Source organism: Pholis gunnellus (genome assembly GCF_910591455.1).
Source record: "Pholis gunnellus genome assembly, chromosome: 1".
Taxonomy (NCBI): Eukaryota; Metazoa; Chordata; class Actinopteri; order Perciformes; family Pholidae; genus Pholis; species Pholis gunnellus.
This window is the reverse complement of record NC_136528.1, coordinates 19,251,550-19,482,557: the sequence shown is the minus strand read 5'-3', so window position 1 is coordinate 19,482,557 and position 231,008 is coordinate 19,251,550. Positions and strand designations below refer to the sequence as shown.

Below are 231,008 nucleotides of genomic sequence, written 5' to 3'. Positions count from 1 at the left end.
TGTGGCCCTCACTAGAGCATGAGATTCACATCACATTTGTATGTTAGTTCTCCAGAGGTGTTGTGGATATTTAATCTATTCAGGCTTTATTTGATGAATGACAGTGCAGGGAGGTATAGTATTGAAAGAGACAGGGATGACATCCTTCAAGATCCACTGGAGCCAGCAAGACGCCTCACTATAGGATAAATTGTTTGATGTAATTCTCTCCTCATGGGAGTAGCAGGATTGGATGATGTATAATGATCCTGCTATCAAACCAGCAGTCTGGACAGCAGTTAATGGTAACTCATATGCAAAGCCCAGGAGAGCCTTCCTCCTCCTCCTCCTCCTCCTCCACCACGTCCTGTAAATGGTCTCCTGCCTGCAGGACCTGTTCAGGATGAACGCGCCCCCGTGTGGCGGGCAGGAGAAGTTCGGACGCCGCGGGGAGTTTAAAAGCCCCAGCTGAGGAGGAGCTGCTCACAGTACCGAGGAGCTGCACGTCGGGAAAAGTTTACCTCGAACTGTTACACTCGACTACAAGGTGGGAGAAACAGCAAAGATGGCAACTCAAGCACAGCAGTCGCCCCACCTGCACCTGGCTGAGATCACCGCGGCGCAGTTCATCGACATCTGGAAACATTTTGACGAAGACGGTGAGTGCGCTGTGGCATCAATTGAGTTATCAATTAGTATATTTTAGAAGCTAAATATATAATTGCGAAGTGTGTGTACAATTTCATATTTTTTGTTTATTGTGTTTTAAATATTTGTTTCCAGTGAGAGTTTAATTATTCTTACAATAAATAGCTTGTCCAGTGAAAAGCTTATTTAAAAATCAGCAAGCATGAAAAATATTACAGCATATTACTACTATAGAGTAAGACACTACATGGAAAATGAATATCAACTATAGCATTTTTTTTATTTCAGTGTTACATTTTCAAATTTACTTGATTTAAAAAAATATATATTTGGTGTGCAGTAAACTGCTCAGCAATGTGTGTTCAATGCTCTTCTGTACGACGTATCACATTCTTTAATATCGTTTATGTTGAGAGTGTAATGCATTTTCTGTGATCTAAATGTGTCATTGACGGTGTTTTTAGAATCTGATGAGAGAAGTTAAATAAGACTCCGTCAGAGTTAAGTTATAGAGAGGAGGATGAAGAAGAGGGGGAGATGGGGGAGGGAGCTGAACAAGAGGAAGAATGATAGAGTGAAGGAGAGATGGGAGAGGGATAAAAGGATGCAATTGAGGGAGGACAAGAGAGAGAGAGAGAGTGTGCGTGTGGGGGGGGGATGTGAGCGAGAGGAGAGGATGAAGCCTCTGAATCTTAGCGCTTACTAATGAACTGGAGGGATGGAAACAGTGTGTGTGTGTGTGTGTGTGTGTGTGTGTGTGTGTGTGTGTGTGTGTGTGTGTGCCAGCGATACCACATTATAAACATACTATATGTAGCTTATATACATGGCTAGATATACAGATGGAGCTGAATAGAACTATTTTTCATGCTGTCATCAAATCTATAACAGCGCCGAAACAATTAGTTTATTAATCAGTTGTTGACCAACTATTTTGTAATTGATTAATTGTTTGAGTAATTTTTGGTTATTTTTGGCATTATTGGGCAGACATTCCATAATAACCTCCAAAATATTGTAAGAATTTGACAATACAGCCCTCAACCTGCAGCTCTGCAGTCCGTTCTCATTCCCAGAGCATCACGCTTCGTCACACAGACCCTCTGCGACTGACATGCACAAGGCATCCTTTAGAGTCTGTATGAGATGCACCGAGCTTCATGTAAATCTGTGTCATTATTCGATGCTCAGAGAAAATGCTCCAACTTTCAACCAGTAGATTGATGCTCAAGAGCCAAAGTGTTCACCGTACTTATGTTTATGTTTTTTACGTTTTATTTATTGTTTGTACTTATTTTAAGCCCAACCATGTTGTTCTCCGAAACCTAAATGAGTGGGTTTGTTGCCTAAACCTAAGCGAGTATTGTTGGTTGGATTCACAACCCTAACCATTTCTTTACTGAGACCATACGCTGGGCCACCAAAGGTACACCAAGCATCAGTGGTGAGGAGTTGGAATGACTCTACCCTCTCTGCACTAAGCCCCTCCCACCAAACAAGCTTGCGCTTCATACAGTAACCTGCAGGAGACCACGAGTAGGCCTATAGTCATTAATTTCCAGCGCTACAGTAACACAGTAATATATTACTTTTATCCAGTGGTGGGCCGTGCATTTTATACCTGGACCTTCTGTGCTGTTCTACTACACTTGAGCCATCTCCTAATAAGCTCATTATGACACCACAGCTATGGTTAATTGTTTCTAGGGGTGTAATAGTACACATATTCGTATGAAACCGTTCGGTACGAGGCTTACGAACTGAACAATACGTTTGAATAATACTAGTGCATTTGAAAAATGCAGAAGCTTAAATTGTGGGAAATATGATGTTTTTGGTGGACTGCGCTCACATAGGAGACAATGGACTGTGTGACCTCTGAACCCGGAACAATAACAAAAAACAGCTGAGGCACCAGTGTCAACCATTGTGACTTTTGTTAAGTAATTGTCTACTAGAAGCCCAACTGGAGAAGTTGAGTCTTCTGCTAAAGGGTATCACACTCCTTGTAATGCAGGTGAAGAAAACATAGCTAATTATGTCCCCACCCTGATAGGTAGATTAAATAAGTCAATTGCATAAGTGACAGACATTGTTTTCTTTTTCGGGCCCGCAACTATAAAGAAAAACTAAAACTTTTTAGTTTGATAAAATGTTTAAAAGCATTGCCTTCTTCTGGTAAAATAAACCAGTCATATGGAAAGTGATTGATCCAGGGGAATAGAGGCTTTTACCTCAACACAGGAATAGTCTCTCTCAAAGTAAACACACAACTTCTGTCCACTCTCTGAAATAACGTCTATTTCTGGGGACGTGTTGGTGATGGCTTGCTGTTGGCTCTGATAGCATCGTGGCAGCAACAGGCTCTTTTCTTGACCAGAGCTGCAGCACAGCAGTGACCGACTGGACCGTAGCTCCTATTGGCTGCAGGGAAAAGGAGAACAACAAACAAACAAACAACTGAGGACCTCAGCCAGTTGAAGAACGTGCGCACTGACTCATTTCAAACTTGTGTGGGCTTTTCTTTTCATTTAGCGAGTATTTTCTGCATGATCCTGTTTGTCGTTTTCAGTCAGTACAAGTTAGGCAGCTGGATTGTTTCCGAGGTGCCATTGAGCAATCAGCAGTTGAGCTGTGTTTCAAAATGTTTTGGGAGGTAGAGGGCTGCATCTGCTCAGAATGCAGTGTGCAGTGGTGCGCTCCATGTGGCAGCTGAGTTTTGTATTGCAACTAAACTCTGGCAGTAAGCCCCAATGAACTGAGAACACCGTTACTTATGAAGCTTGATTACAAGTAACAGGATTTGACCTCTCTCGTTCTTCATCAAAGATGCTCTGTACTGTAATAAAAAAACAGTCATGTGAAATGTATTCAGATTAGAAGATCATGCTCTAACAGTACAAGGTGGTTAACGACATTCAAGTACTTTGGGTCAATCAGAGCAAGATTTCTTGTTGTTTCCACATCCTTGGAGGACAACAACAACACATCCAGAGACACATATATACACATATTAATAGGGCTAGGCCTATAGTGCTACCCATTACACTGCCACACACAATAAGTTGTGTATACTCCCCTCCTTCAATGCATTTTGTCTCATTTGATCTACCTAAACCCCGCTCTGCGAGTCCAGCAGGACGGATGAAGCGCTCAGTCAATAATTATTGCTTTAGGTGACACTGAGTGCCGCTGAGACACTAGTCACAAGGTGAAAAAACTTTTGTGCGCAAATTTGTCAAAACAATTTTGAAGTAATATGATATTGTATTTAATAGTTAATGTATAAATAGTAGATAACTATTGAGCAGAGTGGCTCTCTGGATGGGAATGTCAAGTGGTCATTCCGCCATTTTGGTCCAGACTGAAACACCTCAACAACTGCTCATGATCCCCTGATGATGAATCCTACTGACTGTGGTGATCCCCTGATGTTCACTCAAGCGCCACCGTGAGGTTGACATTCGTGGTTTTGACTGAAATATCTTGACGACTACGCATGGATTGCCAGGACATTTATTTGACGGACATTCATCTCCTCCTCAAGTTGAATTGTAATAATTTTGGTGATCCTCTGATTTTTCATGTAGCGCCACCATCAGGTCAAAATTATAATGTATGCCCAAATATCTGCAAAACCAAAGACATTCCCATCAGACTTAGCTTTGTGTTAAGTGATAATTAGCTAATGTTAGCATACTAACATGCTGAACTAAGACGGTAACCATGATAAACCTGCTTAACATCACTTTGTTAGCATAATGATCAAGATTACATTTTTCATTGCTTAAACAGAAAGTCTATATTTATTACTTTTCTCTCTGTAAAACCTGAACTGATCTAAGATTTTCTGTTTGTGTTATAGAAAGTGATAAAGTGAGGGAGTACTCACTGTTGAACTGGTGGATTCAAGCCGGCAACATGTATTTTTAAGCAACACCCTAACGCTCAAAGTCATTTGATATCGCTGATGGAGATATGATCATTTCATTGGTGGACAGAATTTAATTATTTGACTAACAAGAGGTAATCCAGCCATAACTCAAAGAAAAGATAATCAGTTTAAGTTTGAATAATGACAACAAAGTGAAACTGAACTGAAGATGTAGTGATTTGTTTATATCTAAAACAGCAGCTCAGCCACAGCACAGATGGTGACATGGAGCACCTATCAAATACTGTGTGCGAATGAATCGCGAGGCAGAGGGACCAGAGGATGGGGGGAGGTGAGGGAGAAAACGATCAGAAAGGAGAGTAGATGAAAGGATAAGAGATTAGCGATGAAGAGGGGGGCAGGGTAATTCTCTCTGCATGTTATTCTGTACATACATCTGGGTTTTATCCAGAATTTAAGTAACAATTCTATTAACGTTTTTTGTATGATATAAGGCCCGACCCCCCTCCCAGTCCTGCTGGGATTGGACAGATGGGACTCATTCTTATGATTAAACAAAGAGAGCTCTGAATGTCCTACATGCTACCTTCTGACTTGCAGGGAAACCAGTGGAGTAAATTATTGTATTAAAATCATCCTCAGTCATGTGACTGTCATAAGACGTACAAAGCATTGGGGACAGAATGCCCCAATAAGCACCAATCTGACTGCACACTTTCCCCCTCTTAGGCAAGAAAACTCATTATACTGCAAACACTCCAGCTACAATGGACTCTTGTGGCTTTTTTCCCCCTGCTGCAGTATATCACGGAATCTCCACAATGCAGGAAGGCCAATTTGGCACGACATACATGAAAGTCAATAATCTTAGGACATGAGCTTGTTTTCATCAAAGTGAGTTTTCAATTAAAGGTTTTTAGTTGTGCAGAGACGATATGACACGTGTGAATCGTATTTCCCTGTGTTGTAGATCTCCATGCTTCACTCAAGACATGACTATGAGGTGCAACCAAATATTCACACTGTGTACAGCTGTGAGCATGTTTAAACCACTTACTTGGATCCAATCACACTTTGAGTTGACTTCAGATCGGACCAGCACTCAAGGTTTGGCAACTGTTCCAAAATTGAACGACCCCTATTGACCTTTAATCTGAAGTCCACATCCACAGTCTTCAATCAAACTTTTGAACAGTCAACAAAGCTCCAGGCCACTGAAAGGCTTCATAACATCATTTGTGCCAAACTAATTTAGTTTCTCTGGTGCCCCGCAGGAAATGGTTACATCGAAGGGAAGGAGCTGGAGAATTTCTTCAAAGAGCTGGAGACTGCGAGACGAGGAGCAGGCGTGGTGAGTGCGTGCACATTAATGAATACTTACTGAGGGAAATTGACCCAAAGCGATCAATCCATCATTTAAAATATGGATATATCCATCATAATTAACAACGTTTCCTCTTGATAGGAAAATGGATGGAATTTCATTTCATACGAGTTGCTGTTGCAAAATTGAGTCGTAATATAAACATAATGTCTTGGGGACAGGGTGGGCTCTGGCACGCTTTGAAAGGTTTTCTCTTAAGTATATGTTTAAATTAAAGGCAGCACTATCATCCGTGTCATGAGTGTCATCTGTGATTTGATGTGGTTGCAGGATCCTACACATGCTACGTTCAAAGAAAAGATGAAGGAGTTCATGGCCAACTTTGACAAGAACGCTGATGGGAGAATTGAGATGTCAGAGGTGAGAACTAACTGAAAACGTCCTTTAGTGGTTGAGACACTTAAAGTATATCCACAACATCCCTGGCTTTGCTCTAGCTTTTAATGCGTGTAATAACCCTTTATCTGTCCCTATATTCTTTCTGTGTCTTCACTGCCAATCTTCGATCAAGTCTCTGGAATAATAACCATTCTGTCTCTTTGTAGTTGGCTCAACTTCTGCCCACAGAGGAAAACTTCCTGCTCTGTTTCAGAGAGTTTGTGGGATCCAGCGCAGAGTTTATGGCTGTAAGTTTGTATGCATTCGTATTGGTCTATTTTTACCTTATTTATGCTTTCATTTTTTTATTTATAACTCTATATATTAGATCTGCTCTGTCAAGCTCTCACACCCATCACAACTGATTCAATTTAATGATGGTACAAAAAAATATTTTACAATGGATAGCTCAAAAGGACACTATAAGCCTTCTTCTTTTCCTGTTTCTCTAGAAAAACATTGCTCACAGATTAACTGCTTAACGTTAATGAGCTGTTAAATTTCCCCACGAATGCCTCAAGTCAGCAGCGCCATCTCAGCTCATCCTGTGGGAGACATGTGCAGCTGCCCTGCCATTCCTTTTGTTTCCCTGCCAAGTTAGGACGCCTGTTTCTTGTGAAAACAGTCCAGAAAGGGTGTAAATTGCTAATTTACAGCCTTGATGATGTGTCTGGAGTTAAAACACTGACAAACATGTTAAAAGTTGTATTGGAGATGTGCTGCATTTAATATGTGGGTCCTGACAGCATAAAGCTGACTTAAATTGTCTTGTTTGACATAAATTAACTGAATTCACTGTCCTTCAAAAATGTACATTTATTATCAAACCAAACATGATGTCTTAAATAGTTCTCTGTTCACTCTGAATCAAAGATAGTAGGAACTTTAAACAGCCGGAATTTAACACCTTGCCACCAAGTAAACAGTTGTATATTTGACTCACACTTCTTCTTCGGTTGCATATGTTGAAATAATTAAAAAGAAATGGTCAGGCATCGAACATCTGGTCCACTGCGATTGAAAATAACCATACACACACACACACACACACACGCTTGGTGTACTCTTGGGTTGGGCTGAGGGGGGTTTCAGTGGTGTGATGTTCAGGCTGCTCTGTGTGTTAAAGCTATTCTCAGGCAGCAATACATTATGAATGGAGCACAGCGTTCTGCAGGGGAAAGGCAGTGAGTGCTGGAGGGGTTTAGGTATCTATCTTTAATAAGGGCTTTGACAAATTCTATATTTACACAATGTCAGATGACACCCTCGTAACTCTGTCATTTCTCTTTACTGTCTTTCTTTCTGTAAATCAGGTAACATATAGAGAAAGTGTGTGTGCGTGTGTTTGTGTGTTTTTTCTTATTGGTCATTGTGGTTAATTAAAGTAGCATGCATGTTTTCTGACAGCTACTGTAACAATATCACTCTTCTGCTGCAGGCCTGGCGGAGGTACGACACTGACCGAAGTGGATACATTGAGTCGAATGAGCTGAAGGTAAAACACAATATGCCAAACTCTGCAAGAAAGAGCATTAAGGTAGAATCATTATAAGCGCATGCTAAATAGGCTGCACAGCTGGTCTGACAGCGCTCTCACTGAGTTTTAGAGTTGTGGGTTTAGAATGTCAAAACAAAAGAGAGAGAGCATCAAATAAATAGTTGTATGTGTACATTTCTCTTTTGTAATTACTGTAAACACACCAGACTTTATTTTAGATGATGATTAGCTTCCGTGTCATGCCAGTGCTATAATTGGTGCTAATGTCTCTGCTGATGGAGCTGCTTTGAACCTGCACATGTGTGTTATACTCTCCATTGAAAAGTCTCACTGTTCTGTGAAAAACAAAACCACCTAGAACATTTCAAAACAAACTCTTTGCTTGCTTTCACATTCGGAGCTCTGTAGACATCAACACCATTCATAGTCACCATAACTGCCAACTGCCAATCATAAATGTATCATGTCATCTAATCACTGACGGATAGTTTTTTTCTCTCTTCAGGGTTTCCTGTCAGACCTGCTGAAGAAGGCTAAAAGAAACTACGATGACAAGAAGCTCCATGAGTACACTCAGACAATTGTGAGTATTATTAGGCACAGAATATGTTTTTTCTACTTCTGCAAACTCAACATTATAACTGCAAGACTCAAGTCTTTAAAGAGTTCACTACATAAACATTTTATTCTACTAATCCATATTTATATGAACATTGTAGTGGAACCACATCTTTTTTAAACTCAATGTCATTTTTTTTAATTGACTGTATACATTTAAACTATGCCTTATTCATTAAATGATACTTCAACGTTGTCAGTGACTCTAAGAATGATCATAAAACAAAACCTTCTTTCAATTTCTGCTTCATATATACAGGAGTACATTACATCTACGCCCATATGTTTAGAATATAGCACCTGGCTGCTACATTTCTACATAACGTAACTGAAATAACAACCCTAAAGGCTTTCATTTTAATATACTGAATAACATGAATGTCTGGGTTCATCCTCAAGCTCACCTGAAGAGCTGATATGTCACTTTACACTTTACATTTTTCCATTTAAACATGTACGACTGCTCATGTTTTAAGACCTCCTATTTGCTTTCTCTAATAAGTCCTCTTCTCTCTGTGCAGCTGAGGATGTTCGATCTGAATGGCGATGGTAAACTGGGCCTCTCTGAGATGGCGAGGTGAGTGTGTCTCCACTTGTATTTGTTCTGTGTGTATGTTTTTAAAGGATGCCATGAAGATGAAACCTTCCCTCTTGTTTAACTGCAGGCTCTTGCCAGTCCAGGAAAATTTCCTGCTGAAGTTCGAGGTAACATTACTCTCAAATTGATTTTAGGCATATAGTCACAACTACTCAGCAGCTGTCCCGCTGATGTCGAAAACTTAGACAACACTGGAGATTCAGAACAAAACAACATTATTGGATTCACCACTAGAGAATTATTTGTCATCAAATACTCAATGGACATATGGGACATTGACACAAATTACTTTAAATCCTTCAGGAATGAGATATTACAGCATAACATATCTTTTAAAACATGATAGGCTCCTCTTATGTGTCAACATCATTTATCTTCAATATAATCTGTTTAAAAAATAACTTTAATTTGCATCTAAAAATAAAACTAGCTCATCCTCTTGCATAGTTTCATATCTATTCTTAATTGGAAGATATATTTGAGGGAATACATGTGCAAACTATTCATAGATCAACATTTGTAGCACAAAAACAATATTAATCTACATACATGAACATCTTGAATATGTATTTTATATGTATCATGTATGTTGAAAAACGCACATGCTAGCTAGAGCAGATCAACAATTCCTTTCTGACAGCGGATTAGTCTGATCAGGATTAACTCATCTCTAGACCCAGTTATCATAATCTGCATGGATTATTATCAGTTCTGGATCTGGTCTGTAGAAATACCCTTCAGTTTCTAACAATTTTCACTGCTTCCTCTCTTTCTTTTACAAAGGGGATCAATCTCACAGTTAAAGAATTTGACTCCCTCTTCACCCTCTATGATAAGGTGAATAGAGTTGGTCTGTGTGTTTGTTGTCTTATATACTATATCTGTGTTTTCTTTATGCATTTTGTGTGTGTTTGTTGCTGGACAGTTACAATGTTAAACAAAGTAACGTTTCCATATTGTCGATGAAGCTGTATTTGAGTGATGACACATTGCCTCTTATTTATGCACTTTGAGTTATATTTCCACGTCATACCACTTCTCATAACAAGTGCTTGAAAAATGTTCAGTTATCGGCCTTGATAGCTACTTTAGTACAACAACTATTTGGTTGACATCTTCTCCAGACATTCATGGTGCCCAATGGATGAATCCTCATGACATTTTTGTCTTAATTCCTCACCAACTAATGGATTGATTGCCATGACATTTGGTGCACAAACTCATGTCACCCACAGGATTAATTACAATAACGTGGGTGATCCCCTTACTTTTTATTTAGCATCATCATAAGGTCAAAATTGTAATATATCCAGTACTTTATCCAGCAAAACAAATGCCATTCATTTTGTGCTAATCAGCAAATATTAGCATGCTAACATGCTAAACTACGATGGTAAATGGTAAGCATTATAGCAGTTAGCTCAAAGTGCCACTGTGCCTCAGTACAGACTCAAAGAGCTGCTAGTACGTCTGTAGACTCTGAGTCTTCTTTTTAAAAGTAGTTATTCCTTCTGTATAATTCAGACCTCTTGTTTCGTCTCTCTCACCAGGATGGTAATGGGTATATTGATGAGCAGGAGCTGGATGGTTTGCTGAAGGACCTCTGTGACAAGAACAAAATGGTAATGAATAGTTAGCCCATTGATTGATCAGTTCAGGTTACTTTTCTACTCTCCAAATATAGAGCAGAGATGGAACAGCTGCCTAAGATGCCCGTGCACTCTACTGCATGTTCGTACCGTCCATAGACGACTTTGTGCCTGCTGATTTTCTGTGCCCTTGTCCTTTGTGGCAGGACGTGGACCCCGAGGACTCAAAAGGACTGCTGGGGTACAAGAAGAGCATCATGGCCCTGTCTGATGGAGGGAAACTGTACCGCACTGAGCTGGAAATCGTCCTCTGCCGGGACTCCACGCTGTGAGCTCCTTGCCTGGGACCCTGCGGTCCTCCCCCACTGCCTCCTCCTTCCTACCTCCTGATGTAACCTGGTGCATGTGTGACCCTTAACCTCGCTTCACCACTTAGAGTGAAAACAAAAGTGCTCCTGAGAGCACACGGTGTACTGCTGGCCCTGCTATTTTAGCTTTGTACCCCTCTGAGTTGTATTTCTATTTTTGGATCTTAAAATGCAGTTCCACATTGACATAGCCATAGCAATGACTACAGGAATATACTGTGTCTTTATTTATTTTACTTCCATTTTTATTATGCATTTTTTTAATGTTTTATGTTAAGATAACTCATATCTATATGTTCCTCTCCCAATGAATTTAAAATTAATACATTTGTCCTGTAGCATCTGTTTATTTATTTATTTCTGTTTATACAATATAATCTTATTTGATGAGGCTTGTAATGTTCTATCAAAAATGATATTGAGAGAATGAATAAATATAAGATAACAACTCGTGTCCCTGTAATTCTCTTGCATGAATATCTTTATCTAAACAATGTGCAGTTACACCTCAGCTATCAGGAGGATCACTTCAACTGTGCCACGGCCTCGACTGAGTTTGTTCAGTCTTTTCCCACGGTACCGTGTAAAAGAAAATCATTTTCCCCGACTTGGAGAGTTATGTGGTTCTGGTAAAGATTACAGCTCCAGTACAGATGCCCAGAGCAAGTGTTTTCTCCAGAGTGCTCCACGTTCACTTTCTAATCTCCTGGTAACAGAAAGTGTGTTATAGAAAAAGCTTTTGCTGCTCCATTTTTCATAGAGGAGAGTCTCCGAAGCCTCTGTGCCACTTTGAGTTGAATTGAGCAGAGTAGGACAAGCTTAGGGATTTGGGACAACAAAGATATAGCAGCATGATTGTCTCACTCTTTCTACACAAATCTGCCTTTAGAAAACACAACAAAGATTTACACTTTTATATCATTTAAATATGCCTCTTTCTCATCCAAATGTGTGTATGTGAGCCTCCTCGCCTCCTCAGATTAAACATATTCTCCAATATAGTAGTGATTATGTTTGTCTTTATCATATCTTCATGACACCTTTAGATTATACATTTACAACTGATTGAAATTACAAAAATAACTTGTTTTTTTAAACATGCTCAACTAGTTTACTCAAAAAAGGGACATTTTATATTTCTTTCTTTAGGAAAGAGAGTGAACACACCCCCATACTTCAGCATCATGGAGTAGTACCTTCCATCAATTAATGATAAGCTCTTTCATCTTTAATTAAACTCACTATCTTTAAAGCACAACCCGTTCACACACCACCATCACTGCAATACTGTGTTTACCTCCTTCAGCGAATGTTCAATGTTAGACATGAAGGCATACAAATACACCCATACACAGAAATACACAATGGCACAAATAAACACTGTTAACTGCTGACAACAAGGAAAAAAAGAGAGTTATATCCGCTCTGATTCCTTCACACACATCAGTCCTACTCAGTGAGAGCAATGGGACAAGCAAGAGAAACAGACAGATGAGAGACCCTCTGTACAGCTGCACACACGCGCACACACACGCATGCACGCACACACACACACACACACACACACACACACACACACACACACACAGTTTAGTCACTTCTTGGTATGATTGTTATGAAGCTAAAAACAGATAATTTGCTTGTTTCTTTTATGCAGCATGTTAACTATAAGGATGTTCATCAGTAGCTCAGTCAGCAGTGAAACCATTCAGAGGAAATAAGCATTTATTTTGCAACATCCAACTTAAACACTCAAATAAGATACATTTCCAATTTTTATTTGGTAATAATGAAATGAAGATGGCTGAATTCAATTTGGCTGCTTCAGTTTCAGGGTCATGGTGTGGTGGAAATGTATAATAATAATAATACTTATAATTTCCCTGTGAGAAATAAACGTAATGAGAAAACTCTCAAATGTCTTCAAGTATATTTATAGTGAACAGACACTTAGAATAATTCAGCTGAATGATCAGAGCTCTTTCCCGACGGATGGTTTGGAGGTCTAATAATAAGTCAAAGTTTTTACAGAGAATATATGCTTCACACAAACTGAGCTGCTTGTTCCTGCTGTCCATTATCTCGCCCCTCCCCCCTTTCGCAAGTGTACTCCCTTTTTCGGAATGAGCTAAGATGCCAAGGCCAGGTCCCAGGCCTTGGCAGGTGCTGCTGTTTCTGCCTTTGTGAGGAAAGCGGAGGTTATGAGCCATCACAGCCTTCAGGTTGAGATTACAGCGAGTCAGACAGAGGCTTTGTTTGTCTGCATGCAGAGTTAAGCGATACAAGTTACATCTAAAAGAAATATACTGATAAATTGCCACAACACATGGTATAGTATCACACTGTCGGCGGTTATTAGACTGGAGCCATCGTTAATGTTATTAGTACCTGTGCTTTACGACTCATCAAAATGTCTGCTGTGAAAACGCTCTAATCAGCAAAAAGTACATTCATGCTCACTATGAATGTACTCTCTCGATGTAAATATGAAAATGTGATTCATGAGGACATTCCCTTGAGTTTGACCGTTGCCCTAATTTCTCTGTGACATTATTGTGATTTGATAATTCCTGTTAATGCACTGGATGTTCTCTCAGTCATAAAATACACATTGAACACTGGACAGCTGGTGTGCAAGACTGAACCAAAAACACTCTAAAAACCACAAGAAATGATCTGAAGCACTAGTATGATTGCAGCAAGAAGAGGAGGGGGATTTTCTGATTACTGATTAGCATATATTTTATTTTATCTTGCAAAGATGAGAGAATGGAATACCTGTGTCATATTGTCATATGAGTGGGTGGAGAAGTGACATTTACATATGTCCTACTGTGTATGAAAATGGAAAATCTTCATATAAACAGAAGGCCAAATTAAGGGTTGTACAGGAGTAGCAACAATAACAGTGAGGACACACATACACACACACACATTCTGCACAATGGGTATTAAAGAGGCCTGTTCAACCATAAGTTAAGCTGTGAGACGTTTCTCAGCATTACCGTCAGTAAGACTTCTCTCTTATCAGTTTTAATTCTTTTTCTGCTGCTCTTTCATTTTAATGCTTCTTTCAACTCAGCTCTGTTTGCTCAGTTCCTCAACCTCCAATTGCTCTCGTTATTTTGCTGTCATCAGTTTCTTTCCACAGAGCAGTTAAAGGACAAATGTAGAATGATTGAGATGCAAAACCATATAACTACAACTGATAGGTTTAAGGAAACAATGGTTGAAACATAAAGGGTATGTTTTCATCTCTGTTCCACAAATAACTGTTTTTAATCAATGCATGTGTGAATGTGACATAATTGGTTTGTTGGAAACGCCCATATCTCCTTCATACGCCGACAATACCTCATGTAAGCCAAGTATGTGTCCCGCTCTGTCACTGTGTTGGGGTGCCAGGGAGTCTGTCTAGTTGCAAGAAAATGTTTCATGGACTTCCAGGCTCTGCTGTGTGATGTTATTCCAGGTCGATATCCCTTCTGCACAGACTGAGGGACAGTGAGCTTGCTGTTCTTGTCAACTTGTATAATAGTGAAGCTTCAACACAAGGAACAGTGAGAGCTGGTGAGCTGTGTGGAGTAAAATGTAGGGAAGGACTCCATCTGGTGGGAGGATGAAAGATTACAGGGCAATTACAGTTGTATTTGGGTCAAAACACTGTTTCTGCTGTGGGTCAGGTAGAATTGAGCATTTCATTTAAAATACTTAAATCTGACTTAAATGCAGGTGGGATATCATCTTGGCATTAGATAATCAAAGTCTCCATGGTGAACTGGGTGAAGACTACTGGCAGATTAACAGGCATGGAGCAGCTATGAAAGCAGATGATACATGATGTATTTTGAAGTGTGTTGTGTGACATTGCCCTCAAGTGGAACAATCAGGTAACTGCAGCTGCCAGGGATTGCCATCATTTCTGCAATAAAGTGTCCCATAGCTTTTCTAGAGTAGATAATTCTCTCCTGTGATTCCTACTCTGTGTTTCTCTATTTTGTATTTGCTTTGGACACGTGATGTTGGAGACCTTTCTTTGCTATGAGTGACAGCTCCCAATGTTAATGGTGATTGATCTGAATAATCTAAAATACAAAGATTGTAATGGAATGTGGATTTATGTGTGTTTCCTCTCCTGCCCTCTCTACACCACACTACTCGAGGGATTAACAGTGACATTATAATCGCAGCTCTGTTTCGCGCGTCTGTCACTGACGTCAGCGCGCACTCAGAGCGTGGCGTCGTCATCGTGCCTGCCCTTCATATCCGTCCACATCCTACGAGGCTCTGCTTCCAAGCGCAGCTCAACGATGGCCCTGCTCAAGACCAACAAGGTGATCTACTGTCTGGGGAACATCTCCCCGTCCCTGGGAGTCCTGTCCACCCGCAACAGGTAAACCGCAATAAGACGCTCAAAACTAACGGGCGTAATGTTCAAATGTAAAGTTGACTTGGTGATCTAGCGGCGTGCCCGTTAGTTTGACAGCTAACTTTAGCTTGACCAGCAGACAAGCCGTTATGTTAAGTTAAACGGTTCTGTCAGCCATCACATTTACGTCGAAGCTTCGTTGCACTGTGATTACTTTAGCTGTACTAGCTTAGCAAGCTAACACACAGGGGTCAAGTGATTTCAATGGGCCCCGATGTGCTATCTAAGGTTAGCACCTGGTGCTAGCGTTAATGTCCATATGTTGGTTTTATGACATGATGGTCTCACATGTCAACACCTGCTGTGCTAGACATCCTCTCCGATCAACACCAACTTGACCTCGGAGGGTATATAACTTGCTGTTGCTATCAGTGAAGCTCGCTGCTGATGAAAGTCACGTTGATTTGTCAGCAGCATAAGTTGCCGTTAAGAAGTCGGCGGTGTGTTGCTGAAAATAATAAACCCAGCTTGGTTTGGTCCGTTAAAATAACTTGTTTATGATATGTCATGCAAGGTGGCTGTTATTCTGCTTTTTCTTGGTTCTAAGGCAACTTCCTTCATGATTTTCACGATCGCGATGGCTTTAGCCGTCAAATCCCACGCACAGTTTGAGCTAAGCGACTTGTCGTAGTTGGAGAAGTCGTGCGATCTGATTGGCTGTACTGTTCCGCCTTTAATCGCCGATTGGCTCATTTCTAGCCTTGAAACTGAGATAGTCGCCGATGCCCTTTCAGAGTCAGCTTGGAGGGCAAAGTCGTTTAGATCTGATGCTGCGCCTTTTAAATATATATTTTTTACATGCATAAGATATTGAACATATAGCGTGTGTAGACTTACGTTTCTTGCTCTTCGACCAGTCTCTTCTTCTTTGTCCAATAGAGTAACTAGGTCTCGTTCAGCTAGCTAGTGCAAAATTATTCCTGTCTGTGTGTGTGTCACATCCTGTCGTGTCACGTCCAAGCACGTTAGTCTGGTTTCAAAGAATAAATAAATGTCATTAGCACCCACCTGTACCCTTTTAAGAAATGTTAGACGTTTAACCTTTTAAGCTCAGCAATGCTGCCCTGTAAGCTGGTCAAAAGGACTTTGGCCTGTTGAGCTCTGCGAACTTGTCAATCAATCAATGTGGTGTGTATACAAACGCTGAAGTTCAAAGGTTCTGTGTGAATGTGGATAGTGATGATGAACTCAAATGCTGTTTGCAGTGAGATTCTCAATGTACAGTTTAGTTTGTGTTAAATAGGGATGCAGTGGTGGATATCAGGCTGAAGTAACTCGGATAGATGGATCAAGTATTGGTGACAATGGGGCCGATCTATTAAATTCAATGTTTTTTATACTATATTCATCATATTCTGAAATTTGTATTCCTGTTCAAGTCTTGACCACTTTTTGCTGCATTTAAGAGGTTTACTCTTGAATTTGTATTCCTGTTAATTTTCACTTTGCACAGACATGCTGTCATTTATTAAAATTGTCTTATTTATTTGTATACATAGTCTTTGTTGAATCTGTACACAGTTTGCTGCTTTCTGCATTTCACTGTACTTGTGCAATGAAAATAAGAAAATCATATAAATCTTAAACTTCAAAAGTATAAAGCAAAGTTGTGATAACCGCATTTACATGCACCACAAACTACAAAATACAATGAAGGCAATACCTTTCTGACAGTCTGAGTATTTCAAGCTTTGTCTTGGTGCTTTTAATTTAGAGCAAAGTGTTGCAAACACTAAAGTTTACAGTTGCAATGCTGGACAATGCTGATACTTTTTTCTCCCCAACCAGTTCACACTTGATTTTCTTGCAATAAACATGTTTGTCAGTGAACTGTAGTCACTATTTAATAAACCTATGTGTTCTTTTTTTCAATGTATTATTAGTAGGGGTTTGGAAACTCTTGCCCTTTGCAAAGTGTTCAGTCCTAAATTTAGCTGCAACGTTTAGAGGGTTCACAAAGTAGAGGAAACCTGAGACAATATGTGAGAAGCGGTGTAGTTAAGGTCGCAACACACGACAACTCTGTCATCAAGCCGATGTGTGAACATAATGTATTCAATTTGTTTGTCTATAGCCTAAAACACACAAGTGGTATCTAGTAATTCACCACAGTTCAGTTTTACTGCATTTTGTATTGGTAATGTAGGCTTTAAGATGTATTTACTATACTTGTATGTGTTTCCTTCAGTAGTTGCTTACTATAAAGAAGTAGAAATGTTTGAAGAGATGATCACTGCATTCGACCCGACACCAACACAGGTGCATCTGGACATTTAGTTAGAGAGAAAAGCATTTTAAAACATTCATCCCAATTTAGATTGGAGTGGTCAACTTTACTCTCATGCGTTTCATTATGGTATGTTGAAGGTAACAAGTCTAAAGTGTATCTAATACATTTACACAGCCTACAATAGTCATGAGCATGATGTGCTGCAGACTGTCAGTCTGAGGTCAAGATGTAAGAGCGCATGACCGTTTTTATATTTACAGCCCAATCACCAAGACAAATTTCTTGTATGTGCAAAAGTACTTGGCAATAAAATGATTTCCTCTCTTTTATACTGCATTTTGTACCTCCTAATGAATACAACTAATACGTTCTAAATACTAAGAAATGAACAAGCCATATGCCAGATAATTAAAAGTAAAAAATATTGCCAATAGCCCAAGAAATGCATTCTTGTTCATAACCACATTTTCATGCATTATTTTCAGATTGTTTTCTCCATAGAATATCTTGTTGGGGGATTTATTATGGTGGGAATAGACTTGGTGAACAAGGGAGTTTGTGTTTTAGACCCATATTAACTGTTACTCTAGTTTTTAGACTCTGCACCCTCCTAAATGGATTATGTTTCTTTCATGAAACTCTGAACTTTGACCATGTGTCGTTCATGAGTCTTCTACGTCAGTGTTGTATCCTCCGGTCACATGAGGTGTTAAGCTCCAGCGTTCGGCCCACAGCGTGTCACAGTAACGAGCCTAATGCGGCCATCGCATTAGTGTGACCGGTGTCGCATCAGGCCCGTGAAACCTTGAGAAGCAGCTCACTTTATGACCTTGTAAGGATGCATTCGTGTTCATGAGGGGAATAGCTGTTTTTCAGTGCAGTGTGCACCTATTAACTTTTGATCTCTTTAATGTTTGCCTCCACATAATTATTCATCTGATTTTGTGTCTTTGCAGCTCATGGTGGGGTGGAGTGCAGATGGGTCCCCCCGATCCCATCCTGGGGGTGAGTGAGGCCTTCAAGAAGGACACCAACCCCAAGAAGATGAACCTGGGAGTCGGAGCCTACAGGGATGACCAGGGCAAGCCCTTTGTGCTCAGCTGCGTCCGCAAGGTTTAACTCTCACCAATTCCTCCAGTGAATCTACTAATGCTGTGTTTTTCTCATGTCGCACACATGCACACAGTGATTTTATTTTCCCTGTGCAATTCAGTGGTTTCCCTTTATACTTAAGTGTTGAAAGCAGTCATATCATTGAGCCTTGATTTCTTATAATGAACTTAAAGAGAGCCGCAGTACTCTCTCTTGTTAAGTGAGATGGATGGTTCACATTTTCATTAGGTGTCTGTTCTGCTTTATTACCATGAGAAAGTGTGTGTGCATTTGATGTGTCTTAACACATTTTAACTTAAACACAGAGGCAGGGAATATCAGTCAAGCAAATGTAAGTAGTTGTGATTTATACCTTTTCTATTGTCCCGCTTTCCCTTTAGGCAGAGGCTATTATCACAACCAAACAGATGGATAAGGAGTACCTTGGCATTGGTGGTTTGGCGGAGTTTTCCAAGTCCTGCGCCCAACTCGCTTTCGGTAATGATAATGAAGTCTTGAAGAGCGGCAGGGTAAGTTGGGGTGTTAACTACTCCAAATGAAATCTAGTTCAAATCGGTTCTGACCGTTTTAAGTCAAAAATCAGTGCAGCAAGTCTCTTCTCCAAACAGAGCATCACTGTCCAGACCATCTCAGGAACTGGATCTCTGCGCATTGGAGCCAACTTTTTGGTGAGGTCCTTCTTGTATTGATCATCATCACACAACAAAACGTTGGGTCAGGCTGGTTATCTTACCAGGACTTTCCTTTGTCACAGGCTCGATTCCACGGAGGTCCACGTGACGTGTACCTGCCTAAGCCGTCCTGGGGAAACCACACACCCATCTTCAGAGACGCTGGCATGCAGCTCAAAGCATACACGTACTACGACCCGTCCACCTGCGGCTTTGACTTCAAAGGAGCTCTCGATGACATCTCTGTAAGATTTTAACTATGAACTAGTCGGGAGGGGGTGAGGGATGTGTGTGAAGAAACATTTTCAAACATTATTTTTTCCAATAATCAGCCCCTTAGGGTTGTCTTGCATCTTGATCCTTTGTGAAAATATTTTAATGAATAAGTGTATGCATACACAATGACAGAGTATTTAGTCCTGTCTTTCTCTGGTTTTCAGTTTAATTAGGTGTTGGCGATTGAGGCTGGTAGGGTTTTCACAGTCCTACTGTATCTGTGGTGTATTTCTTCATTTGTGTATTTTTACATCTGTAGTTGTGTAACAACGACCAGGAAGAACTTTTATGTTTTTCTCTCCATTGTTTGCATTAAAAATATTGTGAGGAGAGTTGGTTGGCTAGGTAGCACATTAATCAGTCAATATTGTCATCAGTTATATGTCTGTATTACACTTGCATATTGTAAGTTGACTAACTAAAACTTTTTTCTTTTTATGTCAAAGAAAATCCCGGAGCACAGTGTGATCATGCTGCATGCTTGCGCCCACAACCCCACTGGTGTGGACCCCAAGCCTGAGCAGTGGAAGGAGATTTCTGACATTGTGAAGGTGCGTATGCAGCATCTCAGTGAAGCTCTGTGAAATGTACAATTGATAATAACTGTATTTCCATCAAACTGTTATCACATGAATTATTAACAAATAGTCTGTATCTGCATATCTCTCCTGTGTTCTCCCTTTTTTTCTTTTCCCCCGTATAGAAAAGAAACCTGCTCGTGTTTTTCGACATGGCCTATCAGGGCTTTGCGAGTGGAGACATCGATCGTGATGCCTGGGCTGTGCGCTACTTCATCGAGCAGGGCCACAACATCCTGCTGTCCCAGTCCTTCGCCAAGAATATGGGACTCTATGGTCAGTCAGAATTCACTACATGCTCTTAAATACACATGAGTGCAAATGATCTGCAGGTAACGGCGCGGAAATGAGATGAAACCGGTGCTAATATCATTATGTAAGAAGTTTAAATGTTACTGGACGGGGTCTGCTCACGTCTGTCAACACAAACTGCAGAATCTATTGAAATTACTGTTTATTTTACCACCAGCCAGTGGAAAGAAAAGTAGATGATCGAGAATTCAGACTTTCAATGCACTGAATATAGTTGCACTATAATGTGAGGCAGATTAGTGTCCTTATGCCGTCATCTAGTGAACGTGTGTGTCTGTCTGTCTGTCTGTCTGTCTGTCTGTCTGTCTGTCTGTCTGTCTGCACGCACCAAAACAGTGTTTCATAATGTGAACACAGTGACATCTAGTATTATTAAGTCACATTGGGGGGTGAGATAGCGTTCAGATAATTTTTATTAGAGAACTGAAATATGAAGAAAATAATAAGTTACTTGTCTCATTTTACAAACGGGTAACACCTGTCTTTTGGTTTTACTGTCATGTGTAACCTTAATGTTCTACAATGCAACTTAATGGTGGTAAATGTACAATAAGATGTTCTTATTTTTTTTATTATAGAGCTGTAGTCGGTCATTCATTGTATTGTTCTTTGATTTAAGTGAGGAATTTTAGCCTTTTGCCCATCATGACTGCTCCTCCTCATTACTGAACCTGATTGATTGGGTTTACAGTTTCTCAGACCGGACTTTGTGCATGTTGATATTCACAGGTGAGCGCGTGGGCGGCTTCACTGTGGTGTGTAACGACACAGAAGAGGCAAAGAGGGTGGAGTCTCAACTTAAGATCCTCATCAGGCCCATTTACTCCAACCCACCAATGAACGGCGCTAGAATTGCAGCAACCATTCTCAATACACCAGATCTGCGCTCACTGTGGTACGTGTTTATAGATCATATATACGCCGATATTACCTGAACCGAACGTGTAGTTTGGATATTTGTAAAAAACGTTTTAGGTTCAAGTCTCCTTCTTCACCAATTAGATATAATCTAAAATCTCTTTCTTGAACTGACTCTGCTGTCATTTGTTCCAGGCTGGAGGAAGTACATGGTATGGCTAACCGCATCATTAAGATGAGAGAACAGCTGGCGGCTGGTCTGAAAAATGAGGGCTCCTCCCACAACTGGCAGCACGTCATCGACCAGATCGGGATGTTCTGCTTCACAGGCCTCAAACCCGACCAGGTAAACACACACACACACACACACACACACACACACACACACACACACACACACACACACACACACACTTTTTTGCCTGTGATAGTTGACAATATGAGAAAGATGGAACAATTTCTTAATCATTCAAATGTACTTTATCAAATGATGCCATGCATAACCTCCTGTAAAACGGCAAACTGCTTCAATTTCAGTATCCCTGATTGAACTGAAATAATTGTATTAATGTTTGTCAAATGACACATTGATCAAAGCGACAATAAAGCTGCATGCTGCATTCGATAAGTGCATGACATCACCTCTTCTGGAAATAGTCGACACTTCTCTTCTCTCAGGTTATTTCACACAGGCCCTGAAAACTGCTGCTCTTAAGCCACTCTTAATAGAAAAAAATTAAAAAAAATCTCACTGAGGAGCAATTACAAGCCCATATCAAACCTCCCATTTTTGAGTAAAATCATTGGAAAGTCTGTTTTCTAACTGCTGAACACATTCGTGGCCCTAAACTATTGTTTTGATGTTTTCCGTTCAGGATTTTTCGACCTCACAACAGCACTGTGACTCATCTTGTTACAATCTTACATGACACTCCCTTAAACAGAGACAGAGGAAAAGTTTCAGTCTTGGTATTAATGGATCACATTTGACACGGTCAACCACGACATATTACTAGTTGTGTTGAACTCTCTGGCTCAGTGTTACATTGGTCACAGGGACTCATTTGTGTTGATCAATAATTCCACATCTGAGCCTACAGAAATGACATGGAGTTCAAAGTCTTCCACTAGCGCCAGATAAAATAAACAACGAAATCATCATTATGCAGAGGGAGTTATGACTCAGCAGGATTCAGAAAGAAGGGGTTCATGCTTTCACCTTCAGTAGGCTGCTACATTCAATGGGAATGTTTGTTCATTTACTGTCACATGTGGATTTTGAGTTGTGTTCATTTATTTTCCCTGCAGGTTGAGCGCCTGACAAAGGAGTTTTCAGTGTACATGACCAAGGATGGCAGAATTTCGATGGCAGGCGTGACCTCTGGGAACGTGGGCTACCTGGCACACGGGATCCATGCGGTCACCAAGTAGAGTGGATCCCGCTGGGAGAGCGACATAAACAAAGCAGCAGCGTTAACGAGGAGCGTCGCGCGTCACTTATTCTCTGGCGCCTCCATTCCACCGTCTAGAAAAGAGCTCTGTGTTTAGTTAGACATTTTCTTAATTGGATTTCATCACGAGTTCAACTTGCTGCTGTCAATCTATTAAGTTTCTGATTAACTTTTTTCTTTTTGAACATTTCACTGAGCTGACTCCCCAAATTGTAAAAAAAAACATATTTCCTCCCACTACTTACTGCTGACATCTTTGCTTATTTATTATGTGGAATCAACTGTTGGCTGTGCATTAGTGTCCTCCTAGCTGTGTGCTGTTCATCTGCAGTGGGCCCACTCACCATAAAACATCCAGAAACCAACATGGCGGTAATGTTAGACTGTGCATTCATTTTATGCACAAGTTGAGATTTCTGTTGCTATGTGAAAGCCCGTTGAAAACGTGAGTCCTTTCTTTTTTCTTTCTTTTTTTCATTATATATAATGGTGGAGTCGTAGCACTTTATAAGTTGAAAGGCACTGTTAAAGTTTCAAGATTAGACAGACATTCTGTTTATTTGTCGATCAGGGAATCAATTCACTATCTTTCTAATCTGCAGTTGTCCATCTGAACTAATCAATCATCCAGTAATCTTCTCCTTATCTTCGTTGGGGATTTCCCCGTCGTTCTCCTTTTGTATTCACACCTTTTTCAGTGGGATTTTGAACCATCTTTGGGTTTCAATGTATTAGGTGGCAGCCGGGCAGCGGCCCCTTTCTAATGCCTGATGCACAGAAGCACACAAGCCAAACACTGTTAAACTTAAGCGGTCAATACTTTGAATCTTTCCCATATTCCACCATAGCCCCAAATTCTAAACCCTGTTTTTAAAATGTTTTTATTTTAATCACGCAGTCTTTGTGTGGTTAATAGAAATGAGTCGGGTAAGTGATCCTGTTGAACTATGAACAGTTGAAGAAGAAATGAACACCTACTGCTCATTCACTCAGACATCACGTGTATGTGTACAGTGTATGAATCTGGTCATCAAGGAGTGTGGGGTTTGGTCCCCCCCAGCTTTCTCATACTTCTGAAACCACGCCTCCATGTTTTGCATTCTGTCATAAAGTAATGGATCCTTGGACATGTACCTTATTGAACAAACAATAAATGGTTATAGAAGAATGATCTGTTCTAATGTGCATTGTTTTTTTATAACTCTGTGATCAGTTAATGTTATCCTTTTCCTTACGGTTTACTCTCCTCTATGTGCCTACATCTTGCTTATTTCAATTGACTGTTTTAAATATGTACTGTATGTTAGTTGTATCGATCTTGGTATACATGGAGATGTAATGCTCATCTGATCTTAAAAACTTAGTGTTATGATTCAGATTTTTTTTCATTGATAGTTTTCTTCCTATTTATCAGTGACTAGAGGTGTTTGTGAGAACAGGGGCCTCTAATGTTCACGGTGCATTAGACCTACTGCATGAGTCCTCAGGGACATTCTGAGTTGTGGGATCCTACATTTTGACACGGGTCCCGTACTCAAAACGGGTGCTGGAAGATGAGGTAATAATGCAGAACTGATGCGTAGTGCTGGGTCCTTGTTTATCAGACATTTAACTAATGGTATTAACTGCTAAAACACCACGTGAGACTTCATATACACTAACTTTAAAATGTTCAGACACAAAATACATAAAGCAGAGGTCTTCAACAGGGGGTCTGCGAAATCTTTGGTTGATAAGATTATTTTTTTCTTCCAAACATGAATCTGTCCATTATTTTAATAGTTCAGTATTGTATGCAAGATAACAGGTATGTTTATTCATGACAGTGGCACTAATAAGCCATCACTTATTTTCGTTTCCACATTTATGTTTAAGATATAAACGTCAATTTGAATAGCTTGTATGCATGATTATCATGCAAACGACAGACAATGTTGATATTGGTATCAGTTGACGAGGTATGTTTCTAAATGGCAGTGGCACAGCCTCCCTACTCACTGTACCTTCACATGTTTAAAATAAAAACATGAATATATGAACCTGTGTATTTGAATAGCTTAGTATTGAATGCACAATAAAGAGGTATGTTTATACATGGCACTAGGCCCAGTTTAATATACAACACAATCTTATAAAATATATATAGTAGGGGGTCCCTGCTCCATCTCTATCAGTTTGGGGGTTCTTGGTCTGAAAAACGTTGAAGACCCCTAACATAAAGGATTTACCCCTATGTCATTGAGGAGTAATGTCAATACAGAAAACTACAATACCCACAATTCCACACAACAGGAAGAAGACCCAGAATTCCAGTCAGGTGACGAAGTGTCACGTGACGTGCCCCTCTGCATTGTACCTACTGGCTCCCAAATCACAACCAGCTCATTCACCACCTGGAGACTGTGAAACTGAAGGTACTGTGACTCGTTAGCAGCTTTTTATCTTCTACACGTCGATAAACAGCGACTAAATTACAGCAAATATGTGCGTGAAGTAGATACATCTGTACGTGTGACAGTGCAGCTTATTTGTATTTAGTGTTCAGCTGAGGTTAGGTCTGATGCTTGCTAGCTAGCTATTGTACGCAAGGACAGTAACAAAGAGGTTGACTGCGTTGACAGATGTTATTGTTATGTTAATGTAAAGCAAAGCAATGATCTAATCACATTAAAAGATGTGTTGTTTAACTAGTACCTCCTGGAGCTAAAGCGGTACATTTAACTGAGGTCAGCACCACCAGCAGCCTCTTCTTGTTGACTAGTGTTTTACTTGTTGTCCTGTATTTACTGTCGACATTGTTTAAGCTTATCGAGCTAATTGTTGGTATTTCAAGATACTTCTTCTAGATTATGTTAATAAATAAAGTGGCATAAAGTGTGTCAGAGTCTGCAAAACGAAGAGAGAATAATCTAATCACCTTCACCTGGTTTGACTTGTATGAAAGGTTGTTTAACCATCTTCCACTTGTGTTTTATTGTTAGGATTTAATGCACATCAGTGTTGATGTCGGCTATCATTACTGGGAAATAGTTTAGCTGCTTTACTTGCTGTTTGTCTCCCTCACGAGCCGCTGGTGTGCAGTGATGAAGTTGAACTCTAAAGCTCCCGTGATGTTGTTAAAATGGTGCGCTTCACTACCTCATATCTCTAGCCCTGAGTTCTTCATTGAGTGTTTGTTAGTAGAAGATAAGATAGAAACAGTTTAGGAAATGGCTCATCCAAACTCTGATATACTCTCAAAGTGGACACTGACATGAAACATGTTAGAATTAGTTTACCTACCTTGACTTTCCACATATTTGTATAGTAATTATTCTGTAATTATAGATTAAGAGAAGGACAAAGAACCACGTTACATTCATTTAAATGCTGATGTTGTATCAGCACTGCGTCTATATATTTTTTTATGTATATAACTAAATGCAAACAATATTTCATTACAGATTGCTGATCATACTGGTGACAACTTAAGGTGATACTGGACTTTTCTGATCAGAATTTCCGCCTCTTGGATCCAGCGAGTTGGAGACAAATTGTCTGGGTTGCATCGGACGTTGCAGGGCCGAGCTGCAGCCTGTAGACTCATGGCGATTAACACGGATGCCGAGGACTGGGGCGGCATTGGGAGTAACGACTCCGGAGAACGAGCGTGGCTCTTGCAGAGCCCCAGCGTGGATTCTGTCCCGCATCTTGAGACGGAACGGAGCGGGGGCGTGTCGTCTTGGGCAGCGGTCTTCATCGTGGTGAATGCAGCGCTGGGAGCGGGTCTGCTCAATTTCCCCGCAGCCTTCAATTTGGCAGGAGGAGTGACTGCAGGAGTCATGCTTCAGATGGTGAGGAGATCCCAGCGAGGCACATAATGCTGACACATAAGCTTCTTTCACAACTGCTCGAGGCTAGAGCTGGGCGATGTGAAGAGGACCAACTATCACAGTAGTTCTGACCAAATACCTCAATATCGATATTGAGACAATATTGTTGGGTTGACTATTGTTATTCATCACAAAATAAGATTTGTGATGAATAACAATCAGTAATTTAAGGACTAAGTGGGTAAAGGCAGATATGAGAACAGTTTAAAATCACAAAATTGCAGATTTACCTAAATGCAGCCTTTAATAGCAGGGAAGACAACGTATGTCATATTACGATATTTACATCTCCAAAGTCGAAGACGATCTCGTCTCCATCACGACGTCTGAATAATATCAATGTATTGCCCAGCCCTACATGAGGGGAATACTCAGACTGAATGTTAGAGCTGATAACTGCTGACCATCTGAATGTATTTTCTGAGTTCTTGTGACCAACTTAAAACTGCCTATAGACAACATTCATCGGGAACTATAACGTGCTGCTTCCTGTTTCTTTCTTTCAGTTTATGCTGATCTTCATAATCAGTGGACTGGTGATTCTGGGCTACTGCTGCCAGGTATGTGCCACTGAAGTCTCAAATTCCATCTCTTACTGTTCCACTTGTTTCTCTTTCATTTTCTCCAGCATGTCCTCCAGCCTTCTCAATCTGAATACCTTTCTTTCTCATGAGTATTTCTCCTTCGGTGGCTTTGTGCAACAACTGTTCTGTGGTTGTATTCCTGAAGCGTATTGCACAACCGCTCAGACTTCCACTTCCTGCTGACTCAGACTTGTGCTTACATCTTAAACCACAATGGAGAAAGAGTCCAGCCAACTTTGAGTTTGTTAAATACATTTCTCTCGTTCTAACTGAGAAACATCTGCAGATTATTGCTTTAAATTACAAAAATCCGCCACCATCAGCTGCAGGATGAAATGTGTCCTAAATCATGTCGTACCATGAGAATAGCTGACTTCATGACTGAGTATGATTGACTGATTGTACTCAACAGATTAAAACCATTACTTTATACTCTATACCACAACTTAAACTGCAGACGATTACAGTCGGCAGTGAGGCTCCTACTTACTTTTACTTGTGGAGTTTTTACCTCGTGGATATATTGAATAAAAGGAAATTGCCATGGAACAAATACACCAGTAAATGCAACTTATCTGATACCTTATTTGGATGCTGTGGTACAACTGCATTAAAAGATGACGATGCCATATCTTAAACCACATGCGCTAACTCAGGAGAAGATCGTCTTTTTTTGTGACACTTATCGGCAAAGAAAATCTGAATCAAGCTACTGTGGGCACACGATTAACACGACAGAATTTTGCGTGATCCTGGAGGTGCTTTAACATTGCTGGGGAATGTTTTCTTGACTCAGCATTGCATAAAAGCCACAGGTTGCCGAAAGCATTATTTACTCGGGCGGGAGCATCGCTTCAAGGCTTCAGGTTCACCCTAATTCAAATGAATATGCATAATCATCTCAAGAGGCTGTTCTAATACATATACTGCTGAATCCACGTCCACTTTCGAATGATCCGTTTGCTTCCTCCAGGTCAGTAATGAAAGCAGCTATCAGGAGGTCGTCAGAGCCACTTGTGGGAAAGTAACGGGCATCGCGTGTGAAGTCGCCATCGCTGTCTACACCTTCGGGACTTGTATCGCTTTCTTCATTGTCATTGGAGACCAGCTGGATCGCTGTAAGTATATTCACAACGATAAAGTGAAGCTGCCCTCTCTCAATTCGTCAGATTGGTTATAAAATATTTGTAAATGTTTATATTTTCCTAAACCTCTGACAGTTGAAGATGCAATATCTCCGAGCACAGCCTTGTGTGATAGTCGTTACGTATTGTTCCGACAGCTACAGTTTACATGGACTTTGTCCGACATTTAACTGTGACCTGTGTGTTTGAACAAAGGAAGACGTCTGGTAGTAGCAGCAGCAGTGTGTTGATGAGAGCAAAGAGCATCAAGGATGACACCACTCAGCTTTTTTCTCTCAGTACATGTGACCCACTCTTACATATCATCGCACCGAGACGCTGACCGTGTAGAAATCCTACTGCTGCCTGTTTCTGGAAATAGACTGCGACCTTCCACCTATTTAGGAATGAATAGATGAATGGAGTGGCTGTGACTTTAATTATCTGCTGAGCTAAATATCTTCCATGTGCAGTTTACAATTACAGTCTCTACTTACAGCCTACTGCCTCCTTCTGTCTGTCTGTCCTTCTCAACGTTTTTTTTTGTTGTAATTCCTGTTTTTTGTTTCAGTGGTGGCAGCAGTGATTCATGACACAGATGGTACAGGCAGTGGCCACTGGTACACTGACCGCAAGTTCACCATCTCCGTTACGGCAGTCCTGGTTATTCTTCCGCTCTCCATCCCCAAAGAGATTGGCTTTCAGAAGTATGCCAGGTACAAAGCTTTGTTACTAACTCATCTTATTTTCTCACCAAGGATTGAAATTGGTCAATGCTTCCTTAGGTTTTACCTCTCGTGCTGATCATGTCTGGGTTGTTGTTCTTCACTGTAGTGCATTGAGTGTGATGGGGACCTGGTATGTGACCATCGTGGTCATCATAAAGTACATCTGGCCAGATAAAGATATGACTCCGAGCCACGTTCCCGCCAGGTGAGTCTGCACACACTTTATTTTACTACTTCCTTCAGCACTGTCCACCTACTCCTTCAAGCAGAAACATCTGCATCCTCGTCGTCATGCTTTGCTTGAGTTGCTAAATCATTGTCTTTGTTACAGTTCTGCTTCCTGGACCGCAGTTTTCAATGCAATGCCCACCATTTGCTTTGGTTTCCAGGTACCTCTTCATTTGTATCCTTTTGAGATAATACAACTATATGCCTATTGTTTCAAACAAGAGTTTGATATTGATGGATTATCTTCCTCCTGATCTCTTTCTACAGTGTCACGTCAGCTGTGTGCCGGTGTTCAACAGCATGAGCAAAAAAGAGCTGAAAACTTGGGGAGTTGTAGTCACTCTCAGCATGATAATCTGCCTCTTTGTCTACACAGGAACAGGTATTGTCAATGAGTGCACTCAAATATTGAGCCTGTCAATAATATTTCGATAAAATGATACAGCCATGCTCAACCATCCACTTTATTGGTTTTCTTGTATTGTGGGTCTGATATGAAGTAGTTCCTGCTCTTCAACATGTGACTGGTCTTAATGTGTGTAAATGTCGGCTTAAGTTATGCTGATATCAATAGTCAACTGCTGTGTATTCTTAAATGATTGTTGTGTTTGATCAGGTGTCTGTGGCTTCCTGACGTTTGGCTCCGACGTCAGTCAGGATGTGTTGATGTCGTACCCTTCTGATGATATCCCTGTGGCCATCGCGAGAGCTTTCATTGTCATCTGTGTCATCACCTCCTACCCCATTTTACACTTCTGTGGCAGGTAAGATTTTGTGAGATTTCTATCTCGTTGGCGTAATGTGCCACAGCTACAGATGTAACACAAAATGCGATCTATGCATTTCTAGCGTGTCTTTTTCCTTTACGAATCAGTCAATGCGGCATTTCTTGTGTCCTCCCAGGGCCGTTATAGAAGGACTGTGGCTGCGTTTCCAAGGCGAGCAGGTGGAGGTGTGTGTGCGTCGTGAGCAGAGGAGGAGGATCCTGCAGACGCTGGTGTGGTTTGTGGTCACGCTCGTCCTCGCCCTCTTCATCCCAGATATTGGCCGGGTGATCTCGCTGATCGGAGGATTGGCGGCCTGCTTTATCTTTGTCTTCCCAGGTAACATTTCCCTCATTGATTGCAAGGTTTCCGATTTCTGTCAGTTAATAATGTCACACTGAAATGTCTTTGTCCAATGTCTCTTCAACAGGTTTGTGTCTGATGCAAGCCAAGCTGTCAGAGACTGACAGCCGAACTGCAAGGTGAGATTGCTTATGCCTGCATGGCTTTCAGTTTTCTTGGAACCAAATTGATTCAGTTATATTGTGCAACATGGTCGTTGGATGTAACCCCACGAGGAGCCTCAGTGTGTGCCGTTTGCATGCTTCTTTAACTGGAGGTGGTCGTTGGGTGCTGCAATGTTGCTGCCCTTTTCTACTATTTAGCTAGAATGGGTCAAACACAGAGGATTCATTTCCTTACAGGGATTAATGAAGTAGAACTTGAAGATGCATTATTATCACACTAGGGTCTAGAAAAGAACCTCAAAACAAGCTCCCACAATATCACCAATTTATGTTGTTGTTACGTCCCACTTGTAGTCATACAACTATAAATAGACATTCAGTAGACAAAGAGTAATATAGCATTAATTTACAAATGTAAGTCAGCCAGTCACGCTGCTTTTAGCTCTGTTTAGGACTGTGTTCACCAGCCACTTGGTACTTGTCTCTGTTTGCTGCTGAGTAGGAAGTGTGCAGTGTATCGGAGCGTGTTCACTGGAAACTAAAATAATGAGCTAAAAGATCAGTTAGTCAATTAAAAGATTAGAAAATGAGTCTGAAATTGTTTTGATATTAAATCAAGTAAGCAAATAAAATAAATAAATGCCTCATTTAATGTATTCATTTAATTAATTTAAAAAGCACCATATACAGTTTAAAACAACTTTTACCATTTGATTCACTGTACCAGATTATAGCTTTAAACTAATTTGCATCAGTAGTTCCTTATATTCTCCGGCTCCAGTTTTATAGACAATGTGAACTGAATATTGTTGGTTTTGATCAATTGCTGAAATAATCAGCAGATCTTAAAGAAACGTAAACACATGATTTTGCACTATGAGCGATCCTTTCACACTATTGACATTTGATTTCGTGTTCATATCAAAAACGTACTTCCGTGATCAGGACTTTTCTTTAATGTCTGTCTCCCTGTTTCAGCTGGCATGGATCGGTGGTCTTTGGTGTTACGATGGTCACGATTGGAGCGTTCATCTTCGGCCTCACCACGACTAACTCCATCTATCAAGACGTCGTCAGCTAAAAGGAACAGCTTTATCGGAGCCAGCGGTGTTTCAGACAGAGGGGGGGGGGGGGGGGGGGGGGCTGTGCTGTTATTCTGAACTACTGGAGAAGCATCTCATGACACTCATTTCAAACAATCCTCTGCAGCATGTCACATTCCTGCTCCGTACTGAGTTAAAGCTCCACAGGTAGTAGTCAGAGACACAATGCCAAATGACTTCAGACACTTTGCCTTTCATTTTATGTACAGTTTAATTTGCATGTTTTTGCGTTATTTTTATGGTGCTTTTAACAACAGTGAAACAGTTTGTCTCTGGAGCCTGCACGGGCAACATATTCCTGTTCTGTTTACAAGAGCTGAAGGACTTTGTATACAAAGGTCTTACAATCAAATTGATTTAAATAAGGAAATTGTACCAATTTGTGTATTTTAACTTGCATGTAAATGTTTCTTATTGAAAATGACGAGCTGTGGTTCCCAGGTCTAATCCAGGGCCAGACTTTATGTTGCCGCTGCTGATGGTTTGTACGCATATTAACAATTCTGTCTCTTCTCTAATGGAACATTTAATTCAGTTTTGCACAAACTAGGACACAGAATCATTGAGTGATGTGATATCTGCAGGGTGGGACAGTTCAAGAATTGATTTTTGTATTCTTTGATAGTCAATACTTTTCAACTATGTACATGAATTCAGGAAGGCATTTGAGTTATTTATTTTTTTAGTTTTGTTGATTCCTTATATATTCTATAAAGTAGAAGTATGAGGATTTTATACTTGGCTTTGAGGGGAAATATTTGCCGTTTTGTGAAAGTGCAAAGTTACAGACACTTAAGCCCGCCGGCCTTTAATAAGATTAGTTACTGCAATGTGCAAAACAGTCAACTGCCCGTCTGAAAACCACAGCAGTGTGACCCCCCCCCCACAAAACACTATGAACAGATCAAAATCTCCACATTCAGGATATGAAAACCCCAATTCCCTGCAGAGTGGGTTGAAAAAATGATACTGCGTTAATGAATGTTAGCAAAAATGTATGTAACCTACATAATCAGTTTGTGCATAATTTACAGAAAACAGTTGACTTGGTGCTCAGGCTACAGTCACTAGTTGTATTTACTTGAATCCGTTCACACCACTGCAGACTTTGTTTTAAGCTCAAGTTAGAAATCCTTTATTTGCTGCTTATTTTAACTAAGACCAAAATGTGAGCTTTTGTTTTATGCCCCAATATTCAAGACCGTCTCTATATAACACTAATGATGCTCATAACAAGTCATATTAAGTCATTTTGAATTAGTCTTTCAACAAAGCTCAAATATAGCTGACATACAATTAAAATCAGGAAAATGTTAAAAGGTTTACTTAGTGATGTAATATTTTTGGGTATGTTAAGCATGTTATAGTTGGGGATTATCTGAAGCCTTTTGATTTACTGTTTTATGAAACTCAGCAATAGAGGTTTTATTTACAAGGTTAAAGGGATTATTGAACATTGTATTACTCACACTGAACCAAAAACCATTTACTTGAAAAGGAAACGAAGCTAGAGATGAAAAACCGTAATTCTTTCTGTGAGAGGTATAAACAACTTCAGCCTCAGACTTATTTCATTAAAATGTCTTTGTTGGAATAAGAATTATTTATTATCTTTTTGGTGCTGCAGACTAGTTAATCTGGTCATTAGTGCCAGGTGCATTTATGATTTACTATGTTTCAAGTTTTAATGGAAATACTTTAATATTTCAATAAATTAACTACAATCAAGGCATATATCTATATCTGACAAGTCATGTGTCACTGGCAGTTTAAAACATTTAATAAAGACAAATAAAGTTAGTTTGGATTGAGGCAGTTTTTCATTTATGTTCAGTAAAATCACATATTACTCTCTCTCTCACTCTCACACACACACACACACTTCTGCTTAAAATGTCAATGAAAAACACCAGGATACAGCTTTAGATACATCTTAAATCATTGCCACAGAAAAACACTTCATTTGATCAAGTGCAGTCTAAGTATTTGGACAAAGACCAATTCTGTTTTGGCGTTTTATATGAAATGAAACAAAGGTCAAGCACCAACTTTATGCACGTTTTCTCTTCATTACATTGTAAAAGACTTGTCCCTTGTTTAATGTACAAGTAGCGATCAAGTTTCAGGACAATGCAGTAAAATAATCTTAAACAAGACAAGGCCACCAAGGAGTTTAAGGCTAAATAGAATGACGTTAACAGCCCAAATCAGTCAGATAACCTCAACCAACTGAGCAGGTGCTTTTCACTTACTGAAAGCAGACTTAAGGCACAAAACCCCAAAATAAAGAAAGGAATCAAGTAGGATTTTATTCACATTTGTGGTCCTCTAAAAAGGGTTTCAATTCCTCAATGCTGGCACTTGAATAGATAGATAGATCGATATATATACACATTATGTGGTGCAAAGCCAAGAACAAATATGTCTCCCTCCAAATACTCCACACTTCACTGCAGGTATGAACAAAATAGATGAAAACAAGTGCCCTAATAGTCCCTTTCCCTTCAAAATCCTCTTCCCTGAGAACAATTTACCTTCTAACAAGTGATAAGTGCCGGTATATTACATTCAGCAGCCTCCATCATGGCTCAGTAGGAGCCATTAGTGATGAAAGACTGGAACATGTGGAAGGCTGGACCTGGAGCCCACTGAGGAACCATGTGACCTGCACCCTGAAACAGAACAGTGGGATTTCACTGCAATGCAACTACACCATCAATGTGAAACAGGACAGCCATGCTTCTTGTGGCACAAACTAAAACACACTGGTGGTTACCTTGACTGTCAGGAAAGTGATGTTTCCATACTGCTGGTAGAAACCAGCAATCTGCTTATCATGCAGCCAGGTCTGGTAGCGAGTGGTTGCCTGAGAACATTCATTTAAAGTAGTATTAAGAAGTGTATCTGCTTGTAGTTTTAAAATACATTTGTATAATCTAAAATTAAAATCCCTACCTTCAGTCCGAGGTCTTCCACAAACCACTGGTCTCCCAGGAAGTTGCAGGCCATGTCTGTGTCTCCGTTGTAGACGAGCGCCCGCAGGCCCAGAGAGAGCAGTTTCAGATACACCTCCTTCACTGTTGGGTACAGGTAGCGGTATTGCTGCCCAACGTCATCACTATCAATGGAGAATAGGTTTAGAGTACATTATGATCATGGTTGATGTGTTCCTAATTCCACCCAGAAAAGAGGAGAATGCCTCAGTTACAAATAACTGGGAGCAGTAAACAGTGTTATCTCCCGTTTGCTCAGGCACCTGGTGGATGTGCACATGTCGCCTTTAAATGTTGTTAACAGCAGTGACACGATCTGAATGCTTGCTTTAGCCATGCTAGCTGCATGAATCCTGCAGCGTTCCTCTGGTGCCACCATGAGGTTGACGTTTAGAGTGAAGCTTCTCAAATTCAATTTGTACAATACTTTGGTTTATGACCAAATATCTGCAAAACTAATGACATTCCCATCAGCCTCAGTTGCCCTTTTTAGTTTATTTGACTAACTTAAGGAAACATTATACCTTCTTAAAATCAGCAGGTTAGCATGCTGATGTTAGCATTTAGCTCAAAGCTCTGCTGTGCCAAAGTGCAGCCTCACAGACCTACCTAGTCTTGTTTTACTGTGATCGGCACACTTTCCATTTAGTCATTTAATAAAATTGCTGCATTTTATGACTAAATTATTGATTCACTGAGAGTTAAATGCACATGTACCAAACTGTGGCTTACAGGTGCAAATGAGCATTCTTCCTGTGACATTGAGAGGCGAGAGGGTCAGGTTATTGTGTCTATAGACTGAGAAAAGATATAATCTTTGCCGTGCATGTTGGACAGCTATGGATTAACCACTGCCAGTCATTTTTTTTAAAATCTTTCCGTAGTCAATTTGTAGTGTATACATTAGTCACTGGGAACAATACTATCAACAAGGAGTCACAGCAGCCTTTAATTGTATTAGTGAGATCCCATTCATTGTTTAGCTGCAACATACCTGCAGATGTCCCATGGTGGCAGTGTATCTGGAATGTGCAAGGCTTTCCTCACATCGCCTCTATTCAGCCAGTTTATCTGAGCCGTACTGTTGATGCAGGGAGGGACAACTCCCAGAGACACGAAGGGAGACACTCCATCTGAAAACTTCATTAAAAAAAAAAAAAATTATTATCGCCACAAGATAATAACTTAAAGCACAGGTGCATGGGCGAGCGGCACTCACCTTGTGGGTGTGTTGAGGTTTCCTGTAGTTCTTAAACAGGTGACTCATGGTCCTCTCGTAGCCTTTGTGGAATCTTGTGCCACCCTCGCAATCCAGGTAAAGGGCATACTCATTAAGCCCGCTATTATACACGATACCAAAGGCCACATTGACCTGAAGAGAGACGAGGACAAAGTAAAATTGTAAGTCATCGGGTAGCGCCAGAAATGCCCAGCTGAATTGTAAAGCAACAGTGCACACGTACCAGCGTATTGCAGAGCATTGAGCTGGAGTTGTAGAAATTACAGGTCCCCTTGTCACAGCAATTTATGTTCAGATCTCGCCACAAACTGCACAGAAAACATAGCTTTACAACGGCATCCACGTAACTTCTTGTCAACCAGTAGCACGAGGCCCTCCACGCGCCTTACATTCATTTCTGTGTCAGAATTAGAACTACTAAAGTACATTGTGGTGTTTTTCTTTGGACTTCTAGCATTCAGCAAAGAAAAGGACTCTTAAGAGAACATTAAAATACTCTGCTGTTCCACCTATATAAAAGAAATTTACTATCAGAAGGCATGCGTTTAATGGGACTTGTGAAAGTGACTATGGTCTTTCAGTTCTGTGTTTTGAAACTTCATGTTTGTCCCAATGTTCCAGGGAGAGGTTATGCATGTAGTGTGCATCATTGCTAAATGAACCAGGGGAACACTAGCTTTTGTTGGCATTGCAAAGAACCACTTACTCTTCTCCAAAGAGGCCGTGGTAGTAACCAAAGTAGATCAAGGCTTGGTCATTGAGCGCAAAGCTGCTGAGACCATTTCCTACTGAAAAGCCCTGAAAATAAAAGTGTATTCAGGATAAATGTTGGTATTTATAATACATGTCTTCTTTACTGCAAAAGTATCTTCTGCGTTTCACAAAACAACATCTCGACAATCATGAAACTGCATTCTGGTGGTGGTACTGATACTGAGCAGTGGATGGTGCTGATGAGCAAAACATCCGAGGCTCAGGAGAACTTTACCTCAGAAGGTAAAGATGTATTCCACTCCATTACTTAAGTAAAAGTAGCAATATAGCCAAGTGATGAGTGTAGAAATACTTTGTTACAAGTCATACATTTAAAGTTTTACTTATGTAAAAGTAGAAAAGTATGACCATCAACATGAGAACCAAATGTCTTATTATGCAGAATGGCCTATTTCAGCATCACATTTTAAGATCATTGAATTATTATTATTATTATTATTATTAAGACATTAATGTGTTCATTGATGTTAATGTTGCACTTGGGAAAGGTGGGGCTAAAGTTGATTACTTCATACAGACAGCTTGTGAATTCAAATAATTAGATCTTATAATACTTCAGAATGTATTTGGTGATTATGTATTGTATTATTTATCTGAATAGTAACTGATTAAGTTATCAGACAAACAATTTTAAAAAAAGACAACATTTTCCTCTGAAATGTAGGAGTATAAAATTGCAGAGTGGAAATACTGAGGTAAGTACCTCAGTAATTGTACTCACTTGAGTAAATCTACTCCACCACTGCTTTGCATGAAGCATCTCACCTTGAAGTTGATTTTGGCAGCTCCAGCAGCCACACGCAGGCTGAGGGTTGGCGCATAAATTCCACCATAACTTTCCCCAAAGATGAAGAACTCATTTCGAGTGAAATTTGGGAACTTGGCAAAGAAACTCTGCAGGGCTTTGTAGTTATCATCAGCAACCTAAGAAAAGAACACGTGAAATGGAAAAGACTGTTTCTAATCGTGTCTATAATGTTTAAAGCTATAGCCAGTCAGTCCCTGAACTCACCTGGTCATCATCGGTGTCATACTTTTTGTCATCAGAGTAGGAATATCCCACTCCTGCTGGAGATTCTAGATACAGCACATTGGCAATCTTGTTCCAGCTGAATGTGTTCTCATACAGTGTGGCCCCGTTGTCATTCACCTGAAAATGAAATTTAACAATGCCAATTACATCAAATGTAATATTAAGTTCAGTGTGCACATAGGTTTGAGCACAAAGTCAGCCCGCTCACATGAAATGGTCCATTCTCTGACAGGAACCCATCTAGCGAGCTGCAGCCTGGGCCTCCATTCAGCCAGAGCACCACAGGGTCTTTGACTGGGTCCCTCTGAGAAGTCACAAACCTGCAGGAGACCAGGACCAGGGTTAGTTACAGACCGCATGACACACTGAAAAGGTCCCACATGCCTCCACTCCTGGCGCTAAACAGAAGAGGAACTATGTGATGCGTATTGCGGAACCGAATTCGGTTGAGGTTTCTTACCAATAGTGGAGAAACTTTCCGGATCGTGCCTGGAGGTGACCCGACCACTGTCGATAGTTCGGTTTGAACGACATACCCGGCAGGTGGGTCACCTCATCAGGGGCGTACTGAGCCCGGGAGACGAGCGGAAACACGGCCAGCAAACACACCAACAAACCAGTCGCGAACATCTTTGAAATCTACCCCAAACTACACGCCAAACGTGGTTTCTGTGCGGCAACTTCCTCTACCGTCGTCAGCGGCTGCTCCAAGTAAACAGGACTATCCGGAACGTCATGTGACTGCTACTGTGGGTCACGTGACCAGCGCCTGACTCAAACGAAGCACATGTAGGTGTGACGTGTTTGAAGCAGGGTTATTGAGTTATCATCATCATTTTGTCATTAAAATCCGTGCACCCTCTAAACTTCTTATTGAAAACATTTACGGTACAACGAGAGGAACATACTCATACTAAAGCAATACAAAATTATCACAACAGGCTATTTGAGGCCAAATTAAACAAAAGACATTGAAATGTGTATATAAGTGTATATATTATATATGTGCCATCTCTAGTTTATATTACAGAATATACAGAAACAAAGACTTTGAAACACAAATTGATAGAAATCCCTTTAAACACATTTTAAAAGATAACCATTGTGAAATAAATACAAGCACTATATCAGTTAAAAAAATAAATCAGAACTAATAACAGTTCTTCAGAATGACTTTAACTAATGAGTTTAGGAGTACGTCCCTCGATTATCAACTGAGCAATGGCCCCAAACAACACTGGTTACCTGCATGGTTTTGGTCATTTAATTAATTGCAAATATATCATAAATATGGCAAACAAGTCACTGGACTAGTTTTAAAGCTTAAAGTAGGTAGAATACATATGCAAGTAATAATTAAGTTAACATAGCTTCCGGGGTGCCCTTTTAAACTTTTGTAATAATTTTAGTGAGAGAGGATTTTATTGTGGTCGCTCAAATGGTCGGGCTTTTAATGTGAAGGAAGACTGCTAGGAAAAAATAGGCGCCTAACTCCACAACAGTAGGGGAGGGACAACAGTAACGTGGGACAGTAGACATTGGCTTACGATCGGATGTAAACTGTGGATACGTGTACCTGCCCACGTGAATCTCAATTTAACCCCTATAGTGTCTGCTTTAAATACTATCAGTTGTCGTCGTCTGGACTGCTAACGTCAGCTTAGCACCGTCGGCAGCAACTCTGTAACGTTGCCGTTACACTATCCAGGTGAGCTAAAAACTGTTATTTATCATAACTTCCACGCTTTGTGCTGAGGTCATGTAGCAGCCTGTTCGTATGCATGTGTTTAAGCGCGCTTTCGAACAATGAAAAGTTACACAATACATGAAACACTTTGTATAAACAGTGGTATTGGCGATGAAAGAGGGAAAAGATACAAATAATGTTAGTGTTTCCGGTACAAACCTTTCACGACAAATCTGCGTCAGAGATAAACGAGCTGTGATGAAAGTTGAGACAACTACAGTGACAATGTTTTACCCAAAAAGTGCTCCTTCCAAGATGTAACGTTAATAATAACCTACAAATTGTGGCTCAAACCCAGATAAGACTTTTATTTTGAAGAATACTATTTCTGTTTGTGTGAAGCGGGCTCTCTGCAAGTGATTCAAACATCACAGAACACGGAGGATCCGGGGACATTTGATCTGCTCTCACGTGCAGGAGAATGGATCTTGAAGGTAGCCCACATAGTCCAGACGGAGAGACCACCACGCCAGACCCCAAATACCAGAGAAGTCGGAGGAGCCTTACTGTGCTCGCCACGAGGTTTGTCAGCTTGTTACAAGAAGCTGAAGGCGGTGTGCTGGACCTGAGAGACGTAAGTGAGCATAGACCGGTACAACAAACACCCATCTCATCACTGGAGATGTTTCATTGTATTTGGACAATTAATAAAATGACACAACACTTTCAAATAAAATAATTAAATAAGAGATTATGTGCACCAGCAAATAAGACATTTTTATATTGTTGCTTTTGGATGCTTTGTCATAAATGTGTATGTTAAATGTATTTTTAATGTGTCAGTATAGTTGGCTGAGACACACAGATCGTGAACAAAACTCATTAAAGGATGAGAGAGGAGGCTCAGTGGGTTGTTTAATCTTCTTACAGGCCATCAGGGTCCTGGCTGTCGGAGAGAAAAGGCGAATCTACGACATCACAAATGTTTTGGAGGGCGTTGGTGTGATTGTGAAAATCTCCAAGAGCATTATAAAGTGGAAGTGAGTTTTTAACTTTGCCCTGTGTGAATGCATCTGGATATGGGCGTGTGTCAAAGAGTGTGGTGCAAAATATATGTTTTACAATATGAATATGCTTTTTGTTTCTTCTTTAAGTGGCACATTGCCAGGAGAAAATGCATACAGAGTGACCAACAGAGTGATGGCGCTGAAGGCGGAGCTGAAGGACTTGGAGCAGAAGGAAATTATGTTGGACCAGCAGAAATTCTGGGTTGAGCAGAGCACCAGAAACACAAGAGAAGACTGCAGCGAATATCCTTTGAACAAAGACATAGCAAAGAGTGCTGCAATCTACGCATTTGTTTGAAATGTGTTAGGTTTTCTTGCTTTAACAGTAGAGTTAAAACTGAAATGAATGTGGTATTTCAAACTGAACCTTGACTCGAATCAACTCTGACCTATGTGAATCATGACGATATCTGCAACTGCTTCAGTGGTAAGTTGCAGTTTTCTCTGTGAACATTCTTGTGTCGGCATAGTTTTAAAAAAAAATGTTATACAGCAAATAATCCAAATAGAGGGGCGGTGAGAGTCAGTAGAGTTACATGCACACCCTTGCCCTGCTTTTTGACAAATTGTCTCCTCTGCTGCTGTTGAGTTGCACTGATTGCTGCATTGGTAGGAAAACAGATTCAAGATTAAAAACCAAGTCTCTTCCAACTTTTCAAATATAAATGTACACCAACATATTTGAACATTGGGGACTTTTCATGAAGTCCTCATGTGAGATGAATCCAGAGTTAAAAACTATTATTCCTCTATGATTTCTATGCAGTATCTAGAAATGTGTTCCAGGAGCGTTGCAGCTCTGAACAGTCAAGTTGTCGATGTTTTTTTTCCTAGTTGGCTTGATGTCAACACAGCTGGACGAACACAGCTGTATAAGTTAATGATGGCATCACCACAACAGCTGACATTGTTTCAGTTTGTTCATGTAGAGGCATAAAGAACCACTAACATTTATTTTTACTTGTACTATGTACAGACCAGAATATATGATTGTCCTTTGAAAGGATTTTCACTCTCTTCTTTTTTTTTTTTTTTTTTTTTCAGGCAATACTCTCTTGGCAGTACAAGCGCCATGTGGCACACAGCTAGATGTGCCCATTCCCAAAGCTGTAAGTTCTGCACCAATTGAACTGAGTGTAGTTTCTTTGCTTCCTATAAAAACAGATGGGATGATTTCGTATGTGCATAAATCTTCCTTCAGGTCCAGAACTGCCCAGCAAAGTACCAGATCTATCTGAAGAGCATCAATGGACCGATAGATGTTGTGCTTCTTAACAAACTCTCTGTCAGCTCTGTTCCTGTCGTGCTGCCAGTCCCGCCGTCTGCAGAACTTTTACGGAGCGCCAAATCAGCCATGTCCACTTCAGACGTGACAGAAAGCAGCATCGCGCCGTGTCAGGCTTCAGCTAATGTCAAACATGGCACCAAATCTAGAAGGACATTCATAGAGGACATGCTGCACCTTCAGCCGTCGTCACGTTCAAATGCCGAGCCGAACAGAACTGATTCATCTGCATGTGAGTGTTTTAGTTAGTACAAGTTCTGAAGTGTGTTTTTGTTGAAATAGAAACCGAAGACTCCATTTTGTCTTGAACTTGCTAGACGGCGATAAGACGGACGTGGAGCTCTTCCTTCCTTGAATGAGTTTATCAGTTATATATTCATGGTGGTATCTGGTTCTGCAGTGTCTATTTCTGTGTGCTTGATGATTTCCTGCATTCTTGCACAATAATGTCTTCATGCCTCATGCATGCTTCTGTCATCGCTGAGGGCTTTTACATTGATGTTTTTTTCCAGTGCGAGATTTATCAAAAGAACTGCAGGACCTACTACGCCCGACCAAAGGTAGAGCCCTCGTTGTATCTTGTGTCTCTGAATTATTTATGTTCTTTAGATTCTCATGTCAGTTTATTTGACTGTATACTAATGTAGTATGTCTCCCCTCATTTTGTAGCAATAATGAATGCAGATCTGCTGAAGAATCTTATAGCCTCTGATGGTAAGTATAGTTTATATCTCATTCATTTATATTTTTTATTTATATGTAGAATATTTGTATTAATCATGGTTGCCTCTGCTTTTCAGTTTTTTCTCCCCTCCGTCTATCTCCGCCCCCATCTAAAGAAGAAGGCCTCATTGACACTCCCATGCTCAATGTTTGACCATAAACTTCTTTAAGGACTTCAAAGAAAGCAGTTTACTCCAGAAATGTACATAGTTGCCTGTTTTTAATTAGTTATTTGACGATAACAAATATTAAACAAATGATTTTCAACATTGTGTCTACCTCATTCATATACTGAGAAGCAAAAACTAATGTAAATATGTTGCAATTTTATACAGTCTAATACAAACAAAAGTATGATTCATCCTCTGGGAATTTAAGTTATTGTATTTCACGTCGTGGTATTTAACCACATGATATTAAAAGACTACCCTAGCCGCAGCCTGTTCACCCTGCTGCCATCTTGCAGGAAATAAAGTCAGCTGCGCCTTCGACTAATGAGCAGCTTCTTTCCTCAGGCTGTGAGAGCCCTTAGTTCATCCTCCACATGTAATATAATTTAGGGTTTCTGTGTGTTTATCTTGTGTAGCAAAATGGGCCTACAAATGCATTTCGTTGTGCAATGACAATAAATTAACCTTTAACTTTGTGAAATACACATTTTCTCTGCAAACTAAAGATTAGGGTGTGCCTTGACTATTATGCACATCAAACCCACTTTTTCCTGGTATTCTCGGTTTTTGTAGCTCTTAACGAAACAAGATGATTTATTCTTTCTGAAACACAGATATACCGTATGAATTAGGGGGATAACAGTCATGGATATTTAAAAATGTTCATTCTGTTATATAAAAGTTACTAGCCTATATCAGTGCAGCCCCACAAGACAACAGTCATCCTTCATATATGTGTGTAACATTAAATCACCAGAAAACTAGTTTCCTATATGAAATGTGAGCGACCATCCAACGTCTAACTGTATCTAAATGCAGTTATTAAACATTGGACAATTTAGTTTTTTGATTTATGGTTAAAATTAAATTAATTCATTAATTCTTAAAGCTGTCAACGGACCAACTCCCAACTATGTCCTTGGGTGTCACCATCATCTCAAGTCTTATTCACGTTTTGTATCTGTAGATATTGACTTAATTGTACAAACGTTTTTAGTGCATTCTCCCTAAATACCCCCCCCCCCCTGGAGGTATCTGACCACACAATAGCCACGTGCTCGTGTTGCTACGGTAACGCATGTTTGAAACTCGATGCCCGAGACGGACTTCTCTGTGTGCTAACTGGTGTGCTAGCTAGCTTCTCAAAACTATCAACACGTTGTGCCGTCTCTCAGTATTACACGCGCAATATACACACGATGGTAAGCAAATCCTTTTTAAAATCAATTCACCACAACAATGGACGTTCATAGTGAGCTCCAGTAACGTTGAAAAGCGTGTGCTTCTCATTGATATATACATTTATGTAGATGAGAAGGTGTTGTAATGTTACATTCATGAGAGGCAGACTGGGGTTGCTATCTCCCCACAATAACAACATTAAAGAAATACACTAGGTTTGATAGTAGAAAGTAGTTTTTAACTTGTTTGTATGTTGTTGACTTTTGTGCAGCCACCCAAAAGCAGCAAAGGCAAAGGCTCAAGTAAAAAGTCTGCAAAGGCAAGAACGCCCACACTGATAGATGGATTCACCAAGGAGGAGCTGTCCAAGGAGCAGGTCAGAGGTGAAAGTGGGGTGTGTGTTGGAGTGATGCTTGGATATTCTATGTCAGGAGAAAAGAAAAGTTTCCCTTTCAAAGTAATTTGTACATTAAATGGGTATTTCAGCAAGTTGGCTTTGCCCTTACATACAGCTGGAGGACTCCCAAGAGACAGGTTTAAATAAGAATGGTCCAAATCAATGCAGCAGAGGCCGAGACATCTCCACTTTGGGTTCCTAGTGTGGGTGAAGTTCTCAAAACACTGGATACTAAGTTACCTGAAGCATCTTTTCATAAGACCCTCCCTGTCTGGTGAAATGCTCATCAAGTTTAAACTCCCCACTTTTTATTGCAGGCCTTTTCTTATACATTGGTTATCTCTAGGCCCATTCCTAGATAGCCCTGCAGACAGAATCTGGATTATTTTTCTAACTTTTGTCTGGTTGAAGGTTGTAATGCCTTTATTTAATACATGTTTTGATTAATTATTTTGTAACTTTGTTAAAGAAAATACTTTATTTTTTGTGTAATATTTTTCTCTGAGTTTTTTGTAATTTGTTGACAGGGGTGTATTTTAGTTTTGTTTTACTGTATGTCTGTTCATATATAGAGATGTATATTGAAATTTATATAATTAATTATTCTACAATTAAATACACTTAAATATGTGATTCACAAGAAGTGCAACTACAATCAAATCACATCATTTTCAGAAGTCAGAAGCTGAGATAACAGCTCCTGAAACTTTGTTAAGCTATTTACATCTTTACAGGACTAGTTTTGTTCTCCATCATGTGCTTATTTTATTTACTGCAAATATGCATGCTGTGTTAACAGACTCAGACTTTCCTCCAGAGCCACAGCAGACATTATATATCTGATTTATATTACTGCCCCCTGTGAACTAAAGATTGGACTTTGACATTTACAACTAGGATAAATGAGGTAATTGGCTACACGGTTATTGTCTGGCTCATATGCCCACACTAAAATACATTTCTGTGTTTCAGCTGGAAGAGCACATCGTGCGCCTTCGAGAGGAGCTGGACAGAGAGAGGGAAGAGAGAAACTACTTTCAGCTGGAGAGGGACGAGATCCACAAATTTTGGGGGATCACAGACAGGAAACTAGAGGAGGTCAAGGCTGAAAAGAAGAATTTTGATAAGGACATAGAGGAGGATGAGGGGCGCCACCAAGTAGAGATCAAGGTGAGGTTAATAATACACAGGTGTATTGTAGTTATAGTCGAACCGCACCCAAATTCACAGGCTAGACTTTGACCACTTCTTTATTTTATGCCATAATTTGCAGGTAACAAGGATCTTTAAATGCAGTCAATAGATTAACCTTTTTTTTATCCACAGCCAGTGTGTTTTTTTTATCCTCAGTATCCCACAATCCATTGTGCATCCGTAGTTTTTTAGTGGCATGTACAGGTTGTCCTCTCAACTTTAAAAGTCAGGAAAAATCATGTGATTCCATTCCTTTTTTTTCAGATACTAGTACTAGTTTGTCATTTGTTAAGCAAAGATTATCCATTGACAGATGTAAGAGCTAAATGAATTTTAAAATGCACATTTGATTAATTTCTTTCCACCAGGTGTACAAGCAGAAGATGAAGCACCTCCTGTGTGAACACCTGAACACAACCTCTGAGTTAAAAGCAGGTGGTTTAGTCTCCACACAGGTGGTGCAGGAGGAGCAAGAACACTTAGAGACTGAGCTTCATAAGGACATGAGGGCTGTCATGGTCGACATGCAGGAGCTTGACAATGACAGCCTTGTCAAGGAGCTTGAACTGGTTTGTAGTACACACTATTATTTTCTACACTTAAAGATCTGTGGATTTAATGTGTCTCTTTACTTTGATATATTTCAACAATTGAGCGGCAATGCTACAAACACCACTTTGGTTTTTATCTCAACAGAAACGCGATGAAGAAATGACTAAAACAAGTAACAGGGGGGAGAAGGAAATTGCAGGTAAATAACTAATCTCATTTTGAGTCGAATTCAACACCCCGTGCTGTCAGAAACTAAACAGGAGCCCTCGTTTTGTGTCGCTATTTGAGTAGAAACCCGAGCCAAGTGTGAGGAAAAGGTTAAGCTGCTAGAACAACAGTTGGACAACATGGCAAAAAATAATACCAGTGAGATCGAAGATCTATGGAACGGCCACATCAACATTCTAATGGCAGACCACCAGAACGCACTAGCTGAAATGGATGCATTCAAGACTGGCATGGAACAGGAACTGAAATTACGCAAGTCACAACAGGTATAAATGCTCACATTCAGAGACATTTCAGATGTTTTGTTTACACCGGCAACACATTATTAATTTAGTTATTGATGACTATGTTGATTTTTTTTTTTATGCAATTAGAAATGCCCGTGATCCAGCTCTTTTTTTTTCACATGGCTTGTTTTATTGACTTTTCTTAGGATGAAATGGAATTGATGGAGGAGACACAGAAGAGGACGAAAAAGTGCCTGTCCATCCTTTTGCGAAAGAACAAACAGACAGCTGAGCTTCTCTCAAAAGTCAAGTGGGAGATCGCGGAAATTGAGAGAAAAAAGAAATGCTTCGTATTAACAAAGGTTGTTGGTGGAATATGTGGATATTTTTTAAACGTGTTTGTGGTTGAAACTTACATTTATTGCTGCCAGTGTCTTAATTGTTCCTGACATGTAGCATACTGTACATGGGCACAAGGTCAAATTGTGACACTGTTTTTGACAGGATGTCAATGAAAAGGTTGAAAAAAAGAAGCTGGATGAACTGAAATGGGATTATGAGACACTGGAACAGACATTCTGCAAGGTAAATGCTTTGATTGAGTTCCACTGTATTATGTTGATACATTGAAATGTTAGCTTGATTCGTGTACACCTGACGTGGCCAAATGCTTGTTTACTTTTGAATAGTTGTGTGAATGTTTTTGCATTTGCTTTTGTCTGTGCTCATGTCATACAGCTTCAGCTAGAAAGGGACGAGCTGTACAAGACGTTCACTCAGAATATTCAGCGGGTGCAGCATGAAGCAGAATGGAAGAGCATGCCGCTGGAAAAGAAGCTGAAAGGCCTGACAGACGGCCTGGAGAAGATGCAGGCTCAGCTCCTCTCTGTGCTTTCTGCCTCTAACATGGACCGAACTGCTCTTGATGGGGTTACTAACACAATTGAGGTGAATTTTCTCTTAAATAATGTGTGTTTTATTGCACATTGCCCTCTGTACAAAAACATTAAATAATCACGTTTTTGCTTGTAGAGAAATCTGGACTCCAGTAATAATTACATCAAGAACTTGGAGTATAAAAAAGCTCAGATTTCCCAGGTAAGAAGTGTGTTTACTTCCTGGAAGTGTCATGCATTTGTCAAATTAATGATGATGTTATATACAATTTTGTAGTAATATTCATACTTGTGTGTCCGGCAGGCTCGTAAGGATTTGCTGCTGACCTACGAAGCTTGGTGTGGAGGAGCTTTGGGTAAAGCCATTTGAGATCAGCTGCTATCCAAAGACCGACCCCCTTACAGTAAATCTCACTTTCTTTGCATCTGATTCATTAGACTCTCAAACGTTTCTCATATGTTCCCTTGTTGTAAATGTGTTTCTTGACTCCATTTGAACTAGTTTGTTTAAGAAAATAAACAATTTTGGGATGTTTATATATTTTTATTTAATTCTTTCATAGATAGTTCATAGGGATACATTTATTTTGTTTTGCTGTGTCTGACAATATATTAAGATGTATGATGATATACGAAAATGAACCTAGAATTAAACACATTTAAATATGTGATTTAAAAGAAGCTTAACTTAATAGTCAAATGCTAAAATGGCAGTTACTGATCCTGTTACTGATTGACTGAGCTAGTTACAGTTCTCCATCATGGCTGGATTTTGATTGCTGTAATTTGCATGCTGTGTTTACAGAATCATTAAAGATTATATGACATCATCGTTTTTGCAACAAACAACAATCATAATTTGGGCTGCTCTGACGTGGTCTGTTAACAGCGGGACGTGTCTTACGTATACCATTTGTAATGCTAGGAGAGCCGTGCATGCCTTTTTAAAACCTCCAACTAGCAGTTAATATATTTCAATAATATGACGTGATATTTAAAAAGCATTTTCAGCAAACCAGCAGAGAATCTGCTCTATTTAGGCCAGAGGTCTTCAACAGGCGGCCCGCGACCCCTAGGGGGTCCGCGGAGGTACTGCAGGGGGCCGTGACATTTTTGGTTGATTAGACAATTTTTCATATTTTTTTAATATAAAAAAATAATTAATTTAATTATTTTTTTCCCCCAAACATGAATCTGTCCATTATTTTAATAGTTCAGTATTGTATGCAAGATAACAGGTATGTTTATGCATGGCAGTGGCACTAATAGGCCATCACTCATTTTTTGTTTCCACATTTATGTTTAAAATAAAAACGTCAATTTGAATAGCTTGTATGCATGATTATCATGCAATTGACAGACAATGTTGCTATTGGTATCAGTTGACAAGGTATGTTTCTAAATTGCAGTGGCACGGCCTCCCTACTCACTGCACCTTGCACACGTTTAAAATAAAAACATGAATATATGAACCTGTGTATTATTTGAAAAGCTTAGTATTGAATGCACAATAAAGAGGTATGTTTATACATCACACTAGGCCCAGTTTAATATACAACACAATTGTATACAATATATATAGTAGGGGGTCCCTGCTCCATATATCAGTTTTGGGGTCCTTGGCCTGAAAAACGTATAAGACCCCTGATTTAGGCTATTTGTGCAATCTGTCTGTATTTCAAAAGTGATGTGTTTATAGCCCGATATGAGAATGTACATGAATAGTGTGGTTAAACCGCTGGTTAAGTCCTTTACAGTTCTGGTTATAATTGTTTCTGTAACTTATGTATCAGAATTACAGCAAGTACTTTTTTGCATTTATATTTTGATATTTGTGAATGGATAGATGTACATGATGGTGATTGTGGCGTTGATGTCACTTTGGACAACTAGTGATCATTCTAGCTCACATTAGGGGACACTTATACACAATTATTTTTGTCTAAAAGTACATTAGTTTGTGCATGAAGTGGAACCAAATTCTTAATTTGAGAACTGATAATTACTGCTGGGAAGGAATGTTCGTAAGCAGTAGCAAAAGTTTTCAGTTACCACCAAACACGGATAATTACAATTTAATTTGATTGACGGAGTATGCTCGACACTATTGTTAGATTTAATGGAAAAAACAATCGCTGAAGGGTGTGTTATTGTCGAGTGGTTACTACTAAAACATTGTTGTAAAGGGAAGTGAAGTTACAGTATGTTATTTTTTGAATTAAAACTATTACAACAAGAGATTAATATTATGCAAAATAAATGAATTCTTATGTCAGTAAATTATGGCAAAGATCATCTAATGTTATGGGTAATTTGAGGTATTTATCGTATATTTCCACTGGAAGATGGAAGGGCTAAAAGTTGGACTCAAACCAAGTATTCCAATCTCAACAGCTAGTTTCACCAGCTGATTGCTGCCATGAGTTTCCAGCAGAGAGAGAGGAACATATGGGGTGGATCCAGTTTCTCATTGAATATTCCTGTGGTGAATCGAGCCCTGTTGCACTGAGTGATCGCTGTTCCCTGCTGTATCAATAATACAGGAGGAAGATATTGTCCCAGTGCAGGCCACAGTATCATACAGCTAAAGCAAGTGGAGGGAGGGGGTGGTCCTTTCACTCAGCCCTCTTGGGTTTCAGGGCCTGCAGACAGTGGTCTGACTCTGGGGAGCCGGCTGCTGCGCCCTTGCACAGGGCTCAATTGTAAGTCTGCCTGACCGAAGGATAAATGTGTCTAAACAGTGACAGCCTGCACAGTCTCTGCTGGCCCGACCCCGTTGGTAAGACTACACCCCCAACAAACCCACAGTCACAAGATGGGTCCCAGCTGAGAGACAGCTCAATAGGGAATCAGTCAGTGGGAGACATCGGACAGTTAGAGAATGGGATAGATATCCTGGGTGTGATTAACATGATCCAGATTTTCACCTTGTTTGAGCACCTTGTTGAGTGCTGTGACCTTCCTGTAGCCTCATGATGGCCCAAAATACTGAACTGGGAACACATAAACCAAAATACTGTACATCTAAATACAAGCAGTGACCTTAAAGATGGAGAGACATGTCGCACCCAAGCTGCTCTCTCTCTCTTTTCTGCACATTGTCATAGAAAATGGCTAAGCACCATATGGTAGCATGTCAACTAAATGTAACTCATGAAACATGAAGACAAGCATCAACCCTAAATACCAGAGACAAAAAAGCAAGAGCCCCAAACAGCTGAGAGAGAGAGAGAGAGAGAGAGGACCCAGGTGGGAGGGGTGCAGGAGGAGAGAGTGAAAGGTAAAGAAAGTCGGAGTCATGGTAAAACAGAGTGCCACTCAGAAAGAGGTCAGCTCTGAGTGTGTTGACACCGCTGAGTTAGAGATGCTGGTAGAAGCTTGAAAGGATACTTAAAGAAGCTAATGGATTCTATTGTTGGTGAGTTTTATTTTATTTTGTTGTTTGTTGTTATTGTGAGTTACCACTGACATTTAAAATACTTTAAACAGGGAAAGATCCTTTGCTATTCTTGTGATCTCTTAAAGAACTGTGTATTTAACTGTGTGTATGATTATCTTGCTCGATGAAAACCATGTTCATAACTTTTCTTTGGTCACGCTACATCACATAAGGACCTACCTGTTGTAGCCTGCGTCATTGTCTCACAGTGAAGCACATTACCGATACTTGGTTCAGTAACCACGCAGTGAGAGTGGTAAGGTGACGTGGTGGCCAGTCATTAAGGTTTAATATCCCCTCTCAATTGAGATACGTTACTCCTTGAGTCTACCGCATTGCTGGAAATGAAAAAAAAGACAGCCTCCGTTTAAACACAGGGTTTTGTTAAATCAATAGGAAAAACAGCCTGAAGGGAAAGATGGGACACCACTGTGTCACTGTGCATGCTGCCATGAGATGAAGATGGCAGAGAAAGGGCCAGGGATGGCCACTCTGACATTCACAAGCATCATAGTTTGTGTTGTTTTACTGGGACAAGGATCTGCTAAGAAGACAGGTGAGTGCTCCACCAAAACGTTTCACTAAATGCAATATGTGTGTGTTTACTAATACATGTGTTTAATACATGATGCTAGCTCTAGCTGTCTCTTATGGGACTCTTTCAGGAGGTGGTAAGGAGGACCAGAGAGGCGCCATTCTTAAGGAGATCATTTCAAAATGGAGTACAGGAAGTGGCTGGAATTCTCAGAAAGCTCCTCCAGAACCACACAAGGACCAGTCGGTGCTCCCTTGGGTGAGGAATATCATGGGGAGCCTAAAAACACTTGGTGTACTTCCCAGCAAGAACCTGCCTTCATTAAACAAGCCAATTGACAGGCGCCGTCTCTCGGGCTTCCTCTACAACATCTCTCTGTACCTCCAAGAGATGGGTGCTGAGCTGGAGGAGGCACCGGCGGACGAGGAGCAGCTGTGGGAGAAAGTGCTGCATTACTTCCTCCAGTCTGAAGGGAGTGCTGCACTGAACCAGTGGAACGGCCAGGTCCCACCCCGACCCAGCGTCAGAGTGCAGGACTGGTTTATGTCTCTGAGGGGAAGCCCTCACTGGGACTGGCTTCTTGGGCTGCTGCAGAGTCTGATCAGTCTGTCAGAGCGTCAGTCCTACCGGCCTCTCTTGACTTTCTTATCTCAGAACTGGAGGACAGTGAGCGCTGTGTTTGAAGCTGCACTTCAGGCTCTGCTCAGTGGGACCTATGGTCAGGCCAGTGCAGGCCTGCAGGGCTTCATCTGTGCTCTAAAGGGTCGTAGTGACTGTGCCTTCAGTGTAAACTGGCTTCAGCAGCTGCTGCGTTTCCTAGAAACACGCAGCTGGAAGCCGGTTGTCAGTTTACACCCAGCAGGGGAAGGTGCTGAACACAGTAGGAGCTCAAGTGCATTTGGACGTTTAAAGGCCTTCAGCTTGCCTCCTGAGGCCATGAGGCAGGATGGGTTGTCTGGAAATGCATCTCTGGAAGATGCGATGACCGCTGAGGATGATCCAGACTCCATGCAAAGCTTCCTGCTGCAGGCGTTATCCCGTTCAGGTGGAGGAGAGCGAGGTGGCCACTTGGCACAGAAAAATGTAGCTCTGGTGCAGAGTTTGGATGGGCTGAGGAGCGGCCTCCTGCACAGGGTGGGTAGTTCTGTCTACGGTAGCCTGAGGAAGAAAGTGTCACGAGTTACCATGGCGCTGCTTGATGATATCAGCAGCCTGGTGGATGTACCGCAGCCCAATGCTCGGGGCCGATGCTCAGTTGGTGAGTATGTGGAGCAGTTGGCGTCATAAGAGATAATAACTTGTTGGAATTAGACAAAAAGCAGAGTTAAAAACTTGGCTACGTACACAAAAACAGGCATCATTAAGTGTTGTTTAAGTTCCATGTAGTCATACACACAATCTGATTACATCATAATTTACTAATTATGAAAGAGCATCCTTTAGTTAGTTCACATGGCAGATGCTGCTGTATGTTGAAACATTTAAAGCTTTGCTTCAGAGGTTGAGTCTGAGGAAAGATAGTGTGCTATTAACTAAATAACATGTCAATTCAGACGTATTTTAGGTTTAGAAGTAAGTCATGCAGAGTTTAGAGTGTATTTAGTGTCATTCACGGAGGAGAAACCCTTGTTAATAGCCTCATAAGTTTGGCCCTGGTTTCACCTGAAAGCTTCAGGAGAGACAGTGACAGTGACTGACACTGCTTTAAAATCTTTATAATCATCCTGGCCGGTGAAAGCATCTGTTGTTAGCCCTGCTAATCTCTTTATCCTCTCATTGATGCCTGTAACATTATATCTTGGGCATTGTTAGCTGAGCTGCACTGTACACCAGGCATGGCTGTGTGCTGCAGAAGCAGTTGCTTTTTCCACCAGTCTTTCTCTTTGATTTTCTGTTAATATTTGCTTTTCATTTGTCTTTTTCAAGGTGACCTTAGACAACTGATCTTATGGTAAGGTATTTTAAACCACTATATGATTGCACTCCACATAAATGACAGTAAATTATTAGATTCACATTTCTTCCATTGTTTTGTCACATGTAGGGGGATAAGACATAATGTGACGTGGAACACTCAGGCTTTGGGCTCCCGGGGTTTTCCAAGCTCACTCCCATTCCTGTCCTGCCCCCCCACTGAAGCAGATGAACTAAGATCACGACTAAGACCGGCTCGATCATCTCCAAAAAAAGGCCCCTCTGCACGAACAATCTCCAAACAAAAACACCTTCATGACCTCTCTACCACACCTCATCTCTCCCAGCTAAACCAGCCACAAGCAGAGGGAACGAGAGAGAGCTTCAACCAGCAGAGAGAGATTGAGTACTCCACCTCTATAGAAATCCTGGAGGCAGCGTGTAATGAATCCATCCCAGGCTTGACAGGCGTCTCCAACTTCACTGTGTTCCTCTACTGTAAACTGTTTGAAGGGGAGAACGGGTCAGTTAATCCTGCAGAGGCCCAGATGGGGCTCGACCTGCATGCCACGTGCTCTGATGCAGCTTGGTACCTGTCTGCTGCTGAGGAGGACTTCCTTTGGGTTCATGTCTGCAGTGAGTTCTTTGCCCATGAATTCAACAACACGGTCTGTGCCAACTCCTCTTTCTGGCTGCAGAGAGCACAACAGGTAATAAATACATTTTCTGGTAACCTTTTGCTAAATATATCTGTGGCATTAAGGCGTACTGAGGACATGCTGTGTTTAAGTACTTGTGCATTGATTGTTTTTTACCCATAATTCCTTCTACTTAACTTTTACTTATTCTAACTTAAATATTTGCAGGCTGCAGTGACAAAGGACTACCATTTTCTTAACCTGACAAGTATAGACGACCTGTGTGTGCAGCTGACAGATGAGGTGATAGAAAGTCCGGCACTCGATGAGAGCTGTGTGGCCCAGTTGGGCAACAGGTTGCTCAGTGCCCAGGCTTTCAGGCACTGCTTCCTGCCCAACAACTCCGTCCTGATCTCAGCTCTGTGCGGAAGACAGTCCCCTGACTCGCACCAGACCTTGCCAGAGGGCAGCTGGGCCGCGGCGTACTGCTCCAAAATCCACAACCTCTCCCATGTTGACACCGTTGATGAGACTTGTCAGTACAGGGCGTGGGCTGTGCATCATTTCACCAACTCCACCCTCCTGGAGCTCTGTGAGCAGACACATGGACTGAGAGAGTACATGTGTCTGAACGCCACACTCTTCAATCGGCTGTTAAGAGCAATGCCTCAGTTTGCTGATTTCTGTGCTGATCTGCAGGCAGAACTGGAGGGCAGGAAGTGCCTCCTGCAGAGGTTTTTTGACATGCTCCCGGCTCCGTATGAGTTTGACACATCGCAGCTGTGTGTGGACCCGGCTCCACTGCTGGTGGAAGCTCTACACAAGCTGAGTGTGTGTGAGGTTGAGGGAGGGGAGCGTGAAGGGTTTTTAGTGGCGCTGGGATACGTGTTGCGAGTCCTGGACTTCATGGTAGGCCTCTCTTCGGGTCTGGATGAGGGGGAAAGAGAGGCGAGACAAGGTTTGGGTCAGGCTATCCTCCTCTCTAGTCTTCTTGACAACACCTCCTGGGCCACGCTGCAACCAGAAGCCTCCATGAGTGTCCTGCACACCGTGGGAGTCTTCCTCCGCAGAGAGCAGAACATTACTCTAAAAGAGGATCTACTGAGCTGCTTCAGTGTAAGATAGCTAACTGGCACACTCACACACAAACACACTCTCACACACACATGCAAAGAGTGAATAACTTGTTTTTGCTGTTATCAGCCTGTCTTGTGGGACCTCATCCAGCAGGACGACAACTCATCTGCTCTGAGGTTTCTGCTGCAGGTAGTGGCCTGTGCAGCTACATTCAAATGTAAACTTTAACAACAGATCAGTTCACTGAACTTTATATTTAGGTGATTCACTTTGTCTCACCAGGAGTACCTTCAGATGCCAAGAGACAGCATTCGCACTCTAGTTATGTCTGCTGAAAAAGATGCTGTCAAGAGATTTCTCTCCCATATGCATCAAAGTTGGGACCAGCTACAAGTTGAAACCGGCCAGGTTTGTTTTCAAACTCCCAACAAAACACTGATTGGACTATTATTGACATTTTATATTAAGCTAATTGTGCAGGGTTAAATCCCTCTGTTGACTACAGTTCGACTCTATTACGCTCTCTTGTGCTGTATCTATTTTATTTCAATCTATGTCACAGCCCATGCATAGTTAAAGAGGGCCACATTGAATACAATCACTTTCTGTCCCGCTCTTTTGTTTTCTCTGTCAGGCGTCTCAAAAAGAGTTGCAAGCCATGGAAACAATGACTGCTGCTTTCATCCATAAGTTCCCCCGGGTGACCCCGGAATTGTTTGTGGACCTGTCTCAGTTCATCCCCTTCATGTCTGTCTCTGACATCATGAGCTTCCCAGCCTCCCTGATAGTCAACGACAGCGTGTGAGTCACCGACACAAGAAACAGTTGCGTTTAGTTTTGCTATATCTTCCTGTCCTGATGCTAACAGCTTCTGAGTTACTCTTTAGGTTGACTGCCATTCGTGACCACAGCTCAGAGATGAAGTCACTGCAGAAAAAGGCCTTTGTGAAAAGACTCCTGCAGTCGAGTGTGGTGGGTGATGTCCCTACATGGCCACCATACTTTCTCATTTCCATCCTCCCGCTTCTGCCTTACCTGCCAGTCAGTCATTTTCAGCAACTGACATCACAACAGGTAAAAATCTCTACATAACTGCTGTATCTCTCTCACAGACGTAATCTCAGACAACGTCAGGTGATTAGTAAAGCCATTCACTGTGGTTCTTACATTTGTACAGATGACAAAATAAAGACAAAATATAAATAAATATGTAGAGAAACCGATGCTTCCATACAGGACAGAAGGACCAGAGAATGGATTTATGAGAATAAAAGATGACTGAATCACAGTCACCAGTCTCAACCCAGATAAACTCTTATGTGAGATTTTGAAGAAACAGTGCGTTACATTCCGTTCTTCCTTGTTTTAACACTCAATCTGTTGTCTCCTTTAGCTTACTCCTCTGGTAGAGTTGCTAGGCAACGGCAGTCTGGATGGTGTACGGGGGCGCCATGTGCTCCGGACCCTCTTCAGCAAGAAGAATCTGACCAGCGATAACATACCGAGGTGAGACCCATGATACTGAGACACATGATACTTTGTGTTTATGATCACTTAAGACACTCAAAGGTGAGCCATCTGATGGACAGCACTCCGATATGTTTCCACAGAGATGGTTTATATTCAGAGCTTAAGTCCTGCAGTTGATGTTGATTTGTAGTTGTGTTTGGCCATGGTGCTATTTTTTTAACTAAGTTTAATCATCTCATGCCTGATATACTTGAGATAGATGTCCCCTGCTGACATGACCCCTCAGGTGACTCAGAGACTGTTTCTTGACATCCAAGATTGGCACCAATGAGTTAGGTCATAGTTTTTTTAGGTGTTGATGTGTGGGGCTATACAAGGTATGGACACGTACCTCATATCTCTCTCTCTCTCTCCTAATTCTCTGTCTACTATTCTATAGAGGAAAAAATGCCTCAAAAAGAGACAAAAGTGACAGCAAATGTGGTTTTGCAGGTTAGGGGTCCTTGCATGTTACCTGGATCCCGTGGAACTGGGTTCATTTCTTCAGGACTCAGCCGTGTCCTCGGCTCTCTGGCAGCAACTGGCCCAGTGCATGTCAAAGGGGTTCATCAGTACCAGTGGCAGGGTAGGCAGCACATGTTCTTTAGTCTTTTGCAGAGAATCTGCTTCAAACCACTCACATCCTGAATGTCTTTCTCTGTTTAATTGTGTTTCATGGACAGCTGTCCTCTTGGTTGATACCAGCTGTCGAGACCCTGAACGTCAGCAGCATGGCTCCCCCAGAGCTGTCTGCCCTCAGCGGTCTGTTACCTCAGTTAGGAGCTTCCTTCCTGCTGTCGCTCCCCTCACAGCTACTCCTGGAAATCCTCTCACAACCAGGACTACACAGATATTCTCCAGCACAGGTTAGCAGGGAATTAGTTTTTCTTTGTGACTTCTTGTCATTGTTATTGTTGATGAAGTTGTTAATTGCTACCATAGTAGATATTAGTAAGCCATACATGTATAAAGATGAATTGCATTTCTATTAAACTTTCTAAGTTTGATTGAAAAATCCCCCAAAATCCTTTCCCCAAGACGCTAGACGCAACTATGATGCAACGCTAAAAAGGAAAACTAGCCGTGAGTGTAATAGTTGGTGGGAATTTTTGTCAGAACTGTAGAACTAGAATTAAGGGGAGACATCTACTAATAGATATCACCATGAAACTTTCCCAGTTGACGACATACATTTAGATAATTGTTTTTTGTATTACAAGTTTTCTGAACATGAATGTTTAAATATGCAAATGAGGCATTATCTTATCATTAATTAAGTGCTTATCTGCATACATTTTTAGAACAGAAATCTAAACATTGGAAAAAGCCAAGTTCAAAATTCTTGATTCATTTTGTTGACATATAGGGTCAAAGGTTTTTACAGAGGGAATTTGGGATATTTGTTTTTTCTCACCTGATAAATCAGAAAACACTGTCAACAACCATAAAAAAGTAAATTTTTGCCTTGTTTTTATGAAGAAAATGTTCTATAAATCAGATTGTGAATGATTTATGAACAAACCCGACACGCCTTCAATATATAGATCGTAATGAAGCTGAAGTCTGGTGTATGTAAGTGCTGCTGAAGTGGAGTCTGAGAAAATACTCCTTTTGAGAAAACATCCTTTAAAGATATGTTTTGTAAAATTACACTAAAGGTGAACTAATAGATATCACCATGACTTACATTAAGACAATTCATTTTATGTGTTACACGTTTTCTGAAATTGTGTGTTTAAATATGCAAATGAGAGATTATCTAATGCTAACTTTTGGTCAATTTAGGAGAAATCTACAGACACAGATAAACAAAGTAGTAAAACAATGACCTAAATGTGTATTATGGATGTGCTGTTTCCACCAGTCTGAAAGAAGACATGCTATGAAAGCAAAATAGCCCAAAATGTCAAAATTGACCAGTGAGTTAAAAACAATGTTTTTGCCTGAGGTGTCTCACCTTAATTAACTTCCAAGTTTTTAGAGAAAAGAAGAGGATAAACATTGATTGAATATGTGACCAAAATATATAAATATGAAACATTTGTATATTTTTGTATGCATGTGTGTTAATTTTTCGAATACTTTCCTCAGGCTTTTCAAATGTTATTCAAGATTTCAAAGGACACCTCTGTAAGTATTTTCAAAATAGTTTTTTGCTGAATTTCAGCCAACTGCACTTTCATCACTGTGTTTCTCTTCCTGCCAGCTTACCATGGAAAAACTGTGCAGACTGAAGCCGTTACTCTCTGGTCTCTCTCCCGCTGTGCTCAAAGACCTCCATTGGCCTGAGATCAGTGAAGCTGAACACTGCCAGTGCTGGAAGATGTTGCTAACTGAGCTGAAGCCCGGCCACAGAGCCATGCTATACGATGCAATGCAGGAGGTGACGCAGCTATTATCTGTCTTCATACGAAACTTCTCTTCTCTTTTCATCCCTCCTTACAATTAGCTGTGGCTCACCTTGTTGTCACATGAGTAGAGTGACACAATAGAGGTGCATAGGATCATATTTCATTATACAGTTAAAACTTAATGAAAAATTAGTAAAACAAAAAACTGTGGCCTGAGATACATTAATCCAATCTAATGTAGTATCCATGCTAATCATGCACAATGGCTCCAGAGAGTGTTCATATCATCCACATATGTACAATCTGATTTGTGTTGTCTTTTAAGTTTAAATTGACAGTGTTTTTGTGTGTCAACAGGCTCTGCACAGATACTTGCAGAACATCACTCAGCAGGCAAACTGTCTATTACCGTTCGTCCCTCTGAGGACGCTGACAGAAACCTTAAATGGAGAAACAATCCTGAGAGATGTCAGTCTGTACAGAGACATACGCTGGTCGCCACAGCAGGTGCACATTTGCCTTTAACCTACCTTTGTGTGCTACTTCACACTGCATTGATATGACAACAATAGGTTGGCAGTTCTCTGACTAAAGAAGAAAATGTTACCAGCTTCGGTCCCATTAATCTTGAACTCATTGGATATGCTTCAGATGAGCCTTTCAGGATATTAATACTCCACACGCATCAGCTGCCATCAAGCTAATTAGTTTGGATGTAGTACAATGGTGTGGAGGAGTGTAGCATAAATTAATAATGGCTGTCTTGAAGGGATTTTGTCACAGCAAAGAATGTGTTTCACCTCCAGTTCTTGGCCTAACAAGACCTCAGTCAAATCAATAAAGATTGCCCTTTCGGTCAAGAGCTGCAATGAAATATACTGTGACACTTGATATAAAGACATTGTAATTGAATAACCTTAAAGTTAAATGCTTCTGAACCCTGTGTTATAAAATAATTGATAAATATCCTTTTATAGTCAGTTTGAGGAATATTTTGCGAGATTATAGTGTGAAATGAATGCCACTGTACACATATACAAGATATAATATCTAATGTGGTACAGTCGTATCAGTGATATACCACCAGTGTTTTTCTGTCTGTTGCTGAGTTGAACTGCTTTTCAAGAAAACAAAAAGTTTCAGAGTTCATAAATAGGAAACAGTTGGATGGAATAAACAATACAGTGACAATTTTACTATTCTTTAGAGTATTACCAGTGGTGAGTCTGATGCTCAACCTCATGTTATACCTCAGGCCTATTCAATTCTGAGAAGTTTTAATACTCCGGTCTTGATCTGAGAGTGGCACAAAATTAAAGTTGATGGAGTGTTTAAAATGACTGTGTGCAAGCACACGTGTCTAAAAAGAGCTAAAACATGCAAAGAAAACAAGAAACAATTTTACAGTAACTACATTTTGATTTAACTTATTTTATTAAAATGTTATGTCAAATGCCGGGTCTGACGCCATTTCTTTTTTTATCTGGACAGGCTCAGCTTTTGTTCAAAAAGATCCACAAATTTAAAAACATTACCAGCAAGATGGTGAGGTAAGTAAGGATGTATTGCACCAGAGCATTCAGATCTACGATCTTAATCATTCAGTCATTTTACCTGCAGACGGAATTAAAGATTCAGAAGTCTCAGTCAATTTCAGGTCTGATACTCACTCAACAAACAATTTAAATAACAAATTCTCTGTTACTTGTAGGGATCTGGGTCATATTTCCAGTGGGATGAGTTGTGACTTTCTGAGGCTTTGGAGCAACAATACAGATTTTGTAGAGCTGCTTCAGTTTGTTAGTGAGCTGCCTGGAGGCATAAGACCTGCTCTGGTGAGGAACAAATACTTTAGCACCCCTCAAACTCTTTATAGCCTCTTATACCAGATTCATTAGTTTGTTGTTTATATATTTCCCTATCAAAATGCAAAATCATGTTTCATTCTAACAAGTTCAGATGTGTTTGGCTGTGTTACCAGCGAAAATGTATCGTAGATGAATTGAGGGAACAACCTGAAATCATCCTCAGTGCTTTGAGCCCTGGGTTTGCTGCCACTCTACCGTAAGTATCTCCTTACTAAACGTGAACTATTTCACAATTTATCCAAAGTGAACTACATTTACGCCTCTGCTCTGCTCTTTTCCAGCGTGACGATGATAGAGGACCTCTCCAATGCATCCTTCAGGGCCATTCTGGACCACATTCAGGCACACTTTGCTGATTTCCTGAGAATGCCACATTACAAGCAGACAAATTTAGCCGAGAAGGCTGTAACTGAGCTGGTAAAACACCAACATAAACTATACAAATACTGCATTTACTGCATATTCTTACATGATGCGCAGGACTTGACACATTTATTCAGGTAGAAAAGTGTGATCAGACACCAGTTGGTGCATGTAATTTATAAACAACATTAAGTTGAAACAGAAATCCTAAATTGACCTCGTGGTTATTAAGATGATAAACCAGCACTATGAGCATTCAGAACAGGAACTCAGAGATGCTATTTCTGGTAAATTAAATCAGCAGTTTGCGTCAGTGATGGTGACTCATGTATTTGATTTGTATTAACACATTAACGGGGCACAAAAACCAAACTACATCTATTGGTTCAGGCTTCTTAAGCACACACACAGACATACAAAGAGAGAAACAGATGGAGAAGGAGATTCAGAACATAACTTGCTTCATCCACTTAACAGCTTTTCACACCAGTGAAGTCATATCAACGTTAAATCCCTGACTGTATGTGATGCTCTGCAGGGCTCCTATCAGGCTGAGGGGGAGATTGATGGCACCACCCTGGATGTCCTGGGGCCTTTGCTGCCTTTCTTGGACCGGGACAGTTTGTCTCTGGTGGACAGAGGAGCGCTGGCTCTGCGGCTGGAGGAGATGAGAAGTTTCTGCCTTCCTAAAGAGGCTCTGAGAGATATTAGTGCGCTGCTCACTCAAAAAGACCTGCTCGGGTAAAAAAATAATAAAGACATCTGGAGAAACGGTGACATATTGTGGTTATGACACCTGGGTCAATAATATGTTGAGAGCTTCATTTCCATCATTATTTCTAAAAAGTAATTTATTGGCTGCACAAAAACACCAGGAACAGTTATAATTCACAGAGGACTTTAAAAAGTGATCTTGACTGTATGCTGTTATCAACATATCAAGCTAAATGCTAATGTATGCCAACATGCTAACAATGACAATGTTAAAATACTGATGTTTAGTTGGCAGAATGTTTACCATGTTCACCTTCTAAGTGTGGCGTGTTTGCGTGCTACCATTCACTGATTAGAGCTAAATACAAAGTACAGCTGAGGCTGATGGGAATGTCGTACCAGGCAGTGATGATTCCTATGGGAAGTAATGATTGATAAGTTGTCCCTCACACATAAACCAGAAATAAATAAGTTATTGAGAACAAAACACCTGTTATTGTAGAGTGGTAGAATAAAAGGAGTCTACAATACATAAAAGGCCAGAAAGGAAAACACGCTTGCATTAAGATATGGATTACATAAAATAGCAGTAATGTTAAACTTTGTGTACTTGTTTGTCAGGGAGCCATCCAAATGGCAAGTTGGCGATGTGGAACATTTGGGCAGGCTGGTGTTTTCTCTCTCAACAAAGCAGATAAACTCCATCCCACTGGTAAGCACACAAAAGCATCAACCTAAGCAAATAATTAATTTCATTACACTCAACTTTGAATGATGATATGTGTTTCCTCTGTGCAGACAGTGTTGAATAAAGACACAGTGGAGCAGGTCCTGGTGGGTCAAAGTCGCTGGGAGGACAGTGTGGTGGGTGGAGTCTGTGTGACTCAGTGTATGGACCAACATCGTCAGAGACGGCTGACTCAGAGTCTCATTCGAGGGATTGTCAAAGCACAGAGCAGGAGGGCAAAAGGTTCAATACATTTGATTGTAACTTGTAGTGCTGTTGTGATACTGTGGGTAATGCTTTGTGTAAGTTTTCATTCCTATCATTGCGCTGAATTCACTGCTGTCTCTTCGAGCAGTGCCAGTTCCAAGCTGCGCAGATATCAGAGGGACGTTTCCATCAGCTTGGACATCCACTCAGCTCAGCCGTATGTCACAGGAGGATCTGAAACAGTGCGTAGAAGTTTTCGCTCAGGACCCTTCAATGAGCTCTGAGCAGCGCCGAGCGCTGTGGCTGAAACTCAGGAAGGTCAGTAAAACGGTGAAAGACCTCAGGAAGCCAAGAATGTATCAGATCAGATCATCATGTTTCCTCAAAGTGGTGCAGCAGTTCTTTCCCCCTCTCAGTTAAGATCTTGTTCCCATCAGACGTATGGAAACATTACAACACAATTCTTGATAAAAATCCTTACAATTGGGTTTTTTTTGTCGAATCCTGGTTGATAATCTCCAACCCTAAGAGACAAGGACAGCTGAGTAAAACATGTTGTGTTTTAACATCAACATAGTCTGTGGTTAAAACATGTTCTGGTTCTTCACTCGATCCAGTTCTTCAGTCCAGTGAGAGAGCTGAGAGCGGATCAGGTGCTGGCTCTGGGCCCTGTGGTGACTGAGATGGGAGAAAGAGACCTGCAGGACGCCAGTCTCACTGATCTGGGTGTGTTGGCACATCTGGGGACACTGACAGACTGGAGCCCTAAAAAGGTTTGGAGTTTTTCATTCTGATATAAAACATCAAGTGATTGAAAGAATCTCCTCCTAAAAAGGTGTCCATTCCTGTGTTTTTAATTTTTCCAATTTCTATTGTTTTGTTTTTTACAGATGAGAGCGGTGATTTTAGGTATGATGCGGAAACTCCAACTGAAAGTGGAGCAGTTAACAGCTGTTGATCTGGCAACATTGGGCCATCTGATGTGTGGTCTCTATCCATCAGAAATCAAAAGACTGAGCCCCTACAACCTCAGGTCAGTCAAATACATGAAGGATCAACTGTCTCTCGCACACAACACTCAACAACAGTTGTTAAAAGAAGGCTCACACAAATACAGGTAAATTGCATCAAACCAAAGATGAGCGTAAACAAAGATGAACATATACAGTCCAGAAGGGACAAATATTGCTAATCGGTACATTTTGAACCTATAGTACTTAGCAGTGGTAAACGTATTCAATCCTTCTGAAGCTTTAGGTTTCAGAGTGTTTAACTGATTTCACATCCACCACATTCACCTGCTAACAGAAGTAACAGGAGGCTGGTGCACATTTATAGCAGCACAACCCTCATAAAACATTTTGCGTACCCCCAGAAGAGGATCGAGTCCTAAATCATTTTCCTCACACTGCAGTGTGGCTGTCCTGTTCCTGCGGGAGACCTCCCTGCCATGCACAGAGCAGCAGATGGAGGAGTTGACAAGCCGTTTGTCCAAATCTGAGGCCTTTGGTCCAGTCAGTGCTTGGGGACCAGAGGTTTTCACCGAAATTGGGACACTGGCAGGTACAGTGTGATATCCCTGGAGGGTATAACCGTTTTTTATGATCAACATTTTTGTAATCGTTTTCTTCATCAAAGAGTGAGGAGGGTGGGAGGAGAGAATGACAGCTTTTGGATGGATAGGTGCAATTGAAAATATCCCGTGGGTTTAAAAGTTAAAGGAAGACTTTTACACTTCCTGTGATTTGATATGAGGATCATTAATTATCTGACTAGACAGCGTTTGTGTCTCTGTCCAGTGGGCTTGGCGGACCTGGTGCTGTCAGCTCTGGTACAAGAACAAGTGGAGGGAATCACCCCTGAAGCCATCGCTCTGATGTCACCAAAAAAGATGGCAGTGAGTTTCAACTATGACTTGTTGGCCATTCATTCAGGTTAACCTACAGAACAATGTTTGGCTTCAGTATAGAGTCATCTATGAGTAGCACCATGGGAACATTTGGCTGAATTGTTCGATTTTAAGATATAACATTTAACTTTTACTACAGTCTCATAAACTGTAAAAGATATAGGAATTAATAGAAAATGAATTAAAGCTGAATTCCATTTAGCGGCCTAGTTTCAGGGTCCTGTTGTTGTACATGCTGGCTCACTGTCACTCTGTCATGACTAACTGGGGCACTTGAATAGAACAGAGCCATCATTAATGTTATTAGTAATACCTTTTTCACTATGACATGTCAAAATGTTGGCTGTGAAAAATACCTTTTAACAACTATGAGCAGATATTTTATATAGTTTTTTTGATTATCTGAAAATGATGTAAATCATATTTTTCATTTCATTTATTTTCTCACAATAATAACTACTGATGTAGTGTTTGTTAATTTCTTCTATATACATTTGATATAGACAGTGTACATCCTAAATGTTGTGGTGTGTGTTTAATATTTAGGCATGTTTTTAGAATACGCCAAAAGGTATGATAAAATACAAGCAGAGTGCCTCCTCTCAAATGACAAAGTGTCCTGTATGAGTAAGTTAGTACGTGTGTTTGCTGCGCGTCTGTCAGGTGGTGTTCAGCGCAGTTCAGATGTCGTGGCTGAGTGCGGAGCAGGCATGGGCTGTCACTGAGGAGCAGTGGGCACAGCTGGACACGGAGCAAAAGCACGCTGTCGGACTCGCTCGATACGAGGGAGACGTCCTGCTGGAGCTGAGAGGTATGTCTTGAAAAAAAAATTGATGGTGATAAAATATCCTTTTAATAACCTCCTTCATAATGAGGCTGTTATATGTATTTTATTTATCGTAGTGTGTTTTATGAGTGCATATACTTTTATTATGGTAATAGTCTTGTTTCCACTCATCAATTTGATTTTTATGTTGTGTTTATAAGGTGATGATAAATGCTCTGTTTGTCTGCTTCCACAGGGAGAAACTCGGCTCCAGCAGCAGACACCTTTACTACGTCCTCACTGGCTCTGTGCCTCTTGTTGTGGCAACTCATTTAACATGCTGGAACCAATGTAATTAACCCTTGACCTCCCTTGGTATCATCATATTTGTACTTCAAATAAATATTTGGAACTGTTCTGTTCCCTTTTTGCGTTGGTCCTTTAATTTACATCGCTCTGGATTGTGCTCTGCTGCACATGTTTCACTTTTTTGTCAGCATGACAATATGTTAATAAGTGTATGTACTTGAACTATGTATTATATCCTTTTTTTAGAGCAATCAGACGAAAATAATGCAATGATTCATCTTTATTTGACAGAGGGCTTTCCAAACTATGATATATGTGAGCAAACTCACATGAGATGATATTTCATTGATTTATCTTAAAACATTTCCCTTAAACTACAGACACTGGGTTCTATAAAATACCTTTAAAATTCTTCCTTCTTTTACTTGGTAACATAACCTGCCTACCATCACCTGTGACCTCCATGGGTACCTTCTTCTTTCTAGGACCAAGTTTGTTAATTTCAATACAGAAATGCTGTGGATTTCAAGTACAAAACGTGTCCTCTCTGACTGCATCTTTTATACTTCCTGTATGTTTCCTTTATGAGTTTATGTATTGTGTGGCATATGTGAGAGCATACATATGATTATTAAAAATGTGTTGACATGAAAGACGTAATAGTGAGGGGTACGAATTAATACCAGAATGATTTATTGACTAGCTTGCTGTATCTGTCTGAGGATATAATCCCTCCTGACGCTTGTGCATGCAGGTATTTTCCATTTCTTGAGTGTGGTACTGCATTCCAGATGAGTGAAGAAAGCGCAATAATTACAGTCAGCCTGTGCAATAGTATAACTGAACTGGTACAACTACATAATGAAACTTTTAAGCTGTCAGGTTTGAGACTTTTAAGGAGCAAAACAACAAATAATATGCAACCCGTCTTCAAGGCAACAAGGAAACTGTAATGTTCAAGTACTTTTGTATGTTTTACGGTTTAAAAAAACAATAATTTAAAAGCTTGGTGAATTAAACAGATTTTGAAAGGTTCTTAAATTTAAAAAAATGACATGAGTCCCCAAGCCACACTTGAACCATGACATTGCAGTTCATGGTTGGCCCCCGGGGCAGCCCATATGGTGCATATTTCTGAATAAAGTTAACTTTAATAAAATTATCATAAAGTGTCTGATACACCTGGGGCCAGTTTTATTCCAGTGTAGAAGTAGGCCATTGGTTGGGCTGGGGAAATACATAATGAAGCTTCCATGTATAGTCTACATTGTGCTTGGTGAAAACCTGGAGGTGACAGGGTACATACGCACTGCACATTGGCAGAGAGGAATGTCTGGAGGTCAATAGGTGCCTCAAGGCTATTTCAGGTTGTGATCTGGCCCTATGAAAGATGTTCATTTATTGTGTGTGTAGCCTACTAACAACTTCAGTTTTGTCAATAAAGATGGCATTTTATTTGGCATCCATCAAGCGATTTTACTATAAAAACAAGCCGTCAATCTGGGAATAAAGATCTTATTTGGCAGTTGGCAGCCTCACTACGAGGATTAGGGTGATATGCCGCTTGTGACCAGCAGGTGGCGGTGTCGCAGCGCTGCTGGCCAGTAAGTAGGTGTTGCTTCGTCTCCACTTTGTCCACGGCCGTGACGTATTTCCTGGGGCTTGTACGGACCACTCAGCGGTACACCAGAGGGGTATCATGACCATTTATAACCAGCAATTCTCTCTTATCAATTTTTCAGCCGCTTCGCCGTGCCGTCGTCGGTCCTAACACCGCGGTCAGAGACAACAACGAGCCGGGTCGAGCAGGATGTGAACGGAAGCTGGTAAGTTGAGCGGATTCTAAGTTTCCCCGTCTGCGCGAGCTTGTATTTTTGTAGTTTGGGCTGCGTGGTCGGCGAGTTTGCCTCTGGTACCACCGGGACCCCGACACCGGACGGGACAGGACCGCCCTGTTGTCTTACCGATCCCGGTGGCTGTCAGTTTGTACGTGAAAGAACCGGGGATCTCACACACACACACTCACTCACTCACGCCGAGGTGACGTCTACTGCGCCGCGTACGGTTTCTATGGTTGTTCCTGCGCGTGAGAGAGAGAGAAACAGATTGTGTCGTCGGTGCTCCACACTGCTCGGTCGGACTGAGTGAGTAGTAAAATGTGAGGTCGGAATTGTTCTCCAGGGGTGGATGAGAGGGGAGGAAAAGGGGGAGGCACCTGCGAGACGGAGCAGGTCAGCCTACCAGCGGTGTCAAGTTTTTGTTAATCACGACACTTTCAGACACATTTGTCAAGCCGAGGAGTCTTCTTCTTCTTCTTCGTCATCGGATCAGCTCCAGCCGCCACATTATGACTCCGTGTTGTTGTCACGGACTTTAACGTGTGAGGTGAGTCAACCGACCGCGATGCATTTAAACCTCTTAACTTTAGCTCAACACGCATTAAAGTGTCTGGCGTCACAAACAGGCCGGGGCGAGAGATGTTTTCCAGTTAACTGCAGTTAATAATGTCTCCTCCTCGTTGTTTACACATGCAGCAGCATACTTTTATTATTATTATTATTATTATTATTATTACACGAGCACTTGGATTCCCTCGGGACTGAACTTTGACACCAGGAGCAATCAGTGCAGGAACCCAGCTGGTGTTGTTGGCTCGGACCGTTTTGTTTGTCCTCTCATATCTGATGGACCTGGATTGATATGAATACTGACTTTCTGTGAAAAGCATCGTTTCACAAGTGAAACTGAGCTCCAGCTCTTTAGTGTCACTGCCCTCCTTGTGTTGTTTGTGCTTCCTACGCCCAGCACTGTAACTGTACCTCTCCAGTGATGCAACACGGAGCTGTTGATCATTATGGATGCACACTGAAAACCAGGTTGTGTAGCCCCTTGCATGCTGAAATACTCGAAGCACCTTGTTGTGATAGAGTGTCAGGCCGCTTGCTTGTATGCTGTGATAATGTGTTTCAGTTGTTGTGAGCAGGGCCTTGGCATCTATAGAAATGCACGTGCTACTTCTTATCTCAGGAAAGCTGAACTTGAAAAGGCCAAACTCCATTTAAGTGTAATAGAAAAATATATGTTAATGCTGACCGTCACTGCAGGAAGACAGAAGAAGAAGAAGAAGAAGAAGAAGACAGATTGGGTCAAAACAAATGTAGGAAAAAATAAGATCAGACCACAGAGTTTACTTTTTGTTGTTTGCAAGCACTTTAATTAGGCTAGCTGAGAGTGAACCCATTAAACCGGCAATGGGTTTTACAATGACGATTCCCATTATAAGAAATAAATCTTACCTCGCAAAGATGATTGCGAATAACATTAAATACTTTGAACAAGTACCCTGTGATGATGTAATGTTTGGTCACGGTGACACACTTTTAAAACACTGAAACTAGTTTCCAGGTGTGTTTATTAAATAAAGAGCAAAATGGTGAAATCCTACACCATCAGAGAGGTAAAAATACACTGTTGTTATTAAAAGCCTTCATTCAGCAGGGCGAATGAGGTGTTATATGAAACTCAAAGGTGTTTTTTCTGCTTCTTTACATCCTGAATAAAGGCGTCCATACTCATTGTGTCAGGATCTGGAGTTCTACGGTTCTTCCTCTCCAGAGGTGTTCACTTTCACCATTTTGTTTCCTGTTTTTCCCCTTTTTACTGTGAGCACCTCCAGACTTCCAACAGAGGTCCCACAGCTCTGCTAATAGCTGTTCATATTTTAATTAACAACACATTGAATCTAATTCAAACGCCGAAGTAGAAATGTTTAAATATCTCAGCTCTCGCTTTATATTCAGCTTGTAGTGAAAGCTGTGTGTCGGCCAGAGGCTTCGTCCAACAAAGACAAAGACAAAAAATGTCTGTCTTCCTGTTTGCCCAAATCTCTGATAACTATCTCTTTGAAAACTGTAGAATATGAATCTCCACATGGTATTTATCACTTGAGTTGAACATCTAAAATACTCAAAAGCAAGTTAAAGGACAGAATCCAGATCTAGAGTCTCTTTGTGAAACAACCTCCTGTCTTGTAAACACGTAGAATGTTCGAGAATAGAAGATTTAAAACATTTAAGACTTGTAGAGAAAGTCATCTTATAAACCTGTGATGCAAGCTTTTAAGATGCTTTTCATTTAAATGCAGATTCGGATAGCACTTAAACCGTAAGCACTCATTTGAGAATAAACAAGAAAAACATGTAAAATCTAATTTGGAAACCAGAACAGCAAACAATGGAAACATTTAAAGTGGACTCTTTGTGATAATAATGGTCTGAATGTTGGATTACTGCATCTAACTCCTCTAAAGACCATGTCTTGTAAAATAGAGGCTTTGTGGAGTGTGCAGCTGTAAAAGACTTTGTAATTAAGGGTAGTGCTAATTGAACACGAGTACCTCCACATAGTATCCTGGATACTCTGAATCTCTGAATAATAGCCAGTAGTCTGCTGCCTGTGTGACACGCTGTGAGGTTGATGTTGATGCAGTTATACCGTCCACAAAACATCCGTACATCACAATTTAGAAACTGAGGTTACGATGTATTTAGCTGCAAGTGCAATGTGATTTTAAGTGTCGTTTGTGGCATGTTGAACTAACCGAATGCTATCAGGATTATTACTTCATCAGGTACACACTGACATATTGATTTCATGTGTGTCACAATGAGAGAATCTGCAATGATTCTAAGAAATGTGATAATGAGAAAAGGGTCGTATGCAGAGATCATTTGTATCTCATTTAAAATGTGAATAATAAACTGATGAGGTGTAAACTTGAGTTCGGTAATGAGGCTGTTATCCTTTTTTGGGTTTAATGATACTTGGCTAATTGTAATTTTGTGTATTTTCTTCTGTTATATTATCACCGTCTGGTCTCATTTACTGTAGTAACACTAAGGACCACTCGCGGCGCGATGCTCCAGCGCACAGTGAAGTAGTTTGGCAGTTGCTGCTCCGTGGCGTGTGGTTTTCACGCTGACGTTAAACACACTGATTGGCTGAGCGCCCTGATGAGGTCACAGCCGCCGGTGCTTTAAAAGTCAGCGTGTGCCTGCAAGTCAAACCTTCACCCTCTGTTTACCTGTTGCATCAAAGGACCAAGGACGACGTCGAGTGAGTTGTGCCACCAGATTTATCTCTCGCTGTCTTTATCTTGCCTGTTGTTTTATCAGTTCCCAACGGATTTTAATTTAAATATGATTTAAAACGTAAACAATTATTGGCTTAAATAGCCAGTTTGTCCTCAATTGTATACTGAACAGATGATACAACAATTAATCATGTAATTAATGTTGGGAGTGGATCCTTGCTACTTAATTTCAGCTGATTTGTTTGTGTTTGTTTTAAAGAGGCTTAACTAAACAGAATGGAAGAATTAAAAAGGTGGTGGAGGGATTTGGGTTTTACTGAAGGTTGACACGTTAGAAATAGTTCTACTTTGAGAGACACTTATGGCACCTGATTTGTTCTGCTTTATTTGATATACATGTTGCTTGTTTTATTTATATATGACTGGCAGAGGTTAGCAGCTTGTCGTACCGACTCACAGCCAGGCTGTAAAGTCGTTCATGGAGACATTTACTTGTTACTTACTACATTGGTCATCAAGTCATGTCACTAGTTTTGAGTTGTCTTTTTCACTTTACGCCGCCAAACATTTTGATCAGTTCCTCTACATGTATCAGAGGGTTCAGTGGATTTAAATATTGATTTGAATTGCCACTAATCAAACAGGGCGTCTTTATATGAAACATCCGAGGGCTGTCTGCAATGTAGGCGAGTAAAATGTAACGACAGTGTAATAAATGATAGATTCGATCTACACTACCTGTATTTGTTTAAAAAGAAGTCACAAAGATATTATTTTAGTGTAGCAAGAGTAATTCTTACGTTAAGACCATTTATAACTTATAGTAATGAATGCTTTATGACTGAAACGTTGCTTTTTAGTATACTTGAATTAGTGAAAGATGTATCAAAGCTGTGGGAAACTATTTAATTGTAAATGCAAACAAAAGAGTAGCCCTTCTCCAACAAACAACGTATATCTTAAGTTGTATATGTAGTACAAATACCTGTAAATGTGTAATTAAATGAAATAAAATTCCTTCTTCATGTTTTACGTGATGATGGAGGAATTTATGACCCAAAAGTGTCATTTACAGCTGGAAATAAAACGGTGAATAGATGCTCTTTTGAAAAGGTTTGTGAATTTATGTCTGGGGTTTAAAGTGTATTTAGTCTAATAAAATATAAACCGGCGACAAAATGAGCAATTATTTTTAATGATGAATGTTCCAGCTACCTCTAAACTCATTATTCTTGCTTCACAACAAATGGTTCAGAGGACATTTGGGGAGCTTGTTTGTTCTCTTGGAGTGTGGCGTAATGACACAGTGAGTTAAATCTGAGTATGTTTTGTTCATCGCGTGGCCGGTTGATGTATAGTCCCTAGTGATGAGAAACCCTGTCCCGTAGTAGACTGGAATCAGGAGAATAAGTGCGACTGCAAACGCAGAATAGGAGCGCTGTATTCAGTCCACTCGGGGCTTACAGTAGAGTTATTACTGTGGATAATAGTCTCAACTGACTGAAGGTCCTGCTGACCGTCTGGCTTGAAACCACAGTAAGGAGGTACCGCAACCTTTACACCATGAGCTCTGGCTTCTGGAGCCAAACTCGTATGATAGATTGCTTTGTCCGATTCATAAGATTGTGTTTTTAGAAGTTTGGGTTTTCCTACAGCTTGTCGATAGTGCATGACTCAGCAAGCTGCAAAGAACTACCCACGCTCAAATCAAGGTATTCAATGTTGTCGTCAAACATTTTTCCCCTGACACTTTAAGTGTCCATGTTCCATTCAGCGACCGTCTCAGGAATTTAAGCTCCACTGTTGAGTGGCCACTTCAGCTCGGAGTGAGACCGGTTCTGCTGTGATCTCTCGGCATCCAGGGCGTAGTCTGGCTTTTCCAGCCACACTTCTCACCTCTGCAGGCAAACCCAGTACACCTAAGCATTTTTCTTTCGTAAGCTTCATCTACCGGATCCTCCCACGGGAGCGTACACGCCAAATTGTGTGTGTGTGTGTCCACAACACGAGGCCCGGCCTTGGCGCCCCGCTCGCTGCTTCCTGTGGGATTATCAGATGCCTGTACTTAGCTGGGCTGTACGTCTGGTTCAAACTGCTGTCGGTGTGGCTGTTATTCCTCACGAACAAAACGGATTCAGATGTTATTTAATGTGTTTTGTCTTTATTTTTGACATGTCAGTATCTTAAAATCTGGAACAGTCACTCCCAGTTCATTCCCCCTATTCCTGTTTCTTTTCCTTGTTTCCTCCAAATATTGAAGCAACTATAGTGAGAAGTGAGAAGTTTTTTGTTCGGCCTCTTGTGAATAGATTCCCTCTTGGGTCTTGACCTGTCCAGGGTTTACAGTCTTCTCTTGGGTTTCAGTTTTACAGTCACTAGAAATGACCGTCGTCTCTTCTTTTGTTTCCTGTCAGGTGAGCTGTGACTGCCCCCCCCACCCCTCCCTTCTTTGACTCTCCGTGCACCTGCATGCACCGTCGGCAGCCCCGGCCCGTCGGAGAGACGCCGTGCTCAGAGACTGTTCTGCATTAGGAGAACCCATGGCTCCTGGCCCTCCGTGTCCCTCTGTAGGCCGCAGGCTCCGGCTGCTGGAGTTGCTGCTCGGGCCTCTGCTGGTCTTGCTGGTTTCTGGGCTGGAACCAGCACTGGGTCAGAAGGTCTACACCAACACATGGGCTGTCCACATACCTGGAGGTCAGGAGGAAGCTCAGCAAATTGCCAGTAAACATGGGTTCATCAATTACGGACATGTAAGTAATATGATTTTTTTTCTATCCTGCATTTGCATCGGTGTAATGTTTAGATATGAGAAAGCACTTAAGAACAGGGGTGATACAGGAGCCTTATGTGGAAAATAAAACTACATTTCGACTAGGCAAACCTAGGACGCATCGGCCTCCTGAAAGGTGGCATAAAAGGTGAGTTTGCTGCTATTAGACAGTGTGCATAATATCTGACTTTTTCATTTTTGTGTTATTATATCCCATCAATGTCCAGATGTGCTGTTATTTCTGAAGTTCACTTTATTGTAGTTTCCTGTTGGCTCAGCTGTCAGAGAGCATGATACAGTCGGAGTATGGCTTCTCTTTTTCCATCCAAAGACAAAACACTAAAATCTTTTTAAAGTATTTATAATTCCTGATCTTATTTCTCTGTGTAGTCTGTTGCAGTGAAGCCCAATATTCACCCTATTGTGTGACTGTAGATGTGATCACCAGGTACTAAACAGCTTGTCACTTCGTCATAAAAAAAGATCTTTTACAGCTCATTGAGTTTGAACATTGTTTTTCGCGGCAGTGGTGTTGCAAGAAGCAGGGTGCTTTTGTACCAATGCACTGATCAAACGCATATGTCACAACAATAGATTTTTTTTTCCATCCTGGTTGTTTGCTTGTTAGTGAACCGGTTATGACAATAGTCTAAAGCCACACAGCCACAACTACGTCTCCAGCTGGGAACGGTTTCAAAGACTACTGAACCCTACAAAGGCTTCACGGATTTATGTTTGTGTTTTATGTATTGATGTGGATCACACAGATGCTGATATTGAAAAGATTCAGCTTTTTATAGTACAGACTGTTATGTTTAAACGCAGCAGAGAGAGTTTGTGATTCTTTGAGGTAAACTTCACTTGAGCTGTGGGCGTACACTAAAATCTAGTGCTCTCACTCTCACTCAAGGCACAGCACTTTTACTTCCCGGTTTAAAAATCATACAGTTCAGACTGATTTCAAATAATCGTTTATTAAATTTTAATTAAAACGGTTGAAATTTCCAAACACCAGGCCTGAATGATTTTATCTCCTGACTGAAGAGTTGGATCGGGCTAAAAACTTAATTTCCTATGTTTCAGTGAAGTCTTCCTCTTTAAGCACTTCCTGGTTGACCTCAGTACAAACTAATTTGCCAAGTTAGAGTTGTAAAGCTCGTTACATTAATTTAGTCTTCATTAGAAGTTCTTTTTTAAAATGTTGAGGATCATCTGTTGCTCGCAACTTGTTTTTAGACGAAATGCAGCAGTGGTAGATCTGTAATTTGCAGATTGCACAGTATACCTTCAGACTTGATTACAATAAGTGTGACAACCCACTAAAGATGTGTGTGTGTGTGTATAAAGTACAACATAGAAATGTGAAAGTTTTCTGATAACAAGCACCTCTTCATGCACATGTTTTAATTCCATCGTCTCAGCACTTTTCCGTGTTCCGCTTTGCACCATATGGTCTTACTGGTCATGACCAGGAATGTTATTTGTGCTCTGAATCACAGCATGCAGACTAATGAGTAATCCAACACACTTTAATCCTTAAACTATGTATTGCCCGTGGACGGTGAGGACTCCACACACACACAGCAATTACACCCGTGTTCTTGCAGAACTACGTCCTGGATACCAGACGCGGTGTGGTTTGGCCAGTCTCAGCAAGTTGCTTACAACCATTTTATGATATTTTGAGGGAAGGATAATGGGCCAATGTTTCTGACCAGCGCTAGTTTGACGAGCTAGCCTCGATACAGCGTTTAAGATGGAGAAATGGCAGAAGAGGGAACTGTCCCACGGAGCAGGCTTCATAAAGTTAGCTGGATAAATGCTGAGTAAAACCTTGAACTCTCTCAAATGCCGCAGGACAACAGCGTCAACCAGAGAGGACTGTGAAGTACAATACAGATATACCAAGTTTGGGCAAACAAAGTCTTCTTTGTCAACCCGACCACTACTGAATAGTCTTCCTATTAGAGAGCACTAATTCACTTTAAACATAAGCTCAAAAGATGGCTTAAAGCAACCCAAACTTGCAAGAAAATCATGAGTAATACTACCGTATCTCTCGCACTGCTGTTACGTACCCTCATTTTTTAATACATACATCTGCTAATTTCGTAATGTGTTTATCTGTCTCATTGTGTTGTATCGCGTTGTGCTGTATTCAGTTGTACTATATTGATAACCTTAGCTATTATTATACTCATTTGTAATAACTTCCCCAGGGACTACAGGTGAAAATGAGCTAACTCTTTATATTGACTTGTTACTTGCTGTGCACTGTCCCTTTTTGTAAATGAATACAATATGTTCACAAATGACATATGTTCTGATGTGCATGTGTTACGCTTATGGCGGCAAATGAAAAAGTCATTTTGAAGTATCAAACAGAAATTCATGAGCCGGATCTCTTTTCATTGCTAGAGGAAAGAACCACTTTGTGCTCGGGCAAGTTATTCCTCTACTTGAGGAGCTGTCTGTGGTGGAGACGAGATTCATTTTCAAAATGAATTTATCAATTCGAGTTATTATTCTGAATGTATTCTCAAATGTGAGATTTTTGTGGGGTTTCTTTAATCCTCAATTATGACGACTTGAAGACGTCACCGTGATGAGCATTTTCTACCGTTGTCTTACATCGCAGACCAACCGATCATTGATTGTTTGAGACAATACTCGACACATTCACGGATAACGAAATCAATTGTTGGTTGCAGCCGTAATTAAGTTGACCTCTTTAGACGCAGGCTTCAGGAGGCTTTGACACGTGCAGTATAAGGACTGGCAACATGACAAGGCCGTGATAGACCTCAGAATAAATGACATGAAACAGTCTCATCCGTGCGGCCCTCGGCATGTTATTGATGCATTCTTTCTGCTCATTAACTTTGAAAGGTGAGGCGTAACCACGAGTGAGGACAAAAATAAACGATGCTCGTCACTGCATTCCAGTAAGTCACTGGTTAAAATGAAGCCTCTCGAGCTGGGAACAAACAAATCTGTTAAGGTTGTTTTGCCTACAGCTGTGAGGGAGGGGGAGGGGGAGGGGGAGGGGCAGGGGGGGGGGGGGTGAAAGTTGCTGTGTGAGCTCTCCGTCTGGCTCTGCTGGTGTGTGCAGGTGTTGGCATTAGGCGGCAGTGCTTTGAGGGGAGGATCAAAGACTGCAGATGGGCATGTTTTACCGCTCTGGTGATGGTTGTTTTTATCCCCCTTCGCTCAGCCCACTGACACTATGGCGTCCATACCCTCTGCCCCTCTGCACCCTAAACATGTCACTTTGTTTAATCCACCATCATGACACATGCAGCATATAATGCTCATGTTGAGTAGATCGTTTTCTCACGTGATTTTGCTCATTGGTGATACTATGCAGATTTAATGTAACGTAAATGCTTTTAACTGCTATGTGATATGTGTCTTTATGCTTTGGGCTGCTGCTTAATGATTATTTTCATTATAGATTAATTGTTTTGTTTTTATAATGTCATAAATGCCCATCAGTCAACAACAGCAGTCAAAATCCCAAAGATGCTAAACTTCACTATGATCTAGACTAAAGATAATAAAAAGCAGTAACGCCTCATAATTCTTACTTGAAACATGACCGGATATTCGATTATCACAATAGTTGGCATCTAATGTTTTTGTCAATTGACTAATTGTTTCAGCTTGCCACGATTTATACGAATGAATTTATTTAAGTTAACTCGTTACTGCCCTCAAGATGCTTTCCTTCAATTCAGGGACTTGGTAAACTAGTTTTATTCATCAGTTTCGTGTGGTTTCTCCGTATTTGTCTGCTGGTAGCAGCAGCAGCAGTAATGGCTGTTTTTCAGTCAGATTTGCTGTGACCTGAAAGTAATTGGTTGGATTGAATAGGAAGACAGAAAACTGGCTAGTCATCCGGCTGATGTAATGCATCTGTCCGTCCTTGTTGATGCGAGTTCTTTACGGTTGGTTTGGTGTGTCGGGGCCAAAGCAAAAGTCACTTTGCAAGTCTCTTCCTTCTGCTGTCACTACTCATCAATCAAGGCCAGCTAGCCAGTGTGACAGCGGGGTTGGTCGTTTGTCAAAGAGGAAACTTTAAAGCAACATTTTCTGACGGCAGCAAATCATGTAAAACCCTCTCTGCTCCGTCCCTCACTCAGTTGTCACTGGGCTTTAGAATTCCTCCCTTTTCTCTCTTTGCAATAAGTGACGCCAGTAAAGAATATAAATATGAATGCACTTGAAATGAACCGGACTATCTGTTTTCAAAGTAATAGGGTGCCGTGACCAAGTGGTGTGCAAATGGGATGCAGTCAGTTTGACTCGACTTGTACATTATAGGGCCATTTCAGAACAAGGGGAATAATTAAAACTAAGTTAAAGTAATAAAATGAAGAAAAGGCTGACTCGCACTGTGCTAAATGGGTATTAACTGCCAGCTTGCATCTCCGGATGGTTATTTTACATTTTAAAGACCTTTTTCTTGCCCACATCATCGGGCTTGCTCTGCAGTTTTTTTTCCGGGGCAACTCGCATTTTGGTGCTACGTCTGGTTCAATTGCGGCTCCATTTACACCCGGTATTTAAATAAATAGTGAAATGGGATTAGAGGGACTGTCATTAGGAGTAAGGAGTGATTTGATAAGGAGGACTGACACAAGTTAAATACTTCTTAAGAATCATTATAGTGCAGTTTGTGAAATGGATCAAACAGCCACAAGATCAAAGGATTAATTTGAAACCAAATCAGTTGGTTTTTATACTGTTACAACAAAAGCAGCCCTTTGTTATTTGATCTGTTCCCGTCGACTGCTGGTTTTTACGGCGAGATGGATACTTTTTGTGTGTTTTTTTTTTTTAGGTCAGTCATGTGTTTTGAAACATTGTGCCTCTCTGTCTGTGGCCTCAGGCTTTCACCATCTCGTCCATCTTGTATGCAGCTCATGAAAGTTCCCTTACTGAAGATGACGGAGTCTGAATATTTAACTCGCTCTTTGCAATGTTGCGGGACGACTTTATGGCCTTACCTTGTGTTGCACAACTTGCAGCCTTTGGATTCATTGTATTAATCTTCTAAATCTAAAAATTAACCGATGACATTACTGTGTTTTTATTGTTGAGAACTAAAGCTTAAAAATCACATTCAAAACAACTTTTAAATTGTGCTGGAGTGATTTCGTCTTAGTTGTTAACGTTGTTGATGAAAGTCTACCTGCACAGAGCCGTGTCTGGAGGAAGTGTTGTATAAGAGGTGTCAATGGCACCATTTCGAAGAAAGTGTCTTTGTTTCCTGCTTCCTCCTCCTGGAATATGAAACAGGTTTATTGTTCACTCATGAAAAAACAAAAATAGTGTTCCATTTACGTGACACAATGTCTGGAGAATGCAAAATAAATCGTATTTTCTTTGATTATTCTTAACCAGAGGTTGTGAATGAATAAATACCTTGAATAAATGTATACAAGTCCTCTATAAGACTCTCACTTCAAAGTAAAATGGAGCACTTCTCAGAAGCGTGTCACTTCCTTTCTGGTGAGCAGTGGTTTCGGTTACTAGTGTTGGATTAAACCGTCCGTGTTCATATTTAGAGGCCAAGTGCCTTCAAAGCTCGTTCTGCTGGTTCACCCCCCCACCCCAGGGCTTTGCATGTAAGGGAGTATTGTGTTTGGCATACTGTGCCCCCACTGTACTCCGTGGCACCATCTTGGCCTATTTTCCCTCCTGTCTGAAGTGGTTAGCCCCTTTTTATGAAGGTTATTAATATTCTGTTCAGCACAAGATTAAAGAAGGAGCCAGAGAGACGGATATTATCTGTAGTTCTGATGAAGGCTCTCTCCTATCTGTAACTCGTGTCAACGCACTGAACTTAAAGGAAACCTCTGTCAGCACTTTAATCTAGCCCACAACAAAAAGAAAAGTAGTTAACAAAATGGCGGAGGGTTGAACTTCTAATCTCTTACTTCCACATTTGATTGTGTTTCCCATATGTTTCTACTTTAAATGAAAAGTCTTTTGTCTTTGCCAAATACCTAAATATCCACATAATGTGACATCATATGCATGTGACTTGTTGTGCTTTTTAAATCATATTTCCATGCAAAAACATTTTAATAAATGATTCACTCAGACATGTGAGTAGACTGATACACCATTCATTTGACCAGGCTGTAACAGTCAGTATGCCATTGTGCATCTTTCCCAGAAAGAAACATTTAAAAATAAATACATTTAAAATCCTCGAACAATATCAAGTCTCTCATCGATATAATCTGCCTGGACCAACTTTTCTGTCGCAGTTGATTTGAATTTCAATGTATATTTAGACGGACTTTGGTTAAACTATGCTAAGCTAAGCTAAGCTGCTCCACAACGTCTGCAACTCGGTACTCGTTGAGCAGCACGAGTTGTTCGACTGATTGGCTTGTAGTCAGTTTTCTGTTTGTCCTGAAATCACAGCAGCTATTATTCTGTCATATTATATTTGTCGTAACATGATTACAGAAGTCAAACCCCATGGGCATGAGGAATGTCTCTATTTATTTATCCATTAACCTGTGTTGTCGGCATTGAATGCTTCCATTAATTGTATAGCTCAGATGAATAATGCGGTTTGTATGTAGTTTGCGTAGCAAGGTGGAGGCGTGTTTTGTTGACTTAAGACGATTCATCCTTGTTGATACATGGAACTGTTTGGTGACTTGGAACCTGAAATAATCACTTTGTGAATGTAACAAAAGGCTGTTGAATCTCTGGTCTCGCTACTCTGTTATGAAGTTGTCGCTTCTTATCTGGCCTCCAAAAATTGGTAATTGTTTAAGGTCTCCACTGTGGAGACATTATTGCGTAAACTGCAACACCTCAATTTCGAGGCTCTGCTAAACTGTTGGTCCTGCTCGGCCTGATAAGTGTTATTTTTCAGCCTTCTCTCGGATGAAACTTCATTGCAGAGTACAACCAGACTGTATTGAAAAACACCAGAGATGAGAGGCTGACGGTATGGAGTTCATAATTGGACTCTGGCGAAGTGAAGCAATCAACTGCGGGGGAAAGAGGGGGGGGGGAGGTTGAAGACACTTGCTGGAAAATCTTCTGACAAGATATGATTGGAGAAGGAGCTGCCTGCTGAGTGCTGCAATGAGCTGCTCTGCATGATTTGTTCAATGCCACACAGGTGTTTCCTCTTGTTTTGTGCTGCATTGCCGCCGTGTCATCTGCCAAGAAGCGAGACTCGCCAACGCCTGCACAAAGCACTTTTTCTGTGCTTCTCAACCTAACTTTATCCCCCTAACAAGATGCTTTCATCCAACTTCTAACTGTACCAAAGTGTGAAATTAACTTTTGAAAATGTCACGAAGACTGTGACTTATTTGCGTTTTTTTTTCTTCCCAGCAGCAGCATTGAGGTGAATAATAAGGTTCCCTCAACAAAAGCAGGCGTGCCATTTAAATACGCCCACATGAAAAATGAAAATAGCCTTTCTGGAATTAATTATTATTGAGAGGGTTATTGTTAATTTATGACAGCTAACATTTGCAATACTTTATGCTCTGGAGGCGATACAAAAAGATGTATTTAAGGATATTCTAATGTAAACGCACAAAGAGCCGTTAACTTGGAAAGCACAGCCCATTTAATATAACTGGGACACGCGGTGGACCGATGATTTAGAGTCGGCTGTTAGAGCGAACGTCACTAAATCATTGTGAATATGACAAATACCTTTTCATCTTCACACGGTAAACACTAAAAGAAGGCTCACACATGACATGTAGTGTAAATGTCACACACACCTGGACAGAAACCAGCTATTGAAACGGCATCACTGTTTCTATTCATCCATGATATGTTACTATACCCTGAGGGCCTTTCCAGGGTCCTTGAGTCAAACACACCAGCTGTATAGATTGCCACCTCTAAATATTTCATTATGCTTAAGCATGTTTTGTAAGCTGGTTTACTTTCAATATCTTCATTAATCTTTAACGTGCTGTGGCTGTGGCCTACTTTAGCCGATGAGAGCTGATGGCTCGAGCGGAGCGTGCAGCTCTATAGAGCCGGTGTAGCACGTCCCTTTAGAGACCCGGGCTGCTTTGAAGTGCAGTAACTATAACGCTGCAGACACAAAGTCAGAATAGTTGGTCGTGGGCCCTTGTTTGGTGCCGACCAATTAAGAAGCTGAACTTTTCTTATCCAGGGAGGGATCGCTTCTCATCTCGCTGTGGTTGATGATCGGCAGAGTTGCTCATCTCTCTCTTTGGTCTCTTTGCCTTTGGTGCTTGTGTTGCTGTCAATGAGAGAGCCTCCTTTTATTCCTCGCTCTGGCCTCTCTCTCACTGAGCAGACCTAGATCTCACTTCATCTCGGTGCCAGCTGCTCTTCTTTGGAAGTTAATGAACTGCAGAGATTGACTTATCCTGTTTGCTCTACCGGAGACTTCTGTATTGAGAGGACTTTGGAGCCGATGTACCCAAAATGAAATCCTAAACCATTACCCCATCACAAAACGATGGCGCTGATACTGTGTATTAGAATACTTTTTGGATCATCTAAAATGTATGCATTGGGAAAGTATTCTTTCACTTTGATTTATCTTTTTTATATTCAGAACATGTAAATGAAAACAAAAACCTTGTTAAACCCTGTCAGCAAACGTATATGTTGTGTTCTCCTACTTTGCATTGTAATGCAGTATGTAGTGAAAATCTAAAATTTAAAAATGTCTAAATTCAGAGCATATCTCATGCCTCCACACGAATCTCAATATGGCATCGACTGAGCCAGCGGCTCGCAGCTGATGATGCAACAATGGAAACGGTGCTGACGGAGCTAACCGTGTTCACCTGAGGGGGAACCGGTGGGGGGATGGGGGAGTGTGTGTGTGGGGGGGGTTTATCTGCTGTAAACGCCTCATGAGCGCAGTGCAGAGCGGGGGCCGAGAGCTAACCAGTGGGGCACGCTCACATGCACAAAAAAGCTCGTGCTGCCGACCCGGCTATGTCAACAAAGCACATAGAAGCTCAGATTACAACACACACACACACACACACACACACACACACACACACACACACACACACACACACACACACACACACACACACACACACACACACACACACACAGAAACACACACACAGAAACACACACACACACACAGGGAGTGGCTTCTTTCTCCTCTCAGGTAGACATTCGTCCACTATATCTTTACATAGATAATATATCTTTACATAGATAATAGGTGTTTCATCCTATATTAACGCTTTGAATAATGTATAGAAAACCTTTTAAGTAGATAAAAATATGACATTGCATTTCAGAAATCCAATAACTACCCGAGTTGAACCTGAATTTTCCATATATTATGTAAGGCACTGCGGTATTTACACTGTAGTGGTATTCTCAGGAAACTTTGCTCGTGATTGTGGCATCGCATCAACCTCTTTGTTTTTGAAGCAGCTCATAAATTGGCCACAATCTCCAGAGAGCAAGATTTTCTTTCTTTTGTGAGCGACTCAGCGCCAAGTTGATCTAAAATAGGATAATGGAACTGGTCCTGAAAGACATGCATGTCACGTTTTACAAGATGAGTGTATTAATGTGATTCAGTCGCAGCAAGCTTTGTAAAAGAGGAATAAAAACAGAGCAGTGAACTTCAGTCTGTCTTTCTGTCATCCATCAGTCGCAGGTTCTTGGAGTCACGGAGCAAAATAGAGTCACGCCTACGCACTTCATACTGCTGCAAAACAAGTTGGGAAACCAGAGAATTGTCTTTGCTCCATTTGATCCACCTTTTAACCGTGTTATTTTTGTTCATAGAAGATCGAGGGGAAAAGCTACCAGTCTGATCTTATGCCCAAATACGATGCTGAACCCTCCAGATGTTATGATATAAGGGATTTCTGAACATCCTTTTTAGGTATTTTACTAAGCAGCATGCAGGTAGCTGACTTTTCTAGTCTTTAGTTACTATATGTGTAGACACTGTATTTCTATAGAATACATTCTGTTTATAACAGTATCAGATGAAAATGGCCCGAAACATTTGTTTTCTCATCTCTGTTTGTCCCCACTGATGACATTCTGTTACCTTGTATGTGTTTATCTTTTTACATAAAGTTAATAATCAAAAGGCCACCGCAGCTCAAACCAATAATTGCTATCTTGTCAAAAAACGGCCCCACAGTGATATCACTAAAGGCCAACATTGCACGAATCAGTGTTACTGGAGACTTCCTGAGGATGACATACACATATCTAGCTCCACTCGTTCTCCTTCACAAAACCTCACCCTGTAGAGAAAGATGGGGGGAAAAAAAAACAACAAGCTGGTCAGCAGGAGGCCATCCCCGGCCTAGAGCAAAGGAGTGAACACCCATATTGCCAGGGGTCCTGGGAACTGCAGCAGCACTCAGTCATTATTCTGCTCCCCCACAGAGGAGCGATGGGGGCTGGGATGGAGCAGAACCACACACAGGTCACAGGGGCTGTAACAAGAGCCAGATGTTCTGAGGGAAAATACATGGACACGCATCTCTCTGGCCTTTATTCAATATGAGCACATGTACGCACACGCACACACGGAGAAGGTTGAGGTATTTCAAGAATGTCAGCACTGAAATGGAAAAAATACCTTTTTTAAGAGTCTTGTATGATTCTAGTTGTAGTTAGAATAATAGCTGTAGGCTGTAGTGTTTGATCATCACATTTCTGCTCTGGAAATCAAAAGTAACTTCACGTAATCATTTCAACCGAACAAGCAACCTCTTGTGGGTTAAGTATCTGCTTGTTAAATGTATTATGTGTTATACCTGTTGTGTCGCTTACGCGCATAAACTGCAGGGGAGTTGTCCTCTGCTGTTGGGATGAACCTTTTGATAGCAAACAAGTATAGCTGAAACAGAAAAGTAAAAGATTCATCGTTTCACTTGTTTTTTAAGCAGAAAAACAGCTTCTGCAACCTCTCAAATGTGTGTATTTGCTGCTGTTCTTTGTCATACATCACTGGGGACATAATTACTTTTTTTAAATTACTATTTGTTTGGTAGAAAGCCACACATTTGCAGATGTCACCTTGGGCTCTGGGAAGTTTTAATGGACATTTTTTCACTCTTTCATACGTCGTAGACTCAAAGAGTAATTGAATAAGCAAAAGAATGAGCGGTAGTTTAATCGATAAAGAGAATATTTGTTAAATTGAGTCCCAAAGTTTAGTAACTTGCAAAGCAGCAGTTCAGATCGACTCTGTGTGCTTTATTTTATAAGCTAGTGTTTCAGTTACAGCAAGCCGTCTTCAGAAGTTTAAAATCTAAATCTAGCGTACTCCATCAAAAAATCATTCAATCAAAACTATCGCATTCAAGATCTTTTTACAACAAGATACAAATTAATACAAATTTAGATAAAGTGTGCTAACAATAGAGCCACAGGGACCTTTCGTTACATGACAATTCGCTTTTATTCAACTATTAAACAAAAGCAAAATGCCAAAAAAAAGCATGTAAAAAAAAAAAGAAAAGAAATCGTTTTAATTTTTGTATATTAAACTAAATTCCAATATGAGGCGTTTATAATCTTCTCTGTGTTGGTTTGGGGCGATATAGCCCAAATCTTCACGATATAGGTAACTTGATACCTCGATCATGATAGATCTCTCGTTGTAGCAGGTTTTCTGGGAGGGCAATAGAATAAATTGGCTGGCGTGAATAAAATTCTTGACAAATGCAGTAGAGTGTTGTAAAGAAACAAATACTAAAATAAGGTTAAACTTTTAAACGTAAGGTCCTGAGCTTTACTAAGAGTCTACATCTGTGTGAGGAAATGAACACATCCCTTTACAGAAAGGAAGCCGTTTCACGGGGCCGTTAAACAATGAACCTACCCATCTGCTCTGCTGACCACGTGATAAAAGTCTGGTGCTGCAGCTTCCTCAAGTGAATGTGTCATTGTTGCTGAAAACCAGGATGTTTGCGTCATTAATTTATGCGTCATTTAATTTCATGGTTTCTCTTTAAACTAGTTAAATTGTTAAGTCGTTTGCATCTGATCTGGTATCAGATCCGTCTGTGGATGTAGCTTGTATCTCATGTGATGGAGTAACGAGGACAGGACGCTCCTGTCTTTAACCAGCCACCCTCCTCATGGCGTCCGCGTGCTGGCAGACACATGCACACAATGTGACCTGGGAGGAGCAGCGTCTGTTTGTGGTGCAATTTAAAACAGGCTTTGATCTGATAAGCCTTTTTACAATGAAAACAATGAGGTGAACATTTTAAAAGGAGCCTAATGGAGAATTCATTGTGGGAGGAAAGAAGCATTTGTGTGGAGCTTTTTTTTATTATTTTATTTTTACGACTGCAGCAAGGGATTTTTTTTCTTTGGAACAGGACTCCTGCTAAGTTGTAACAGATCTGCAGTTTTTGAGCCGTTTGGTTGTGCTGCAGTGTAGCAGAGATGCTGGAGTTAGATTTCACATCAGGTGTCCGTATCACTTGTAGTGTTAGTTTAGCTACACATGACAGGAAAAACAGGTTTCTATGCGAGAGGATTCTGGGTTTGTGTTGCTGGAGCATTGCATTTTAAATAGTGAACAATAATTATACTGTCATTCCTTATCGTCATGTACATGATGTACAAATACACCTGCAGTAAGTTTTGTGTGCCTGCCAGGACACTCTGGTCTTTTGCACCGTGGTTAAAGTCGAATCTAAGGAACGTCTAGTGTCTCTCATCGGTTGTATCTTTTTCTATTTTGGCCTGAATGACCTCAAAATGCAGATGCAGGAGCTTTTATTCACATGCCTTCAAATATATCTTTTCAAAATACTGTTTGGCACAAAGTGTTTGCGAAGAATATCAAACAAACAAACACGTCTCTCTCTCTCTCTCATGCACCTTTTTTTTTAAAATTCATTTTGCAGAGCTTTTCAGCTCTTCCAATCACGCGCCAGGCTGTTTCCTCCTCGCAGCGCTGCACCCTGAGTAGGTGCTTATTTGTTTTTGAATGTTTCCAGTAATGATTTGGTAACCTGCCAACTTGGCAGAAATGGTTCCCAAATTCGCTAGAGGTATTTTTTCTTTTGATATCCTTTTGAGAAGGGAGTTTTTGTTCTCGCAGGATGTTATATCATCTGTTTTATTGATGTGACAGTCGGGTCTATCTGTGTTCTTCAGTTTCTATGAAAGTCCTTAAAGTTGGGTAGTTTCAGCTTGACAGTCGAGCGACACAGGCTCTGAAACACCCGCTTCTTTCTCTGTCATCTATCCATGTTGCAAAGGACGTGGAATTTATCATGTCTGTGTACAGTACCCGTTGATGGCGCGTGTGCCTTTTTGAGTGTTCATGAATATTTTATTGCTGATGTAAGCTATGCATCAATGAGTTACAGTCCCCCCCCCACCTCATCAGATGTTTGCGAAATTGAATCCCTGGTGCCTGCTGTTGAAGACGGAGCTCATCTTCTTTATTGTGTGTGATGATTTTGCTGACTGAAGCCGGGCTGACTGAATTGGATTCCTTATGCAGTCGATTTTTAACTGTGGGGGTTTGCTGTCACATTGGGCACGATACAGTATGTACTTTGTGTGTGCGTGTGTGTGTGAAATATGGTTAAATCTATAGGGCTGCAACTTATCATTTCATTATTGATTAACGTGTCTTTTTTTCTCGTTTGCTCTATATGTCACAAAATGGCCTTCACAATCCAAGGTGACATCTTCAAATCACTTGTTTTCAGGCCAACAGACCAAAACCCAAAGATATTTGGTGCACAGTGATACAACATTGGAAAGCACATATTAGCATTTTGTCTTTATATAGCGAATGATTTACACTATTCGATTATCAACGGGCCCCTTCGTGTGTGTGTGTGTGTGTGTGTGTGTGTGTGTGTGTGTGTGTGTGTGTGTGTGTGTGTGTGTGTGTGTGTGTGTGTGTGTGTGTGTGTGTGTGTGTGTGTGTGTGTGTGTGTGTGTGTGTGTGTGTGTGTGTGTGATTTCATTGAATTTTGGAAGGCGTTCTTACTTGTGTGTTTTTAGAACAAATAAACCTTTTGGGCTTTTTAGGCAACATTTAATTTACGATCATCTGGACATTTCTACCCATAAAGCTGGTTTTATTGCTCTGCATTTCAATTATCCATAAATTATGATCCAAATAAATGTTATCATACGCAGGCAATGTACTAGAGCCGATGTTGGAATTTGCTCAGGAGTGAACTGCCATACAACCACCTCTCTCGACTTGCCATATTTAACACAATATACAGGAAACCAACTGCACAGGAAACTCTGAAGAGGCTGTTTTGTGAGGAGTGTCCATCTGCTTCTCTGAAGGCTGCTCCAGTTCATGGAATGTTACCAATGTTTTGGACGGGATACTGTGGTGGCTATAGCTGGTGAGCCTCAGTGACTGGCTCTCGTTCCCAGGGCTTGAGTCCAGATGTACACTGCTGAGGCACAGAGGAGGGACTCCAGCTCCCAGGTTTCCCTGAGAGTCTGCTGCCGCCATTCATTGACTTTTCTAATACGCAAAGTAAACCAGGAGAACTGCAATTATGGTGCTTTGGAAGGAGCTGAGTCCTGTGCTGACTTGAGCTTTGAGGGAGCTTTCCCAACAAGTGGCTTCAAGTGTTTAGTCCACAGAAAACAGCCAGCCTCCCACTGCTTCCCAGACCTATAATACTAGCCGTTTATGAAAGAATCTCGCATTCTCCCTCAACACACACAACACGGCCTGGAACCTTTTATTATCCTTATTTTGGTACCAGGTCGGCATGTTCGTCTATTTGGAGACTGTCCCAACTTACAGCGACTCTGAGAGACTGGTGTTTCCTTAGGTTACAGGAATCGTGCATTGTTTTAAAACACTGAGAGAGACATGAAGGGCAACCACAAACTACAGTTTGCCATTGCTCATTCTGCTGTTGTACATTTATGGAAAGAAACACATTTATCCCAAAACAGATGAATATAGAAATTATTCAAATTCATTACAAATATCTGAAAGCTGAAAACATTTTACAAATTTGGCTTGAAAATCAGACGGATCCTCATCAGAGATTTTGAGACTTTCCACAGGACAGAGTATCATGTTGTTGATGTTGTCAGATTCTAGGAAACGGTTGCGGCTGGCTTTCCTGTCATTGTCCCGGCCACCATGCAGCAGCAGCAGCGGTGTGGTTTGGGCAGCCAGAATGATGAATCCAGCAGTTTTGGCAGCTGGACACAGTCGTTGTGTTCCGAGCTTCAGACTGGACCGGACTCTTTTAAGAGAAAGGAATGCTGCCCTTCGTGGAAAGTGTGACCTGAAATGCCACCACAGGGCACACACACACACACACACACACACACACACACACACACACACACACACACACACACACACACACACACACACACACACACACACACACACACACACACACACACACACATACTTATTGGGAAAAGCAGGGTACACAAGACTGGATGAGTCAGTGGAGTAAACAGTTTGTTGACTAAAAATGCTTTTTTTTGTCTCTCTTTAATGATTTTATTGTGGATACATTTTGGTGTGTGTCACTATGGGCAGTGGTGGAATGTAACAAAGTATGTTTAATCAACCCCTGTACTGAGGTACAAATTTCACGTACATGTACTTAACTTAAATATTTCCATTTCATGACATGTTACACATGCACTCCACTACCTCTCAGAAGGAAATATTGTACTTTTGAATCCACTACATGTATCTGGCAGCTGTAGTTAATAGTGACTTTACAAATTGAAATACTACATACAAAACATGAAGAACTTTTAAGATGTGATTCTTTGCTAAAAAATGTACTTCCTAGTAGGACTGGGCAATATGGCCAACATCTATCTCGATATTGGTCATTTCATATCTCAATAACGATATCACAATATAGCATATCTTCTGGTAATTAAACAAATCAATATTCAATAACAATAACTACAAGGTAAAGCCTATTTTTGTTTACTCCTGAATTTAATACCTGACAAATGAAAAGAGTATTTCCTCATTTTATTAAGATCTTTAGTGCAAAAATATCCGCTTTTTGAGAAATTTGAGTCACTATGTGCTTGTTTTTATCAACTTGGATAACATAATTGTGTTTCACGATATCTTTATATATCATTACGATATGATTCCATTGAAAGGTGATTAATTATCACATTGAATTCCCGCCCAGCACTACTTCCTCGTAATATAATTAGAGTTTATGTTATTTTTTCGATGATGATTCGTAGTCTATTATCAAAGAACTAATCGGCGAATGTTTTGATGACTGACTGACTGATTTCCAGCATATGCCACAAAAAAAACCACTTGATGCCACCAAACCCTATGAACTGATGACAATGGTGTGAAATGTCGTACAGTAAAGTTAACAGCAGAGTGAGGGAGCTGTCGATCATCAGTTTGCACACGCTACCACAGTCTTAAGAGTTCTACTCAGGCAACACGAGTGGTAACAGCTGTGTGGGTGGTCCATGGGTGTGGAGGGACCTGGACGGGAGCTCTGCTATAGATGCCTACTGCGTGGGTTTTGATTTATGGTTCAGAGTCAGATTTCACCCTTTGTCTTCTTCACCGCAATGCTGGACGCATGTGTTGTATGTGATCAGGCTCCGTTGTGCTTTAATAACATCCCCCACAGTAACTGAGTTTACTGTACGTTCATTTACTTTGTGATGGTGGTTGCATCTGGATAACTTTTACATCGTCTCATTACTGAATAGGAGACAACTGCAATCGTTGTGTTTACGTCCCTTCGTTCACTGTAATAAAAACAACTGTGTTCTGCTTCAATTTACATTGTGAATGTGCAGCTTTGGACTGAAGCAGTGTATTGTGATATGATGTTGTGATGTAATTGCACAGTGGGGGCAGCTGAGTTTTAGATTTAGAGTTTTCTATTTGCGCGTCTCTATATTGGGTTCTTAACTCCCTTTGTAAGTGTCCACATGATGAAATGATGGCGTCGTAAGGTCAACGCCAGTACCCAGTCATTGTGTTCTGCTTGGCTGCGTTGTTTTCACTCTCGCCTGCTGTGACTGAGATTGAGGAAGCGGTGGGGATGGAGTCTGGCTGGGTGGATGTCTGCACGCTCAGACAACGTGGACCCAACCAACAATACAGGTGTGTCGGCCATGCCGAGCTCTTCTGTGGCCATCTTTACCCGTGTCCCCTTTAGACCTGTGCCAAACACACGTGAGGCTTTCCTCATTGTGTTTTGTCCTTTTTCAAGGCGTGTTTGACATGGTATCAAACAGCCAGACTGTAAAGAAGAGAACACGAGCACAGAGGAAAGGATACAGTTACCAGACGTTCATTGTGCTTGCCAGTGGAGAGTGCGTTGGCTGTCAGACACTTCAGTGACGACAACAACCAAACAGTGCAGTAAATCCACAGTGCAGAGAATGACAAAACAGCTGGGAAAAATGAACATCTGTGCATTTTAATTGATAAAATCGGGTCACGCACACAGTTGCGCCTAAACTGTAAAAATGCATTACCTGTGCTCACTTTTATGACAACTTCAGTTTTTCTCTAAAACGTCTCCAAAGATTGTTGGAGTGAAATATTCACCAACAAGACAATCCGCTCAGAGGTACACACTTAGCATCCATCTTGAAAAGGCCTGTGGTCTGACGTTGAAGTTAGACAATTGAGCGAGGTGGACGCTGTCATAATTGCTTTTGGTAATTCATCTCGCATGCACCGCTCCTTCACTCATATGTTACCTAAACTGTGTTGATGTCGGACTTGATTGTGATGTTTTTTTGTGCCAGGATCACACATAAGCAGCTTAATGTCGATACACTACGATGGATATTATCTTTATGCTGGACCCAGCGCAGCTTCATTTGGCAGCCATGTCATATGAATGTAATGCGCCTTGACAAGGGGGTGACTTTTCACTCTCATAATGTAGATGAGAGCAGAGTTGTTTTGCTCCGCGCTGCTGTCTATTATGAATAATTCTGTGTAGTAACTAGATTCAACATATCTTTCCCCGATTGCAGAATTATTTGGTTGGAAGAGCTCATTTGTTCACAGTGCCTAGGGAATGGAAATTATGAATAATTTTGTTGATCGACACTCGCCCGCATAAATGAACACATCAATTCCAGATAAGGAGGAACAAAGCGTTGCAGTGTGTACGGCAGTAGCTGGACCCAGTTTGCTTGTGACTACTATGTTGATTTGCTTTCATAAGGTTAGAGAAAGATCGGGTAAATAAACCGTGATGACCCATTGAAAAGCCCAATGCTATTTCTCTCAAATGGACTCGCCGCTTTCAGCTCATTTCAGCTCCACTTAATTGCTGTTGACGGTGTTTTCTCTCAGCTTCATTGAGAGTAAAAGAGCACCATACTGATTAATGTTTGCTCATTATTCTAAGGGCATTACCTGCTTTACCATGCAGCCTTGATTTCGCGCTACAAGGACAAAGTGCCCCTAAAGTTTGTTAACTCATCTGTTTCAATGCTGAATCTGTTGTGCGATTAGTAAAGATGCCCTGTGTGGAGTTTTCTCAAAGTTTCTCACAAAAGTGCATTGTGTGCATCCTTGAGGTCTTACAAAGAAGATGAGTGTCCTTCCTTCCCATTGAAACAATACAAAGCTGATTTTTCTCAAGTCTGAGCCCTGCATCGTTTACATGCGTGTTGACTTCGTTTGCCCTGCCTTTGCTGGCGCATTGCTGTTTGTTTGCACATTACTGCCACCCACCTATCAGAGAAATAGTGTGAAAATATAGGCATGGTTGTGTATTGCGCCGCCCAAAATGCACACGTTTGTGCATCCTTGTGTGTGCATGAGTGCAAACAAAACAGGCACCCGCATGTACATTTAAACATTGTATTGAACTGTGATTATTAATCTTCCTTTTGAATGTCATGGCGTCCAAAAAGATGCTGCAAATTCCAGCCATCCATTATATATTCCATAAGAATCTGGGTGTAACATGCTTTGCCTGTTATGCCGACTTTATAGTTGTCTGAGATATTGGTATTGTAAAAAATATATATTTATTTCACAACTTTTTTTATGTGTTGGCTTATTTCAGTACATTTATGTGTGAACAGTGGCGGGATGCATTTTTGGTGACATCAATTTCTCGCCTATTGCTGCATGTTAATCTGTGAAATTGATGTTGGGACAGATTTGAGCAGGCGAAGGAGAAAAGTTGTGTGTGTGTGTGTAGTGGCCTAAAAGGCACCAGGTACTCATTATTGTGTAAAATCCACCATTAAGTCTGGGGAGGAAGCAGCAGCAGGATCTTGTCCAAATAAGATAACATTATGGACGGAGAAAGCTCCAGCTTGTAGTCGTTCCATCAGCATGACAACAGCAGTGCAGATAAGTAATGACTGATGACCCAGCTGGTCATTCAGCCAGAATGACATGCTCAAATTTTTCTCCACTATCACCAAGTTGAGGTGTGCTATGCATACCAAACCAGAGCAGTTATGTCTGCTTGGTGTCATGGTTTAAAAAGGCTTATGACACTGTAAAAGAGTACAGGGCAGAAGAAGATAAGTTGTGTCTACCCGAGGATGTATTGCACAAATCACCCATTTTATTGGTGCTCGCTTAGAAAAACAAACTGTAAAATGTTCCTTTTTTCCCCGGACTAACCAAATACTCTCTTACCCTCGTAGCCCTCCTACAACACACCACATTGTCAAACCTGAACCTCATCGGATCGCTGTGGTAACAAACAGTCTTGCAGGGCTTCCCCTCTTCCATCTGTGCGGTGGATCTTGTTTTGTGATCCATCTTTCTTTCACCTCACTTCACCTTCAGTGCAGTGGAGCACAAAGAGTCGAAGGCTTTTTGCAGAGTGAGGGGGATCACAGGCTGTAAATGCGTGCAGCCTCGGGCGTTGGCAGCATGTAGGACGAGGTTGTGCCTCAATTTCATGTGCGCGGTGTTCAGCGGGGACATGTTGGAATAACCAAACCAGCAATGATGCATGTATTTCCAGAGCGTGCAAAGTTGACAGATGCAAACCATTATCCTGTTCAATTTGATATTTTTCTCTTTCTACCCAACAAATGAGATGCTGTAAAATCTTTTTTTCTTGACTGAAGGCATTTTTCCATTAAAAAGGGAATGTCTTTCACCTTCCAATTATGGGACCATTATGTCCTCTTCCCTTTTCTCAAAGTCACTCTCAAAATGCTGCACCTCCGGGGAGACCCTCATGACAGTCCATTAAATTGAAGCGCAGAAGGATTTGCTACCTGTTGGTGGGTGCAGAGACAAAAGTGCTTGGTCCTCTGTGGAGGGAGAAGACAGTGATGGAAATGTTTTCGGTGGAGAGTTGTTAGGAAATTAAGAGAGTGCAGCTTCCTCAAATGGCCCCCACGGTCCTTCATTGGGGTCAGAAGAGCCTGTTTGGTATTTCTGTCCTGCAGCAGTGCTCTAGGAGTAAAGAGGGACGATAAAATTAGATGCCAGAGTTAAATCTTATTAGCTTGTGTCCCGCTGGCAATCACCTTTTGCACAGTGTGTATGTGTGTGTGTGAGCAAGGGCAGGTGGGGATAAATGCAACAGGTTATTAATGAGATGTTATATTTGAAAAGAAGACTCTAACAGTTGCGGTACGTGTGTCCTTCCGCTCTCTGAATTTATAGCCCAAGTACTCCTTTACCAGCTTCAACACACTGTTAACTTTATGGAGAAAGCTTCGGATTCGGCTGTCAAGCTCCTCGTCAAGGACGTTACCCCGGTGTCCTCTTCCTAAACTGGACTCAAAAATCTCCTCACCTCACCGCTTGAACCCTCTCCTGCGATCAATTTTTAAACTTAAACAAAAATCAGGTGATAAGACAAAAAAAAAGATAAGTCGGCCTATAATCATTTAATTCAGTGCTGTAATCTGCGGCTCTGCTCGTACTTTGAGACTCACCGCTGTATTCAGGGCTCATGCTTATTCATCAGTGCACATTAATTCTGTCCAGGCCAGGATTTTATGCAGCGAGCTTTCATGTCTACTTATATAATGGCAGGGGGCCCGGGGGCTGAGAAGCAGTTGAAATGGCAATGAATTCATGTTAAATCTTTTCTGTCTTTCCCGTCACTGTCACTTTACTTTGTACTGCAAGAAGCAAAAATACGTAACTCAAAGGCAAACCCAGCTCGTGGATAAAGCACGCGTCATAAATATGAGATGTTCTTAAGTCAGGATTTAAGCATTATCATCTTCCACTTTCAACAGTTCCTTCAAGATGTACACAAAAACAATAGTTTAAGGAGGAAAATGTATAACATCTTTACGTGTGCTGTTTAATTGCTTGACTTTTCCTCACAGCAAATGGGCTCTCTCTAAAACCTTAAAGGAATAGCTTTGACATTTTGGGAAATGCCAGGCAACCAGTGAAAGCTTCTCGAAAGCGTCTGCGCCTGGCCAAGACATAGTCCGACACATAACCTTCTGACACTTTTTCTTTTACGATATCAGCACACGGATATATAGGGTGCGTCCGTAAATAGCCACTCTGAATAACCGGCTAGTGTGCCAGAGCAGCTCGCTGACGTAGAGCGCACTCTGTCTGAGGAGACGGTGCGGCAGAGCAATAAGCGCAGTGAATGTGTGAAACTATTTCATAAAACGTTTAGCTAAACTAATGGTTGCAATTTCCCCTCTTCCTAATGTTTGCCATAGCCTACGTTTTCTAACTTATTTTCATAAGCATGTTGTTAAAGTCTCATCATAATCATCCTCATGGCCTCGAGCTCTTGCATAACAGAAGCTTTTTTTTCTTCTTTTTTTTTTATCCATTTCAACTACCCAGGCGAGCTGCTTTTCTTTTCAAAGCCCCAATTTGTCAAAAGCATCGGATTGGGAGTTTTCTGAACGCAGAATTATACCAAAAAGTGGGTTATAATTAATTTGGCACACTGTGTTTTAACAAAATTAGAGTGCAAATTGCCTCCCCACTATATCTATCTTTAAAGAATAGATTTATTTATTTTAAATTAGATGTTGGGCATTTTTACTCCTGTTTAATACAGATTCAAAGCACAGATTGTATTTAGTATTCCCTCATGGTGTCTAAAGCAATCATACAGTTTCCACTCTCGGTGATAGAACTGCATCCCTCGTGACAGAAACCTGCTTCCTTCCTGTCCCACTCCAATTTCCTCCATCTTAGTTCAGCTGTCTCGCCTTTTCTCACGCACACACACACACACACGCACACACACACACACACACACACACACACACACACACACACACACACACACACACACACACACACACACACACACACACACGGGGTAACTAGCGGTGGTTGCAGTTGAATTCGTCCACTAATGAGGATGAGCTCATCAAGGCATCTGACTTTACTATCTTTCAGAGGCCGTAGCAGACTTTTAGGACTAGAGCGACTTGTATCGTATCAAACTAGGAAACCAAATGAATCCTTTGGCACCAACCATGTCATGCAAGCTTGTAGAGAAGGAGGCTAAATGTTGACAAGGGAACATCTGGCATGGCTCAAGAATCAAAGAAACATCCAAATGTGTAAACGTTTTTGATACCCAATCCGAACATGGATTGTGTTATGGTGTTTCTTGAGGTCTTGGTGTTTTAATGTGGTACTTTGGAGGGATTTCTGATATTTTTTTATCAATTCTCAAATGGTGAAAGATTATTAAGTCTAATAGTATCGACCCACAACTGATAAGACATAAGTGAGGATGGGAATGGCCATTATATATTTCCATCATAACACTGTCACAATTTATTGTAATTCGTTAAATGAATTCATTGTTGTTATTATGAATACTATTATTTATGACAACTTGACACACAGTACTGAGCTGCATCTCATTAATAACTCTTTTAGATGATATGACACCACTGCTGATCTGCTAGAGATCCCCCGTCCCCTAAAGAGACACGCATGGCTCTATGGTACAGAGGGGAGGGGTGGAAAAGGTTAACCATCTTAGAAATTGAATTCCTAACGTGTGTGAACTTTCAATTATTTTTTTAATCTGATGATTTAATTTGAAACATTTGAAAATCTCAATTAATTTTCAGCAGAAACAAACTCTCTGCTGCTCTAAACTCTGTAAAGACGCAGGAGTTTCTCATAAAGTAGGGCGGAGTGGCGTCACTGTCATTTATCTACACAATATAATTAACATTCTTCATTTATTTATTTATTTTTATCCAAGAAAATCATTTAATGATTTGTAAAAAATGCTGAAAGTTGCTTAAAATGCGACTTACAGTGTGAGGATTTTCTGATACATTTAGTTTTTTTCTCCACACATGCATATAATTAAAATGTTTAACATATATTTATAGGTTCAATTGGAAGAATAACATTGCTTCATTGGTTTACTTATTGTTTAACATTTGTACATCTCTACATGAACCATCATTCCAGCTATAATTTGGCTCCATTATTTAAGTTTGAAAGTGTTGATGCACGGACTCTCTTCTGAGGGACCCCGTGAGTTTGATGATCTGTCGTTCTCTGAACAGTTTAAGCCTGAAGACTTTTGCTACTGAAGGACGCTGGATTAGTGCAGCGGGTTTTGCACAGGCACTGCAGCGGCCTGGGAGGTAATTACAGAAAAATAAATTACAAAGTTTTAAATATTAATGAAAATGAAATGTTGCTTGGAGAGTAATGAATAAAGTTAAAATACCACCGCTGCATTCAGAGTGAATTAAAGAACGGCCAGCTGCAGCACCGATAGGCTGTGTTTTTGACTGGATGAGGAAGAACATGTTGTGGATGACTCGCATCTTGTACTTTTACTTTACTAGTGAAAACTGTTGTACATCAATAATTGTAATTATTGAGCAGTGCCTATTGTAGCTGACGAATTGATTCTTTGTCGATCGATGGATGACTATATTGAATGAAGCTATAGAATTGATGGCTGCCTTTGTTCTTCTAACTGCTCTGTCTGAAGACGTGTACATTTGATTTGAAATGGGTCAGGGACACAGCTCATCGAGGTGAATACCACCACAATCTAACTACAAAGATCTTTATTTATCTCTTTGTTGTGGTGAAGTAAAGCTACTGAAAATGATTCTTTTGCAAAGGTGACTCAAGCAGAGCAACATCCTACTGGAGCGTTAGCACACTAGCCTTTTGCCTTATATTGAAACATGTAACATGTAATATAACCTTGTATGGGTATGTGCACATTTACTGTATTTATTTTGGCGTTTTGTTGGGGGAGGCAGTAGAACCCTTTCACACAGAGACTCAGCGATGCTGCAGTGAAGAAGATCTGCCTTTACGGCGGCTTCACACTCATAATGGCGCCCCAGTGTGTGATTCCAGAAAGCACGCCGGCACCACGGGAGCAATAGAGGCGCTATGTTTTACACAACAGTGTCGCCGCTCTGCCCTGCCGGGTCAACGGTGGGACAACTCTGTCCCCTCATTGTGCCTCCGTACCTTTCACACAGAACAGCAGGACGGAGTAACTGTGTATAACAGTCCTGCCTGGAACTGGCTTGTGTGAACGCAGAGAGCTTCTGTCTTTGTATGTGCGAGTGTTTTGTTTCTTGTACTGTGTTTTCTGTGTATTTATGTTACGGAATCCCTTGAAAAGGAGATGGTTTATCTCAAAGTGTTACACGTTCCCTCTGATCACAGTTGGGGGTTATTTATAAAACAACCTCTCAGACTGAGGTCAGACCGGCTCGGTCAGAAGCCCTTTCTCTGACCTACCTGCTGATTGAAGCTCCGCTCATGACTGATCGATTCTTTGAGATAAAGCCCGACTCCACCCTCAGGCTAAAGTTCACATCTCACACAGTCCGTCACTTCTGGTCCAGCGGGGGAGTGAGTGCTTGATCAGAGGCCGAAGGGTCATGACTATTCTTTCCCTTTACCACGTCAATATGTGTTTATCTTTTGTCAAAGATGGATATGAAGAGAAAAAAACATTTGAGACTAATTGGCCAAAGGGAAAATATCATCCATAAGCACGACTGAATATCCATTTAGCGAATCAGGTCGTGTTTTCTTTTTCTAACAATGAAGAAACAACAGAGCACAGAGTGATTGCCTGTCTACTTCTCAAATGTATTGACTTTCCTGTAATTATGACAGGCTGTCTGTGCTGTTATAAGACCGACGTAACTGCGGATGTGTGCTCTCTTGTGCTCGTCTTGTTGTCTTGTGTCTGACTTTAATCCTCGCAGCACCATAAAGACCTCACTGTGAGGAGTTAGTCATCTGTGGACAGCTCTCGTCGACCCGTAAGCTTGCAGCAGTTCTGCCGTGATGCTGTAAACTTTTTACACGCTGCTCACCCCCCCCCCCCCCCCCCCCCCCCCCCCCCCCCGTCACATCACAGCATGATGTCTGCCAACAGTAAAGCTCCGCCAGTGTTGCCAACAAGTAAACATTTCCCCGAAATTATGCAGGCACCCTTTTTACCAACAATAAATGAAAAGCATGAGCTGCCTGAGTTTAATCAAATATGACTGATAGTGTAGCAGCACTGCAAAGATATGTATTCCACACACACACACACATATGCACACACACGCACACACACACATCCACCATTCAGTTAGCTCTCTTCCACCAGAGGAACTTTAACGATCTGTAACCCGGAGCTTCCCGTAACCGGCACCATGTTTCAGGAAGCGGGTTCAATGAAAACGGTGAGTTAGTTAACCTTGAGATGAGCAAAAACTCCAGAATAAGCAATTTAACCTCTAGGTCAGTTACCATGGTAACTCTGTGAACCTAACCTGCTCGTTTTAGTTTTTTTTCACAAACCCTGACTTTCTCTCTGTCTCCTGTGTATCAAAGGTTTACTTTATGTCAGAATGCTGGTTGCATATCTACTTAAAAGCGGTAACGTTAGATTTTCCTGTCAGTCATTTCTTTGAAAAGCTCACATTTTAATAATACATCGCATTAAATCACCCGCAGCTCAGAATAAATCCTTTGCATGTTTTCTTTTATAACGCTGTGACTCTGCACACAATGCAGCTGCTAGTTCATTAGAGCTGTTCCACTTAGACATATATTGCACATGTGTAATCTGTTTGAATTGTAAAAAATTGTATTTGTGACCTCAATGAATAATTATCACTCATGATGTGATTACTCTCACTGATGGAACATCATGAGGTGAAGCTGCAGTTTTCTTTCTTTTAAATAGGGTGCTTATAGTCGAAACATGTTTGGGTTTTAACAGCATTTCAGTGACTGTTTACATTTATTTTGTTTAGCCGTGTAGTGAACCCCAGCATCAGAGGTTCAGTGATGATGGCTTTTTGAATATACTCAGAGTTGAATGAAACTGGAGTTTTCCATCACAAGGTTCATCAACTAGAGTTTAAGGGTTAAGGCTCAGAGTTTGTTGAAGCTTCTTCCTGAAACATGCCTCTGAACTTAAGAGTCTCGTAAGGTCTCGGTCTTGTTCAGCAAACCAGAGCATTTTGGATACACGCCATTGAAAAGACAAACACCATAATTTACATGCAGTGTTTGGTAGGTGAACCAAGTCTGTTCTCTTGTTGCACAACAATAGAAAAGCATAGAATTTTATTTTATTTTTTTACATTCATGTGATGACTTTTAAATGTCACTATCTTTGAATCGATAGAAGTGCTCGACAGCACAGTGGGAGGCAGTTTCAGAAATTAGTGGGGAGAAAAAGGCATAAATGCCCGGCTCGTTATGTTTTTTTCCACCACAGGTACTAAAGTGTTTTCAGGACAATGGTCACTGATTTTAAAAACAGTCGATACAATGATGGAACATTTGAGTTTAAAAATGATTCTTGAGTCCCTATTCATAAAGAAGTAAAGTAACCATTCCCTCAAATGTTTGCGAGACGAGCACAAGGTCGGGTGCAAGGAGAAGAGGGAGAAGTGGTACTTCAGGGTTTTGCTGAAAGAGAAAGGTCCTCAGGCTTTGCCGCTCCACAGTTGACCCGAGGGGGAAGGTTATTTCATCGGGGAGACATGACGGGTGACTGATAGCAAGGTTGCAGAAGTGGGAATGCTAATCATCGTCAAACAGCCGAGCACATGGTACAATGTAATCTGATTTAGGTATTGAAGTCATCGGGGTATTTCCCATCCTCCCTACTCAAATGCACCATATTTCACCATCCTATTTAATCGACTTGTTGTTGTCAACACCATTTAATGGACTAATCTGACTTCTTCAGAACAATCGAGTTAAACTGCGGACGGTGCCAGGAATCATAATCTGTTTTTATTGGATAAAAACAGTAGAGGAATGTGGCCGGCAGCTTGTTGAAAACGGACAGTGTGTTGATAGATAAGGTAGCCTGTCTTTGCCTTATAAGGTTTTATAAATGCTATAGTTTATTCCTTCATGATTTAGATGTATTTGGACAACTCTTCTGCACTCTAGCTACCACTTCACCTACACCTCTGCAGTGTACCGGAACCGTCTGTTTAGCTTCGGCTCAAGCATCAACACACATAACGTACTGTAGATGCCATTAAAGCTAAAGGCTAATGTGTAAGGGAAGGCAGCATGACTGCTGTGGGACGACTAAAGATGGGGGGGGGAAACCATGTGATGACTAAGTGTAGTTTGGCAGAAAGGCAGACCAGCTGTACAAACCCATTTTTCAGGTGTGTGGGATTAGCTCGGTCCTCTCTGCCCTCCTAAACAGAAAGACGGTTATGTCCAGCTGCCACTGTGGCGGTTGGTGGCCCTGTCCTACCCATTCACCGCACTGAGTAATTAGGCTCCAGCTTCATTATATAAACAATTTGCTGAGCTATTTTGGGAGGCTATATCGCCTGTGCGAGTCTCATTTTCTCAATTTATCTCAAGCCGCTGGTGCACAAACAAAATATGGTAATGCCCTGCATCCCGATTACCCTAAATCAAATGCAGTTAATCTTCACAACTGAAAGGAAATGTGTCATGATTGATGTCAAATTTGTCATTATTGTTGTATCTGTACTTTAACTGGAATAACGGCCTCCTCAAGTGGATCTTTCAGAATCCACAGGCTTTGTTCTTGACATTCACGGCCCCATGTGGAAAACCGTTTCATATCACGTTATTGCAGCCCCCAAACCTCTTTCCCACTTTGTCTCCAGACATGGTTTGTCTCTTTGTAAAACATAATTGTGTCAACAGTCACTGGAGATGAGATGCCAGACCTTTCGATAAGTGCTTTCCCACAAGGTAAATTTGGCAGGCGGGATGGGAGCAAACATGCAAACAAACCAGCAGACAGTAATTTTCCACTGTCTGTTAACATGCATTTTAATGAAGTAGATGGATTAATGCCTCACTTCAGTAATGGGCCACTCGGAGAGCACCGGTGCAGCCTGTTCTGCTCTATCAGCGCCCAGCTTATCACATCAGTAATGGTCACTCGCAAGTCCTGATCTGTCTTGTTTCCACATGTTTTTTTTTGGAATGTCTTTGTCATTATTGGCTTTTTTTTCCAATGGAAAGCAGTAAAGCCCCACGGAAACATCGTAGTTCTGAGCTCGGCTCTCAACTGTTGATGCTGACTGCCAGATAATGATTAAGCTGCAGGGGTAGACATTAACACAACTAATTGGGAATACATGTTGTTGAGTGAGGTAAGTGTGTGTTTGCATACGTTTGACACAGCTGAGCTGTTTTTAGTGTGAGTGGAACTCGTCGTATGTGTATATCGGTGCATTTATGCACATGAACACGCTTTTTTCTTGTCTATCGTGGAACAAATCTCTGTCCAGTCTGTGTAGACTTGGTCTTTGGAGGAAGGTTGTTTCAAGTGTCCAAGCAAAATGTTTTATCAATTCTAAAATCCACTGTTGAAGAAGTGTAGAAATGAGTTGGCTTTGCGAATTAATTATGTATTGTCGTACATCGTCACTATGTGATGTACAGAGCTTTTGTTTTCTAATATATATATATATATATATATATATATATATATAATATAAAGTATTCTACCCAAATGTCCCCACCAGATCATGATTTCATACATTACCCAGCATTCCCCTCCAGATGTTACTGAGCCTGCCACACTTTTTAATTTGCTATATTCAAAAGTGAGGACGGCATTTGGCACAAAAAAATAAATCTCCTTTAAAAACAGCATAAATTGGGACTGAATTACAATCTGTTGATGCTGCTGCTGTTGGACATATTGGGGTCGGCATCCTCTCCAGTGGATTGCGTCATGTGATTTCTCACTGACTGATGTGTCTCGAATGAAGTTGTTTCTCTTTGATTTTAATTTTCTGACACCAAAACACGGTATTGTTTTCTTTTTTTTATTCTATCAACTGATTTTGTTGCAGCCCAGGGAAAGTGGAAACACTAGCAGCCCAGTGCCTGTTAGATGCTTTTGGAGGACTTCAAAGAGCCAGTGCCTGGTTGCTTTAACCCATATAGAGCAACATGGAGTAACCGGCCCTGCAATGCAACAAAGAGGAACATTTCTGTGATTTTTAGGCATCTATGAATTCCCACCACTCTCTCTGTGGTGGAACGTTAGGACAAGCACCGTGCGTGTGTGTGTGCGTGTGTGTGTGCGAGTGTGTGATCACGTCTAATAGGAAATACCTCACATCTACAAAATGGGCCCTGAAAGATGGATCGCCGATAGCTGCTTTAAACTGTGCTAAACCATCTTTGACACCATTGGTTGACCGGATGAATCGACCATCAATATTTCGTTTTAAAATGTATTACTGGTGTATTTAGTGTTGCTTGATGGACCCTGCCACTCTCCACCTCTTTGATCAGTGTCCCTCCTCCGAGGCTCTTATGTGGACAAACACAATGGACCCACTACCTCCTCTCTTCTTCTCTTCTTCAGTGAAGGGACCGCCTGCTCAGCTAATGCCTTTGGGTTTCAGCGTTTATCCTCTGTCATATCCTGCATTTTCTCTCTGGTCTTGTTCTTTAATAGTTTTACTCACACACAGACTCGCGGTGTGGAGGTGGTTCCACCTGTGAGCTGAACATCACTGTAAAGTGTGTCTTCCCTCTTGGTTATTGCCTCCCTATTGTCTCCTGGCTTTGTGTGCAGGAGCTTTTTGTTTGAGCCTGGCTGGAATCGGCCTGTTTACTGTGATTAAATGGGAGCAGAGGAGGTTGGGGGAGTGAACCGTGACTCTCTTTAGAGTGAAGGAATGCAGTGCACACTGCAGTACCTTAGCTCTTCATCAATCTTTCCTGGGACTCAAAGCATCCCAATCACTAGACAACATATGTGTAATATTTTTTTATCCTTTTCATACGTTTATGCTGCCTGCCCATAATTATGTTTAACACGCATCTAAAATCTGTATGCTGTGACTCTATCTAACTTAATTTCTACATTTTCTCTATAGTGATTAAAGCATTAATTAACAATTTAGAGCATATGGAGCTGTTAACGCCACCTGAAAACCTCGTAGACGTTTGATCGATCGGCTGCTAAACATAGTATTGAACTCTGCGATTGATAGTGGATTTGTCCAGGCTGATGTAGTAACGATGCTCTGGAACACGTAAAAGACGAATAATCGGCCGATGCCCCCAAAGCTTGCCTGTCTTACTGCCTTGTACAAAGAGTTATAGTATCTAGTTATATATTCGAGAGATACCTTTTTGGGGAGAAATATACTTGATATGGATACCACTAGTCTGCAAATGTTGAGCCCACATTCTCTACCCGTATCACCGGTAAAAAAAAAACATAATAAATATCTAAAACGTAATTTAAAGTCTGTCGTCGTTCCCTTGGTCTCGATGCAGCAGTGCAATTTTGTCTCAAACTGTTTTTTTCCCACTACTTATTAATATTTCGTTTATTTCTTTATTAAATAATCAATCTACAAACACCCCAAACAATTCTCTCATATCAATTAATCGGCTAATTGTTTTAAACTCTTGTGTAGACTCACAAACATCAAGTCTTCCCTCTAAAACTGCTCAGCTTCAATGTGGAGTGCTGTTCTTTGCTCGGATAACGTGTTCTTTGAGGTGAAGCGAGTACCTGCTCACTGCTCAATTAATGACCTTGATGACACAGCGGTAATAACTGGACGGAGCACAGAGGGTTATGGGTCACGTATCTGGTTTCCCACAGGGGAATGCGTAAGTCAGTGTGGCACTACCAGGAGTTGGAGAGGGTTATTGGGAATGGAAATAGAATTCTCTGATTGCAAGAACACTTTTCACTGGCTAGTACAGCCCATTAGCCTCACTTGGCACCACAGAATGCAGAGAAAAATGATTTGCAGCCGCAAGGATGGGGAGAGATTTGTTAACCTCATAGGACCAACGTGAAAGTTTGCTATAGAGCGAAATGGACAAATCTAAATATTCTGGTTTAACACATAATGCTTCTACTCGACCATTCTGTGTTTGTGACATAGTAGTTTAGTAGTAGAGAACGAGCACGATCAGACTCGTTTCATACTTCATTGAAGCTTTATTAGCGGTAGAGATATAATCAGATTACAGATTTAAATGTGATAACTGATCTTATCTCTTGATCTTTTCAGGTATTTGGTGATTATTATCACTTCCGGCATCGTACGGTGGTGAAGAGATCGCTGTCGGTTCACAGGGGGACACAAGTCCGTCTTCATAGAGATCCCAAGGTAAGAAGTTTATTTCAGTGTGTGTGTGTGTGTGTGTGTGTGTGTTCGTTGATGGATGAGGTTTATTGATGATTCGGAGTATGCCGTGGAGGAAGTGTGGGCACATTTCCTCTATTTGTAGTGTCATCCATGAGTGGTGGTTGTGGTGTCACCATTAGTGCAGCAACGGATAACACGGTCCAAGCTCCTTTCTTGCAATTTGGGAGGAAAATGTTACTGAATTATTTGGAGTGCTTGTATTTATTCAGCATTTGACCCTGTAAACATAGTTTATCCTCTCCTGGGTGAGTTTCACATGTTTTAATGTTATCTTATAGTTACTAGCTGTTGTTTGGTTTCAGTGTAATCATGTGAAATATTGACTGTATATCTTATGCAGTAAGGTGCTTGAGCTCACTGTGTGAATTAAAAAGTGAGAAAGGCCTGCAAAAACCTGAATATATCTTTTAAGCAGATGTAGTAGCTTTGGACCTATGACCTTTCATTATTTATGAACCTTAAATGTACTACTGTGAGTCCATATGCAACCCATAAACCTAACTAAACTTCTTATTCTTAACTAAAATAATGTTCAACATTATAATAGTAATGGGTGAATAACTAGCTACAGAGTATTATAGTGTTATAGTAGTAAGCTTTTTTTTTTTTAAGAAAAAGAAAAAAAAGAACTTGTAGGACTGCAGCTACCAGTTCTTTTCATAATCAATTAATCTGTCGATGAATCGTTTAATTGTCGGCCCTATAACGTTAGAAAGCATTTTGAAAATACCATCACAACTTCCTAGAGCTCAAAGTAATGTCGTCTAATAACTCTTGTTTTAATCCAACAAACGAAAATGTAATTCATAGCAGTAAAGCCCCACGGAAACATCGGAGTTCTGAGCTCGGCTCTCAACTGTTGATGCTGACTGCCAGATAATGATTAAGCTGCAGGGGTAGACATTAACACAACTAATTGGGAATACATGTTGTTGAGTGAGGTAAGTGTGTGTTTGCATACGTTTGACACAGCTGAGCTGTTTTTAGTGTGAGTGGAACTCGTCGTATGTGTATATCGGTGCATTTATGCACATGAACACACTTTTTTCTTGTCTATCGTGGAACAAATCTCTGTCCAGTCTGTGTAGACTTGGTCTTTGGATGGAGGTTGTTTCAAGTGTCCAAGCAAAATGTTTTATTAATTCTAAAATCCACTGTTGAAGAAGTGTAGAAATGAGTTGGCTTTGCGAATTAATTATGTATTGTCGTACATCGTCACTATGTGATGTACAGAGCTTTTGTTTTCTAATAAATATATATATATATATATATATATATATATAAAATATAAAGTATTATACCCAAATGTCCCCACCAGATCATGATTTCATACATTACCCAGCATTCCCCTCCAGATGTTAGTGAGCCTGCCACACTTTTTAATTTGCTATATTCAAAAGTGAGGACGGCATTTAGCACAACAAATAAATCTCATTAAAAACAGCATAAGTTGGGACTGAATTACAATCTGTTGATGCTGCTGCTGTTGGACATATTGGGGTCGGCATCACCGACTGATGAGTCTCGAATGAAGTTGTTTCTCTTTGATTTAAATTTTCTGACACAAAAACACGGTGATAATGTCATCTATTAACTCTTGTTTTAATCCATCAAACGAAAATGTAAACCATAGTAATGTAAAGACAGTGAAAAGCTGCATGTTTAAGAAAAAATGAAACAAAAAATATTTGGACATTTTACGTAAATATTACGTTTTCTTTTTTTTTTTTACGAATTTCTCCTGTGGACGAACGATATAACGATGACACTGATTCCATATCTTACGTTCAATGGTTTCTTATAATGTTTTCCGTATAGTCTGTGGATGAGGGAGTCTATTATTGGAGGGTTTGGTTTCAGACAGCCTCTCTGCGTCCTCGGTAAACTCAAAGGTTTACATGTAAGTTTCAGTTGACAGCTGCACTTCAAAGCTGCTGAAGAGCTGTTAAATGTCGCTGAAACAAAGACAAAACCGCCTAAAAAAACATTCCTTGCATTGCTCACCGACGCTCGCTGTTGATGTGAAAAATATTAATTGGAACTGCTGGCTGCTATTTATTTGTTTGTGCTCCTCCGTGGTTCACTGGCTGACGACGCTGTGCATCAGGAGAACGTTAACGTGTTTTTAACAGAGTGCAGCAGGGCGCTTTTGACAGCTGGCATGCCCCGCGCTCAACGGGTTTACAGTGAACAATGAATCTGAAATGGCTCCGGCTTTATACAGCCAATGGTGATCAATTGACTCCAGCTCTGATGCAGCAGACCGGCTCAGGCTCCTCCACTCCAGCCGGCGTTGGGTCCTTTGCTTCCTCACTGGTCCGAGTTGATTCTTGTGTTATATTTTCTCCTTCTCCTAACGATGAGGTCTTCCAGAAATGTGAGCGTTGGGAGAAAACGTTTTGCACTGTTCCCCATTCCTCTCTGCCTTTTCTGTCTCTGTAATCTCTGGAAATTATATGAAAATGTTTATATCTGAATTGTGTCCACCTCATTTCAGTTAAGCAGTGAATTTCAATATATTTAGATATATGTCCATATAAATATATACACCTGCAACTGCAGAAGCATCTTGCACGTAAAAACAAATCTACAGCCATAAAAAAAGTGAATGAAACCTGCCTTAAGCTTTCACCGGCCGTGCTGTGCAGGTGCACACTGGGAATAGAAGAACTTCTGCTGCGTTTATTTGAGTCCATGTTACAAATGGTCCACCTCCCTCTGGGATTTCCTTGAACAGGCTCCATTTCCTGTTTCTTTAATTCCTTTTTTCCCCCCAGCACCTCAGAGAAAGTGGAGCATTGCAGCTCCGGGTCCTCCTGTATGTGCAGGAGGGTCAGGTCAGTTTGTCAGCACCCACAGGAATTCACAAGATTTTGTGTTATCTTTTTGTTTGTTTATAAACGAAGAGAGCTTTGCAATAGCGCGCAATCCCCTCAGTTGTTATGTATAGACTCTCTAGGATCTAAACATCGATACATTTCTGTTACTGTGCTGCAATTAATAGTCTGATCAAAGCATGTATCGACCTGCACATCATTGCACATTTTATTCACATTTGGATCAGCTGCTCAGTTCTTTGGAAAATGAAATTCTACCGAGATCCCGCAGCTTTTAAACTGGTTGAGATGAAGCCTGGACAAAAGACTCAGTGGAGTCTCTTTGAAGAGTGTCTCATTACTGAGAAAAACACCTGGACTTCTGCCAGATCTCATAGACGGGCTAACAGAGCCCGGTTAATAGGCTCTATTGAAGATTTAAAGCTCGGGTCTATCTTCTACCTCCATGCCCTCTGCTGTTTTCTGTTTCATTCTGTCCTTGTTGTTGTGGGCAGTGTGCTTTGCTTCAGTGTTTTTGTTTGGTTAGTTGAAGAGAAGGAATTAGACTGACATAGTAAAGCAGTCATTTGTTTGACTGCTTGTTTCATTACTATTGCGAGCGGAGTAGCAGTTACACAAAAAGCCTTTTAGTATAAATATGAATGACATAGCCAACCACTGATATGTACTATAGTTGATATTGTGTCCCTTTATTGTAATGATGCTCTGCTAGCGGCTTCCATTTGGCCTCAGAGGGATGACGCTAATGTTTGTATAATGAAGGAGGACAAAGAAGTGGGTGGGACAAAATAAGCAGAGTGGGAAATCAAGTTGTTGGCCAGATTACGATTCTCCACCTGGACATGAAGCGAGCAGCAGTCTGTTTGTGAACATGAGTTTTGCATCGTATCGGTCTGGACCATTTCCAGAGCCCGTTTATAATGAAAAGGTCTGTTTGTCAACTTCTGGGCTCTGTGTTCTGCACAGACTATTACAGACTTTTCACATGAAAATAGAAAATGGAAATGTTTGTTGTTGTTCCAGTCCTGTCAAAAGTAGGAAATCTATTCCGTATGAAATCGGAGTTTGGAGCTGAAAAATATGACTTGTATTGTTTACTTCAGGTTGATATTCAAATTGTTTGTATTAAAGAATAGCATGCTATATTAAAATGATTGGCAAGTAATGTAAGGGTGCTGTCAGGGAAATCATCGGTGCTTAATGTGCACTGTAATGATGTAATGATGTTCTTCCCACAAATAGAACTGAAAGTACTAAAATGAAGGTAATTGCTGTGCCAGTATGCAGCTTTCAGGAATGTTTTTCTTCTTTCCCCCAGAGTTTACTGATTCAGTATCCCCATTGTGTGTTTGTGAACACACCCAAGCCACTAATCTGTGCCATCATTTCCTCATGACGAGGACTAAAGCGAAGTCACGTCTTGCTGTGTTCTGATGGACATTTCCCAGAACTGTGTGTGACGTAAAGACGACTGACTGCACCCATTGGTGGCAAATAACCGGTGTCACTGACGTGTCTGCAGCGGAAACGAGCAGACACGGTAGTTACTGTACTGAAGCAATCATGGTATTACCTCGTCTTGGTGAAGATGTACAGTGTTGTGGCTGCTCTAAATGTTTCTTTCACCAGATAATAGTTTCTTTTATGATCAAGTAATAACGAGACCCTTAACAGACGATTCAAGTGTTTTGCATTGAATTTTAAGCGCATGCTGTAATCAGTAAATGCACTCCCAATTATACATGTTGGGGTAATGTTGGGCCAGTCTGTCCTGTTAGACCGAGAAGCATTTCACTACATTCCTTACTCAGCTCAAGTGTGAATAGAAGAGGTCATGTTGTCGGGAAAGGCATGCATAAGACTACAAAGTAAAAATGACTTGCATATGATGGTTTTGTTTATATGCAAAACAATACCAAAGGGAATTAACGGCTTACTTCACGCTTTGCGCTTGATAATGAAATGGTTTAATGGGCGTATTTGAGGCAATGCAAGCTACACACGGTGCAGTAAACAGTCTGTTGCCATGTACATCAAACATAACAACTTCCTGCGTGGCCCCAGATAACAAATACTGCGCAAAGATTGTGTTTTCTTTTTTGAAATGTTTGAACGACGTCATCATGGACATTTATCACAACAGAGATCCAACCTACGTATGTGAGAAAACAAGAGTGGTTTCACACAGGATTAAATGTGAAATTGAAGAGAAGATGAGGAAATGGAAGAGGGGAACTCGCACACACCGCCTTATGATGCAGGGGAAAACACAGAGATCACACAGACTAGTGTAATGACGCTGAATTTATTCCCTGCATACAGTGTTTGTCACTCAGACTGTAGGCCATTCTATCAATATTGTCATTTGCTTTAAAACAGAAAGCCAATATTAAAGCCTGACTGAGAGGAGCATGTCAACAACTGTCAAACTAATTGGATGTAGTAAAAATGTTACTTATGAATAGCTTTGAAACTCAAGGCAACTGAATCCCTCTTTTTTAAAGATTTTAAATGTAATCTACATATTTATTGATTCAGTGAAGATGAGCTTCAGTAGCAGATGTGATGGCATTCATTTTTCATTTAACACCATTTGATTCAGTGCTACGAGAACAATATTTATTGTAAAAAATATGTGTTGTCCTCTGCATCGGACCTGACGCAGCGCACATCCCAGTGAAGAAACATTATAATAAGAAACGCAAATATATACAGTATGGGCACAAACGTTTCATAACAGCTTCTGACCTGTTTCTCTGTGACCTGCAAGAGATTACAGAACAACATGCAGAAGTAGGACACAAAAGTTTTCATCTTCCAAAAACAAAAAGTTAATAATGCCAGTTTCCTATTTTTTTTTTTAGACATATTTTTAATGTTTATTCAGAACAAATACATTACATATTTATCCAAAGCGACACATATACAGTAAGGATCCCTATGGCGAGAAAATGGTTGGCTATCTTTGTTTATCTCCCATTTCCCACATGTGGCGACATATCAGTGTTTGTCAGCAGTGGTTCTTTGACTTAATGTGTCGGGGCCCATAGTAGTGTTGTGCGGACGTTCATTGTGAAAAAGCTGTCACATAGCTTTGTGTGTAATCTGCCTTCCTAGCGCCTCACAGGGCTCACCTCCTCTTCCCAGTAAGAATCCTGGATGAACCCTGGTGGAAACGTCTCCTCTACTTAGACTGATCGGGCCTCAAACACAAACCGCTCTGCTCGAAGGGAAATTATTCCATTGTGGCATTTATATTATGGAAGTGTCGAATTGGCATCGCTTCAGCGTAGCAGCTAATGTGACCTTCATTACTTCTTTTTTTTCTACTCTTGTGTCTCTAGTGATCTGCAGAGAGAGAGAGAGAGAGACTGTGATTTGGTTGTCCTTCACATCAGGTGCTCCGTCCTTGCGGCAGGCAGTTCTCTGTCTTCGTTCTCTGACATTTTCTTTTCTGGCGTTTCTTGCTGTACAGCGAGCACAACTCTGCAGAGGGAGTGAGAGATGCAGGCTTACTTTCACTGTATGCATTCTGCTTCTGTCAACACTTTCTGCAGCAGCTCGCTCATCATGAAAGCCTGCTGCCGGCTGCGGTGTTGTTAGACTTGTACTGAATTTGTACCTCTGCGTGTATATTGTTAGTGTGCATACAAGTGTAGGCGTAGCCATGAATAAGGATAATAGATTCTGGCGCATCTCATTTTACACTAATCCAGAAGTTTTAATTAGCCCCAGGCTGCTCTGGACTTTATCAGCAGGTCTCATTAGTGAGGAGTCCGTGGTACCTCTGTGCCTCTAATCTGTCTGCTGTCGCCCCGCTGAGAATTTTGATCTCTATTAATTTATTTGACATTGCGACCCTCGTGTCCAGCACATAATTATTTCTTCTTGTTTTTTTTTGTTTTTTTTTATATATGATGGTGAGCAGTAACCTTTTTGGATGGATTATCTTTCTCTGTTGAGCATCACCTCACCTTTTTGTTCGTATCGCTAATGTCTACATGTGTATCTCTGCGTTTGTGCTCTCCTTGTTTAGGTGACTTGGGCCGAGCAACAAGTGTCGAAACGAAGGAAAAAGAGAGATGTCTTCGCAGAACCGATGGACCCCAAGTTCAGAGACCAGTGGTACCTGGTGAGTATTCAACATTAGTGTGTGTCTGTGGGACATAAGTCATGGCTGCACACTGGCTGAGCTTTTTATCCACCCAAAGTCAATACACGTAATTACATTTCATCCTGTGACCCCCTCCCCCCCCCGAGTTAAAAGACAAGCTTGTATGAATCCAATATACCCGGAATGCTGTTGTGTGTCTTGTTTGCAGAACACAAAGCAAAGTCTAAGTAACTCTACTTGAAGGTTTGAGCTTGAACGATGGCATTGACGATTACACAGAGTGCCTTTGAACTCTGAATTACATCCCAAAATTGGTGATTTACTTCAGTCCATATAGCAACGGAGACAGAAAGTGGAGGTAAAAATAGAGCTGATTCACCTTGAATCGCTCTTGTTCTCAGTTGATTGATTTTTCCGTTTGACTTGAAGAATGTCACTGATACGTTGGCCTGTTAAAAGCAGCAGTAACAACCCCTGAGATTCTCTGTTCGGCTCCACTCTTCCTTCAATTACTGCGAGGGGAGCTTCTGGCGGAAAGAAAATTTCACGGCGATGCAAATCAGACTTGCATCACCACTTGTTCAAAATGTCTGTGCTTTAACAGAGGCACACAGACTTCCCCAGTGTGTTGGATTAGTTAGTGGCAATTTGAAAGGCAAATGGATAGATGAGAGGCTGCTGCCTGGTTGTATTAATGTGACTAGATGTGAACATATGACAGAATCTATTACAACAGTTAACGTATTTCTCTGATATTAATGCCTGTGATACATATGGATTTATGTTAAATCTGATGGCATTTTAGTATATTTAAAGCTGCTGATGATTATTTTCTTGATAAATCCTTTAATTCTAAAAATTTTAGAAAAACTGACGACCACAATTTTTTCACATTTGAGAAGCTGGAACCAGCAAATGTTTGGGAACATTTTTGATTATCAAAATAGTTGCTGATTAACTCTCTTTTGATCAACTATTAATCCTTGCAGCTCCAGCCTCTTTGCCGGCACATAAGGAAATGACAAATGTTTGATGAAAACAAATGTTACTGAAAATATTACCCAAGTTACTGCGCTGATATCTATGAATATGAGGCACTCTGTGGTCCTCATTAAAGAGATGCTGAACTTATGTAAGTGGGGAAAAAATAAAATTAATTTCTATTTATAAGTGGCTTCCCATGAGGTTGTAAAGCTCATTAAAGCACCAAAGAAAACTGGAGCAACACCTTCGATATTTTCAGATCCTTTCCACTGTTGGGATCAGCTGAGCTTCTTTTAGAAGAATACAAATGTCATGAAGACGCAAACAACCTCCATCGTTATGTTAGCGTTAATCATGATGAAGATGTGATGGGATGTAGCAAATGTTTTCAGGCAGCAGGAATGTGCAGGAAATAAGTGTGAACCTCATTAAAAGTGAACCTGGCTGGCCACAGAGTGTGGGTGGGTTTGTTGGCAGGGTGTCCTTGATGGACAGATGCTAATGGTCAGCATCAGCTGTTACAATGAATATTTAATATTTTTCTGATATTTATCTAAATGATGAAACATGATAAATCGTGGGCAAGCCTCAAAGCTGTACCTACTGTACGCTCACAGACTTGAGATGTGTGCAGAAGAGATGCTGACATTAATGCTGTCACTTGATGAGCAATATTCAAAATGAAAGCTTGCACATGCCTCTCTCAGATTTATTACACACTCAGCGTGTCGGCCACAGAAGGCCTTTTTACAATTTGAATCAGCATCGCAGATCACAACATTCAGCTTCAACAGATTTTCCTCTTGATGGATTAACTGTCAATGACATTACAAGGATGAAGAACACACCTCATCCTTTTATTGATAGACTGCACTTACAAGGGTCTGAAATCTGAGAAGAAAATGTGTCGGTGGTACATCAGACACATTATGTTTAACCAACGGTACACTTGGAGAAAGAAGAGCTTTGAACTTGATGAAAGACAGACATGGCTTTTGACCAAAGGTCAAGATGAATGTCAAAAGCTTATCAAAAAGCATACAGAATGATTACTGTGTGCCGTGAACCACTCCACCTGTGCTTTGCTTGGTATTAATGCAATAAATGCATTGATGCGGTCAGAGTAGGGATACTCTTTGTAAGCTTATTTACTTATTTACTTTGTAAGCAATACCGCCTTCCCCTCATTCAGAAACTTTAGTTGTTCACGAAGAAGGAATAACTGAAATTCAATAAGCTGCACTTTTTTTTTTTCCTGGAGGCTTCAGTCAAAAGCCCAGTTTTAAATGAGATGTTTTTTTGTTTTTTTTAATAGTACGCTCTTTCAGATTTTGTTAAAAATACATTCTTGTCAGTACTAGATGGAATCCAATTATCTGAGAGACCCCTAAGTTATTTGCTTTCTCCATCCTCAGTACAACAGCAACCACCGTGACTTGAATGCAAAGTCTGCGTGGCAGTTGGGCTACACAGGTAAAGGGGTGGTGGTGTCCATCCTGGATGATGGAATCGAGAAGAACCATCCTGACTTGATGCAGAACTACGTGAGTATAACTCCCTAAATGAGCTGAAACATTATGTTTTCCATGGAGAGGCTGTTAATGCAGCAGCAAACACAATATGATAATCTGTTCTTATCTTCATTCTAAGATTTTAAATTACAGATAGTGTCGTCTTTGTGCTAAAAGTGACTGATTTATTTTAAGAGTACTTTCCATGCAGACAGGTTCTGTGGTTTAAAATGTTGCAGATTTTTTTTTAACTTGGCTGTGACAAAACTGACTATCTGCATCTTTATTTAGGACCCGGATGCCAGTTACGATGTGAACGATGGCGACCCAGATCCTCAGCCTCGATACACGCAGCTTAATGACAACAGGTAGAAATCCACACACAGAACATTTCTCTTTGTCTGTTGGCCTGCTCGGGAAACACCCATCTGTGTTTTCTAAATGCCGGCTGTGTGGAAGACGTGTCAGGATGATATTGTTCATTAATTTGTCCCCCTCACTCATAGCTGACAGCTGACACGTAAACAGGCCTATGGCTGGGGCACCGTTTCTTGGAACAAAACTAACTAAAGGCCATAGCCAAGAGATTTAGAGATTTAGATTTTTAGCCATTTAGCGGATATTACTTTGTAAAAATGGGCAATAACTAATATGAATCCTGCCCCCAACTCAGAGCATGTGGATTTGCTCTGGCCTCCTAAATCGCACAGGCACCAGCGGGGCATTTCTATAGCCGGGGTAAGTAGACTAAATCTACACTAGGATTGAGGTAGTATGTGAAGAAAACGGCTTTATTGCAGTGGCCTCTGCAGATGGTATTAGGAGTTGTTTACCACCACAGTGATGTCTTGCAGAGAATTGATTGAATTAAGTTCATCAGCATTAATGAAACGGAGCAAATCTCTTGGCTCTGGAGGGTCCTTGCTCGTCTTCCTTCATTCCAACTGCCTACCTCCCGTCTGACTTTAATTTCTAATTCGCTGTAATCTTATGTTTGTGGGGCACTGGCCTGAGAGGCTGTTTTATCCAGAGGCTCACCATGATTACTAGTGATAGGCATGGAAGATTATAGATTGCCAGGGATGGAAATCAAACGTCCCCAGCTGAGGCAGGGGCCAGGCGAAGGCACCATGAATATGGAGGCCCGGGGGATAAAGAGCTGCAGAATGGCCAAAACATACTGTATCTATGCCAATCTGGCATCAACTCCTTAAAGGCTTTGTGAAACATATAAAAAATAGAATTCTACTTTGGAGCAGAACCACACTCCCACACATACACAATTATCAGTAAAAGTTTAGATAAACATGGAAACAGTGTAAACAATATGCTGTCGCTTTGTAGTGCAGCCCAATGTTTTTAAGATTCTGTGCCAGTGCCTCAAACTGTTTTCCCCAACCACCATCAACAAAACCCTAAATGGTGGAATTTCTTGTGGAAGAATGTGGGAGAAGAGAAGATCCCTCCAGCTCTACAGATCCACACTCTGTGCCAAGGCACGCTTAAGCTCTTCTGGTGGCTCATAGTGGCCCAGAGCCCAGCTGAGACACTTACTATTGATGTTTCCTTCATTTTGGCTGCCCCTTCTTTCTAACCCTCGCTCACCTCAGCCCTTATCTCTTGCCACCCAGCTTTCTGTGTCTTCCTCGTGGCAGGACCAATTGGGAGGGGGCATATTTGTGTGTGTTTGTGCCCGTTTCTCTTACTTTACACCGGGTTGGTGCAGATGCATGTGTAAACAACCTGTGGGCGGGATTGAAAATGTGAAAGGCTGTGTGAGACTGTGTCTGTTCCCTGCAGAAAGGCCATCTCTGTTCACCTCCATAAGGCCTCCTTTCTTTCCCAGCATACGGGAAGCAGTGAGGATGGCTCAGTAGCAATGGGGCCATTCACCCTCATGTTTATCTAAGACGGCATGGGATCTCGATGTTTCCCCGTCCATCCTATCAAAATGGTTTCCAAATATGCATTTTCTGGATGAAACCTGGCCAAACTGGCATGGAGTCTTTTTTTTTTTTTACAATACTCAATTCAGTGCCTCCTGATTTAGATCAAGGCTAGCTCTCTGTATAAAATATGGTACGAATCACACTATTCAACATGTGCAATTAACATGCAGAATATCATGTTCATTGCACATCAATCATTGTTGGTGGTGGCAGATTTTTTTTCTTGATGATGCACAGGAAAAATGAGGTAAACTCGCTGAACCAAACAAAGGGCAGTGCAGACTCACTGCAATGTCTATTCAGAATTATTTAAGGCACAGCGATTGATGGAGGGACCTATTTAACAGCTGCCTGATTTCATTTTTACCTGAACCTACATTAATCTCTCTCTAGACATTGCCTTCATATTCCTCTCTCTACCATGCCCTATAAACATCGGCAGACGTTTTGTCCTGAAGGCCAGCTCATTAGTAACCTTGCAGAACCATTAACAGACTTAAGAATGAGCAGAGCCTAACAGTTGTTTGGATTTACCTTTTGAGGTTCAGTGCAACCCAGAGACTAATGAACAGCAAAGGCTACATCCACGGCCTCGAGAGCCTCAATGATTTAAAAAAAAAAAGAAGAAGTAATTAAGCTAATGTGAGAGAGAAGCACTATGTGAAGGGAAAATGTTGTTTGCCAGACTCTAGGCGAGAAGTGGGTGAAGATAATAAGATCAATAAAAAGCTGGACAAGTGCATATGTCACAATATATCATTGCAATATCAGACCCTATATGATGAAATGTGCTTTGCTCTCAATTTAGTTTATGTACAACTTGAAAGTCTTACAGAAATCCTTTTGATATATGATTGATCGTTTATTTATTTCCACGTCATGTGCCCAACCCTCATGGGTTTACAAGGCACTAAAGATAAAGCTGCAGTGGCCAAACATTTCATCCCATTACCAAATTACTGGTTATTTTGCCGCTTGGTTTTACGCAAGATATCCTGCCTCATCTCCCAAGACTTGCAAATAGAATCTGCTACAAAAAAGATTCCCTTCCTGAAGCACAACTCAAAGTTTTTCATAGTCATCCAGTCAAAAGAAATCCGGAGCCAAGTTTGGGATTGTCAAGGATCACCCATCATACGCGGCACCTTAGAGGATTGCTGTTTTCGCAGCGCAAGAAAACCTGCAGCATCAGTGGCAAATCTTTATATAATAAGCCACATTTTTGGTTTTCTTAATGCTTCTTTGGCCCAGTGCAGGTTTGGGTGAATACCTTGCACAACAGACACAGTTTGGATACATCTGTATGACAATAGCATGTCTCTTTAGCAAGCCTCCAGAGAGACTCAGTTTAGGTTTTGCACAGTGATAATGGTTCTGCCAGCTGTGACTATGAATACTGATTGTGTTTGTTGGCCTCAGGCCTGCAGCCGACTGACGTTGCTGTAACCTGAGTTAGTCTCTGTGCCTAGATTCTGCCACGGGGCCTGTTCTCGCTGTAATCGGAAACAAGACTTTACTGAAATTGCTCTTTGTTCACCATAATCTTCTATTATCACCATTACGTATGACGACAATGTATCCGATGCAAAAGGTGTTGTGAAGTTTATTCTCTGTTGACTCTCCTGTTCCTTTTAAGAAGTGAGTGACTTTTTAATCAAGTTTTTTCTTTTTTTAGAGGGATTAGTGAAGGCATCAAAGTGTTTTAAATACAAAGCATGTTCACACTGTAACTGCTGTTGTAAGCGTGTTGAGATGAAAACTGATGCTGTAAGCAGCACAGGTATGCACGCAGCACTTAGTCTTTAGATGGATAGTTTCCATTATGTTGTTAATGTGCCAGGCACATTAATTGACTTTTGCTTCATTGAGTTTTGTTTTGGTCTGCTGGAAGCTTGTCTAAATTAGAGTGTTGGGTTATTCATTGTATCTCAGCGTTTCGTGTCCCCAGACGAGGACAACATGATGGTGCTTGTGGTAAATTACAAGATTTTTTTACAGTGATATTTTATTAATCTAAAAAGATATATTCACTTGCTCATTTGTGTATGCTTTATAACTCTGAGAGTTAAGACTAAATAAAGTCGGAGAGTCCTCCAGTGTGTCAGGGAATATATTAGGTAGATGATACAGCAGTGATGATCAATACTCTGTGTGACTTGTTTACAATGCTGTACTTGTATTGACATACAGCTCTTTAACCCCGCAGACAATGTCTGGGAGTGGTTTCACTGGAGCACTTAAAGTGATCCTGTCCTGTCCTGTGCTGTCCCCTCTTGGGCCTCTGGCCTGCAGGTTGAATCCAGCGTTTGGTTTCATGTGTCGGCACAGCAGAACACTAGAAATGTGTGCCTACAGACAAATTGAGGACATTCATTTGCCCCGCCCTCATTGTCAGAAGCCTGGTAGCTTCCTCAGTCATCTCGTTGTAACTGATCATCCTGTTGACAGATGAACTCGGAGTCAAAGTTTCTAATTCGCCATGGTGTAATTCTGCATTTGGGGGATTCTTCATGAGGTTTTGGGTCTTAAAAGCTGATTCGGTTGATTACCAATTTTAATGTGGTCGAATAAAAAATGGGTCGAGATTAAATGATTAGCTGATACATTTATTAGTCGATGGACAGATGAAACTTTGCAACACTGTTGATCAGGGGCGTAAGAAAATAGCGATGCACGCATTTTATGTTTTGTGAAACTATCAATTCTCAAAAACACTAACGATTTTTAATTGATAGTTTACATGCACAGATTCATGTCAGACAGTGGCTCAGAAATGGCACGAAAAGTAGTGTAATGATGTTGCATGTTACAGGGACTAAATGTGCAAATGCAGAACCCACTGTTCTGATAGCATAAACAAGTTAACGTTTTTTATTCAGATTGTATGCATATGGTGGTCTAAAAATTGCCTGTTTACAGGAATATGTTGAAGTGCAACCCCCTGTATCATGAAACGTATTGTATCGCCAGATTCTTTGCCAAATCACTGCCCTGGTGTTGATAATCGTTTACGATCATTTTCAAGCAAAACGTGTTGCCAGCTTTTTTAAATGTTAATGTGTCCGTTTCTTCTTGGTTTTCTATGATATCATATGGAATAGATTTTAATTTGCCTTGACATTAGAGACTCTTTAAGTTTCGCTTTTACAAGATTTCACAAAGAATCTTCAAATTGACCCGAGCAGTGAGTGGGAGCAGTAAAAGGATATCTTCTCGTATCCATTTTATCTCTCCCAAGAAAAATCACTCCCAAGAGCATGATTATGAAAGTAGTTCTTGCATAATACGATTCAGAAACTTTAAGCTTTACCTCTGTAACAGCATTTGCATGATATGAATCAGTCTACCATCTAAGTAAGTGACTGTAATGAATCTGTCAAAGGAAGATTTGGAAAAAGGCTCCGTTAAACACTGGAGGTAAATGCTTGTGCATGCCCGGCATCCCACCACAGACACCTGAGCTGCTCCTTATCATCAGCTGCATCTCAAACACGGATGCTGTAGGACATACGACTCCCAAAGTAAACAGCCCAGCACTTTCAGGAATGTCAAGATAAGGCTCTCTGGAAAAGCAGATGGGGGGGGTGTGGGTGTGTTTACCTTTCTGTCTATAAAGTTGTTTTTATTAGCATGCTGCAGCTGGACCTTGGCCTCCATCTAACTGACGTCCTGTGACACGTTACAGACGTGGTGCCAATGTTGACTGTGGCATTAACATTAACCTCCGCCCTCTCAGCGCATCCGTGTGTCTAAAGAGATCTCGAGGGGCCAGCAGATGCGTTGCAATTCTCTGACCTTCTGTCGTTAAACCTGTATCTTTACTGAAAGCAGAAGTCTTAACGGTTATTAGAAATATTGTCAAATCATTTTGGGTTATGGCCTCTGTGACCTCCAACCTCAAATGCATTTCAAACTAGGTGATTAATGAGTTCTTTAATATTCATTAATAACCGTTAATAGCAGTTTTGGCAGGCTACAGTCAGATGTCCATGTCCATATCCTGACAGCAGATAGAGCCTATTGTGTCAGGGGAGGATGTCTGCTGCTGATGTGCTGTTTTGATTCTTGTGTTTTTGGTTTGGCTGGATACCCAGAGTGCCTTAATGGAAGCCTGCTGGTATAGATGGTTCCTTCAGTAGTGAAAGACCACTGTTTCTGTTGTTTCCTGATGTGGCACAGTGTTGCCCTGGCTCCAGCATTCCTGTCTGGGAATGGCTGCACTTCAGTGGGGGATTGCGCCATGGTTTGAAAGGCATTAGGAGTGCGTATCCATCTGGCGGACCAGGGGAATGCACCTGACTGGAATGTGATGATCAGCCCCTCTGTACTGGCTTCTTGGATCTCTTCACTGCGGTGCCTGGAGCTAGGTGTTACTACAGAGGCTCAGGCTTAATGAAAGACCCATTGTGAAAATGGCAAATCTAATTCACCGTAGTGTACCGTCTTATTTCCCTTTTCCTTTGATTTGATTCGATTCAGGCCGGCCATCATTCCAAGGTTACTAATGCTAGGGGGCCATAAGATAGTGTACATAGGTCTCCAATCTATGGATGTTTTCTTTTAGACAAATGGGAATTCAGATTTATTTAAAGGAATCAAAGCCAAGAACCTGTCTCCACCAGTTTGTTTTTCCTCAGTCTACAGCTCGGTGGAGGAGGGAGCATGAACTCTCACAAGCAGCCGTTGTTAGACATGCACACTACCTGCGTGTTTATTTAATTATACATGTATAAATGATAAAATGATGTGTCATTAGGTGAATGACACTTCAAATGGGAAGTCGTTTCCATAAACATACCTCTTACTTTCTCATTCTTCCCCTCTAGACATGGAACAAGATGTGCAGGAGAAGTGGCAGCAGTAGCCAACAACGGGATCTGTGGAGTCGGTGTGGCCTACAATGCCAAGATTGGAGGTAAGGTCAAATACAACATGCGGATGATTGATTCCATCTCACGGGCGCTGACCCTAGTTTCATCTCAGTTTTCTTCTTTGACAGCCAGAGATGTTGAAATACTTGTTCCGCAGCGCCAGTGTTATTTTCAGCCCATTTCCCAGGCACAGCATGCCACAGAATCTTTCTGAGCACCATCACAGATGTGATGTGAATTGCCAATTCACTGTCACTGTATCGGTTTTGCATGGAGTGACGGTATTGAAAAAGCACAGTGGAATGCAGTTTCCGAAATGACACGGTGCCATGCCGTTGTCGGAATCTGTTTTAAGTTAATGTCAAAATGTATTACTCCCAGCTTGTATACAAGTTGCACCAAATGGCTGACTTAACTCTCTCCTAATGTTCCAGTATCCGCTGTAGATCGGTGCAGAAAAGAACCATCATATACACTCTTCAATATAAAATGACAAAGTGCTACGGAAATGTATTTAGAGACGACTCTCTAAAGAAGTAAGAGGGAGAGCCTCAGAGTTTGACTGCAGTACTGCAAACACTGTCTTTATAGAAACACCCTCTATACGTTTTGTTTTAAAGCCATGTCAGACGGGCTGAAGTCAGATCATCAGAATACACATTTGACAGGGTCTCGCTGACGCCCGGGTTGTGATGTCAGTCTCTGCTGCTCTTCAGCATCACATGCTTGATACTTTCTGTCTCTCTCCTTCTCTTGTCGTTTTATTCAATCGACAGAAAGTTGCTACTCAAATGAGAGAATTTGCTGCTTTTTATCTTTTGTAAATTGAATATTTCAGGGTTTTGGACAAAACAGGCATTTTGAAGACATCACATAGTGCTCTGGAAAATTATAATATATATTTATATATATTATCCACACTAGATTTTGTTGATGAATGATTAATCGCTGAAAGGGATTGTTCTGATGTTTTAAAGTGAGGTTGTATGAGGTACTTATCGAAAGTCAATGTATTACCTAAAGTAGATGATGTGCGGCACGCCCCCACTTTGCCGCACAGGAGCAAAGCTATGTGCGGCATCACACAAAAAAAACAGTCATCTACTGTACCTAATACACTGACTATGGTCAGTATAGTAAGTATACAAATCCACTTCAAAACATCAGAACTATCCCTTTAATTGAGACATTATTGTCAGATTTATTGATAATGTGAATAGCAATAACAAAAGCAAATTGGAGATTGAGAGAGAAAGGCATCACAGCTTAACTAAACATGGTTTGATTTGAATCAAGCCTGTGTACTTTACAACTCCCTCACTTTGTACTTCTAATGTGCTACCTTGTTTTCCATTGAGCTTTTAGTGCTCAAGTGTTAGTGCTAACACCAAGTGCTAGTGTGAAAAGTACACTAAACACATGGGTCCTGGATTTGGCCTTACAAGGGTCGGACTTTGACTGCAGTGCCACAATTAATTCTGCACTATTAATGGAAAACATCATTAGATGAAAACCATCAGTTAGACAGTGACAGAGACTCACAAACAGACATCTGCTCATGTATGAGAAGATACAAAATATGTGAGAGTGGCAAAATATTGTGAAATATTAATTTGTTTGTTCTAAAAAGGATTTTGCACCCTGATGGGTTTCTGCCTACAGGGAGGGAACTGTTTTTGTCGTTTCTGTTCCCATTTTTCAAAAGAAGCTGTTTGATATTAACAAAACAACAACGTTTATTTGTATTCTTTGTTTCATTATGAAGAGCCTATTTCTTTTATTTCATGCCTACTTCTAGCTCCTGAAGTTTGAACCCCGTCAGAATAGAGCCATAACTCTTTATGATCTCCAGATGGCCAGTACGAATATACCACATGGCATCAGCTTTTCTATCATAACAAGTGGGCTGTGTGCGATCGAGTAGGCGGAGCAGGAGTGTTGTTACAACACAGTGTTGTTAAAACCTTCACTCTTAACCAGACCCAAGGATCTCTTTCACCAGTAGAATCAGAAACTAGAGTAAAACGCAGAACAGTAACTCAATTTCTGTCTCTGCACATTGGGAGCAGTGTTTGCATACATGGACATTGAAGCTGATTCTGATCTATCGCCATCAGATATCAAAACATTTAAACTAAGATTTGAAAAAAGACACAGATTTCTAGTGTAATTTCAAGCAGTTATTTTCCTTATTTTTAAATGTTTGCATCCTCTTTCTAAATTTTGAGAAACATTTCAACTCTTAGTTTTAATGTCTTGATATGTCACGGTAATCTAACCTCATAATTGCCAGTGATTGTATTTAAGTTCAAGTGTGAAATTTTACAAGTTGCAGTGACATGCCAAACATTCACTGAACATCAAACTCATGACACACAGCACGGCAACACGCGACAGTCCAGGTAGCGCTGAACAGCTGGAAGCCCGACACACAAGCGTTATTCTCCAGAGCATAAAAATAAAAGTCTGGAACATAAATTGCCATGTTAAAACCAGGCGAGTGCAGAAGTAGCAGTGCAAAAGCTTCTGTGACACTTGACTCCATGCCAGCTGCCGTACTGTAGCTCATTATCCCCGTTGTAATTTCAAACAATATTCCAATACTTTTTATTCCAATTTTTGTCAATTAAAGAAATACTTAATCTACTTGAGCTTTAATGTGATCTGACAGTCAATGGGCAGCTCATGACACTGTGCATTAACAACCTTGGTCTCTAGTTTTTGGGGTGGTTGGGTATTTTGGATGAGGACTGGAAATATTTGAGTTTCCTCAGCGAATCACATGGCCCTCTCACAGAAGTGCAGGCTGCCATGGAAACACTAGCAGCCCAGTGCCTGTTAGATGCTTTTGGAGGACTTCAAAGAGCCAGTGCCTGGTTGCTTTAACCCATATAGAGCAACATGGAGTAACCGGCCCCGCAATGCAACAAAGAGGAACATTTCTGTGATTTTTAGGCGTCTATGAATTCCCACCACTCTCTCTGTGGTGGAACTTTAGGACAAGCACCGTGCGTGTGAGTGTGCGTGTGTGTGTGACCTCTGGAACATCCCTTGATCAATGATTACTGACCTCACTGACTAAGTTGTTCGCTTCCCTTGAAATAAGTCTGATTCAATTTACAGTCAGACAGTAACACCAACTTCACCCAGACATGAAGAGGAAGAAAACTAATGTTGTCTTTCATATTTCTATCTGGATTTTTTTTGTCTGAGAAGTCTGCTGCACACTTGAGGCAGTCCACCCACAATGCAATTGATCTCATTTCATTTCTTTTCTTTTTTTTTTCTCCTTTTTTTTTAAACGAGCTCAAGCGCCGAAGCAAATCAATAGAGATGACGTTGATTTACATGGCGGGGTCCATAAGAGCGTCTCAGTGGTTGCACAAATACCCAACACCAGCAGCATGTGCTGCATGTCGGCTGCACAAATGCACACAGACAATGTACAGCATTGCAAACAAGCTTATGAATATGCAAATCAAACAACCAACACAGCAGTGTTGCTTTGTCCCTACACATGTCAAACCTTGCGAAGCATGAGCACACAGTCGGGTAAAACTACAGGGCTACAACACAATGAAAAATGTAGCGTCGAGCTGCTATCCCTTCACATCACTTTGGTTCTTTGTTTATTAGGTATTCAGTTTGGTGTCAACTTTGACTCATCACAAAAATACTATCTATACCCACTAACAAACCCTTTCTGTTCTTTCATCTGGTGTGTGCCTGTGTGTGTTTGTGTGAACGTGGATGCAGGTGTTCGTATGCTGGATGGTGAGGTGACTGACATGGTGGAGGCCCAGTCCCTCAGTCTGAATCCCCAACACATCGACATCTACAGCGCCAGCTGGGGCCCAGAGGATGACGGCAAAACTGTCGACGGACCTGCCAAACTCGCCAAAGAAGCCTTTCTGCGTGGAGTGACAGAGGTGTGTGTGTGTGTGTGTGTGTGTGTGTGTGTGTGTGAATGTTTTTGTGGGACAGGAATTATTTACTGCCTGTGTGTGACTTCCTTTCAGCAGTCTGTAATTGAACTGTTCAAGCATGAGAGAACACAAGCGGGAAGAACAAAGCAATTTTTGACCCTGACAATTATGAATGGAAGGGAATGTCCTCTAAAAGCCACCAGGGAGGAAAATCTTGGAAAATGAATAGAAGCAGCACTGACAGAAATGAAGTATGAAAAGTTTTTTCTTTCAATATTCATTGTTAGTTGAAGGGCGCTTTTTAAACGGCCTGCTCATCTTTTATCGCTCAGCTTTTTCACTCAGTCGGCATGTGTGAAGTGTCTCAAGTGTGAATTAGTGTTTAAAAGAAGACCTAGAAGAGGTTTTTGTTGTTGTTGAATTCCAACCAAACAGTTACTGAAGCTTTGAAAACATGACAAGCATTTCTAATCAAAGGCTTCCAAACAGAGATATTAGGGGGGAATTTAAAAAAATAGTCTGTCAGTAAATAAAAAAATAGCAATCTGAATATTAACCAAAAAGGGACCACGACCCCACGTAACCGGTCCTGTTGTTGATGGCAGCGCTTCCCGGGGGCCGTGTCGTATATTAAAAAAAAATGAACAAGTCAACAGATTAATAAGCATACAGATCACACCACAGGCTCTCACATCTGCACTCCATGAACAAACACAATCATCCAGCTAACTCTGACTCTTGTTATAGAGCAGTAGGATTCAAGGCATGTGCCGTAAAGCTGATTGGGACCACTGACACTACTAAGATAATTGCCACAGTGACAGTGCTGTCAGACGGCGGTGTGGGTGGTGCGTATCTGTTTTTTTTCAATGCAGAGAGAGATAGTTCTAGTCAATACAATAAAGCGGCTCTTAGATGGAAATGATTGCACTTCAAAGGCTGAGAGGTTGAATGATTTATCACAATGAGCTGTTGTCATATAGTGCCTTTTTGTATTGCATTGCTGTCATGCCATGTATAGCTCTTTTTAATTTACTGAGTGACCACCCCGGCCTCTGGGATTTATGCTGCATTTTAATGGGCCCATTTTGAAATGAGCCCTGAAACAAATTTGCCTTTCTATAATTGGGATTCCTATTACAGATTGAATGAGACTTTGTTATTTTCTGGTTAGTGTGGTCCAATGAATGACTGAATGAGAATGTGGGTCTGTGGTTGTTTTTTTCTCTGTTTGTCTGAATGTATTGTATATTCTCCAGGGTCGCAGTGGTTTGGGCTCCATCTTTGTGTGGGCTTCTGGGAACGGAGGGAGGGAGAAGGACAGCTGTAACTGCGACGGCTACACCAACAGCATCTACACCCTGTCCATTAGCAGCTCCACCCAGAACGGCAACGTGCCCTGGTACAGCGAGGCTTGCTCCTCCACTCTCGCCACCACCTACAGCTCGGGGAACCTCAACGAGAAACAGATAGTGAGTTGTGGCTTTCTTTCATTCTCTTCCTCTCCTCCTGTCCCTCACATTACCTGAACTTCTGCTTCCGTGTCTGTGGTAAAAACGTAAGAATATTTATTCCAAGGGAAAGTTTACTTGAACCCCAGCTTCTTCATAGCTGCTGAAATGTTTTAGTGACAAATGGTTTATCCTTGAGGTTCAACAAACGTGTAAACCCATTTCCTTCCTCTTACGACGTTAACAAAGCGAATTCAGTAGAAAGTCAGACTCAGACAAGAAAATGAGAACCACTTTGTCAAGTATACAATTCACACAGGAGTGAACAAAAATAGGCTTTACCATGTGGTCATTTCATAAAGACTATTCATTTATTGAATTACTAAAAAACATGCAATCTCATGATACATATTGTTATCGAGATATGGAATAATCTGAATGACATATTTCGGCCATATCGCCCAGCTTTAGCGCATTGCTGTGTTTCTTAGAGGTAGATCCCTGGATAGTGTGAAACCTTGGGCAGGACGGTGAATCGTATCACCCAGGTGTGCGTGAATGTGCAGACAAACGGGCTAGATAATGAGAAAAATATTTCATCTCTTTAGATGCAATTTCAAAGTTTCTAAACTCGTACTGTATATTAAATGCATTTACATTTTGTACATACATGGCTGCAAGTAGCAATTATCTTAATTATAGTTCAACCTACGATTTATTCTCTTATTAAAGTGATTTGTTTGGTCTCTAAATGGTCAGAATATGTCTTGTTTTATTCGACCAACAGTCCAAAATCCAGAGATGCAGCTTGCTATCACAGAAAGTATTCACATTTACAAAGCTGGAACCACTGCCTTCTGTTCTTGAATAATGACTGAATTGATTATCAAGATAGTTTCAGATTACTGTTTATCTGAATGGACTTCGTGATTAATTTAATCATTGTTTCAGCTCCATACATACAGCCCATTCTGAACCTCAGCTCGACTTCTTCATTCTGTCCTCCTTTACTTCTTCTCCATTCATTCAGTCTTGGACCATTACAATTATTATGAATTGTGAACGGCTGAAACTCCATCTGGCAATCTGTTGCTGCTTAATATTCTTGTCACAAACACAAAATCACACACGCACAGTCTTTCTTTTTCTAGCATACAGTCTAGGAGCCAGGCCAACTGGACGGACAGCCTATGACATCTCCATGACATGTGGCTGGTCTCTTAATGCCTCAGTGCTGTACTCATTTAATTGTGCTGTCACTCATGAACCCAGGAATGAAGAGATGGAGTAGAAAACACAACGTGGGACCTCTGGGGTTCTGCAAGAGCAAATATGTTAATGTCTGTTTCAGGGTGTTTTTCACTTATATTATCCTTCTCTCTCAATTTAAAGAAAGGGGCATACGGGAAGCTCCTGAATGCATAATTAGAGCATTAAAATCAGTCCTGCCACTGCATTTATTAAGAGATCAGTTTCTGGAGGCTCTGCGTTGGCCAGCACAGGGAGCAGGATTTTGACTCTAACTGCTTTTTTCAGTGACCTAGATTGACCTGCCCTGTAGGATTTTACCGTGGGGGATTGAGGGCTTTTTGCAAAGCAGTGTTCTGTAACCTTTATCCTTCCCCTGATCATTTTTGCTGAGTACAAACATGCTGAATCTGCACCGCCTTGCTTTGCATTCATTCAGCTGCAGAAGTTGACTCCTGGGAGATGCCCAGTACGACCACAAAACGCTCTGCTGTGGGTCGTTGAGGAGATTTCTACTGGAGCAGTTGATCTCACTGGTAGTTGTTGAGGGAGGCAGAGCATAAGTTATACGATTTCCCTGCTTTGATTTTTCCAGCTGGTCCAGGGAGCCGGGCTGAGGACGTTTTGCTCTTAAGTTCCTGCTTCTTTATCTGTTCGGCTATATCCACCGCCAGTAAATACGTATGAGATAGTAAGCCAGGTAGGGATGGAGGGTAAAGTTGTTTTCTCTCTTAAAGGAGGCAAATTCACAGTTATGAGGTGACCAGGATTTAAGTCTTCTGAATGTATTTTTCAATATTAAGCTGGGAAAGTTTAGGATTTGTGATACCGTCTGAGGACGGACCAGAGTTCAAAAAACCTGAATTGGAAGAACTTTTTTGTTTTGTCGGAGTTGTCTATTTCAGCTTTCCCATGTTCATCCTCCATAGGTGACTACAGACCTCAAATCAAAATGCACAGACTCCCACACAGGCACATCTGCCTCCGCCCCGCTGGCTGCTGGGATCATCGCTCTTGCCCTTGAGGCCAAGTAAGTGCTTATCACCATTTTCCCGAGTCTCCCCAAGCCTTACAATTCTCTTCAGCTTTGCAGTCTCTTTCTAACCTTCCCCATCTGCATATTTCCCTGACCTTTGTTGATTGAAATAATTGTAATCCCGTGAAAAGAACAGAAAATATAATCTGTACAGAACAAACTCATGATTAAACTGTGCTGTGATTATTCTAGAAAGAAATGTTGAAAAATGATTTTAGTAGTTTGAATTCAAGCCCCACTCTTATCAGTGTAGTTAGAAGTTTTCCGATTGCAAATTGGTCCTTTGGTGGCAACAGCTAAAATCATTTTCTAGCTTTTTTTTTGTCACAGATTTAACACTCTTGTATTAAATAAGGCTTTAACTGCAGGTGCTACTTGTTTATGCAGCCATTCTGCTTGATTATCCCTTTTTATGAATTACTTTTTAACCCCTCTGCCTGACAGACTTGCAGTGTATTAACAACAACAGCACTAATCATTCTTATCCAGTCACGCAGCGCTAATGGAGGGACAAACATGAACGGCAGAACAGTGCTGAAAATGAGTAATTAGTCTTGTGGCAAAAATAGTGAGGCGATTGCAATACAAATTCTACCTTTTTTTAAAGTTAAACCCAACTGTGACCTGCTGTAACCCCTTTTTTGTCCATTCAAACCTGCATGGCGGCAGGCAGGATAACCAGTTGACACTTTTTATAGGCAGGAATTGAGTTCAAACACATGTTGACTGAAGATTTAGTCTAATTCAGGAAAGTATGTGACTGGTACTTCATTGTATTTATTCAGCTGTCCACCTGCAGGTTAAGACTCTAGGATGTATTGTCAGAGGCGTCTGTTTGACCATGTGTCTCTCCCTGTGTGTGTGTGTGTGTGTGTGTGTGTGTGTGTGTGTGTGTGTCTTTCTCTTTATGTTGCTGTGTGTGTCTTCGTGTGTGCTTGCACATACACACGTTCCAGTAAAAATCTGACCTGGAGGGATATGCAGCATCTGGTTGTACGAACTTCTCACCCTGCCCACCTGCTCACCAACGACTGGAGAACAAATGGGGTTGGGCGCAAAGGTACAGCAACTCCTTCCAAGTTTTCTTCGGCCATCTGCAGTTTGCAGATGCCTCCGAGGCTCATTAGCATGTTATGATTCTAATAAACCAAATTGTAACTAGAGATGCAAGGCCCTGGAATTTGTTGTGTGAAAGCTTAAAATGTAACTAACTCATCTATAGTTGGAGCAGAGCGAGGATGCTGATCTCAGCAGGCCAACATTCATGCGTCTGTTTCCTCTCTTGGTCTCTGCAGTTAGCCATTCATATGGATACGGTCTACTTGATGCCAGTGCAATTGTAGCGCTGGCAGAAACATGGACCAGTGTGAGGCCACAGCGGAAATGTGTGATCACCATGGTCAGTGAGCCAAGGTTAGTACATTACACACGCACACACAAAAGCACACTTACAGCTCACTCCATTTATCTCACCACCATGATTACAAGAGTCTTCACACATTACAGCTATCGCTTAAAACAAATCTAGTTCAATCTAATTAAAAGTAGCATGTAATTTGTTTGAATTAATTTGAATGCAACCCACACAGCCTAATCCTAAACTACATTTTAGAATAATGTTCTGTTCGGTCGAAGGTGCCTCCGCTGCCTCACTTGAGTGACGAGCTGACATTATTGTAATGCTGTTGCATTTAACACTCGCACTTATATCGGCTAACAACCTTACCTTTACCCACAAACCACAATCTGTTTTTGTCAAAACCAAAACCTTTACTCACTTTAGTCCCAGATGGTTTGTTTCATGATTATCTGCCCAGCATGATTAACTGGTTTTCTCCATTTTGTGTTCGCAAAGAGAAGAACAATATTACTGATAGAGCAGCGCGTCAGTCACTGGATCAGATTGACTGTGTATTTTAGGAACACTCCCTACTGCTGATTATTACAGGTTGAATATTACAGTTTTTGCACATTCAAACAGTATTTTGGATTTACACACAGTATGTGATTTATATTTGTATCTACAGGAGCATGCTCTGATTTGACATGCACAGCGGTTTACTTGGCTTGTTGAGTACTATTTAGCACTTAAAAACAGCTGGTCGTCTTTGGCGCTGGAGGAAGATTTCTAAACTTTGGAATGGTAACCAGGATATCTCCCGACTGTCTTAATCTGTCTCTTCTGAGTCCAACTTTTTGAAAGTGCAATACTAAATCACTGGAATACCCATTATACCAGAAAAGAGCCTCGCTGGCATAAAAAAAGGTTTTACAGCAGTGTCCTGGCTATGATAGCAGCAGCATTTAGAGCACAGAGCTAGATAACCATTTAACACAAATGTATGATAAAACAGAAAAGGGACGAATGTGATCATAAAAAATATGTATTACTGATTCAAATAATAGTAGTCAATATACCATTACAAGAAATAGCAGAACAGAATAAAAACACTGCTGTTGTATACATTTGTTTTGACGTAGACTCGGTGTGGGATTAAGCGGCACGATAACACAACCTGGATGTTTGAGCGATAAGAGACGTTGACATTGCTGCAGTGACACGTTATGTCTTCATCTGCAGCTCGGCTCAGGGCCCCGTTAAAATGCTCCGCCGGCTTGACAGGGAGCATTTAAAAGAGAAATATTAATTTGTCTCTTCATGTGTAGCTTTCGCTGTTAAGACTGTAAATTTCTCCTTCGCCATTTAATACCTTCTTTTCCTGGTGTCACAGTTTAAACACAGCCTGACATCTCCTCTTCATTATGCGCTCACTGTCACTTCCCTCGCTGGGTTCGAGGTTTCTCTCTCTTTCACTGCAGCGACGAGGCGCTCAGAGCAGATGGTCTGAGCGTCTGGGAGCATCAGTCAAGGCATGTTATTCAATTTAGATTTTAGGTGTTTAGCTGGCTCACTTATCCAGACTGACTTGAAATAAGTCAGCAGGTATGTGTTCAGTGTCTTTCTCAATTATATACAGTGATTATATCTTACAGTCCCATTACAGATTGATCAAAAAGATGGAAAAACAGCAGTACTGCACCATTATGACCATAATCACAATTCCTTCTGCCATTTACTTGTGTGACAGTTAGATGATGAATAGATAACTTTGGAGTTTTTAGTTAAGTGTTATTCTGTGTATATATAGATTTCGAAGTGGCAGGAGTTTGCAGATCTTTGATTTAATTTGCCTAACTTTGAGTTTACATTTGGAAAAATGGATTAGGCCTTAAAGCATGAAGTCTCTGCAGGAAAGCTCCTCTAAGCAAATAAGTGAGCACACAGGCATTGTTTCAATAGGTGTGTGTGTGTGTGTGTGTGTGTGTGTGTGTGTGTGTGTGTGTGTGTGTGTGTGTGTGTGTGTGTGTGTGTGTGTGTGTGTGTGTGTGTGTGTGTGTGTGTGTGTGTGTGTGTGTGTGTGTGTGTGTGTGTGTGTGTGTGTGTGTGACCAGGATTGCAACATTTAGTATTACTGCAAACTGGAGTAATAAGAGAGTTGGAAGCTCTGACAAATGTTTTCAAAAAGTGATTTATGATCTAGAAACACTCCAAACTGCCAAATGGATGGCAATTCCTCAGGTTTGGCTGCCAGACAACTGTGCAATGTCGTTTTGTTTTTATGACACTGAACAGAGAAAACGTGTGTTGTTCTCCAGGCATCTTTTAATTTTCAGCAATAGTGTTTCCAATCATCACTGAGGTGATTTTCACCTGTAGCTGCGACTGAAATGTTGATGACAAATGGAGCCAAACGTGTCTCCTTTCTTTCTTGATCATTTGCTCTACAACAGCACCACACATGTTGCTTCTCCCAAACCTTAAACCACAGTGTGCCGCAGTGGTCAAATCTCAGCAGCCATTTGTATACATTTCCATTTCCTTCTCTCGTGTTTTTTTTTGGTTTTGACTGTATTGCTGCTAATTTGCATCACAATAATAATGTGGACATTTACTGTATGACATTGTTGGCATCTACTGTAGAAAAGTGTTGCTCCAAAGGTCAAAGGCGTTTATGTAATCCATCATGAAGAATGTATCAGACTGAACCTGGAGGGACTGTGACAGTTCAGTGATCGCACCACCTTGAGTCACTAAAACTCATAGTCTTCCTCCTCCTCTGAATTGTTGTGGATGCGTGTAATCTCCTAAGCGGGGGAGTAAAAAGAGGTTGGTGCTTTACTTCCACAGAGGACACCGGTGCTACACGTTGTGAGACGCTAATCCTGTTCAAGGCCACTAAGTCTCAGACTTTCACACTGGCCCGGAGCAAAGTGTCACACTCGCGCATTTATCTGGAGTGTAGATTGCTCCCAGCTCAGAACTAGCCAGTAATGATCTTAGCAGCACACACAACCTACAACTAGCATATACCGCTGTCTTCGTGTGTCTTTCTCATTACGTCCCTTCTCATGTTTGACAGGAACATTGGCAGCCATTTGTCGATCAACATGAGCGTGGACGCCTGCATCGGGACAGACAGTCACGTGACGTGGTTGGAGCACGTTCAGGCCCGGCTCACTCTGTCCTACAACCGCAGGGGGAACCTGGCGATCCACCTCATTAGTCCTGCCGGCACACGCTCCACTCTGCTCCACCCCAGGTACAAACACACAAGTACGCATTCACACAGACAACACAGTGCGTGTTGGTAAACACAAACTGTTTACACTGCCTGCTCTTGATTTTCCTGCAGGCCTCATGACTACTCATCAGAGGGTTTTAACGACTGGGCTTTCATGACCACCCACTCCTGGGATGAAAACCCCACCGGCGCGTGGACGCTGGAGATCGAGAACGTGGCTGGTGCCAGTGACTACGGTAAAGCATCTTTGTCGCGAAAGATTCAAGAAATTAACATTTCGGTGGATTTGCCTCCATGTTTGTGTGTTCATAACTATAATTTAGTCCCGTCTTAGTTTATCTTTCTTTTGGCCGCATTTGAAATTGGGATAATGATGCAAAATAATGATTATTATCATTATTGATTAAAGCTACTACCCTTGCTGGAGTCTGAGCAGAAGGAGTTTCTGATGAACCTGCGTGCCGTAATTTGTTTCGTCGGATTTCACGGGGAATCTTATTCGGACCTGATGATGAGAATAACTGTAGAACAAAACTATATTCTCACTGATGGTCTCTTCTGCTCATTTACGTCATATAAACGCATCAGTATTAAATTGAGGCCCTTTCATAGCCAGTTAAAAGTTCCCTGTGATGACCCTAAATTTGATGACTACTCTTGTAATTGAGTTTTTTTTTCAGTCACAAGAGGACGTCTTCATTAAACAGTTTTTGCTGTTTTGTCTGAAAGCAGTATAAAACTTAGATACTCAATTTAAAATGACATTGAACTAACAAAAGCAGTAAATCCTCACATTTAAGAAGCTGGAACCAGACGAGAAATAGAAATTGTTAATTGATTTTCAGTCAATTGACTAATAATTGTATTAATTTAAGTAATAATCTAGAAGATTTTCATGTAAATAAATGTCTGTTAAGTCTGTCTGTCGCCGAATGACGTAACACATTGTGAGCCTATGGCCCACTGATGAAAGCTCTTGTATTGCAGTATTACAAACTGGTCTGCGGTCGATTGACCCATTAGGAAGGTTCCCAACTGGGTGAAATGACACGTACGTGTCTTAAGTGGCAGCTCTGAGAGAGCTGGTCGAATTCTGTAAATGCTAAGGAATGTGCTTCAATGCTTCCTCTTTTATCTCTTTTAGCATAGGGAACACTGGACCTTCCCTTCTTGAATTGTTTTTCACTGTACTCATTTTTTGAGCGTTATGAATTAAACTAATTTCAGCAGTAATTTATATATATATACACGCACACACACAGAGTGCGAGTGTATATATGTTTTCTCTTTTGGCATTTTCTGCCTTTATTTGACAGTGACCGTAGAGAATACGGGAGCGAGGCAACGAGTGGATTAAACCCGGGGCGTCGTGGTCACGTGGTACAGTATGCGTCTTAACTACGAGGCCACGAGGACCACATAGAATGACTTTACATGAACATTAATCTGTTGAGTCTAGAGTTTAGCTCAAGGGTTGAGGATTCAGGGCCAGGAGATAAGAGATCAAGTGGCTTCTGCATCCAAAGTGCCTTTGGTTCTCTTTATAGGAGCTGTGAAGCGGACTCTGAAAAGCTCTGCAGTAACCAGTTTTCTTATAGCAGGGAGCATGATGAAGCAGGGGAGTGAATATTTCACCCTTTCTGTTTGTGCTTGCATCCTCCAACAACCGTCTGCGTCTACATCATCCACCCACAACACATTTTTCAGAAGCCAAGAAAACGCCCAAAGAACAGACCTCGATTATTCTTTTAAACTAAAAAAGATATATGAACGCCTCACACCTCCCTCCTCGGCAATAAGAGATTTACTAAAGTGGAACCTCTCACAAGTCTCCACACTTGAATGGTTCGTCAGAGATGTGCACTTTATAACACTCATATTAGGCACAGAGTGAAGTCATGCTGTCTTTAAATGGTAGCTCATTTCAAGGAGTCATTTTATGCAGAAAATCCAAGAGTCTACAATGAAAAGAGGATACATTTACCAAATCCACCCTAGGGAGTGTCGGAGCCTTTCTGTTTTTGACAGGCCTGCTTTGTCTCTTGGTTAATTTCTTTTTTTTTATCTCCTCTATCTCTCCGCTCAGGCACTTTGACCCAGTTCATCCTGGTTCTGTATGGCACCGGCTCAGCATCGTCAAGCTCCTCTGACGAAGCTCAGCCTGACAATGGCAACTGTAAGACCTTGGACCTGAGGCAGATATGCATCGGTAAGACTAGCATCTCTCGTCCACAGTGTGTTCCTCACAGGAAGTCACTGTCACAACAGCTGATGTGGGGTCGTGTATATCACATGTTGAGATGTGACATGAGGTGAACGTGATGAAATATTATCCCCCTGTGTGTTTAGTCTGCATTGCATGTCTCTATTTCAACAACTTCCTGTAAACAAATGATTTAACTTCTGATTAATCTCTATAAACACATTATTCATTCACAAGTAGAATCTGTGGGCATCGGGACAAGAGTTTTTTTGTTTTTGTTTGTAATATGAGAAGTATTGACCAATCGCCATCAAGCAGGCTTTGGTTGAATGCAGGTAAACGGTCCATGTGGAGAGCAAAAGAGGCAGAACGCGTTGGCCCAAATGCAATCTGGGAACCCACCTGCTATCGTCTGACGATAATTATGATTGGTTTAAAATGAGTTTGTAATCTGGCTGCATGTGAAACAATCTGGTCGTACACGTCGTATCGCAAATCAAACTCCAGTGTTGTATGTTGCTAATCGGACTGTAAGCACTGAGCAGCACACAGAAAAGGAAGTCTCGGTCCACGGACTACACCGCAACCCCAGAATAAAGCCTTTTGCCCCCAGAGGCTTATCCATCGTCAGACCGATAGCCGGCGGGTTCAGAGATTGACTTCTGATGAGATGAAATTAAATTTTACTGCAGGTCATTTTTTAATGACCTCATGTAAATGAAATGGTGCCCGTATGGCCGTCTCCTACCTAATCCAAATACTGCTACAGGCAAGGTCTACAGATACTGTGTATGTCCACCTGCATGTTGTCTGAACAGTGACAGTCTGACCCCTACAGGCTGTCAGAAGTACCTACATACTAACCGTGAACAGAGTTTAATTATCATACATTTGATTATCATATGTTACGATTGTCATGTATAATGTAGTAAACAATGCTTTCTGAGTTGGGGATGACGAATACAGTTTACAAGTATATTACATTTTCCTCCTTCTGTTAGCGCTCACTGCTGTTTCCAGCTCTATTACCCCCAGCACCCAGTCTGTTAATTGCCATTACAGGCAATGGTCTGCATCTGGAGCGCCTGCATATTGAAATGCGTTTGTTGACTTTAACATGCTGCTCTCAGCATATAAATTGCAAATCTTCTTTCGTCATCAGTTTTCTTAGTAAGCAAAATAGCTCTAACAAAAGTGAAAATGGCAACTTAAAAACAAAATTGCCCTGAAACTTTGTCTCACATTTACCGAGGCAACCCGTGGATGAGTGAATAGACGTGCTCCACCATGTTGACTGTGCCCCCCTGAGCCGCGACTGTCTGGGCAGGAATCCTGCTTCTGTTTTTTGGTTGTCTGACTCGTATTAGGCGGTACAAGGTGTGCGTGCAGCTTTTTATTTCAGTTTTGTTTCTCTATGTTACAGAGTGCGACGCTGGCAACTACCTCTTTCAGCAGGGCTGTGTGAAAGAATGTCCATCAGGCTTCTCAGTGGGCTCCCAGCTCCTCAACTACACAGTGGGAAACTTTATACCACCAACCTCCGTCCCAGCCTGCCTGCCCTGCCCACCGCCCTGCCTGACCTGCAGCAGCCTCAGCCCCCGGGCCTGCCTGTCCTGCCCCCCTCACAGCTCCCTGGACCCCATCTCCGGCACCTGCCTGCACCTCAACCAGTACATGCGCGAGTCCCCTGACATGGTGGGCCAGGGGAACACGGGGATGCAGCTCCAGCTCAGCTCCCGGCTGCCTATCACCGTCGCCGTGCTCAGCTGCATGGCCATCATCGCCACCTTTGCTGGCACCTTCCTGCTGCTGCAGCTGCGCTCCGGCGCTCTCATCAAGCTGCCCTCTCTGGAGGCTGGCGGCGGCCTCGGGGGAAGTTTCAGCCTCGGGGGAAATAGGGTGGTCTCGTACCGCGGCATCCCGACAGTGTGGGGGGACGATGGGGTAAATACAGACTCTGATAACGAAGAGTTTGATGTCCAAAATGAGAGGACTGCCTTTATCAAAACACAAAGTGCTCTTTAATGCCTCCCACACCCCCCCCCCCCCCTCTCTCCTGCTTTTAAAGTCTTCTCACCCTCATTTGTCTGATGATTCGGAGCAGCGGTAACAACCCTCATGCGGTCTTTTTCTGGTTTTATCTGTCATCCCTTCTTCCCCGTCTCTTACTGGATTCTCCTCTGAGGATCTGCTGTGGGAGACCTGAAGCCGCTGTCTCTCAGAGCTCGGGATGGTCTGAGCTTTGCTCTGTTCATACTTGGGCGCTTCTCTCTATTAAACTGGCTCTCTCCCTCCTCTTGCCCTCGATAACTAACAGTGTCCGTCTGTGCGGAGCCCATTTTCCCCTCCAGTTCCTTTTTGTTCCAGTAAACAATTGATTATTACTTGCTTCTTTCCTTTGTTTCCGTGCAGTAGCCAGACGAGATTGTTGTATGTGAGGAGTAGAGATGTGTGTATGCGTCTGAATGTGTGCGTGTAAATCTGATGGACAGTGTACTGCCCTTTGTAGAGAAGCTGAAGCTGGTCCGGTCACATTTAGTACTTTAAAGTGATAACAAAACATTGTATTACGAGGCATGAAATCGGATTTGGAAGCATCGATTCTCCCTGAAGTGTCGTTTAGTGACATCAACGTCAAAAATCTGTTCATAAAAGCACCGCTTATCTGTAGCGATGCACAGTGCATTTAAAACGCGCACAAATCAAAAGTATAATAGTTGTCAAGGAAATGTCCAGAGTTTAATAGTTTACGATCATGTGTCACATGTCCGATAAACACAGACTGTCTGAGAGCCTCTCTGCTTGTTTCTGTTCATGATGAGATAAGCAACAATCCATCTTCCACACGGGGGGGGGGGGCTCTTATTGTACACCAAGTCTGGAAACGTCTCTCTCAGCTCTGGCAGAACAAACTGTGAGTCACACGACTAACAACGCTTCTTCCAGACTTTTGGGATTCAAGATGGACTCAATTTATCTTGGTTTGGAAACTTTAAATGATCCTGCGTTCATCTCCTCCCCAACCGTCACATGGAAGTGTATCAAAAAAGTACGGAAATTGAAAAGAAGAAACTAAAAAACAACACACACACACACACACACAGGCTACTCACTCAAACCTGAGGCACGATCCCTTCCAGGGGCATTTAATTTCTGTTTGATGTGCTCGCATCCCGGGGCTGAGAGAGAAGCAGCCGATGTGCTGATGGGACCCAGAACAAGACGTGACTGTTGAGCACAAGCGCTTCTCAAAAGCAGCTGGCAGGTGTTGAGTTACCTGTGATTGATTCCTTGACAGAGCAAACGCAGTTAACGACACATCAAGGCTTTCCCTTTTGTCGGGGCACATTAGCACTACAAACGTACATCAGACACACCTCATATCGTAATAACTGAAACTTTGTTAACGTGTGTGTCGGTGGGTGTGTGTGTGAGTTGGTTTACTGCTCATGAAAAATGTCTACCTGCCCTCTGAAGTGACTGTTTCCTTTCGTCCTTTGCTTCATAGTCTCTGCTCTCCTCTTCAATCTTTAATGTTGTTTAGAAATCCTCTGTGTCGCTGCTCTTACCCTACAGTCTTCATCTAATCTGAATTACAGATTATCTCTTGAGCGTACTTGCCAATTAATTATATTCTGAATGATACTGCACCACCTATTTATTCTGAGAGGTTTTAATTATACCTTTAGGGAAGATTGTTTTAAATGATTTAACCCAGTGTAGCCATTTTGAATCCATTGATCTCTTTTTCTACTATGTTGAAATTGTGATTTTTTTTTTTTCTTCATTTCCAGTACAAAAACAGTGGAACTGGCTGAGAGAGGTTGTCCTTTTGATGACATGCATACAAAACTGCCGCTGCTCATCCTTTTCTTTAACATCTACCTCTCGTATCATTCAGCAAGGCTTCATACGCCGCTCGAGGAGCTGTTAAATGATTATAGAGGTCAAATTATATGTAGGTCAGATATGACGCTTGTTGGGAAAGATTTAGGAGGGATAGGCATGTTAGTCACATTTATGTTTTAGAAGAGAGACAAGCAATTGTGATTCAGAAACTGTAAACCTGCTGTGTAAACGCCATCGCTCTCAAAATGTATTGCCTTTAGGTTCAGCCCCACCTGGGCTTTAAAACCTGTGATTGAACATAGAATGGGTAGAAGGATGTCCAGAGAGCTTGTGGGCCAGCGTTTAAGAACTAAATCGACATGAAATTGTTCCGGGCGTTTTTACCCGGGCGGTGAAGACCTTTTTGTTCATAAGTTTATGTCACTGACAATCAAATCATTTCCTTGTTTTGAGGGCAGGAAGGTGCACAAGCACACAAAACTTATCAATTTTAATTCAACCACTTTGGTTGCAAAAGCTTTCACTGAGGGTATTATTCATAAATATTCATAGCTGAATGTGATTTGAATTGCAAAAGCTTGTTCATAGAGAGAGAGAAAGAGAGACGAGAATAAAGGGTTTCCAAACCAATACCATCCAACATCCTGTTCAAAACGATGGAGGAGATTGGTATGTATGCTCTCAAACACAGCACTGAGCCAGGAAGCTTAATTCATCTCAGATGGCTAGTGCAGGTGTTGCACATTTGGCTTATCGCCGCAGTTTCAGCCAGGAAGCACTAAACGGGATTGGAAACCAACGTGGATTTAGAGAAAGTGCCCTCAAAAAGAACAAAGGTGTGGCTACAGAATAATGAGCGTGTGCTGCATAGCTTTGTGTCACGTACATTAGTGCCGACTGCCATTTAGGCTTCCATTAAGTTTGCTAGGATGCTAATTTAGAAATGTAATAACGAGAGCCTCAGACTTGAGCCACGGATTCTTATCGACTTCCCAGCTTGGTGTGAAGTGTGTAAACAACAGATAATGGGCTAATGCGGCAACAAAATTGCTTCCATAAACTGTTTTGTTAAACTCTGGATGCTAAAAGTTTGCTTCTTCAGAAGAACTGTAGTGTTAGACTTTTTACGAATGCAATTAGTATTGATGCACAGTCTTATCAACGTTATCCATGCTGCAGCTCCCCTTTCAAACGATTTATATTGCTTCCAGAAAGAATAGAGTTTCTCCTGAAGTGCAACATTTTGGGGGTGTTCAGACAAGTTTCTGTGGCCCCTCGAGTGCACACACAAAATGATTAATGCATCTTAGCCTGATCTTCTATTTGCTACAGCTTGAAAACTGAGAAAACTTTAAACTGATGAACCCGGAGCTTTGAGCATTCAAGTGTTCAACTTTTAAGAGAATCCTGAATGCGGGCAGCATTAAGGAGCTCGTGCTTCCAGAGCGCGGGGAGCTGCTGAACACCATTAGCAGCCAGCTCACTCCTTTCACTGCGAGAATGTGATGGAAACTACACACTAAAAACAGAAAAGGCTCTCTAATTGTGCCAGTAAGCAGCTCATCATCATAAGGCTGCTACTTCACCGGCACTTAAGTGTGACGCCTTTTAATGTAGAAAGTAACAGAAATGTTACAAAATGTATCTTCTCGCAAATTGCCTCCTGTGGCTGCAAAGAAAAGACTCGCTCGTGGAAGTGATGGAGGCTTTTCTCTTTGTACAGCCGATTTATTTCATGTGGAGCTCGACGTTGCTTTAGTCCTGCCTTAGGATGTAGTCGGAAGTGATCAATATGAAGCCGGATGGATTTAATAGGAGCAATATCTTTGGCATAACCAAAGACAATCATTTTAATGCTGTCTGTTTAGTGTTACCACGTGTTGCTTTCAGGTTGTCACAGTCCATTGACCCCTTTCACTCACGTTCAAAGTGCTTTGTTGACGTCATTCTGTCAACTCAGCTTTTCTTTTTTTCTTTTTTGACACCCTGTATGTTCAACAGCTGTGAAGAGAGGAGGTAGAATGTATCCCATCTCCACTAACTTAAGGGCTGAATCAGATCTGCGTGCGTGCACATGCTTGTTTAAGTATAAATGAAACACTTGGTGGGGGGAGGGGGGGTTGTTTAGTGGAGCAGCCTCGGACGACTCTGTTGACCTCCTCCTGCCTCTTCGTGAGGTTCCTGGCTGCACACAGTACCTTACAGGTTTGTGACCTATGAATAATGTACAAGAATGACTATCTTACATGGGATGTAACTCTAAAATAAGGCCTATTTTTGTACTATATGAATGGTGCAGTGTAATTTTCTTGTAATTTAAAGATACTTTTTGTTTTTCTCCTTTTATTTAATTGATGTCAATTATAGATTCTACTAAAAAAATAAAGATCTATGCAAATTTGAACGTGTTTTTATTAACTTAAATGCTCCAAAAAAGTAAATATGACTTGTGTAGGCTGGTGAAGAACTAAGATCACTCGATCAAGAACCAGAACGACGATGTATAAATACTCTGTTACAAAAGTAAATGGGCTCATTCTGCACATAATGGGCCGCTGCGACTGATTTATTACCAACTATTACATTATTAGATGTTATGCTGATGCATCACTGTGTAAACTGCATTATCCTGTTAGCTTAATAGCTTTTTCTAAGCTAACAAAAACACCATGATTCTTAGTTTTAGGTGACATGACTCTAGAGATAACGTCTGTCTGACGGTCGGCCCAACGCTGTGGTCCAAACTGAAATATCTTCACAAATATTTTATGGATTGGCATGAAATTTAGATTTAGATTTATGGTCCCCAGATAATATATGTTTACTAATCCTCTGTGGTGTAAAGTGGGTAAATTACACAAGTACTATACTCGTATATACTTATTAGTATAATCTTAAGGCTCTTATACTTCATGGGAGTATTCAGATTTGATGCTTCCTTATACTTCTACTCCACTATTGACACCCATAGTTAATACATCAGGTGTATTCAGGTGAGTCTTTCACGTGGAAGAGTTGCATACATTGTTTTGGCAGCTTTTCTTTGGTTTTAGCTCAGCAGCTCATCGTCGTCGTTGAGTCTACATTTGCAGAAAATAGAAATACTCAAGTTAAATATAGCATACCTTAAAAGTGTATTAAAATACGGTAGTCTAAATGTAGGCTACTAGCTTCCCACCCCGGGAACTTCAGTTATGTAAAATGTTTTTCTTCAACATTTAGTAAACTGTGACAATAGACATTGTCCAGTACTGTTGCTACACAGTTGTCTCTAACTGCATGTTAGACTCTTTGTAGATGCTGCATCTAAGCATCAAAGCAGACGTTTCCTTTGCGGTCTGTAAAATCAGACTGAGCTGCTCTATGCTGTTCAGTGTATTTCTGTCCTGTCTTCATCCCATTTTGTGTAATGAATGTATTTGATGACGTATGGCTGGTGTAATCGTACCAATGAGGTTACAGCTGAGAGGCTGCATTCAACACCAACCAAGTCATAAATACAAGTATTGAAGTGAGACTGAGTCACGCTGTGGTAAAAAGGAAATGAGAAGTTATTTTTTTTATTTCATGCAACAAACACCATCAGCAGTCGGTTGGGGTCTAAAAGTGATAAGCAGTGTACTTAAAGAAATATCACCCAACACACTGGTAGTTGCTCAAAGTTGAACAGCATTGAGCAATGTATTTAAATTAGTTCACCCCCCATTTGAACAACCTGTACCTGTCCTCATCAGGCTTTCAGGTCACCTGCTGTGGACATGTATAACATCAAACTATTAAAAGCACTTTGATTATAATAAATACAAATATTCAACTGTGGAAGAAGTACTCTGATCATTTAAAAGTACTTGTAAAAGTCATGCATTTAAAACGTTACTCATTCACAGCAAGATGTACTTTAACGGTAGATCTCCAGTGAGTTTTAATGTATCACTGTAATGAACTTACTGTTGCACAGATAGTTTAACTGTTGTACTTGCTTGAGGCTATCCAGTTTAATGCACATCTAACTGAGAATCAGCAAAATAACTACAGCTGTAAAATAAAAGTACTGATGTAAAAAGTAGAATATTAGAGCACATTATTATTATTATTATTATTAAAGCAACATAAAATAGAAATACTTGTGTAAAATTAACTCAAAATTGTACTTTACTCCAGTAGTTTAAATGTCCATAGTTACATTCTACTCTTAAACATATCCGATGCTTCTGATGCATGCGTTGCTAAAGATGTCTGTCTGTCTGTGTGTTTTATGCATTTGATTTGACTGTTGCAACAATGGAAGGTTTGGGCATTATTGTGCCACTAAAGTTGTTTCTGTATTGAAAGCAAAATTACAAATAAATGCACCACCACATTCAAACCGATATGAGGAAGTGCTGCCTCACATGCACCGCTGTACTTTTTCATTTTTTGTCACAGGGAAGTGAAAGCCCCTGAAGGCCACAGAGACAAAACTGCTCTTGGTCATTAGTAGCTGCTTCAGCTCTGCGCTCTTTTTCTGTCACACTCATGAGAACACAACGGTGCTTGGACTTACTGCTGACGACAAACACTCTGCAGGGAGGAGAGTTCGACTATTCATTCAGAAGATGAGCTTTGGAGAGGACCTGCGATGCCCCCAGGCACATGCAGCTGTCATTCGGTTGCTGGACTCAGAGCTTCACCTGATGGAGGTCATGAAAAAGTGGATGGGTCATCGAGCTAAAAGTGAACGAGAGTTTTCAGTGCAGCTGCACCACATGGCTGCCATGGCAGAGAAGCTGGACCGGCCTCAGCCTGGTGCAGGACAGGACTACATCAGCCAGCTCAACAAGGTGAGATCTCATCAACGGATCGTCACAGAGCTATGTGGTCGTATTGGAATAAAAATACTTCCTTAATAAAGTTAGCTTTTTTGCTGTCAACACAAATGTGTTTAATATTCAGAGCATTGAAAAACAAAAATAAAGTGCATTGTGTGCCACAATTTTAGTATCCTAAAATAAATCTGTGCAAGTAGTTTTCTTCCTTCATTTATTTGAGGTACAAATATATAAGAGGATTTGCTGAAGGCAAAGGTACCAATAACCCTAACCCCTTCAGTTATATTGATCTAAATATATATGTTCTTTATCCAAATAAGGAAGCACTGAGAAAGAGCATACCACCACAAGAAGATAGTTTTTTTCTATTTGGATTTATTTGGATTTACAATACATCTAATCTTCACATTTACATTTTCATGGATGTCAGACTCATGACCAATAAGTCCAATGCAACCTGTATAATCTGTGTATAATATGTTGCTGTAGTGCTACCTGTTAGGGAAAGTTTTCTAATTTGCTCAGAATTAATTTGAAAGCTGTTTGCAATCGCCCAATGCTTCCTTTAATTATTGTAAATAATGTATGCTTATGAATGCAACCTTTTACAGGAAGCATTATGACATAAACACAATATGGAAAGAAAACCCTTTTTCTGGGTTCTCCAAATCTACCAAAGATTGGATCACATTGATTAGAGAAGAGGTGAAAAAGAGTTTTCTTCAACAAATAAATAAAATCTAAATGGTGTAAAATGAGTTTGGATAGTAAAACAACTATTTCAATTCTGCACCTCACAATCCAGGAGTTATGAGCCAAAAATATGAGGTGAAGTTCTCTAAAACACTTGGTGGCTCGATACATGTTAAAAGACACAAATTAGTTGTTGGCCCATGGTCTGGCTTCCATCCAAATGTATTGAAAAGTATTTTTGAGATTAACAAACATCCAAACGGAGGATAAAACGTGGACTGTTGTTCTCTGGACTGAATGACCTGTCTCCCTGACCTTTCCCCCTGTCTATCAGTCGTGGGGAGTCCTGGTTTCTCAGACGGACTTGCTCAGTCAGGTGATGAAGAAGCGCTCTGAGGATCTGCTGGATGGTCCCATCAGCAAACTGACGCTGCTCATCAGAGACAAACAGCAGCTCCGCAAAACCTACGCAGAGCAGTGGAACCTGCTGAAGCAGGAGCTCAGCAAGGTGTGTGACGAACACACACACACACACCTACACACATACAGTCGTTTTCATGACTTTTCATTACATTGACTATCCTTAAACCAAGTTTTAACCCTAAAATGATTTACGTAATGGATATGTGCAATTGTTCCCATTGTGTCCCAAAAAAAGGCATGTCCCCACAACTATGGTAAACCACGCTCACACACACATAATCTCAAATGTACGACTATTTACAGATTTCTACTTTCATACCAAAAGGCAGGTGAACCACATTTATACAGTCAGACGTCCACATGTGATAAAACTGGTCACTGCTGAAATTAAGCTTTTGACTTTTTTGGTATTGAACTTTGATTATTGTTGCTATTTGTTAGATTTTCTTTTCTACCCCTACACAATAAGCCAAATCAAACAATAATGTCTTGCATATATTCTTAAATGAAGAAAGCACAGCTGGGGTCTGTGAACTAATACTGCTTAGTTACATTTCATACATGTACTTTTTTGCATTTTTAGGGATGATATACTTAAAAATCCTCTTGCATGTCAGTTGTTAAGAAATGCTTCTTTTATTTTGCAACCACTGTTGGACTTTTGAAATAGCACGTTGAGTTATTGTGTCAAAAGTTCCATGTTATGTCAAAGACAATGTCGTTATTTTCACTACCTGGTACAAACATATCCAATTACTATTATGTGTTGGCAGAAGTTGTCGTTTTAAAATCTATTTGTTGATTTTTCTTGAGTCATCTTGACACGCACATGTGCATTACAGTCACAGCAATATAAATAGACAGCAGTCCAATGAAATGAGGTTCAATAGACTGGAAACAGTGTGTGTGCAGATGCGTTTTTTTATGCAATCTCAAACTGTTGGCTGCTCCACACAGTTTTTATTACCCAATTACATCAGGGAAGTGATGTGCTCATTTCCAGTGATCCATATTGGGTCGCAGTTTGGCCGTCTGGCAGGCAGTTTGTTTATTTTAATTTTCTTACTTTATTGTGCAGACAACAATTTGGTTTTGTGTGAATAACTGTGTGGCACAATAGATAGATCTTATCTCGTGATTGTGACTAAACAAAAACGTCCGACATGCTATTGTATCGGTTGGAATTTTAAAGTATTTGCACCGGCAGCTCAACAAAGGTCAGATCATTTCCTTCTGTGTCTTCTTCTTTCATGTTTGTTGTTGCAGTGAAATATCTCAGAGTCGGTGTCCACTTCCTGTGTCAGGCACTTCACACTCATTGAGGCAGCTTTTAACCACACAAATTCAAAAGCTTCTGTGAATGTAGCCCAGCCTTGCACTACATGTTCTCCTTCTGTCTGTGTTTCTATGTGCTGCTTCAGGTGACCCAGACAGAGCTGGAGAGGCTGAAGAGCAGCTACAGACAGGCAGTGAGAGATGCAGCTCAGGCTAAGAGGAAGTACCAGGAGGCCAATAAAGGTGTACACACAGTAACTTTCTTCTCTGAGCAGAATCAGTTTCACACTGATGGCACAGTTTGGTTTTCTTTTACTGTGCAAATCTGAAATGTGGATTTCCTTCGTGACACAATGTATTATCCTCTGTGTGTGTGTGTGTGTGTGTGTGTGCACAGATAAAGAGCGAGACAAGGCTAAGGAGCGTTACATAAAGGCTTCAATGAAACTCCACGAGTTGCATAACGAGTATGTGCTGTCTGTGCGAGCTGCTCAAGTTTACCATCAGCACCACTATAATCAGATCCAGCCCGCCCTGCTCAGTGCACTGCAGACTCTGCAGCAGGAGATGGTGCTCATACTGTAAGATTGCATCTACTACACAGTGTGTGTGTGTGTGTGTGTGTGTGTGTGTGTGTGTGTGTGTGTGTGTGTGTGTGTGTGTGTGTGTGTGAGAATGAATGAATGACATTACTTTAAAGTGGTTATTTTTACTGTTTATACAGAGTGGGCTGATTTACATGCATACATACACAATATAAGAAGAAAAAACACATTTTAATTAAGACATATGCACATGCTTTCCCCTATTCTATCAACAGTGAACAATAAGTTCTATTTTTGTAAGTGTTATGTTCATAATATTTAGTCATGCATTTAAGAGAAGTGACTGTTTCGATGACTGTTTGCGCAATAATAAAACTTAGATATGCAAAATTGAAAATCTTACTTTAAAATGGGAAGATGATGAAAATGGAAAGCATAATCTGAATTTGGTGTTTGTGCATGCTGTAAATGTTAATCAGCGGTCAGATCTCAGATGTCACAGCTTGTTTAAACACAGAGTTTGCATAACAGGCCAAATATAAGCTCAGATTCAAATATAACAAGAATTCAAACATTTGCTTTACTGTGAAGGACTGTACATTACATTACGTTTGGCTAAAACTTGCAGAAATGCTCCTTGAAAAACTGACTTTGCCTTATTCTGTTTTCATGTGGCCTCTCTGACCTCTGAACCAGAAAAGAGATCCTGCAGGAATATTTCGACATCTCCACTTTCCTTAATCATGAAGTGGTGCGGATCCACAGGGAGATATCTTCTGCTCTAACAGCCATCGATCCTTACAGAGAATATGAGAGCTTCATCCAGCAGAACCGGTAGACTGAGTCAACATTTCAGATGTCAACAATGCAGTCATCAAAGCTATCCCTGCGGAGCAATGATACTGTGTGCTTGTGTTTACAGGTCTGTAGGGGAGACTCCTGCTTGCGCAGAGTTTGATTGTAATCTGCTGGAGGACACTGAGCAGCTCAATCCTAGAGAGCTTGAACTGAACGACCTCACGCTTGAGACAATCCAGCACAAGTGAGAACAAACAACGCAATCTCATCCAGATGACCAGACTAATTTCCTTTTTTAGTGTCTAAACAACTTCCTCCTCCTAAAACTCCCTGTACTTTTTTTTACCTCCTGTTTCCTCTGACAGTTTTGCATCAATTACTTCCTCCCCTTGTGTTATTTCTCCTCCTCCCAGACTGACTGCGGTAGAGGAGGAGCTGCTGTGTCTGGCTCGGACTCTGGGCTCTCAGCAGACCGCGGTCGAACAGCTGGAGCTGGAGCTGGACGCAGAGTGTGAGGGTGTCAAGAAGGGCCAGAGGTGAGCGGCCCACAGAAGCAGAATCAGTGAGTCTCTTAGAGGTCACAGAGGAGGTTTCAAAATAAAAACACACAACCTTTGGTTGCCATAAAGACAAATTACTGAAGTTTGCCTCTGCGGGCAGTCCTTCCCGTCGGGAGAGTTCAGTATGCTCTTGGCTGGGCAACAGCTAATAACTAGTGTGGTCTCAGGGGGCTGTAAGTGCCTTATGAATTATAATATAGCGATATGGTCAGAGTTCTGGAGCTCGATCCCCCTCATTTGTCTTGGTTGATGAGGCTGCCTGAAGGTGTTAGAGGTTTACAGTCCTGTGGGAGTGATCCAGTCATTAACAAGCTCCTGGAGGGAAACAATGTCTTTAGTTATTTATTTGTTATGTGGTGTTGAGGTGAGTGGAGGTTATGCTGCCCTTTGGTTTGTGTTTTGAGGAAACATTTTGTAAATCAACTGTATGAGGTTGACCTAGGTTGACCCCTTGGAGCTGAGAATCTGTTAACCTGGGGAAATTGAAGACTGCGTACATTTACTTCCGTGGTTCCTACTCACCATCCCTCAGAGATCATACAGAAATATGTCATAAAAATAGTCAAAGGTTTATATATATTCAGTTTAAGATCACAAGTATATATAACAAAGAAAAGCAGCAAATCTTCACATTTGAGAAGCTTTGGCAGTTTTATATTTAAAAAGGACTGCAACAATTATCCAAATCGTATGTAAATCAAATTACCTCAAACTATCTGACTCACTGAACACAAAGCATTTTTGCAGCATGGCAGTACTTGTTGGTTTCTGGGTCTCAGGGCAAATAATGGAGGTGCCAAGCAATAGCGTGTGCGTTGTTCTTAATGGGAGCTTGGGAGGCGGCAGGGTACATGCACAATGCACAGGGAGGGAGGTTGAAGTGGTCAATGGGGGTGCAACAGCAAATTGTTCCCCTGGTGGCCTCTAGCAGGTTAATCCAGCATGCACTGGCCATTCCTGTGCTGTTGAATCTTGTGTTTGTTACTCTAGCTACATCAGCATTTGTTTTATAGCAGGCTCGTTTCACCTCACTAGCAGGACTCTTAGGTCATTTAAAGGATTACTGGTTTTACATGCTGACAATCCACGACAAAGGCTGACTAAACTGTCGCCAGAGAATCTTATTGACTGCAAGGGAGCTTCCGGAGACAGACTTCTTATTGATGTCTCTGTGGTCTTGTGCTGTCTATTTGCAACACTTGTGACGTGTTATTGACTTGTGCAACCCTTTGTGTTGCTCACACTGACTTAATGACGTACTGCTGCTCTCTGCTTCGTCCAGGGTCTACCATTTCAGCAAGAGACATGCGATGGAGGAGTGCCGGCAGCAGGTTGCTCTGTCCCAGGGCGTGAGAGCCAAGCTGGAGGTTCAGAGGCTTCTTCTGAAAGAGAAACTGGACCAGCTGGGCTCCGAAGAACCTGCCTCTGCTCTGAAGCTGGACCCAGACACCGTCTCACTTTCGTCCAACTCAAGCAATGTATGTTCTCTCTGCCAGGGTCTTTCTGCTCTTTTTTAGCTCTTTATCTAATTAGAGCATGAAGCCTACTGACTTTAGTGACCCCGTGCCTTTTCCTCTAGCGACACTACAAATATTGGATGCATTACCAAGAAATTTGGTGCAGATATTCATGTTCCCCAAAGGATACTTTTCATCGAGCACCACCATTATTGGTCAATTTTTTGGTTTAGGGCCACAAATCGTTGTGTTTAGAGCTAATTAGCAAATGTTAGCATGCTGACACGTTATACCTGAACCTGGTACAAGTATTTTACCTGCTAAACACCAGATTATTAAACTTGTCAGTGTGATCAGCGAGTTGTCAAAACGAGCTGACATTAGCATATAGCTCAAAGCATTACTGTACAAAAGTAAAATCCCACGGAGCCACTAGTGTTTGTTGACTCAGAGTTCAAAGTCACCAATTTTGTGAAAATGACTCACATCCGACCCATGTGACTTGAGTCCACACCTTGTTTTGTGCTGTCGCAATTCCTTTAGCAAATCAATGACGAATAAATTAACCCACAATCAAAACGCTGCTTTATTTACAACTAAATAACTCTGCAACTGGACCTTACAAAAAGATTTCGTACAAAATAATTATATAATAGCCTTGCAAGTCTTTATATACTTCTCTATGTTTTTTGCCAGTTTTTTTTTAATATTTTTACTGACCAGCTGTGGATCTTTTCTTTTTTTAGCACCTCAGCCCAACTCCCGCCAAACTCCGCATGGAAGGGATCATAAATAATCTGAGCGGCCTGTTTAAACCCAAATGTGAGGTAGGTTAAACACTGAATTACAATCAATTACCAACGAGTACAAGTGGACTGTTTGGCATTGCATTGTACACAATGAACAATATCTGTTTCTCAGTATGTTGTTGAAGGACATTTTAAAAGGAAGGACACTTGATCCAGTTCCTTCTCACTCTTCCACCTGTCTGCTCTTAACTTTAATTGCAGTGTGTTTTTGTAAACTCAAACCTCTTACCACACAACAATCAATTCATCATGTTTTGGAAAAAGTGTATCCACCGCTACAATTCACTCAGGCACATGCTCTTTGGAGTTTGGTGCTCCTGAAAGCACCGTTTGACAAGGTCAGCTTTGACGGTCAAGTCGCTACTTTCGAAACGCTGCCTGACCTAAAAGCCATTTTACATTACAACGTTTTATCATCGCTCACAGACAGAGCCATGACCCAGCTGTGCTGCACACAAACCCTCTATAGTAAAAGGCCTTGTGCAATAAGTTTAGTGTCTGTAATGCACTGGGCTTAAGGCCTAAATTATTTGCTGTTTTTCTTTAACTGTGAACTACTTCTTGCTCTCCAACTCCCAACCCTGTGGTTCCCCGGAGTCATGGAAGCTGGTGCAGTTAGACTTTAAAGTATTACAGACTCTTCTTTGAAGTATCTCCATATATTCTCTGCAGAGTCACCCTAAAATCCATCCTCCATCACTTCGTATTGATTCATTATTCATGTCAGCTTTAAAGATTCTGCTATTCTCTCTTCCTACGTCCAGGCCCTCACCCTGTTGCAGGAGGTGGATCGTCCTCTGGGGCAGCAGGAGTGGTACCACGGAGCCATTCCCAGACTGGAGGTCTTGCAGCTGCTGACGAATGACGGAGACTTCTTGGTGAGGAAGAGTCAAGAGAAACCGGGTTATGTGCTCTCTGTGCAGTGGGAAGGATCCTGCAAGCATTTCCTCATTCAGAACACAGATGTAAGTTAATCAATAAAGCAGAACACTTTTGCAGAGAGTTGTAAAAGGAAATCTTACATCATATCTTTTTGAATAATGCAAGTTTTGAATAATCAAGACCACTGATACTGCCAACAAGAATTAAATGTACAGTTTCCGTACCAAATTGTATAAGAAAAGACTATGAGAGCTTTTACATTTTATTTTCTGCAAATTAAGCATGTTAGAGGATTAGAATAAAAACATGGATACGAGAAGTTATTTTAACAATCCAACAATTTAAAAGACTTTTTGTTGTATTAGTTTTTTTCCATTATGTTCTCAAGTTTTTCTACCTTCTGTATGTTTACAAATTGGATTCTCCGTCTGTAGAATCTGTATCGTTTAGATGGAGAAAGCTTCCACAGTATCCCGCTGCTGATCAATCATCTGCTATCCTCACGACAACAAATCACCAAGAGGTCTGACATTATGCTGAAGAAACCTGTACTGAAGGTACTGCTGTAACACTATTCAAACATATCGAAGTGCTTCTACAGTCGTCACAGATGAACACACAAGCAAACATAAACCTGCTCTCTAACGACCTTTCCTTCAAATTCTCTTCTGTTCTCTCCTTTCTTGCTGGTCTCACAGTTTAAAACAGCTCTATTTGATCTCTTATTGTTCATTTTTTAACCCCATTAGGACAAGTGGGTCCTGGAACATGATGATATTATCTTGGGACCCCTAATTGGACGGGTAGGTAAACTTAACATCTGTTGGTAGAAATGTAGTTTTTAGTAAAGTACACCCAAAGTCCAGCGGCAGCTAACATGAGGCTTCATCAGTGTGAATTGTGTTGATTTTACTCTGCTGTGGCTCAGCAACACTGTCCTTGGAAATACAAGAGATTGATTTTTGTAACTGTGGAAGATATCCACTTGGTCAATGTAATTCAGACCGCTGAAGTCTCATATTAGCTGCCGCTGGACTTTGGGGGTAGTTTTTACCACAGAAGGAGGAGTGTAGATTTAGTCCCCCATCACTCATGAAATCACTGACATCATTTAGGAAGGGGTCTGTTCATGGCTGGTATGGACAGGAGGAACAGTTACAACAATCAATAAACCTTTCTGTAACCTATCCTTAATAGTACCTGCCATGTTTTCATAGCTTGAATACTTTAAAGTGGTTAGAATTTATTAACATTTGATCTAAAATTGTCATAAAATTGTAACCTCAAACCAAAGGGTTTGTTGGACAGAACACTCTGAGACTGAACTTGAACTGTTAACTTTGGATTAGTTATGAGAGTTAAAAAGACTGAAACTAATGTTGGTGTTTATACTACACAGGGTAACTTTGGAGAAGTGTACAGTGGTCGTTTGTGCTCTGATAACACTCCTGTAGCGGTGAAATCCTGTAAAGAGAACCTGGCCCCAGAGCACAAGAGTAAGTTCCTGATGGAAGCCAGGTTAGTACGCACGCGCACACACACACACACAACTACACATACACACAACTACACACACACACACACACACGCACACCTCTTCTGTGCTGTCCAGGATCCTGAAGCAGTACGACCATCCTAACATTGTGAAGCTGATAGGAGTGTGCACTCAGAAACAGCCCATCTACATCATCATGGAGCTCGTTCAAGGTATGATCCTGTGGGACTCTTTATATCTCTCAGCATGTTTAAACCAACAGCTTTGATCTTTATTTGACCATTATTCTCTATGTGTGTGTGTGTGTGTGTGTGTGTGTGTGTGTGTGCACATTTCATAAGGTGGGGATTTCCTCTCCTTCTTACGGCATGAGGGTCACAGTCTGAAGCCTAAAATGTTGGTCAAAATGACAGAAAATGTAGCGGCAGGCATGGAGTTCCTGGAGAGCAAGAAGTGCATCCACAGGTTGGTCAATCAATAAATCAATATTTGTACAATATTAAATGATTTTATATAATATATACAACATTTATACAAATATACTATTTGTATAGTCCTATTCATTACATCAGGAACAGGGCTTTGACTACTTAGAGTAAGGAGTTTCTGATTGTAATGGTTGAGCTGAACACCTGGTTGAATCTGGTTGGACATTGTCAGCTGGTAGCTAAACCGCAAATGAATGAGCCACCGATGGTAAAGCATAAATGAGACAAGTAATACTAATCAGCTTATGGAAGAGCAGTTTCACTGCTCCCCTGAACTAACAAAGTGCTCCATTTTGAAAAATGGATTTTCAGATACAGATACACAACAAGGACATAACAAAGATATAAGTAACGAAAACAAACATACCAACATGAGAAAGCATCCTTAGATCAGAGCACGGTTTTCTGTTTGACTTGATTTCTAAAAGCTGTGTGTTGGATCGAAAGCCACCATGAATTGAACACACAGGAAACATAAAGCACAGCAGAGCAGTGTGTTAGACAAATGATGGTTCTGGTGAAAATACATCAGTTGCATTTTAAAACATGTTCATTTTACATGAAGTATGATGTCGTTTCTACAAAAACAAGTGAGGAACAAACAGTGTGCAGATGGATTTCAAAGGCTTTACAATACACAATACAGAACTCAATCTACTTCCCTAACATAAAGTCATACAACTGTTCACCAAACTAAACGTTCCCTGCAGCACTTCCCCATATTGTTTGACTATATGCAACAGTCAAACAACCAATTCAAAATGAGGGATAATACGTTTTCTTGAATAACTGATGGCTGTTGTAACCTTAAAGGGGAAGCTGGAAACAAGCTCTGCTGGCTGACCTACCATTTTTTTTCACTTACATTAAAAAGCCAGCACAGACATTAATTCAGCAGCGCATTACATTGCATTCATTTGGCAGAAACGCTTCGTATGAATCAGCTTACAATAAGTGCATTCAAACAGAAAAGAAGCAGAGCCTAATGTCCTCAAAACTGGAGTTATCCCAAATAAACCTCTAAAAGTGTTCAGAGAGTTATGGTGCAGTTTGTGTTACATAAGTAACACGTTAGACACGTTGGCTCTAACACGTTAGAGCCAACGTGTGGTGGGAGATGTGTAGTGACTCCTGTCCTGACTTCAGCTTGAGTTCAGTCCACAGAAAAGAGCCTTGACTGTCCTGATAAACATAATATGTTGATTAAATGCAAACAACCTTAATGCATATTAAGATTATGTGTTCATTAATTGCTGATTTCTCTTTATGATAAACCTTTATTTGTACAGCAACTTTCATACATAAAATTAAGCTCAAAGTGTTGTATTGAAGTTGTATTAAAAACAAATTCAAAACATTAACATATAATGGGTCGCAAAGAAACACTTTAAAATACAATAAAGCGAAGCACAAAGTAAAGACAATACGAGGAACCTTTTTGTGATGGGATCCCACCAGCCGAGACGCCACATTGAGCCATTGGCCCCTTCCCCACTTCCCCACTTCCTACCCTCCTACTTCCAGCGCCCTTCCTTGAACCACATCCATCTTTGAACTCAGCCTTCATTTTGATCTCAACTATTCGCTGTGGTGGCTGGTAAAGATAAGCAAAACTATTTGGATATTAATGGACTTGTTATTCCACAGGTCAATGACAAGAAAAGGCTTTGTCCTGACTGTTGGTAGTATTGACAGAGAGATTAGTAATACGATGTTAAATCATCTGCAAAAAGAGGCAGGGAAGAAATAGAAGGATGCTGAAATGACTGAATACTCTTATAAAGATACAAAAAAAATGGGATTTTGTACGTAATCTAAGAACACACAAAAAAAAGTGAGCTTTCAAAGCATTAAAAGAAAAATGAGAAAAAAGCTGAGATCAAGATTATGCTGTGAAAACATTCATAATGATGCAACCTGAAAGGGAACTGTGACGTTATAGGGGATCAATAGTAGAGTGGGAGCGATTGTGGTGCTTTGAGTGAGGCATCAGTGGAGGTTGTCAGAGCTCCGGAGAAGACGTGAGGTCGTGACACCTGGCTCATTACAGGAGCACTGTGCGGTTTGCCCAGCGGGGACAGATCAGAGCAGGCGGCTGGTAGCTGCTCAGCCTGTAACGCTGCATGTCAAACTGCCACACATGCAACACTCGACACATGACAGGAACGCCTGTTCTCTCGCTCCTTTTAGTCCCCTTTTTTCTTTCGCTGTTTCTCATGTTTTTCATACAGATCATGATGCTGTTGTGTCTCCTTTGTATCTTTTCTTTATCAGCCCCTGCGTTCATCCCTCTTACTGTGCATCGTTCTCCCCCGTCTCGTTGTCTTTTCAAAAGGGACATGGCAGCAAGAAACTGTCTGGTTGCACAGCACAACGTGGTGAAGATCAGCGACTTTGGGATGTCCCGTCAGCAAGATGATGGTGTCTACTCTGCAGGGGGCGGCCTTAGACAGATCCCTGTCAAATGGACGTCTCCTGAGGCCCTGAACTATGGTAGGCTACAGCTGTTTCTGACCTGCAGTCATAACCAGCAACACTTCTGTTTCTCTCTGCCAGTAGTCAATTGAAAAAATGCCTGTGCCTTTGCCAATGCTGCCTCCTGCTGGTGTTTTAGGTCGTTTTACTACAGAGAGTGATGTCTGGAGCTTTGGAGTTTTGCTGTGGGAGACCTTCTCCATGGGAATGACGCCCTACACGAGCATGACCAACCAACAGACACGAGACGAGGTGGAGAAAGGTAAAGACTGATGTCGATGTGTTTTTATTTAGGAAAATTCCTGTTTCTGAGACTGGTGTCTTTTTTAGATTTCACATGTTTTATAAAATGTGTACAGTGTGTTAAGCTGCTATGTCTGTTTTGACTGTCTGTGATGTGTGTCAGGATACCGTATGCCCGCTCCGCACGGCTGCCCCGTGGAAATCTCCAGGATTATGAGCAGCTGCTGGCAGTACGACCCCAGAAATAGACCGTCTTTCAAGAAACTTCGGGCTGAGCTCAGTACCATATATAGCAAAATTACGTAAGACAAGCCTGCTGGTTGGACATGTACTGTAGGCTAAGTTCATTTTCTTCTGTCAGTTTGATTTGGTTTGTAATGTTGCATCTTCTTTTCCTTCATAAAAGATCTCTTAAAGACATGCAATTTGAAACAAACTGATACTAAACTTGTTGTGGAAATAAACTTGCAAATGGAGATTTAAGGACTTGTAACATATCAGTGAACCAGTTGATGGCAGCAAACTTGTTTTTTCCCTTCTTGTGAAGTGTGTTTGTTTTTTGTTTCCTCCTCATTCCAAAAACAGAAGCTTGTCAAAACGCAGTATACTGTGTTGTGTAATATTACCATATCTGTTTCAATTTAACACCTGTGTGGTCTGTCTCAAAGAAACCACAGCCTTGGGGGCTGTTTGTTTCCATCTGTGTTGCTTGTTGGGTAACAACAACAAATAAGAACCAGAGACCATCTTGCCATAGATTCACATCCCCTTCCTCACTTCCCACCTCCCTACTTGCGGCCCCTTTGCTCGGACCACAATCGTTTCTCTTCTTGACCTTCATTTTGATTTCAACTACATTTCTGTAAAGGTTTGTGATGCCAACTGTGGTGTAACAAAATCAGACAGAAAGATATACACCTGGCAAAGTATTTAATACCGTGTCTGTGTTACTTCCTGCTAAAGTAGGTGTCTCCAGGAAAACATTTTCCCATGATGACTCACACACAGACTCACCAAGTGAAAACAATTTGTCGCTGTCACAACTGGTGGAAGGAGAGGCCGAATTGAGCTGTCTTTTTTTCTGAGGGCTTCTATAGTCAGTATGTTTTACCCAAACAAATGTCATGTGTAATGTGAAAGGGGTCCATCGTAGTGACAAACTCACAAAAAATGATCTCCAAAATCTGCAGTTCCCCTCATCTCTTAGCAGAATGGACCAAACCCTAGTGTCACAGCATCTTTTTGCTCATTGTTTTGGTTTTATGACCCTCAACTTCACTGTTTTGGCCCACTGCTCTCATCACTTCCAGATGCAGCAGGCAACTGTTTTCATCTCAAACAAACTGTACGTGTGAGGGATAAAATCATTCATTTTCTAAAGTTTGACTTAAGGCTGAGTCTGTTTAACCAGGAAGACTTCGTAAAAGTTGGCAAGTAGCGACTGTAGCAAGCACTGTTACCGTGGACACATGCTATTTAATATTCAGCACTAATTTATGTGGTTTAATTGTTGACTGGTCAGCCCCGTTAAACCAGGTCTACCTCCCAACTCTTAAGATACAGATTGTTGGTCAGTACCCCCCGGTGTCACAGCCCAATGTTGACCCACCCGCGTGATTATTAAACGGTCAGAGCAACTGCGTAGTGTAAAGAGATGGGTCAAACAAACACTGGACTTTATCCGGGAGACTACTGTTCGTGTCCTGAGCAAAAGTTAATGTTTGTCAAATGTTGAATTTTATCTTGTGACTCGTTCGTCAGTCAAGTTTACGTCTACCGCGCTCTTTTCCTAAACCAAAGTGGTTTTGTTGCCTAACTTCCTGTGAAGACAGAATGCAATTTATTGTGCATTGTGCAATTTGACATGCCGTCCCTGCCAAGTCCAAAACTGACACTAGAGGGGTATCTAGAGCGTCATAGCTTGGAGCTTATGACCACTGACCAAGTGTTGGTATTTGACGAGTTGGGAGTGAGAATGCGTTGCCCTGTTATATACTACTATTTTTTTTAGTGGCCAAGGTAAAAAAAACTATTTAAGTCAACATCTTGTGTGAAAAGAAGTAAAAAAAACCTCAACAAAAACAAAAAATAACCTTGTGTGATGTTCCTCCTGGTAACCCTATATGGAAATGTATATAGCATTTCTAAGATTTTTGTAGTTGTTGTTGAAAAGCATGATTATTATTTTAGATTGTCCCAAATTTAGTTTTTTTGACAATTAAGTCAGTACCCCTGACCTCCGGTAGAGGAAGACAATTGCATTCAGCAAAGAAAGAATTCCTTCAAGACAAAGAGAATTTATGATGCAGAGAAACTTTCACAAAGATTCTTTCAATGGGAAGCTGCTTTCTGTTTGTGTCTGGTGTTGGAGGATTATTACCATGTTGAAAACAGAACATTTAAACTGTAACATGTGACAGTGGAATAGTAGCTTTCAGCTGTATTTATACTGAATTTATACTTATTGTTTTTGGTTTAAGAAATAATTACACCTTAAGCTAAAGATACACAGTCTGAAACAGGACGGTGAGCTTTTTTTCACATGCAAGTTATTTCAGTGGAGTACTCTAAACTTTGTGTTAATGATTGGGGAGTTTGTAATCAGGCACACAATTCTCTTTCTCTCTGTATGACATTTAAATGATAATCGTGATACATACTTTGACTTTCCTGAGCTTCAAGCTTTCTTCACTTCCCAGCAGAGTAGGTGAAGAAAGCTGTAAGCTTGCAGGTTCAAAGTTTGACACTTAATTAAAGTTGATTTGTTAACCTCTAATCTGAAGCAGTGGAGCGTGTGTGTGCATCCAAGCAGCTCTTTAACAAACAATGGCATCCTTTTGATTCCTACAACAAATTTATTGCACAGTCGACTAATAACATTGTGGCTCTGTTTGGGATGTCTCAACAGCTATAGACTTTTTTCACGACAGACATTTTGACATGACATAAAAGGCACAGGTGTATTTAATAATAATAATGATAGCTGAGGAATTGCACATGCTGAGCCATTGTTAATGTTATTAATTTCCCCTGTACTTTTAAAGCTTATTACATAATGCACAAAACTGTAATTACATGTATTCATTGTTTTCTTGCATTATGTGCTGATTATTGTGTTATGAACTTTTATTACATTAAAATGCTAAATTATTAGCTTTTATTACATTCAAATATTACGTTATGCACAGTTATTATGAGTTGCTACACACGGTTAGCATGTTGACGCTAAATAGTCATATAATAATGCCTTTCGTTGTGCAACCCTGTGTTGTAGAATGACAGTTAGATGAAGCTTGAACTGTAAGCATGTTGACATTCAGTTCAAGCCAAGTTAATCCACTAAGCTTTCTCCATTTTAGCCCTTCGCCCACAAAAACCTTTTTGAAAATGGCCTCTCGAGTTATTATCAAATGCATTACACGTTGTAGTGTGGACAAAGAAAACAATTATGTAAGCCTGCCGTGGGGATGTGTGGCAGTACATTTAAGAAGCTTTCACATACAGCCTTCTCTGTGATCATTTTACAGGAATGGTTCATTTTGGAAAACATGCTTTTTTCGTTTCCTCTTCTTATAGTTTTTGTCAGTACATGTGCTGCAGCATTCTGGATCAACTGGAGAGTCTTAAGTGATTATTAGAGCAGCCTGATAATGAAAACATATCCTAAGTACAATTTTGAGATACTTGAGTCTTTTCTCTTCATGCCACTTCCTACTTCTACCCCACTACATTTCAGAAGACATATCAAGAGTTTGCCTTTTTTTGTATGTACTTTTACTTTTACTTTTTAATACTTGAAAATATTCCTAAAAGGTTTCCTGATTATACTTTTTACATATGTAACATATCCAAATGCAAGACTTTTACTTGTAGCAGAGTTTTTTCACAGTGTGGTATTGGTACTTTTATTGTAAAGGATCTGAATACTTCCTCCACCACAGGTTCATAATATGAAAAGGCGAGTTTGTTCAGGAGCAATTTATTGTTCATTAAAAGTTGTTTAATGAAACCCAGAACCTGATTCTGATCTGTTTATCAACTACAGTGTATTGACCATTTTAAATGACTATACAGCATGACACTCATTGTATAGTCCCCAAAACCTTTGACACATGCATTTGGGGACAAATACTGAGGTCATAGAACCAGCAGATATATTTTTTCTCAGATAAAGTAATTGCACAACTTAATTTTGCTTTTATTGTTTGCAATGTAACTGTGTAGCCTACACTGAATCAATTAAATGTATGGTGTATTCCGGGTTGGATATAAAAAACTAAGAACAAGGCTTTCAAATGAGTTGATTCATAGGCTTGAAATATAAATTAAAATTAAAACTGCGAGCAGTGATGAACGGGCCCTCGCCTCCCTTGCGCGTCGGGGCCGGCGGCGGACTCCGGCCTGCGCGTCGGAGAACGTCCGCGACCGCGGGACGGCGCGTCCGCGAGCGAGACGTCGTCGATCCCGCGTGGGACCGCCCGATGCTGGAAACGATGCTTTGCAAATAGTACTATGCTGAGGAAAAATGACACCGAAATCAAAATGGCCGACTTCTGGTAGGTTTTAGAGCACGGTGCCAAGAGACTTATTTTTAAGTCTCCGCAGGATACGTGCGCCTACCCAGTTTCGTACGTGTAGCTCAAACGTAGCGCCGGGGCTGGTCTTTTGAAATATTGTAGGGGGCGCTACAGAGGCAATTTAAAACGAACAAGCCTAAAAATCATATCACATATTTCTTCCGATGCCTTTGACACATGTGCAAAGTGCCATGAATTTCTGAGCATCCCAACCTACTATGCTATGGAAAAATGACACCAAAATCAAAATGGCCGACTTTGGTAGGTTTTAGAGCATGGTGCCAAGAGACTTATTTTTAAGTCTCCACAGGATACGTGTGCCTACCGAGTTTCGTACGTGTAGCTCAAACGTAGCGCCGGGGCTGCTCTTTTGAAATATTGTAGGGGGCGCTACAGAGGCAATTTAAAACGGACAAGGCCAAAAATCATACCACATATTTCCTCCGATGCCTTTGACACATGTGCAAAGTTTTAGGACATTTTGAGCATCCTAACCTACTGAAACAAATTTCCTTCCGCCAGTAGGTGGCGCTATGAGTTTTTTGAATTTTTTCAAATCAGGTATGTTCAGGCTTGAAGTGGCATCATGCACAAGAAGTTTTGTGCAAATTGGATAATGTACCTTGGAGTTATAACAACTTCAATTTTGCATGGCGAACGATGCGTCGCCACGGCAACAGCGTTCAACGAAAACACACAATACTTATGATGGCTCTTCATCAATGTCCTAAGACTATCCTTACCGATTTTGAGACTAATCGGGTCACCTGGCTAGGAGGAATAAAGAAAAGTATAAAATATGACATTTCCTTCAGCCAGTAGGTGGCGCTATGAGTTATTTCATTTTTTTCAATTTAAGTATGTTCAGGCTTGAAGTGGCATCATGCACAAGAAGTTTTGTGTGGATTGGAGTATGTACCTTGGAGCTATAACAACTTGATTTTTCAGAAAAATGATGCAAAATGGCCGCCACGCCACGTCAAGGTTCTTCGATGAAAGCGCTAGCTTTTAATAATTTTTAATCACAAAGGTCTTAAGAGCACCCTGAACAAATATGAAGTCGATCGCATAAATGCTCTAGGAGGAGTTCGTTGAAGTACGAAGGCTGCAAAATGCGAAAAGTGCCAAAAAACACAAATTTGCGGGATTACTGTAGCGCCCCCTATTGGTTGAATGCAACACAAATCTCAGGGTATGTTACGGTATGCGATGTGCACATATGCTGAAAGTTTCGTGAATTTTCGACAATGGGTTGAGAAGTTATGTGTATTGATATTAAGCCACGCCCCTAGGAAGTTCATTGGTCCATATCTTTTCAACGCAAAAAGATATCAAAAAGCTTTTGATAAATCTAAGTGATCTACATCCACTAATGATCCACAGCAATTTTGGTAGCAATAGGAGCCAGCGTGTGGGAGGAGTTTGCAAAGATGTGTTTTACACTAAATTCAAGATGGCGGAAAATCTAAGTAGGCGGAGCTTAGGGGTCTGAGAGGCTTTTTTTTAGATCTAGCGGATTAGGACATATGTGTTGAATTTCAAGTCAATCGGACAAACTGGCCGAGGGGCGTCGCCGGCGCGACTTGTAGGGGGCGCTAGAGAGCCATTTTTTTACACACATTTCTGGCACCTATATCACACCTCTATTTTCGCCAGACCTGACAAGTCTGCAAAATTTGGTGAGTTTTCATACATGGCAAGTACCCCCAAAATACTCCCAAAGTGCAAAAATAAAAAGAAGAATTAAAACTGCGAGCAGTGATGAACGGGCCCTCGCCTCCCTTGCGCGTCGGGGCCGGCGGCGGACTCCGGCCTGCGCGTCGGAGAACGTCCGCGACCGCGGGACGGCGCGTCCGCGAGCGAGACGTCGTCGATCCCGCGTGGGACCGCCCGATGCTGGAAATGATGCTTTGCAAATAGTACTATGCTGAGGAAAAATGACACCGAAATCAAAATGGCCGACTTCTGGTAGGTTTTAGAGCACGGTGCCAAGAGACTTATTTTTGCCCACCAAGACTTATTTTTAAGTCTCCGCAGGATACGCGCGCCTACCGAGTTTCGTACGTGTAGCTCAAACGTAGCGCCGGGGCTGCTCTTTTGAAATATTGTAGGGGGCGCTACAGAGGCAATTTAAAACGGACAAGGCCAAAAATCGTACCACATATTTCTTCCGATGCCTTTGACACATGTGCAAAGTGCCATGAATTTTTGAGCATCCTAACCTACTATGCTATGGAAAAATGACACCAAAATCAAAATGGCCGACTTCGGTAGGTTTTAGAGCATGGTGCCAAGAGACTTATTTTTAAGTCTCAAGAGGATACATGTGCCCACCAAGTTTCGTACATGTAGCTCAAACGTAGCGCCGGGGCTGCTCTTTTGAAATATTGTAGGGGGCGCTACAGAGGCAATTTAAAACGGACAAGGCCAGAAATCATACCACATATTTCTTCCGACGCCTTTGACACATGTGCAAAGTTTTATGAATTTCTGAGCATCCTAACCTATTGAACCATATTTCCTTCAGCCAGTAGGTGGCGCTATGAGTTTTTTGAATTTTTTCAAATCAGGTATATTCAGGCTTGAAGTGGCATCATGCACAAGAAGTTTTGTGCAAATTGGATAATGTACCTTGGAGTTATAACAACTTAAATTTTGCATGGCGAACGATGCGTCGCCACGGCAACAGCGTTCAACGAAAACTCACAATACTTATGGCAAATCTTCATCAATGTCTTAAGGCCATCCTAGCACAATTTGAGACTAATCGGGTCAGGTGGCTAGGAGGAATAAATGAAAGTCTAAAAAAAAACATTGCCTTCAGCCAGTAGGTGGCGCTATGAGTTATTGAAATTTTTTTAATTTGTGTGTGTTCATGCTTGAAGAGGCTTCATGCACAAGAAGTTTTGTGTGTATTGGTTAATGTACCTTAGAGTTATAACAACTTGATTTTTCATAAAAATGATGCAAAATGGCCGCCACGCCACGTCAAGGTTCTTCGACGAAAGCGCTAGCTTTTAATAATTTTTAATCACAAAGGTCTTAAGAGCACCCTGAACAAATATGAAGTCGATCGCATAAATGCTCTAGGAGGAGTTCGTTAAAATACGAAGGCTGCAAAATGCGAAAAGTGCCAAAAAACACAACTTTGCGGGTTTACTGTAGCGCCCCCTATTGGTTGAATGCAACAAAAATCTTAGGGTATGTTGCGGTATGCGATGTGCACATATGCTGAAAGTTTCGTGAATTTTCGACAATGGGTTGAGAAGTTATGTGAATTGATATTAAGCCACGCCCCTAAGAAGTTCATTGGTCCATATCTTTTCAACGCAAATAGATATCAAAAAGCTTTTGATAAATCTGAGTGATCTACATCCAATAATGATCCACAGAAAATTTGGTAGCAATCGGAGCCAGCGTGTGGGAGGAGTTCGCAAAGATGTGTTTTACACTAAATTCAAGATGGCGGAAAATTTTTCCAGGCGCAGTTTCGGGGTCTGAGAGGCTTTTTTTTAGATCTAGCGGATTCGGACATGTGTGTCGAATTTCAAGTCAATCGGACAAACTGGCCGAGGGGCGTGGCCGGCCCGCCTTGTAGGGGGCGCTAGAGAGCCATTTTTTTACACACAAGTATGCAACCTTGCGCAGCAGAGTTTCTCCACCAGACCTGAGAGGTGTGCAAATTTGGTGAGTTTTCATGCATGGCAAGTGCCCCTACTAGCTCATTCCCCACAAATATAAGAATCATAATAATAAGAACCCTTAGAAACTCAATAGGGCCTTCGCCGGCCCGACGTTGTCGGCGGCTCGGGCCCTAATAATAATTAAAACTGCGAGCAGTGATGAACGGGCCCTCGCCTCCCTTGCGCGTCGGGGCTTGCGGCGGACTCCGGCCTGCGCGTCGGAGAACGTCCGCGACCGCTGGACTGCGCGTCCGCGAGCGAGACGTCGTCGATCCCGCGTGGGACCGCCCGATGCCGGAAACGATGCTTTGCAAATAGTACTATGCTGAGGAAAAATGACACCGAAATCAAAATGGCCGACTTCTGGTAGGTTTTAGAGCACGGTGCCAAGAGACTTATTTTTAAGTCTCCGCAGGATACGCGCGCCTACCGAGTTTCGTACGTGTAGCTCAAACGTAGCGCCGGGGCTGCTCTTTTGAAATATTGTAGGGGGCGCTACAGAGGCAATTTAAAACGGACAAGGCCAAAAATCATACCACATATTTCTTCCGATGCCTTTGACACATGTGCAAAGTGCCATGAATTTTTGAGCATCCTAACCTACTATGCTATGGAAAAATGACACCAAAATCAAAATGGCCGACTTCGGTAGGTTTTAGAGCATGGTGCCAAGAGACTTATTTTTAAGTCTCAAGAGGATACATGTGCCCACCAAGTTTCGTACATGTAGCTCAAACGTAGCGCCGGGGCTGCTCTTTTGAAATATTGTAGGGGGCGCTACAGAGGCAATTTAAAACGGACAAGGCCAAAAATCATTCCACATATTTCTTCCGATGCCTTTGACACTTGTGCAAAGTACCATGATTTTCTGAGCATCCTAACCTACTGAAACAAATTTCCTTTAGCCAGTAGGTGGCGCTATGAATTTTTTGAATTTTTTCAAATCAGGTATGTTCAGGCTTGAAGTGGCATCATGCACAAGAAGTTTTGTGCAAATTGGATAATGTACCTTTGAGTTATAACAACTTCAATTTTGCATGGCGAACGATGCGTCGCCACGGCAACAGCGTTCAACGAAAACACACAATACTTATGATGGCTCTTCATCAATGTCCTAAGACTATCCTTACTGATTTTGAGACTAATCGGGTCACCTGGCTAGGAGGAATAAAGAAACGTATAAAATATGACATTTCCTTCAGCCAGTAGGTGGCGCTATGAGTTATTTCATTTTTTTCAATTTAAGTATGTTCAGGCTTGAAGTGGCATCATGCACAAGAAGTTTTGTGTGGATTGGATTATGTACCTTGGAGTTATAACAACTTGATTTTTCAGAAAAATGATGCAAAATGGCCGCCACGCCACGTCAAGGTTCTTCGACGAAAACTCTAGCTTTTAATAATTTTTAATCACAAAGGTCTTAAGAGCATCCTGACCAAGTTTGAAGTCGATCGCATAAATTCTCTAGGAGGAGTTCGTTGAAGTACGAAGGCTGCAAAATGGAAAATGTGCCAAAAAACACAACTTTGCGGGTTTATTGTAGCGCCCCCTATTGGTTGAATGCAACAAAAATCTCAGGGTATGTTACGGTATGCGATGTGCACATATGCTGAAAGTTTCGTGAATTTTCGACAATGGGTTGAGAAGTTATGTGAATTGATATTAAGCCACGCCCCTAAGAAGTTCATTGGTCCATATCTTTTCAACGCAAATAGATATCAAAAAGCTTTTGATAAATCTGAGTGATCTACATCCAATAATGATCCACAGAAAATTTGGTAGCAATCGGAGCCAGCGTGTGGGAGGAGTTCGCAAAGATGTGTTTTACACTAAATTCAAGATGGCGGAAAATTTTCCTAGGCGCGGTTTCGGGGTCTGAGAGGCTTTTTTTTAGATCTAGTGGATTAGGACATGTGTGTTGATTTTCAAGTCAATCGGACCAACTGGCCGAGGGGCGTGGCCGGACCGCCTTGTAGGGGGCGCTAGAGAGCCATTTTTTTACACACAAGTATGCAACCTTGCGCAGCAGAGTTTCTCCACCAGATCTGAGAGGTGTGCAAATTTGGTGAGTTTTCATGCATGGCAAGTGCCCCTACGAGCTCATTCCCTACAAAAATAAGAATCATAATTAAAACTGCGAGCAGTGATGAACGGGCCCTCGCCTCCCTTGCGCGTCGGGGCCGGCGGCGGACTCCGGCCTGTGCGTCGGAGAACGTCCGCGACCGCTGGACTGCGCGTCTGTGAGCGAGACGTCGTCGATCCCGCGTGGGACCGCCTGATGCTGGAAACGATGCTTTGCAGATAGTACTATGCTAAGGAAAAATGACACCGAAATCAAAATGGCCGACTTTGGTAGGTTTGAGAGCATGGTGCCAAGAGACTTATGTTTAAGTCTCCGCAGGATACGTGCGCCTACCCAGTTTCGTACGTGTAGCTCAAACGTAGCGCCGGGGCTGCTCTTTTGAAATATTGTAGGGGGCGCTACAGAGGCAATTTCAAACGGGCAAGGCCGAAAATCATACCACATACTTCTTCCGATACCTTTGACACATGTGCAAAGTGCCATGAATTTTTGAGCATCCTAACCTACTATGCTATGGAAAAATGACACCAAAATCAAAATGGCCGACTTTGGTAGGTTTTAGAGCATGGTGCCAAGAGACTTATTTTTAAGTCTCCACAGGATACATGTGCCTACCAAGTTTCGTACATGTAGCTCAAACGTAGCGCCGGGGCTGCTCTTTTGAAATATTGTAGGGGGCGCTACAGAGGCAATTTAAAACAGACAAGGCCAAAAATCATACCTCATATTTCCTCCGATGCCTTTGACACATGTGCAAAGTTTTAGGAATTTTTGAGCATCCTAACCTATTGAACCATATTTCCTTCAGCCAGTAGGTGGCGCTATGAGTTTTTTGAATTTTTTCAAATCAGGTATGTTCAGGCTTGAAGTGGCATCATGCACAAGAAGTTTTGTGCAAATTGGATAATGTACCTTGGAGTTATAACAACTTCAATTTTGCATGGCGAACGATGCGTCGCCACGGCAACAGCGTTCAACGAAAACGCACAATACTTATGGCGATTCTTCATCAATGTCTTTAAGCCATCCTAGCACAATTTGAGACTAATCGGGTCACGTGGCTAGGAGGAATAAATGAAAGTGTAAAAAAAAACATTGCCTTCAGCCAGTAGGTGGCGCTATGAGTTATTGAAATTTTTTTAATTTGTGTGTGTTCATGCTTGAAGAGGCTTCATGCACAAGAAGTTTTGTGTGTATTGGTTAATGTACCTTAGAGTTATAACAACTTGATTTTTCATAAAAATGATGCAAAATGGCCGCCACGCCACGTCAAGGTTCTTCGACGAAAGCGCTAGCTTTTAATAATTTTTAATCACAAAGGTCTTAAGAGCACCCTGAACAAATATGAAGTCGATCGCATAAATGCTCTAGGAGGAGTTCGTTAAAATACGAAGGCTGCAAAATGCGAAAAGTGCCAAAAAACACAACTTTGCGGGTTTACTGTAGCGCCCCCTATTGGTTGAATGCAACAAAAATCTCAGGGTATGTTGCGGTATGCGATGGGCACATATGCTGAAAGTTTCGCGAATTTTCGACAATGGGTTGAGAAGTTATGTGTATTGATATTAAGCCACGCCCTTAGGAAGTTTATTGGTCCATATCTTCTCAACGCAAAGAGATATCAAAAAGCTTTTGATAAATCTGAGTGATCTACATCCAATTATGATCCACAGCAATTTTGGTAGCAATCGGAGCCAGCGTGTAGGAGAACTTCGCAAAGATGTGTTTTTCACTAAATTCAAAATGGCGGAAAATTTAAGTATGCGCATTTTCGGGGTCTGAGAGGCTTTTTTTTAGATCTAGTGGATTAGGACATGTGTGTTGAATTTCAAGTCAATCGGACAAACTGGCCGAGGGGCGCCGCCGATCCGCTTTGTAGGGGGCGCTAGAGAGCCATTTTTTCCCACACATTTATGGCACCTATATCACACCTCTATTTTCGCCAGACCTGACAAGTCTGCAAAATTTGGTGAGTTTTCATGCATGGCAAGTATCCCCAAAAAGCTCCCAAAGAGGAAAAATAAAAATCAGAAAAATAATTAAAACTGCGAGCAGTGATGAACGGGCCCTCGCCTCCCTTGCGCGTCGGGGCCGGCGGCGGACTCCGGCCTGCGCGTCGGAGAACGTCCGCGACCGCGGGACGGCGCGTCCGCGAGCGAGACGTCGTCGATCCCGCGTGGGACCGCCCGATGCTGGAAATGATGCTTTGCAAATAGTACTATGCTGAGGAAAAATGACACCGAAATCAAAATGGCCGACTTCTGGTAGGTTTTAGAGCACGGTGCCAAGAGACTTATTTTTGCCCACCAAGACTTATTTTTAAGTCTCCGCAGGATACGCGCGCCTACCGAGTTTCGTACGTGTAGCTCAAACGTAGCGCCGGGGCTGCTCTTTTGAAATATTGTAGGGGGCGCTACAGAGGCAATTTAAAACGGACAAGGCCAAAAATCGTACCACATATTTCTTCCGATGCCTTTGACACATGTGCAAAGTGCCATGAATTTTTGAGCATCCTAACCTACTATGCTATGGAAAAATGACACCAAAATCAAAATGGCCGACTTCGGTAGGTTTTAGAGCATGGTGCCAAGAGACTTATTTTTAAGTCTCAAGAGGATACATGTGCCCACCAAGTTTCGTACATGTAGCTCAAACGTAGCGCCGGGGCTGCTCTTTTGAAATATTGTAGGGGGCGCTACAGAGGCAATTTAAAACGGACAAGGCCAGAAATCATACCACATATTTCTTCCGACGCCTTTGACACATGTGCAAAGTTTTATGAATTTCTGAGCATCCTAACCTATTGAACCATATTTCCTTCAGCCAGTAGGTGGCGCTATGAGTTTTTTGAATTTTTTCAAATTAGGTATATTCAGGCTTGAAGTGGCATCATGCACAAGAAGTTTTGTGCAAATTGGATAATGTACCTTGGAGTTATAACAACTTAAATTTTGCATGGCGAACGATGCGTCGCCACGGCAACAGCGTTCAACGAAAACTCACAATACTTATGGCAAATCTTCATCAATGTCTTAAGGCCATCCTAGCACAATTTGAGACTAATCGGGTCAGGTGGCTAGGAGGAATAAATGAAAGTCTAAAAAAAAACATTGCCTTCAGCCAGTAGGTGGCGCTATGAGTTATTGAAATTTTTTTAATTTGTGTGTGTTCATGCTTGAAGAGGCTTCATGCACAAGAAGTTTTGTGTGTATTGGTTAATGTACCTTAGAGTTATAACAACTTGATTTTTCATAAAAATGATGCAAAATGGCCGCCACGCCACGTCAAGGTTCTTCGACGAAAGCGCTAGCTTTTAATAATTTTTAATCACAAAGGTCTTAAGAGCACCCTGAACAAATATGAAGTCGATCGCATAAATGCTCTAGGAGGAGTTCGTTAAAATACGAAGGCTGCAAAATGCGAAAAGTGCCAAAAAACACAACTTTGCGGGTTTACTGTAGCGCCCCCTATTGGTTGAATGCAACAAAAATCTTAGGGTATGTTGCGGTATGCGATGTGCACATATGCTGAAAGTTTCGTGAATTTTCGACAATGGGTTGAGAAGTTATGTGAATTGATATTAAGCCACGCCCCTAAGAAGTTCATTGGTCCATATCTTTTCAACGCAAATAGATATCAAAAAGCTTTTGATAAATCTGAGTGATCTACATCCAATAATGATCCACAGAAAATTTGGTAGCAATCGGAGCCAGCGTGTGGGAGGAGTTCGCAAAGATGTGTTTTACACTAAATTCAAGATGGCGGAAAATTTTTCCAGGCGCAGTTTCGGGGTCTGAGAGGCTTTTTTTTAGATCTAGCGGATTCGGACATGTGTGTCGAATTTCAAGTCAATCGGACAAACTGGCCGAGGGGCGTGGCCGGCCCGCCTTGTAGGGGGCGCTAGAGAGCCATTTTTTTACACACAAGTATGCAACCTTGCGCAGCAGAGTTTCTCCACCAGACCTGAGAGGTGTGCAAATTTGGTGAGTTTTCATGCATGGCAAGTGCCCCTACTAGCTCATTCCCCACAAATATAAGAATCATAATAATAAGAACCCTTAGAAACTCAATAGGGCCTTCGCCGGCCCGACGTTGTCGGCGGCTCGGGCCCTAATAACTCTTACAATTTCAATAGGGCCTTCGCTGGCCCGACGTTGTCGGTGGCTCGGGCCCTAATTAAAACTGCGAGCAGTGATGAACGGGCCCTCGCCTCCCTTGCGCGTCGGGGCTCGCGGCGGACTCCGGCCTGCGCGTCGGAGAACGTCCGCGACCGCTGGACTGCGCGTCCGCGAGCGAGACGTCGTCGATCCCGCGTGGGACCGCCCGATGCTGGAAACGATGCTTTGCAAATAGTACTATGCTGAGGAAAAATGACACCGAAATCAAAATGGCCGACTTCTGGTAGGTTTTAGAGCACGGTGCCAAGAGACTTATTTTTAAGTCTCCGCAGGGTACGTGTGCCTACCGAGTTTCGGAAGTGTAGCTCAAACGTAGCGCCGGGGCTGCTCTTTTGAAATATTGTAGGGGGCGCTACAGAGCCAATTTAAAACGGACAAGGCCAAAAATCATACCACATACTTCTTCCGATGCCTTTGACACATGTGCAAAGTTCCATAAATTTTTGAGCATCCTAACCTACTGAACCATATTTCCTTCAGCCAGTAGGTGGCGCTATGAGTTTTCTGAATTTTTTCAAATCAGGTATGTTCAGGCTTTAAGTGGCATCATGCACAAGAAGTTTTGTGCAAATTGGATAATGTACCTTGGAGTTATAACAACTTCAATTTTGCATGGCGAACGATGCGTCGCCACGGCAACAGCGTTAAACGAAAACTCACAATACTTATGGCAAATCTTCATCAATGTCTTAAGGCCATCCTAGCACAATTTGAGACTAATCGGGTCACGTGGCTAGGAGGAATAAATGAAAGTCTAAAAAAAAACATTGCCTTCAGCCAGTAGGTGGCGCTATGAGTTATCGAAATTTTTTTAATTTGTGTGTGTTCATGCTTGAAGAGGCTTCATGCACAAGAAGTTTTGTGTGGATTGGTTAATGTACCTTAGAGTTATAACAACTTGATTTTTCATAAAAATGATGCAAAATGGCCGCCACGCCACGTCAAGGTTCTTCGACGAAAACTCTAGCTTTTAATAATTTTTAATCACAAAGGTCTTAAGAGCACCCTGAACAAATATGAAGTCGATCGCATAAATGCTCTAGGAGGAGTTCGTTAAAATACGAAGGCTGCAAAATGCGAAAAGTGCCAAAAAACACAACTTTGCGGGTTTACTGTAGCGCCCCCTATTGGTTGAATGCAACAAAAATCTCAGGGTATGTTGCGGTATGCGATGGGCACATATGCTGAAAGTTTCGTGAATTTTCGACAATGGGTTGAGAAGTTATGTGTATTGATATTAAGCCACGCCCCTAGGAAGTTCATTGGTCCATATCTTTTCAACGCAAAGAGATATCAAAAAGCTTTTGATAAATCTGAGTGATCTACATCCAATAATGATCCACAGAAAATTTGGTAGCAATCGGAGCCAGCGTGTGGGAGGAGTTCGCAAAGATGTGTTTTACACTAAATTCAAGATGGCGGAAAATTTTACTAGGCGCGGTTTTGGGGTCTGAGAGGCTTTTTTTTAGATCTAGTGGATTAGGACATGTGTGTTGAATTTCAAGTCAATCGGACAAACTGGCCGAGGGGCGTCGCCAGCGCGACTTGTAGGGGGCGCTAGAGAGCCATTTTTTTAAATGCATATTTGCAACCTATATAATATGAAAATTTTCACCAGACCTGACAAGTCTGCAAAATTTGGTGAGTTTTCATGCATGGCAAGTCCCCCCCAAATGCTCCCAAACCTTAAAAATAAAAATCAGAAAAATAAGAACCCTTAGAAACTCAATAGGGCCTTCGCCGGCCCGACGTTGTCGGCGGCTCGGGCCCTAATAAGAATACCCCTTAGAAACTCAATAGGGCCTTCGCCGGCCCGACGTTGTCGGCGGCTCGGGCCCTAATTAAAACTGCGAGCAGTGATGAACGGGCCCTCGCCTCCCTTGCGCGTCGGGGCCGGCGGCGGACTCCGGCCTGCGCGTCGGAGAACGTCCGCGACCGCGGGACGGCGCGTCCGCGAGCGAGACGTCGTCGATCCCGCGTGGGACCGCCCGATGCTGGAAACGATGCTTTGCAAATAGTACTATGCTGAGGAAAAATGACACCGAAATCAAAATGGCCGACTTCTGGTAGGTTTTAGAGCACGGTGCCAAGAGACTTATTTTTAAGTCTCCGCAGGATACGTGCGCCTACCCAGTTTCGTACGTGTAGCTCAAACGTAGCGCCGGGGCTGCTCTTTTGAAATATTGTAGGGGGCGCTACAGAGGCAATTTAAAACGAACAAGCCTAAAAATTATATCACATATTTCTTCCAATGCCTTTGACACATGTGCAAAGTGCCATGAATTTTTGAGCATCCTAACCTACTATGCTATAGAAAAATGACACCAAAATCAAAATGGCCGACTTTGGTAGGTTTTAGAGCATGGTGCCAAGAGACTTATTTTTAAGTCTCCACAGGATACGCGCGCCTACCAAGTTTCGTACGTGTAGCTCAAACGTAGCGCCGGGGCTGGTCTTTTGAAATATTGTAGGGGGCGCTACAGAGGCAATTTAAAACAGACAAGGCCAAAACTCATACCACATACTTCTTCCGATGCCTTTGACACATGTGCAAAGTTCCATGAATTTCTGAGCATCCTAACCTACTGAACCATATTTCCTTCAGCCAGTAGGTGGCGCTATGAGTTTTTTTAATTTTTTCAAATCAGGTATGTTCAGGCTTCAAGTGGCATCATGCACAAGAAGTTTTGTGCAAATTGGATAATGTACCTTGGAGTTATAACAACTTCAATTTTGCATGGCGAACGATGCGTCGCCACGGCAACAGCGTTCAACGAAAACTCACAATACTTATGGCAAATCTTCATCAATGTCTTAAGGCCATCCTAGCACAATTTGAGACTAATCGGGTCACGTGGCTAGGAGGAATAAATGAAAGTCTAAAAAAAAACATTGCCTTCAGCCAGTAGGTGGCGCTATGAGTTATCGAAATTTTTTTAATTTGTGTGTGTTCATGCTTGAAGAGGCTTCATGCACAAGAAGTTTTGTGTGTATTGGTTAATGTACCTTAGAGTTATAACAACTTGATTTTTCATAAAAATGATGCAAAATGGCCGCCACGCCACGTCAAGGTTCTTCGACGAAAACTCTAGCTTTTAATAATTTTTAATCACAAAGGTCTTAAGAGCACCCTGAACAAATATGAAGTCGATCGCATAAATGCTCTAGGAGGAGTTCGTTAAAATACGAAGGCTGCAAAATGCGAAAAGTGCCAAAAAACACGACTTTGCGGGTTTACTGTAGCGCCCCCTATTGGTTGAATGCAACAAAAATCTCAAGGTATGTTGCGGTATGCGATGGGCACATATGCTGAAAGTTTCGTGAATTTTCGACAATGGGTTGAGAAGTTATGTGAATTGATATTAAGCCACGCCCCTAAGAAGTTCATTGGTCCATATCTTTTCAACACAAATAGATATCAAAAAGCTTTTAATAAATCTGAGTGATCTACATCCACTAATGATCCACAGCAATTTTGGGAGCAATAGGAGCCAGCGTGTGGGAGGAGTTCGCAAAGATGTGTTTTACACTAAATTCAAGATGGCGGAAAATCTAAGTAGGCGGAGCTTAGGGGTCTGAGAGGCTTTTTTTTAGATCTAGCGGATTAGGACATGTGTGTTGATTTTCAAGTCAATCGGACAAACTGGCCGAGGGGCGTCGCCCGTCCGCTTTGTAGGGGGCGCTAGAGAGCCATTTTTTTACATACAAATATGCAACCTTGCGCAGCAGAGTTTCTCCACCAGATCTGACAACTCTCCAAATTTGGTGAGTTTTCATGCATGGCAAGTGCCCCTACAAGCTCCATCCCCACAAAAATAAAAATCAGAATAAAAATTAAAACTGCGAGCAGTGATGAACGGGCCCTCGCCTCCCTTGCGCGTCGGGGCTTGCGGCGGACTCCGGCCTGCGCGTCGGAGAACGTCCGCGACCGCTGGACTGCGCGTCCGCGAGCGAGACGTCGTCGATCCCGCGTGGGACCGCCCGATGCCGGAAACGATGCTTTGCAAATAGTACTATGCTGAGGAAAAATGACACCGAAATCAAAATGGCCGACTTCTGGTAGGTTTTAGAGCACGGTGCCAAGAGACTTATTTTTAAGTCTCCGCAGGATACGCGCGCCTACCGAGTTTCGTACGTGTAGCTCAAACGTAGCGCCGGGGCTGCTCTTTTGAAATATTGTAGGGGGCGCTACAGAGGCAATTTAAAACAAACAAGGCCAAAAATCATACCACATATTTCTTCCGATCCCTTTGACACATGTGCAAAGTGCCATGAATTTTTGAGCATCCTAACCTACTATGCTATGGAAAAATGACACCGAAATCAAAATGGCCGACTTCGGTAGGTTTTAGAGCATGGTGCCAGGAGACTTATTTTTAAGTCTCCACAGGATACATGTGCCCACCGATTTTCGTACATGTAGCTCAAACGTAGCGCCGGGGCTGCTCTTTTGAAATATTGTAGGGGGCGCTACAGAGGCAATTTAAAACGGACAAGGCCAAAAATCATACCACATATTTCTTCCGACGCCTTTGACACATCTGCAAAGTTTTATGAAGTTCTGAGCATTCTAACCTATTGAACCATATTTCCTTCAGCCAGTAGGTGGCGCTATGAGGTTTTTGAATTTTTTCAAATCAGGTATGTTCAGGCTTGAAGTGGCATCATGCACAAGAAGTTTTGTGCAAATTGGATAATGTACCTTGGAGTTATAACAACTTCAATTTTGCATGGCGAACGATGCGTCGCCACGGCAACAGCGTTCAACGAAAACTCACAATACTTATGGCAAATCTTCATCAATGTCTTAAGGCCATCCTAGCACAATTTGAGACTAATCGGGTCACGTGGCTAGGAGGAATAAATGAAAGTCTAAAAAAAAACATTGCCTTCAGCCAGTAGGTGGCGCTATGAGTTATTGAAATTTTTTTAATTTGTGTGTGTTCATGCTTGAAGAGGCTTCATGCACAAGAAGTTTTTTGTGTATTGGTTAATGTACCTTAGAGTTATAACAACTTGATTTTTCATAAAAATGATGCAAAATGGCCGCCACGCCACGTCAAGGTTCTTCGATGAAAGCGCTAGCTTTTAATAATTTTTAATCACAAAGGTCTTAAGAGCACCCTGAACAAATATGAAGTCGATCGCATAAATGCTCTAGGAGGAGTTCGTTAAAATACGAAGGCTGCAAAATGCGAAAAGTGCCAAAAAACACAACTTTGCGGGTTTACTGTAGCGCCCCCTATTGGTTGAATGCAACAAAAATCTTAGGGTATGTTGCGGTATGCGATGGGCACATATGCTGAAAGTTTCGTGAATTTTCGACAATGGGTTGAGAAGTTATGTGTATTGATATTAAGCCACGCCCTTAGGAAGTTCATTGGTCCATATCTTCTTAACGCAAAGAGATATCAAAAAGCTTTTCATAAATCTGAGTGATCTACATCCAATTATGATCCACAGCAATTTTGGTAGCAATCGGAGCCAGCGTGTGGGAGGAGTTGGCAAAGATGTGTTTTTCACTAAATTCAAAATGGCGGAAAATTTAAGTATGCGCATTTTCGGGGTCTGAGAGGCTTTTTTTTAGATCTAGTGGATTAGGACATGTGTGTTGAATTTCAAGTCAATCGGACAAACTGGCCGAGGGGCGTCGCCGGTCCGCTTTGTAGGGGGCGCTAGAGAGCCATTTTTTTACACACATTTATGTCACCTATATCACACCTCTATTTTCGCCAGACCTGACAAGTCTGCCAAATTTGGTGAGTTTTCATGCAGCGCAAGTACCCCCAAAATACTCCCAAAGTGCAAAAATAAAAAGAAGAATAATAATAACGCCTACAATTTCAATAGGGCCTTCGCCGGCCCGACGTTGTCGGCGGCTCGGGCCCTAATTAAAACTGCGAGCAGTGATGAACGGGCCCTCGCCTCCCTTGCGCGTCGGGGCTTGCGGCGGACTCCGGCCTGCGCGTCGGAGAACGTCCGCGACCGCTGGACTGCGCGTCCGCGAGCGAGACGTCGTCGATCCCGCGTGGGACCGCCCGATGCCGGAAACGATGCTTTGCAAATAGTACTATGCTGAGGAAGAAATGACACCGAAATCAAAATGGCCGACTTCTGGTAGGTTTTAGAGCACGGTGCCAAGAGACTTATTTTTAAGTCTCCGCAGGATACGCGCGCCTACCGAGTTTCGTACGTGTAGCTCAAACGTAGCGCCGGGGCTGCTCTTTTGAAATATTGTAGGGGGCGCTACAGAGGCAATTTAAAACGGACAAGGCCAAAAATCATACCACATATTTCTTCCGATGCCTTTGACACATGTGCAAAGTGCCATGAATTTTTGAGCATCCTAACCTACTATGCTATGGAAAAATGACACCAAAATCAAAATGGCCGACTTCGGTAGGTTTTAGAGCATGGTGCCAAGAGACTTATTTTTAAGTCTCAAGAGGATACATGTGCCCACCAAGTTTCGTACATGTAGCTCAAACGTAGCGCCGGGGCTGCTCTTTTGAAATATTGTAGGGGGCGCTACAGAGGCAATTTAAAACGGACAAGGCCAAAAATCATTCCACATATTTCTTCCGATGCCTTTGACACTTGTGCAAAGTACCATGATTTTCTGAGCATCCTAACCTACTGAAACAAATTTCCTTTAGCCAGTAGGTGGCGCTATGAATTTTTTGAATTTTTTCAAATCAAGTATGTTCAGGCTTGAAGTGGCATCATGCACAAGAAGTTTTGTGCAAATTGGATAATGTACCTTTGAGTTATAACAACTTCAATTTTGCATGGCGAACGATGCGTCGCCACGGCAACAGCGTTCAACGAAAACACACAATACTTATGATGGCTCTTCATCAATGTCCTAAGACTATCCTTACTGATTTTGAGACTAATCGGGTCACCTGGCTAGGAGGAATAAAGAAACGTATAAAATATGACATTTCCTTCAGCCAGTAGGTGGCGCTATGAGTTATTTCATTTTTTTCAATTTAAGTATGTTCAGGCTTGAAGTGGCATCATGCACAAGAAGTTTTGTGTGGATTGGATTATGTACCTTGGAGTTATAACAACTTGATTTTTCAGAAAAATGATGCAAAATGGCCGCCACGCCACGTCAAGGTTCTTCGACGAAAACTCTAGCTTTTAATAATTTTTAATCACAAAGGTCTTAAGAGCATCCTGACCAAGTTTGAAGTCGATCGCATAAATTCTCTAGGAGGAGTTCGTTGAAGTACGAAGGCTGCAAAATGGAAAATGTGCCAAAAAACACAACTTTGCGGGTTTATTGTAGCGCCCCCTATTGGTTGAATGCAACAAAAATCTCAGGGTATGTTACGGTATGCGATGTGCACATATGCTGAAAGTTTCGTGAATTTTCGACAATGGGTTGAGAAGTTATGTGAATTGATATTAAGCCACGCCCCTAAGAAGTTCATTGGTCCATATCTTTTCAACGCAAATAGATATCAAAAAGCTTTTGATAAATCTGAGTGATCTACATCCAATAATGATCCACAGAAAATTTGGTAGCAATCGGAGCCAGCGTGTGGGAGGAGTTCGCAAAGATGTGTTTTACACTAAATTCAAGATGGCGGAAAATTTTCCTAGGCGCGGTTTCGGGGTCTGAGAGGCTTTTTTTTAGATCTAGTGGATTAGGACATGTGTGTTGATTTTCAAGTCAATCGGACAAACTGGCCGAGGGGCGTGGCCGGACCGCCTTGTAGGGGGCGCTAGAGAGCCATTTTTTTACACACAAGTATGCAACCTTGCGCAGCAGAGTTTCTCCACCAGATCTGAGAGGTGTGCAAATTTGGTGAGTTTTCATGCATGGCAAGTGCCCCTACGAGCTCATTCCCTACAAAAATAAGAATCATAATTAAAACTGCGAGCAGTGATGAACGGGCCCTCGCCTCCCTTGCGCGTCGGGGCCGGCGGCGGACTCCGGCCTGCGCGTCGGAGAACGTCCGCGACCGCTGGACTGCGCGTCCGCGAGCGAGACGTCGTCGATCCCGCGTGGGACCGCCCGATGCCGGAAACGATGCTTTGCAAATAGTACTATGCTGAGGAAAAATGACACCGAAATCAAAATGGCCGACTTCTGGTAGGTTTTAGAGCACGGTGCCAAGAGACTTATTTTTAAGTCTCCGCAGGATACGCGCGCCTACCGAGTTTCGTACGTGTAGCTCAAACGTAGCGCCGGGGCTGCTCTTTTGAAATATTGTAGGGGGCGCTACAGAGGCAATTTAAAACGGACAAGGCCAAAAATCGTACCACATATTTCTTCCGATGCCTTTGACACATGTGCAAAGTGCCATGAATTTTTGAGCATCCTAACCTACTATGCTATGGAAAAATGACACCAAAATCAAAATGGCCGACTTCGGTAGGTTTTAGAGCATGGTGCCAAGAGACTTATTTTTAAGTCTCCACAGGATACATGTGCCCACCAAGTTTCGTACATGTAGCTCAAACGTAGCGCCGGGGCTGCTCTTTTGAAATATTGTAGGGGGCGCTACAGAGGCAATTTAAAACGGACAAGGCCAAAAATCATACCACATACTTCTTCCGATGCCTTTGACACATGTGCAAAGTTCCATGAATTTTTGAGCATCCTAACCTACTGAACCATATTTCCTTCAGCCAGTAGGTGGCGCTATGAGTTTTTTGAATTTTTTCAAATCAGGTATGTTCAGGCTTGAAGTGGCATCATGCACAAGAAGTTTTGTGCAAATTGGATAATGTACCTTGGAGTTATAACAACTTCAATTTTGCATGGCGAACGATGCGTCGCCACGGCAACAGCGTTCAACGAAAACGCACAATACTTATGGCGATTCTTCATCAATGTCTTAAAGCCATCCTAGCACAATTTGAGACTAATCGGGTCACGTGGCTAGGAGGAATAAATGAAAGTGTAAAAAAAAACATTGCCTTCAGCCAGTAGGTGGCGCTATGAGTTATTGAAATTTTTTTAATTTGTGTGTGTTCATGCTTGAAGAGGCTTCATGCACAAGAAGTTTTGTGTGTATTGGTTAATGTACCTTAGAGTTATAACAACTTGATTTTTCATAAAAATGATGCAAAATGGCCGCCACGCCACGTCAAGGTTCTTCGACGAAAGCGCTAGCATTTAATAATTTTTAATCACAAAGGTCTTAAGAGCACCCTGAACAAATATGAAGTCGATCGCATAAATGCTCTAGGAGGAGTTCGTTAAAATACGAAGGCTGCAAAATGCGAAAAGTGCCAAAAAACACAACTTTGCGGGTTTACTGTAGCGCCCCCTATTGGTTGAATGCAACAAAAATCTCAGGGTATGTTGCGGTATGCGATGGGCACATATGCTGAAAGTTTCGCGAATTTTCGACAATGGGTTGAGAAGTTATGTGTATTGATATTAAGCCACGCCCTTAGGAAGTTCATTGGTCCATATCTTCTCAACGCAAAGAGATATCAAAACGCTTTTGATAAATCTGAGTGATCTACATCCAATTATGATCCACAGCAATTTTGGTAGCAATCGGAGCCAGCGTGTAGGAGGACTTCGCAAAGATGTGTTTTTCACTAAATTCAAAATGGCGGAAAATTTAAGTATGCGCATTTTCGGGGTCTGAGAGGCTTTTTTTTAGATCTAGTGGATTAGGACATGTGTGTTGAATTTCAAGTCAATCGGACAAACTGGCCGAGGGGCGCCGCCGATCCGCTTTGTAGGGGGCGCTAGAGAGCCATTTTTTCCCACACATTTATGGCACCTATATCACACCTCTATTTTCGCCAGACCTGACAAGTCTGCAAAATTTGGTGAGTTTTCATGCATGGCAAGTATCCCCAAAAAGCTCCCAAAGAGGAAAAATAAAAATCAGAAAAATAATAACTCTTACAATTTCAATAGGGCCTTCGCTGGCCCGACGTTGTCGGTGGCTCGGGCCCTAATTAAAACTGCGAGCAGTGATGAACGGGCCCTCGCCTCCCTTGCGCGTCGGGGCCGGCGGCGGACTCCGGCCTGCGCGTCGGAGAACGTCCGCGACCGCGGGACGGCGCGTCCGCGAGCGAGACGTCGTCGATCCCGCGTGGGACCGCCCGATGCTGGAAATGATGCTTTGCAAATAGTACTATGCTGAGGAAAAATGACACCGAAATCAAAATGGCCGACTTCTGGTAGGTTTTAGAGCACGGTGCCAAGAGACTTATTTTTAAGTCTCCGCAGGATACGTGCGCCTACCCAGTTTCGTACGTGTAGCTCAAACGTAGCGCCGGGGCTGCTCTTTTGAAATATTGTAGGGGGCGCTACAGAGGCAATTTAAAACGAACAAGCCTAAAAATCATATCACATATTTCTTCCGATGCCTTTGACACATGTGCAAAGTGCCATGAATTTCTGAGCATCCCAACCTACTATGCTATGGAAAAATGACACCAAAATCAAAATGGCCGACTTTGGTAGGTTTTAGAGCATGGTGCCAAGAGACTTATTTTTAAGTCTCCACAGGATACGTGTGCCTACCGAGTTTCGTACGTGTAGCTCAAACGTAGCGCCGGGGCTGCTCTTTTGAAATATTGTAGGGGGCGCTACAGAGACAATTTAAAACGGACAAGGCCAAAAATCATACCACATATTTCCTCCGATGCCTTTGACACATGTGCAAAGTTTTAGGAAATTTTGAGCATCCTAACCTACTGAAACAAATTTCCTTCCGCCAGTAGGTGGCGCTATGAGTTTTTTGAATTTTTTCAAATTAGGTATGTTCAGGCTTGAAGTGGCATCATGCACAAGAAGTTTTGTGCAAATTGGATAATGTACCTTGGAGTTATAACAACTTCAATTTTGCACGGCGAACGATGCGTCGCCACGGCAACAGCGTTCAACGAAAACACACAATACTTATGATGGCTCTTCATCAATGTCCTAAGACTATCCTTACCGATTTTGAGACTAATCGGGTCACCTGGCTAGGAGGAATAAAGAAAAGTATAAAATATGACATTTCCTTCAGCCAGTAGGTGGCGCTATGAGTTATTTCATTTTTTTCAATTTAAGTATGTTCAGGCTTGAAGTGGCATCATGCACAAGAAGTTTTGTGTGGATTGGATTATGTACCTTGGAGTTATAACAACTTGATTTTTCAGAAAAATGATGCAAAATGGCCGCCACGCCACGTCAAGGTTCTTCGACGAAAGCGCTAGCTTTTAATAATTTTTAATCACAAAGGTCTTAAGAGCACCCTGAACAAATATGAAGTCGATCGCATAAATGCTCTAGGAGGAGTTCGTTAAAATACGAAGGCTGCAAAATGCGAAAAGTGCCAAAAAACACAACTTTGCGGGTTTACTGTAGCGCCCCCTATTGGTTGAATGCAACAAAAATCTCAGGGTATGTTGCGGTATGCGATGTGCACATATGCTGAAAGTTTCGTGAATTTTCGACAATGGGTTGAGAAGTTATGTGAATTGATATTAAGCCACGCCCCTAAGAAGTTCATTGGTCCATATCTTCTCAACGCAAATAGATATCAAAAAGCTTTTGATAAATCTGAGTGATCTACATCCAATAATGATCCACAGAAAATTTGGTAGCAATCGGAGCCAGCGTGTGGGAGGAGTTCGCAAAGATGTGTTTTACACTAAATTCAAGATGGCGGAAAATTTTTCCAGGCGCAGTTTCGGGGTCTGAGAGGCTTTTTTTTAGATCTAGCGGATTCGGACATGTGTGTCGAATTTCAAGTCAATCGGACAAACTGGCCGAGGGGCGTGGCCGGCCCGCCTTGTAGGGGGCGCTAGAGAGCCATTTTTTTACACACAAGTATGCAACCTTGCGCAGCAGAGTTTCTCCACCAGATCTGAGAGGTGTGCAAATTTGGTGAGTTTTCATGCATGGCAAGTGCCCCTACGAGCTCATTCCCTACAAAAATAAGAATCATAATTAAAACTGCGAGCAGTGATGAACGGGCCCTCGCCTCCCTTGCGCGTCGGGGCCGGCGGCGGACTCCGGCCTGCGCGTCGGAGAACGTCCGCGACCGCGGGACGGCGCGTCCGCGAGCGAGACGTCGTCGATCCCGCGTGGGACCGCCCGATGCCGGAAACGATGCTTTGCAAATAGTACTATGCTGAGGAAAAATGACACCGAAATCAAAATGGCCGACTTCTGGTAAGTTTTAGAGCACGGTGCCAAGAGACTTATTTTTAAGTCTCCGCAGGATACGTGCGCCTACCCAGTTTCGTACGTGTAGCTCAAACGTAGCGCCGGGGCTGCTCTTTTGAAATATTGTAGGGGGCGCTACAGAGGCAATTTAAAACGAACAAGCCTAAAAATTATATCACATATTTCTTCCGATGCCTTTGACACATGTGCAAAGTGCCATGAATTTTTGAGCATCCTAACCTACTATGCTATGGAAAAATGACACCAAAATCAAAATGGCCAACTTTGGTAGGTTTTAGAGCATGGTGCCAAGAGACTTATTTTTAAGTCTCCAGAGGATACGCGCGCCTACCAAGTTTCGTACGTGTAGCTCAAACGTAGCGCCGGGGCTGCTCTTTTGAAATATTGTAGGGGGCGCTACAGAGGCAATTTAAAACGGACAAGGCCAAAACTCATACCACATACTTCTTCCGATGCCTTTGACACATGTGCAAAGTTCCATGAATTTCTGAGCATCCTAACCTACTGAACCATATTTCCTTCAGCCAGTAGGTGGCGCTATGAGTTTTTTGAATTGTTTCAAATCAGGTATGTTCAGGCTTCAAGTGGCATCATGCACAAGAAGTTTTGTGCAAATTGGATAATGTACCTTGGAGTTATAACAACTTCAATTTTGCATGGCGAACGATGCGTCGCCACGGCAACAGCGTTCAACGAAAACTCACAATACTTATGGCAAATCTTCATCAATGTCTTAAGGCCATCCTAGCACAATTTGAGACTAATCGGGTCACGTGGCTAGGAGGAATAAATGAAAGTCTAAAAAAAAACATTGCCTTCAGCCAGTAGGTGGCGCTATGAGTTATCGAAATTTTTTTAATTTGTGTGTGTTCATGCTTGAAGAGGCTTCATGCACAAGAAGTTTTGTGTGTATTGGTTAATGTACCTTAGAGTTATAACAACTTGATTTTTCATAAAAATGATGCAAAATGGCCGCCACGCCACGTCAAGGTTCTTCGATGAAAGCGCTAGCTTTTAATAATTTTTAATCACAAAGGTCTTAAGAGCACCCTGAACAAATATGAAGTCGATCGCATAAATGCTCTAGGAGGAGTTCGTTAAAATACGAAGGCTGCAAAATGCGAAAAGTGCCAAAAAACACAACTTTGCGGGTTTACTGTAGCGCCCCCTATTGGTTGAATGCAACAAAAATCTTAGGGTATGTTGCGGTATGCGATGGGCACATATGCTGAAAGTTTCGTGAATTTTCGACCATGGGTTGAGAAGTTATGTGTATTGATATTAAGCCACGCCCTTAGGAAGTTCATTGGTCCATATCTTCTCAACGCAAAGAGATATCAAAAAGCTTTTGATAAATCTGAGTGATCTACATCCAATTATGATCCACAGCAATTTTGGTAGCAATCGGAGCCAGCGTGTAGGAGGAGTTTGCAAAGATGTGTTTTTCACTAAATTCAAAATGGCGGAAAATTTAAGTATGCGCATTTTCGGGGTCTGAGAGGCTTTTTTTTAGATCTAGTGGATTAGGACATGTGTGTTGAATTTCAAGTCAATCGGACAAACTGGCCGAGGGGCGTGGCCGGTCCGCTTTGTAGGGGGCGCTAGAGAGCCATTTTTTTACACACAAGTATACAACCTTGCGCAGCAGAGTTTCTCCACCACACCTGAGAGGTGTCCAAATTTGGTGAGTTTTCATGCATGGCAAGTGCCCCTACTAGCTCATTCCCTACAAAAATAAGAATCAGAATAATAATACCCCTTACAAACTCAATAGGGCCTTCGCCGGCCCGACGTTGTCGGCGGCTCGGGCCCTAATAATACCCCTTAGAAACTCAATAGGGCCTTCGCTGGCCCGACGTTGTCGGTGGCTCGGGCCCTAATTAAAGCTGCGAGCAGCGATGAACGGGCCCTCGCCTCCCTTGCGCGTCGGGGCTTGCGGCGGACTCCGGCCTGCGCGTCGGAGAACGTCCGCGACCGCTGGACTGCGCGTCTGCGAGCGAGACGTCGTCGATCCCGCGTGGGACCGCCCGATGCTGGAAACGATGCTTTGCAGATAGTACTATGCTGAGGAAAAATGACACCGAAATCAAAATGGCCGACTTCTGGTAGGTTTTACAGCATGGTGCCATGAGACTTATATTTAAGTCTCCACAGGATACGCGCGCCTACCGAGTTTCGTACGTGTAGCTCAAACGTAGCGCCGGGGTTGCTCTTTTGAAATATTGTAGGGGGCGCTACAGAGGCAATTTAAAACGCACAAGGCCAAAAATCATACCACATATTTCTTCCGATGCCTTTGACACATGTGCAAAGTGCCATGAATTTTTGAGCATCATCACCTACTATGCTATGGAAAAATGACACCAAAATCAAAATGGCCGACTTCTGGTAGGTTTTACAGCATGGTGCCATGAGACTTATATTTAAGTCTCCACAGGATACGCGCGCCTACCAAGTTTCGTACATGTAGCTCAAACGTAGCGCCGGGGCTGCTCTTTTGAAATATTGTAGGGGGCGCTACAGAGGCAATTTAAAACGGATAAGGCCAAAAATCATTCCATATATTTCTTCCGATGCCTTTGACACTTGTGCAAAGTACCATGATTTTTTGAGCATCCTAACCTACTGAAACAAATTTCCTTTAGCCAGTAGGTGGCGCTATGAGTTTTTTGAATTTTTTCAAATCAGGTATGTTCAAGCTTGAAGTGGCATCATGCACAAGAAGTTTTGTGCAAATTGGATAATGTACCTTTGAGTTATAACAACTTCAATTTTGCATGGCGAACGATGCGTCGCCACGGCAACAGCGTTCAACGAAAACACACAATACTTATGATGGCTCTTCATCAATGTCCTAAGACTATCCTTACTGATTTTGAGACTAATCGGGTCATCTGGCTAGGAGGAATAAAGAAACGTATAAAATATGACATTTCCTTCAGCCAGTAGGTGGCGCTATGAGTTATTTCATTTTTTTCAATTTAAGTATGTTCAGGCTTGAAGTGGCATCATGCACAAGAAGTTTTGTGTGGATTGGATTATGTACCTTGGAGTTATAACAACTTGATTTTTCAGAAAAATGATGCAAAATGGCCGCCACGCCACGTCAAGGTTCTTCGACGAAAGCGCTAGCTTTTAATAATTTTTAATCACAAAGGTCTTAAGAGCACCCTGAACAAATATGAAGTCGATCGCATAAATGCTCTAGGAGGAGTTCGTTAAAATACGAAGGCTGCAAAATGCGAAAAGTGCCAAAAAACACAACTTTGCGGGTTTACTGTAGCGCCCCCTATTGGTTGAATGCAACAAAAATCTCAGGGTATGTTGCGGTATGCGATGTGCACATATGCTGAAAGTTTCGTGAATTTTCGACAATGGGTTGAGAAGTTATGTGAATTGATATTAAGCCACGCCCCTAAGAAGTTCATTGGTCCATATCTTCTCAACGCAAATAGATATCAAAAAGCTTTTGATAAATCTGAGTGATCTACATCCAATAATGATCCACAGAAAATTTGGTAGCAATCGGAGCCAGCGTGTGGGAGGAGTTCGCAAAGATGTGTTTTACACTAAATTCAAGATGGCGGAAAATTTTTCCAGGCGCAGTTTCGGGGTCTGAGAGGCTTTTTTTTAGATCTAGCGGATTCGGACATGTGTGTCGAATTTCAAGTCAATCGGACAAACTGGCCGAGGGGCGTGGCCGGCCCGCCTTGTAGGGGGCGCTAGAGAGCCATTTTTTTACACACAAGTATGCAACCTTGCGCAGCAGAGTTTCTCCACCAGACCTGAGAGGTGTGCAAATTTGGTGAGTTTTCATGCATGGCAAGTGCCCCTACTAGCTCATTCCCCACAAATATAAGAATCATAATAATAAGAACCCTTAGAAACTCAATAGGGCCTTCGCCGGCCCGACGTTGTCGGCGGCTCGGGCCCTAATTAAAACTGCGAGCAGTGATGAACGGGCCCTCGCCTCCCTTGCGCGTCGGGGCCGGCGGCGGACTCCGGCCTGCGCGTCGGAGAACGTCCGCGACCGCGGGACGGCGCGTCCGCGAGCGAGACGTCGTCGATCCCGCGTGGGACCGCCCGATGCCGGAAACGATGCTTTGCAAATAGTACTATGCTGAGGAAAAATGACACCGAAATCAAAATGGCCGACTTCTGGTAGGTTTTAGAGCACGGTGCCAAGAGACTTATTTTTAAGTCTCCGCAGGATACGTGCGCCTACCCAGTTTCGTACGTGTAGCTCAAACGTAGCGCCGGGGCTGCTCTTTTGAAATATTGTAGGGGGCGCTACAGAGGCAATTTAAAACTGTCAAGGCCAAAAATCGTACCACATATTTCTTCCGATGCCTTTGACACATGTGCAAAGTGCCATGAATTTTTGAGCATCCTAACCTACTATGCTATGGAAAAATGACACCAAAATCAAAATGGCCGACTTTGGTAGGTTTTAGAGCATGGTGCCAAGAGACTTATTTTTAAGTCTCCACAGGATACGTGTGCCTACCGAGTTTCGTACGTGTAGCTCAAAGGTAGCGCCGGGGCTGCTCTTTTGAAATATTGTAGGGGGCGCTACAGAGGCAATTTAAAACGGACAAGGCCAAAAATCATACCACATATTTCCTCCGATGCCTTTGACACATGTGCAAAGTTTTAGGTATTTCTGAGTATCCTAACCTACTGAACCATATTTCCTTCAGCCAGTAGGTGGCGCTATGAGTTTTTTGAATTGTTTCAAATCAGGTATGTTCAGGCTTGAAGTGGCATCATGCACAAGAAGTTTTGTGCAAATTGGATAATGTACCTTGGAGTTATAACAACTTCAATTTTGCATGGCGAACGATGCGTCGCCACGGCAACAGCGTTCAACGAAAACTCACAATACTTATGGCAAATCTTCATCAATGTCTTAAGGCCATCCTAGCACAATTTGAGACTAATCGGGTCACGTGGCTAGGAGGAATAAATGAAAGTCTAAAAAAAAACATTGCCTTCAGCCAGTAGGTGGCACTATGAGTTATTGAAATTTTTTTAATTTGTGTGTGTTCATGCTTGAAGAGGCTTCATGCACAAGAAGTTTTGTGTGGATTGGTTAATGTACCTTAGAGTTATAACAACTTGATTTTTCAGAAAAATGATGCAAAATGGCCGCCACGCCACGTCAAGGTTCTTCGATGAAAGCGCTAGCTTTTAATAATTTTTAATCACAAAGGTCTTAAGAGCACCCTGAACAAATATGAAGTTGATCGCATAAATGCTCTAGGAGGAGTTCGTTAAAATACGAAGGCTGCAAAATGCGAAAAGTGCCAAAAAACACAACTTTGCGGGTTTACTGTAGCGCCCCCTATTGGTTGAATGCAACAAAAATCTTAGGGTATGTTGCGGTATGCGATGTGCACATATGCTGAAAGTTTCGTGAATTTTCGACAATGGGTTGAGAAGTTATGTGTATTGATATTAAGCCACGCCCTTAGGAAGTTCATTGGTCCATATCTTCTCAACGCAAAGAGATATCAAAAAGCTTTTCATAAATCTGAGTGATCTACATCCAATTATGATCCACAGCAATTTTGGTAGCAATCGGAGCCAGCGTGTGGGAGGAGTTGGCAAAGATGTGTTTTTCACTAAATTCAAAATGGCGGAAAATTTAAGTATGCGCATTTTCGGGGTCTGAGAGGCTTTTTTTTAGATCTAGTGGATTAGGACATGTGTGTTGAATTTCAAGTCAATCGGACAAACTGGCCGAGGGGCGTCGCCGGTCCGCTTTGTAGGGGGCGCTAGAGAGCCATTTTTTTACACACATTTATGTCACCTATATCACACCTCTATTTTCGCCAGACCTGACAAGTCTGCCAAATTTGGTGAGTTTTCATGCAGCGCAAGTACCCCCAAAATACTCCCAAAGTGCAAAAATAAAAAGAAGAATAATAATAACGCCTACAATTTCAATAGGGCCTTCGCCGGCCCGACGTTGTCGGCGGCTCGGGCCCTAATAAGAATACCCCTTAGAAACTCAATAGGGCCTTCGCCGGCCCGACGTTGTCGGCGGCTCGGGCCCTAATAAGAATACCCCTTAGAAACTCAATAGGGCCTTCGCCGGCCCGACGTTGTCGGCGGCTCGGGCCCTAATAATACCCCTTAGAAACTCAATAGGGCCTTCGCTGGCCCGACGTTGTCGGTGGCTCGGGCCCTAATAATTAAAACTGCGAGCAGTGATGAACGGGCCCTCGCCTCCCTTGCGCGTCGGGGCCGGCGGCGGACTCCGGCCTGCGCGTCGGAGAACGTCCGCGACCGCGGGACGGCGCGTCCGCGAGCGAGACGTCGTCGATCCCGCGTGGGACCGCCCGATGCTGGAAACGATGCTTTGCAAATAGTACTATGCTGAGGAAAAATGACACCGAAATCAAAATGGCCGACTTCTGGTAGGTTTTAGAGCACGGTGCCAAGAGACTTATTTTTAAGTCTCCGCAGGATACGTGCGCCTACCCAGTTTCGTACGTGTAGCTCAAACGTAGCGCCGGGGCTGCTCTTTTGAAATATTGTAGGGGGCGCTACAGAGGCAATTTAAAACGAACAAGCCTAAAAATTATATCACATATTTCTTCCAATGCCTTTGACACATGTGCAAAGTGCCATGAATTTTTGAGCATCCTAACCTACTATGCTATGGAAAAATGACACCAAAATCAAAATGGCCGACTTTGGTAGGTTTTAGAGCATGGTGCCAAGAGACTTATTTTTAAGTCTCCACAGGATACGCGCGCCTACCAAGTTTCGTACGTGTAGCTCAAACGTAGCGCCGGGGCTGCTCTTTTGAAATATTGTAGGGGGCGCTACAGAGGCAATTTAAAACGGACAAGGCCAAAACTCATACCACATACTTCTTCCGATGCCTTTGACACATGTGCAAAGTTCCATGAATTTCTGAGCATCCTAACCTACTGAACCATATTTCCTTCAGCCAGTAGGTGGCGCTATGAGTTTTTTGAATTTTTTCAAATCAGGTATGTTCAGGCTTGAAGTGGCATCATGCACAAGAAGTTTTGTGCAAATTGGATAATGTACCTTGGAGTTATAACCACTTCAATTTTGCACGGCGAACGATGCGTCGCCACGGCAACAGCGTTCAACGAAAACTCACAATACTTATGGCAAATCTTCATCAATGTCTTAAGGCCATCCTAGCACAATTTGAGACTAATCGGGTCACGTGGCTAGGAGGAATAAATGAAAGTCTAAAAAAAAACATTGCCGTCAGCCAGTAGGTGGCGCTATGAGTTATTGAAATTTTTTTAATTTGTGTGTGTTCAGGCTTGAAGTGGCATCATGCACAAGAAGTTTTGTATGGATTGGTTAATGTACATTAGAGTTATAACAACTTGATTTTTCATAAAAATGATGCAAAATGGCCGCCACGCCACGTCAAGGTTCTTCGACGAAAACTCTAGCTTTTAATAATTTTTAATCACAAAGGTCTTAAGAGCATCCTGGCCAAGTTAGAAGTTGATCGCATTAATTCTCTAGGAGGAGTTCGTTAAAGTGCGAAGGCAGAAAAATGCAAAAAGTCCCAAAATGACAACTTTGCGGGTTTACTGTAGCGCCCCCTATTGGTTGAATGCAACAAAAGTCTCAGGGTATGTTACGGTATGCGATGTGCACATATGCTGAAAGTTTCGTGAATTTTCGACCAATGGTTGGGAAGTTATGTGAATTGATATTAAGCCACGCCCCTAAGAAGTTCATTGGTCCATATCTTTTCAACACAAATAGATATCAAAAAGCTTTTGATAAATCTGAGTGATCTACATCCACTAATGATCCACAGCAATTTTGGTAGCAATAGGAGCCAGCGTGTGGGAGGAGTTTGCAAAGATGTGTTTTACACTAAATTCAAGATGGCGGAAAATCTAAGTAGGCGGAGCTTAGGGGTCTGAGAGGCTTTTTTTTAGATCTAGCGGATTAGGACATGTGTGTTGATTTTCAAGTCAATCGGACAAACTGGCCGAGGGGCGTCGCCCGTCCGCTTTGTAGGGGGCGCTAGAGAGCCATTTTTTTACACACATTTATGGCACCTATATCAAACCCCAAGTTTCGCCAGACCTGGCAAGTATGCAAAATTTGGTGAGTTTTCATGCATGGCAAATACTCCAAATATGCAGCCAAAGTACAAAAATAAAAATCAGAACGAGCAGTGATGAACGGGCCCTCGCCTCCCTTGCGCGTCGGGGCCGGCGGCGGACTCCGGCCTGCGCGTCGGAGAACGTCCGCGACCGCTGGACTGCGCGTCCGCGAGCGAGATGTCGTCGATCCCGCGTGGGACCGCCCGATGCCGGAAACGATGCTTTGCAAATAGTACTATGCTGAGGAAAAATGACACCGAAATCAAAATGGCCGACTTCTGGTAGGTTTTAGAGCACGGTGCCAAGAGACTTATTTTTAAGTCTCCGCAGGATACGCGCGCCTACCGAGTTTCGTACGTGTAGCTCAAACGTAGCGCCGGGGCTGCTCTTTTGAAATATTGTAGGGGGCGCTACAGAGGCAATTTAAAACGGACAAGGCCAAAAATCATACCACATATTTCTTCCGATGCCTTTGACACATGTGCAAAGTGCCATGAATTTTTGAGCATCCTAACCTACTATGCTATGGAAAAATGACACCAAAATCAAAATGGCCGACTTCGGTAGGTTTTAGAGCATGGTGCCAAGAGACTTATTTTTAAGTCTCAAGAGGATACATGTGCCCACCAAGTTTCGTACATGTAGCTCAAACGTAGCGCCGGGGCTGCTCTTTTGAAATATTGTAGGGGGCGCTACAGAGGCAATTTAAAACGGACAAGGCCAAAAATCATTCCACATATTTCTTCCGATGCCTTTGACACTTGTGCAAAGTACCATGATTTTTTGAGCATCCTAACCTACTGAAACAAATTTCCTTTAGCCAGTAGGTGGCGCTATGAATTTTTTGAATTTTTTCAAATCAGGTATGTTCAGGCTTGAAGTGGCATCATGCACAAGAAGTTTTGTGCAAATTGGATAATGTACCTTTGAGTTATAACAACTTCAATTTTGCATGGCGAACGATGCGTCGCCACGGCAACAGCGTTCAACGAAAACACACAATACTTATGATGGCTCTTCATCAATGTCCTAAGACTATCCTTACTGATTTTGAGACTAATCGGGTCACCTGGCTAGGAGGAATAAAGAAACGTATAAAATATGACATTTCCTTCAGCCAGTAGGTGGCGCTATGAGTTATTTCATTTTTTTCAATGTAAGTATGTTCAGGCTTGAAGTGGCATCATGCACAAGAAGTTTTGTGTGGATTGGATTATGTACCTTGGAGTTATAACAACTTGATTTTTCAGAAAAATGATGCAAAATGGCCGCCACGCCACGTCAAGGTTCTTCGACGAAAACTCTAGCTTTTAATAATTTTTAATCACAAAGGTCTTAAGAGCATCCTGACCAAGTTTGAAGTCGATCGCATAAATTCTCTAGGAGGAGTTCGTTGAAGTACGAAGGCTGCAAAATGGAAAATGTGCCAAAAAACACAACTTTGCGGGTTTATTGTAGCGCCCCCTATTGGTTGAATGCAACAAAAATCTCAGGGTATGTTACGGTATGCGATGTGCACATATGCTGAAAGTTTCGTGAATTTTCGACAATGGGTTGAGAAGTTATGTGAATTGATATTAAGCCACGCCCCTAAGAAGTTCATTGGTCCATATCTTTTCAACGCAAATAGATATCAAAAAGCTTTTAAATAAATCTGAGTGATCTACATCCAATAATGATCCACAGCAATTTTGGTAGCAATCGGAGCCAGCGTGTGGGAGGAGTTCGCAAAGATGTGTTTTACACTAAATTCAAGATGGCGGAAAATTTTCCTAGGCGCGGTTTCGGGGTCTGAGAGGCTTTTTTTTAGATCTAGTGGATTAGGACATGTGTGTTGATTTTCAAGTCAATCGGACAAACTGGCCGAGGGGCGTGGCCGGACCGCCTTGTAGGGGGCGCTAGAGAGCCATTTTTTTACACACAAGTATGCAACCTTGCGCAGCAGAGTTTCTCCACCAGATCTGAGAGGTGTGCAAATTTGGTGAGTTTTCATGCATGGCAAGTGCCCCTACGAGCTCATTCCCTACAAAAATAAGAATCATAATAAGAATACCCCTTAGAAACTCAATAGGGCCTTCGCCGGCCCGACGTTGTCGGCGGCTCGGGCCCTAATAAAAACGACCGAGAACCCCTACAATTTCAATAGGGCCTTCGCTGGCCCGACGTTGTCGGTGGCTCGGGCCCTAATAATTCTTACAATTTCAATAGGGCCTTCGCTGGCCCGACGTTGTCGGTGGCTCGGGCCCTAATTAGGCAAAAAGGTTTTGTTTGGTCATTCAATTAAAACATAGTTTTCTGTTATTTTTCTGGACGGTGTCAAGGTAACGTAAAAACATAAAAACCTCACCCTCACCTGGAGTCTCGGGCGTTTTTTTCAAAACAAGACAAGCGACATTGTTGAGTGACACTGACAAGTCTCATCACGATGGCTGCGTGGGTGTGTAATGTCATAGAGAGGTTACATTGAATTGATACCCATCTCTTTGCAAATACTGATGCTTGCACAACTGTACCCTCTTAAATATAGATACAATAATACGTGCTGAGAAATGATTGAAATTGCTGTTGTAGTCATTCGAGCCTTATGTGAAATGGATTAGTATCATGAGCACGGATAATCCTTCTCATATTCCACTGATAAGACTTTTGATACCTACATCAATTTGAGATTAATCCTACAGAGAATGAAAACATGTCACTGTAGAGGTGCTTTGAAACAAAATGACTTAACTTCTTTTTTTAACTAAAGGAATGTTTGTGCAGAACTATAAACAGAAAGTGAAGTGTATCACATTAACAACTCCTTAATGGACAGAACAAATAGAAATCTAGACTGAACAATGTCCTAAGTGAGTTCTAATTATGTCAAATTGATATGGCATGTCCACCCAGTAAGGCCTTCATGTTGACTCAAAGTATTTTCTCAGATGAAACGCAGCCACAATGAGGAAGGTGTGGCTATTGTCACTCACCCATCTCACTGAAGCAAGTTGAGTGCTCAAGATGGTGTGTAATTGCAGCCACCTCACCGGTCTAGCATGTTCTGTAGCTCTTAGTTGTCACATGATTTTGATGCTTGCGTTCGTTTTTATTTGGCTCCATGTAACAAAACATACATTTGAAACAATACATAAAGAGTAAATAGACAAAAAAAATCCTTGAATTTAGCTGCTCTAGTCTGGCATTGATCGATTAATGAGTTGACTTTGGAAATGAATTCAACTCAATTAATACTTTGTACCGACATATGCATTGTCTTTTAAATCACAGATGTTGTTACTTTGCAAATGTAATTTATTCCATGGTGTTGACAGACTGTGCTGCAATTCCCCCGTCCAGTGTCATACATATCTATCACTAACATGTTGGCTCATTTAATGCATGCTCATTTAGTGTTCACAAAAATACTAATACAATTTAAATGTTCTCATGTTATTCTTATAATAAGTCAGTGTGCATCCATACTAGAAATCTCATAAATCTAAATCCATGAATTTGATACAGAATAACCAGAAAGGTTACTTTTAGGCAACAATATGCATTTCTGATATAATAAGTGTCCCTTAGTTTTGTTTTTTAAGTGACATTTTATAAAAAAAAACATACAAAATATATTATACTGTGCATACAAAGTTAGTAAGTGCTTTGAAATGGAAAAAGCAAACAATTAAAGCACAGGAAAGCAAAAACAATAAACACAACCATAAAACAAAGTGTGATAGAATAATGTTAATCCACAGACCTTGTAAAGATCATATAGTGAGGCGCTGATACAAGATAAGACGGTGTGGAATAAAACCTAAGAGAATTAAAGAAGACCTAGATTAAACGATCTTTGATGTCACTTGTCACAATTGCCACATTTAGATTAAATCGTGATCTTATATGAGTGTATAGTTGCTCCAACATAACTCAATTTAAAGTTGCAGGCTGAAAATACCCAATAATAAAAGATGAAAATGGCTGTTAACACCAGTAATGTAGTCACATGCGTCCATTGTTTCTCAGAGTCACCTGTGAGGCTGATTGAGCCACACAAAGCAGTTTGCAGGTGCGTGAACTTGAAGTCTCATGATGGACCATGTGAGTGACAAACAAGAATGACAAAGAAATCTACAGATCGTAACTCAGTGGTTGGGGGTTATCTGAGTGTCAGATCGTCTTTAGAGTGTATAGCAGTTTTCTGTCACCAAGAAACAGCCGACTGCATGACGCTCACGTATCAGTTCGGCATCTGGTTGCATGTGCTGATATGTTCTAGGAAATCCTTTCTGGTTTCTAGTCACACTCCTCTGGCTGCTCCAGATGGATTTCATCAACGTGCAAAACACTCATCATTCACAAGCTGTGTTGTAGAGATCAATTTTAAATGATTGACTCGCCTTTTATATATCCGTCATAGATGCACAACAAAGCATTGTGCTGTGGCAAGATGATTTATGTGATGCATAATCGTTCCAAAAAAAATATTGCTTTCATTGACGTGGGAGGGAATCGATCATTAGATGCCTTTTCCGTGTATTTAAAGTTGTTGATGTCAAATTATTTCTCAAACCCACACTGATAGAGAAATATGCACATTGAGTTTTCACACTGAAATGAATGATATATTTGAAGAGCTTAATCCTTCTTGTGGTTTTCTTTTAAGTGATGCCAATTGAGCAGGCTTAATGGGACAGGCAGTATTTGTTTTGTAGGCTGAGGCAAAGAAAAAAAAAGAAATGCTTTGTTGTTTGAATAGCTTCAGTGCCCTGATCTGTGTCTCACTAACCTGTAGACTGACAGGTGCACGTAATCTTTCTTGTGGCATCATTCCAGGTCTCTGTGCGGCCACACCATGTGACAGGAAACATTGCTGAAATACCTCCATCAGATAAGATCTGAAGACTCCACTTAGTCCATCCGTCACATGTTTAACCGCTCCAGGGCTGAAATGAAACAATTTAACCGCCTCAACTCTTTTATAAAAAATATTTTTTATGTAGACATATTTATCCCGAAAAGACAAAACAGCATGTTCACTCACCTGCTTTGCCCTCTGCAGCAGTGATCCATGCTCAGTGTGGATGCTTTCTGTGACAGTGCTGTTAACATCATCTTGTCGATTGAACAACACTCCATAAAAATGTAAACTTTAATTCACATAATAAAATGCACCCGTTCAGTACAGGAGTCAGCACTCAGTCTTGTATGACCAGTGGTTTATGGCGGGTAATGTCAGCGAAGTTTGAAATCAGCCAACTTGGAAGTCAGGAGCCACGTAAGGGTCACAAGGTAAATCTGAAGGGCTGCAGTTTTTTTTAGCAGAAGAGGAAATGATACAAAAAAAAAATACAAAGTTTTGCCTATTTATTTTCTTTCTCTTCTTCCCTAAAATTATTCAAATAAAATAGGAAAAATATCACTTTTTGGTCAAACTGGTGACATCGGGTGGCCATATGTGACTGGTGATGAGGAGTCGCAAGCAAAAAGGTTTCCCAACCTTTTTAGTTTTACATAGATATTGTGTCTTGTATCTGTTACACTACATTTTAGCATTCAACAAAAGTTACAAGAATCACTTTATATTAAATTACATCTTGTTTTATTCAGCACAGTAAATATTTATAGACTACTGGTTTTCTTTGCCCATCATTGGTGTACTTGACTCTTACCAGTTCAATGTAATATGAGTGAATCTGCAATTAAACACAAGACAATGCAGTACAACAAATACAGTGCAAACATTCTGAAAACACAAGACCATAATGTGGTGGTACTGATTCCCCAGATTTTAGCTGATAGAGAAGAAGCCTGACAAACCAGTTCACAACCACATAATATTAAGAAACAAATATGTTTTATTGAGAAGCAAATCTCAGAAGTTTCCGTCACAATGAAAAAATGCCTCTTCAAAAATAAACAATGTGTATAAAGAGGGTTTCAGTGAAAATAAATCAATAAGCAAAATAAAGCCTGCGTGCGCTGGGTAATCGCTCGGCAAGCACAAACTCTTGCATGAATAGCGCTAAGATCTGCCTTGATGCAGGTACGGTGAAAAGGTGTTCTTCTATACAAGTTAAAACATCTCAATAGGACCACAGTTTCTGGCTGAATCTGCTCGCAATACATCGAGGATGGATCCGAATATCCTGGGTGTGCAATTCCCCATCTTTCTCACGCCTTAAAGAAAGTGCACGGCGTTGTTACACCATGATTGTCAGAGAGGGCAAGTACTTATAAACTAAGAGCCAGTCCCACATGGTCTCAATAACCCTGCATTCAACTCAGGGGAATTCTGACATTCAGCTGAGATGAAACAGGAAAAGAGAAATGACAGACAAGTCCCAAAGAATGAGGGACTGACACAATAAGTCAGTCTGTCATGAAAACACAACTCAACCTGTTGACAAAATTAAGGACCAATAAACCTAATGTAATACTGGGGAAATGAATGACTAAAACAATCTAATACCTGTTTTGTATTTTTCTTTGCAGACCTGCTCTTGTCTACTCAAAAACCTGCTAAACTTAGTGATTCGTTGCATGTGATATTTAGTAATGAATAGGTTTAGGGTTATTAAAGTAGATACTGTAAATCAACGTTTGACGCACATGCTACAATGTTATCAATGAGGGAAATCTCGTCAGTGATACATAACCTGTTGTGTTACATAATGAGTTGAGATAGAAAGCAGCTATCTGGAATGTTCTTGTCACAAGTGTCACAATGATTTAAATCATGGCTCTCCACACTGGAATCTCTTCTGTTAGATAGGCATCACGTTTGGGGAAAAAACTAACAGAACACAAAGTACATATGAATTGTAGGAAGAGAACACAAACGGCCACATGATGTGGACAACCGTGTCTCTGCTCATCGTTCACTATATTGACTGAGCTCGGTGTGACAAAATAATAAATACAGATTTGTTCTTATTGAGCCATCACTCATTTGGGGGGTCATACTATTTGTGACTAATATCATCTCACTTCCTCTTGTCTTTCTTGTCTGGCAGTACAGTATGTATGCTTTTTAACCACTCATCCAACAGTATTCCCCAGTTATCTTAATGGGTCCTTAAACAAGGCACTTTACCCTCAGCTTCTCCAGTGGAGAGAGAGAGTGGTTAGCAGCCGTACATAACAGGCTCAGTAAACATTCAGTTAACGGTTGTAACGAAGTGTAAGAGATATGTTGACAGAAAGACTCAATTCACAGTTTTATGATTCCTCTAATAACACGGCCGTGTCATCTGGTCAGAGTAATACACGCCTCCATTCAAATCACAACTCTGGTGATGATGTTTAGCGTGAGCCTGATAGACAGGTGTGTTCACCAAGGCCCAGTTTAATGTGCTCAGTGAGCTCATTCAAATCATTTCTAATACAGGAGAGTTAACAATTCTAGCAAGTCATTATGTCAACTGCAGTTGCAGGTGTTGGATTTTGTGGCTGAATATCTTTACTGTTACACCAAGACCTGATATTTACCATGTTTCTGACTGTGTCCATTGTCAAGCAAATGCAAACATGTTGCACTAATGGCTAGAAGTGGCCAGATCACAACATGTTGCCATATGAAGTTAGTCTGTACAGCAACATTTCTATCGAGCATTAATGATTACTTTATTTCCTGCTGGTAATGAGTGTTCTCAGCTTGGCCTGGCTGTAGAAAGACAAGTAGGCAGGTACAGTAGGGAGTGGTTTACCTGCTAAGGTGTATCCACCCCCTGTATGTGAGTGAACAAAAGCAGCACACCCCGGCCAGAGGACCAGATGCATGAATATATATATACCTGCTGAGAAGCTGCTGGAAGTCACATCCGAGCAGGGTCCCTGGCTGAGGAGTGATCAGAGCATCGTTACAAGAGAGTTATCATCATGGGGAACTTTCTACAATGCATGGAAGGTTTCTTCTGCCGGCAAAAGAACACCAATGTTCGTATTTCTCTGCCGGCTGTCTGCTTTATCTGGCAGATTGCTATGGTTGTACTGTTTGGAATTTTCATCCGCTATGATGAGGAATCAGACGTACGAAAATGGCTGGAGTTCAAAGTAACTCACAACATCACCAGCGATATCGAAAATGACTTCTACTTCAGATATCCCAGTAAGTACAACAATAGACAGCGTGTATGTATCTTGCAACAAAGAGTTTCATATCTAAATGTAGGTTTTGCTTTGCTGATCCTGTGTCAGTGATGTTGGCCATGCACCAACATTTTTTTAATTTATTGATCGACAAAATTAAAAAGGTTTCTTACAGCTGCAACAGTTTAAAACCAAATTGTAGCAATTTTACTCCAACTTCACTCTTCTCAATTATGTCTTTGGTTTGTGTACACGGCTGCATTGGACTGTTTTTTGGAACGTTTTTTACAACTATAAGTAGATTGTGATTGTTAAAAAGGCAAACTTGTGATACTTGGTTTCAAAAGGTACTTGGTTGCATTTTCCTGGGCTTACTTTTGACCCTCTGGCAATCTAGCACCTGTATTTCCAGTTTGATGTAATCTTGGAGTTCTCCATCTGCAATTATAGCTTAAAGACGGTAATCATTTTGAACTGATAAAATCTCAACATGCAATGATACATTAAAAATCCAAAATTGAAGAAGCTGTATTTAACATTCAGAGCATTAATAAAGCAGCAAACAACTATTTGCTTTCTAAATATTTAATGGTGGAGGAATGTTTACCTGAGCAGAGAATGAAGTCGGTCTCCCTCTATGTGTGTTGTTGTCAGAGCTTCTCCTTGCTTTGTAGACGTGGCCGGGCCAGTGCTTTTCGTGCATATTTATGCATTTGAGTGCGCCCCACTGGCTAGCTCATGTCTGCTGCTCTGCACTACTCTCATATGTAACAGTTGACAAAGCCGTCCAGACCGACAGCATCGTTGTGGATGCGTAGCACCCCCCATGCTTTACCCTTTATGCTAGCACTGTTAGCTCTGTCAGCACTTTTGCCGTAGTTGCACTGTTAGCGCTGTTAGCACAGTTAGCCACCCCTGACATGCTGAGAACCGTTGAGAGACAATCTTGTATCTTGCAGAAACAAGAAACTTCGATTACATTATTTTATTTTATTATTTCATTTAAATGACCCTAAGTTAATTCAAAGTAGAAAATGAATGTGCTGATTTCATGCCATTACACAAATGTGTTTATTTTCCTCTCTCCAGGCTTCCAGGACGTCCATGTCATGATCTTTGTTGGATTTGGTTTCCTCATGACCTTCCTGAAACGCTACAGCTTTGGTGGTGTGGGCTTCAACTTCATGATTGCTGCCTTTGGTGTGCAGTGGGCTCTTCTCATGCAAGGCTGGTTCCACGCGCTCGACCCCGTCACCGCAACGATCTCTATTGGAGTAGAGAGGTAAGATATTCAAAAGGTACAGCATTTTATGCATCATCAATCATTTAAACTGGACATATGCAGGTATGTGCAGGTTATGTCACTCAAAAGTGAAAACAAACACATGTTTTTCAAGATATACAGAAAGGTTTCACCATGTTTCATACAGGTTCTTTTGTCTCAGTTGTCACCGTGTCAAAACGTAGTTTGTCTCGTGGCGTCCCTGAGACAAAGCATTCTTGTCATGGCAAAGCCCTGTACAATCTGTTAAATGCAGATTTGATTGTTTGATTGTTAAAGTTTCCACTTATTTTCTTGTTATTTTCCTTTTTTCCTCACAGTTTGATCAACGCTGACTTCTGCGTAGCCAGTTCTCTGATTGCCTACGGTGCCCTCCTGGGTAAAGTAAGCCCTGTGCAGTTGATGATTGTCACCTTGTTTGGCGTCACACTGTTTGCTGTGGAGGAATTCATCATCCTCGACCTCCTTCATGTGAGTCTTACAAACACAATCATCCCACTGGAAGCTTTATTATTGTCCAAGGAGTGAGAATATTCCCTCAAACATTGCAATTTCTTATTTTCACTGCTTATTCACACAGTGCAGAGATGCTGGTGGCTCAATGGTCATTCACGCCTTTGGAGGGTACTATGGTTTGGCCATCTCCTGGGTTCTCTATCGACCAAACCTAAACCTAAGCAAACGCCTCAACGGATCTACCTACCACTCTGATGTGTTTGCTATGATTGGTGAGGGATTTATTTTTGACAGTTCAACACTTTAAGTGTTTTCTTTAGGACGTAGTTTATTCAGAATATCTATAATATTTTACATTCATCATTGTCAAAACATGCTTACTTGATTGTAAATGTGTTAATCTAACTGTGGTTTCATTGACCTTATCTTACCTCACAGGTACACTGTTCCTGTGGATGTATTGGCCCAGTTTCAACTCGGCAATCACAGACCACGGCTCTGGACAGCACAGAACAGCCATCAACACTTATATCGCCCTCGCCTCCTCTGTGCTCACCACCGTGGCCATCTCCAGCATGTCTGACAAAAGAGGAAAACTGGACATGGTAATGCCATGTCACTGAAAAACAACAAATCTGCAACCTGTCATTTATGTATTTCTCATAACTAACATGCTGTTTTACCTGACAGGTGCACATCCAGAATGCCACTCTGGCAGGTGGTGTTGCAATGGGAACAGCAGCAGAGTTCATGATCACTCCTTATGGTTCTCTAATCGTGGGTTTCTGCTGTGGCATCATCTCCACCTTTGGCTACCTGTTTGTCACGGTAAGCCTGCAGTCTTTCACCTCCTAACTTTTATTCTGACAGAGATCTTGAATTCTGTCTTGTGGCTCAGATGGAAAGCAGCCTAAGAAGGAGAAGTCAAATAAAACCAGTTGTGGGTTGTATAACAGGAAAACAAAAGGATTATAAGACGTGATGACACATTAAAGGAGCAGGCACCGTGTAGACTACTTTCAAAATTAAATGGAAACAGTCCAGTGAACCTCTGCAAGATGTTACGACACACTTCAAGGGTTAGCAGGTGCCGACAATTATTGTGAGGAGTCATGTCTGTTTGTTCAAATGAATGTTGTAATGAGACACTTCACATGACCTAAATAAAGTTTAAAATTAGGATTCTTGGAAGTTGGGGTTTTAACAACCTGAGGAGGAATTTTGATGAAGTAATTACATAGAAATGGCACGTAATGAATTTTTAAAAGTGGATTCTGTGGCATTTTTGAGAATTTTGAAAAAGCATTTAGTCCATGGTGTGGTTACACATCAGTAATTCATGTATGATCGTTTTTCTCATTCTCAGCCCTTCTTGGAGAAATACCTAAAACTCCAGGATACATGTGGTGTCCACAATCTGCACGCTGTGCCAGGGATGCTCGGCGGCTTTATAGGCGCAATTGTTGCTGCATTCGCCTCTGAAGAGGTCTATAGCAGGCAGGGGTGAGTGACGCACACACACACACGCACACCTATAACTACAAATACAGAAAACCTGATCTTTGTTGACTCAAACATAGTGAGGGAAAGCACTAACTGACATGCAAACAAACACCCAGACGTCAGGCAGTGTTTTCATCTCATCATGCAGATTAAGCAAACATTCGCAGGATTAAAGAGTGTATTTTTCCGTCCAGGTTGATCGAGACATTTGACTTTGAAGGAGAGTTTGCAGACAGAACGCCAGGAACACAGGGAGCCTTCCAGGCTGCTGGCACATGTGTGGCTATTGTATTTGGACTTGGTGGAGGAGCGGCTGTTGGTGAGTATGTCAAATGTGTTGAGTATTACTTTCAGACAAAGGTAAGCAGTTATATTTCCATTCAAGGCACTCTGTTTCAATGATTATGTTAAGGTAACCAGAGGCATGATGATATTTATTAGCACCTAAAAGGTTGATTACAATTTATTTTTGAAGACCTCTATTGAAAGGAAACTCCTCCAAGTGAAAAAATATTAAAGAAAAACTGCCAAAATGAGAAATGATGTCAATTGAAGTAAAAAGGGTATGTGTCAATGTTAGTGTTTCTGTGTGTTATAGTTAGGAAACATTTAGTTATTTACTAGGATTACGGAGATAAATCTTCTGGCAGGAAAACATTCTTTGAATTCTAAAGTGCCTGTTTAGCAGCTCAGGAATAGTCACATGCAAATTTCCTGGGATTTTTACACTGACTCAATTGTATTATCTTAAGAGCAAAATAGGTTTGAACTACTTTTAAAAACTTAAAATTGAAGATATAAGTCTTGTTTAAGTGCTTTTTTTCTGTCTTCAAAGGTCTCATTCTGAGGTTACCTATCTGGGGTGACCCTGCTGATGACAACTGCTTTGAGGATGAAGTCTACTGGGAGGTAAGAGGGCTTTTCTACCACGAGATGGTGGTCTTGTCTTTTTTTAAGTGAAAAGACTGGACTATGAAATTACTCAGATGAATATCTGGCTCATGCTCTGATCCCCTGTGTCTGTTTCAGGTTCCTGAGGATGAGGAGAGCATCCCTCCTGTTTTGGAGTACAACAACCACATGATACACAAGCACCAAGACATGTAAGTTCACTCACACAGACGTCATTTGGTGCTTTTTCTCTTGAAATCTCTTTCAACGTGATTTTTTTCTTTTTGTCCGACAGATCCGAATCAAACTTCTCTGTGGAGCAAAGTTAGAAACATCGAGCCCCTCATTTCACTTTGAACTTGATACAGTTGTGAAACAACAGCAGCCACCAAAATGTGCACTTATACAAAGAAAGGATCACACCGGCCCTCTGACACGCTTGTCTCGCACCTTTTACACCTGACAGATTTGTGAATGATTGGAAGCTTAAGGTTATGATGGTGGTAATCAAATAACTCATAAATGGAAAAATTATTCTCAATCTGGTTTTATTTTGAAGGAACTTTTAAACTACATTTACTTTCTCTTTCATTTTGGATGAAACTTCATATGATTTGCAGATGCTTAATGTACTGTACTGTAAAATATCAGGTTCTGAATCCAAGCAGCACAATGGGAAGTCAAAGACACTGTTAATGCTCTGTAAAATGATTATAATGCAGAAGAATTGAGAAACATTTGTACATCAGCTCTGAAGCTCTTATGTCATACCTTTTTAAATCGATGAAATGTTTGCCATTTTATTTCTCCATAATGAAGACTCTGTTAGAAAAATGGTGTATAAATGAAGGTGATTAGTGAATAATCAAAAGTATTTGTGCAGCCAAATTAGACAATTTTTGAGTTGTATATTGTAGTTATTTCTTTAAAATGATGTATAGGTTTTTGTAAGCTGTGTGTACATATGGTTTAATCTTGCATATTATGGTCATAACTAGCTTGTTCTTAAGGTGGAAGTTTTTACTAACTTTTGTTATGATACAATTTTCAGCGATTTGTTTGCTGTAGTGTTGAATGTTAGGCAAACTCCATAGACTATATGTGATTGTATGTGACAACCTGCTTGTTGTCTTCATGATGTATATGTACACATTCATAAATCACATGTAACTGGAATTAAACAATAACCTTATATCATTGTCTTTACTCTCTTTTCTTTGCTCAGCCCCTATGATTAAAATGCAATACTGTCATATAGTTGAAATTACTTATATTACTGATACTTCAGCAATAGCCTCTCATGTGCCTGAAAAAAACATTAAACCCAGGAAGTTTATTTCATTCATGTTCACTCAATATCTCCACATTCTGGCATTGTTGGTCAATTTCCTTTCACACCACCCGATCTCCTCTCGCGTTGTGAATGTGATTGTAAACATTAGTTTAGACTGTTTTGACTAAAATGAATTCAATTCATGAAATTACCACAAACTAATTGATACATGAATCTTTGCTTTGGGCCCCCTGAGGGTCTGAGGCCCATTGGTAAACCAGCCTTGGCTCCAACCTTAAGAACACAGTTTTTCAAAAGTAAAATAGAGTTCAATCAGGAGAGACAAGTCAGATAAAGAAAAGATAATTGTTTATTGTGAACAAATGATATGTGATGATAAAGTCTTCAGAGTCTTTGGCGCTTGGACTTTACAGAGAGATTTGTAATCGAGGGGCTTCTGCCCTGAGCAGCAGCAAGATAAATCCCCCCATGGAGTCCAGACACTGGTGGCTGATGAAGCTGATAAAATTATGAGTTAATGAAGCTGATTAATCTGCGAAGATTTGGCGGAGATGGGGAGGTGGAGGGTTGCGTAACAGCAGCATGAACGTACTGAAGGTAGAGGGACAGTCATATTTAAAAATAGACAGCAGCAAGATGATAGGCCAACGATGTAATTGTGTCGTTATGCTATTGGATAGAAGAGACCGGCTGATCTAGACAGCTGATATCATGATCAACAGCCCCAAACAATAACAGCAAGGAAATAAAGAGTGCGCATGCGCAACTATGGGTTTAGGCATGCGAGAGTATAGTCTTCCTGACTGAACTTACGCTAAAACTTCATTTCGAATTGACTTGTTCATTTACACCCCACATTTACAAGTTGAATACAACTGGACATACTTTTAACTTACAAATAAGTTCACACCTGCAGGCGAGTCTCCAGTTCACCTAACCTGCTCGAGAACACAAGGAGACCTTAAAAACTGTATCCGTACTCTTGCTGAATGACAAGTGCTAACCAATTCAGTTTGGCATCAAATCATAATAAAAGTTATCTAGAGACACTTCATATAGAGCAGGTCTAGACTGTACTCTACGAGTAATAAAAACCCAGCATTCCCTCATGAGGAAGCAGTGGGCAACAGTGGCAAGAAAAACCTCCCCTTTAACGGGTAGAAACCTTGGGCTGCTGCTGTCTCTGTCTCCTCTCTCGCTCTCCAACATTTGCAATAAACCAAACGACTGTTTTTCATGTTATATGGAAGCAACATGGCAGCAAGAAAGTGTGAGCAGATAAATAAGCGTCCAATAAAGCACATCAAAAAGTAAGCTGCCTATAAACCTCACCACAGTTGGCAAGTATGGCACCACTGTGACAGCTCCTCTTGGTGCCTTGGCAACAACAGTTAAAAATACTTCTCGCCCTACGGCAAGTGCAGTGAAGATTCCTGCTCTCACCATGGCGAAAAACAATCCAAATGATTGCCTTAGTCATGTGGATTTTGTGGAAAAATTGCAGCCAGCAATGACAAAAACAGTTGAGAAATGCCTCCTCTTGCTGCGGCTGAACAGCACCAGTTCTTGCTGCCAAAGGAGCAGCTGTTTCATTTTTCTCCAATAAAGCGGTGGCAGGTCTGGAGAGTGACTCAATGAGCATGTCAACCAGTATTTGGCCAAAAACGTAGGCCAGTATGATGGTGACCTTAACCTGTGTGTAACCGATGGCAGTATGTGCTGTTGTGTTAGTCAAAGCTGCTTTTATCAATAAAACAGCGATAGCGATGCTGGGATCGGGTTAGGATTCAAACTGTGTACAGTAGAGTCTGACTTTTGTACAGACGGGGTGAAATCCTGAGGCCTTGTCCCCTGTTCACCTGTGCTGCTGGTCCGGTAGCTCTGTTACTGGTAACAGTTAGCTTTGAAGCCTCTGTGGCGACATTTCTCAATTGGGACATAATGTCTGCTCCAAGAGGTGAAGAATAAATTCCCCTGCTTTTTTAAAAAAACGTCTTGGTTCCCCGAAACAAAAGTGGAAGATCTACTCTTTCAAATCTTTCTGTTAACTCTTTTTAAGCTCTTGACAATACATTTATTTTAAATGGCAGCTTTAACATTAATGATTTGCTTGTGTAACAGTGTAAATAAATTACTTCAATTCCTGTTAAAGTTGTGACTGCCAACCACAAATCAATATTTTGTTCATGAAAATCACAGTGGAAAGTGTGCACCAGAGGCAGTGTGTTATGCAGCATAGCGACTCACAGTTGTGTGGGAATCCTGTTGGTAAATTAACCAGTAAATGCAATTTACCAAAATTTTAACAAAACAGACCAAGTGAAACATTATCTGAGATGTTAACAGTTAAATAATCATCAAGACGAAACAATACTGGACACTGAATTTAGGATGATCAGCGTAATGTTGCCTCGGCTCCTCGGTTGATCTCCACATGGCTGCTCAGAAGGATCAGGTCAGGTCTTGTCACTCACGAATGACTTGTAGGCAATGAGCAGTTTGAATAATACAAATATTCTATCGTCATTACAGACACATTAACCTACAATAGACAGTGCGATGTAGATGGATTGTGATTCACTGAACTTGTATAGAGAAGCGTGTATCCACCTCTTCACAATAAATACTGTATCGTGCTGATAAATTACGGTAGTCTGCTGTTATTTTTAATTGACGGCATTAACTGTTAATTTACATGCTATGGATGAACATTTAACTGTATGTTACAGTTATTATGAAATACTGTAAGATACAGTTACAAATCCACCATAGATTTACAGTAATTCGTTAAGTTAGTTGACCATGTGGTCTACCAATATGAAACATTACTGTGTAGTTTAAGTTGGATCGAACATCTGACCAACCTTCCATTCATCCGGAGTGACTGGTTGTGTGTCCACCCCATTGTTACAGATATGTCTACCTGTTGAACTGGTGAGTATTATGTTGCAGTCAGTGGTCGTTGAAGGGGTGTGGGTACTTAGGTAGATGGGTAGATAAGATAAGATAAGATAATCCTTTATTAGTCCCGCAGTGGGAAAATTCACAGGATCAAAGCAGCAAAGTGGACAGACAAGCACAGATTAAGATACAGAGTAAAAAAACAAGAGCAACAAGTAATACAAATAAGTAAATAAGTAATAAACAGTAAGAATATCAACTAAGTAAGAAAAGTGCAAAAAGTACAAAATCCACAGTAACTAAGTATATCTAAAGAACTAAAATACAAAAATATCCAGACAGGGTACTTTTAATGCACAGTGTGTTTCTATTGCACAGATTTTTAGTGGTTTTGTGTGTGTTGTGTTTAGGTGTACTCTTATACCTTTTATATTCCAATGGCTTTCTGGCTGATAGGTGGGTATATTGTGAACTTCCAGAAACATAGTTGGGTATAAACTCCACAACTCTACTACTGACTGCTGTGTATGTAGTTTGCTGGTTAAACGTGCTTGAGTGTAGGCTGCCGACAGGTCTGCTACACTCCATTATCACCACAAGGTGGCAGCAAAGCAAACATTTTGGTTGTAGAATCAGGATATTTTATTATACTGTAAGAAGATAATAATATGATAGGAGTTATTATTAATAATTGTCATTATAGATAATTGCATTTATTGTTGATGGAAATTCACGATTACATAGCCCAGAATATGTTTTTATTTCTTCTTTGTGTTGCTCTTTTTATATGATCAGTGCACCACTATGCGATCCCGATATAAGAGTAAAACACCTAGTATGGGAATCTTATGTGCTGTTTCAAGCGGGAGCGAACATCTGACCAACCTTCCATTCATGCTCAGCAACTGTATCTGTGCATGTGTGCCATTGTTACAGAATAAACTCATCTGAACGCCTCATACATTCCAGCTCCTGTAAAAATGTGGGATTGCAAATAAACATATCAAATAAATATTCTAGCAATCCTATTTCTATGTTATTTCCATTTTCAACAATATACCTTGAGAAATCTTTAGTCTTGGGTTGTCTCTTGAATTGAAAATAATATAGACTTACTTTTAGCCTCATGAATATTAGTTTTGAATTGTCTTGTTTTAATTAATCTTTCTCTTTTCTTGTACACTGGTGGTATACAGTTTGTGGTTTCTGATATTCATAATAATAGTCGTTATCATTTGATTTAGTCTTGTATCCATCCAAAATTAAGATGCTCAATTCCTAACCTAATGGAATGGCTTCATTTGACTGGACATACAACAATAATACATTTGTATAGCTCTTAACCATGTTTTCCAAAAGCTGTTATTCTCTCTATTTAAGGAGACTGGTTTGATATCAGATAACGTATTCATCACTCAGATGTCAAACAAATCGCCCAAACCTGGATAATTCTATAACTACACAAGGTGACATTATGAGGTAAACAATTTAGGGGAATAATGTATGAATACTTCTCTGGCTCAAGATAAGTTTTAGCCCTCTTTTATATCAACACTTCTGTCCTTAGAGATAAAGACCTGTATATGATTGTGTGTGTGTGTGTGTGTGTGTGTGTGTGTGTGTGTGTGTGTGTGATATGTCCCGAAGAAATTTTAGGATGAACAGTAGTCAGTGTTTTAGTGTTTTAAAAGAACAAACAAGATTTTAAAAAAAATCCATGCAGACAACAAAATGCATATATGATGATGCATATACTTAACTTCAGCAGTACACATTACAAACAAATTATCCCAACATTTAAAAAAAATATATTTCAATGTTTGTATGAATTATTGACAAATCTACATTGCAGCCTTGCATGACAGGACATTTTTTTATACCCTGCTGATAATTGTAAATATTTTATTTAAGTTGGACCTTAGATAAAGTTAGATTAGTGACGCTGTTTCCAGTGCAGTTCCATAACCAGCTCCTTAAGTCATGTGACTCTGACAACTCAAGGTCTCTCATGCAGCATTAGTTTAAATGCTGCCGAACTGATGCTCCTTGAACGAGTGGAGAAATATCCGCATCGCTAAAACATCATTAGTTGGCTTCATTTTTGATTTGACTAATGTTGAAAGTGTGTTGAGTCTGAGAGGGTTAAACTGTGAGCCAATTGGATGTCCAGCTCCTTCAGGTCATCATGGGCTTACTAGTTGCCTCCAGGGCTCCGGCCCTTCTGCTCCCTTTATTCTGATGGTAATGAAGCCTGGACACGCCAGTCAATAGGGTCATTTCCTGACCATTCACTGTGACATTAATGAACTCTCAATACACATGTGCTTTGTGCTGGTCTTGTCAGGTTGACTGGTGGTAGAAGCTTTATTGACTGAAGAGGTCTCTAAAAAGGCCTGATGGGTTTAAGCAAGTTAACTGAGGGTTTATCTATTAACACTCAGCTGGGGTCAAATACCTTATAGTCTGTGTTGTTATAGTGCAATGACACACACACCATTTACATGGTGTCATACCAGGCGGCAACATCCGGTCTGAAAAGTGAAGCCAATGTGGAAGTGCCTTAAACTTAAATAGCCAGCCGGGGGGTGACTCCTCTGGTTGGAAAAAACAAAGTCCGATTGTTTTGTAGTTTTTACTTTGCCTGGCTACTTTGTGATTGACACGTCGCTACCACAACTTTAAGCCTTTCACAGTGTGTTTTCCGTTCATGAAAGTTAATTGTTACCGTTTTGGTCGCCTAAAAATGTCTTATTCACCATTCGGTTGTACTTAACTCCACCCTCTTGTGTCACTTCTGATTGCAAAACAACATGGATCATTTTTAGGAGACAAGGCTGTGCAAACCTGTACCTAACTCATAAGTTACTTCAATGACAAGTTCTTACTAACTATATTACCGAGTTATTATCTATTAACTAACTAACTACCTCACTAACTAACTAGCTAGTAAACATTAATTAACTATTTAGTAACTATTAATTAACTAATTATATTAACTGACCATCAACTAACTAATTATCAGATACTATTATTATACATTTACCTTAACTAACGAACAACTAACTATTAACTTTCTTTCTGATCATCTGTGAAAAAATAGCACAGCACTGGAGCACACTCAATGTACTTAATGTAGCTGTACCTTCATCAGAGTCAAAATCTTTTCACCCAAACACCAAAATAATCAGAATTTGACTGTGATGAAGACTCAGTGGTGTCAAACCGTTTTAACTGTCAATGGCTGCAAATCAATCAGTTTGATCCAGTAGTTTATCCTCTACAACTAGAAAAAAGACAGATATAGACCTTTGGGATCTTGACTCAAATCCAGTGTTTTCAGACACTGCAGAAGTTTGCTGTGATTTTTGATGACAGGGTCCAATAGGTGAAAGATGGATCCACTGTAACAGAGATGTTTCTCTTAAATCATTGTGCGGACAGATCTTGCAGCGATTTGATGCTGAGGAGAGTGGACGCAGCTCCTCCTGTGAATCATATGACCCTGGGGAGTGTGTTTGTGAAACCACTTGGTCTGCCATTGTCCTCCTGGGACTGGCCTCCTTTGAAAAGCTGCAGAAAGCCTGTAATCAGATTAAAGGTTGCTGGGAAAGGGAGGAGGGATTTTTGAGGAATAGCGAAGAGGTCGTGGAAGTTCTCTAATCAGTACCTGCCATTGAAGTGCAGAAGAGGGGCTAAATAACGCAGCAGGAGGGGAGGCGGGAGCCAAGCTGGAGGGACAAATTGGCCTGTTGTTGGAGGGGGATAATGGGACAATGAGGGAGGGGAGTATAATCAGTGAGTATAGAGTGGGAGAGAATAGGTGCAATGGGAAAGGGAGGAGAATGAAGAACTCCAAAGGCGGTGGCCTTGTCCCATCCTGCCCTGGCAATTATATCACCTTTGTGAGCTGATTGGAGCAGGCTGCAGAGTCCATCTGGGCTTTTAGATGGACGTAACAACCTACATTTTCTCACTGTCCTCGCCAAGCGGTCTCACCGGGCCACTCAGCAAGATACCAGGGTGTGATCTAAAAAAAACTCAGCCACTCCTGAAAAGCTCCTGCCCGTCTACAGGTCCACAAGACCTAATTACCACATGACATTGACAATCGTTAGTCACATCCCCATGCTTTCTCCCAGACTATTTCATTATGTTATCTCGTTAGAAAAAGAAACACACAACATTTGTTGTTGATGCAATAAATTGTGTAAAGAGAAACCCCTTCATAGAATTAACCTCCTCACTGTCCAGAGCTTGTAATGCCGATGTCATATCACCAGACATCCCGCTGAGTGCTGAGCTCCACCCATCTCCCTGTCGGAGCCTTTCTGTTATTGTGATCCATCATCAAACGTCCATTGCCCGAAAAACAGGCATCACTAAAGGCCAATCACCGCTTTTTTATTCAGTTGACAGGAGTCCATTTATTGGGGTCAAAGGGGAAAGTCTCAGGGGGGACAGCCTCTCTGACAGCACTGGTGAGGAGGAGAACCAGAAAAATCACTATTCATAGCAAGGGAGTGCTTTGATTTTGGCCACAAAGGCCACTAGTTCCCTGCCTAGATTGAAAGAAGTAGAAATCAGAGCTGCTTTAAAACATGTGAGGAATCCAAACTGAATGGTTTAGCTAATTAGGAGCTCCACCTGCCCCAGAGCCCTGATTAATGCATAACAGATAGTATTTGATTATTATAATAGAAATAAAAATCTTAACATAAAAATATTGTTCTGCTTGTTCATTGCTTAATGACTATATGTTCATACAATTAAACAGGACTATAACGTTTCTTTGCATAACGGTTCAAATGAAGAATAGCAGGAAATGTACTTGTTTTGGATCTCAAAGAAGTTCCCCAACCAGGGGAAATTTGATTATTGGTTACATTACATTTTAATTTTCATCTTTTCTGGAAGAAAGTGCAGTTGTATCCCATCTCACAAATCATAAAAACAGGTAATATGACAGAATAGACAACAATTATGTCTTTGTCGATATGTTTTTGTTTTCTTGTTAGGTCAACATTTGTTTGTATTAAGTAGTTCAGTCTGCTGTGTTTTGGCTCAGCATAGTGAGACAAATGCTTCTGGAAAGACGTAAATATTAGCACAGTTTGGAATTATATACGGCTGCAAACTTGAGTGCCAGGGTTTTTTACACAGAAGAGAGGGACCTAGTGGCCTTATGCACCTTAAAACACATAATGGTGTTTCAGAGGGACTAATAACAGAAAAGAGATGGTTTTGAGTAGTAATGGATAAGAGAAAGGAATTGTCAGGAATTTTGAAGGTACACTAAATGAATACACTTGTTTGGGTCAGTAGTTCAGCAGTATCACTTGAACGTGCCTCAGAAACACATACACTCCTTTGTATCTCTTTTTGGTTTAATAATAGTCCCACACTTGAGGATTGTTTTTTCCGATCTATCAGATGAATTGATATGTTGTGATCTGGACACAAAAATGCTTTTGTGGACTATAACAGCTTTGACAAAACGTAAGACATTCTCACTACTATGCTGCTGCGGGTGTCTCGCTGCAAGCTGGTCGCTTTCGGCAAGACTGTGCTGCAAAGTGCATGTGGTCAGTCTGTCAGCACCTCCATCTTTTGGGAGTTTGTGGTTGAAAGGGCCTTACCTGTGGCATGTCAGTGCTGGGTGTTTGAGTTTGAGTTTGCCTTTACAGAACATGCTTTAGAGCTCTTTTACAAACACATACAGAGATGCATGAGCAGACGCATGCAGACACAAACACACTGAGACAATCATCTAAATGGGGAAGGTTTATACACAGATTTTGAATTGAGATGTTTTTGTAACTAAATCTCAGCCCACGAGTAATCTTCGAACTGCTTCAGGGGTACTGAGGGAGGTGTGCGTGTAAAATGGACAATAAAGTGAGTTCAGTGAGGTAAGTTACTAACGGCATCATATAGAGAGCCTCTAGGTCAGATGAAGGAGTGAGGAGGGAGCAATAGCGAATACACGTAAAACTACTGTTATATTTCTCTAGAACAAAAACATATGAGGCACAAAAAAACAGTGAAAGAAAAGTAAACCCCAGCATAATCGATCTGTTTTCACAGTTTCGGCCCAGTTTAAGATGCCGTGAGGTCAAAACTGGTATGTACGGCTAAAGTGATGCTTTTAATATAACTGTCATTCTTGCTCTGCCTAAGAGTGTGTTTTTTCTTTCATCTTTTTAAATAAATCTTTGAGTTCCCTTTACTGTATGTGAAACTGAATGAACACTTGGCCTCTTCAAAGGGACAAAGTGGCATGCTGACATAAATATAAACATCCCACCCACAAATCTTTCTCCTTTCCTGGGTGATGATGTGCAAAGTGGTAGGCCGGCAGTATCTATCATTTCTGCAAGAGGAGCTTTGTCAAAGATAGATTTAGGAAGGAGAACATGTTTAAAACAGAAACATTTACCTTTGTGAAAGCAGAATTACTGACTTAAGATGTGTACGTACAGGATAAAACAGCTCTTAACAGTAATGCAAGTAGACTTTATACTCCACCTCCATGGGACTATGATTTAGAGCAGGGATCTCAAACTCAAAGCCTGCGGGCCGAATCCAGCCTGCCACGTTATTTTATGTGGCCCGCGAATCTGCCAGCAAAAAAAAAAAAAAGGTTAGACTTGATAATAAAAATATCCCCATAGTCGAAGTTATGAGACAGAAAGTCGAAGTTATGAGATACTTAAACACACAGAAGCAGCTCTTTGGCTGGTTACTCTACATTTGAAATGTAAATGTATTGTGAGTACATTGAAGACGACTTTAAAAGTGGCAACAGATGAAATACTTCACGTGGGATTGTGCAAACGCAACCTTGAAAGAATTTTAAGCATTGAACAAAGTTATTGTAATAACTTGTGTTTGCAATTTTCTTTAAAAGTTTGATAGAGGAATGTGGGTTTCTTAACCCTAAATTGAAAGGATTTAAGTTATAATAACAGAAATGTGCTTAAATATATTTTTACATTTATATAACTGCATGTACAATATTTTTACACTTGAATAAACAATAATCAAATGCAGAGACAGTTATTTACCAATATGTTAGGAGTAGTTACATTCACACAGTCTTACATTTACAACCGGCCCTTTGAGGGCGACCGAAATGCTGATGTGGCCCAGAGTGACAATGAGTTTGAGACCCCTGATTTAGAGACTAGCTGCACAAAATCAGACTCATCATGCATGCCGACTGTGTACCAGATGCAAATATACACTTACACAAGTACACTAGAACATAACATAAGCCTTACAGGTAACTTACTGTATCTTCAACAGAGACAATCAGCTCCAGGCTGATGAGACACACTGACAGAGAGGGGGCAGTAATCTCCCACAGTCCATATTGCGACAAGTGCAAACGCAGGAGGTAAAGTCATGGAAAAAAGGAGGGAAAGAGGGGGACAGGAGAGGAGGGGAGAGGAATGATTATCTTGGGAAGGGAGGGTGTTTGGGTGAAAAGCAACAGCATATGTATTGTTGGAGGCCCTGACTCGCCACCCTGGAGAGCTCCCTGTTCCCACGGTTTTCTCAACAAACAAACGCCCCACCCCCCCAACCCCACACACACACACACACCACCATGCACCCGCACGCAGTGGTGATGTCATTAATTACCATCAAAATGAGCATGACAGCAAGCAAGTGTGCGTGTGTATGCCAGCGAAGCTTTATGTGTGTGTGTGTGTGTGTGTGTGTGTGTGTGTGTGTGTGTGTGTGTGTGTGTGAGAGAGAGGGAGATGTAGGGAAAGAGAAAGAAAGAGACCATTGTCCATTCTGAAATAAAGAAATCTCCACTGAAGCATTGTAAATGGAAAAGGCAGAAAAATGGACCAAATTTGGGGATCTTTGAGTGAGAGCTGGGCTGTCGCATCTTGTCAGAGCCTCACAAAACCTGATGTGCACACATTGCCCTGCCTGGCTACAGAGACACACTGTGGCCCTGTGATTGTGTGCTCTCCTGATGAAATTCAGCCTTTCCCTCCCAGCCGCACAAACACAAGGATCCTGGTTTTATAAACTCTGTTTGTGTGTCCGTGTACGTGTGTGCACAAGTGTAGCTGTGTGTAAACCTTTTTTTGGGGTCAAGAACAAACTTAATTTTCAGGCCCTTGTAAAAGCAGACATTTAGTATTTAGGTTTAGCTGTAAAAGTAGAACCATTGGGTTAGACCACAATTTAGGGTGTGATTTGGTTCATATAGGATTTTTTGTGCATGTGATTCGCAAATTAGCAAAAACTGTTAGCATCAATCTTGCAGTAGCATCTGTCAGTAAGGTGGTCCAATTAGTCCCTGCTGGGTTCATCTCCTGTTACAACATTTGCATCAAATGTGATCAAATCAACCACTGCTCTGGCTAGTGCCTACTTTGCACATATCTGTAAAAGCATGTTTACATGTATACACTGTACATTCTGTATACTATACACATTTCTATATCCACTGCATTGGAACATAATCAAATCTTTTGTTGCACTCAGACTTAAGATGATGAAGATTACGGGTTTGTCTTGATGCTTTCATGATTTGTGACTTTGTAATGTTTTTGTAATTTTTGCAGTTGAAATGACAAATTAACTCAAGCCCCACATTTGTGACCAATGAACACGGCAGTTGCTTATTATACGATAAAAAATGGCAGCTAAATGAGCTAATCGCTAATGTCATCATGTTACTGACAGTGACAATGCTAACATGCTGATGATGTTCAGTGGGTATACGCTTTACCATGTTTAGCATCTTACTAATTAGCACTAAACACAAGGAATAGCTGATGGCAGATGAAAAGTCGGGATCACAGTTTTTACAATTCATCCTGGGGTGAGTGAGTTTGCCCACCAAATTTCATGGAAATTCCTTGTAAAGTTGTCAACACAAAACCACAAATGAGAGTAAAAGTCAGGGGATCACCAAAGTCAGTAGGATTCATTCTCTGGGAATGATTACATTCTGTTCTAAATTTCATGGCAATCCGTATTTGGTGAGATACTTCACAGCCTGAATCAAAGAGGTGGAAACAGGGGACTTTTTTCTGGTTTGGCTGAAACACAGCTGAGACGTGGCTTGGTTGTTAAGAAGGGAGCAGAGAATGGTTCAATTCTGCATTTCAAGTGTGAAACACAACTCTCCAAACTTTACCTGCTGTATGGAGTCCAGGTTTATTTGATCTCACCTATAGTCAATTTACAAAACTTAAAGTGATTGCTGAATCCAAAGAATGTTCCTGTCATTATATTGTATCATTAGTATGTAGACGTGTGTGTGTGTGTGTGTGTGTGTGTGTGTGTGTGTGTGTGTGTGTGTGTGTGTGTGTGTGTGTGTGTGTGTGTGAGTGTGTTTGTGTGTTTGTCTGTGTGTGTGTCAGCTCTGTGTCCTGCAATTTTTTGGCACGGCATAGATCATTGTATGGACCTTCATTAGAGATCATTAGTTTTTTTTACAGAGTGGGCCTCACTAAGCTCTGGTTGTGCAGTGAACCAGGCTGTGGACTTAGATTATTATCGAATGTGCCGCCATGAATGCATGGCATTCCACCTCATCAAAGTTTGCACAGATAATTGCTACTATTTGATCTCCTCTATCTGAAAAGAAACCGTGTTAATTAGAGGCTTTGATTGGGATGTGAAGAGAAGAGAAACAAATGTGGGCTTTGTTGTCTTGTACACATTTCTCCTCTCATGGGTTTATGTATCTGCAGAGCTGGAAGGTTTTTGTTTCCCAAACTTTGATGAGGTCTTTGTGTTAGGACCAGTCCCATCTCTGTCTTTGGGAAAATATCCATGTGTGCCCCATCCTCCAAGCTCATCAGCCAGTGAGCTGAAACAATGCACTGCATTGAAGAAATGAGACGGAGGTTTGAAAGTGCTTATAGTTTGCTGTTTGCATGGTGAGTTATCACCGTGTTTTCAAAAAGGTTCTGATAAGACTTTCACATTTTACAAAACTAGCTAGCAAAACTAGTTTTTCACTTTCTTATCATATTTTTTATTTCACAGAGGTAAACATCTATTTTTCTCAAAGATAAATCCCTAGCAATCTTTAGACTTTTTATTTTTGTATTATCTTGTATATTAATTCACAGTACATAATGCATCCATATTTCTCTTGTATCTCCAAACAAGCAAAACGTTTCGTTGCTGCTTTGAGAAATAAAGTTGTGCGTTAATATAGGAACTTCACAGGATCCTTCACCAACTTGTTTCTTTATGTGGCTTCAATCTCAGCAAACATAACTTTAACATAATGCAGTTGGTGACCTTTGCGTGTGCGTATAGTGTGCTTTGGTCTGCATGTGTGAGGAGGTAAATGAAGGTGAGAAGGCATTAATGAAAGACCTTGAATTTTCCAGCAGGTGGTGCCACAATGACACAGGCCGGTCATTTATTCTGTCAAACACATTTCTTTACAGCCAATTTCTTTCAATTTTATTTCACTCGATTTATTCAGTCTGTCTGTTCGAAGATACAATGAGTATGTCTTTCCTATTCACACCACTCTAACATGTGGTTCAACAATGAACAGCTCCACGGAAGCGCCAACCCGCCCACAATTCTTTCAAAACAGATTTTTAAACATGAGAAAATTGGGTAAGTTGCTTCTCTAAACTCATTAGTGACTCTGAAGTGACGAGAAATGTGAAATCTTTTCAAACTAAGGCAAGCAAATCATTTGATTTTAAAACAGATTGTTGTAATATTTTCAATTCACATTCATTCCAAAGGGGTTTTATTTGTATGATGGTTTCAAGAACAATGTTGCCAAAAGCATTAAAATCCAATTTGTCATTAGCAGTCATCACAATGCAGCACAGGATATCACCCCACCAGACATTTAGACTCACATGGTGGAGCCTCTCAGTAAGATATCGCCACAACTTGTCAGGAGATGCTTTGCTCAGAGGTAACCGGCCACATGGCTGGTTTGTTCACTATATATTTACAGGGAGTATCAGTGGGAGGAAGAGCTCTCTCTTCCTCTTTCACACTCCACAAATCCAGCTTCATCTCATTCATGCTGCTGAATGGACTCCACTGGCAGACACTGTGACTCTGACTACAAATTGAGCTCACTGTTATTTTTAGTGTCCTGGGCTTTTTCACTAGCCGACTATAAAACCTCAGTTTCAAGTAACTTATTTGGATGGGTAATCTTCAGTCTCATGTCATTTTTCCTTGTACTATGAGTTCAACTGTTGTCCAGTCCAATTAAGAAAAGTATGGCCTAATTTGAATGATAAATTCACTACCCATGTCGAGTATTTTCATTTGACTCAGTACATAGATTAAATGTTCAAAATCGAATAAAATAAAGAAACATATGTTTTACTTAGAACAAACACACATACAAAGAATTCACAGCTATAACCCCCGTATGTCCAATGAATTAAATTGATTCTCATTTTAAATTAGAACAGATATAATAACAAATAATTCAAGAACACGTCTTATGTATTAATAATGTATGAACATTAAATGTACCTTTTGGGGTAATGGTATGTTTCTTGAGCAAAGTCATGCAAGACAAGGCAGCGCCTTGCTAATGTTTGTCAATGGGTTTTATGCTTAATTACTTTTGTTTTAAAATGTCATTATAGGAAATTAAGCTTTAGTAAGTACCAAGAGCCCACTTACATTTTTTGACAATCACTTTGATTGTCTAGTTCAGTAAATGATGACTCAGTCAAATGGCATTTTAATTGGCAAACCCATTAGCACGCACGTGGCTCCTGCGTTATGTTACATGCCCTGACATGCATTTGGTTGACAGAAAGTCACGTCAATCAGCCAGTTGAACAAAAGCCGCTGAACAGAAGGGAATGTCAATTTGTATATAAAATCCATAAATTCCAGTCTTAGAAAACATATTAAGCTGTGTTCTTGCCTTCGTTATTGGACAGGATACAGTCACTATAACCTCATGAAGATGTTCATTGTTTTTGAGGATGTAAAACTGTTTCAAGTTTTATAATCATACTAACAAGCTTAGAGTCTGTATCGTGGTACCGATAACCAAGCAGTGACACTCCTGATACTACACTGATATCTCTGCATTGCTCACCTTTCTAGTAGAGGCTAGTTTTGTGCTTGACACATTTTGACCTGGATTGATTTGCAACAAGAAAACAATATAACACCTGCATACCTGTAAATAGTCACTGTTGCAGTCTTGTTATATTGTATCCATTCTCCTGAAGAGGTCCCTGCAGCTCCTGTGTATTCAGGAAGTCTGTGATACCTCCTTTAATAACTCAGCACAGGTGCTTCTATGTATATGTGTCATTTTGAGAAAAATATGTTCCAAACCTCACAAGGCTAGAAAAGAGAGATTGGCTGACATGATGTACTCGCTGCTGTCATCAGTGGAGGCGTTTAAGGAGTCTAGGTTCATTTTAGTACATTTTTCCCTATTCCCATGTCGTTGTTTTTGTTGAACACAAACTCTTAGCTGTTAGTCTATAGCTACAAAAAAATATGGCACAGGTGCCTACAGAGGTGTACAAACCTTTAACTGGTTTTCAATTGTTTTCTCTATATGATATGTAAAAATAGTTTTGTTACTGTAGATTCACCGATGACTCCAGCTAGGTGTACGTATGATGCTACTTGTGAGCCACTGATGCATTTGAGACAGCCTGTTTCATCATGTTGCTCTTCTGTTGTATATCTTTGGTGAGATTTTCGTCTTTCTTCTAAATCAAAAGACTGAATAATAATAAGTTAAAACCTTTTCTAATTATATGGAATCTGGGCTTATTTAGCTGCTGAAAAGGAACTTGTAGGGCCACAGCAGCCCGTTAAATTTGCCAAATAAGGAGTAGTGCAGATGAGGTGAGAAGCAGAGAATGCCTAAAACAAACTGTAGAGGGGCTCCAGCAAAACAGCCAGGGGCTTAAGATATATTAAATTACCATGATTGGGACTTAGGGCATGGTTAAAGCCTGTTTGAGAGGCTGGGGAGCCTCATAGCAGAGCTATTCATGTCTGGGGAGCTGGGTCAATAGGTTGGGGAAGTTCACAGGACCTGATTCCATTCTTATGCAAACGCAGAGTACAAGACCTAAAGCTCACTGAGTTGGAAGATATAAATGACTGGAAAATCATCTGCAGCCCTCCGCAGACACAGACCTAGTCTACAGCTGCCTACTCATCATTCATGAGGCAGAGTGACGACGTCTGAGTTCATGTTTCACTTACTTCTCCGAAATTTACATGATGATGTTACCGAGTGCGAAGTTTGGCACTTTCACATGAAAGCTCTGAAAAACAACAAGTATTGGAGGAAAATGCCTGTACTTCATATTGTAGTTTGAAGCCGTGTGATGAATGGGATATCACGATAAGTATTAGTTTATTGTCGTATAATAACAGCACATAAAAGCGTGCTTTGTTCTTTGCAGCGTAGCCTGAAAAATTAATTTCTTAGCTTTGGTGAGTAATGCGACCTGTGGTGATACCACAATAGACAACATCTATCTCTCTCAGTTGACAAGTGAAAATATGAGCAGAATGAATGAATGAATACACACTGAGTGCCGTGAGAGAGAACACCTGCAGCCAGCAGCTCATGAGTTCCTCTGGTCAAAGATAAATCAGGCGTTGATGCTCAAACATGATAAAATCATGAGAAAGGCAGAGGCATTAAATGGCCAAAAGTATGTTGACACCCTTATGTGATTGTTCAAAATCTCCTTCCCAAACCATGGGCTTTGATATGTGACTATTACAGCCTCCACTCCTCACTCTCAACATTTTGGATGCTGGCTGCAGGGATTCGCTCCCATTCGGCCCCAAGAGCATCAGTGAGTTCCAGCCCTGATGTTAAGAGATCTGGCCTTGCCGGGGTTGAGGTCAGGGCTCTCTGCTGCAGGCCAGTCAAGTTCTTCCACACCAAACTTTGATTACCATTTCTTCATGGAGCTCTCTTTATGTATTGTGAAATTGAAACAGGAAACATACATCCTGAAATGATTGCCACAAAGTTTGAACCCCGCTTAAATATATTACTGTTCGCTGCAGTAAGCTTTTCTGTAACTGGAACTAATTGGCCAAACCTTGAATGATCCAAAAAATATATAGAGGATTGCATGATTGAACATAATGTTATAGTAATGGACATAATGTTGGATTAAGACAGCGCTGTGATTAAACTCACTCTGCACTGTTACCAAGAAATATATTACCGTTTGTGATTTAAAAAAGAGAAAACTGAGCATGACCTTTGACTCCTCTAAGACCCCCTGGGGACAAACTTTTACATCATTTTTCCTCACAACACAATTCTTTCTTTCTATCTTTTTTTCTGATATGAGATAGACCTACTAAAATAAAATATTCTCCCATTAGAGAGTATAATCCTACACTATATCGGGTTTTATTTAACGACGCTGGATTAGCTGCAACACCCGAAGCATTAGAGGAACACACACGTGTCTGTCGGCTTGTGCCGGGTCAAGTTGTGTCCCGGGAGAGTGAAAGGTCATGACTCCCTCCGTCCAGCAGCAGATTGAGCTCGCTGGACATGAGGTCGTCACATTGTGGGAGGCAGTTTACTAATCTGCAGCTAAACACTACAGACTGTTGATGAATAGTGATGTTCAATAGTTGGTTTATAATACCCTCATGTGAGATTACATGGCATCTCTTTCATTGTTGAATAAGTGAATGGTTGGAGTTAATGTTTCCCATTTTAATATTATTCTCTAAACTCTTACACACATAGAAAACATTAACATGTTTGTCTTTTTGATTAGACATTTTTAAAACACGGTGTGAAATGATGCAGTCACGTTATAGTCTTGTACATTATACATTATATTTACCAAGGCGTGACTGAATTGTTTAAACATCATCATTTTTCAGCACATGGCAGAAGTTTGCGTTCAGGGCTTTCTGCCACAAATCTCCTTGGGTTAAGGCAATGGGTTGGGTTAAGGCTCCATACTCTGGTGTTTGTGAGATAGTAGCGTAGGTATATGGGGGATTTAAACAGCACTACAATGCAAACATTGCAGTATGTGGCTATTTTACTGAATAGATGTGTTTCCAAATGGCTCAAACCGTAAGCGCTTTTTGAGGTGCCAACACACACACAAACACCTGCCTTTATGGTAAATAATAACACATCATCACATTTTTTCAACATTCATTTTATTGAGTAAGGAGCAAAACATCAATCCTCTCGATTTAATAATCTCAAATGCAATTTATATAAATATATCCTTTTTTAGGAATGATTCTCAAAAGGCAAATAAATAACAGTCAGTACCATTACATTTAGAGCATTTTCTTTTTCAGTATCAAAATTCTTTCAAAACTGCTGTTTTATGCAAACGTTTAATGGTGGACCATTTCTATATATGAACTATGGCAAAAAACTGTATTTGCAGCCTAGTTGCACAGAGACCAAACCCCATGTGGCCTGTTAATCCATGTGATTAACACACTGATAAGAGCTCTGAAGATCCTCCACAGGACGGCAGCATCAGCACCATCGGCCCTTTTCTAAAAACGACAAAAACATAAAGAATCTGAATCAGCTCTGTAATTCAACATTTACATTTATGTGCAGGTATAGTCAGATAAAATGATGCCCACTCTGAACATGTCCACTTTTCTCAAACTGGTTGCATCATCTAGCACATGCACTCTTGTCTTATGAAGTTCGGGCGGGAGCTTGATGTGAGATCAGCCCTGCAGCCATGCTGCTGCCATATTCACCAAATTATATATAAAGAGGTTCCAGGACAATTTAATCCCACTGGGAGACATGGTAAGACCTTTTCTTTGCCAATTTTCACCCTCAAACCTCCCTTTATTTCCTGCAGCTCCACAATGCCGGATTGTGCTTTCTTTTTTTTCATGTTCTCTCATATCTTTTCTCAGTATGGCTGCCACCCCTGAGCCCCTCAGACAGCATGCAGTTTATGCAAATCATCAGCCTTTCATGCTCAAAGTTGAATGAGACCTCAACAAAATCTCCCTCCCCCTGACACACACACACACACACACACACACACACAGACACACACACACACACACTTGCATGGATGCATGTGCCCAGCTGTTGGGGGGAACCTGAGTCTCTCTCTCTGACAGGCTGTCCTTTTCACCAGTGCATAGCCGGGCCGTCCAGCCTGCTGCCATAACAACGCCACAGGCCCTCTGTCATAGTTACACCAGACAGTCACTGCAGAGCACAGGACAGGGGGGGGGGGGGAGTTAAGGGGGAGGAACGACAGAAGTGAATGAAGAGTCGAGACATTTCCACCCCTGTGAACTTGAACTTGACTGACAGTCTCCTAGACTGGCGGGGGAGAATGGAAACGGATTTTTAGTTCCCACAATACTTTTACGTGTTGTGAATGTTAACAATCTGCTGTATATATCATGAATTAACAAATTATTTATTACGAGTAAATCTTGATTTGTAGCTTGTTTGGGATCGTTTAAATTAACATTAGGTATTATGCAGTAAAATGTTACAGAAAAGGCTTGAGTGGACAATGAGTTAATTTATTTTGGTCAAATATATAAAAATAAAAAGTTTCATTGTAATAGCATTTTTATAAATTGTCCAGTTAAAATGAAATCAAGAAATAATATAAATGTTATAATACAATAAATACCAATGTATATTAACACTTGTAAATATTAGAACTTCTGCAACTAATAATACTCATAATGTAATAATAATATTAACAGGAAGAATGAGAATACTTTATTGTTTCTTCTTATATTATCACATGTCCAATTTCTTAAATTATCTTCAGAGACAGTTGAGAACTGTTAAAAGCTGCAGCTCATTAATAATGTACCTAATATTTTCAACATCCAGTCTTTATCTCCATCTATCTGCCTCAGGGTCGGTGTGACGTGCTTCTTTGCTCCAGCCTAAAGCCGATGAATGGCGACTGGTCCACATTGGGGGTCTTAGCTGCTCAGACCCACTCGACCATGGGAAAACAGGGAGCTGTAAAAGATCCCCTGTCGCTGTTACAAAGCCAAGAACAAGCCATAGCAGGGTAATCACGTTTATCCCCAGATTAAGACAGGATCGCAGCTGTAGTATCCATGTGGGGGGACAGGGGGCTGCAGGGACGTAACACATACAACGTCCTGCCTTCAGGAGAGCTCACAGTCGTTCACTTCTACACAGACTCTGAGATATGAGGCTGTTTGTCCTGTTTGGACCAGGATGCCTGGATCATATTCTGTAAAACCATGCTTTGTTCTGGTGAGAGCAAGGTCTCACAACAGAAAACAAAACGGCTCTTTTGAAGGATGAGGCATGGCAATGAAAGCGTCACTCTACACCACTCTTGCTATCTATCGCTGGTATGATTTTACAGTCTGATCTGTGAATCATATCGTCTCCTTCTGTGTTCAAATAACAGTTGCAGCCTCTGTTGCCATGTGACAGACTCAGAAACATGTCTTTCTCTAATGCTGCCAATTTGTTTAGTATTTTTAGTGCATTTCCTCATTTTTTTAAGTTATAAAGGAAATCAATAACAGATAGCTTGTATTGTACATTTCTCAGTGTACTAGAAGTATCCATTCAGTGTATTTTAACGTTCGTGACAAAATGTGTTGAATCCTTTGGATTTCAAAGAGTATGCTGTTGTTATATTTATAGTTTATTGTATTTTATTTTATAGTTGTATTGTCTCCTCATGGCCAGGTTCCATTTTGGATACAATTAGTTTATTTTGTTTTTGTTTTCTTACTGTTTTGTTTTAAACAGCTGTCTTATGTGTGAGCTTCCTATGATTTGTTGTTTTGAGATGTCATATTCGTCAATCAGCAGCAAAATGTGCTCTATTGAGTTAACTCTAATATGAATCAAGTAGGATACACATTTGACACCTTATTCTTTTTCATTAACGCTGGCATGAGAACACAATACACTGACGGCGAGAGAGTCACTCGCAGACATAAAGAGGCAGGAAGACAAAGGAGTAACTTTTCCGGGAGACGCTCTCATGGCTGCAGTGCTAATAATGCATCTGCACTGTCTGGTCTAACGCGATGTTCCCACCTCACTGCCCGGGGTTTACTGCAGCACCCTTTCACATATACAACGTTAGGCAAAAGAAGTGGAGGACCTTTGTCAAGTGCTCCTTTCACAAAGCAGCAATTGTGTAGTGAAGCCAGGATCAGAATGATAATGTGGACTCTGGCTGCATGTTTACCAACAGGTCTCTTGCAGCTGCAGCAGACAGCACCGACATGCAGTGTCTGAGAGGGCTGCACTGTGTTTATGTATCAGGGGAGTTGTTGTTTTTTAGTTTACATGTGTACATTACATGATGCATATTACCTGTAGGTCACTTATTGATTCACTTATTTATTAATGGCTCATAAATCCTTTTTTTTTCAAAAATAATTTTCAGTAAGTTCCTCAATCTTGTATGAAATAATTTGTATCAATATTATTATGGACAACAGTACTTGTGCATCGATACACAAGTACTGGTGTATAACTGAGTCATCTACACACAGAAATGTTTGAATCCTAGAATAAAACCATTTTTTTAACAAACAGGCTGATTAACACATGTGCAGTTGGTGGTCACAGTGTTTGGCTGTATGAGCTCATATTATCACCCGGCTTCACACCTGCCCCTCCCCCCAGCTGCTTGTCTAATTACGGCTTGGTGTCTAATAAAGGAACAGTCACCCTTTTATTTTTCAAGCCGTGGCGTAGACTATAAAAACCAATACTTGCCTTTGTCATGATAAGAAAACAGCAACGTTTAATCACAGATAGTTACATAAAATGTAGGAAGCACGTGTAGGACAACAGGCCAACAGCATTATAAGTCACAATGAAACTCTGGAGAGAACAGGGGTCTCTATCTAGAACTGCACAGTATTAACAGTCTCTTTGTGCAACATTTGATTGTTTTGAATTATATAACGACACATTATTTAAAAGAAACAATTCAAAGCAGGAATGTCGCAACTTATATTTTCTCTGGAAATGTGGGAAATTACATTCTACAAAAAACAACAACAAACAAACTTGAATGACAATTGTATACCTTTGAGTCAACAATAAATGAAGGCTTCTGTTTTTCCTCACCAGAATTTAAAACCTGGCAAGACAGCTTTTCAAAATATTTTCGTTTTTCATGTTTCATAAAGTTAACTGTTGACAAATTATTATACAACTTTGATTGTTTGAGGGCAGGTGGGATAGATGCTGGGTGTATGGGGACTAATTACTTATTTCTGTTTTACAGCCCTGGCTGAAGGCGAACTAGCTGTTTGGGTGTGTTTTTTATTGGCAATACATTTTTTTCAGTTTTTATTAATGAAGTAGGCTACCTCTAGCATTTTACAAGATATTTGAGTTCAGGTTTAAGAGCAAAATAGATGACTACATACTGCACCTTTATAACACATATTTAATGTCAATAGAATCGACTTTCCATTTTCTTCGATTATAATTTAAATATTCATATTGTGTGTGTTCTCCAGACAGGCTGCCGATGGAGGGACATGCGGTGTGTTGCTGCGCCTTTAAATACTCTCTCTGCTCCCCTCGTTTCTATGCAATTATGTTAATATGCGGAGCTTGTCTGGCTTCTATTCATTATCGGCTGGAGTTGCGTGATTGTTTCCTTTATTTCCCATCTGTGTAAGGCCACTCATGTTTTTTTGTTTTTTTTGGCATGCCTGCTTTATTCCGCAATGGTCTGGCGGAGAGACCAAAAGAGAGCGCTCACGTCTGGTAAAGACTTTCTGCAAGAGGCGTTTGTGTGTTGCAGCGCATTGTCCTGTGTGAGCCTCTCACTGTCTCAACACTGCGGATAAAACACACCGCTCTGTAAGTATTTTTGATGATACAAATGTAATTGTATTAAACAGTATGAGGCCACCTGACACAATTAAGCCCGCAGAGCGGTGTTTGTAGTAGAGACAAATGGACAGATGTTTGAAGTGGAGGTTAAGGAGGGAACGTTGCTTTTGTTTTTTTCTCTATTAGGCTACATATCATTATTAATCAGCCCTTGAGGTATATAGTCTTTTCGCAAAAAGTGCCCAATGCTTATTGAAAACAGACGCCTCCTCCTCCAGTTTGACTTCTTTACAATAGTTAATGTTTATTGATTCGTTAAGGAAAACATGTAACACTGCTCCCACCATTGTTTTACTTATCACCCGGCGCTTTGATGGAGATTGTTGTTGATAAATATGTATTTCCATGTTCATTGTTCATTGGACAAATTCGAGTTTCTGTACCCGTTACATGTACAAAGACTAATAATAATTAATAGTCTACATTAATTAACACAGGATCTGGATACGATTTTACCAAAGCATATTTACAGACTAAAGGCCTGTGAGTCTCTGATAAGAAATAAGGGTAATCAGGATGACGTTTTGAATGAGGGCCTTATTCAAGGCCTAATTGATGTTGTTGTTGAATGTTTATCTATTTAAAAAATAATTATTATCAAATAATTTCTGTAAATGTAAGATTGCAACGTTTTGGAGCATTCCTTTAAAATATGTGTATTTTGTAATGACTAAATAAACACCGACAACACACAAAAACACCTTGTTAAGTGTTTTTACTTATCTTTTCATTTTTATCTGCATTTCCTTTTTTCCTTTCTAATAATTTCATTGATTCAGATATCTTTTTTGATATTTGTATGTGGGTCTGGCATAAGGAGGATACAGTCACATTGGATCTGACAGGTGACTGTTTTTAACAGTTTTTAATTACCTTAAAATGTCCAGAGTTTGGAAAATAACACATATCAAATTAGATATCTGTGAATGTTTTTAATAACATTTATTTTTAATACATCAGGCTTTCTATAACAAGCAACAACTAATTCAATTTGCAGAATTTGAATCGGGTACTTTTTGATAAGAACAGTCTTGCTTATCAAAGTTTAGGTTTGCTACAGTTTGTTGTCTCTCTAAATTTGACTAATTATAATTATTATTTCCTCACTTGTGACATTAGTGGGATCCTGGACGTGTCAGGTGTAAAGCAGCTGCTTTAATGAAATCAAATGTCATGAGATTGTCTACATCCAAATCACTGATTGTTTAATTCACTGTTCAGTCACAGTAGCAGTTACATGTACAGTGATTCATTGATTGGCCTTTGAAATGGTTCAGTAACGTGACCTCACTAATAAGCTACATCTCTTAGTGAGATCACACCACAGAGGAGACGTGTTGTAAAGGACAGGAAGGCTTAAAGACAGCGCTGATTAGGGAGCTGATAGACAGCTAACGGTGGACCAATTAAAGCGCCCTGCAATGTGCCAACACAACCATTTTAGAGGCAGCAGGGAGACTCCCTCAAGATGGCTTCCATATAGACAGCATGATGTTTTGGCAGTGAAGGAGGCTGACCTGCGATATCTGACGCAGGCCTTTCTTTCAGAGTAGAGAAGATCACAGCGGTGGCCATGTAGATTTAGCAAAATGTTTTTAGATTTCCTTTGCATTTCTAAAACCTGCTGTAAAATTGTTGGCAGTATATGTTGCATAATCTGTGTCTGTATATCAAATTTTACATTAAAACATTCTGTGTCATTCAAAATGAAATGATGTGTTTTCTTTCCTTTTGTTGCCTTGCTTGACAGTTTGGACCAGTTTTTGGAATAATATTATATTTTATTGCATAAATGCAGGACAGGGGTTTGGGAAGCTGTGTTGTTTTTTTTCACAATGAAAACACTGGATGTTTAAAATGTGAGTTCTGGTTTACAATCAGAAATGCTAAATCTATTGTGCACTGTGGTTCAAAGCAGCAAGAGAGGGACACCTGTTTTGATACAATTATGCAAAGATATTTATGATTTAATGCAATATTAAGGATAATATCTATGTGTAAACTTATAATGGAAGTTATAGATTTAAATTATGATATCTAAAGCATTTGAGTTTATCAAAGCAATAGCAACACTGAGCCAGAGTTAACTTGGTTTAGTGTATTTCATTGTTTTAATGTTTGTTCAACAGAGGCTTTGGGGACAACTCAACAGCAAGAATGCAAAAAAGAGTATCAGGTATCAAAAGTCTAAAGGAAGTGCGGGACAGAAACAGAATTTGTGTTTGAATAGATTACAGCAGGGGCCCTTTTGGAAAGTGTCTGATTTGTTTAAATAATTATTCCCATGTTGCCCTGTGGTCTCAGGAGACAGAAAGCATCCTTCAGAAAAGTTAGTTCTGTCTTTTTATGAGTAAAATCTCACAGATAGAAACGTAAATATTTGAGCTGATATTATCAGCTCAAATTTTGTTTCCGGCCTTCCAATTGAAGTAAATGAATGTGGGACATGGACTAATAATTGGTATTTGAAAGACTCACAAGAAACCAACAAATTACATTTATTGGAATGAGATATTTATTAAATCACTAAGAGGGACATGTGGACATAAGTGTTTAAGACACTAAAATAATAACCCTTAGACTTTTGATGCATTAGCCTGCAACTAATGATTATATATATTTAATTATCAAATAATCTAATTGGTATAAATTGTCAGAAAATGAAGTAGATGCCTTAAACTATTTCAAAAATCCAAAAGTTCTCCATTTATTATCTCATTTGATTAGGAAAAGCATCAGAAGCTGGAAATAGGAACATTTGCTGATTGTTTCACTTTTGTTCAACTTAATCAGCTACTTGTTGCAGCTCCAAATGTGAGTTATTTATATTTTCAGATTAAAAAACTTTAGTGTTTCATAACCCACCTGAAAATACATGGTGTCCTCTTGTATGTGCGTTTTCTTTTTGTGTATTAACGCAGGAAGCTGAGGGTTTGGAGGCCATTCCTACTTTCGGTTATCTAGCTTTATGATGGATGATTAACACTCATACAGCTAGATAACCAAAGACAGGAACAGGATCCGTTGTTTGCTGTAACAGCAAAAGGTAAGTCTGAAGCTTCCTGGGAACAAAGAAAGGTATAATGGAGTTAATGTCTGTCTAATTACAGGCTTCATTTAACACTGCAAGGGCTTCAATAGCAATTTTGATTTTAGAAAACCTGAAATACCTCAATCTTAAAATTTCTACCAACTGAA

At 41.2% G+C, this 231,008-nt stretch overlaps 9 protein-coding genes and 1 pseudogene across 10 annotated transcripts; 9 read left to right on the top strand and 1 right to left on the bottom strand.

The window, feature by feature from the left end:
• The first annotated feature begins 232 nt into the window (after positions 1-232).
• LOC306696139 (calretinin-like) lies at positions 233-11,250 on the top strand (annotated as a pseudogene). Its single transcript, XR_013767717.1, has 11 exons — positions 233-638; positions 5,797-5,873; positions 6,177-6,266; positions 6,452-6,532; positions 7,723-7,779; positions 8,288-8,365; positions 8,922-8,977; positions 9,066-9,105; positions 9,782-9,835; positions 10,549-10,620; positions 10,794-11,250. The product of XR_013767717.1 is annotated as a calretinin-like (transcript).
• A 3,969-nt stretch (positions 11,251-15,219) lies between these two features.
• On the top strand, positions 15,220-24,044 carry got2b (glutamic-oxaloacetic transaminase 2b, mitochondrial). Its single transcript, XM_079162411.1, has 10 exons — positions 15,220-15,348; positions 18,571-18,727; positions 19,108-19,236; positions 19,336-19,395; positions 19,482-19,643; positions 20,121-20,225; positions 20,378-20,528; positions 21,294-21,459; positions 21,618-21,768; positions 22,731-24,044. The coding sequence occupies exons 1-10, from the start codon at positions 15,266-15,268 to the stop codon at positions 22,851-22,853; spliced, it is 1,287 nt and encodes a 428-aa protein (XP_079018537.1). The 5' UTR covers positions 15,220-15,265; the 3' UTR covers positions 22,854-24,044.
• A 1,178-nt stretch (positions 24,045-25,222) lies between these two features.
• slc38a7 (solute carrier family 38 member 7) lies at positions 25,223-32,677 on the top strand. The gene is made up of 12 exons (XM_079158622.1): positions 25,223-25,287; positions 26,317-26,706; positions 27,252-27,305; positions 28,303-28,447; positions 29,025-29,169; positions 29,288-29,386; positions 29,513-29,570; positions 29,677-29,791; positions 30,026-30,173; positions 30,313-30,512; positions 30,604-30,655; positions 31,619-32,677. Exons 2-12 carry the CDS (start codon positions 26,458-26,460, stop codon positions 31,719-31,721), a joined length of 1,368 nt encoding a protein of 455 aa, XP_079014748.1. The 5' UTR covers positions 25,223-25,287; positions 26,317-26,457; the 3' UTR covers positions 31,722-32,677.
• Positions 32,678-33,561: 884 nt separating this feature from the next.
• On the bottom strand, positions 33,562-38,480 carry LOC306693813 (lysosomal protective protein). The gene is made up of 11 exons (XM_079156447.1): positions 38,244-38,480; positions 37,992-38,103; positions 37,763-37,900; positions 37,516-37,674; positions 36,683-36,774; positions 36,200-36,284; positions 35,956-36,108; positions 35,731-35,876; positions 34,699-34,861; positions 34,520-34,609; positions 33,562-34,415 (listed from the first exon to the last, which is right to left on the bottom strand). The coding sequence occupies exons 1-11, from the start codon at positions 38,411-38,413 to the stop codon at positions 34,332-34,334; spliced, it is 1,392 nt and encodes a 463-aa protein (XP_079012573.1). The 5' UTR covers positions 38,414-38,480; the 3' UTR covers positions 33,562-34,331.
• A 1,404-nt stretch (positions 38,481-39,884) lies between these two features.
• Positions 39,885-42,782, top strand: LOC306699028 (transcription factor E2F5-like). Its single transcript, XM_079163529.1, has 9 exons — positions 39,885-40,104; positions 40,401-40,510; positions 40,625-40,780; positions 40,921-40,964; positions 41,582-41,646; positions 41,739-42,054; positions 42,335-42,382; positions 42,492-42,536; positions 42,623-42,782. The coding sequence occupies exons 1-9, from the start codon at positions 39,952-39,954 to the stop codon at positions 42,697-42,699; spliced, it is 1,014 nt and encodes a 337-aa protein (XP_079019655.1). The 5' UTR covers positions 39,885-39,951; the 3' UTR covers positions 42,700-42,782.
• A 1,025-nt stretch (positions 42,783-43,807) lies between these two features.
• Positions 43,808-48,747, top strand: LOC306697031 (dynein regulatory complex subunit 4-like; the record flags this gene model as incomplete). Its single annotated transcript, XM_079160772.1, has 11 exons — positions 43,808-43,828; positions 44,169-44,273; positions 45,267-45,464; positions 45,857-46,057; positions 46,185-46,239; positions 46,332-46,534; positions 46,702-46,857; positions 47,000-47,080; positions 47,234-47,443; positions 47,528-47,593; positions 47,696-48,747. The coding sequence occupies 11 exons, from the start codon at positions 43,808-43,810 to the stop codon at positions 47,759-47,761; spliced, it is 1,362 nt and encodes a 453-aa protein (XP_079016898.1). The 3' UTR covers positions 47,762-48,747.
• Positions 48,748-51,286: 2,539 nt separating this feature from the next.
• LOC306697022 (stereocilin) lies at positions 51,287-65,744 on the top strand (the record flags this gene model as incomplete). Its single annotated transcript, XM_079160760.1, has 29 exons — positions 51,287-51,386; positions 51,496-52,623; positions 53,292-53,316; positions 53,410-53,989; positions 54,146-55,033; positions 55,121-55,183; positions 55,277-55,402; positions 55,629-55,795; positions 55,882-56,068; positions 56,388-56,500; positions 56,957-57,089; positions 57,187-57,369; positions 58,595-58,633; positions 58,710-58,886; positions 59,212-59,361; positions 60,346-60,404; positions 60,566-60,689; positions 60,836-60,918; positions 61,004-61,139; positions 61,624-61,826; positions 62,421-62,511; positions 62,598-62,769; positions 62,882-63,051; positions 63,351-63,506; positions 63,624-63,766; positions 64,148-64,296; positions 64,533-64,630; positions 65,306-65,453; positions 65,665-65,744. 29 exons carry the CDS (start codon positions 51,287-51,289, stop codon positions 65,742-65,744), a joined length of 5,871 nt encoding a protein of 1,956 aa, XP_079016886.1.
• A 1,761-nt stretch (positions 65,745-67,505) lies between these two features.
• furina (furin (paired basic amino acid cleaving enzyme) a) lies at positions 67,506-142,168 on the top strand. The gene is made up of 16 exons (XM_079162647.1): positions 67,506-67,543; positions 73,224-73,559; positions 105,065-105,163; positions 112,076-112,171; positions 114,553-114,681; positions 114,940-115,016; positions 121,424-121,512; positions 125,225-125,397; positions 126,654-126,866; positions 129,023-129,123; positions 130,086-130,189; positions 130,425-130,542; positions 133,551-133,730; positions 133,824-133,948; positions 135,799-135,921; positions 137,339-142,168. The coding sequence occupies exons 2-16, from the start codon at positions 73,350-73,352 to the stop codon at positions 137,938-137,940; spliced, it is 2,439 nt and encodes an 812-aa protein (XP_079018773.1). The 5' UTR covers positions 67,506-67,543; positions 73,224-73,349; the 3' UTR covers positions 137,941-142,168.
• Positions 142,169-144,289: 2,121 nt separating this feature from the next.
• On the top strand, positions 144,290-157,631 carry fes (FES proto-oncogene, tyrosine kinase). The gene is made up of 18 exons (XM_079161219.1): positions 144,290-144,584; positions 145,600-145,773; positions 147,110-147,206; positions 147,361-147,544; positions 148,205-148,342; positions 148,431-148,550; positions 148,720-148,842; positions 150,149-150,344; positions 151,070-151,150; positions 151,897-152,097; positions 152,449-152,571; positions 152,764-152,817; positions 153,414-153,532; positions 153,627-153,721; positions 153,851-153,974; positions 156,333-156,490; positions 156,612-156,734; positions 156,879-157,631. Exons 1-18 carry the CDS (start codon positions 144,360-144,362, stop codon positions 157,019-157,021), a joined length of 2,478 nt encoding a protein of 825 aa, XP_079017345.1. The 5' UTR covers positions 144,290-144,359; the 3' UTR covers positions 157,022-157,631.
• A 41,661-nt stretch (positions 157,632-199,292) lies between these two features.
• Positions 199,293-204,912, top strand: LOC306697660 (ammonium transporter Rh type C). Its single transcript, XM_079161674.1, has 11 exons — positions 199,293-199,611; positions 200,682-200,874; positions 201,195-201,345; positions 201,455-201,602; positions 201,769-201,935; positions 202,021-202,158; positions 202,697-202,833; positions 203,028-203,152; positions 203,669-203,742; positions 203,863-203,936; positions 204,020-204,912. Exons 1-11 carry the CDS (start codon positions 199,383-199,385, stop codon positions 204,051-204,053), a joined length of 1,470 nt encoding a protein of 489 aa, XP_079017800.1. The 5' UTR covers positions 199,293-199,382; the 3' UTR covers positions 204,054-204,912.
• Positions 204,913-231,008: the final 26,096 nt, after the last annotated feature.

Bases quoted from the DNA above. Each gene is read 5' to 3' on its own strand.
- LOC306697660 (XM_079161674.1), top strand. From the start codon at position 199,383: ATGGGGAACTTTCTACAATGCATGGAAGGTTTCTTCTGCCGGCAAAAG. The intron at 201,936-202,020 runs GTAATGCCATGT...TTTACCTGACAG, and splicing joins AAAGAGGAAAACTGGACATG to GTGCACATCCAGAATGCCAC. The intron at 202,834-203,027 runs GTGAGTGACGCA...TTTTCCGTCCAG, and splicing joins GAGGTCTATAGCAGGCAGGG to GTTGATCGAGACATTTGACT.
- slc38a7 (XM_079158622.1), top strand. From the start codon at position 26,458: ATGGCGATTAACACGGATGCCGAGGACTGGGGCGGCATTGGGAGTAAC. The intron at 29,170-29,287 runs GTACAAAGCTTT...TCTTCACTGTAG, and splicing joins GGCTTTCAGAAGTATGCCAG to TGCATTGAGTGTGATGGGGA. The intron at 29,387-29,512 runs GTGAGTCTGCAC...TCTTTGTTACAG, and splicing joins CCGAGCCACGTTCCCGCCAG to TTCTGCTTCCTGGACCGCAG.
- furina (XM_079162647.1), top strand. From the start codon at position 73,350: ATGGCTCCTGGCCCTCCGTGTCCCTCTGTAGGCCGCAGGCTCCGGCTG. The intron at 125,398-126,653 runs GTGTGTGTGTGT...TATATTCTCCAG, and splicing joins TTCTGCGTGGAGTGACAGAG to GGTCGCAGTGGTTTGGGCTC. The intron at 133,949-135,798 runs GTAAAGCATCTT...CTCTCCGCTCAG, and splicing joins GGCTGGTGCCAGTGACTACG to GCACTTTGACCCAGTTCATC.
- got2b (XM_079162411.1), top strand. From the start codon at position 15,266: ATGGCCCTGCTCAAGACCAACAAGGTGATCTACTGTCTGGGGAACATC. The intron at 19,396-19,481 runs GTGAGGTCCTTC...CCTTTGTCACAG, and splicing joins GCATTGGAGCCAACTTTTTG to GCTCGATTCCACGGAGGTCC. The intron at 19,644-20,120 runs GTAAGATTTTAA...TTTATGTCAAAG, and splicing joins GAGCTCTCGATGACATCTCT to AAAATCCCGGAGCACAGTGT.
- fes (XM_079161219.1), top strand. From the start codon at position 144,360: ATGAGCTTTGGAGAGGACCTGCGATGCCCCCAGGCACATGCAGCTGTC. The intron at 148,843-150,148 runs GTGAGCGGCCCA...TGCTTCGTCCAG, and splicing joins GGTGTCAAGAAGGGCCAGAG to GGTCTACCATTTCAGCAAGA. The intron at 151,151-151,896 runs GTAGGTTAAACA...TCCTACGTCCAG, and splicing joins TGTTTAAACCCAAATGTGAG to GCCCTCACCCTGTTGCAGGA.
- LOC306699028 (XM_079163529.1), top strand. From the start codon at position 39,952: ATGGATCTTGAAGGTAGCCCACATAGTCCAGACGGAGAGACCACCACG. The intron at 40,781-40,920 runs ATATCCTTTGAA...ACTCGAATCAAC, and splicing joins ACAAGAGAAGACTGCAGCGA to TCTGACCTATGTGAATCATG. The intron at 42,383-42,491 runs GTAGAGCCCTCG...CTCATTTTGTAG, and splicing joins CCTACTACGCCCGACCAAAG to CAATAATGAATGCAGATCTG.
- LOC306693813 (XM_079156447.1), bottom strand. From the start codon at position 38,413: ATGTTCGCGACTGGTTTGTTGGTGTGTTTGCTGGCCGTGTTTCCGCTC. The intron at 37,675-37,762 runs GTGAGTTCAGGG...TTCTTTTCTTAG, and splicing joins ATGACACCGATGATGACCAG to GTTGCTGATGATAACTACAA. The intron at 36,109-36,199 runs GTACGTGTGCAC...GTCTCTCTTCAG, and splicing joins CAATGCTCTGCAATACGCTG to GTCAATGTGGCCTTTGGTAT.